The 288,358-nt window shown below is 44.2% G+C and overlaps 1 protein-coding gene across 2 annotated transcripts; it reads right to left on the reverse strand.

Moving 5' to 3' along the window:
* Nucleotides 1-4,296: 4,296 nt before the first annotated feature.
* Nucleotides 4,297-243,327, reverse strand: SHISA4 (shisa family member 4). Of its 2 annotated transcripts, none has more exons than XM_069238954.1 (5): nt 243,202-243,327; nt 190,933-191,104; nt 107,868-108,001; nt 99,397-99,588; nt 4,297-4,710 (listed from the first exon to the last, which is right to left on the reverse strand). In XM_069238954.1, the coding sequence occupies exons 1-5, from the start codon at nt 243,263-243,265 to the stop codon at nt 4,640-4,642; spliced, it is 633 nt and encodes a 210-aa protein (XP_069095055.1). In that variant the 5' UTR covers nt 243,266-243,327; the 3' UTR covers nt 4,297-4,639. The 2 variants fall into 2 exon arrangements, with proteins under 2 accessions (XP_069095055.1, XP_069095056.1); XM_069238955.1 differs by lacking the exon at nt 4,297-4,710 and adding an exon at nt 20,132-20,339.
* Nucleotides 243,328-288,358: the final 45,031 nt, after the last annotated feature.

Below are 288,358 nucleotides of genomic sequence, written 5' to 3' on the forward strand. Positions count from 1 at the left end.
CGCTCAGCCTCCATGCATGAGGGCGGAGACTGGACAGGTTCGGGTGGAAAACCTTCCCCTGCTGCTGCAATAGATGATCCTCCTGAAGAGGCAGTCTGAGTGGAGGATTTGTGGCCATGCTCAATAGCTCGGGATACCATACTCTTCGCGTCCGGACCCACCAAGATAACTTGGGCCTGGTCGTTCCTGATCTTCTTGAGAACGCTGGGCAGAAGTGGTTTAGGCGGAAAGGCATGAAGGAGGCCAGAATTTCACTAGACTAAAAGCATCTCTGAGTGAGTGCCACTTGAAAACTCCAACGTGCAAAACAGCTGACATTGCATGTTCTCTGCAGAGGTTAATATTTCTAACCAAGGCTCTCTCCACTGCTGAAAGAGACCTTGTGCCACATCCGGATGGAGACGCTTTTCGTGATCAGCAATGCATTGACAACTGAGTTTGTCTGCTCTGGCGTTCAGACAGCCCGTCAAATGTTGAACCACCAGGGTAATGTCCTGATGTTCCAGCCATGTTCATTGGCGTAGTGCCTCCTGACAAAGGGTCCAGGACCCTCCTCCGCCCTGTTTGTTGCAGTACCACATAGCGGTAGTGTTGTCCGTGATCACTTGCACTACTTAACCTTTGAGAGAGGGAAGGAATGCTTTCAACGCAAGCCTGATCGTCCGGGGCTCCAGAAGATTGATATAGAGCCCAGACTCCGGTGGAGACCAGAGGCCTCTGATCTCCGCCTATCCCATGTGGCTGTCCAATCCCAGAAGTGACAAATATGTCACTATGGATAGATCTGGCTGGGGAAGGGATAGGGATCTGCTGTGGATTTGAAAGACACCACTGCAGGTCTTTCATAGTACCTTCCGAGATCTGGACCATGTCGGAGAGATTTCCCTGATGTTGAGCCCACTGGAACATTAAGTCCCACTGCAGAGCCCGCATATGCCATCTGGCATGTGTCACTAGCAGGATTCCATGAGACCCAGCAGCCTCAGAGTCACTCTCACCGAAACCCAAGACAGAGGATGAAAGATCGGACTCATAGCCTGAATATCTTGGACTCGCTTTTTGGGAGGATAAGCCAGAAACTGCACTGTGTCCAGAACAGCTCAGATGAAAGGGTGCATCTGAGAGGGAGTCAGGTGTGACTTTGGCATGTTTAAAGTGAACCCCAGCATGTGAAGGAGGTTCTCTGTAGTCTGCAGGTCGGAGACAACTTTCTGGGGCGAGTCTGCCTTCAACAGCCAGTCGTCGAGGTAGGGGAAGACTGAAACCCCCAACCTGTACAGATGAGCTGCAAACACCACCATCACTTTCGTGAACACCCGCGGGGCTCTGGTAAGGCCGAAAGGGGAGCACGGTAAATTAAAAGTGCTTGTGACCTACCACGAATCGTAGGTAACACCTGTGGGCAGGCAGGATGGGGATGTGGAAATAGGCATCCTGCAAGAAGAAAACCTCTTCTTCCCAAATTGTTCCAGCCTTTTTGATCTCCTTTCCAGGGGTGCAGAAGGGAATGTGCCTGAGGAAGAGAATGCCTGGATGACAAGGCTCTCAGTCGTGGGGTGTTGGGACAGGAATTTATGATCATTTGGGGTGGGCCGATGGCGGCGTGCAATAGTCCTGTTCACAAGTACCCAATAGGACATCGTGAGGGCTTCATTGAATGGCAAAAGGGGCTAAGATGTGGAAGCCCCTGGATGAAGCACCTCCATCAGGAGATTTGACCTGACCTGGACAGTAGGACGCTCAAGGCCAAGGATATCAGCCGTCCTACTGACCACCATAGAAAAAGTCACTCCCTCTGCAGTAGCCACGGTAGGAGGAGACAGCATGCCAAGATCTGGAGTAGTGCCCAGGCCACTGGCCTTGCCCAACTCCTATGCCCAGTCCAAATTAGGGTCATCTGGTATTCATAAGGGTGCATGGACCCCCTCCAATCCTTCCCCGAATTTGTACCCATAAGAAAAAGGGTCAGAATCCGACCTGGGGTGAATAGGCCCCATCGAAGAAAGAGTCGGCGTCGGTTAATGCCATTCCGAGTCATCGGGGATGAGGATTGGGTCAACGTTGATGGTGGGCACCACCGACGTCAGAAGCGTCGACCATCGAACAGGCGCCGGGGAAGGTCTCAATGCTACTACCGCCATCGGTGCACATCTGAGAGCAGATCCGGAGGGGACCTCGGTGACCTGAGCTGCCGGCGCGGAACCCAACCGAACCTCTTTGGCTCGAAGGTGCCGTATCGGGGTCGGCCTGCCCAAAAATGAAGCGCATGGCCTCATAAAACTCTTTCAATTGGGCAGGGATTGCTGCGGCTCCTGGAAACTCAAGAAAGCATGGAGCGGACCCAGAAGCAGGCTTCGAAGACAGAGGCCTTGAGCGTTTACTCTCCTTCCACATCGCATCAGCTGAGCGACAGACCTTCTCCTCGAGCGAGACCGGGACCTATGCGGAGTTGAGCACTGGGCCGCCATAAGCTTGAGGGACCGCTCCCTCAATGCCTCCGGGTGCATGGCTTGTCACTCAGGGCACGACTTCAGGTCCAGGCACCACAAACAGACCCGATGCAGATCCTTCACCGACATCATGCAGTGTCAGTCCTTGCACGGTTTCAAACTGGTCTTTGGGGACATTCTCAATTCACCAAAAACCCGCCAAAAAACTTGACAAAAGGGTTGAAACCAGTCAAAAAGAGACCAGGGTAGCTCTCTCCGGATCAGCGTGTGGCACGGAAAGAAAAGAACTGAAGTCACTGTGCTGAGGCGGCATCTATGTACTACTCCCAATGTCATCACGACGACTACGACGCTAAAGATGCCCGCGGAGTTGACCTATGCCACCTACCGACGTGCAAGGGTATTGCTCGAAGAAAATATCTCCGGATCCAGTCTGACACCTGTGGGAAAATTCTTAGGTAAGGAATCTACAACTAGAAGTCTCTATCAGATACATTTATATTTATAATCCTATAAAGCCAGGTTTTTGACACACTGATGTGTGTTTCTTTACATTTGCTAAGGGCACCTATTTCAGTCAACTCAATATGAAGAATCAGTGAGCCCAGGAGCGCGTGGGAGAAGCCCCTGAAAGGTGAAAAAGTCCAATTAGTAGGTAGCTGTGGGTCATCAAGAAGTATGGGGGAATTTGGAGCAGAAGACTGAGACAGACTCACTATAACCATTCCATTTACAGGTGTTGAAGACTGTCTTTCTTCAATCCTATTCCAGTTTTCCCTAATCATGGAAAACCTCGTTTCATCTCTTTTCACCCCAAGGCCTTTTTTTGTGTAATGGTCCATTGTGTTGCGTTCAGACACAGTGCCATGGAAAGCTGAGTACTCCAGTTGCGATTCACATACATCTGACAAAAGAGAGACTTCCAGGATCACTCCTAATGCAAGTATTTTGTACCAACATTTAATCAACAGCTGCAGATAATTGTATATCCGGTTCTTAACATTTTTTTCCAGTTGGATCTCTCGTTCAGCAGAAATGGATGGTTTAGGTAATGCTTGAAATTGGTGTTTTTGTCTACAAAGGCAGCTTCATTTAGTAATGACATTAAATATGAAATAGATGGGGGGAACTCATACACAAAGAAACTTTGCAAACAGTGCCTCTCTCACTTTCTTCTTGAATAGGATTCCCTACTTTTTGAGCAATTGAGATGTAGTATTGTTGCATGCCAATGCTAGAACACAAATGTAATATTTCTAAGCATATGTCAAGATACAGTTAGATCTTCAATATTCAAATAAATGCTCTCAATCTTGAATCTCTTTCAGTACCACTGTCAAGGGTGCACCTGAGACTGAGATAGTTCGCTATATAAATATGCATATATTTCTACATATTTATACATAGCGAATAAATCCCACAAGATATAATAAATACGTCTGCTGCTTAGAATGGTGCGTTTTGCAGAAAACAGTAAGTAGTGCATAAATATTATATACAGCCGTATCATGATTATTATTTATTATTATTATTATCAATACGGACCTTAAAATATAAATACTCTCCTACAGAAATATGAAACAGAGTTGCAATTTATGCATTTTCCACAAACCGACATAGATTCATGCAGATTGGAAAATGTATTGTTATGTAGATAGTGCAATATTATAGCATGCGCATCCCGAGAGACTAAGTCACAGGTTAAAACCTTCTGTGGGTGACCTTAATTTTCTCAGTGCAGATTTGAGACACCACAACAACTATGTAAAAGGTATACCCCTATAAAGGAAGAAATCCGAGGTCCTGTGAGCTCAGTTCCCTGTGTGTAAAAATGATTTCCTTCATGTTAAGGATGACTATGCTCCATAGCAAAGTGTTCTATTGTACACTTGATAGGGCTACATAAAAGTTGCAACAGTGATCCCAAAATGTTTAGAATATAAGCATATAGCTCTCTAACGTAAAATATTATTCAAGCCTAAAGAGAACCATGCTTCAATCATTGACAATGTTGCTGCCACAGAATTGCTCTGAGGTTCTTGCACATATACAAAATGTTCTTTTCATTGGGAGCACAGCATGGAGGTAACTCGCACCCTTGCTGTGCAAGCCTTGCTATGGTGCATTCGTCTTGAGCACAGAACAAGCTTCCCAGCTACTTGCTATTTGTCTCCCTGAAAACTGGAATTTTAGTATCCAGATTGTCTCTGTTGCTCAGGGTCCTGCCAGGTAGGCTGTGGTGGTGGGTAAGGCGGAGAAGCTGTGAAGAAAAGTAAAAGACGTAAGCCTTGAGCAGACACGACATTTTAAAAAAACAGACAAGACATTTTAAGGGATATTTACCATAAGAGGGGGTTGGCAAAAAGATTAGCTGTGTGCCTCATCATTTCAGAAGGTGGGTCGGAAATTAAGTAATGCCATGTTTAATTTTCTCTCCACTGGAACTTCCTCACTTTCACTCAAGCACACGAAGGCATCCCTAGGCATCTATCCAGTGTAGGAAGGCAGTTAACGTTTCAGCTAATGTGAATGACTTCCACAAATCCAGTCAGATTCGCCTGAATGAAGAAGACAATTCTGACTGGTCCCTGGGAGACTTTTAAAATTGACTGGAATGCCAGAGTGTGTTTGAGAGTTTGATTTGACATGCTGCATTCAGACTACTCTGAAAGACGACAAAGCAGCCATTGTGATTACATGAAAAATCCCACCGGCTAGAGGACTAGGTTTGAAGGACCCTGTGCACCCCCAGACTGGTGGTATCCTGTGCCATTTGTACCAAGTTGCCCTGCGCCACTTGCACATAATGTCCACAAATTCATTTGTGTTTTTTTTTTTACATCAAACTAGTGCTATATCATGCCATATTTTATAACACTATCAATATAACCTTTAGGATACTAGAATATTGGCCCTTTCAGGTGGTCACTCATTTCAAATAAATGTGATAGATGTTGTTTTTTTACGATTGAGTGTACCATATCATAGTCTTTATAAGTATGAACTTTCTCTTGTAGAAAATACACTCTGATCTGTTTCATCACTGTCATCAAAAAGCAAATTAATTATTCATCAAAGTAACAAATGCGAATGGTTTTAAGAGCAATTCATAAAACCTGACAGAGTAAGTGAACAAACACTCTATTTGGCACAAATGAGCATTTTTCATTTGTGCGGGCACAAGAGATTTTGCCAGCAGTAAAATATAAAACCTATTTCACCTGATAAACGTGCTCTAAAAACGGATCGATGAAACAGATGGTCATATATGTAAACAAAAAAAAGCTCACAATAGCATGAACCCATGCCAAAACAGCAGGTAGGCCCACATGCAAAAACTGCTTTTCTTATTTATCAGAAGAAATTGGTGTGAGACACTCACTGTGCTCTAGAAACCTAACATATAAAAATGTAATATTTGTTAGGTTAAAGGGTAAACGTGGTTACTAGCTACATTTCTAAAGCCGGGAGCTAGGGGACAAGAGGAGACTAATGTGGTATGTAGGTGACCAAATATACAGTGTGTTTGTGCTTCAACTATATTTGCGCATATGTAATATAAATATTACTAATAAAATCAAATCATGTGTGGTGTACAGAGATAAGTAAACAGTGGTACGGAACGTTTGCTCCAACTACATGCTTCTAGCCTCCTCCCCATCACAATCTGATTTATGGAATCTAACCTGAACTGGAAACCAAACAAAATATCTAATACGTTGCAAGTATGAGATGCTCTTTGCTGCATCCGTTCAATGTAAACTGCACAGCTGCTTTTTGACATTACTTCTGTACTACAAGGTGTAGGTCTTGCAGTAAAGAAAAATGCCTGTGAGTGGTGCAACTAACATTTCGATTTCACTTTAGTGTGAAGTTCACTGTCCAGACATTTGGTATATATAACATATTTAACATATTTATTAAATAAATACAGCAACTAATGATAGCTTTGGTAAATTCTATTTAGGCACATCCCACAAGGAACAATGATTCCTAGCTTAGACTTCCTCCCACCAAGAACTCCAGCTGAGCCCTAATTAAATCCTTGCTAATCCAGACACTTACATTACAGTGTTCATTAATCAACTAGGATATTCAGGCGTACACTGCATGAATTACATTACCAACACACACAGATTAAAAAAAAAATACAAAAAGTGCTCATTTCCAAAGTGCCACACATATTTTCTCCCACTAAAAGACATACAATGCATTTTCCGATTCAGATGTACACTGACATATATATAATATACAGTGTTAACACTCAGTATCAGAATCAGAGCTTCACATTCATCAAGTGATACCAATTCCCAACAATTACATATCAGATGCCTAACCCAAATACAGGGTCAAAATAACTAAGGCCTGCTCAACATGAAGCACAAACATTGACACAAGGACTTCACACTTCTTCCTAAAAACACCAGACACCACAATAACACAATTCACAGAGGCTGATGCCCTATTCCTCCGACTCAAAGCACCACCCTCAAGTACAGGGTCTATATTTTATAGCCACAGACTAGTCTAGGAACTCCATACTTGTGTATGACATGAATACATTCAACACATTAACCCAAAACTATATGACTACGATTTCCTCCCCTCTAGCAGCATTCTAAAGCTTGCTTGCCTGGCAGAAAAACCTCAAATGAGTGATTCCATATCCACACCTATATACCTATCAATCTAACACGTACAACAGGATATCTAATACGCCATCGGCGGCCTTACATTACTTCTAAATGTCAATACCCCATCACCAAAACTAACAGTCTACTACTGTCACACCAAGATCACTGACGGACATTTACTGCCGAAACAATAACAATGACTCAGTGACCACACAAGTGTCACATTAAAAAAGGTCTCTCACCTTGCTGTTCTTCTGTCGAACTAAGCCCTCTAAACTCATAGGCAAGATGATGTATTTCTGGTCATAGTGGTGGTTTAACAAATATGCAGTATAGGTCAGACAGCAGTTATAATTCAGTAGGGTGACAATATCATACTGTGTGGAGGTATACTGCACAACACAATTACTTTGTCATCTCTCTTAAGGCAACAAGCCACTGAGCAACAGTTCCAAAGGAGAGATCATCATCAATCACAATGTCCATATGGACATCGAGAATTCTCCAAATTTACTTGAGTGTAAACTAAGATATGTCTGAGGAAATTGAGGGTCTGGCTGTCTTCGTGGAATTCCAATGCCACTTAATACAAAAAGTAATCTGAAGGAATTCATAACTATGCATGAAAAGAGTGAGTGGCTTCATGCACCAATCTAAGTCTTAGACAGCCTCACTTCTGGTCTTTGAACAAAATCTCAACTGCATATACAAACACATGCTACCTTCCAGGCATTACCTGAAACCACAGTACAAAAAAACAATTAACTGGTAAAATCAGGGACCAGTTTCACAAATTTGTATCACTGTTATGCCTACTTGAGCACAATTTAATTTATCCTCTGTAATGGAATATTTTACCAATAACATATAGTACAATTTTCGTGAAATATCTGCCATAGTCTGCAATGTCTACTTATGGATCATTTGGAGCAGGGAGGCTGAGCTTCTACAATTATATTACATTATTATACATTATATTAATTATTTTTATGAGATTAATTATATTAATTACTATACATGAATAATACTTGTTTTCCAACTCCTTAAATGTCACTTTAAAGTCACAACTGTTGATTATCTGGATTTTGTAATGTTGTCTGAACTCCAAAAACTGGAAGGCAGTATCACAGCCAGCGGGGTGCATGTTAACTATATTCAATGTTTCTTGGGACCACATTGAGTTTCCAACCATCCAGGGATGTGGGTGCTGTGTTTGATGGCATTACAACAAGTTTTGGTTTGTCAGAAGTATTATTGCAAGCACAGATTCCGTTACTGTTGCATCCAATGAAGCCCATTTAGGACATTCCTTTTCAGTTAGTTATTTCAAAATGTCAGTGCAATCCAGTACATTTTTGTCCAAGGAAAATGTTGCTCCCTGTGGATGATTGTGTTGCGGAGGGTTGTTGGCAATGAATGAGCAGTACCAGTGTCATCTTGGTGATGGACATTAGGTATATGCATGTAACGCTTTTATGAACATAAGATCTTGATTCACACATCAGTTGAGGTTGCCGTTCTTTTACGCAGACAATGACTGTGATAACTCCAACTAGGAACGGCCCTAGAAAAGGATGGTTCTCTAATCAAATACAGGAAAAACACTTTGGCAAGATCGATGCGATAGAGCATCCGTTTCTTGCTTCCCATCAGATGACTGAAAACAACTCAACACATTGTAAAGAAATGTTGATTTAGAATAGCGGGAGTGTGAGCAAGCAGAAGATCAGAGACAGACGGTGTCTCTAACCAAACATTACGATTTTGTGCCCGACTGCAACGCTAGGAAAAAAAGCTTTGCACTGCTGGCGACACATTGTTGGGCAGTTATCCAAGTCAAAAAAGCAATTGGTTCATACGATTTTTTTGTTTGTTAAGACAGGGTTACTTCTATGCAGCACAGTAATCTTGTGATATGTGATATTAAGTCTGATTACTCAAGCATGTATGTAATAACCGGGATAGCTGCTGAATCCTTTGGGGTGCAGGGAAGTTGCTACCTTCTTGAGTGCTACAATGAATTGTGAAATTGATTTTAGGGCACATGGCAAATGCACTGGAAAAGTGTCAGACAAAACTTAAAAGGTGATAACCCCTCAAGCAATGAACAAGTACATTTCAATTTACTTTCTGTAACTTAGCTCTATGCTAGTGATCTTCTGTGTGTTTTATTGATAAGTGTGTTTTTATACAGCACATTTCCAACAAAGCCTTAGTACCTCAAAATATAATGTTATTGATCCTTTGTGGACTGACCACATATTTTACTAGTGCTCCTGATGCTTAAGACTTCAGGCTGCGTTCCTAGCCCTCTACCCATGGGAATATAGTGGTGAATAACACAATTACCACTGGACTGTGGTGCTGACTAATATTTTCTAACTACTTATTATTGTCGCTCACCTGTTGCTCAAAAACAGAACCCTGTCTAAAGCTTGCCCTGAGTGAGATAACAGTTTGTGGCACACAAAGATAACGTCTATGAAGATTGTGAGATACGATGCTTTCCACAAGACTTTGAAAAAGGATAATTTGGTATGCAGTGTTTGTAACTTTTGGGAGGAAGGCTAGGTTGGGAAACAAACTGGCTCCAGCAGCTGCAAGAGAAGACCACTTGTCCCCCAGCGTCCAGCTCCCTCACCATGCACTGCAAAGTACAGAGTGGAAACAGAACATTTCGAGACATTGAGGCCTGTGCATAATCAAAATGTTTTCTTCATGAAAGTGATAGTATGAATAACATATTAGCAACCTCGTGAATTTATCACCTGTCCAGAATGAATACTTTGTGGTTCAATTATACACACTAGAGGTAAAGCGAGTTACATAAAATTGAAAAAATATGCCTGCCAACTGGGTAGCTCCTTAAAATGTCCTTTTCCCCAGCCATATACCCCTCTACTAGTCCAGCATTTAGTAAGATTTCACAAATCACTGCTCTCTCCTTCTTCCTTGAGGTATTGGTTTATCAGTAGCCATTACTACATGAAGCACTCTCCATCACCTCTCACATTCCCTATAAACATTCACATGCATATTATGCATCCCAAAAGCAACATATCCACTGCAGCACAGAAAGCCCATGTGTCAGTACCTGATGCACCTCACCCAACTCTGGCCACGTAGAACATAGTACACCAACACAGACTTCAAGCAAATGCAGAAGTATACCTGTGATTGTTCAGCACAGTTTCAGTGGTACAGTGTCACTGTGCTCGCAACTCCGTAAAATACAAAAAACTAGATAAGGTAAGACTACACAACACCATTCACTTAAGATGTCTTGATTAAGGTGGCCCACCTGACTCAGGGCTGCATCAAGCTTCCTTTTCCTGATGCACAAGAATGAACATCATTCAATGGCTAAAAGGCTGACTCAGATCCATTGTACCTTCAACTGCTGATGCCTTTACTACACAATCCTGATATTTTGTGCTTTTGCAAGAACTTTGGTTGAACTGCAAGCTGGCTTCACGTTTTGATCTGCTTAAGATGGACACCTTGTAATATCAGTGTCCTTGCCTGTATGGGTAGTATAGGTAAAAGTTTCCTCAGATTGCGAAATAATGCAAAGCAGGTAGCCGCTGTGTTATTGACATGGCTCTCCATGGATAGCTTGTTAACAAAGATAAAACCAAGATTACAAACCATTTATTATGCTTCTCAATTTTCATCATTTGTCAATGGACAGAAATTAGTTGGGAGTTCTCTTAAGAATTTATTGGCTGATCAACTATGAATTTCAGTCTCCATTGAACTATAAGGAGTTGTTGCTTAGCCATTTCAAAATGTCCCTCAGATAGTTATGGAATGATTCTAGTGATTTTGGCTTGTAATTTCCTAGAGAGAGAATGAGTTGAATATCATCTGCATAAGTAACAAGGGTGATACCATAGGATCTGATAAGGTTATTACAGGATGCATAAATATGTTGAAAAAGATCACACTTAGTGCAGATCCCTAGGGAATGCAACACTCTACTACTTTAAATTCTGAGTGGTATGGAGAGTGAGAATACTTGAGTTCTATTGGTCAAGTACGATTCATTTAATTTGAGCACTGTTCTGTCTACTCTAATCTTTGCTAGTCTTGACAGTAGTGTCTTATGGTTAAATGTGTCAGACGTTCTTGTGTCAAGTAGTATCAGAACCGCCATTTGACCTCTGTCTATTGTCATCTGCAGCTTGTCCATGGCCAGCACCAATGCTGATTCAGTACCATACGCTGGCCTGAAGCCAAATTGCTCTTCTTGTAGAAGAGTTTGTCTTCCAGAAATGTCGGCAAACTCTTACTAACATATCTTTCAAGAGTTGTCACGGGAATTGGTAATTGAGATATAGGTCTATAAGTACTAAGCAGAGAGGGATCAGCTGTAGGCTTTTTTAGCAGCAGAGTTATTAATTCTTTTTTCCAGGCCTGGAGGACCTGGCCTATTTCTAACAATTGATTAACTACTAGTAATAGTGCAGATATATATCCTTGGCTAGGCACTTCCATATGCTAGGTGGTAGAGGGTCTAGTAGAGAGCCTGATGAAATGGACATCGCTGTAGATCTAAACTTTCCTCCATTATTAGGTCAAAGATCTCTAACTTATTAGTGAATATGTTTGAGGTATCAACCACTCTGAAATCATCCAGTGATGGCTGACCTATTGTTAGATTAATCTGTTCGTTATCCACACTAATCATCTTAATCTTACTCTTGCAGAACATTGGTAAGTCATCACAGAGTACTTGAGGCTTAACTGTCTGTTTAGTGCATTGTGGATTCCTCAGTTTCCACATAATGTAAAATATCTTTCTTTAAATGTTTGCAGCCTCTATGATTGTCTAATATTAGCAAGTATAATAACTTTCTTTTACTTTGCATACTTCTTTTTTATATTAATTTAGCTTGATTTTAATTGTTTTTTATCTTCCTCTAGGTAAAATGCACACAGTTTCCTTTCTAAAGTCTACCAGTTGTTTTGTTTCTTTTACTAGTTCTGTGTACCAACGTGCTGAAGGCCTTTGACAAATTTTACCCTTTGTAAAAAAGAGCATCTCTAAGATCGTTACATGTAAGGTATTGTAGTTAACATCTATTGCCATTGTGAGATCAAAGCATGTTTCCAGGTCGAATACCTTCCCAACCTCTAGCCTGTTCAATTTTTGCCATGCTCTGCTTTCCTTTGTCTTGGTGGATTCTTCATTCTGGATTAAATGTTTTAATCCATTTATATAAAAGACCACCAATGCATTGTTGGTCTGGTCCACCTCAAGGGAGTAATGTCCTCTACAGAGGTTAAGTTTTCTGATGAGAAGATAAGATCTATTTTGTGTCTGCCCTGTTGTTTTGGGCCTTGCACTAATTTTTGTAAATCAATTATTTTACATGACCCTTGAAGTTTTTGAAAGAATTGTGACATCTCAGCCTCCGCCCACATATTAAAACTGCAGGACATGCCCATCCAAAATCAACATATGAGTCTCGTGAGGCCCATGCTTCTGTAAGAAACTTGGCATCCTAATAATTAGTTTCTAATAACATATTAATCTCCAAATAAGTGTTTTATTACCGACCAGGCATCCAGCAGTAACATATAAGCTTATGAGGCCTTTCCTTAAGGTTTAGTGGTGGAATATCTTGGTCTTTCTTCAAGCTGTTTACCACCTTAATTTATCTTGGTTGCATATCATACCTATCTGTTTAAGTTGGTAGCTTGAGTAGCAAATCCTTTCACTCTGAATTTGCTCACTTTGCCCGTGTGGCTTGTTATGGCAACCAACAGCGTGACTGGCTCTGTGCACAGTCAGTGTGTTGATGGGTGCAGACAGGCTTGACCTTGGAGCACCATAAGCACTTGAGTCCACTCTAAATGGCCCTCTGTTAGACTTTTCATCCTCGGCGTGGTCTCCCTTAACTTTTTGCCTCTGTTTCCCAGGTTGTTGATGTGTGCTGGACTCTGATTTTGCTGTTTTTGTTACTCTAGACACTTTACCACTGCTAACCAGTGCTAAAGAGCAAGTGCTACTTTACAAAATGTGTATGTAATTGGTTTATCCATGATTGGCATATTTGATTTACTAGTAAGTCCCTAGTAAAGTGCACTAGAGGTGCCAGGGCCTGTAAATCAAATGCTACTAGTGGGCCTGCAGCACTGGTTGTGCCACCCACATAAGTAGCTCTGTAATCATGTCTCAGACCTGCCACTGCAGAGTCTGTGTGTGCAGTTTTAACTGTAAATTCGACTTGACAAGTGTACCCACTTGCCAGGCCTAAACCTTCCCTATTCTTACATGTAAGACACCTCTAAGTTAGGCCCTAGGTAGCCCCAAGGGCAGGGTGCAGTGTATGGTTTAGGTAGGACATATAGTAATGTGTTTTATATGTCCTGACAGTGAAATATTGCTAAATTCGTTTTTCACTGTTGCAAGGCCTGTCCCTCTCATAGGTTAACATGGGGGCTACATTTAAATCTGATTAAAGTGTAGATTCCCTTTGGGAGCGAATGGACATGTGGAGTTTGGGGTCTCTGAGCTCACAATTTTAAAATACATCTTTTAGTAAAGTTGATTTTAAGATTGTGTGTTTGAAAATGCCACTTTTAGAAAGTGAGCATGTTCTTGCTTATACCATTTCTGTGATTCTGCCTGTTTGTGGATTCCCTGTCTGGGTCAGTGTGACAGTTGGGCTGGTTGCACCTCACACTAGACAGTGACACAAAGGGAGCTGGGGTGTAGTCTGCATTTCTTGATGAGCCATCTGTGGGGAGGAGTGGTCACTTACACCTGAAAGGGCTGTGCCTGTCCTCACACAATGCAGTCTCCGACCCCCTGGTGAGTGTCTGGGGCCTGGCCTGGGCAAGGCAGGATTTCACATTCAAAAGAGACTTTACTTTGAAGTAGGCCTACTTCAAAGGAGAAATTGGATCTAAGGACACCCAAAACCACAGACTTTAGAACACTTCTGGAAACAAGAGGAACCTCTGCCTGGAGAAGAGCCGAAGAGCTGCCCTGCCTGTGACTGTGCTTTGTGGAGCTATTCTGCAGTTGCTGCTTCTGCCGGAGTAAGAGGGCAAAGACTGGACTTTGTGTGCCTTCCATCTTGTGAAGAAATCTCCAAGGGCTTGAGTTAGATTTTGCCTCCTGTTGGTTAAAGTCTCAGGGACAGCAAGGACTTCTCTCTGCCAGCACCTGGAGTCTCTGGAGCGGTACCTGCTCTGACAAGTGGTGCCCTATCCAGTCCCTGGGCCCTTGAAAGGAAAGCTGGTGAAAATCCAAGGAAATCAACTTCGGACGACTTTGGACCGATGCTGCTGCTGAATCCAGTGACGCCACCTGCACCCGACTCCGTGATCTTTGCTGGAACGCGACGACCTTCACAGGCCTGACATCGCCACAGCACTGCCGAAGTCCGCGACTCCGTGGAAGTCGTCGCACCACGTCGTGACCGACACCGCTCGAAGTGCGCGGATTCAATGTTTTGCATGGACGCCGCGATCTTCGACTTCGCGCATCTGCTTTTTTTCACTCTCCACCAAAGGTACTGTATCTGGGGGTCTACGCGACTCTGTGTCCGGCACCACTGGTGTCTGATTGTTGGGAACGACTCCGTCACGATGCTGTGTTAACACCTTATCAAAGCATTTTGTGTTTCTAAGCGCTATTTTTTTGTTTAATCTTTAAAAATTCATAACTTGACTTGTGTATGTCGGATTTTTGTCATTCCGTCTTGTTTTGTTTAGATAAATATGTCCTATTTTTCTAAATTGTTCTGTGTCATTTTGTAGTGTTTTCATTAAGTCACTTTGTGTGTTGGTACAAATACATTATACCTAGCACTCTGAAGTTAAGCCTACTGCTCTGCCAAGCTACCAAGGGGGTAAGCAGGGGTTAGCTGAAGGTTTCTCTTTTACCCTGACTACAGTGAGGGTCCTTGCTTGAACAGGGGGTAACCTGACTGTCAACCAAGGACCCCATTTCTAACACCCTCCCTGCTCAAAACATCAGACTGCTAACAAAAATGGTGCCCATTAAGTGTCTAAGAGTATTAAACTTATAAGAGCAGTCAAATTCATTCAGATTTCAAACTTTAAAAACACATTGAACCCAGTCCCCCAGTGATTAGTGAAAAGTTAGCCATTTGCAGCTTTTCATTTGGAGGCCATTTTGAAGCTATACATTCATTATCTTACCACTCCGCCACAGTGCACCAGATTATTTGACTATTTTCCACTCAGGCTCCTGAAAAAGGGGGACCAACAATTCACAGACCACGAATTTGAACTGTACTATACCCCCAGAATGGTTCCATGTAAGAGGAGGCACTGCCAATAATAGTACACCCTAATGTGCAACTTTTTTACTTTTGACAGGTAGGCCCATGTGTGGAGTCTATTCAGAGTGGCAGTGCTTTTCTTTGAAGGGATCTTTAAAGCACACTTGCTAGTACTGGTTCACCTCTGGGCTAAATCATTTGTTTAGGTGTTTTAAATATATACTCTGAAGGTTAAAGTGATGTTATAGTTGGGTATGGTAAAAAGATATTACTTTATATGGAAAAAAACTTAGAAATTCACTGAAACTCAAAAAAACACTGAAATTTACTAATAGTTACCTAAAGTGATTATAACTCATTCCCTAAAGTAAATATACTGCTCCAGTCTGCCATGTACAGTGTTGTCATAAATTATGTTATTTCAGATTTAATTAGGGATGTTATCAATGCAGTGATTGAACATGTCATGAGTGATGTAATATGTGAGGATATAAGCAGCACATGGCAATGGCCTGAGGCCAGGCCCTGCAGCCAACCGAATACGGATTCCCTACCTACCGCCGTGCACAGCAGCACAGGCCCTGGGCCTAACCTCCGAAGGCACCCTACATTAATTTAATGAGTTCTAGGACACAGATACTGAGTCCCCGAGTCCCAATATGGTGGCCACAACTTTTTGCTCACGTTGCAGTCAGCCAATGAGATTGCCTATGTTGGCCTTGTGATTCTGCAGAGATCTGCGGATCCTCTGCGGAGGCACTGCATTGCTAAACATACATACATTTTTAACCTTAATTTCAGAAAAACTAATGAATAGATTTACATCAGGTCACAATAAACACACTTTCTGGACCAAGATCTAGCTTTTTGCCAAATTTTGTGTAATTTTCTTCATCCAGTTTTGAAGTATCGCTGTTCAAATTTCTTACTGAAAATTGGTACCTCCCTTTCTCTCAGCCCCCACTTGACAGATCACCCCAACACTTTACAGGAAGGAGCTGAGGTGGATGAAGAATTTATTTGGAAGGTTTCACCAGGATTTGTCAAATGGCACCAAAATTATTAGCCAACCAAAAACTGTACTTCCTATGGAAACGCAATCCTAACTATAACTACACAGTGGCAACTGCCATTGTGCTATATACAAACTAGGCTCTGTATTGGCAGCACTATCAGCTGCTTAAAGGAATGCATCCGAGCCACATACAAAATGATGAATTTTACCCACTGGGTACACATTACAACACCATGCATTCTACCGTAAACAACATTTCAGTCAAGTTCCACACATTAGACTTGGTCGAAGGGAGTAGCAGAGGGGGCAACAAAACACCAGCACTATGCAAAAGAGAACCAAAATGGATCATTAAGCTACAGCCTGCAGACAAGGGACTCAGTCAGGACTGTGGAGTGCATCATTTCCTAACTTCAGAATAGGCTGATGTACCCATTCTCTTTCCACAATTAGGAACTGCAATTATATCTTTAACTGTCCCTCACATACATGATATCAACCATGATGTTATCTTGCTAAAATGATATACTTTGTGGACTACATCCATGTTCCATATTCAAGGTTCTACAAATGTATGACTGTTTTCACAATATCAATGTTGATGCCATCTTGTCTAAACACTGCTGGTCTTACTGTAAATAGCATGTATGATTGTCGGACAATACTTGACAAAGTACTCTGTTCCACACATCTCTTTGCATTGTACAATACATTTGTTTCTGGTTACTCAGTACTATGCCTAGATACTAAGATAGTTTGATCCTTGAACGTATTATTATTATATATCTGTCTCCACCTTATCAAACCAATAGCTAACTTCCTGTTATCAACTTTCCACCTTTTTAGATCACTTAATTTATCCCCTGTATATCTATATCCATCCATAGAACTGGTATATATTATATTTTACATATTACAAAGCGCTAGAGGTTCAAACAACAATGATTTGGGCCAAAGAACACACACAAGGTACACAACTTCATTCTTCTTTTACTATATGTTTATGAGCCACTCGTTCCACATTTTGGCTCTTTACGTACTTGTAAGTCCCCTCTTTACTCATATTCAGCCTCACTTGTTTTTTGTTTCCAGTGCAATATGGCGTTTACTTACTCCTTTGGGTTCTCCTTTTGAGTCCTCTCCCAATTGTATTACTCTTTTTCAACCTAATTTACGTTGCTTTCACTCCATTATTGCACATACTCACTGTTTCTCAAACGTCGGGCCTCAATTACACGAGAACCTGGTGTTCACAGAAACTGCCGCTGTCTGTCTGATGTCTCTATGTCGACTGATATATTTAAGTTACCGAATTGCCTCTGGGCGCTTAGTTTTTGGCTTTTCGACCTTCCTTTTGGTGTTGATGTTCGTTATTGTCATTATGTTTGCCTCCCGCCTGTGTTTCCAGACGGAATTCCATATTCCGATGACTCGTGCGGAATTTGTTTGTTACCTCTTTTACGGCTGTTTGCTTCAGCCTGCCGGGCAACCAAAGACAGTACAGCTGTCCAGATGGGTTGTTTAAGTTTACCATGACACTAACCACATTCCAAACCACTTGTGCAGCACTCACTAAATAATCTCTTTACTGGAAAAAACGTTCCTCTCAATTCTTGGTTTTGGCCTAATGATTTCGATCACGACCATCGTTCAGCTTTGCACCTTTCTGTTATCTACCCTGTCACACTTTTCTAGAGAGCTTACTATTATTCACAAGTAATGTTATGATAGCCGGAAGATACGTGTCCGAAATGTAATAAACAAGCACTTTTTGTTTTACTGCACAATTTTTGAACAATTACTACTAAAGTCATCCTATACATATTGTTAATAATTGTTGTGCTCCAGACAAATCAAATTAATTTTGTGAGTGACATTTATTCAATCAATCTGATGGCACTCTTTAGGCAGCAGAGTGCAGCTGGACGTAGCACCCATCAATACCATTGCTATTTTGAATAAACAAGCTTAATATAATTGTGGACACAAACATATTTTACTGGGTACGCAGTAATCATAAAAAGAATACAGATAGCATAGCAATTACCAGGTAATAGACACAATCTCTTTTGAGATAATGGTTATTATCCACTGCTACTATTCTGAAGTTGAATCAGAATTTCTTTAAAGGAGACGGAAGCTTCACCATCCACTATAAACTGATGAAATACTTTCCCATTTGAAAGATTAAAATACTAGAAAAGGTTTTAAATAATTTCTCTGGTATACTATCCAGACCGGGAGCTTTACCTGGTCTTAAAAGTTTTAAGGTAGTGCTCATTCAGAAAATATTAGTGCTATATATTGGGCATTATTGCCATCCACTTTCCTCGACAGGCTTTCAAAATACCATTATTCACTGCAACCATCATCACAATGGTAAACATAACTTATTTTCTGTTTACCAGATCTTGCACTCAAAAAACTGACCAATCAGATTTCTTTTAGCCTAAGTGACGTTTTGCTTTTTCATTAGCTGTAGAATAGTCAGCACTTTAAGAAAGCCAAGGATTGTATTTATAGCCATTACAAAATATTTGTATAATAAAATTGATTGTATTTCCTTTTCCAACTGTATTAATGTGTGGCGAGTTTTCTTGTGTGGCTGTTAGGGAGATAGGAATGTCATAAAAAATGGCATTAAAGGCATCCCAAATAAGACCTAATAAAGAATGATTTTTTTCCAGAACAATATTTCAACATTTCTTTATAACTTATATATTTATTCCATTTGAAATAACAAGTGAATTCTGACACCATCTAGAACTTGGGAATTTAACATCAGATATATTCAAGTGAAGAGAAATCATAATGTGATCAGAAGTGCCTGATGTAGATATGGGTGGGCGGACCGTTCTTCCATCAGGGGAGTGGAGTAAATTACTCCATCACCCTGGCCGAGGTGCCACCTGTCCAATTTAGAAATGACCAACAAGCTGGTGGTCATTCCTAAAGCATGGCCATTCATGTCAATGATTTTTGCAGTTTGGTGCAGGGCTCCGTCAATATGAAAAAGCCCTGCTTCAAACTGTTTTTTTTTTTTTTGTTAAAAAGAAAATCCCAAAGCTGGATTTCCTTTTTGAAAAGAAAAAAGAAAATGTTTCCCTTGCCATAGGAGTTATCTGCCATGGCGATGGCAGCATTAAGCAGTTTTCACTGCCCCTTACCGCCTGGGTTTTCCTGGCAGTGACCGGAAGTGAAAACTGACATCTAATTCCACTCATCTAAATTAGGCGGGAAGAATAAGAGGTCTGCCTCCAATAAGCCTTACTCCACTGGGACCATCAGATGGGGTTCAATCACAGCAGAGACACAGTAGTCTAAGATGTGAATAAACCAAGGTCTAGCTGCATCTGCATTCATCAGCATCTAAATTTGGGGGGTGGACCCAACTCTTTGTGATAAGGACACTCCTTCGCAATGGAGTATCTTTCCTCCAAGTATTACATCAGAGCCTAAGTTAAATAAAAGGATATGAATATAATCAATATGAGAAAGTACTTTCTCTAGAGGTGTTAAATATCAGTTACAAGAGTCATGCTACTTAATGTCTCAAAGAGCACTCAAAATCTTATAAATGTTGGGTTGCCTAAAAGTTAATTATCAAAAGCCAACCATGGGTCAGTAAACAAATTAATACCCTCCTCGAATTTGTGTATTATAATCAATGTGTACTTATAGGGAAGTTTTTTTCCAAAACTTAGATAACTAACATTAAATGAAAGAATCATGCAAAACTCCAGGGGAATGCTGTCTTTTGCTCTTTATTGTCAATCACTTTTATACATCAAACCATGCCGTGTTTGGGGGTATGTTTTCTTACATCCCACGGCTGATTTAATTAGTTGTCCATTCAGTCCTTGAGTCAGAGGTCTCCTGATATAGATGTTCTGTATGCCAGAGGTAGCCTTATCTTGAGTTAGTAGTGGAGTTCTGAAGGATTCTGTTCTGGAGAGTCAGTAAACTGACCAATAGTATCCTAAAGAAGAGACAAGTGGGGATATCAGCAGGCAACCTTCCATTTAAAGTTGGCTCTTGTCCCCCATTATTCGCCTCTTCTTATATCATCACACCCCCTAGACCCACTGGCCTCGAGAAGCGAAATGGGGAATGGCCTCCCAAACTAACACCCCTTTTGCCTTTCTATAGATCGCTCCTTTCATAACCTACTCCTCTCTGGGGAGTATCACTTTGATAGGTGGACATCTCCCTGATTCTATACTTTGCCTCTTTCTATGCATCAGAATTGGTTGTATTGGTAAGTACAGCTTCCCTGGTCCAGAGAATTGAAGGACTTAGCTGTGCCTTTCATCAGCTTCCCTCTTTCCACATGTTGGCCATCCGCAGCTCCCTATCTTCTGCTTTAGGATAATATCTGCGCACTCGCTGGGTGCTTGCTCATCAGCTGCAATACAGGAAGTCCTGCACTTTTGACCTCCCTAGTGTCAACACTGCCCTACCTACCTATATAAACAATATGCACAACACAGCCGGAGGTTCTGAGCAACCACCCAACAACTTGCTGCAGCATGCAATTGTACCTCCCCACAGATAAGTAATTACCAATACCCACTCCGAGACCACCCTTTTACATTTGACAATACAAAGCAAAAATATGAATTAAACCACATTCAAGTTTTGCTAAACCCAATTACCTTCTACATCAGATTTGTGATCAATTACTCCAGTATTCAAAGGTTTATGAATTAGCATGACAACATTTTAATATTAAGGATGGATAAGCAATACATGCACGTACTCATTGCTATAATGAAATTATTAGAAATGTGAGTATTTTAACACAATATAACATCATGTTTTAGGCTTTTAAAATAGATATTTTGTGTATTTTTGCTAAGACCTTCAAAATGTAGGGAATCCATAATAAATGCATTATTTTCACCATGACTGAAATAAAGAAAATGGCCACCACAGGAAAGAAATATGATCAATCAATAACATCCAACATAACAAATATTTAAGTCAAGAATGTATTGTAGACACAGGAAAGGAAAGTAAGATCATACTATAGAAAGACAAACAAATAGAAATGGATCTATAGACATCAGCAAGCAAATCATACAAATAATATTGACAAACTGAAACTACAGTAGTCACATCAAAAAACAAAATCTCAACTACTGTTTTTAGAAAAAAACACTGCAATTGGTTATCAGATAAAGATGCTGAATTACTAACAAATTAAAGACACTAAGGGGGTCATTACGACCTTGGTGGTCTTTTCAAACGACCGCCGAGGCCGCGGGAGACAGAATACCGCCATTGCCAGCGGTATTTCTGTCTCCCTATTATGACATTTCCGCTGGGCCAGCGGACGGTAACAGTGTTACCGTCCGCTGGCCCAGCGGAAATGTCACATCAACATTGCATCTGGCTCGTAATAGAGCTGGCGGTAATGCTGATGTGCAGCGGGTGCAGTAGCACCCATCGCGCATTTCACTGCCCAAAATTCGGGCAGTGAAATGCGCGACGGGGCTATGCCTGGGGGCCCCTGTACTTCCCATGCCAAGTGCATGGGCAGTGCAGGGGCCCCCAGGGGCACCCCCAGTCCCCTTACCGCCGGCTTTTCCATGGCGGTGTGTACCGCCATGGACAGGCCGGCGGTCGGGGACTCATAATCCCCAGGGCAGCGGTGCTTGCACCACTGCCCTAGGGATTATGACCGCCAGGCGGAATCCTGGCGGGAAAATTGAGGGGCCGGCGGTATGGCCGTGGCAATTCCCCCACGGTCATAATTGCTGGCGGAACACCGCCAGCCTGTTCGCGGTATTACCGCCAACATACCGCCAGCCGCCAGGGTCGTAATGACCCCCTAAATTACTATTGTCAAGTTAAGCAAAAAGTGAAGCGGCGAAGATGGTAAACTCTCTCCCTTAAAGCTGTAGCTCAGGCCTGATAATCCTGAAAAAAGATAATGGCAGCCGCTGCTTAGATTCAGGAGTGAACATGGAAGTGGCTTGCTACTGCTACTAGTGGGCCTGTGGCACTGATTGTACCACCCACGTAAGTAGTCCTCTTAAACATGCCTTAAGCGTGCCATTGTAGTCTGTGTGCAGTTTCAAAATGCCATTTCACCCTAGCAAAAAAAGCTTTTGCCTGGCCCAAACCTTACTTTTTAATACATAAAAGCTACCCCCTACAGAAGGCCCTAAACAACACACAGAGCAGAGTGCAGTGTATTTAAACAGCTGGATATGTACTTCTAACGTTTGCATGTCCTGGCAGTGAAACATTTTTATATTATTTTTTCACTACTGCAGCCCCTCTCCTACCTCTCCCATAGGATAACTGTGGGTTACTTATTACATTACATTTACTAAGTGATACATTTCAATTGGGAGCAGGTAGGAATGCAAAGTTTGGTGCCTAAAGAATCATAATTTAAAATCCTTCTTAAAGAAAAGTTGTTTTTTAAGTCACAGTTCTGAAAAATGCAACTTTTATAAATGTGGATTTTTTTTGTCCCAACCATTTGGTGCCTGCAGCCTGTATCCTGGGTTACATGAATAGGTGTAGCTGGCAGTTGATCTTCATGTATTACTCCCAGACAATGAGACAAAGGGGGAATAAGTCTTGGCAGGATGGGCCATCTCTGACTTGACGAAGGGGCAACGTTATCACCTATCAGACATGCACATCACAAAGACTGCCTCTCAGCATACACACAAAGGGTTTGACACTAGTATTTTGTGCGCCCAGAGAAGCTGGGGCTGGTCAGGGAGGCAGAAAATTCCAGACAACTCTTTAGGGGACGGACACTAGAAGCTTCTCACATTTCAAAGTGGGCACAAGGTATAAATAATGGAACCTCAGACTCAACTCTTCAGTGCACAATTTGATCTGTAGAAGACTCAGAAAGACAGTTCTCCTGCTCTGCTGCAAGAAGGACTGCTACTCTGCTATCCTGCTGTCTGAGTGAGAAGGACTGGACCTGCATATGAAACCCAGGACCACCAGAGTGACTCCCAAGGTTTATTTGGTGGGCCTTCTGATCAGAGCTTTAGGAACACAAAATGATCCAACCACCTTGAACCCTGATGATGGAATCTGCCTGCTGTGAGTCTTGCCCCCCCCCAAGTGGGGCCACTCCAGTCTTGGACACTTGGAAGTGGGCCTGAAGGTGCTTTGACAGCTCAGCTGTTGTCTTTTAGGCAGGACCAAGACAGCGTGATGCATCTCCTTGTAACTCTGCATCGGAACCGCCACTGTGTGATGCATCTCTGATGCAAGACATTGCAACACTTTGGAGCTGCTGCTGCACAGCTCCTCCTCGATGCTGGACCTCAAATTGCAGTCCCACAACTCCTCAGAACCACTAATGCATTTTTCATCCTCAATGGAGGACCTTGCATCACAGCCCCGCAGCTCATCAAAACTGCTGTTACATGGCACATCCTCAATACGGCATCTTGCAACACTCTGCAACCTGGATTTAAAGTACTTTTTTCAGTCGACTTAACTTGGTCATTGTATCCAACCCGCAATCCAACACGGACAGCTGGAACTTGTGACTTTGTCCCTATCTAGCATGACCAGATAACGTAAAATTTTAACAGTGTGTATCTCCAGTTCTACTAATTGTATTTTTGTTGTTTTGGTGTCAAATAATTTATCACATTTTTTCTCTATTTTTATGAAATTGGTGTGGGATTTTTGTGTGTGTTGTATTCACTTTATTGCTGGTTTTGGACTACATAAATACTTTACACATTACCTTTAAAGCAAGCTTGATTGCTTTTGTGCCAAGCTACCAGAGGGTTGCGCAGAGGTTAATTTGGAGTTTGGTTGTGTTTCGGCTTGACACGAATTGTGGTTGCTGCTTGTATAGGGTTTTTCCCCCCTCAACCACTAGCCCAATTTCCTACAATAGTCAAGAAAGAAGGAACGTGTGGGAAGAAGCTGGGGTCCTCTCTAATATATACAAGACCACTGAGGAATCCCGAATTGTCTTCTCTTGTTTTCATTGGAAACTGACTTTCCTGTATTATCGAGGGATAGAAGGGATAATAGTAGGTGGCAGATTAGCCTCGGAGCATGAGACAAATGTTGCTGCATTACTAACTAGTGACTCACTGCAGTTTATTGGGAGTATTTCCCAACTCTGATAACAGGGTTTCTACTAATCATCATAGTACCATAGCTGTAACCACAGCAGGGACAACACTGTTACTACCTTGGCAAGGATAATAGCAGAAACGACAACTTCAACTGACCACTGATGCCACCAAGGCAGAGAACAAAGCAATGACCAAAATTCTAACCATACTGGAGACATTAGCAACAATAAAAGCTACCACAAAAGCAAGAAAAACGGCAAGCATGCAAGCTATCACAGCAGCTGTTTGTGCTGTTGTTCTCCGGTGCTCGACGCTGGCACCTACTTCTGAACACCAGCACTTGTATAGTATAACATATGATTGTGTTGTCTGAATATTCCTTTTAATCAGCATATTGACACAGTACTTAACAATGTAATACATTAAAAATAATACCAGTTCATCAAGGCCATTTTACAGGTTTAGGTGACCTGGAATAGCTCAACATGTCACATTTTTAGGAGTGTGACAGTTAATGGATAGCAATGGTACTGGCATTTAGCAGTGCTGGAAGGGAAGAGGAAGTGGGTGGTGTAAGCTTCAGTGGCCTCCTGAGAAATATCCGGGGTCCTGCCATTTACTTTTCACAAATTACGTACTGACAGCCACAGATGTCACAATGTGTCCGACCACAGTAAGATAACAGAAGCACCTACTGCATCAACCACAGCTTCCCCTGGGTAGGGACAAAAGCAGCGACAAGAACTGTCACAACCCCTGACTGCTACAAGTCTGGTACATGACCTCCATGGGTCCTCCAGCTCTTCAATAAGACACTTGCCTAAGCAAACTAAGCTTAACACTTGCCAGCAGTGACCACAGCTGCCACAAAAGTAGGTATTGCAGCAGTGACCACTACTGTCACAATGACGTACCCAAGCAGAAACCATGATTTGGACAATAGCAACTACAGTTCCTAAAATAATAGGAGCAACAACAGCAGTGACCAGTACAGAAAAAATGGCTGGCAGGAGCCACAAAATCTGCCAGAACACCTGTTACAGCTCCCTCAACAGGAGGGACCAAGCAGCAACAACAGCTGCAAAATAGCACGGAAGCCACACAAGCTTCTACCTGCTGCAACTGCAGCAGCTAAAACAGCTGGGACTATTGCTGGGATGAAGCTGACAATATATGCCGAAAACAGCTTTGACCACATCAGGAGCCAAAGAAACTACCACAGTTGCAAACAAAGCAGCAACCACAACTGCCACCAGGACAGTGGCAGGAGCAACTATAACCACTTTTTCCACAGCAGTGGCCAGTGTAGAAACAACTGTTGCCAGCTCAGCAAGGAAAACAGCAGTGTTTTAGCTAAACAAATTGACACCACAGTTCCATCTATAGCTATCAAGCCTGAAAGGCCAGAAATGAGCAACAGTAGCTGCAACACCAACAGAGAACTCAAGAACAATCACAGTTGTGACAATAGCAAGACATCAACAGCTCACAAGAGCAGTGACTATACCTCGTACAACAGAAGGGACCACTATTTCCACCAGAGCAGGGACCACAGCAGAAATACGAGGTCATTAGGTCATTTGTGTGAAGGCAGACCACAGGCTAGTCAGGTGTAACTGGGGATGTGCTCAGCCCCACCCCATCCTGTCAGCAGATGGCCCATTCAGCACACTGAATCCCTCTATTGTGTGACTGTCTGGGATGAATTCACAAAGCCTGTCAGCTACACCCACTCATGTGACCCAGGACAGGCTGCAGACACAAAAGTGATAAGGGCAGGAAAATGCCAACTTTATAAAAGTGGCATTTAAAAAAATGTAATGAAAAACCCAACTTTACCATTAAAGAGGTTTTATCATTACAATTCCATAGGTCCCAAACATGACACATCTACCTCCTCTCAATTAGGAATTACAGTTTATTAAAGGAAATATGGAATCCCCAATGTTATCCTGTGGGAGCGGTAGGCCTCACAACACTGAAAAACGTATTTAGGATTTATTTCACTACCAGAACATGTAAAATGTATAAGTACATGTCTGACCTTTTAATTACACAGCACCTGCCCTATGGGCTACCTACAGACTATCTTAGAGGTGACTTATATGTAATAAAAGGGGTATTTAAGGTTTGGCAAGGGGGTTTGATGCCAAGTCGACTTGGCAGTGTAAAATTGCTTTCAGGCTACAATGGCAGGAATGGGACAGGGTTTAAGGCGCTACTTAAGTGGGTGGCACAATAAGTGCAGCAGGCCCACAGACAGTATTTACTTTACAGGCCTTGGGTAGATGGTATACCACTCTACATGTAAATTAAATATGCCAATTAGATATATGCCAATCAAACCATCTTTAGGAAGAGAGCACAAGCACTTTAGCACTGGTTACAGAAGCATAAATCCAGCACGTACTGGAGGTAAGTAGGAACATCGTTTTGAGGGAAGGCCACAGTAAGGCTGACAGGTTTAACAAATCTAAAAGCCATGGCTTCATATACTGAAACATTCATCAAATTTTCTCTAAATACTTCAATGAATAAACATTGCAATCCTAAGGTTCCACGCTTAGGAGCCAGATCAAAACCATCCTTCAAAAACTGCAAGATCGAGATATTGGGACAGGACAACAGTTCTTACTGTCTGGACTCACCCCACTTTCTAAAAGATGACCAATGATGATTATATATCTTTTGAGTCGATTATTTCCTAAATGCCTGATTTCTTCAAAACTAACTGCTCAACCTCCATGCCATAAACAGAAGACGTTGAAGGGTCCTCAGAGACAAAGAAAGGTGAATTATGAAGGACAAAAAAAGTGGGATATCCAATCCTGACCTGCGGCCATACTATCAGAGGAAATCAAGATGAGCGGCTTCTAGCTGGAGAAATCAGAGCTACTAATACTCTGCCTGTCTTCACTCTCGTTAGGAATACCACTGTCAAGAGGAATAAAAGCATACAAAATAATTTGAGGTCATGGTCAGGAAATAGCATCCACATTTCATGCCCTTCCTCGCTTTGGTCCTGGAATAGAAAACTGCACTCAGGGCATTTTTCTGACTAGCAAAAAGATCTAGCACTGAGACTCCCCATCTCCTGCAAATTTCTGCAAATACTAGGGGATTGAATTGATAATCCTTGAACAATGGAAAGATCCTGATCAGATGGTCTGCTCTCTGATTCAGAATCCCCTAAATATGAATCACTGAAAGTATCTGCAAATGTATCCTTGCCCACTGGAAAATGCTGTTGCCACACATCTAATCAATTACTTTTATTTTTGCCACATTGTTTGTTTAGATAATCCTTTGTAGATACAGAGAAACCTGGAGGAGAGCACAGTGAACAGCCTCCATTTCTCTCTAATTAAATGATTCCCTCCTCTCCAGCGATGACTAGTTGTCCTAAAATGATGGATTGTCCATCCATGCACCCCATCCACTTCTGCTGGCATATGTTGTTATTATCACCCAGTCCAAAGGAGGCAGATGAAACCCCTTTGTCAGATAAGCACGAATCCAACCACAACTTCAGATCCTCCATTATCTGAAGAGAGAGGGGAAAGTCTCTTTTCCAGATAATCTTTGGCTGGAAATTAGAGTTTTAGGAACAGTGTGACCAAGATATATAGAAAGAACCTCTCCTGTGGAATACAAAAAATAGTTGCAGCCACATGTCCCTGATTTCCGAACCATTCCTTGGCTAGTGTTCACATCTGATTCATGAAGTTGTACAGAATCTTGATAATCTTTTCTTGCCTTCTAGGCAGAAGAGATCCCTAACCAATGTGCCTCTGAAGACTTGCATCAATGAACTCTAAGACCAAACTTGTCTAGATACGAATGAACCGGAATCCTTTCTTTGTCAAGAATACCCACTAGGTGCATCAGAACTTTTGTGAACACTCTGGGAGTGGATTTGAGACAGAAAGGAAGAACTGCAAAAAGTGCTGATATTTTTAGACCATTTCTGCCCACCCTGGAGGCAGATTGGCCTAATACAATTAGGCCGATCTGCCCCTGGAGGGGCAGAAACCCCCTAGACACCAGGGATATATATATATTTTTATTTACTTTATGTTTGGCAAGGGTTGCTCCCCTAGGGGGCAAATTGTATTTAGGCCTATTTCTATTAGGCCGATCTGCCCCCGGGGGGCGGACAGAAACCACTTAGGCACCAGGGATTGATGTGTGTGTGTATGTGTGTGTTTTGTTTGGGGGGCCAGCCCCTTGGGCAAGGGTCGCTCCCCACGGGGGCACATTACTGTTGGCCATATCTGCCCTCTTGGGGGCAGATCAGTCTATTTTTGGAAGGCCCATCTGCCCCAAATGGGTGGGGGCAGAAAGCCCACTAGAGACCAGGGAAGATTTTTTTTTCAAAATAAGAGGGCGGGGTATGGTCATACCCCCACCCCAAATAAATGGGGCCAAAGTTGTTCTGCCCACCAGTGGGCAGATTAGGCAATTACCCCCGATCCACACCCCGGGGGGGCTGAAAGTCTAATAGATGCCAGGGAATAAAAAAAAAAAAGAATAGTGGGGTGGTGGCTACCAACCAGTATGGGCCTGGTTATGTCCCCACCCCAACTGAAGGAGTTTAACAGTCTTTCAGCTCTCCCCCCGAACACTAAAACATCTTATCCCACGGCAAGCAAGAGGACATTTGATTATTTTGGGTTTTGGTTTCACATTTGGGCCATGAGAGCTTGGCTAACTCTCAAAATCGTCCCACTTGGAATGGTGAAGGCTGCACTTTTTGGACTTTAGGATGCTGCCATGCAGAAAAATCCACAAGACCTAGGCACATCTGAAAACTAAACATCTGGTGGTGTGCTTCACATGCATCCTACACAATTTTCTTCCCCACAATGCCCAGCAAACCTCCAACTTTGCAGGAAATCACACATATTTCCCACATTTTTGTGATTGAACCATCCGGAATCTGCAGGAATCCACAAAATTCCCTCCCACCCAGCATTGTCTCATCTATACCGATAACAATTCTGCTGCACTTGTCAGCCTAAAAATGTTTTTTTTCAAACGGCCCTTCTGGACCTGCTTTGGTTCCCCCTCAATTTCAAAATGGTTTTGCCTCTTCCCTGTCACAGGCACTTGGCCCACCTACACAAGTGAGGTATCATTTTTATAGGGAGACTGTGGGGAACGTTGGGTGGTAGGAAATTTGTCACGGTGTGGTGATCCCACAAGAAATGTGGGAAAAATGTGATTTTGTTAGCTAAATTTGAGGTTTGCTGAGGATTCTGGGTAAGAAAACATTGGGGGATCCACACAAGTCACACCTCCCTGACTCCCTCAGGTGTCTAGTTTTCAGAAATGTCTGGGTTAGGTAGGTTTCCCTAGATGGGTGCTGAGCTCAGGACCAAAAACGCAGGTGCCCCTCTTGCAAAAACAGGTAGTTTTGTATTTTATAATTTTGATGTGTCCACATAGTGTTTTGGGGCATTTCCTTTCGCGGGCACTAGGCCTACCCACACAAGTGAGGTACCATTTTTATTGGGAGACTTGGGGGAATGCTGGGTGGAAGGAAATTTGTGGCTCCTCTCAGATTCCAGATCTTTCTGTTACTGAAATGTGAGGAAAAGTGTTTTTTTGGCCAAATGTTGAGGTTTGCAAAGGATTCTGGGTAACAGAACCTGGTGAGAGCCCTACAAGTCACCCCATTCTGGATTCCCCTAGGTGTCTAGTTTTCAAAAATGTGCAGGTTTGGTAGGTTTCCCTAGGTGCTGGCTGAGCTACAGGCCAAAATCCACAGCTAGGCACTTTGCAAAAAACAGGTCTGTTTTCTTCAGGAAAATGTGATGTGTCCATGTTGTGTTTTGCGGCATTTACTTTCGCGGGCGCTAGGCCTACCCACACAAGTGAGGTACCATTTTTATCGGGGGACTTGGGGGAATGCCGGGTGGATGGAAATGTGTGGCTCCTCTCAGATTCCAGAACCTTCTGTCACCGAAATGTGAGGAAAAAGTGTTTTTTGGCTCCATTTTGAGGTTTGCAAAGGATTCTCGGTAACAGAACCTGGTGAGAGCCCCACAAGTTACCCCATCTTGGATTCCTCTCGATGTCTAGTTTTCAAAAATGTGCAGGTTTGGTAGGTTTCCCTGGGTGTCGGCTAAGCTAGAGGCCCAAATCTACAGCTAGTGCACTTTGCAAAAAACATGTCAGATTTCAATGTAAAAATGTGATGTGTCCATGTTGCATTTCCTGTTGCGAGCATTAGGCCAACCCATGCAAGTGATGTACCATTTTTATCAGGAGACTTGGGGGAACCCAGTATAGCAAAACAAGTATTATTGCCCTTTGTCTTTCTCTACATTTTTTCCTTCCAAATGTAAGAAAGTGTGTAAAAAAGACGTCTATTTGAGAAATGACCTGTAATTCACATGCTAGTATGGGCACCCCAGAATTCAGAGATGTGCAAATAACCACTGCTTCTCAACACCTCATCTTGTGCCCATTTTGGAAATACAAAGGTTTTCTTGATACCTATTTTTCACTCTTTATATTACAGCAAATGAATTGCTGTATACCCGGTATAGAATGAAAACCCATTGCAAGGTGCAGCTCATTTATTGGCTCTTGTTACCTAGGATTCTTGATGAACCTACAGGCACTATATATCCCCGCAACCAGAAGAGTCTAGCAGACGTAACGGTATATTGCTTTAAAAAATCTGACATCGCAGGAAAAATTAAAAGAGTAAAACGTTAAGAAAAATGGCTGGTTTTTTTCACCTCAATTTCAATATTTTTGTATTTCAGCTGTTATTTTCTGTAGGAAAACCTTGTAGAATCTACACAAATTACCCCTTGCTGAATTCAGCATTTTGTCTACTTTTCAAAAATGTTTAGCTTTCTTGGATCCAGCATTGGTTTCACACCATTTCTGTCACTAACTGGAAGGAGGCTGAAAGCACAAAAAATAGAAAAAATGAGGTATGTCCCAGTAAAATGCAAATATTGTGTTGAAAAATGTGTTCCAGTCTGCCTTTTCCTAAAAGCTGGGAAGATGGTGATTTTAGCACCGCAAACCTTTTGTTGATGCCATTTTCAGGGAAAAAAACACAAGCCTTCTTCTGCAGCCCTTTTTTCCCTTTTTAAAAAAAAAAACGAAATGTTTGCTCTATTTTGGTTAATTTCTTGGTCTCCTTCACGGCATCCCACAAAGTCTGAGTACCTCTAGAATCCCTAGGATGTTGGAAAAAAGGACGCAAATTTGGCGTGGGTAACTTATGTGGACAAAAAGGTATGAGGGCCTAAGCACGAACTGCCCCAAACAGCAAAAAAAAGGCTTGGCACCTGAGGGGGTAAAGGCCTGACAGGATTAATTATTTTATACACCGAGCTCTTCAGGGAACAGTTCTCCAGATTGACAGTGGTATGAGCTATTAGGGTGGCTAACATTGCATCAGTTTTAATATTATAGGGGAGAAGTTGATCAGCGTTCTCCAATACATAAATCTTTTGTAAAAATCTTGGTGCACCAATATGTTCGAAATACGTCTGCTGCATCATAGGAGATCTAGGGACAGATATAGCAAGGTCTGAATTTGCGATTCGGGAATTGTGAGTTGATGCGACTCGCAATTTCCGAATCGCAAATTCGGATCCAGAACGGTGTCTCAGACACCGTCTGCGACTCGCTATGGGGTCGCAAAGACCCACCTCATAAATATTAATGAGGTGGGTCGCATTTTGCGACCCCATAGCAAGTCCCTGCACTCACAGGGATGGTGGCCTGCTGAAGTCAGCAGACCTCCATGTCTGTGACTGCTTTTTCAATAAAGAAGTTTTTATTTTTTATTTTGCAGCCCGTTTTCCTTAAAGGAAAACGAGTTGCAAAATAAATAAAAAATAACGAAACCTGCTCTGAAAAAACCTTTTTGCCCACATTCACAAAGGGGAAGGGGTCCCATTGGGACCCCTTCCCTTTTGCGAATGAGTTACCACCAGTGTGACACTGGTGGTAACTGCGAATTGCGATGGAACACCCCTTACTATTTGCGAGTCGCATTCACAATTTGCGAGTCAGTACCGACTCGCAAATTGTGAATGTGCATCGCAGAAGGCTGTTTGCATGGCGCAAACTGCGACTTTCGCAGTTTGCACCATGCAAACGGCTTCCTACATCTGGCCCCTAATTTTGTCATGAAAAGGCACGCAATGTAGGTTATCAAGACCCAGTAAAAAGTAAATCTTTCATCTGAGTTTGTGATGATTTCGAAATCCCCAAGTTCTCTCTAATATGAACCAACACGTGGCACTTCGTCTCTTCTGATAAACCATCCTTCCAATTAAGGCACTAGCATAAGGTTCAGAATCTAGAGTTATTGTCCTTGAACCCTTTCTTTCTCTTAGCTCTTTTCTCCTTTAGGGCAGCTGTTACTTCCTACTTGATTAGGAATTTCAACTGACGAGGAGATAAATATTTCTCTTCCTGATGACTTCTTCATCCTTTTTTCTGGAACAACTCCTAGAGTGCCGTGTCTGAAGAACAGCGTCTTTTCTTTGACACCCGTTTGCCTTCCATGTTGAAAAGACACACATGAACGCTCAAACAACTGTCTGTTAAATGCATCAACACCCACAGGCTGAGATCAATGAAAAAAGGGTTTGCAAAACTTAACAAAAAGAAAATCAGTAATTTTTTAACAAACGATAATATCCACTTCATTTTCAGCTTAAGTTGTCTTAAGCAAAAGAGAATTGAATGAACCACTGTCCATATATATATATATATATATATATATATATATATATATATATATATATATACAGTTTTAGATTAGAATGCCTCACAACACCCAGATTCTTTGCCATTTTTGTAAAAGTGTTGGGGAGGCCATTTTTCAAGGCAGTGGAAGATTATTAGTGAGCCACAGCTTTTACTCGTAACACATAGGTCTTCTTTTTGCCTCATTGAGCTTTAGCACACTATTTTGCATCCAGGCTAAATCATCTAGTCTTTGCTTCATATTGAAATCATCTTCAGGGCGGCTAACAAACAGATACATCTAACTGAGCTTAAGAGTTATACTGCAACTGCATCACTAAGATGACTGAATACAGAAATGTGATGAATATATTGGAGACAAAAATGTGTCAGTAGAAAGCCTTGAAGTACCTAATGCTGCACTTAAGCTGCTGGTAATTCAATTGTACCAAATTTCACCATTTGTACACGGTAAAACACAAAGGATTTTAACCATTTTCTTACTGCTTCTGACAGCGCCATGCAACATCAAGCTTTAGAACATCAAGTCAAAGTCTGCAGTGTTAAACACAGGTGACAAATCCAAAAGAACGGACCCTGACATGTTCCCATCATCAGTAGCTCCACGCACATCAATAGTGCCACAGATGCTGTTTTGGTGCCATACTGCTGCCTGAAACCTGAGTGATAAGTGTACACTCTGTGATGAACGTTTAAGAAATACTGGAGTAAAGAAGCAACAATGTTCTCAGTGATTTTTGATATCCAGGATAGACCTGATGGGGGATGCAGTTCGATACTAAATTTGTATCCAATGAGTTTTGATCAATGGAGTCACTGTTCATTTCTTTAAGCTGTCCAGTGCTTAATGAATGTTTAATTAGGTTTGTGACACATGAAGCTATGATCTGGCCATTTTTTAGCCCCTAAGCTAGTTAAGGCATCACAGACCCCTGATCCTCAACTGGAATCTGGCAGGAGATTGTATAAAATTAAGTAACAAAGTTCTTGCTAAAATTGTATTTGCTAAACACGTGGAGAAAAAGAGACTGTCTTGAGGGGACAGATCCACCTCATGATGTAAGGGACAGGTAGGGCAGACGAAAACAATGAAAAATTACTTAATGGTAATCTTCATTACCATGAATCAAAGTAATCATCGTCACAGTCCAGTCCATTCAAGGAGTCCTGTCTCATACAGGTCCATTACAAAGACAGAGAAGTTTAAGACCCCTTTCTACTACTACTTCCTAGAAGTAGCATATGATGTCCTGCTCCCCTTCTGTCTGTTTGTAACAAGCATAAAGAACTCACTAGGAGTTACAAATATAGGGAGGGAAGGGGGAACTTAGCCTCAGGTAAGGGGGACTATGATTTAGGAACATGAACATCACAGATGTGTACATTGTTTATTACCCATCACCCCACTTTCTTATCCCAGGACTGACCCTTTGAGGATCTCCCAAGGGAAATAATTTGCACCAACAACTGTTTGATGCATACATCAACATACATTTATTAATTATGGCAACAATTAATTTATTGCCGAATTAAAAACACCTGGTCCAAAATTCTTCTTTGAAGAATGTGCTAGGTCTAACCTGTAATGATTTCCGAATGCTTGTGGGGGTCAGCCAGGTCAGTGTGTTACAGATTTCTATCAAGGAAGACCTGCCTGCTTTTGCCCATGTGGCTGAAACGGATCTGGGAGAACATTCCACAACGTTCTTTTCAGGTTCCAGCTTTAAAGATCTATAGGCTTGAATTAGTGCCATTTATCCCCATCTAGTCATCGTGGGAGTGAAAACCATTTGACTTTCACTGGCAGAGCCAAATAAAATACACAAAGCATTGTATTCTCTAAATGATTTCATACACTCTAAATAGATTGAGAGAATGTCTGATGTACAGCATTGAAGGTTTGTTAGGGAGTGTATCTGATTGGAAGATCTGGAGAACTATCTCTTTAGAGAGGTGGAAATGTGAATTAATCTTTGGAACAAACTTGGGTTCTGATCTGAAACCACCATGGGGGTCATTATGACCCCAGCGGACGGCCTTAATATGGAGGAAAGTACTGCCACAGGCTGGCGGTACTTTTCTCCATATAAAGACATTGGCAGTTTGGCTTTGTACCACACCAACTGCCATGGCGGTAATGACCGCCGGGCTGGAGATTTCAGTCTCCAGCCCCGCGGACTCCACTTGCCCGCCTGCGGGATTATGACCCCGCCTACCGCCATGGTTTTTGTGGCAACCTTACTGCCACGAAAACCATGGAATCCCTTCCCTGTCACTGATAGGGGTCTTCCCCGCCCCCTCCTCATCCCCAAACTCTCCCCCACCCCCTTCCTCCCCAGACCCCCCACTACATACACGCACCTTCATGCACACATGAACACACGCATACACGCACTCATACCCATTCATCCATGCATGCTTACATCCATTCACACATACATCCATACATACAAGCACACACGCATTCACACAACACAACATACACGCACTCACACATCCATACTTGCACACACATGCAACACGCATCACACACCTGCATACACGCACGCACATACACACACACCCCCACACACACACACACAGACACACCACCTCCTCCCCTGTCGGAGCACCCGACTTACCTGATGTCAGGGGGTCCTCCAGCAGGAGACGGAACGGGGCGCTGCTGCCAGCAGTCCGCCAGCAGAACACCATCAGGCCGTATCATGGGTCATGATATGGTCTGTGGTGGTCTACTGGTTTCCGGTAAGAACCACCTACCGCCGCGGCGACGGAAGTAAAATACTTTGGTGGTATTTTATCGTTAGTTAAGATTTTTCTCAGAGATAGGCCCTCATTATGATATTGGTGGTAAAAACCGTCTACTGCCGGGCGACGGCTGCCAAAAGACTGTGACCACCTTACCGCCGTCAGCCGGCATGGCCACAGCCGGATTTCCGCCCTTCTTCTGGTGGAAATCCGTCTGTCATCATAATCCGGCTGACGGCGGGTAGCCGCAGCGACGGTCTTTTGGCAGCCGTCGCCCAGGTGGTAGGCAGTTTTTACCACCAATATCATAATGAGGGCCTATGTCTGAGAAAAATCTTAACTAATGATAAAATACCACCAAAGTATTTTACTTCCCCTTCCTTCTTGCTGTGGTAATGGTTATTAAGAAAGTCGTTTTTGAAGAATGCCGAGGGAGTTTACCCCCCTCCAAAGATTCAACAGGCGGTACTTGAAGACCTTTTAGGACTGCAGACAAATCACAGGTTGGAATAGGGTTGGGAACTACCAGTCTCCTACCTTTAAAACGTTTACCGAGATGGCTACGTGAAGGGACAAGTCCCCTGAGGCCCTTAATTTATGCCTTCTGTGGAGACAGTGTAGCAGGAGCCAAATCTTTTAGCAAACCGTCACACAAAAAATCTAGTATCCTGAATGGATCTACAGGCCTTAATCACACATGGCCGCAAATGCTTGCTGTATGAAGCTAGTACAGTCCTGCTTCATTGAAGGCTGGATTTCCAGTGCTACCTGCTTAAATAAACCCAATCACTCTAATCCATCCATTTCAGTTTGCAAGCCGTTAAGGCTAGGTGCTTAAAAGATTTGTGTAGCAGGATGGGAAAGTGAAGAGGAAGGGGATGCAGGGTAAGATGAAATGGAGTCATTGTAATCATCGGCACTATCTTGAAAAACCATGACCTTGGCCAAAAGGAGGCTAGTAAGATGTAGGCCCGCCTCTCTATAGCACCCTTGAGAGGAGGGGAAATTGGAGGAAAAGCATAAAGAATCCTGTTGGACCACGTGATTAACAAAGCATCTACCCATATGCTTGAGGACAAAATAACTCCATGTATTAAATTGGAGCCATTGCATTGTGGGGGGATGGAAACAAATCAATCTTGGGTGTCAGAAGAGGGAACATACATGATTGAAATGCACCTGGGAAATGTGATATGCCACTGGTGTTGGAATGTTCTGACTCAGAGAGTCTACCTGAAAATGCAGATCACCCTGGGTATAAATAGCCTTCACCACCAAGAGATGTAGCTCTGCCCAAGAAAGATGTCCTTTGCTATATGATTGAGCTTCCAATTTCTAGTTTCTACCTGATGCTTTGGGTAAAACCTTGCTACTGTGTTGATGGTTTCACTACCAGATTCCTATCCTCCAACTAGTCCTGGAAAATCTTGGATATGTTGTTAAGGATATGCAGGTGAAATGGAATGCCCTTTCTCAGGTTGTGATTTATCAACTACCATTGAAGATCTAGTGTAATTTGGGGTGTAATTGGAATCATATAATTAAAGTCCTGGGAAGCCTGGTTCCAATAGCGTATAAGATCAGTTAGCAGAGGGTCAAATGGAGACAAGCCCAGGGACAACTGCTGTTGAGTATGTAGACAAAATATAGGAGAAAAAATATTGTGTGGACAAAATGTTGTGTCAAGAATATCAAGACCAAAAATATCATGTAGATAAGTTTCTTTTTTTAAAATTATTTTCATTATAATTTTTTCAATAAAATGCAGAGGATAATGACAGTAACAAGCAAACAGGGCATTACTATGACAAAGGCAAAATGGTAGAGTGACCTGTGCTGACCTGACGCATGTTACCCCGGAACCGGAACCAGAACCGGAAGCTCTGAGCCGAGCTGCGAGCTGATGCGGAGCGAAGTGAAGCGGAGCATTCGGCACTCTCCGGCATGCATCTTAGTCCTGGTCCCCATCGCCAAGGGCGCCGCAGAGAGGCGGAGGAGGAAGAGAGTGGTGAGGTAAGGTGAGGGGGCTGAGGGGTGGCCGCAAGGCACTGAGAGGAGGCTGTGGCAGTAAGGGACTGTGTGTGCTGGGCTCGAAGGGGTGCCGGGCTGGGCTGAGCTGGGCCGGGCTAGGTGTTGAAGGCAGTAGACACAGTGGATACAGGGCCGGCAGGACTGGCCAACAGGGGGTGCATCTTTGGGCCCTTCAGTTACTCTCCTGGTTGCTTGGACTGCCATCTTGGCTGCCGCCGCAATTGTCACCTGCCTCCCTCCCTGTCCCTCAGTCCTCCAGTATGGCATCTGTCTCTCCACCCCCCCTACCCTGGCTCTCCCCATCCCTGTCCCTATCTCTGCGACTGGGGGCCCTGCTCCCCTTTGTTCTGCATATCGCTCCTCGTCCCCAAGCCCCTGAGCTCCTGAGCTCCTGAGCTCCTGAGCTCCAGATCCCCTGAGCCTCCCCGCCAGGCCAGGCACCTGGTGGAGCCGACGAGCAGTTAGGGCGGGCAGAGGGGAGAGGGGAGCAGAGGGAGTCAGAGCTGGTCGAGGCAGGTGGCAGAGCAGGAGACTGCTCATCCTCACCCTGCCCTTGACCACCCCCCACCGCCTGTCTTCCCCCCAATCCGCTCCTGCAGCTCAACAGGCCCACTGGTCTCCCGTATTTGGACTCCCTGGCCCCTCAGGCGTGGACATTGCAATCCTGAGTAAACACAACCTGTGTTCAGTGTCAGGGGACCATTCTTGGAGCAGTCAGACCTATTCCTCAGTGCGCAGGTGACAGTACTCAGTCACCGCCAAGGGTGTGCCTCAGCATCCGCAGAAGCTACCCTCCTAGGGTGGATGTCGCTTGCGGATGGCTGGTGAGCCTCATTTGCCCAGCCAGCAGCTCTAGATCACCAGCATCGGTACCTTCAGGTACTCCTCAATCTGCACCTGTCTCTGCCCCTGCAGAATCAAGAGTGTTTTTGTATGACAGATTCAATAGTTGACTGTCAACTTCTCTGTGCCACCACTTTTACTACCTCTATTACCCCGCCAGCTGATGCCCAAGGGGCTCGCAGGAGGGAAAAGAAGGGAAGGAAGAGAAGGAAAAGAAGGAAAGGGAGTACATGACCATGCTGTCAGGCAAAAAAAGAAAGACGCCCCCAAATAAAACCGCAATTGGAAAAAGGAAGAGGAGACCTCAAGCTCCAGACAGCCATCATGCGGCACAGAATGTCCCACCTCTTATTGAGATTGAGTCAGAGCCAGACCAGGAAGGGAGCAACCCATCTCCAGACTTTATGTTGGGCACAGCCTGTAACCCAAAAATAGCCTGGATCAATCTAAAAAACGCTGCAACACTAACTGACAACCAAAAATGTACACCAAGTTCTCCTTTCTAAAAAACTGCAGACCTGTCCTACTTTTAAATAATAATGACACACAGGGGTTACAGCCTCCATTAATTCTGTCAATCCTTGCAACCACAGTAGAAAGCTGTCCACTTTGAAATAACACTGCCATAATGGGGGCTGCACCAAACCTGAGCCCTACACAGTCTCCAGTAACCAGCACAACCTCATTGCCCATGGGGCAACCTGCTAAATTCTTCAGGGCAGAGATCCAGGAGGAGCCCAGGCAGGCTTCAGAGAACTAATGGTGGGCTTCCCCTCCCCAGAGTGTGACCCACCAAATCCATCCAGAGCTCCGTGAACTGAAAGCGGCACAGCCCGCATCCATTAACAAGGAGGGCCAGCTGCCCACAGGTGCTCTGGCCACAACCATTACTTCAGATACTGCTTGTCAGGGAACTGCAACAAATGAAGGATCTCAGCCCCCTTCCCCAATATCTCTTCCAGAAAATATGAAAACAGAGAGTCTCAGTATGGGGCGGACGAAGAAACCCTATCCCACTTAAACATGCAAGAGTGGGAGGACATGCTTGTCTCATACTCCCAAGATTCCCCTTCTGCTACTCGATCTACTTTAGATCCCAGTCAGCAGTCTCCAGAAGACGGCGCAAGGACTAACGTGACCATTGACACAATCATTCCACCTCTTAGTCAGCAGTCTCCAAAGGATGGCGTATATGGATGCCGCCTGGGCCTCCCTGCTCAATACCATGCAGCTTCTAGTGGACTTGCTTCATTATCAGTCGGACAAAATGGATGTTCAGCTAACTTTGCTCAACACCTTGGCAATATTTGTACCAGGAATAGATGAGAAACTAGGTGATGTCAAATTCCTCTTTACGCACTCACAAGAAAACCCCAGAAGCACTCTCACAAGCTGCTCATGTGGGCCAATAATAAGCAAACTATCCACATTACCTTCCATGCTCGCCAACCTCTGTGCGTCTCTAAACGTGGGAGTCTCCGGTCACTAATATACTCATATCCCACATCTGACCCTTCCACACATGTCCTGGAAAAAATCCACTTGGATCCACACAAGACTACAACCATCAGCCTGGGAACAAGAAGTGATGACAGGACAAATGGTCCCAACCAGGCATCTCCTGCAACAGCAACCCCTCTCAACCTGATTCCAACAGTAACCACATCCCAACTTCTAAGGAACCAGCTTCCAAATGGCAGTCCTGTGGATGGCAATGTCATGGTGAAACTCAACGCCAAGCAAAAACGCACTCACCGGAGGAAAGGCTGCAAGAAGGGATTTGCAGGGAACAGAGAGAACCTGGCAGCTGACCCCAAACTAACACTACCCGACATCTGGACCTCCAATGAAGTCATGTCTCCTGGGACACCTGCTTCAGTGAAAATCTCCGAGGACCTACCCACAAACTTGGCTATCAATCAGAGGAACGCAGCCAAAAATGACCTCCCCCCATGGCCAGCAGAAGGGGCGGGCAATGCCGGGGCATTGCAATCCGAGCAGCTCCTGCGCACCGCTGTTGCTTTAACTCCCGGAAGCTATAGTCAACCTACACAAGCAACTTCCTCCATTCTCGCCCCACCCAGTTAATAGCCCCTCCGCCGCAGGACCAGGGAGCGATTATTACACCTTCTTGCCCCGCACATCATGTTCAAGTGGGGTACTCTAAAACCAACAGGTCCAACAACTGCTGGAATCAGGGAGGGGGTTCCCCTTCAGGGAACCCTTCTCATCCGCTGCAGAAATTTGAAATTCGACCAGACCCCTCAACCACCAATACATTAACTTTTCGTCCTCACTACAAATCCAGGGGAATCGGTAATATCTTGATTAGGGGGACCATTCTCCTGCTTCTTTTACATATTCCCTCTATATGTGGCCTAAATACAACTGATCTAGGAGCAGAATTTCTCCACCCAACCAGCGCTACCACCCCTGAAGCTACAAAGGCCACATGGAAGACAGGACTAATCGCCCAAACAATCTTAGGAGAAAGCGCAACCTTCGAACGCTGGGGCATCAGTATTATCATGCACTGTGAGGTTGGCTACCCAACTCATTTAGCAACATCGGGTCCTGCCTTTGAATCTGAGCCCCAGAGCAGGGGAACATACTTAGGAGCACCCGGGGCTGCTCTCCTGTGACCTCAAGTTCCTCCACTACTGCAAGGGGGGAATTTGGGCCCCAAAACACCTCACCACAGCCGAATTCTCCTCAAACAATGACTTAAGGTGGTTTCCAAAAACAATTAACAACTGTAATAGGCACGGTGACAAACCTCAGACAAAAAGAGGGTCCCTACATCATCAAAGGAGATCTTCTCCTTGTGTTCTTGCAATGTAAATTGTCTCCTTTATAAAGCTTTTGACCATGATTCCATCCAATACATCAGCACTTTTGACATTATACTAATGCAGGAAACTTGGCCGGATGAACCATTCCACTTGCAGGGCTATATATGCTTCTTTCCCCCAGCAATCATGATGGCGAAGTATGGTCACCTTCAATGTGGCTTGGCCACTTACGTCTCTTTAGCACTACCAGGCAGAGTCACCCCTTTGCCATCCACCTGCTCCTTAATCAATATTGTGTCAATTGCCGTTATAACGAGTATGCCCACAGAGAGGTAATCCTTGTAAGCACCTACCTCCACCCCAAACTTAAATCCGGTGATGCCAACAATCTAGTGGTACTACTCGAGAATGATATAAGCAGCGGTGGCATAGCTGACACAGCTGATATTATCATCTCAGGTGATTTAAACTTGCATCTACTAGGATCCTCCACAGACAAAACCATAATTGTCCTCTCTAGCGCCTGCGATCTTCCTACACAGGGGGGCAACAAAAACAGCCATCCCACAAAGACCAGCAGGTCATTGCTCAAAGGCTTAGAATTGTTACAGCTAAGAGCCCTGAATGGCAGATTTATTGAGGACTCGCCTCCAGCAGCATCATATTTCTCTACCACAATTGACTACACGTTTGTCACTGTTCCACTGTTCACACAATTAGCTTCCTACCATCTAGGCAACAGGAGTGAGAGCGACCCCTGCCCACAGGAATTAGCCATCATCCTGGGGATAACCAAAATGGAGAAAATGAATATCGCACACATTACCACTTTCACCACAAACTGCAAATAGGTCAAATGTGGGCAACCAAACATAGATCTTGTCACTGAAGCAGCAATGGAACTTGCACTTGAATTTGAAACAAACAACAGTGAAGTGCAGAAATGGGAACAACTGACAACCAGGTTAAGTAGAATCTTTGCAGAGCCAATCACCAACAGGTGACTGCCACTTCCCTCAGCTTTAACTCACCTGCCACAAGCTCACAAGGCAGCACTACAAGACGCAAAGAGAAAAATTAACTCCAGTATAAGGGGTCTCCGAAGCAGCCCTGGTAATACAGACCTACTGGCAACCTTAAGGTACCACCAACTGTCACTGAACAAGCTAAAATGGGCAATCAATAGGAATCGCTGAAGACTTGTGGGCCAGGTTACACTTGGACGCAAGGAGCAATAACAGTGCACGCTTCTGGTGCACAATATTCAACCTCATAAGCCCGTATCACGGCAACATATCATCACATATACCAGAAGCTGTCTGGGCCCGACATCTTGGATTTCACTTGAATGACCAGACATCACTCAGCATGGCCACACAAGGGACGATTTCTCCAGGAATTCTCCTCTCACACAGGCCCTCACTAAAGACCACGTTTACACTACTCACTGACTCAGTTACAATAAAAAAATCAGATAGCCAAGGGTAGGAGCGAATGAGCCACGGGCCCGAATGGGCTTCCGCCTGCAGTTTTTAAGCATAACAGACTCTTCTGGGAAAAGATTTTCGAACTGCTCTACCTGGGAACAGGTCTGACAGGTACTATTTCACAGTCCTGGAAAGGGTCCATAATCTCTCCCATCTCCAAAACTGTGGACAGGTCACTCCCCAACAACCATCGTTTGATTGCCCTAATTGACAATGACGCAAAGTACTTCGCAGGTCTGTTACGGAATCATCTACTTGTATGGACTACTGAAAAGGGAATAATCCCCATGATCCAAACAGGATTTTCTAAACAGACTGGCACCATCACAAACATCATGGCCATTGCCCTCTTAATCGATAAGGCTATAACACTGAAACGTCAGCTCTATCAATGCTTTGTTGACTTTGAGGCCGCATTTGACCACGTGGAAGAAGCTCGAAACCTGGACGCTTCCATACCCACTCCTATGCCTGATAATAGCCCTTGATTCGGAGACATTGGTCCAGATAAAATTGGGTACCGGCACTAATTTTTCAAGGCTGATCCCCACTACCAAAGGCTTAAAACAGGGTTGTGTTTTGGCCCCTACACTGTTCAATCTATATTTAGCAGACTTAGCGGGCTCACTCACCCTCACAAACTCAAACCCCCCAAAAATTGGGAACCTGGAACTACTGTGTCTCATGTACACTGATGACCTTGTATTGATCAGTCATACAGAAATAGGCCTTCAGAGACTATTAAATGCCACTCAACATTACTCAGCCACTAATGCCTTGACAGCAAACTTAGGAAAAACACATACATTGTCAATCAGATCGAAGGCACATTTGAGAGCATGGTTTTGGGGTAAGACACAACTTGTTAAAAAAACAAGTATAAATATCTTGGAGTCCTTCTTGACACATCAGGAAACTTCGTGCATCAAAGAAAAAGGCTAATGGAAAAAAGCCAGCTATAACTCTATCCTTAAAAAGACTGAAAATTCATCTGAATGGTCCTTCATGCACCCCCCTCTTAAAACTACTTGTAGCCAAGCTCCTGCCCACAATAACATACGGGAACAAAGTACAAAGAGGCAGGGATATTGATATCTTAAACCACGCAGTAAGCAAAGTTTATCACATGATCTTCAACATCCCAGCTTCACCTCTCCCGCCCAACTGAGACTGGAGTTTGGCCTACTGAATCAATCTCTGGCACGACGTGGCGCATTTATTAACTTCTGGAGCAAAGCCTGTGTTGCCATACCGGACTCTTTAATTACTATATGTGGCAAGAGCTCGAACGTAAGAACACCTAACCGTTCACAATCCACCTAGACGACTCACTTAAGAAGACCGGGCTCAACGACCTCTGGAGGATCTCAATTCCACATAGCACCTTTAAGAAAGCAGTTGGGAAATCAATTAGGTTTCAGTCACAAGTGGGGGACAAAGCAGCCTTCTGACAGAGGTCTCATGCACGGATGTCTCTGCATACCTACACGTCTCGGGCACCACAGTCATATCTAGGGTTTCTCAAGATGAACAAAGGAGCAATTTTTAAAGTATGGTCTTGGTCTCTTACCACTTGCCTTAAATGCAGCCCCTTGGCTGAGGGATGTAACCAGCTCTATCTGCTGCCTGTGTGGTGAGAACACAGAAGATCTCCTACATGTCCGCTGCTCATGTAACTGTCTTGTACTAGAAGAAAAAGCCTTACTAAAGAACAAACTCAATGAAAAAGGCATACGGTCACGGAGACAAGTGGTGCTGGCGTGCTTTGCACCTGGGACCTGCAGTTGAACTGTGCTTTAGTGAAATTCCTATCGTTGGTGACTCAAAAGCAACATTTGATAAATCAGCTCCATCCTCCTGAGACTCACAAGAGGACAGTTCACAGCTTACCGCTCGACAACGGTCTCTAACAGTATAAACCACGCTCTATTCACAATGGAGTGAGCAAAGTTTTAAGTAGGAATTGTCTTATTTTGTTTTAAAATGCGTTCATATGGAGCATATACACAAACGATTGGAGAACGCGTAAAATCCCTTAATGATGTTCTGGTAATATCACAAATTTATTTTCTAAAGCTTTTGTTTCTTTTTCACCTTTGTTATGGTTTTAAGTAACCAAACAATAAACTTTACCTACCTACGAAAGACAAAAGTTCACAAGGAAAATAAAAAGAAAACTACTGAGGATGTTAAAAAAGTGAGATGCAGAGCTAGGATTAAATGTGTGTTACAGAAGAAAAAGGCAGGGAAGGCATTATACATAAAAAAATGAGAGACAAACAGGATCAAGCTCTACAGTGCTGAGAATGCTTTCCTGTTGCAGTAGCATTGTTCCCCGTTTAAGACAGAGGAGGCGGGGCTCAATAGGGTGTCAGATATATACATAATATCAAAATCATTAATCAAAATTCTTGCAGCCAGATAATGTGACAATCATAAAACAGAATGCAAGGGCTTGCAAATGAATCTTCAGCATCCGAGTCTCCAGATCCTTATTTAGAGCATTACGGCATAATTGTCCCTTAGGAAAAGAGGGCTAATTAGTACAGTACACCTTCTCTTAAACCTAAAAGGGAGAGGGAGAGGTTATGGACCACCACACATCCTCCCAGCTTACGAATCACTTATTACAAAAAGTGTATTGGCACGCTATAGGTTGTTGTCAACATTAGGTTAATGCCCTCAATTCCCAAGTTGGGAAGTAACAGGAATGCTAGTTGCAGCATAAGGGGAAGCTATTCCTTAGGGAAGAGGAGGTATCACACACTTAGTAGTGTCATGCTTCATCATTGGCCTCCTCTTCCCACCCTGGTAGGACCATGCCACCAGGGCGGACTCGATCTTTTGATGAAGGTAGGTGAAAAGGAACTTCTTAGATAAAAAACTACTGGACAGTAAAGGGGATCCAGATATATTGAAAATACCTTGAGGACTACCAGTAAAGTTACCTTAAATGGTGGAGTCCATGGGTATGACTAAAAACAGAAGGAGGGTACTACTGAGAATAATGGCTCAGCTCATATCAAAATGCTGACATTTTTCTGCTCTCACAAAGAGCCTTTCCTGGTCTGGGACATTCCTTAGGGCTGCAGATCCATACCTAATATGGTGTGCTAAAGCCTTGATCTAACTCTAACACTGCACATGACTCAAGTCCTGCCTGAGTGATGGAGTTGAAGTAAAGGCCTATTAGGAAGAGGACAAATCGTTTTTTACAATGTGTATTGCTTAAATCGCTTTTATTCCTAGATAACAAATGCACATGAGCATGCAAGTGATAGTCGCTTAAAATCACTCCAAACAAAATGCAACTGTTGTGCCTTAAAAACATGTGTTCCTGTCTATATGATTATATTGTCATTATATAATTATCGTGAGGGGGAAAGAGTTTATTTTTAAGCCCCATCCCTGTGTATTATTTGGTCAAATAGACATTGCAGCTAGGGAAATAGCAATATGAGCTAACCAAATAATGAGGTATCCCCTACCCTAAAGAATAGGGGACATTTGTTCCTGGTCTGGGGTGTAGTCACACACTATATTTCAACAAGGAAAAGATCAGAGATTTTCACAAGGAAGTTTAAAACTCAAATTCAGAGATGTAATACCCTGAGTGCCATCTTTCTGTAAATACATCTTGTAAGGTAGCAGGTACTACTTGTCTCACTCCATGCTAAAGGCACCTCAATACTATATACAGAGACATTCGTGGTATTGAGCATTTCTTCCTCAGCTTCCTCGCTGTGGGTTTTTTCAAGCTTGAACCTTAAAAGGATCAATCCCCATTTGGTGATCCTTTTCCCCCTACACAACAGATGAAAGTAGCAGATATTTGGCCTCACATTGCTACTTCAAATGTGAATTTTGACAAGTTGAGCAGACTAAAGACTTTATTGTTTCAAAAACATGTGGCGCTGACATCTACACTCGAGACCTATGCACTCCAAGAGGATGAGGTCATCTGCAGAAACACAGTCCCTGTTAAATACAAACCTTCCGAAATACTTTGGTGAACTCATGGGACGAAGTTTTAATGTGTCTAGTACTACTGGGATTGTACATTTCTTTAAGGCTGTTGGTTCTGTTTTTTTTCACATCTTCTACTCCATATTTAGCTTAATACCGTCAGCCATACACTCGACTTTGGCTAAAATAGGTGGCATCTTGCTGTTGCTATTTTTTATTCACAATGTCTGACCCATAACAACAAGGAGGACTGAAAGCGCATCCACAAGCGCAACTGTGTCGTGAATGCATGTTGCAGTATTTCAGACCACCACTCCTGGAAGACCTGGAGTGCAACTAGTCTCTGTCATTCATACCATTGTTAGATTTTGTGCAGTCTGTGTTTTGAAGCCTGTAGTGCCTTTTCGAATGTGCACTGAAAGTTTGTCTTTCTATGCAAATCTTACTTTCATTGGACGCTGATCTGTTGATGTTCTTGCTGGGGAGTCATTACCAGACATGAGTGTTGAGGGTGTGTTTGCTACGTGAAGCCATCTATGGGCTGCCCTTCAAGGATCATGCAGCTCTTGACTAAACATGGGGCACAACACGGAATGCCGCTGCCTCAGCCAACACAACACTCCCACCCCACCACCAAAACCTTGAAGCAGTCAGAACTCTCAAGGTCTGAGCAATGGCTCCCGGGCTCACCCTCTATGCCCTCTCATCGAGCTTACATACCTAAATACATAGTGTAAGAACGGGAACACACGAACACATAGCTACTATTCATGCTGACATAGCATAACCCACTTCAGTTATTACAGGCAAGCAATTACCCCCATTCACCACATTAAGCCACCACAGCCCCAATATATATACTAAAAAAGCAACAGGCTGCTCTCCGCCCACATCTTCGGTGTGCGCCAGGAACAACAGGTCATTCTTCCTCTGTTTTTTTTTTAAAATCTTCCATTTTCCAGAGTCTGGACTCGTGAGATTCTATCCGGCCTCTAAGTGCACCCAGATCAGTTTCAAAAAGAGCAGCACATTCTTCCACGGAGGATATCCTCTCACCAATCTCAACACAGGCATTGTTGACTATACTTATTAACCCTTGCAGTTTTTTCGTAGCAAACCGGGCCCTGCAGCTATCACTGCGAGTTTCCTCCTGCAGTTGTATTATAGAATTATAGATAAGCCTCAGCGAGAGCTCCTCTACTCCTTCTGCTGGGATCCTCCTGTTTATCATCCAAAAGGGTCAAAACTGGCTGCTGCCCCTGGGCTTCAGTATATACCTGCTGAGTAGCGATATAATCCCAGTTTACAGCCAGGGCAACCTGAAACCCATTATCTTTTCGGTCTGACCCATCTGGCTCTGATCTTTTAATTTCTTCTGCTGTTTTACTCATCTGACCATAACTCTTAGCACATCTAATGCATTACGTAAACCCCACCCGAGGCCACTGAGGTGGAAGAGAGCAGATCATCATCCAGGTCGCTAAGGCTGAGACTGGAGGAGCCAGAGTCATCAGCGAGTGAAAATAATTTAACCCCATGGTGAGGGTGATCCTCCATAAGCTTGTGAGCCCCAATACCTTCCATCAGGGAACTAGGATCACTGCTGTGGGGGGCTAGGTGTCAGGAAATTCTGAAAAGCTTCTGTCCTCTCTGGAATCATTCCCCTCTTAAAGAGCTCAGAGGCACCAGTGATGGAAGTCTCAGCTATATCTTGAGGCTGTGAGCAGGAGAGGATCCCCCCTTAAGACGCCCTTCAATTCTACTGCTCCCTTGGGGCAACTGACCACCAGTACTGTCCAGAACTTAACACGTGCCCACACAACCAGCATCCAGGGAATTTCTCTCCACAACAGCATGCACTTCATTGACCTGTGACAAGTTAACAGGCTTTTGATCCCCAAGGGCCTGGGACACCAGTTTGGACTGCACACAACTTGCCCTACAAACCATTGGGCACTGAGTAGAATCTCCTCCATTGGGGGCCACTCCAGCATTCTGACTGGGAGTAGACTTGCTTACTTCAGACGGCTTATCCTCCAGGCCCTTGCTGAGTTGCCAAATGGCTCAGCAACAGATTGGGTGCCCCTGGGGCAGGTGCCATATCCAGGAAGTCCATTATTGAATGTTGCAGCAGAGGCACTAGTCCCCATACTCCACGCTGCTGACAATCCTGTCCTGGCTCTTACTTTTCCTTAGCAGCTTCCAACCCTTTGCTAGTTCTTGGCTCCATTTTCTTAGCCCAGGAGCTGCCACGATCCATTTTGTGGCAAAGGTGCCTGGCTGTCTGCTGCCCAGTTGCCACTTTATCAGCTCTGTCCCGAGCCAGGCTCACGTTCTTCAGCTGCACTACTGCGACATGGCACTAACTAGTCTGCCACCAACAAATAGCAGATTGCTGTGACTGCACGCCAGGCAGAGTGGAAAGGCACAGATACCACAAGCGTCAGGCATGGACCTCAATTGAGTGGCAGTTCTAGCCTTTTAGTCCTAGGCTCCAAACTAGGCAGTCCGGCATGCCGTCCCCGATAGCAGCCCATTCTCTTTCTCTTGTGAGGCCATTACACGGTTGTCATCTTGCTTCCCTAGCCTACTCTTCCCCCATGAAGATAAGTTTCTATAGGTAAGCAAAGTTATACTATATACATATATCTTCCTTGACAATATATATATCTTCAAGGTACGTAGATGTGGAGTTAAGAATAGTAAATCTATATTTGCACTTACTTTCTTGATTTTTGAGTCCTCGATATTTTTGACCCAATATTCTGTCCATGCAATATTTGTTTTACCAATATTCTTTCAGTGATCCCTGCTGCTGTAGCTGCCATGAATCCTTGGACCTTCAGCCAGAGGCGCCTCTTCAGATTCGGTTGCAGATTGGAATAATTTTTCTGTAGGAGAAACACCCTGCTGGCCTGTGTATCGAAGATGGCCCCTGTAAAGGTCAATTGTTTAGCTGGTAATAATCTGACCTTTCTCTGGTGGATAACTAAACTCAAGTCGCGAAGAAGGGAACACACTGCCTCCACATCTTGGAGTGCCTCTGAAAGGAGGAAGCACATAAGAGTCAATTGTCATGATATGGGAAGATAGAACTTCCTCTTAGCTGTAATGCTGCCAACACTGGTGCTAGTGTTTTGTAGTGATTTAGTGAACACCCTTGGTGATCTTTTCATACTAAAAGAGAATGCTTGAAACTGACAGTGTTCTGCATTGACAGCAAACATCAGCTATTTTTGACTTACCTGATGTACTGAGACATAGAAATACATGTCCTGTAACTCCAAGTTCCCCAGGTAGCTGCTTCCGAATATAAAAGGTATGACACTTTGAAAAGCGACCACTCTGGATTGAAGTCTAGCACCGGAAGTAAGGTATCCTCTTGTTTTGAGACTAAAATCATTACTACGTAACAAGAAAACCTGCTTTCTTTGATCTTGTAGAACACTTTCACAAATCTGTTGTCTTTTTTAGTGGGTCGCATGGTAATAGAGTACATTTGTATCATAGAACTGCACGTCACTGTTTAAAATGACTGTGATACCCTTCCTTCACAATCAAGTATCCCAAGCTTCTTCTATTGTTGCTAAGCAGTGCTGAAAAATGTCTTTTAACCTTCCTCCTTACATCATATAATCATTTCTGCTGCTCTTGATTAAGAGAGAGTGGGAGGCAGGATTTATCACCAAATGCATCCAGCCTGGCCATGAGATGGACATTTTCTGAATAAAGGATTTCTTAGCAGGAAACAACAAATGGCTTGAGAATTTTCTTCTCCTCTGCCAACGTCTTGGCCATGTTATTTAGTTCCTCTCCAAATAACTTTGCTTCTGTAAACGATCACTTTGGTACTAGAGAACGCTGGCCTGCATCTAACTTCTAGGTTTTTGTCCACAAGTCTGATTCTCCGTATAGCTGCCCCCAGAGTTGTTGCAGCAGACCAAAGGGAGTCGAATAAGATGTTTGAGAGAAACTGGGAGAGTAGTTCCATGTTCACCATAACTGGTAAACTGTGTAGACCTCCAAATAGTGACTAAAATACTTTATAAGGACTTGAGTTACATAAACTTCATAGGTACATGTCCTTAAAGAAACATTTGCAGTAGCATAAGCTGTCATGCGTGAGCCTTCGAATTTGCAGTCATCAATCTCTGGTAGGGTGGCATCCCTGAGACAAGTGAGGATACAGATGTCATGGAGGAATACCTTAGGTATTTGGGGACAGTCCTAGTCAAATTTGGATTAAATATCTGTTTCTTATAAAACGGGGAACCCTATATCCTTTAATTCTCTATTAGTCAAAATCTTAATGACATCATGTAATGGCAAATTCTCAAATGGTGGCATACTATATTGTGCTTACAATTATTCCTCTCTCTGCAGGGTCTGCTGAAACCCTAAGTCCTCTCTTATGAAGGGCCAAGACCTCCTGCCACTGCAAATATTTTTGGGCCAGAGTCCACCCTTCCCTCTTCACCTGTGGCTCCGAAAGGGCTGTGCAGTCGCACAACAAAATGTGAACCCCCCCCCCTGCAATATATGCTGAATTCCCCCCCCCCCCACACACACTCACATCAATAAGAGATGACGGGCCCCTTCAGTATATGTAAGCCTGCGGGGGCCTCTGTTACGCCCCTGGGGATGAGACACCTGCCGTTTTTTCAGGTCAGTCCTGGAAATCTGCAGTATTTCTTCCTCATCCTGATGCTTAACATTGTGTTATTTGGAGGAAACTTTGCATGGCTATATTGAGTGTGAAACACCCTATGCACTCATGCAGTGGATCTGTGAGTTTAAACAGACCTGTCTGTTAACGATCCTGTCCTGTGATACTCTGGGAACTCCTCGCGCTGGAAATCCTCCTTGTCCCAGTTCGACACAAGAGAGGGTGGTGTGCTGGGGAGTGGTGCTTGTAAACAGTGGTCTGCTCAGCAAAACAGTAAACATTATACGTAATGTAAATTAACTTAATAAAAAAGTTTACCTTGATAAACTTTAATGTGTCCTGTCAGGAAACGAAACAGGAGGGAGGGAAGGGAAAGTAGACTACGTATGCTACTTCAAGGAAGTAGTAGTGGAAAGGGAACTTAATGTTCTTTGGGCCTGATTTAGATCCTGACAGCGGGATTACAATGTCACAAATATCCTGGCCGCCATATTACGATCTCCATAGCATATTGTGGGATGGTAATATCCAGTGGCGTAGCGTGGGTTGTCAGCACCCGGGGCAAGGCAAGTAATTTGCGCCCCCTAACCCGGGGCAAGGCAAGTAATTTGCACCCCCTAACCCGTGGATTTAGTCTCTTCCAAGATGTTGCGCCCGGTGCAGCCGGCCCCCCCTGCACCCTCCACGCTACGCCACTGGTAATATCTGTTACCTTTGTGATGGAGTATTCCCATCCGCCAAGGTCTAAATCAGGCCGCTTGTCTTTGCAATTGACCTGTATGGGAGGCATACATGCCAACTCTCCTGATTCAGGTGGGAGACTACCAGTTTTAAGGCTAGTCTCCCCTCCTTCCGATTTCTGCATGCAGAAACCCGACTATGAGTTTTCTGAAATTTGCGAAAATAAAATGATTGTCTCGCACGCTCCGATCTTCCCTCCAAGAATGATCTGACATCAAAAGTTAACGCTTTGTCCTCAGTTCTTGGAGAGGGAGATTAGAGCATGTGACAAACTTCAGCATTTTATGTTTGGCAAAACCAAAAACAGAGTTTAGAATTCTGTTTTGTTTGTGCTATGCATTAAACTGCCAAAAATGAAATGCTGATTGTCTACACATACCATTAGACCCGATTCGAGCAGATTGCCGCTCCTTCAATGTCAGTGGTGAAAATACGTTCTTTTTTAAACTTCCCACTTGCCTGCTCTAAAATGATGGCATGTATAGGAAGACGGGCTCCTCTCTTATCTGATTCTGCCCTGCAAATTCATGTTCCTAAGGGAAGCTACTACGCAGTGGGCTCTGATATGTGTGATCTGTGTCATTGTGAGAGCATGGAATGTCTGACTGATAAAATATTGTGGCCCCCATTATGAATGGCCCGTATATTCCAGTCGGCCTGGTAATCGGGGTAGCCAGGTCCAATGGAATTATGTGTTTTTTTTTGTTTTCATAAGGACACTTCGGCTACTGATTGTGAAACAATGGGGGTGAAATAAAGGGGAACTGCACGCAACACTGATTCCTGCATGTTATGCCCCCAAAATATGTAATGTCTCCTATATTCTCGTTGGTGGAGTTACAAGGACCTCACAATGATGTTTTGGGTCTTTCCACCTCTGGCCTGTCTTTTTTAGACACAGAAGGTCCACGGTTTTATGTGATGTGTATCTTGTAGGTTGTTTAACTGGTATTGTTTGTGAAGCAAATTTGTGGCTGTATTTTATAAGCAAATAAGCATGTACAAAAAAATGTAAAAGAGTGCAGCCTAACAGAAACAGCAGACAGTGATTAGGCCTTCCCTTCCAAACAGATGTTGCACAAAATGAAACAAAACATGTTCCTAAATCTAAGTTACCAAGGGTTTAAAGAAAAATAAAGGTGGGAATGAGTTCCAAAATGAGGTAACTGCTGCTGTAAGGAACTTGACCAATATCTATTATAGACAAAACGTTGGCTATTTCCTAGATGCGAGCGCTACTTTTGGTGATACATAGTATTAGTGAACTGCACAATTTGTACTATTTCTTCATTATCTTAGTGTTTCGCAGCAAAGTCGAGTTTCAGATGTTTACAGTACCACCTATGTTTATGCAAAAAAATGCCACTCTAGATGAGGGTGGTTGTGGGCATTTTCCTTATCATTAGTTTTTAGGCGACGGGGTTTTGGTCCTCAAATAAGGGTGCCAAAGAGGTTCACAATTTGGAGACAATATTAACAGATCAGTGACTCTGCATTAACTTTTGGTTTTGAGTGTATCAGAGAAAACTCGACCAACATTTCTAAACATTAAGGTTTCTTTTAACCGCTCACATCCTGCGCAGCATGCTTTCATTTTTCACGTAAATTTTTCTCCACTAACCACCGTTTTTTCACAGTAAAGGCACACAGTAATATAATGTCTGTTGATCCTACTACAGTCGATGGAGTTTTTGTCAGAAGATTGTTAAAGTTCACTAGATGGCGCCAAACACAAGATAATAGAACAAAGGCCACCGTTAAGCTTCTTAAATGTAGTGTTTATTTTGCTTAAAGGACACAGGGGGTCATTCCGACCCTGGCGGTCATGGACCGCCAGGGCCGGGGACGTAGGAAGCACCGCCAACAGGCTGGCGGTGCTTCTGGGGCAATTCTGACCAGTCAGAAAAGGGAAACCGGCGGTTTCCCGCCGGTTTTCCCCTGCCCCAGGGAATCCTCCACCCCAGGAAGAGGCTGGCGGGAACGGGTGTCGTGGGGCCCCTGGGGGCCCCTGCAGTGCCCATGCCACTGGCATGGGCACTGCAGGGGCCCCCTAACAGGGCCCCATTAAGATTTTCAGTGTCTGCAAAGCAGACACTGAAAATTGCGACGGGTGCCACTGCACCCGTCGCACACCAGCAACTCCGCCGGCTCCATTCGGAGCCGGCTTCATCGTTGCTGGGGCTTTCCCGCTGGGCGGGCGGGCGGCCTTTTGGCGGTCGCCCGCCCGCCCAGCGGGAAAGTCTGAATGACCGCAGCGGTCATTTGACCGCGGTACGGTCTTTTGGCGGTCTCCGCCCACCGGGCGGCGCCCGCCGCCCGCCGGGGTCGGAATGACCCCCACAGTAACTTTTATTCTGTCTGACTTGCATTGAAGTGAGTGCTATTTTAGACGCGAGTAAGAAGAAAACACACCCGATACGCATTAGTTTGGCAGAAAAAACTCAGAACCCAACTAAGCAGGCAATGTTTGCATCAGGTTCTACCAAGAGGCCCTGTCCCAAACAGCCTTCAAAACCACCACCCCATTCCACTCCCGAAACTCTGGCCTTTCAAAACCTTGGTAAAAACGTGCTTTTAGGTTTGGCTAGCGAGAACTTTAGATGGCTCATCAAACAATCAATAAAAAATACAAAATAAAATAATACTCAAGCGGGATTTGGGGACAGTCAGCTTCAGTAATTGCCTACTGCAAGTGTCAATCACATCTTGGATCAGCACACAAGACAACATACAGAAAGTGGGTGTTGGAGGAGGCATGTTCTGGTTGGCTAAGGCAAGGCCCTAGCCAGGCCGAACCTACCATACCCTTCAGGGGTGGGTGATTACACTCAGTGTATAACCTGCGCTCACTCCTGGATAGATTGGCACTGAGCAGTCAGGCTTATCACAGGGGCAATGTGTAAAGCATTGGCACAGCACTCTAACAAAATATATTGAGCATCAGAAAAGAGACTTCACACCTTGTGTATGTAAAGAAGATTTGTATTCAACACACACATTAACTACACAGCATGTAAATCATGTATGTCTGGGCATAAATCACATCCTGAAATATTGCTAGCAGCACTAGACCTAACTGTGTTAAAATGACATCAGCAAAATTTACATTTGGGAAAAATCCTACTTTCCCTTTCAACACATCTTATGCGTTGCAGAACATTGTCAGCACGAGGCCCACCCAGGTAATTATTCCAATTCAATACCACACAATTAAAGGGTGCACCCTGGTTCACAATGATAGGAGCAAAGTGTACAAACCTATAATTACATCACTTTTAAATAGCCTTGTGGCCTATGCCGCACAGCTAGAAACCGATGTCTACCATGATAACCGTTTGTCAAGGAAATTACGTGTACAGCAATACCATAGTGCGGTGCAGCTGATCATAGTCAGTTACCCCTACACACTCACTCCACACCGCTATGCGGTGCCACAGATTTCAGGCAGGGTCGTATAGCACACACTTGCACACACTGGCTCCTGACACCATAATGCAGTTCTCTGATATCCGGCAGGTCAATAATCACTGTACTCCAAATGCTCCCCCACACTTCAACCAACCCCTACTACTTCATCCCACAGGTGGGAGATGAAAGAGATCTTTCCCCAGGTACTAGGCCATTTGTGGCCTGAGTCACACTTATTCAGGGTCCTGGGGAAAGGAAAATAGATAACAGGCTGATCAGGCAGCAGTTGACAAATGGAGGTTTGCTCCCCATTCAGGAAGTTCACGCAAATGTCTCTGCACTGTGCTTTCCAACACAGACCCTGTTCTGCCAAGCACAGGGAGAGGGTCACCCTAGGACAACCGACATTCACAATAGCGCGTAGCCAAGCTGGGCACTCTAGTACATGAATCCGCTCCTCTGCTTCCTCATGGAAATGAGTCTCAATGTCTGGTGCACGATGCCTTGAGTCAAACCAGACAACTCCAAACACACACAAAGAGTTACCAGTTCCTTTACCTTCCTGCTATGAGGCACAACATCTGGTGTGCGATAGCTTGAGTCGCACCAGACAATTCTGGTCACACACAAAGAGTTGCGAATTCTATACCCCCCCTGGAATGAGGTACAACGTCTGGTGCGTGATGACTTGAGTCGCAACAGACAATTCCTGTCACACACGAAGAGTTACCAATTCCATACCTCCCTGGAATGAACCACATCTGGTGTGCGATGATTTAAGTCACACCAGACAACTTCGGTCACACACAGAGGTGCAAGTTCAGTGGTGCCACATGATTTAGAATTCAGCACTGCTAAAGGTACGTCCCCACCTCCGAGGGTTGCAACCTGTGAATCAGACACTGCACGCAATGAGCATGCAGTCAGTGTGTCGCACAAAAGAAGTGCAGCATGATCGACGAAGCAGGCAACGTGGGGTCCCGCAACAGGTGAATCCGCTAACCACCAACAAGATGCTTGTATGGAAAATGGCCTCTCTGAAGGGTCACCCCAAACTTTTTATCTTCCTCCCCTTATTTTTCTGACCTCATTTTTGCCGGCATTAGGACTCTGGGCACTTTACCACTGCTAACAAGGGCTAAAGTGCATGTGCTCTCTCTCTAAAAACATGGTAACATTGGCCATGCCATAATCTCCCTCAGTTGGGAGACAGACTCAGAGGGTGAGCTGGTGATCCCTGAGGGTGGGAGTCGACACTTCCACCAGGTGGAAATGAATGGGGATCCAGTCACTGCTCTGAGGGACACCAAGCCTAGTCATACCATGATGGTGGAGAGACTAGTTTCCCCAGAGCAGTACACCGGCAAGGTGTGTAGTGTGACTCCAGCCCATGGGGAGGATTTTTTCTGCCCTATGGCTCTGGTATCACTGGAGTGGGGTGGGGACTTGACCCAGAGAAGGGTCATAGTTAGCCCCCAGATGCCTATAGACTGCATTTTGGGGAATGAGTTACTCCTGGTGACAGGAGAACTGAGAGGGGTGACCCCCTAAGGGCATTCTGACAGTTCAGTTGTCTGGCGGTACCATTCCCAAGAGGAGGGTACGGGAGCCCAGATGTAGAGCAAGGTGAGGGAAGACTCACCACAGTCCCCTGTTTAGCCTCAGGGTACAGACCCTGGGTTGATGGACAAGTGTCAGGATACCACCTCTGAACTGGAGGGAGGCAGGGTGGAAGTAGAGTGCAAAAACCCTAGGGCTACTGCCTCCCACTCTGAGATGCCTCAGAGGTCAGGCGAACACCAGTATCTCATAGGGAACTGCCTGCCAGTCCAAAGGCTGGAGGAGGAGCTTACCCAATGGCCCCACTCATGGCCTCCACTTAGCAGTGGATGGCCCGGGGCTTGGCTCTTGACATTGACAGCTGTCAGTGGCCTCTGTTGGTTACTCTCCCTATGGACAGAATTTTCCCTGGGTTTGGGACAGAAGTCAGACCCAAGAAGTAGAATGGGCCACATCACTTTGTTGGCCATGGTGATACTGTCTACCTAATGGGATGCATCTGTGAGCAAATTAAGGTTAGGGGCTTCATAGAAGGGGTCCACAGATGAGGTGAAGGGTTCCTCATGGGTCAGTTCAGTGGCCCCAGGATGTATAGACAGGGGAGCCCAACTGAGTTCTGAAAGGCAAAGAACTGGCAAGTGCCCCTGCAGTAGTGGGCCATTGTCCATGTTCTATCACCCTAAGCAGGGAAATCCATCAAAGTATTGATTAGTCTATCTTGGCTTTAGGCTGGAAGGGGGATATGTTGGAAAATGGCCTCACTGAAGGGTTACCCCAAACCTTTTGCCTTCCTCCTCTTCTTATTATGACCTCATTTTAGCTGGCTTTAGGACTCTGTACACTTACCACTGCTAACCACTGTTAACGTGCATGTGCTCTGTCTCTAAAAACATGGTAACATTTGCTCATACCCAATTGGCATATTTAATTTACTTGTAAGTCCCTAGTAAAGTGCACTACATGTGCCCAGGGACTGTAAATTAAATGCTACTTCTGGGCCTGTAGCACTGATTGTGCCACCCACATAAGTAGCCCCTTAACCATTCCTCAGGCCTGCCATTACAAGGCCTGTGAGTGCAGTTTCACTGCCACTTGAACTCGGCATTTAATTTAAAACTACTTGCCAAGCCTTAAACTCCCTTTTTTCTACATATACGTCATCTGTAAGGTAGGCCCTAGGTAACCCATAGGGCATAGTGCTATGTAGGTACAAGGTAGGACATGTACATAGGTGGTTTACATGTCCTGGTAGTGAAAAACTCCTAAAAAAAATTTCCACTACTGTGAAGCCTGCCCCTCACACAGACTAGCATTAGAACTGCCCGCATATACTCTCAAGTGTTAGATTCTGATCTGGAAGGAGTTGCCATGTCTTGTTTGGTATTGCCAGACTGGTAATAGAAAATCCTGCTTACTGGTAAAGTTGGATTTAATATTACTATTTTGCAAATGCCACTTTTAGAAAGTGGTCATTTCTCTGCACTTACTGCCATCTGTGCCTTACAGCCTGTCTACAATGCACGTCTGGTCTGTGCTGACTGAGAGCTTACTTGAGCATTCCACCCAGACAACCTTAAACATAGGACACTCAGTCACATCAGCATTTATCTGCATACTGAATGGGTCTTCCTGGGCAAGAAGGGTGGAGGGGCTCACAGTTACATTTCAAAGGCCAGTGGCCTGCCCTCACACAAAGAACTGATAACCCCCTACAGGGATTCTGGCAGACGGGGCTGGGTTGAAAGGGGAACCTGTGCACTTCAAAACCACTCTTTGAAGTCTCTCCCACTTCAAAGGTATTTTTGGTATACAAACTTTGTCTCTGACCCCACCAACTCAGACACTTCTGGACCTACATCTGCACCTTGTCAGAGGAGCTGCCTGGCTGCCCAAAGGACTCATCTGGACTGCTTTGCTGGGAAGGGCTGCTGCCCTGCTGTTGTCCTGTTTCCTGCTGGCCTCTGACTTTGCTGGACGGATTCTGCGTTCCACAAAGGTCCTCTCCAAGGGCTTGGATTGAGCTTCCCTCCTGTTTCTGAAGTCTCAGGACCAACAAAGACTTCATCCCTTCAAGGAACCCTTTGTGCTTTGACAATCGACGCACTGAAGGCTGACAAATCGCCACACAGCCAACCGGAACAACACAGCACTGACTTCCCGACTGGAAATTCGATGCAGCTCCTGCCTTGCAATGGAAAATTTGATGCATCGCTTACTGGATTGACGTAGCGCCTGATTCTTCCTCCAGCATGTCAATGATTTTCAAGACATCGTCCCTGGGTGTCAAAATATCCTGGCATTACAGTGAGGACCTACATCTGCACCCTGTCAGAGGAGCTGCCTGGCTGCCCAAAGGACTCATCTGGACTGCTTTGCTGGGAAGGGCTGCTGCCCTGCTGTTGTCCTGTTGCCTGCTGGCCTCTGACTTTGCTGGACGGATTCTGCGTTTCACAAAGGTCCTCTCCAAGGGCTTGGATTGAGCTTCCCTCCTGTTTCTGAAGTCTCAGGACCAACAAAGACTTCATCCCCTCAAGGAACCCTTTGTGCTTTGACAATCGACGCACTGAAGGCTGACAAATCGCCACACAGCCAACCGGAACAACACAGCACTGACTTCCCGACTGGAAATTCGATGCAGCTACTGCCTTGCAATGGAAAATTTGATGCATCGCTTACTGGATTGACGTAGCGCCTGATTCTTCCTCCAGCATGTCAATGATTTTCAAGACATCGTCCCTGGGTGTCAAAATATCCTGGCATTACAGTGAGGAACCAAGACTGCACGCCGAAAAACAAAGCAAATCCCCAGTAGCGCAGAAAGAAATTACATCATCTGTGCCGCATCAGAAAATAAAACGCAACACGGTCTTCGTGCGTCGTTATCTTTGACACATCCCTGGTACTGTGTGTAACAAAGAAACAAATGTTTAGTTCTCAGGATTGGGACTTTTTAAAACCTTTTTGAAGTGATATTTCAACATGTTCTTATTGGATTTTTGTCATTTTTTCCTTATTTTATTCAGATGAATATTATATATTTTTCTAAACCTGTGTGGTGTATTTTTGTGGTGTTTTCACTGTGCTACTGTATGATTTATTGCACAAATACTTCACATTGCCTTCTAAGTTAAGCGTGACTGCTCAGTGCCAAGCTACCAGAGAGTGGGCACAAGATAATTTGAATTGTGTTGTGACTTACCCTGACTAGGATCATGGTCCCTACTTAGACATGGGTGTGTACCTCTGGCAGTGTGCACGAGGCAGTCCAGTATCTTCTGTCCTGTGTCTCCACAAGTGTATCTCTAGTTTGATGCAGGGTGGCAGCAGCAGGTGTATTGTAGTGTGCCTTTGATGTAGGGGGAGGGTTCAGAGGGTTCCCCTTTGAACCACAGATGTCTCCCCTAAATTTCAGTCCTGTCTGCCATAGAGCTGGGAAATGCAGATCTTTAGTGGGGCCATGATCCGGTCCCAAAAGGCCAAGTGTCAAAACCTCTCCCTCCAATCTATCCAGTCAGATTTACAAATGAAAGAGGTCTGTCATTCCAGTTGTGTGCCCAAGGTTTATAGCTTTCACTGGAGAATGCACAGATGTTCTCTGCCAGCCTCCAGTGTGGATTAGAGTTGAATTTAAAGGCACATAAAAGAGTAGAGCATAGAAAATCCCAACTTTCTAGAAGTAGCATTTCTAAGTTATTGACAAAACCACATTTACCATAAGAAGCGGTTTGTCAGGACTAATCCAATGATAGGAAACATTATGATCTGATCTACTGCAATCCACTATTGCAGCTAGAAGTAATTGTAAACTTCTCTCATGTTACCTATGAGAGCAGCGCTAATAGGTGGTGAAGACACACATGGGCATTCTTCACTCCATGAGCATTTGTTCTCTTGCACACACACAAGCCTGCACTGTCAAGCTGGACACATGTTTAAGAACACCATCGGTGCAAAAGTGCAAACACAGGTAATCGCCACTGCTTAACATATGTAGGAAAGGCGCACACACTTTCACACTGCACTTACAGTGGGAAAGTGCCTGGAGCCCAAAGGCCACTTAGAGAGAGACAGCAAAACCTATGAGAAAAAGCAAAAATATTTGGGGAAACGCTACCTCAGCGTGTCAGGTCTAACAGTGGGCAACTGGTCAGCCCCTTTCAGGTTCTAGATCTCTTACCAATGTTACTCACATTTTGGGTCAGCTAACAGGACAGCCTTTGGGTGTCTGGCTGACAGGAAATATGAATGACTTCAGTACCCCTCCATACTTCTGAGTTCGTATGAAGAAGGTGAGAGAACTGAAAGACAAAGAACTCTGCCTCCAGTCTCTTACCGTTTGCCTGGCACAAGAACCTTCCCAACAACTTGTTGCACTAAAATTGAACCTTCTTTGGCTTGAAATGAGTAACCACAAGCAGACTGCCAGCTCCATGTGCAGTGATGGAAGTTCCTTTAGGTCGCAGCTGGTCCATGGAGCATTTAGGACACAGGAGATGTACAATAAAATGCAAGCCAACGCACATTACCTCAGGTGCGTAAGGTTGTTTACAATTACCTTGTAACCATAATGTCATTATCATTTACAGCTAGCCTCAGTAATCAAGTTTGTGTTTTTTGTGACACTCACATTCACCAAAGCACTAGACTGAGCTACAGCATACAGGGTTGTCCAGAAAAGTGGAGATGATCTGTTCTATCAGAGGGAAGCACCCAAAGCAAGAGGTCACAGCTTGGAAGGCTGGACTGGCTGTACCGGGCACCGGGGTTTTCACAGGGAGGCTGGAAGAGTGGGGGACAGTTTTGTTACTGGGGCCCCGGGTTATAGCAGTGTGACAGTTTTAAAAGCACTGCAGAGTTCCTTGTATATCCAACAGTTTTCAGGCAACAAATAAAAGTGCCAAGATAACTCTGGTGATTGAGGCACCTGCTGGAGAGAGATCGGAGTTTTGTCTAGTGCGAGTTATGACTCTTCTAAGGTAGCACAGAGGTTTTAATATGCCTGCTGTAAAGATTGTGTACTATGCACATGACAGAACAGTATTTTATGTGCATAACTCAGTGAGATACAGCTTTTGTCACAAAGCTCCCTTTGTTACTGTGCAGTTCATGAGTAATAATCATGATCTAGCACAGCCATCATAGAGCTGTAAGCAAACTGCATAGTGCAGGTTAGAAAGCTATGTCTTTTTTTCCAGTATGATTCTCCTTTTTTTGCTAGAAAGGGTTTGTTTGGGTACCAAAAATGTTGTTATTAATAAAGTCAACCCAAACCACTGTGTTACGTTCTGAATCCTTAGTTTATGCTTCCCTAGAGCAAGCACTCAAAAAATGCTTCCCAGTATCGATGACGTGAATCCTACACCTTGTAGTCCCCATTGTCAACATTTTCGATACACTTGTCTACACACGTATGATTCACTGTCTATGTGTGTGCGATGTAAAGTGCTCCATCACCCTGTGCTGGTAAGAGAGGAGCTACAAAACAACTGTAATAGATGTTAGAGAGGCGCTGTGAAGAGATGAGAGGCACTGTTAGAGGTTGAGCACGTGCTTCGTTTTGTGCAATGAAATAAAGAGTGCTTGTCTGGCTGAGGAGCTCGCGTCAGCCAGCCTGACATTGGCGTGCATTTCAAGGCATCTTTTGTTGGAGAACAGCGATGAGCCAGCGATCCAGGGACAAGAACTGCAACTTTAATGCTTCTCTCAGACCGTTCTGTTGCTTCGCCTAGCAACAGGTAACCAGTCCTGATGTTTCTCTTCATTTGTTAATTGCAAAGATCTGCATTGGGATTGTCTGAGCTGGTAAGGGCCCCCTGCCAGATGTCTTCTTAATGGTAATTTGAGCATTTCATAATGGCTAAACAGTACCGTAAGAAAGTTCAGTGAATATGGTGTTCAGATTACAACACATCATTAACAGGATATAAAGCAGCTGTTAGATCTACTAGTATTGCCAACTATCTCCATTACAGATGGCAAAAAAACAACAAAAGGAATCTTTAATATATTCCTTCATTCTTGTTTAGTCACTGATCAATGTATCCAGTAGTACACTCACCACTACCCTTTTCAAGAAACGTTGATTCACTCTCTGTTTATTTCCACAACAAAACTGCAATTCACTGATTCTCACTCTATGGACTTAAACTGCGTTTTATTCCTCCTTCCACACTCAAGAAAAGGCTTGGGTTCTAGCCCTGCCCAGAAAGTCAGGCACTCCGCAAGACTCGCGTCTGTGATTGACATTGCATCTTGTGATTGAGACCACCTGTCCTCCCTTCACCATCATGTGGAAAACGTCCATCTCCCTAGCATAATTTCCACTGGCAAAACGTGGCACTTGTGACTTTTCTGAATAAGGCCACAGTGGATTCAGCTAGAATCAGCAACTTCCACCCATTCCTCTTTTCCCTTTATTCCTTCAGGAAACTGCTATTCTGCAAGTCATGAAAACATGGCTTTTCTAGATCTCTTTATCATTTCACTTTTTCTGATCGATTAACTCCTAGCGCCATAACACCCTTTGGGACATTTCTAAACTGTAATAAATGAAAATTAACAAATAAATCAACGTAGTCTGTGAACATTATGGGATATCTATAGCTAGGTCACTGATCTCATGTTTAAGATGCACTAAAGTAAGACTGAAACTCCCCTTACAATTCCAGCGCTGCATTCATCCCGAGTGGCTAGTTATTCCCCCTGCCTTAAGAGTATGCAAGCTGGCCCTGTGAACAAGTAAAATATTTACTATGTACTTTCAGTAAAGGTCTGCAAGCAGCTATAGGGGGACTGTGTCAGGAATAAGAAGACTGACATCCCTTCAAAATTCTAACAGGAGTTTTGAGAAGCTTGTGAACTTGCCAAAACACCCCTAGCAATAAGACACATATTCCCATCTGCCTGGCATGAGGATCACTACACTAAAGCACGAAGTGCTGCTGAGATTAGAGCCCAGTTCAGAAGTCTAGACCTGTACAAGAAGTAAAAAGGAAGAGCCCAGGGATGGTTGGGGCAAAGTTGTTTGGAGCACAGCTTGCATCATAGTCTTTTCCTCACCCATGATATTGTTAGGGTGCATGTGCTGACCTCAGCATTGAATTACACCACTTAGTGGTACCCTGGAAATCCAATACTGGCTGAAAAAGTTGATGTTATTGTAGCCCGGAGGCTTGCACATCATTTGTTAGTCATTATGATTGCACAGCATCCAACTGAAGTGTGCTCTGCAAAAGTATCAAGATGGTGGAAGCAGAGAAAGCATCTGCTGCACACCATACAGAACGTGACCACATGCATGTGATTGTGTGTATTGAAAGAAAGCTCAACCAACGAAAGACCAAATTCATAACCATGCACCTATGAGAGAGAACTATAAACTCTATAGAAGCTGCCCATACAGAACTACGAGATATTGCCCTGCAGACCAGGCACACATCTGAGTAACACCAGTAATTCAACTGACCTTTGGGCGTGAAGTTAATGTAAATTCAGACATTATCCCCATACTAAGATGAAGTAAAGGAGTCAACCCCAGAGTCACAGCTCACTTTAAAGTTTCAAATCTGTAGTTCTGTAAGGTTTTTTTGCATTTGTATGTGGTACACTGTCTTAGGAGGAGCAATACAGCATACAAAAAGAAGTGCATCTATAATCTAAATATAATAGCCAAATTACTTTGCTTTTAAAACAAAAAAAAACAAAAATAGTAATTAGTAATATTACTTATCCATAACTTAATAACTTTGGGTTCTTTCTGTACCTTCCACGATAATGCATTCTATAGGACAATGTATTATGTTTCATTGTCGGTTTATAATTTCAGTTTGCTTTTTTAGAGCCGAAAGTCACTGGTGCAGTATCCATGTGACAACCAGCTCGCCATTTAATGTTCTGGAAGCCCGGTAGAGGAAACCACTATTACGACTCAGGATAGGTGCAATACGTGATTATTGTGTGCTTCTCAATAAATAGACTCTTCATTCCCCCTGAGTATATAATGCGTGAGCAGAGCTTACCAGGTGTATTCAGGAATAATCGGAAACCATGTTTTTTTTCGCCTTGGTTTCCTCTTATGCTTCCCAGGAGAATCTCCTCAATGGACAGAAGCCTAGCGCTCAGGGGCCTCGTATGAAGCAGCCAGTAAATAAATAAATATAAGCATGATCATAAACAAACATGGGAGTGCTTGGGCTGAGATAAAATGCTGAAAAATATACTAGATTTGCCGTTATCTAACATGTAACTGTGATCATGTCATATATGAAACTCGCTGCCCCCTGTAAGGTCGCTGCCGGCAATAACGACGCATAGCCCAGGTCAGTTTGAAGGGGTAATTTATTCAACTACAAAACCCACTGCCTGAAAGCCTTTTCCTGTCCTCACTTCTAACTATAAGCCCTCAGCTCAGCCTCAACAGGAGGGTTAACCTTTATTAAAGCCCTGCGAACCCTTTCAGGGTGGGCTGGCCCAAACACGGGCCAACACTACACTCCTTCTCAACTGGAGGTAAACAAACAAAAATCCCAAAATGTTTTACACAGGGAACATAGTCAAAGCTCAGAATAAACAAAATGGGGTGGTCAACACCAGTATGTTCCGCACGTGCCTCCGTCAGTAAGCCACAAAGCCTGCATAGCGTCTGGAAGGATTGGGGTTGTATCTCAGGTGGTATCGTCCACCTCCAGACCTTCCAGATGGCAATCCTGGGCTCCACCCAGTGTTGGATAGCTCACTTACCATCACGGGGTGCGTCAGTGGTGATGACAGTGGTGAGTTCTGTGGCACCAGTTGGCTTGCTACCGCACCTGTGGCCGTTGAGGAATCTTACCCCACCAGCATGTTGGGTGGAGATTGAGCGTCTTCCTGATCACTGTGATCCTCGGGTGCTGCAGAGCCTTCGTTGTTGCGCGCTGAAGGGGTGGCCGATGAAAGCCGTTTAAACTGGGACACATTCCTGGTCACATTTTTGGCTCGCCGTCACCATCGTTCCTTTGACGGCAGTTACTGTCCAGGGGTCAGCATCGAAAGGCAAACAGAACTTTCCTCCGGAGTGGCAGTCTTTTACTAAGACGGTGTCCCCCACTTGGATGGGCATTATCTGGGCCCTCCACTTCCGGGAAGCATATTCATTGGTGTGAGATCTCTGCCATGTAGATTGACTCTGGAACAGTGGTTGGTGTGGGATGGCGTCGGTCACTGTCCGACCAAAACAAAGCTGGCTCAGGGTTGCACCAGTGGTGGCATGGGGCATGACCCGGTACTCCCTGAGAAATGTATAGATTGCACTTTTGACGTTCTTCAATTCCGCTGTGGCTATGCGAATCACCTTGGTTAGTGTCTTAACAAATCGTTCTACCTCTCTATTTGCCTGTGGCCGCCTGGGCATGATCCTGTGGTGCTTGGTGTTCCTGGATCTTAGAAAGTCTGACCACTCTCAGCTGTTGAATGGGGCCCATTGTCGGTGCAGACCTCTCCAAGCAGACCATGGGTAGCCATTAGTTTTTCCATTTTCGGGATTACAATGGCAGCTGAGGTGGACTGCACAAGCTCTATATTCGGATATCGTGAGTAATCGTCCACCACCACTAACATGTACGATCCATAGGGCAGGCTCCAGAAATCTGCGCTGACCATCTCCCATGGGGCGGTAGGGACATCCTTTGTGTTAACTGGTGCTGGGGGGTCTTGTTTGACAGACAAGACATCCTCTGACTACATCCTCCACTTGCTGGTCTAGGCCAGGGAACAAGACCTTGTGCCGGAGCCAGTTCTTCGATTTAACGATGCTCTGGTGGGCTCCATGTGCCAGAGACACAGCTCGGGATATCAGGCAGGAGAGTTTGACAAGGTGGAGCCCTTGCAACAGGCACACCTCTTCGCTCACCGAAAGCTTGTGTTGGACGTTGAGAAACGCTTAAAGTTTGGCTCTGGCATCGGCAGTGAGAAAGGCTGTGGCATGTTGCAGTGGGCGCCAGTCGCCAGATGTGGTAGCCTCTATGGCCATCTGCAGACAGTCATCTTGGTTGGTGGCTTCTGCTACTTCTGCTACTTCAGTGAGCGGTATGGGCAGAGGTCAGGCCCGGTCAACCGCCAACTGAACTTATTTTTCCATTTCAAAAGCTTCGTCAACTTCCTGCGGGGTAGCCAGACGGGCATGATGTGACAGGAAATCTGCAGGGTGTCTAGTCAATATTCCACGCTAAAGTTGAATTCCTGCAGCTGCAGTATCCACTTTTAGATCCGTGGTGGCAGCTTCGATGACGACCCCTTAAAGAGTGGAAGTAGTGGCTTGTGGTCGGTAATCACAGTAAAGGGCTTGCCGTAGAGATAGAGGTGGAAGTGCAGACACCCCAGTGAATGGTGATGGCCTCCCGTTTGATCTGGGAGTTCCGGCGCTCTGTAGGCATAAGGGTCCGATTTGCGGAAGCGATGGGTGTCCAGTCCCCCACAGTCCTGTTTCTGGGTCAGGACGCCACCCAATCCTGTGGGGCTGGCATCCACAGCCAACTGTGACTCACAGCGATGGTCAAAGAAAGCGAGCATGGTGTCCGCGGAAAGGGCATTTTTCGTGTCCTCAAAAGCCTGTTCTTGTTCTTCATTCCAGACCCAAGGGAGATCTGCTCGGGTCAGCACTCGCAGGGGGCAGGTGATGTCCAACAGACTCTTTATGAACAGGCAACAGTAGATGACCATTCCCAGAAAGCTTCTGACTCCTGAGACAGACGTGGGAGCTGGAGCCTCCTGGATGTCTCTCCCCTTGAGCGGGTCCAAGCCAATTCTGTGTTCTGAGTATCGATACCTGAAGAAGCAAATGTCCTTTTTGAGAAACTCACATTTCTCTTGGTGTAGTGTCAGACCATGCTCCTGCAGTCTAACAAACATTGATCGTAGCCATGCCAAGCGGTCTTCCAAGGTGGGACCGTGCCCCAGAATGTCGTCGCTCACGTTGAGGACTCAAGAGAGCCCTCGCAGGACCTCTTCGAAGGTGTGCTGGAACACCTTGCCGGCGTTGGAGACACCAAAGTTTAACCGGGTGTACCTCCAGGGGCCCGTGTGCGTGGAGAAGGTGGTGATTGGGCGTGAGGCCGGGTGCAAGACAATCTGGTGGTACCCCGACCAGAGGTCCATCTTGGAAAACCACATAGATCCCGAGAGCTCTGCAATAATGTAATCTGTGGACGGGGTCTTTCCCTCTTTATGGCCTGATTGGGCAGGCGCATGGCCACACAGATTCGGATGGCATCAGGTTATTTGGGTTTCCTGGTGACGACTATCATGGACACCCAAGGGGTGGGGCCTGACGCTCTTTCAATTATGCCAGCTCACTCCAGCAGTTGAAGCTCACGTTCCACTTTAGGACGCAGATGGAAAGCCACTCGCCTATGTCTGAGGGTGACAGGAGCTACTGAGTCATCTATATGGAGTTTAAGAGGCACTCAATGCCATCGAATAGTGAGTCAAACTTCTCCATGAGGTCCCCCAAGCCGCTGGCATGGACACTAAATGAAAAGTGTATGAGGTTGAGGCTTTGAACGGCATGCAGCTGAGTAAGAAACCTGCCCCTTCACGTGACACATAGACTTTAGTCGCGATCTTTGTGTTCTCATGCGTGACATCTACATTCAACGTCTACATGGCCCCCCTCGCTAAACTGGCCCGCCAACACCATCTCAGCATCATCTCCTACGCCGACGACACCCAGCTCGTCCTCTCCCTGACCAAAGACCCGCTCACCGCCAAAACAAACCTCCACGAGGGACTAAAAGCCATCGCCGATTGGATGAACAACAGTCGCCTGAAACTCAACTCCGACAAGACGGAAGTCCTCATCCTCGGGCGCACTCCCTCGGCCTGGAACGACTCATGGTGGCCCTCCGACCTCGGACCCCCGCCCACCCCTGCCAATCACGCAAGAAACCTCGGCTTCATCCTGGACTCCGCCCTCACCATGTCCAAACAGGTCAGCGCCGTCTCCTCCTCCTGTTTCAACACCCTTCGAATGCTCCGCAGAATCTTCAAGTGGATTCCAACAGAAACCAGAAAGACGGTGACCCAGGCCCTCGTCAGCAGCAGACTTGACTACGGCAACGCACTCTACACAGGCATCCCAACAAAAGACATCAAACGACTCCAACGTATCCAAAATGCCTCCGCCCGACTGATTCTCGACATACCCCGCCGATGTCACATCTCCCCTCACCTGAAGGAACTCCACTGGCTCCCGGTAGACAAGAGGATCACCTTCAAACTCCTCACCCACGCTCACAAGGCGCTTCACAACACCGGACCCTCCTACCTCAACACCAGACTTAACTTCTACACTCCAACTCGTCAACTCCGATCCGCCAACCTCGCCCTCGCCATCGTACCCCGAATCCAGCGCAAGACCTCCGGCGGCAGATCCTTCTCCTTCCTCGCTGCCAAGACCTGGAACTCTCTGCCCACACCTCTACGCCAAACCCAGGACCTCCTCGCATTCAGAAGGCTCCTCAAGACCTGGCTCTTCGACCGCTAAACAGCAGCGCACCACGCCCCCCCCTCCCCTCAGCGCCTCGAAACCCTGACGGGTACATAGCGCGCTTTATAAATATTGTGATTGATTGATTGATTGATCTGCTGTGAAAATGCCGGTTATCTTGAGGGGGTGTCTGTTCCCAAAAGCTTAGACCTGTACCCTTGCAGGGTGGGCTGGCCCAAACACGGGCCAACACTACACCCCCTAGCAGTTATTACATTGAGCAGACAATGAGGCAGGTTCCGTTAAGGATCAGTTAACATAAATGTACTATTCATACAAATTCACTCACATCAACTAAGGTCAGGCATATCAAAGAAAGAAAATCAAAAAGTGGCTCAAATCCACTTACAAATAGAGCGTTTTGAAAGAGTTACGTGACAATGAAAGCACAACCTTTTAAGATTCTGTGGTGTATCCGTATTGAATCCATCATGATTTACTCTTTGTCAGAAGGACTCACAGATGATAAATGAAACCCTCTGGCCAACAGATAAATATTAAACAGAAGAGGGTCAACAATAAAACACGGCAGTACACCTATGACTGAATGGCTGAAACAGACAGCTGTGCAGAAATGAATGCCATCAAATATCATGAAGCTAAAGCAGTTTTTGTAAGGGGATATATGCTATAGCTCCTATAATTCCTTCCAGGCAATGTGAGAGGCTGAAAAGTTTATTTAATTCAATCTATTGCTGCTAAAATTAGTTCCACACTTAAGTTTGTTTTCTACACAAGGCGTCTAAGTTTGGATGAATTTCTTGTTTAATAAATGATGACAAAGTGAAAGCTGTGTGCCACCTGTGTGTCATGAGTTTAGAGTCATCTGGAATGTGAGGACTTGCTGAGAAACAACATATACATCTTAAGATCAACAAAAACATATTAAGACTTGGGTGTGTTTTTTAGCAATTAAGAAAAAAGTTACTTACCTTTGGAAACTATCTTTCTTGTGGATACCCAATCTACCTGCAAAATCCCCACTTTGTGTATATCCCCATGCATCAGACCAGATCTGCCACAGCTCTCCTATGCTGGCAGGAGGTTTTGCCTGTATCTCGGCACTAGAAGCTCTGCAAATGGGATATCACCGGAGCCATACAGCACCACCCTGCACCTCAATGCCTGTTTTTCAAAACCTTGAAGTCAAAGATGAGAGTAGCATCAGGCCAGGTGTAGATGTACAGTATAACAAACCATCTTGGAACCTTATTTATATCAGTGGACTATGATAAACCTTCAGAATGGGAATGTGGGGTGGATGTATGAGGAATGTAGGTAGGTAATCCATTGGAAAGATTGTTATCAAAATGAAGTAATTTTTTCTTCAGATCGCTGCTTTTACATACAGATTATTCACATTTTGAATCAATACCATTGAAGTACCTCCTCCCAGGTGGTGTCTGAAGAAATGGTCAGATAAGGAAGTTCTGCAGCACTTAACAAGAGAAATAGCCTTAATTTCTCACTCCTGAGTCCAAACAATTGTCCTTTACAAAAGTGTGATGGGAAGCCCATGTCACTGTGCAACAGATCTCAGACCCACGAACACCAGTGGCAATTGCTGTTGTTGAAGATTTTGCTTTTGTGGAATGAGCTTTAATTTCCTCTGGTGGTTGCTCTTGGCAACAGCATACCATATTTTAATTCATATTTTAATTCACAGGATGACCCAACATGATAGAGCACTCTTCAGGCCCAGTTGGAAAAGGGTCACCATGTTTGGTAGAAAAATCACTCTGGTGGTTATCACTCAAGATCAGTTTTTTCTGGGTAGAAACAGGTGAATTGCAGGCGAACACATCAACTTTGCAACTAGCTGACCTGTTTCTCCAAAGTGATGGTGACAGAAAAAACAGGTTTAAAAGATAACAACTGTAACTGACAACTTTGTAGGGGTTCAAATGTGGTTCCCATCAGAAAAGTCAAAACTTGCACAGTACTTGGGCTAGAAGGTTCAAGAGACCAGTCCAGACCAGACTGGAATTCTGAAAGACTATTGGTAGCAGGAGTTGAGCATAACTAGCTGCACAAGTTTCAGAGTCACAGGAGCGAGCTGAGAGTGGGTATCCTCCCTTTCATGAAGGGAGTGAGGCAAGATTACAAAACTGATGAACTACAACTGATGTCACTTTTGTGCACAATGTACAAACATGCTGAATCCAAAGATTAATTTCATCCTGATTTTTAGAGGGTAGCCAACTTCCTCCTACCCAAACCCATCAAAGATTTTCTTTCAGGCTAGTGCAGAATATTTCTAATTGATACATACATGAACAGATAGGCAAATAGGCTTCAGACTATAATACTTCTACTTATCTGTTGTAAAGTGTCGGATGCTGTTGTTTTTGACCTTTGAGTGCTACCCAGGCCCCAGTACCAATCCTCTTTCCCTTAAATTGTATGTCAAATTCCATAGGCCAATTGGCAAGAACATTACCACTCCTGTAGGTCCCTGGTAAATGGTACCCAGGGTACCCACAGCAAGGGTGGTAAAGGGAGTCACCAGGATTGCAGCACTGATTGTGCCACCCTGAGTATCACAAGTAAAAGACTTCAGATTTGCCATGTCAGCCTCCACGAGCAGCCTGCTGCTCAAGTGACACTCTGCCCACAGCAGGTGCAGGCAGAGTCCCTGTTACTGCCCGTGGACAGGTAAGTCATCCCTAAGGCAAGGCCCCCTTCAACCCAGGGGGCAGGGTGCACTTTCCCATGAGTGAGGACATATGTGCGGGAGCACATATGCCCCTTCCCAGCCGAATCCTGTCATGTTTGGTATCAAATACTACACTGTGCTTTTTAACCCTGCACATGATGCTCATGGTTAGGATTAAAAAGCAGATGTCCAGGTGGCACCCTTAGAGGATGACTACCAAGTTATTAAGTCCTGTACTGTTTTGGCAGGCTTTCCTGAGCCTCTTCTACCACAGACAAGAGTCTGACCTCATGCTGGCGGTGCTAGCACCTTGGTAGGATGTAAGACAAAGTGTTACGACTCTGTCATCCCATTTCTAGGGGGCGCTGTAAGGGGACTCTCGGTAGCCTGGGAATCACCTTGAACACTTATCTAGAGTCCCTTGCTGACTCCTGTTTGTTTCTCTTTTCAACATAGTACACTTGGTAAGTACTACATTTGCTTCTTGGGACTGCAAATCCCATAATGCACAGCCGGATAGTCAGGGAAGCCCGGATTCTGTTTCCCATTGTTTTCTATGGGAGAAGTCCAGTTGCTTCTTTTCACTGGATCCTCTCCTCCAGGACTTACAAGTGTCTGAAACTACACACACCTGAGAACTCTCCTGTGCAGCCCAGCTTGGAACTGCTTATAAGCAGCCATTTTCTCAAGATCCTTCGTCGTGCATTGGAGTTTGATTCCTTTGTGTTATACACCCTTTATCGGATGGTGTTCCAGTTTTGTTCCTGTTCTGTTCCAGCTTGATCCTGTTTCCTGTTTCTCTGCCCTGCTCCTGATTGTTCCAGCCAGAGTCTGCTCCTTACCTCTTAACCTTGTACCTGTGTGTTTCTTCCAGAGCCTGCTCCCTGTTTCTCTGTCCTGCTCCTGCCTTGTTTCAGCCAGATCCTGCTCTCTGTTTCCCAGCCCTGTTTACTGCTTATACCTACTCCTTGTATTCCAGCCCTGTCTTTGCCTGTTCCAGCCAGAGCCTGCTCTCAGTTTCCCAGTCCTGTCGCTGTTTGTCCCAGCCAGAATTTTGCACCCTGTTTTCCAGTCCCATTCCTGCCTTTGCTTCAGCATGAGTCTGTTCCCAGTTCTTGCCTCTGCCTCTTAGTTTGTTTCCTTCTGTTTCCGTTTCCTCTTGGTATTTGTGTCTGGTAAGTATTCTATCAGTCTTCACCAATGTATAAGTGTCCTCCTTTATGCTGGGGTTGGCTCCTGGTTTCCAGGAGGCAATTCCAGCCCCCATCCTTGTCTAGTGTTATACGTTGTCTTTCGTGCCTAACAATGACAGTGTGCTATTGCTGTTGTTCCAGGAATCGCCAACGTGTTTCCAACTGGACCCCCAAGAGCTTTTGTTGTGTATGTAAGTACTATCCTTGTTTGTGTTCTAGGGTCCAGAGACAGAATCACTTCTGCTGCCTCCTTTGTATGGGGCTGGCAGGGTAACTATCTATAAGAGCAAACTGCACAGAGGCATTGACATTGCCTGTCACTGTGGGAGGTTCTGCGCCTTACTCTGTGTACAACCCCAGCATGTTTGTCCATTAGTAATCTGTTTCCTGTTTGTTCACACAAGGGTTGTTCTGCTTTTACTTTCCTGTTTCCTGTGCCTGTCCATAGCTGTCCTTTCTGTGTACGCCTTTAGCTGATCTTCTGCCCCAGTACACTACCTCTTTAGGATATTCGGTGACCTCAAGGGGTGTCCCAATCAGCATCCTGATTAGACCCGCCCGAAACTGTGACACAAAGGACCTGGGCAGGAAGGAGGGGTTGGTAGTGAGATAAGCATAAGGGCGGTGAGCCTCAAAGGCTTCTACCGCCTTTGATGTGTAAGTAGCTGTTCCCCGAGTGGAGGACAAAACCTGCCCGTGAAGCAGGTTAGAAATGAGCTCTGCACCTCCCAATTAGGCGTGCACCTCCCATGGACTAATCACACCTTGAGTGTGGGATAGGAGATGTGCACAGCCAAGGGAGAGTTCTGCCATCTTGGCAGACCTCAAGAATAATGGGTTCGGAGTAGAAAGTGATGTACTCCTACAGAAAGTTGTCCCTCCAAGTGGCGTATTAGCCACAGGGACTAGTAGCCCAATGGCTAATCTATTTTTCTGAATTGGTGTTGGATGTCTGTTGAGTTGTGTCATTTACGTATCGTCCATGTTGGTAATGTAAAATGCTTTACACATGTTCCTCTAAGTAGCCTGACTGTTCTGTGCCACACAACCAGGACTGAGCTAGAGTTTGCTGAGAGTTAATCCAATGTCCACTAAAGGTTTTTGTGTTGGTATTCCATGGTAAGACTACCTAGTCATTCAATATAATATTTTCACCTTGCTAAATTATCCATCAGATGCACGTGGGTTATGTGGCTAACAGTTCTCCAGGAACAATCTATGTACATCACAATGCCTCCTCTGGCAAACAAAAAACAAGCATTGGCAATGCCAATAAGTCTGGCTTATAACTGAAAGTATGTTTTCAGCCACTAGTGAGTTTAAGCATTCAATAAGTCATGATACACAAATTGTCCCTCATTACAAGTCTGGCGGCCTTAAGATTGTGAGACTTGCGATGGCGGTCGGTCCGCTGCAGTCGTGACGGTCCAACCACCACATAACGACTGTGGTGGAGCCACCACAGTTTGACCACCGACACAGACAGTTTGCCGCCAGTTGACAGCCTGGCGGTCTCGGCAGTTGTAATCCTCCAGGGTGGCACTGCATGCAGCACCGCCCTGGGGATTACAAGTTCCTAATCCGCCAGCCTTTTAATGGTGGTTGGACCGCCATGGAAAGGCTGTCGGAATGGGGATGTCAGGGGCCCCTACCCTGCCCATGCACTCTTGGGCCCTGCAGAGGCCCCCATGGAAAGCCCCGTCATGCTTTCCACTGCCCAAATTAGAGCAGTGGAAAGCACGGAGGGTGCTGCTGCACCAACCTCACCACCACATTGCCACTGGCATTAATGTTAAAGCCTTGTTTCCCGCTGGGCCGGCGGGCGGAAACAGTGTGACCAGTGGGAAACTTGTAATAGGGCCAGCGGTGTTCTGGCCCCACTGGCAGTCATATGGAGGTACGAGTTTGGCAGGTGGCCTCTGCCGCCCTCCAAACTCATAAAGAGGGCCATTATGTCACTTACCCTTGCACATATTTATCTACTCACTGATTCACGCATGCATTCAGTTACCCATCCATGATAAAAATCACCTACTCACGTCAGGCATATGCTTACATTAAATAATTAAATTATACATAGCAGTGGGGCACGCCATGCAATGATATTTTACATAGTGCATTGTTTTCAAGTTCCAACGTGGCTCAAGTTTAGAAGTAACATGTTGGCAATCCTTGAGTGGTAAAACAATGATACACTATGCTAATACCATTCCATGATGGTCACAAAATAATCATTACATTCGGAGTCCATCCTGTTTTTATTGTGCATACTGTATCATTGTTGCTATCAATTCCAGATGTCTGTCACAATGTGTCTACACCTGGAAGCCACAGTAAAACAATGCTACACTATGGGCACACACATTTGAAGATGGCGCCTCAGTTTAGAAGCAATGATTGTTCAGGTTGGAGTGCACTGCAGATAAAACGAGAAGCTAACAAGCTGCCCTGAAGAAAAGTCTTTAGAGCTGCAGGACACTGTAAAAACACAATAAAAAAGAGGTATGAAAGTGAACCTACAAAAGGTGAAAATGGAATACCATCACACTGGCCACCAGCACTGGCACTTAAACACAATCATTTTTAGGTGGATGTGCATATGTGATCGGGCAATGTACCATCATTGACAGGGAAATAGAACCAATGACTGATGTGGTCTGATCCACTGCCCCATGCTGAAGGCTGTCTTTGTCAGAAGAAAGATGTGTATGACACTCAAACTGTATGTATGGCTATATATATATATATATATATATATATATTTTATTTGTATTTTTTTAAATACGTTTTTTATTACAAGACCCTGGCAGGCCACTACGGGCCTGATTTAGATTTTGACAGACAGGTTACTGTGTCACAATGGAGACTGATATTCTGCCTTAATTTTAATTCCATAGAATATAATAGAATTTCGATCTCGGCAGACGGGATATCCTTCACCGTTTTGACGGAGTAACTCCTCCGCCAACATCTAAATGAGGCCCTAAGTCTGTTAGGCTATTTTAAGAAGGTCCGTTAAGACTCGTAAAGAAGCTTTAATAAATGCTTTTTGTAATAAATAGGTCAAGCTAACTGCATCTTCATTAAGTTTCACACTAAATAGATCAGGCCTATAGCATCTCACATAACTTTTGGAATTAACAAATGTGTCTATAGCGTTTGTTGTAGGTTTATCACCATAACCAACTACAGCCTATTGTATTGTTTATAAGCTTTCTCCCAAAGTTCAGGCACACATGCTTAGAATGCCAAATATGTACAAATTTAAGGTTGGATACAAATTACACTATCACTTCTAGAAGGACCTACCTGGGATTATCACAGAGCAAATATTTTACTTCCAGGAGTTGTCACAGTGAGTACCCAAAACCAACTCCTACTACAGTAGCAATGTAACAAAATACCTGTCTACAGGCTTTAACAGTTTAATGTCTATCACGTTTAAGGTATGTTTTTCAAAATAAGTAAGGCAGTCCCACTCACTCTGTTGTAACTTATTACAGTAAACAGATCAGAACAGAGAACCAATCAGGGCTAAATCCTTTGTCAGTGGCTCATTACTATAACTAACTCAGGGTTACTATAGTGAGCATAAATCTTCCCACAAGTACGCAATAAGGAATATAATCATAAAGTTACAAATATGTATAACATAACAATAAGCAAAACAATATAAAACTAATTGTAAGAAGCTGTAACATAGAACATTAAAGTTCAAATCCTATACTCCCAGTGTTTGCCAGGGGATAACCACCACAACAGTCCTGGTCTACTGAGGTAATCTGTGAGATTTATGTAACACATGTCTGTTGATGAGTTTTAACAAAGGGTAATTCCAAATTAACATACGTGCTTCACAATAGCATAGTCAGACCTACTGCCTTTGTCATAGTTTTTATTTTAAACAGATAAAATGCATAGTATTTGGCATGCTTCTCAATCAACCAATCAGGTTTACAGTCTTTGTCACTGGCTTGTCACAATAACCAATTCAGACCTAGTACACTGACAGTATGTTTTCTCAACAACCATCGGGTATGCAGTTAGAACATATTAAATATGACAAAAGTAGAGTTGGCAAATAATACCCACCCCTGTGACGTTATAGAAAACAAATATGTGTTTATATCTTTTTACACAGATTAATACCAATCTATAATTAAATGCTGATGGTCTTTAACATATGCTTTTTTATTAAAGTGAGACAGGCCTAATGAAACCTTTCATATTTAAGAAAATGACATATTGCATCTGACATAACTTTTCCAAGTGAACCAATCAGGTCTATAGCCTTTATGACTGGCTTGACACCATAACCAGGTTAAGCCCTACACATGCTTTCAAAGAAGTCAACAATCAGACTGACAGTCTTAAAATTGCAAACATGTACACAAGAGCAATTGGCAAAACAATACACAATCCCTCCTAAGAAGGCCTAACTAGAATTCTCATTGTGCAAATCTTCTACTCCCAGCAATGTCAAAGAGGCTAACCAATACCAAAACCTTTGAATATTATCTGTGAGATTCCATGGAAGAAAATAACTGTCTACAGACCTTAACACACTACAATAATAATCGCTATTTAAATGCCTATTGACTTTAACATATGCTTTTCATGATAGATAAGTAAGACCTACTGCTGTGTAGTAACATTTAATAGCAAATAAATCAGCCCTATAGCCTTGATCATTAGTTTGTAACCATAACCAACAGAAGCCTGCTGTAATGAGTAGAAACGCTTCCACATGGCAAAAAGTGCAATACAGGCATTCTTTGTCAACTCAAGAACAAAACAACTGCCAAATCAAATGCTATACTCAGGGCAATCTACAAGTAGGTGAAGCCAAAGCCCCTCTCTCCCTCTCTCTCTCTCTCTCTCTCTCTCTCTCTCAGAAGTGTTTCTTGAAGTTATTTTTCAGTTGATCACATTAGGTCAGAATACAACTGTGATGTCAAGCTAGAGCTAGTGACACTGAAAGCAAACTAACATCTTCACTGGATGCTCAAAAGGTGTTAAGCCGCACAGAATGGAGTTTCTTATTTCACACACTAAACAGAATAGGTATTATCCCGAGCTCTTTGCTTAGGTGAATTCTGGAGGCTTCTTTTCCATGTCATTCAGGACTCTGAGAGATGCATATTGAAATTATCACATTTCCCCCTTGTACTTGTAATGGAACTGCTGGCTCCCGCAATAAGAGAATCTTACAGTACAGTGGTATATTGTCTTTGCCACCATGGCGGTAGAAAAGAAAATCATTTGGTATATAGACAATATTCTACTGACACTTTGTTAATCACATACTTTGATTCCTGCTCTGTTTCAACCGACCAATGCCGTCTTGTCCTTTTCAGCCTACACAGTCAAACGGGACAAAAGTTCTGACTATGACAAAAGCATAACACAAATTGCTTCAAAGGAGACTACATGTTCACAAACATCTCAAATACTGAGCGGTCATAATAAGTAGGAGTCTACAAAACATGGAGATAAAGAACATCCAGCTGCTACCAGCAAGTGCTAAAGCAGTCTTTCCATATTGGAGCAATCTCTACAGAGCTGCATACAGGTAGCAATTAAGTCGTTGACACATAGCTGCAAACGTAAGCCTTATTTAACCCCTTCGCTGCCAGGCCGTTCCCCTTCAGGTGCTTGGCCCTTTTTTTGGCTATTTGGGGAACTTTGTGCTTAGGCCCTAATAACGTTTTGTCCACATAAGCTACCCATGTCAAATTTGCTTCTTTTTTCCCCAACATCCTAGGATTCTAGAGGTACCCAGAGTTTGTGGGATCCTCTGGAGGAGACCAAGACATTAGCCAAAATACAGCGAAAATTTAGTTGAAAAAAAACAAAAGAGAAATAAGGGCTGCAGAAGAAGACTTGTGTTTTTCCCCCTGAAAATGGCATCAACAAAGAGTTCACAGTGCTAGAATCAACATCTTCCCAGCTTTCAGGAACAGGCAGACTTGAATCAGAAAACCAAATTTTTCATAAAAATGTTGGCATTTTACTGAGATATACCCTATTTTTACTATTTTTTGTGCTTTTAGCCTCCTTCCAATTAGTGACAGAAATGGGTGCGAAACCAATGCTGGATCCCAGATAGCTAAACATTTCTGAAATGTAGAGAAAATTCAGAATTCAGTGAGGGGTAATTTGTGTAGATCCTAATAGGTTTTCCTACAGAAAATAACAGCTGAAATAAAACAAATATTGAAATTGAGGTGAAAAAAACAGCCATTTGTTGCCACATTTTAGTCTGTAACTTTTTCCTGTGATTTTCAAAAGTAATATACCATTACATGTGCTGGACTCTTCTGGTTGCGGTGATATATCGAGCTTGTAGGTTCATCAAGACCCCTACGTACCCAGAGCCAATAAAGGAGCTGCACTTTGCAATGGGTTTTCACTGTATATCAGGTATACAGCAATTGATTTGCTGAAATATAAAGAGTGAAAAATGTGTGTTGAGAAGCAGTGGTTATTTGCACATCTCTGAATTCCGGGGTCCCCATTCTAGCATGTGAATTACAGGGAATTTCTCAAATAGATGTGTTTTTTACACTCTGTCTTACATTTGGAAGGAAAAAATATAGAGAAAGACAAGGGGCAATGACACTTGTTCTTCTATTCTGTGTTCCCCCAAGTCTCCCGATTAAAAATGGTACATCACTTGTGTGGGTAGGCCTAATGCCCAGGACAGGAAACGCAACATGGACACATCACATTTTTACATTGAAATCTGACATGTTTTTTGCAAAGCACCTAGCTGTGGATTTTGGCCTCAAGCTCAGCCGGCACCAAGGCAAACCTAGCAAACCTATACATGTTTAAAAACTAGACACCTCGGGGAATTCAGAATGTGGTGACTCACCAGGTTCTGTTACCCATAATCCTATGCAATCTCAAAATGTGGCAAAAAAACACTTTTTCCTCATATTTCAGTGATAGAAAGTTCTAGAATATGAGAGGAGCCACAAACTTCCTTCCACCCAGCATTCCCCCAAGACTCCTGATAAAAACGGTACCTCACTTGTGTGGGTAGGCCTAGTGCCCGAGACAAGAAACGCCTTAAAAAGCAATATGGACAAATCACATTTTTACATTCACAACTGAGGTGTTGTTTGTAAAGTGCCTAGCTGTGGATTTTGGTCTCTAGCTCAGCTGGCACCTAAGAAAACCTACTAAACATGTGCATTTTTGAAAACTGGACACCAAGGGGAACCCAGGATGGGGTAACCTGTGGTGTTCTCACCAGGTTCTGTTACCCAAAATCCTTAGCAAACCTCAAAAGTTAGCAAAAAAACACTTTTTCCTCACATTTTGGTGCTGCAAAGTTCTGAATCTGAGGGGAGCCATAAACTTCCTTCTACCCAACGTTCTCCTAGATCTCCCTATAAAAATGGTACCTCATTTGTGTGGGTAGGCCTAGTTCCCGCGACAGGCCATGCCCTAAAACACAACGTGGACACATCAAAATTATCAAACACAAACGTACCTGTTTTTGTGGGGGCACCTGTGTTTTTGGTCCTGGGCTCAGCAGCCATCTAGGGAAACCTACCATACCCAAACATTTCCAAAAACTAGACGCCGAGGGAGTCCTAGGCGGTGTGACTGGCATGGATTCCCCAGTGTTTCTTACCCAGAATCTTCAGCCAACCTCAAATTTAGATGACAAAAATCCCAAGTGCCTGAGACAGGAAAGAGCCAAAAACATGTTGAAAATGAAGGGAAACCAAAGCGGGTCCAAAAGAGCAGTTTGAAAAAAATTGTTTTTAGGCTGACAAGAGGGGCAGAACTTTTATCGATATAGATGCTACAATGCTGGGTGGTAGGAATTTTGTGGATTCTTGCAGATTCCAGAAGGTTCCATCACAGAAATGTGGGAAGAATGTTTGATTTTCTGCAAAGTTGGAGGTTTGCCAGGCATTGTAGGTAAGAAAATGGTGTGGGGTGCATGTGAAGCACACCACCCTGTCCCCACCCAGATGTTTTGTTTTCAGATGTGTCTAGGTCTTGTAGATTTGTCTACATGGCAGCGTCCCAAAGTCCAAAAAGTGCAGCCCTCACTATTCCAAATGGGATGATTTTGACAGTTAGATTAGCTCTCATGGCCCAAATGTAAAACCAAAACCCAAAATAATCAAATGTGCTCTTGCTTGCCGTGGGATAAGATGTTTTAGTGTGTGGGGCAGAGCTGAAAAACTGTTAACCCCTTCAGTTGGGATGGAGGCATAACCACGCCCATACTGGTTGGTAGTCACCACACCACTATTTTCTTTAATTCCCTGGCATCTAGTAGGCTTTCGGCCCCACTGGGGAGTTGATCAGGGGTAATTCCCCCATCCGTCCCCCGGTGGGCAGAACAACTTTGTCCACATTTATTTGGGGTGGGGTTATGGCCATACCCCCACCCTCTTTTTTTTTACCCTGGTCTCTGGTGGGCTTTCTGCCCCCTTTGGGGGCAGTTGCACCTTATAAAAATTGGTAGATCTGCTCCCAAGGGGGGCAGAAATGCCCTAAAATAAATTTGCCCCACAGGGGAGCGACCCTTGCCTAATGGGTCGTTCCCATCTGTAAAAAAGAAACAAAAATAAAAAAATCCCTGGTGCCTAGTGGTTTCTGTGCCCCTTGGGGGCGGATCGGCCTAATACAAATAGGCTAATCTGCCCCCAAAGGGGGCAGAAATGGCCTAAAATAAATTTGCCACCCCCCGGGGAGTGACCCTTGCCTAAGGGGTCACCCCCCCGACGTGAAATTGGGTCAAGAAACAAATCCGTGTTGTCTATTGGTTTCTGTGTCCCTTGGGGGCACATCGGCCTAATAAAAATAGGGCAATCTGCCCCCAAGAGGGGCAGAAATGGCCTAAAATAAAATTGTTCCCAGGGGAGCGACCCTTGCCTAAAGGGTCCCTCACCATTAGCAAAAAAAAAAAAAAAAATACCTGGTGCCTAGTGGTTCCTGCCCTCCTTGGGGGCTGATTGGCCTAATTTAAATAGGCTGATCTGCCCCAAGGGGGGGCAAAACTGCCTAAAATAATTTGCCGCCCAGGGGAGCCCCTTCAGTTGGGATGGAGGCATAACCACGCCCATACTGGTTGGTAGTCACCACACCACTATTTTCTTTAATTCCCTGGCATCTAGTAGGCTTTCGGCCCCACTGGGGAGTTGATCAGGGGTAATTCCCCCATCCGTCCCCCGGTGGGCAGAACAACTTTGTCCACATTTATTTGGGGTGGGGTTATGGCCATACCCCCACCCTCTTTTTTTTTACCCTGGTCTCTGGTGGGCTTTCTGCCCCCTTTGGGGGCAGTTGCACCTTACAAAAATTGGTAGATCTGCTCCCAAGGGGGACAGAAATGCCCTAAAATAAATTTGCCCCACAGGGGAGCGACCCTTGCCTAATGGGTCGTTCCCATCTGTAAAAAAGAAACAAAAATAAAAAAATCCCTGGTGCCTAGTGGTTTCTGTGCCCCTTGGGGGCGGATCGGCCGAATACAAATAGGCTAATGGCCTAAAATAAATTTGCCACCCCCCGGGGAGCGACCCTTGCCTAAGGGGTCACCCCCCTTGATGTGAAATTGGGGCAAGAAACAAATCCGTGTTGTCTATTGGTTTCTGTGTCCCTTGGGGGCACATCGGCCTAATAAAAATAGGGCAATCTGCCCCCAAGAGGGGCAGAAATGGCCTAAAATAAAATTGTTCCCAGGGGAGCGACCCTTGCCTAAAGGGTCCCTCACCATTAGCAAAAAAAAATAAAAAAAATACCTGGTGCCTAGTGGTTCCTGCCCTCCTTGGGGGCTGATTGGCCTAATTTAAATAGGCTGATCTGCCCCAAGGGGGGGCAAAAATGCCTAAAATAATTTGCCGCCCAGGGGAGCAACCCTTGCATTAGGGGTTGCTCCCCTTTAGTGAAATTGTCGTAAAAAAATCCCTGGTGTCTAGTGGATTTTTTCCCCCTTGGGGGCAGATTGGCCTAAAGAAAATAGGACGATCTTCCCCCAAGGGGTGCAGAAATGGCCTAATAACAATGTGCTTCCTCCGAGTGCCGGTACTAGGACGAGGGGCCAGGATGGTACCAGGACAAGGTGGGCACCGGAGGTTTAAAGATTTTAGAATAAACAAAAATAAGTTTTCTGAAGTTTAACTTAAAAAAATAAAATTTCACCTAAACCAAAAAAAAAGTTATTATTTTTTTATTATGCATTTTATTATGCATTAATAAAAGTGATGTATATAATTCACTAAAGCAATTTACTTATATTTGAATAAACAATTGATGTTACATACATATTTACATGTAAAAAAAATGCTACATTATTTTATAAATAAATAATGAATGTGTATTTATGTTATTTTTTAACATTAAACTATTTGTATTCATTAGTAGCTATTTTGAATAATGTAATTTAATTTAATATTATTTTCTACTGAGTTTATTGGAAATGGCCCTCCCTACAGGGTCACCCTCAAACCTTTTTGCCGTTCTCCTCCCAATTGTTGCTGGCTTTTTGCTCTTACTGGTCTTAGTGGTGTGTGCACTTTACCACTGCTAACCAGTGCTAAGTGCTTGAGCTCACTCCCCTAAGCATGGCTTAATTGGCATATACGTGACTGGCATATTTAATTTACACTTAAGTCCCTTGTAGGGTGGTGTACCATATATCTAGGGCCTGTAAATTATAAACTACCAGTGGGCCTGCAGAACTTATTGTGCCACCCACTTATGTAGTACCTTACAATATATCCCGGGCTGCCATTGCAGCCTGAATGCAGTGTCCCATTGCTATGTGGTCTTGACATTTAAAACACATTGCTAAGCCATAAACTTCCCTTTTATCACATATAAGTCACCCCTATAGTAGGCCTTTGGTAGCCCATTGGACAAGGTGCTCTGTAATTAAAAGGTCGGCCATGTACATTTAAGTTTTATATGCCCTAATAGTGAACAACTCCCAAATCAGTTTTTCACTACTATGAGGTCATCCCTCCCATAGGATGACTTTGGGTAGTCCTTATTACATTTAATAAGCTGTAATTCCTAATTGATAGGAGGTAGATATGGAGTGTTTCGTACGTATGAACTTGTAATAATATGCCCGCTTTAATGGTAAACACAATTTTATCATTGCAAGTTTGAAAATGCCACTTCTAGAAAGCTAGCATTTTCATTCCTTGCAGCCTGCCTTGGGTCACATGACAGGGTTTAACTGACAGTTGACACTATGTTAATTCACCCCAGACAGTCACAGAACAGTGGGATTAGCAGAACCTGAATGGCCTTTCCAGTGGCAAGATGAGTGGGGGTGGGCGGAGCCGAGCACAGCCCGCCTTGCACCTGAATAGGTTATGCCCTGTCACCTCGCAATAAGCTTAACAACCCTGAACTGTCAGAGCAGTTTGAAAATGCCACTTCTAGAAAACTGGCATTTTCTTTCCTTGAAGCCTGCCTTAGGTCACATGAGGGGGTGTTGGACCTTTTGCCTTACGCAGGGTCATCCCCATTCTTTTTGCCTCCTTCCTCCTGGTTTTTCTGACCTCTCGCTATTGGCTCTAGGACTCTGAGCACTTCATCACTGCTGACCAGTGCTAAAGTGCAGGTGCTCCCCCATCTAAAGTTGGTATGATTGGCTTATACCTAATTGGCATATTTTATTTACCTGTAAGTCCCTTGTACAGTATCTCTATACCCAGGGCCTGTAAATTAAATACTACTAGTGGGCCTGCAGCGCTGCTTGCGCCACCCACTGAAGTAGACTTTCACACCTGTCTCAGGCCTGCTAGCGCAGGGCCTGTGTGCGCAGTTTTCTGCCACAGGGACCTGGCATTTAAACTTACTTGCCAGGCCCAGAACTCCCCTTTTACTACATGTAAGTCACCCCTAAGGTACGCCCTAGCTAGCCCTATGGGTATGGTGCCATGTATGTAGAAAGGCAGGACATGTGCCATATTGCATGGCCTGTCCTAGTAGTGAAAAACAGCCTAACTTGGTGTCTCACTGCTGTGAGTGCTGCTCATAGGATTGCATTAGAAATGCCCCGCCTTATGTGTAAAGGGTATTGTCTGATTTATGAGGGGTAGCGTAGGCGTGTTTGGTATGGTTGTGATGGTGATAATAAATACTGCTTACTGGTGTGGGCGTATTTTTTATTACTATCACAGAAATGCCACTTCTAGAAAGTGCGCATTTATCTGTGCTTATGACTCTGGTGTTTTGCAGCTTGACTCCAATCCACGTCTGGGCAGAGTGACAGTTGGGGCTTTGTGCATACTTTTCAGACAGCCTGTAACATGGAGGGTGGAGGTGTCACAGAGGGGCATCTGCATACTGAATACTCTTCCTGGGCTGAGAGAAGGGAGAGGTGGGGCACACCTACATTTGTAAAGGCTGTGCCCTGGCCTCACACAATACGGTAGTTAACCCCCCACTGATGTTTGGAGCCTGTGCTGAAAGGAGAGAGGGGGCACTCCCAGAACCAGTTGTAACTGGCTGGAACCTCCTCTCCCTACCATTGTAAAACACTGAAAGATCTGACTATAAGTACAGGGTAATTTTCCCCACAATTGGGAGACGTTTTGAACTTACCTGGAACTGGACACAGACTACTGGAAGGACTCACCAGGAACCGCCATGAACTGCTGCTGCTGTGCCTGGTCACTGAGAAGGACTTGCCACTAGCCTGCACCCTCTTTGCGCTGGCCTGTTGTTGGTCCCCCCTCCACCTGTGAACCTGCTCCTCAGGATCTGCTCCCCAGGGGCAGGGTGCTGTGCCCCCTGACCCCTGTAGCCATCCTCAGCAAGGGGAGTGCTTCGCTGCTTTATCAAAAGTGGCGCTTCTAAACGCTGCCCCCCCTGTTGTGTCTTTGCGCTTTGGAAAGTGCTCCTTAGGGGATTGCCTTAGTGCTTGAATGTGCTTCCCCTTGCTGGTGCGTCACTTTATTTATTTTGCTGCCGAAGGAAATCACCGCAGCAGCCTGGGAGGCTGCATTTCTGGAGGCACGAGTGCCGCGCACCTTCTAGTGCCCCCAGGGCACTAGAACAAACAAAGCTGAAGAATCCGGAGCAAGCGTGCTCCTAGCGGTGCCCCCGGGGTAGGGATCGCTCCGAGGAGCACCCCCAGGGCACCAGCAGGCCCGGTCTTGGGCCAGAGTGTTATCGGGGCAGGAGGGAGAGGAGGACGCCTCTCCCTCGCCTGCTCAAGCCTCGGAGGGCTCTCCTGAAGCGTGCGGGTGGGGCGGCAGCCTCATCGGAGGCTCGCCCGCGCCGCGGGATCTCTTTTGGGCCCCCTTCGTGGGCCAGTGGCACTGTTTGGGGGTCTCCCCCCTGGTAAGGGTCGGTGGAGGCCCGGGGAGACCCCAGGAGTTCGCGGGTCCCTGGAAGGGCCCGTTTTCAATTCGGGCACCGTAGCGCCCCCCTACTCCCTTAAAGATTTCCCTGACCTGGGCCCCCCTCAAGAGGGCCAGTGGAGGCCTGGGGGGCCCCCAGTTATCACAGTCCCCACAGGGGCCCGTCCATTGTACTGGGGAGGTGCGTGCTGCCCTCCTCTCCTCAAGGGATGCCAGAGGCCCCTGTTTTGCTCAGAGGAGCACCGGGGGCCCCATTGTTCATCTTTTAGGCACCGGAGGTGCCTCCATCAACTCAGGTACTGTTTGCAGGGACAATATATCTCAGAAGTTCTTCCTACATACTTTAGTGGATTGATATATGGCCTACCTGTTTTTGATGTGTGATGATGTTTTTACATATATGGGCAAATGTTTCTTTTATGGGCATGACCTGCTAATATGTTCCGTAACTTGCCATATGTTTTCTAATGTTCCTACTATGGGCGTTTTATGATATTCTTATGACAAGTGTTCTAATGTGATAACGTGTTTCCTGACTACTGCTTATGTTGCAGAATACTGAGTAACCTGTGTGTCATGTGTGACTACTGCTAGTTTGCATAGTAACTAATGTGTAACGTTCTGACAACTGCTAAGGTAGCAGGATAGTACTGATATGTGATGTTTGGTCTGATAATTGCGTTGTGTACAATACAGTATATTTTCATATAATCTGGTGTTGTGTTTCCTTTGTGGTGGGGATATTGCGTCACATGTGTGGTGTGTGTTGTGCAAACGCTTTACACATTGCCTCCGGGTTAAGCCTGACTGCTCGTGCCAAGCTACCAAGGGGGTGAGCAGGGGTTATCTTGGACGTGTAACTCCCTTGCCTTGACTAGAGTGGGTAAGTTCTGCCTGGCTGAGGTGCATACCCTAGCCAACCAGAAACCCCATTTCTAACAGGAGGTATAACTGACAGTTGACACAATGTGAATTCACCCCAGACAGTCAACAGCAGTGGTATTAGCAGAACCTGAATGGCCTTTCCAGTGGCAAGATGAGTGGGGGGCGGAGCCGAGCACTGCTACCTTGCCCCTAAATAGGTTATGCCCTGTCACCTCACAATAGGCTTAACAATCCTGTACTGTCAGTGCAGCCAGCTAGGAATCAGGGCAGAGGAGGCAGGAAACTCCCATAACTTCAAAGAACCTCTCTGGAAACTTCTCCCACCTTCTAGAAGCAGGGCACCAGGCTATATAAATAGGTCTCTCTAACCCATTGTTCAGTTTCTGTTCTTCTGTGGAAGAACTCTCAGAGGACTGCCTGCTGCTGTGACCTGCTGTGCACTCTACCAGACTGCTGCTGTAGCTGGAAGGACTGCTTTGCTGTTTGAAGACTGTCTTGAACCTTCAGCCTTTAATTTATTGAAATGTACTTTATTTTCTAAATTGATTGAGATGTCTATGATATTGTGCTTTCACTTTAATACTATTTGTGTGCTGCATAAGTACTTTACACTTTGTCTCCAAGTTTAGCCTGACTGCTTTTTGTGCCAAACTGCCACGGATTAAGCTCAGGTTAATATAATGACTTTTTTTGGTTCACCCTGCAAAGGACTGTGGTTGTTGCTTGACTAGGGCTCACATCCCAGTCAACCAACAACCCAGTTTCTCACAGGGTTTCAGTATAACTCCCTGCAGTATCAGTGGTTGGCAACGTGTAGCACTAGACTTAATACTTTTGTTTTGTCTAGCAGTAGTAACTTACACTTTGGTTTGTCTCCTACCCCTATTTCATGTGGTGGAAGGGAGCAAGTCTACAATTTTGAGTAACTCTGCACTCAGATTTTGTGAATAGCCAAAATTAGTAAAATTACTGAAAAAGTATAAGAGTAAATTACACCTGTAAATTGCTCTCAAGTAGCCCCATGAGTCAATGCTACGGCAAAGCATACATACTGACCCTATCTTTCTAAGCACCTGACTCAGTTCATACAATAAATCTTACAACCTTAGGTCTGCTTATGCTCATTGCCTAATTATTTCTTGCACCAGGCATTTTCCTACTGGGGTTGGAACTTTTCTTATGCAACTACTAAAATGTGGAGCTTCTTAACTCATTAAACATGAACATTAACTACCTCAAACCAGTACAAAAAGATCTCTCTATAATCATTAAAAGCTCAAACTCATCCCCTAACTCAATGATAGCCTACATCATCCAGGTCAACTTTGTCTCTGCCAAGTCATGGTGTAAAAACATCAAAGCTTCCCATAGCAGAGGAATGTTCCCTGACTCATTGAAACAAAGTCAAACCATCCCTCTGCTGAAAAAGCTCAAACTTGAGCCAGCAAATGACCACCCTAGCTCAAATCTTACATTCTTTGGCAAGACTTTGGGAAAATGTGTTTCTCTGCAGCTCATCCAATTAATCACAATAGATAAACTTCTCACAGTTTACCAGTCTAGTTTCAGAGCTGGCAATGGCATTGAGACTGCTTCCCTAAAAATCTTTGGTGATATTCACTGTATTTTAGATAGAAAGGCCACATGCCTACACCACAATCGTCAATACCATCAATTATAAACAAATGGTTGTTCTGCTTGATCGTGGTGTGGAATGAAAAGAAGTGTTCTAAAGTGATTTGAATCCATCCTCAAATAGTAAAAATTGATGGCTAATTCTTTTAGACCAACCCCCTTCCTAAGTGGTGTCCCGGAATTGCTCCATCATGGTTCTCAATCTCTCTAACCTTTGCTTGGAACCCCTATCTTAAATCTGCCAGATACAGGGGTCTGCATACATCAATTTGGGGATAACACCTAAATCTACCTCAAGTCTACCTCTACCTATCCACCTCAGTTCTCAAGAACCTGACTTCACTTTGTTCTCCTTGATATTTGGTCTGAAAATGTCTTCACCCTAAATCCTCATTAAATTGAATTCACCCAGTTCTCTCCCAAATTAAAAAAATGTACATTGTCCAACATGTGGTACCAATAATAATTATCCTAGATCTAGTACGCAATTTGAATATCCCTAACTTTGCCCATCACTGCCCCTGTTTCCTCATTTGGAATTATCCTGGACGAATCCTCATCCATGTGATACTGATCATCAATAAAGTTTCTAATCCTGCTAATTTCTACCTGTGAGCCCTGAAGAAGATCAAGGATCTGTCACTACCTCTAGTGAAATCGCCGGCCCATTCTTTGATTCTTCCCAGATTGGACTGTAGCAACACTATGCTTATGGGCATACCCCAAACACCTCTCCTTCCACTCAAAACTGCCCTGCATGCTGTGGTCAGACATGTTTCTTCAACTAATAATTTGACCATATCGCCCCAGTCTTGGCAACGCTGGCTCCATACTGAGGCAAGGAGTAAGGGCTTGATTTAGATCTTGGCGGGGTTACAGCCAAGCTGCGTCGGTGGCGGGCCCGAGAAGACCATGAAGTCGACAATGTTCTGCCTGCTGTATTTAAATGTATTGCGGCTCAGCAGAAGATCTTCACAACTGAGTGCTCCTCTGTGCCGTCAGGCATGTGGGTTCCCACTGCCCATATTTAGATGTTACATGTGGACAGGCAGTATACTGCCGGCACTTTGCTGACAGAGGGAGGACATTGCTGGACCCACTGGACATTGAACAATGGCAGTGGCCGTGGAATACAGGTAAGTCACACACTCTACCCTTCACATATGCGTCCCCCTGCATCACACAAAACACACCATTATGCATTGCCATTACAACACAAGATGTACATGCCGCAAACACATACTGCTGTAAATCCATGACACAACATACACACACTATTAACACTGCAACCACACAACCACACACTCATCTACACAAACACACACAAGCACATCTACATACATCACAACAGTGACTGCACACAACATGCACCTGAATTCTGCACGCAGCAACACAACATAACATACACAGCACCATCCAAGCCAAATGCAAGTGGCACACATACTAACACAACAACATCACCCACTACACCTCGCTCCACCACTACCAGCCGATTGCACACACACATCCATGTACTGAGTCACACAAACAACTCAAGCACAACAAGACAGGTATAGGTCACCTCGCAATGTGCACACATCGGCACAGTTGAGAAGTGTGAATGTACTGTCATTGTGGTGCCTGCATTCATTTGGCAATGAATACTGGCACCATAATGACAATTGTGTATGTGTCTGTGTCCGATATGTGTTGTGTACCAGTGTGTCACATCCGTGTCTGATCCACCCATGTCCCCGACATATCATGTCACAGTCATTTTACAAATTACTGTGACATGTATATGTTTGCAGTGGATACCACTGGTCTGGACAAAGACGGTACATTGGACATCGCGAGTTAGGGCTAGACTATAATGATCCTTTCAACGAATAAAAAAACTCTCCCGCTACATAGACATTATCTTCAAAATAGAGGAATCTATAATATATATATATGTCATTATTTTGTCTCTCTGGACTTTTTTGGCTCAATTTTGCCTTATAGCAAGTTAGTTTTTTTGGGAGAAGTTAGCTTAAAGGGGGATACATCGTATGTGTTCTTTGTCCTTGAGTTGGACCATTTGTCCGGTCTGTTTCTTTTTATTTGTATGAATGACATTGTGTGAATGTATATATTTTTTTAGTGTTTTGTGTCCCAGGATATATAGAACATTTTTTATATTATCTGTCTAGATTGAATAATGGTATGTTTTTATTCATCATGTGATAAATATTAAAAGTTGTTACATAATCACTGTTTTGGTTAGTAGGGTTTGTGTCTGTCGGCTTTTATTTTATTTTCTTTCTGTATTTTACTTTTTGCATATTGTTTGCTATTGGGATTCTGTATCTTAGGAATCTCTTTCTTAAGGTGGATGTAATTTAGTTTGCTGTGGCTCTAAGCCCATGTGCAGTGCCCCCCGAGTGTACATAGCCAATACAGGTTACCTACCTTCGTGTTCAGCGACGGTGGGGGCATGTTTTCTCCAGGGTCCCATGGAAGCAGCAATGGCAAGTCGTGTCCAGTCGTGTCCAGACAAAAATAGAAGTTGGATCGGGAGAAAAGGTACGTTTTCACCCCCTTTAGCCCCTAGTCCTACAAGTCAGAAGTGGAGATTGGACCGCCACTTTTTGCTTGGCGGGATGGCACATCCAAATCTGCTTGGTGGTAAGCATAGCTGGATTCGTGCTGTCAGCCACTCTTTCTGATTGCGGCGTCGAAGTGGATGAGAATTTTTGGCAGGGTCAGCGGGACTTGGGCAGGTTAAAGTCCATGGGACCACCAACATCTAAATCCGGCGGGCAGACCACCATGGTGGCGGACGGATTTTCAGTCAGAAAACCAAAGGTAGGACCATTACTGCCAATATGTAAATCAGGCCCTAACTTCAAATTGGGAGTCTGGCCTATAAAGCTATTCCCATCAACTCTCTACCCTACCTCTAATGCCAGCACAAACATGTGGTGGCTCGAAAAACATCTAGAAGCAAAAAATATCTTTGCCCTGTTTCAAAACTGCTCACATGCCCTTCTCAGGAGCAGCCTCTCCTCTTTGAAGTTCTCTTACATTGGACTTAAGAACAAAAAACACACTGATATCTTTCCTCAAGCATCTTAAAGCACACCTTTTCAGATTGTGCCTCTCTCTGTTAAGCCTTTCTGTTATGTCGAGATCGTTCTTCCTACTAGCAATCCTGCTCCAACAACTTCCTCTGCTTTCAGCCCATCCCAAACATTTCCTTCCTCCCTCAGCTCCCTCTTTCCCAGTTATTCTCTCTACCTTCTCTGCTTTCACTCTTTTCCAATCCTTCCTTCCCTCCCTTTCAGACTGTGCCTCCTTTGCACTCTCTCTCTACTACACACTCTGTTACTACTCAAACTCTCACTGCTTCCTTTAACTCTCCATCTCACAATCTCCTGAGTTCCACTCTTCCCTTACTCTCAACTCCCTCACACTTTACGCTTTGTTTCCCGATTTCAGCCTACCACTATTAATTTCGCACCTTTCGTCCCAGCTCTCACCTCTATTACCCTCCAATTTTGCTTCTCCCACTTTTTCCTCCATTCTAGTCATCTCTTCTCACTCCTTATCATACTTGTCCCTTCTTCATTCTTTCCCTCTCCTATTCCAATCTCTCCTTTCGGATCTTCTCCCTAGTTTGGTTGCCCTCTTCTTTATCAAGTTATGATGTATTCTTGTTCCAGTTCTTGAATTGTTTTCTTGACCGCCTGGCTTGTTTTCTCTGTATGACTATGATGTTACTATGGTTACTTGTAAAGCAATATGTTAGCATTTGGTGCTTGGTGCTAAATAAGACTGTTAAAAAAGTGAATAAATGATATACTTAATTATCTCTTAATTATTTTTGCTAGGTCCTCGCTATAGTAATAACATAGACATAAGCTCACAGAGCACTATTTTTTTAACAGTGCAACTACCGATCCTTCAAATCCTAGTGCTGGCATACATTCTGAGGTTGCTAAGCACTCTATAACAGCTGTTTACTCAATAAATGTTGGTCATTCCTTCCTGGTGACAAAATCCAACATATCTTTTGGGACTGACTAGTGCACCATTATCCTGCATGCCAGTTAGAATTCTCCACAATTCCCTATGGAGGCGCACAAAGGGCAAGTGTGAAACCGATGATGGTTCCCCATACATGATACACAGAAGGTCACTACTACAAAAGACCAGTAGTATTAAATGCAGCTAGAGTTCTGCAGCAAAAGCAACCCAATCTAAGAAAAGGGGAGGCAGGAGGAGTTATAGGGAAAAGCAGAACATGAATGGCCCTTAAATCAGGGGCACCCACTGATCTCTGTCCACCCAGGATACTAAAGCTAGCTCCTCAGATGATGGCCGAGGCTCTAGAACCGGTGTGTGCAGAAATTCTTCAGGAAGGAATCTTTCCTGAAACTTGGAAACAGGCCACTGTTATTCCTCTCATAAAAAAACCAGGGAAGGAGGTGTCAGACCTCTCTAATCTTCGCCCGATTTCTCTACTCCCGGGACTGACCAAAATATTAGAAAAATATCTCAACTTTGAGTTGTCAGTCTTCCTGCAGGATAACGGTGGACCAGATCCTTCACAGCATGGTTTTCGAGGTGCTCACAGTACGGAAACTGCACTTATTTCCACGACACACATGATTCGGAGAAGAGGTGATCTGGGAGAGGGGTCGATCCTGGTCCTGTTAGATCTGTCAGCAGCGTTTGACACCATCTCCCATTCTATTTTATGTAACCGGTTGGCACAAGTTGGAGTGAGAGGGAAGGCCTTGCAGCTTCTTAGCTCTTTCTTGATGAATAGATCTTCTACAGTAGCATGCGGGGATTAAAGGGCCTCTCCTTTCCAACTACCCTGTGGTGTCCCGCAGGGATCTTCGCTTAGTCCGACTCTGTTTAATCTTTATATGGCACCTTTGGCTAACCTGGTTCGTCTCTTATGCAGACGATACGCAGTTGATTGTACCTATTTCCCATAATATAAAGGACACAAAGGAAAATTTCCAACGCTGCATGTTAGAGATTAACAAGTTGATGAGTTGCAACTGGCTTAAACTCAATGGGGACAAAACAGTGATTATGTGTTTTGGCTGTAATGATTCCCCTTGGGACAACAACTGGTGGCCTCCCGCCTGTGGGGGTTGTCTGTCGCCTGTGCCAGCGGCAAAACATTTGGGCATTATCTTCGACGACTCATTGTCGTTTAAGTTACAGATTCATCACTTGGTCAGGGTCTGTTTCTGGACATTAAAAACTCTTAAGAAAATTGTATATCTTTTAGAGGATGACCTTAGACGTCCGGTCGTATTGGCACTGGTTACATCTAGACTGGACTACTGTAACTCATTGTTGCTTAATGCGAATAAATCTGCCTTAGATAAACTACAGTCTATTCAGAATGCAGAAGGCCGTTTAACTCTTAATTTTCCTCATACTATCTCTGCTAAGAGATGTGTGATTTCTCTACACTGGCTTCCTATTAGGAAGAGAATCTTGTTTAAAACACTTTGCCTCACGCACAAAGCTCTGCAGTCGGGGGGATGCGATTATTTGAAATATTTTTTGTTGTTTTATCTACCTCCAAGACACTTGAGATCAGCTTCAAAATATTTGATCAAGGTACCATGCTGTAAAAAAGTGAGATGGGGAGATCGGGCTTTTACGGTGGAGGTAGCCAGACTATGGAATGGCTTGCCTCTCTCGATGCGCTAAATATCAAATCACTTCCTTTTTAGGAAGAGTCTTAAAACCTGGCTCTTTGTAAATTAAACGTTAGGGATAGCTGGTGTTCGTCTTTCTTTAGTTATGGTCTGCTTAGCGCTTCGATGCTTTGGCCGGAATGCGCTTTATAAATGATTTAATACAATACAATACAATTAGTTGACTCATATATGCAAAATTACAAAACAGGATAGAAGCAGCTCCTGAACCACACCATTTGGTGGAAAAAAAATAAACAGCAGAGGATGTGCATAAGTGGTATGATGATGTGTTCAGTGCATGACGTATGGTAATAATAATCGCTATTCTGTGCTTAATTATAAACCACTACGGTTTTAGTAAGAACATTGCATTAAAGTCAAACCAAACACCAAATTAAAAAGCAGCAAGGGTGATATTAGTACTTTCCAAGCATTTAAAACAAACATGAATTTGAAAGAATAATTGAAAGGAGAATGTGAATTACAATAAAGTGCTTATGTGGGAAATGGGTAATTGCAGCAATTTTCTGCAGTCAAACCTAAATCGTTTGACCTAAGTGGGGGCAGGGGAATAGCAGTTATTTTCCACAGACATGTATGAGGCATCCCACCAATGGTATGATCAACGGGGAGCAAAGTACTCTTATCTCCTGCTGTGATAGCAAGCTACTGCATAAAGAGGGTAAGGTGCTGGAAAAGGGCCCATAAAGTCCCTTTATTGGATGTAAGAGTAATCAGATGAGAGGTACAGTCTTGCAGCATTCGGTGACAGAGATTTATAAAATACGTAACAATGACCAAACAGCGGAACTCTTGAAAACAAGGATGGCCATGGCTCTTCCATCTGATGAATCCACTCTTGAAGTCGGGTGCCAGCTAGGCGTTCACTGACGGTAAGGGGCCAGGGCCACTCGGCTAAAGCCCTTAAGCAGCCGAGTTTATGGACGAGACAACCTTGGCTAGCAGAATATTTAGGGTGGTGCTACCTGGGTTAAGGGAGGCAACGATAGCCTGCCACCATGACTGAATGTCCAGTTCATTCCACCCTTGCTTCAAGAGGGATTTGCGTTCCTCTAGGAAGGATGGCAGAGGAAGAATGTTGAATTGCTGAATGTTGTTCCTTTTGTAGGCCAGTGCCATCTGGCAGGATATGCTAAAAAAAGGCAAATTCCCAACCCTTAGTGCCATGAATCTTTTCTTCTGGAGTTTGGAGTAGGTATAAATCAGATAGGATGAAGGGGACGCTGGCTGATAGCTATTGATGACCACCCAGGCATGCTTGCGCTTGGTTAGAGTGGCCCTGTCAGAATAGTAAGAACAGAGGCACACACATTTTTTAGTGCATTCCTTAAAGGTAGGTTGACTCAGGTTAGAAGACCCGTGTTCTCTCACGTTCAGTGTGCTTAGGCAGTCCTAGAGGTACAAATTATGTGGTTGCCTAGGGCCGCCAGTTTTGACCTTGTCCCACAGAGGCACCTTCAAACAGACACCGCTGGGAGCCCTAAGTTTATAGGGCAGATCAAGAAAGCCACCAACTCTGGAAGCCCACTGATCAAAGAGGCCCAGTTATAACCTGAACTGGTGACAGAAGAGGATCTTGGAAGGAGGGGTGGACAGATTTGTATGTCCTGGTAACAAGTTTGTTCAGAAGTTTACAATCTTTTCCCACTACGATTTTACTGCCATAAGACAATGATGGGACAATTTTTGCCCTTGTAACTTTCAGGGGAAAAAGACTTGGCCCCCAAAATGTGCTTGATCATTATGACAAAGTCATCTGAGGGGCCATGGTGTTTGTTTCAACTTTCTTCCACTGCCGAACAAAGGAGCCTCTAGCATCAATAAGGAGTCCCAGATATTTGTATGAGTGGTCCTGCATATTCTTTTTGTCATTATAGAACAAGCCACCCTGATGTAACTTCCTTACAAGCGTTACAACTTTAGTTTTCTTCAGGTTGACCTACAGACTGTTAGTGGTGGTGTAGGAATGCAGCAGGTTTCTCAGTTATTGCAACCCTACTGTTGTATAACTGAACAGGGCTAGGTCATATGTAAAGAGAAGGTTACTGATATGCTCCCCACCAATCTTTGGGGAGTGGGTGTTAATGGTGTTGAGGGCTTTTGACAAGTCAGAAATAAACAAGTTAAAAAGGAGGGTGGCTAACATGCACACCTGCTTTACACCCCACATGGTCAGAATTATTCTTGACACTCAAGCACCATCACCCTATTTATTTAGGTTTCAACAAAGAGTTGCTATTTGTACTTTCAAATTCTGCCTTAAAATCTACAAAGCAGAAATGTAACAAGGTGTGTGAGGTGATTGCTTTGTCCAATAAGGTAGATATGGCTAGCAAGTTAGTTAATGTGCTAGATTTTTCTGTAAATCCCGTTTGATTCTTCAGGGTGAGCCCCCTCGTCTTCACCTATTACTGCAGGTCCTTCAGCAGTAGACTGGCAAAAAATGTAGCTTTGTTATCCACAACTGCAATTAGTCTATAACTGCTGGAATCTGATCTAGAACTCCCTTTTTAAATGTATTGAATGACAGCCCCATGTAATGTCTATGGGATTACCAAGCTCCTCAAGCAGTAGTCAAAGAGCGACAAAAGCTTTCCTGCCCAAAAAGAAATGCCCTGCTTGCAGAGGGCCTGGGGGAAGCCGTTGGGCCTGGGAGCCCCGTCATATCTGGCCTTTGAAATTACCTGTTTCAATCAAGTGAGCAGTGATGGTGAGCTCATATAGGAAGGGGGCAGGCAATTACAATCTGGGGAAGTAGAAGAAGTGGTGGTTACGTTTAGGATCACAGGACTGCGTCCATTTGGAAATCTGAGTCACAGATCGATGTGATGTGTCTGGAGAGCAAAGATGACCATTCCAGCTTTGTGATGTTTCCATACCCGGTCCTACTGGACCTGTCCACCTGCCTGTCTACCAGGGCCCAGAAGTTCCTCGAGTTGGTTGTCTTGCTCTCACATTAGAGATTCACCCAGAAGTGGTTTAAGCAACTAGGTTTCTCTGCCTGAACAGCCGTACATGACTTAGGCATGCAACAATGCTAAAGTGTACAAAGCTCTGTATTAAAAGCTATAGCAGTATTTTATCCTCCAGCTACTATGTATGCGGGTACACCCAGTTTAAAAGTGACAAAGACTAAGGGCCCTTATTTTGAGTTTAGCGGGTGGCTGAGGCTGCCCACCAAGCTCTTTAGGACAGAGAACCGCCACTCTGGTTTTCCACCCTCAGGCCCTATTACGAGTTGTCTGCTGGGCCAGTATTTCCACCTTCTAGCCCAGCGGAAAACTCACCACAACATTGACGCCAGCTCGTAATGGAGCCGGCGGCAATGTTGCTGTGCATCGGGTGCCAGAGCACCCATCGTGCTTTTTACTGCCCAATAATTTCGGCAGTGAAAAGCACGACGGGGCTGTCCATGGGGACCCCTGCACTTCCCTTGCCAAGTGCAGAGGCCCCCATGTGGTCCCCAGCACCCCATCTCTGCCAGCCTTTACATGGCGGTGGGACCGCCATGCAAAAGCCGTCAGAGAGGGGACTCGTAATCACCAGGGCAGCGCTGCCATGGAGGATTAAGAGCACCGGCGCCTTCAGGCTGTCGACTGGCGGTGCCGGTGGTCGGACCGTGGCAGCTCCACCATGGTCATGATGTGAGGCCGGACCGCTACTTTGCCAGCGGTCCGACCTCCACCACAAGTCTGGTGGTTTCAGGACCGCAAGACTCATAATGAGGACCTACATGTACCAAATTTGCACTGGAACAACCAGATTGGAAACCGTCAGTTTCATAATCCATTTTAATAATTCTTCACAAATAATTATTTGTCCATAACGTGTTACAGCTTATTTAATCATTGTTGCTATCTGTCCCTCTAGGGTTATCAAGTGCAAAGCTCCTGGGTCTAGAGAAGATTCAAGAATAGATTTCATCTGGCATAACATAAATTACATTTTAGGATACAGAATGAATGAATAAGCATGTTCATTAACTCATTACAGATGAAACGTAGGTTGTGGTTCCTTACTTGTTGGGGTGTACGTGGGTGGCCCTGGTGGATACACTGGATACTGTACAGAGGGGCCACTGGGTGGATACATTGACGTGGGGGGATATCCTTGCTGAAAGGTTGGAGGTCCGTACTTCGGGTCTGTTGGGTACATTGGTTGAACTGGGTAGGCTGGCTGAACTGGATAACTCATCATTTGCATTTCTTGACCTATGAAGCAAACACATGAACAATTAGAGATACTGAGACTGGTGGGCAAAGGAATAAACACCTTTAATGCTGTGCTATTGTACTAAACCACTATGCTTTAGTGAAGTACCATAAGGCTCTGAGGTAGGCAATAAAAGAGAATTCAGCCTTTATATATGATGTCTCACTATTGAGTGGCAATATTGGGAAGCCAATATTAACTTTCTCTCTGGTGAACAGATCATTAGCTTGAACAGTCAGGCATTAATGGGGTTATTTAGAATGTGGCAAATGCATGACATCCACCATTTCTGGCAGATGTGTCTCATACACTAACTCGAAATAACTCCCTTATTGCCATACGTTGCCGAGACTTGCTCTCAAACAACAAAACTGCCATCATCTGTGCCATATGATTTTGCAGGCAGTGGTAGCTGCCACATTTCTTTGTAAATAGCAAATGGATTATGAGGCAAACATACAGCCGCAAAGGGGAGTGACTGTTGGGAACATCATAGTTCCCAACATCTAGTTGAGCGAACAGATGAAATCCTACAGTCCAGCAGCAGATGACAATCTAACCCTTTGTCAGGCAAGTTTGAAAGGGCCTATCATTAACTGTTGGCACGGATACTTATGCACCTCTTAAAGATTACTATGATTGTAATGCATTAAACAAATAGAGAGAAAGGGCCTTGAAGGTGGTACAGTGGGAAGTAAATGCAGCAGATGTAAATGAAGGTATGGAGTAGAACATGTCTGATAGGAAGAGTAGGCATTCAAGCTGCTTTGGTGCCACATGCATGGAACACTAGGTCAGGGTCAGGATTCCTGGGAGAAATAGAGAAGTCAGATGCGGGGAAACGGGGCTGCTTACAGGGAGTAGTTAAGAGAACCTTGTGCGGGGTCATCAACAGCCAGTTGCCAGAGGCTCCCAACTCTGCCCTGGTCCCTTGCAAGTTGGGTGTACCATCAAATGTTGTCCCATCCCTGGGAAAGATTCTGGGAAAACTCTGCTCTCACAGATGGCAATTTTGGGGAGTGGTTGGCTAGTTATAAGAGTTGTCTTCACAGGTGCATGCAATCAGAACTGCTCAAGGCAGGAGTGATTACGTCTCGTCTCTAATTCTGGGATGTAAAATAGGTTTTCAGCCTGCTAGGCAACCTACCTCTTATTTCTCTTCAAGCTCAGTACCAGTAGGTCCTTTTCCTCTGCGCCAAAGTATGTTTCTTACTACTTCAGGGGGTAAGACAGGCATGTTTCTTGCTTCTAACCCGGTTATTTCTTCTGTAGCTAGCTCAGAGAGCCAGCTTATATTAATATGTAGTGATGACCAACCTGGGTCACCACTGAAATTGAAATTATTTTCAAACATCTTCAGAACCAAATATTTTCCAACTGGTACTGTTAAACACCAAGAATCAGTTTTGTCTATGGTGCACAGTCACTCTGACTTCCTTGGAATTCAGGTATCCTATAATGTTTGCTGAATATGTTTGTCATGCCCAGGAAGAGCCTGGTCAATCGAGGGATGTTGCCAGACTTCTAGTTTCTGGGTGAGCCACCCATACAGCTCGATACACCTGGCTACAATGGTTTAGACTTAAAACATTGTGTTTAAATAAAAATAATACAATTTAATGTGTAATTAGGACCCAACACTAAGGTACAGCTTTGCTTAACATAAATCGCCCAGTAGACGTGTGCATGCATTTTATATTTAACAGATTCATTTGATAAATTCCATCTTGTTCCAAAAAATTTCGGGTTTAGGATAGTGAATAAAAAATGTGGAGAAGCAGGTGCTATATTTTACACCTATTAAGAACTTGTTAAAACTAACCCACAAGAAGCTGCTCAAAAGAAGCCTTTCAAGTCAGAAATCATTATGCAGTTCTTGCCGCTGTGACTCAAAATTAAGATACATTAAATAAATTGAAATAAATGCTAGTCTGTGGAACAGACCAGCTACTCAGCAGGTGAGCTCACTTTTCATAATAAAGTATAACATGTTTCATCATTAGTTGCTGTTTGTCTAAAGCATGTGTATGAATCTTCTGTGTGAATTGTCACTCTGGAACTTCATCTTTTTAATACCAGATTTTATTTGCATTTTAAAAAAAACATGAATCAACGATAACACAAACCAAGCGCTCCATCACTAAGTACGATATTAGTTCATGGATTACTGAAAATTGTACAGTAGTATTTGGGTACAGAGGAAAGTTCAGAGCAACTCAGCCTGGTGATTTTATTTTTGGCCTTAGATGTTCCCCTTGACTTTTAGGTCCGGCTTGACTGCACAATTTGCACTTGGATTCATTCAGAGATGTTTTATTCTTTCACCATATTCTATGGGCTATTTATGAATAATTTTACCTTCTAGGAAGTGCTTCCACTAGAATGCACGATGGGTTCATTTTGGGGTCACTAATCCAAGACGACCCATTGAATTGCAGATCTGCACACTTTAAGACTGAGGAAACCCTCCGTTGGCCTTTCCTGATAGTCTCAGGTGGCTGATCCCCTTGTCACCTCCTGTGAAAGTCCCATAACGTGGTATATTAATCTTGATTTTGAGATGCACTGTTGCACATTGGTAATTATATATTGTCCTTATGGTATCAAGAGTCTTGGGGACTCTAATGTGTTTATTTATCTAAATAATGTAATATTCACAAACATTGAGTCCAACAGTGCACGGGTCATCTCTAAGGTCCCAGCTTCACTGTCCATGTTTCAAGCAGTTTTGTTAAAGGTCTAAGCACTGAGATAATCTTTGTGATATCACTTGAGAGTTTTGCAGTGAGTACTTGGATAGTGGAAGTTGTAGTCAAGCCTAAAAACAAACTTAATGCCAAATCTCATAAGAAACCACACTCACAAAATATGGCACACAGAGGAACCCATGTGTGCAAGGGTTTACTCATACTCAGGGCCCCAGCATTCATAACTACATACACTTGTGCCAGTGCAGAAGTTTTCAAGATTCTTAATAACAACTGGCACATCTTACTATCTGACAAAACCCTTAAACAAGGTCTTAGAAATAGACCAGACATGATCCATTGCAGGTGCCGTACGCTGAGGGATAAACTGTGTCATAGTTATCTACCGATGGTCACCAATGATAGTTGGCTACCCGCACCACCCTCGGCTTCTACAAATGCGGTCATTGTAATGTGTGCAGTTACGCCTTGGACAAAACAAAAGACTTTTGCTATAACACAAAAACCACATACACGATTAAACAATTCATGAATTGTAACACTAAGTTCACTGTTTACTGTATCATTTGCATATGTAAAAAGATCTATGTCGGCAGCACAATCAGACCGTTCAGGGAAAGACTGCAACAACATATCCGGGCGATCAAAAATAACAACAGTGATTACCCTTTTGCAGTCCATTATAACTTGGCACACCCTTTACATGAGAAACCAGACATACAGACACATGGCATTGCCACTCTGGGCAAGTGTCCGAGGGGGGGTAACAAAACTCTCCTTCTGAGGCAACTTGAGAGCAGATGGATTGTGAGATTGCGTACAGTGGAAGAAGGGCTCAATTCTGACAAAGACCTACATGTATTCCTGTAGATGACCAACCTTGTGTAAACATACAGAATTTTGAATTTTCAATTTTGTATTGTGGTCCTACTTGCATTATTTGTGATCTGTCTACAAGGTTGCTGACTTCTAACATGTCACATCAGCACAGTAGGGTCATTGTATCTTGTAGCTCCATGTTGCCCCTTATGATGAGATTATACTCATGTGGTGTTTCAGCAATCATATGATTATTTGTTCCAATCTACATGTTCTTTGGAACCCTGTTCAAATGTCCATGTGCTGAAATGTTACTATTCCTGCTCTTTAATAATAGTTTGTTAACAAGGTTGCATTGTGTATATTCATATTATTCTTTGTGGTGGCTCATGCTTTCTCTTTTCCTCTTGATGTCACTTAATTACACATATGCATGTCACTGTTTATACACTTGAGCTTATCCACATTCACTGTTTTCTTGATCTCTTCGTGTTGATTCCGTTTTCCCTCTCAAGATGGCAGACTCTACCGCCTTAGGGTCCGTAATCCACTTTCTATTTTTATTTACGGTCTCTTTCTGGATTCAAATTCCAGCTACGGGTTGGCGTTCGCTTCAGATGCGACACGACTCACGGACAGGAAAGACGGGAGACCGGCAGCAGGTGACAGGGCTTATGCCCATTTCTTGTTGACTAACTTCTTTGACAACAACACGCACATGTAATAATAGCGGTCGCCGTTATTACGAACAACATCTTTCTTAATGAGACTCGCCTTATTAATGACTGAGCGCTTGCTGTCCTCATGTTTTTCCTTTTGGTAGACGCGATACTCATATCTAAGTTTCCCCTGATGCGACATCCATCGGGTAGACGGTTTGCAATAGCTGCATTGCAACATATTAGCGTGCCACCAATTTTTATTAATACTTAGCTTCTTAACGTGTAGAGTTCACGAAGTACGGAGACGGCGTTTTTCCAGTGTTGATCTGTTTTGGCCCCCATTTTCTTTCCTCCCTCTTTGAGTGTCCCTTATTAGCCCCATTAGTATTATGGTTGGGGGCTGTTTTACACGCATAACATTAGTAGACTAATGTTAGTAATGAACTAGGTTACTGCCCCTTGGACAACACGCACAAGTGCTAAGTGAATCTCTTTTTTCAATTCATGAATTAGCTGTAAAATTCATACTGTAATTTGGTCCTCTTTTCCATTTCACTGTTCATCGTTTCTTTGCTGGCTCATTTTTTGATTGCTGGCTTATTATTTTCCTCTATTTTTGCAGACTTATCATGGTCTCTGGACTCCCATTTGACTCATGCTACACTTTGCACACTTGTTCCATATCCTTGAGAATTGGAGTCTTTTAATATATATAATACCTCTATATTGTTAAAGGTATGTTCATTTTTCTCTCTTTTCCTCTCTTCTTTGCATGTTTTTGTACACATATGAGTTGCTTTCCTACACACCATGTGGGTGATATTCTTTATTCTTACAGCACCAAACACAATATCTCTCTGTTGGCTGTATGGTACTCTTATGGCTTCCTTTCCTGGGATATCCCTTGTTATACTTATTGATATTCACCATCTCATCCTGCTGACACTATATATCTATCATGTAGGTGTTTTTTTTGTTGGTTTTTTTGCATATACGGGGAGCAGAAGGGGGTTTCTCCATCTGCTTTTATGGTAGTTCTATGAATACACCACTTACCTATGGCACATGGCCTCTCTTTCCTACTTATTAACAAACGGTTTGATTCACGGTTTACACCATAATCTATTCTGCCAGTAATCCGTTGACAATTCCTGTGATTTACACATTTCATTTGTATATGTTTACAGCCTTGAAAAAGTCAAGGGTGACGAAACACGTGTCAGCTGTTTTCTCTCAACCATGAAAATTGCATTGGCTTTTAAACCACTTGCCTAGTGTATTTCATTGGATCAGGTTACCAACTTTCCTGATACAATACTAAGGAATAAATGGCTTGCACTATGATCCCGAGATGTGCCGTGGTTTTCCTCATTTGGTATACATATTTGTTCTTACGGCCACCATTGTTCTTTAGTGTTTCTCTAAAGATAAATGTAATGCACAGTTAAGTAAAAAAAAACAGCTGAATACAGACAAGCAATAATAACCATGAACATCAAGGAAGCCTTTTCTCCTTCCGTATGTGCTCAAAGATCCTTTCTTCTGCTACCGAAGTTTACAGTATTATAATCTGAAAGAAGGGCCATTATTTCCTTGCTCCGTTTTAGAGAACAGTGAACAAACTGAACATTTTTTTCAGGAGGGAACAAGAGCAGTCCACCAAAGATCCATGATGGTGAGCGCAAAGCAATGAATCAAACCATCCACACTCAGAAATCATTGAGCCAGTGGGGAAGCAGCAAGACGCTAAACGTAGGTCAACACAGCCACAGGATCTCAGCTACAAGTACTGAATATGTTAACCATGCTCCAAAAGAGGGGAAAAGGGGCTCTGTTAATAGAGGGATTTTTTGCACCCACATTCAACTTAGATGCACAAAAACTGAAATGTGCATGAACAAGTTGCCCATATTGAGTTGTAAAATCAGGGTTGATGAAATTTTACTCTAGTGAAGGCCACTTACGAATTTAGGCTTTGCAAATGTGGGAACAGGGCCTGAGTTGCGGAGAGTCCTGTGGAGGCATGAGGGGGGATCTTCATAATGCAGTGAACATCAAAAACGTGTGTGTCTGTTGGTACTCACAAACCATTTTCAAGAAGAAGCCTCCCAAAATTGTATGCATTTCTAAGGTGATACAGGTACTGCAAAAAGGTGTCACAGGAAAATAAATTGTGAAAATTCACAGTCCTTTTTCATTTAATCATGAGTGTAATGTCCTGATGGTAATTGTCCTCTAGACAGAGCATTACGTTCCAAGTGTCCCCAAAAGTGTATTCAGTTATTTATAGAAATTCTGCTGCCATAAACTCTGCGTGTTAAAGTAGTCAAGAAAATCTAAAATATTGGAAAAATTACAGAAGGTCTCATGGGGGTCTTTATGATTCCCATAAAAATTTGAAATCTAAACTAAACCTGGAACTAATCTTACAGTAGATATTTCCAAAATGTTAAAGGCTGGCTTTATGAATTGGGCCCAGGTAGAGGTGACTGCAGGTACACCCAAAAGGATCAGAGAAAACATGAAAGTAAAAGGTTATGAAGAGGATCCCCACAAGGAACTCAGCGACTGGGAGGAAGACAGGAAGTTTGAAAGGAAAGGTCTGTTTTGTACGAAAAATCACAATATGTGAAAGGGCAGTTATAAATGATTAAGTATACTGTTCAGTGGAAAATTTAGTGATTTCTCATGGTCAACTACAGTCAGGAAAATACCTACAGTTGAAAAAGAAGATAACAGATTCTGAAAACAATGGGTGGATATGGGAAGAGCTAGTGTTAAAAAACACAAGACGCAAAACTTAACTATGGGGGTGATTCGTGACCGCCGGGGCCAGGGTCGGCGGGAGCACCGCCAACAGGCTGGCGGTGCCCCGCAGGGCATTCTGACCGCGGCGGTTTGGCCACAGTCAGAAAGGGAAAACCAGCGGTCTCCCTATTGAATCTTCCATGGGGATTCTGACACCCCATACCGCCATCCTGTTCCTGGCGGTTATCCCGCCAGGAACAGGATGGCGGTATGGGGTGTCGCGGGGCCCCTGGGGGCCCCTGCAGTGCCCATGCCAATGGCATGGGCACTGCAGGGGCCCCCGTAAGAGGGCCCCAAAAAGAATTTCAGTGTCTGCTTTGCAGACACTGAAATTCGCGACGGGTGCAACTGCACCCGTCGCACCTTCCCACTCCGCCGGCTCAATTCTGAGCCGGCGTCCTCGTGGGAAGGGTTTTTTGCACTGGGCTGGCGGGCGGCCTTTTGGCAGTCGCCCACCAGCCCAGTGCAAAAGCCAAAATACCCTCAGCGGTCTTTCGACCGCGGAGCAGTATTTTGGAGGGGGGAAGTCTGGCGGGCAGCCTCCGCCGCCCGCCAGACTCAGAATGACCCCCTATGTCTTGACATACCAAAAAGCAAGATACTAAATTAAGCCTAGCACTCAAAGGTGGAGTCACACATCGGATTCAATTATGGCTGATTACATTTCAGAAAATTCTTAAAGATTTACTCTTTTAAGTACATTTCAGTGTCAAAAGTACTCAGATCTTTATCTACAAGTCCTCCTTTACTGGTTTCTGTTCTAACAGCTCTTTTCTTACAGCTGCTTGCTTAAATATATCTCTTGAAATCTCCCACTAAAGAGCCCTGATGCCCATGTGGCTACACCCACACTTTAGGAAAGAAAAAATTATATACAGCTGTACACTCACTTGTACAAACAACCAGATATGTGTCATGGCTCAGAGTTGTGCCACTAGCTAAGTGGAGAATCTTTGCACTGTAGTCAATATAGGAAACAGAAGTAGTTTTTTTTTCATGGTTTACTGAGAGAAGTACTAAGAGGTAGAAAACTGGGCAACATATAAATAATAAGTTAACATTTGTCAGTTTCAAAGTGACATAAAGTCAAGCCAAGCAATGTTACTAACAACATTGAAAACATTATGTAAGAAACCTAGGTCTACTGCTTTCACTTATCGTGGCAGACAGACCATCGGAACGGCCATGCAAATTAGATTAAATCCGATTGCATCTTGGTTATTTTAGCAGAAATTTAGCAGAAATGTATCTTTAGACCAAGAACATTCATTCTTCCCTTACTTTCATATGGTGTCCTCATTTGGTCCCTCCTCCGGTACAGATAGCAGCAGGAGCACATGAAACAGCTGATCAAAATTACCATAATTAAGAATAAAAGCGATGCTGCAGAGGCAATCCCAGCAATCATCTTGGGGCTGCAAAAACAGACACAAAAAAAAACACGTAACATTTTCACAGGTCAGTGTGTTTTGCCAAAGCGCAGCTATTAACTGGTTCACTTTGATTTTTGCTTTGAAAAATAAAATGGAATCAAATCTATACCAATAAAGCCCTAAATGCCCCGTCACATCAGTAAACCAAATTCTAAGGCATCACAAATATGGTTCCATCACTAGCATTCACAATCTGATTATATTCTGAGGAACTGTCTAATTTGCGGTTTTGCAACTTGTTTTGGTAAAAGTTAGCTGTGTTATGTCTGTGTATATGCTGTACCTGGGGTGCTCTGAGTACTGAGGAGGGGGTGACCCCCGAGGAGACATGGATGTTATCATCCTAGCCTCCCGTTATCAACCAGACTCCAGCTCCAGCCAAGGACATAGAACACTCAGACATCATGACATCACAACATAACATTCCACAAAGATTAGAACAGTGAACAGAGACAGAATGGGCAACAAAACTCCAAGGTAAAACATGTTTAGCCCTTACAAAGGACACAACACAGAAATGCGCAAAAGTCACATTTGAAAAAACAACATAAACGTATCTAAGCACATCAAGGATGTATATATGTATGTAAATGACTGAACAATAACAAAAAACATGACCTAAATCACAAGATTAAAATATACACAAAATGAAACTAACCATGGTATGTTAAATTTATTGAAGCATCCAGCCTTCAAACCTGCCAGCCTGAAAATATATTTAATTGTGTGAGGAGGGGGCAGAGCCTTGGAGAGGGAGGGGGCTCGTGCAGAGATCTAACTGAGAGGCACTCCGCCCCCTCCCCCTCACCAAGCCAACCACCTCCTACCCACCCCCTAAAAAAAAATTAAAAAGGTTCCTGAGGCTGCCAACTATGTCCTGGGGTTACACGTCTTAACGGTCATAGGCTGTTTACAGATACAAAATAATAGCTAAATAATCTACTATATGCAGTGACTTTCAGCTCGCCTTGCCTGTCACAGTGTGATTTTTGGCTCCTCACCATGTGACCGTGTGAAGCGAGCTGAAATCAAGTGACACACTGTAGCTCCATGTGAGTTCGCAGGTGTAAGCCTTGTATAAAGCAAAAACAACATCACAAGGCAAACCTATATACACAAAGCAAACTACCATCCACAATAGTGCCTCTTAATTTTGTAGGTTATTGTTTGATGAAAATCATATGCACATGTTAATATGAAGCTGTTGTAATTTAATTACGGAGATGTACAAAACTATGATTTTCCGGCCAATGCTCAACTCCATCTTGAATTAACATGGCTGCTGCTACTTCATAATATTCATTGTGAGTTTATATTTCTCATTTGAGACTGTAGAGAGCAAAATGTGCACTGTTTGTTTTGTAATTACGTGTTTCAAGATCTCCAAAGGAAACCTTTAGATACTGAGGGAGCGTAGCTTACATAATCTATATTAACATGAAATGTTTATGACTTGAGATGTGATGATGCCACATAGAAGCTGTAGTAATAGCAATTTCGCTTAAACGTGCACTTGAATTTTGACCACGATGAGTGGCCACCAATGTATACGCGAGCTAATAATGATGACCAAAATGTTTATGTTATGTTTAAATGAGCTTATATTAACATTTGCGTTATTAAATCTGTATTGAAAACCTCATAGGCCTTAAGTTAGCATTAGCCAGAGTTTAGCTGCCTGGCTCTCATTTTAAATGCATTTTCCTATTTTTCAGTGTGCTGACTCACAAGGGCCCATGACCCCGCTTGTTCTTTTCCTTCGAACTTGGAATATGAATGTAACCATGTAGATCTGTTTCCCACCCGCTTTTCATTGTCTGGAAAACGAAATGTTATAAATGAATTGAAACAGTGTAGATTAATGTAATGTACAAGGTCATTCAAACCGGGGAAGACAATGGAACTGCTGACCAAAAGATGTGCAAATAATTACAAGGGAATGAAGTCACCGGATGTGTCACCTCTGAAGACATCAATTATGAAGACCAATCAAAAACTTGTAAACCAATATGGGGTGAAGATTAGGATTACCTAATGTCTAATTTGAAAGGTTAAAGATAGTGGAGTATAGCAAATGCCCAATAGAATTTTGGGGGAATGTACTACGAAAAAGGGATAAAAACCCATGTCACAGAGAGGTCATTTAGGTGGGTTAGGGAATGCTATTGATTTTATCCAGAAACTCTGTCACTCTGTTTGGTGACTTGAGATTTTATTAAACCATCCTTGCCCTTAGACTGCCCATTTACACTTTTCCTCCTTATGAGGGAAGTGCCCTTTTTGTCTCAGAGCTGAGTTCTGACTGATGGCGATTTGACTGATGTCCTGAAGACGAAGACTGAACCAGTGCGCTGACCTAATCCTTGGAGGGTGATTATGACAATGCATTTGTAATTTGTCTGTTTGCTTTTCCTTTCTAGGTACCAACTGCTTGCTTTTGACAGAGACGATAGCATGATGTTTTCCAAATTGGTGTTCTAAATTGTTTTGCATGAAGCCCAACATGCGAATGCTAATCAGCGGTTAGGACAGGGGTTCATCAAACTGACGCAAATAGACAAATGACTGAGACTATGTTTTTTTTAACTGACGCAATATTGACACTCTGCAAATCTTGATCTATGTTAACGCCGTGTTATGTCCTGATGTTTGTGATTCTCGCTTTAATGACATCTTATCAAAGTTGCCATATCGTGACTACGCTATTATGTTTCTTGGTGTTGAGATTAACGCATTTGCTCCTAGATTGTAATTAATAGGGAATAAAATTAATAAAATTCTACTAAACTGGTGTGGTTATTCATGGCTGAAAGGTAATGGTAGCGTCATTTGAACTGATTAATGACTTTGACTAAAGTGAAATGCATTGTCGTGATAAATATTGATGACATCATTGATGTATTGATTGATATATTGATTAGTTATCTCGTCCTACGGTGTCTCTCAACTGAGTCAAAAGATTCATTGTCCTGAAACGAGTCCTGATGTGTAATAAAATATCATTAAGGGACGCGTTAACAGTTCTGGTAGCAGAGCGATGTTTTGGCCCTTTGGGGCCCTGGGACGGAGAATCATTGTTTAAATTGTTTTTCTGAGATAATGCAAATTGGAGGTATGATGTGTTTCTAAATTCACCATGACTTTCCCGGGATCTCGGAGCCTGCCTAAGTGAGTTGGGAATGTTCTCGGCGTCATTGCGTGTGTTATGGTATAGGATTTTTGCGCTTGCTCAGCTTATGCCTTTTTGCAGGTGATTGTGAGATCTGTGTGTATTTAGGACAGGTAAATGTTGTTTTAGTAGGAGTGGGCGTACTCCGTAGTATAAGAGTAGGGAAGTCGGCGTACTTCATATGAGTGTGGCGAGATGTGCTCAAAATTATCCACGTGGTTGGTTGTTTTGTACGGACCCGTCGTGGTCTAAGACTCCAGAGTATATTGACAAGTGTAGGAGACACTTGGGTTTATGTTGTAATCTGTGCAGTTTAATAGGTCGATCGGGTGTGGTTGACAAGTCCAGTTTGTGTCATAATGTATGTGTGAAACCTTCGATGGAGATTTGGCAAGTTCTAAAGTGCACTAGGATGAACCATTGACAAGTCGAGAGTAGGATTTGCGGGTCGAATTCTGCTTGCGTATGCGGGAATTGAGAAGGAGAGAGTAGCGGCGGAGGCTTCAAGTGAAATCTCTGTAAAATTCTGAAGCGAATGTGTTACCCTTCCTGTAGTAAACTAGCAGATTTTTGTTGTTGTTAAAGGTGCTCGCAGTAATTTTGCATTAGTTTTGTGTGAATCCAGTGAGGGGCGGACGAGCCGCAAGACTTTGTCAGCTGCAGTGTGTGAGTGTGACGTCAGTGGTGCCGCGCTAGGTCAGTTGTTGAGAGGGATCGCACATGGATTGGCTGCTGTCCGTGAGAGGCAATAGGTTGAGAAAGGTGGGTGAAGAGTGTCTTGGGAATTAAAGTAATTTCCTGATTAAATACAAATAAGAGAAAACGTAAAAATTAATTTTGTCAAGGCTTTCAAGAGTGCTCTGAAAGGAGACACATACATTATGGCGAGTGAAGGGAACCCTACACCACCTGAGGGTACTTTAGCTTACATAGTTATGGAGGAAAAAGGTGTCGCGCCTTGCTTATGGATGAAACAGTGGCGCAAATTAACAGAGAAAGAGGGATGTTTAGCGTTCCCAGAACATGGGACGTTCAATGCGAAGGTGCTAGAGAATCTAAGGTGGATGTTAAGTACACAAAAACCACCTCCGAGGCCAGCTCAGTATGAGGCTTTAGCGATTTGGGATTTAATGGCCCTTAAACATAGGCAAGAAAAATTCCAAAGAAGAATAAGAAGAGCAGAAAACACTTATGCAGAAGCTAGGTGAGATAATGGGAACAAAATGTGGAGACGGGGAATAGTTGATGGATTGAAATTGTTCCCAGCAATAACACAGGGAGAAGAGACGCAGGGAAAGAAAGCCACCTGTAAAACAGCCAAAGACTCTAGTAAGCCTAAGGAAACTAAGAGACCTTGGGAAGAAGAAGATGATTCAGACGATGAAGAGTTTATGGATCGTATATTACATGATCGCCCACCACCTTATGCAGCAAGCGATAATGTCCCGAGCACTAGTACGGGTCCTGAGAACCAGACGCAGGAGAAGGGAGTTACTGATACGGCACAGACTAGTGATACGGCTTTGATACAGAATGGTGTTAGTGTACCCACTGCACCAGACATGCAGATACAGTTGCAACCTCCACCGCAGATACAGAGAATCTATCCAGACGTCCGAGTGCTAGAGACTACTACAAATCTGATAGTGCCACCAGACCCGATATATACAAAGTCGAGGTTAGTGCAGATTGAGTCAACTTCGCAATTGCTGCCCCAGCCGCAGCCACAACTGATACCAGGGTATAACCCAGCAGCTGGTCCTTCGTTAATACCTGCCCCGGCTTCGCTGGATCAGACCTTTGGAGTCGCTGCTCCACGAGGTTTGGGACCGGGTCAAACACTTGCCGCAATATCATTGCCAATTCCTGTTGGTCCACCGGTGCCATTGTATGCACAAGGTAAGCCTGGTGTATGTGATTAGGGAGTAATGGCCCAAGATTAGCTAATAGGAGGGTCCATAGGAACCCCTCAGTTAATGGCCCCAGGAGAACAAGCGGTTGAAAAACCAAGGTCCTTGATAGACCTTAGCCCAGTTGAAGCGCCATTGGAAGCAATGAGACAGGCAGGGCTAGGGGTGCTAGCCCCACAGACAATAAGTATGAACGCTTCACATCGCCAATGATGCATGCAGGGAACATTTCACTGCAAGGTTTTACAGTACAACAGTTGAATGAGTGGTTAGAGAAGGCCTATGCTTCACAAAAGACTACAGTGACTGCAGTAGAACCGGAAAGGATAGGAAGAGATGACTACCTGAATTTTGTGAGACTGGGGGTTGAAGCTGCTGAACTAGTGGACGGAACAATGGGGGTAAACAGATTAGAATCATACACAGAAGCAGAACTGAGATATCTAAGATTACTAAAGAGGCAGGCAAGGTACATCAGAGATTAGCGAACTTAGCAGACAAATACAACATTGATATTGAGAACACTAAACATTTGAAAAGAAGTTACCGGTTAGAATTTGATTCAAAAGACTTTGAGCATATGAGGTCTGCTGGAATGAAAGTACATTTAAAAGAAATACTGCAAAGTGCGCAGATCTGGGGAGCATTAGAAAAATGGGAAGGCAGATAGGCAAAGAAAAGAGATAAGGAGAAAGGTAACTGTCCGGGGTCGGGTCAGGCTAAAACGTCACCCGATACGGAATCAGTAAAAATACTACACATGAGAGAAACAGCTGGTGGAGTTTTAATTAATGTGCTGTGGTCCAGAGGAGACATCCTATCTTTTACTAATGATTATCCCAGGTTGAGGGAGAAACCCATTGAGTGGTACCAACAAACAGATAGGTTCGTGAAACTTGCAAAGTGTCTTTGGGAAGACTTGAATACTTTGTTTGAGATCATTGTTCCGCCTGATTTGTGGCTCGAGTGCAAGAGAGGGGTAGACTGGCCGACGAAGGAGCCGGCAAGGGATAAGGTGACCGGAGCTCCCTCTGAGGAGGTGATGAAGTACTATCATAAAGTGATTGAATTGTTGAAGCAGAAAGTGTCGCCGAAGTTGACTGATTGGCAGAAGATCGACCGGACCTCACAGGAGGTTAAGGAATCAATACATGCTTTTTATGAGAGGTTGTTGAAGGCATTCAAACATTATAGTGGTACTGATACAATTGAGCCGAAAGACATGAACCATCTCGTGTTCAGATTTGTTGAAGGGCTGAGACCAGAGGTTAGCCAGATGATTAAGAATCATTTGATTTGTTGGCAAGCGAAGCCGATTGATGAGGTGTTGCAGTATGCGAAATACTGTAGTGACAAAATTGAGTTGAAGCAGAAAAAGTTAAAGGAGAAAGTGATGGTGATGCAGATAAGGGATGCACAGGCAGGAATACAGGGAAATGGAGTTCAACAGATGATACAGCAGCAACCACAAGTGAATGGTGTGTTTCAGCCACAACCGAGAGGTCGAGGTTGAGGTTTTGTGAATCGCAGTCCAGACTTGAATACTGTTGTGGTTCAAAATGATGCACAAGAGATGAAAAGGATGTCACCATATCACGCGTGCGGGGTGTGGGGCATTGGAAGCGGGAATGCCCGAATGTGGTGCAGGATGGTGTCATTCAACAATGCACTAATGTCGGTACATTGCAAAATGTGAGAGGTCCAAAATTGAGAAATCAAAATCCGAACTTCCAAAATAACATGATTCAGATGCAAGGGTTACAGCCCATGCAGCAAATGCAAATGCTGCGCGTTCCACCAGCGCAAATGCAACAAGTACAGCAGCAGGTTCCCATGGTACCTAGACGGCAAATGCAATTACCAATGGCTCCGATGGGACAGCAACAGGTGATGCTTCCTCAGCAGGTCACAGGTCAGGTGATGAGTCAAAATAATACAGTACAGCAATTCCCATTGTGTGGTGAAGATGGAATGAATGAGGAGTGGTCGGATGACAGCTCAGATAGTGAAGAGTGCATGCTTGCAGCGTCCCTAGAGGTAGATCAGAGGGGACCCTATGTAGAGGGAAAGGTAATGGGTCACAAAGTTTCATTCTTGGTTGATACCGGAGCTACACGCTCTACAGTCAGAAGTGCAGAGGTTCCAAAATTACCACTTTCAGGGCGTACCATAAGGGTGGTCGGAGTAGCAAACCAGTACCTGACAAATCCGATTACAGATCCAGTGCAGGTTGAGATCAGCAACTTCCAGGGACTGCATAAGTTTGTAGTCTGCGATTCGAGTCCGGTATCTCTACTGGGAAGAGACTTACTGTGCAAGACAAAATGTTCGATTACATGTTCCAATGACGGAATTGAAGTGCAGACAAACAGTGATGATGAAGGGGATGATGGTCAGTTCTCAGAGTTAGAGACAGGAACTGCAAATGAAGATTACCCCTTGATTACATTGTTCCCGATGCTTACAGTGATTGACTTACCTGCAGAGTTACAGGGAACGGTGACAGAGAAAGAGTGGGATTTAACAGGAAAAAAAGTGGGATTGATAAAAGGAGTAGAACCAGTTAAAGTACAAGTGAAACCAAATGCAGTGTTTCCCCACGTGCCACAATATCATATGGCACAAGATGTTCTTATTCAAGTGTCACAAATAATTGCAGACTTTGTAAAACAGGGAGTCCTGAAGGAAGTGTTGAGCAGTCCATGTAATTCACCGATAATGGGTCTGAAAAAGCCCTGTGGGAAGGTTCGAATTGTGCAGGATTTGAGGAAGATAAATGAGATTGTGGTAAAATGTTGCCCTATAGTACCCAATCCAGCAGTGATTATGTTTCAGGTTCCATGTGATGCTGAGTGGTTCACTGTTGTAGACCTGTCACAAGCCTTCTTTTCAATACCTCTTCACGAGGACAGACAGTTTTTATTCAGTTTTAAATTCCTGGATAAGGTGTACAGTTGGTGCAGAATTCCTCAAGGGTTTTCTGAGTCACCGTCCATCTTCAATCAGATATTGAAAAAGGACTTAGAATCCTTAGTAGTACCTTTTAACTCGACTCTAGTGCAGTACATTGATGACTTGCTGATTGCATCCAGGACAAGGGATGACTGTAAGTATGACACAATTGCTTTACTGAATCATTTGGGAAAGAATGGACATAAAGTGTCACCCAAGAAGTTGCAGTACTGCCAGAAAGAAGTGAAGTACTTAGGACACTTAATTGAAAGAGGGTCCAGGAGAATATCGAAAGAAAGAATAACAGCCATTTTGCAAATGCACCCCCCAACAACAAAGAGAGATGTCAGGATGTTTTTGGGAATGGTGGGCTACTGCCGCCAGTGGATACCCAACTTTTCAATTATCTCAAAACCATTGATAAAGCGGACAGGCAAAGAGATTAAGGATGAACCATACACCATAGCTTTAGTGCATGTGCAGGGCACCAGCGTTGGGTATGCCTGATTACACGAAGCCTTTTCTACTGTTTTGTCATGAACGTGATGCTTGTTCTTTGTCTGTCTTGACACAGGTCCATGGAGGTGCAAATCGCCCTGTAGCATATTTTTCAGCTACCTTGGACCCCGTCGCAGCAGCCTTACCGGGTTGTTTGCACACAGTTTCAGCAGTTGGTCAGAGCCTCACGCAGTGTGAAGGCATAGTAATGGGATACCCCCTAACAGTAATGGTTCCGCATTCAGTTGAAATTTTGTTAACTCTAACCAAAATTCAGCACATGACAAATGCTCGTCTTACCAAATATGAGACAAATATAATGGGGTCACCTAATGTTTCGCTGAAACAATGTACTGTGTTGAACCTGGCAACTCTACTTCCTGCTGAGAATACTGAGGTTAATAATGAAGAGGAAGTCGAGCATGATTGTCTTGAAGTAACAGAACTATGTACCAAGCCACGACCTGATATTCAAGATACACAGTTAAAAGAAAATGACAGCATTATGTTTGTTGATGGATCCTGTTTGAGAGACTCAGTCGGAATGCTGAGAGCCGGTTACGCTGCATGTACCATAGCTGGTATCATTGAAGCTTCCTGGCTCGAGAGAGTGTATTGCACACAAGTGGCAGAGATAATTGCCCTTACCAAGGCATGCCACGCAGCTGAAAATCTGAGAGTCACTATCTATACTGACAGCAGGTACGGATTTGGAATTGTACATGATTTTGGCCAACTATGGTCGCAGAGAGGTTTCATGACCTCTTCTGGTTCTCCTGTGAAAAATGGTGAACAAATTAAGGATTTGTTACATGCGATTCAGTTACCTCTTGAAATTGCCGTGGTGAAATGCAATGCTCACGTTAAGTCACACGACTTTGTGTCCATGGGAAACGGCTATGCAGATCAAGTCGCAAGGTTTTGCACATTGAACTGTATATCGTTTAAGGATCAGTGGGAATTGATGCCACAAACTGAAAATGACACATGCTTAAACCTTGCATTAAGGGTGGTTGATACCCTAGATGAGCTACAAACACTGCAGGGTCGTGCTAGCAAAGAGGAAAAACGCTCCTGGCAAAGAATGCAATGTGTACAAAGGGCTGACGACTTGTGGGTCTCAGAGGAGAGGAAATTAGTTTTGCCAAACAGTCTTCTGTCACAATTCGCTAGGCTCTACCATGGACAGGCACACCTCAGGAGCGATGCAATGATAAGGTCATTCAAAATCGATTGGTTTAACCCAAAGTTCAGAAATGCCGCAGAGGTTACCTGCCACAGGTGCATCATCTGTCAACAGATGAATGCTGGAAAAGGGACTGTGGTAACTTTGAGCCACATAGGGAGAGCTGGTGGTCCATTTAGCAAAATGCAAATGGATTTCATTGAAATGCCTGTTTGCGGAGGATTGAAGTGCGTGTTGGTGATTGTGTGTGTTTTCAGTCACTGGATTGAAGCTTACCCCACACATAGAAATGACAGTCTCACAGTTGCATAGCTGCTGCTTAGGGAAGTAATACCCAGGTTTGTGTTCCCGGTCTCTATAGAATCAGATAGGGGCAGACACTTTGACAATGAGGTGATTAAACTCTTGTGTGCCGCATTAGACATTGAATAGAAGCTGCACTGTAGCTACCGCCCTGAAGCATCAGGATTAGTAGAGCAAATGAATGGTACCTTGAAATCAAGAATGGCAAAGATGTGCGCAGCTACCAATATGAAATGGCCAGATGCATTACCCTTAGTGCTGATGTCAACGAGGAACGCCCCTGATAAGAAGACAGGACTATCACCCCATGAGATCCTCATGGGCAGAGCTATGAGGTTACCCGCAGTACCTGCAAATGCTCTTGTCAATATTACAGATGATATGGTGTTGGACTACTACAAAGGCTTGGCTGATGTGATTCGCTCTTTCTCTCACCAGGTAGAAGCTAACACATTGCCATCGATTGGTGATCCAGGTCATACCCTACAAGCTGGTGACTGGGTGGTTGTCAAGAAGCACGTGAGAAAGTCGTGTTTGAAGCCGCGCTGGAAGGGGCCATATCAAGTAATTTTGACAACAACCACTGCTGTGAAATGTGCGGGCGTTCCAAACTGGATACATGCCAGTCACACAAAGAAGGTAACGTGTCCAACTGATGAGGAACTTGAAGTTTCCAGCTCAACAGTTCCAGAGAGGGAAGTGTCAGGGCTAGAGACCAGCCAAGAGAGAACTGAGACTGCAGGAGAGCCCATTGAGAACAGCCTAGTCCCACAAACAGTAAACAAGTTCGAGAGAGGTGACAGTGTGCCTATCTCAGTAGAGGCAGCAGGGGAAGTAAATCAAGGAGAGGTTCAGAAATAGACGGATATGGGTTAGAACTTGAACCTGTTACAGATCCAGAAGAAGAAGAAGGGGAAATAATAGAAAGAGACCAAAGTACTCCGGCATCCCCTGAGCCAGTTGCAGGTCCATCAAGAGAAAACATCATATTACAAGAGGAGGGTGCTGTTCAGCTTCCTGAAAAGTCAAATAGGAAAAAGACGCATAAGGGAGATAACTGGCCAGAGAAACAGGCTGCAAAAGCAAGAAGCGTACCAGGTGAAACAATAACAGAAGAGACTGATATATCCCGAGTAGAAGATCAGAGTGAAGGAGAATTGCAAGGTGAACGCAGACTGAAAAGAAAGAGAACTGCAAATAGAAGGTACGCAGGTCCTGAATGGGCATATGCAACGTCTGAATGGCAACAAGAATTCTTAGCGTTCTGTTTTGATCGAGAAGTACCAGGCTAATACTACGGTACCTGAAGTAACTCAAAGCAGAGACTTTGTTTAAGCGAAAACTGAAAACTTATGGAAAGAGACTTATAAATTACCGGATGAGACACTGATAACCTGATTTGACTTGAGAAACCTGATTATGACAAGCTGCTAACCTGATTTGACAAAGGGGTCCTGGAGTGAGTGAAACGCTGTAAATATATGCAGAGAAAAAGATACTTTTTGCATCAAAGAAAAGAGAAAAAAAAAGAGAAAAGTGAAAAGAAAGAGTTTAATATCGTCCTCAAGTTAACTGTTATTCTGCTCTCTGATTCTTTACAAACATGGCTTATAATAGTGTTAGTAACAAGAAGGGTAAGGTGTGTGGTTGGTTGAGTCTTATAATAGGTATTGTATGTGCAATAATAATTGTGGGAGTGATTGTGGGAATGCCGTGGTTGGATAAGAAAGTGACTAACAATGCTTCAAAACCTGAGACTACGACATTAACATTGTGGGAAAAGTTTGAGCAGGATGCAAAACACTTGCATGAGGGAACTAATTCAAAGGGGGAACTTTCTACTAATGTCTTCTATCGCTTGCTGAATGAGTATGTTGAGACCATGGATGCGAAAAACTGTTATGTGTGTACAAAGATTCCTTCGTCAGTGCAAGGAGGGGGTCACCTATGATAGCCTTCCGCTAACTTATGGGATAAACTGTAGCTTGCTATTAACAAGATTCTATAATCAAGAGCTTGTGCAATACTTTTATTCAAATTTGGATGTTGTGTTTTCTTTTGTGCCTGTGATTGAGTTTCTGAACAGACTAGCTAAGGAGCATAGTATAAAAATAGTTAGAGGCTTCTTTGAACCGACGCTTACATTTGGGACAGCTTATGCACACCGCAACAATCTGACCTGCTTATTGACATCTGTAGAGAAAAGCTTCTTAGATCACACTGATGATAGACGCAAAGCATTGAAGGAAAGATTAGAAAAGGGGCTAGAAAAACGCACATATGCAAATGATTATGCTTGCACCGCAATCAAGACGCAAGGCAAACTAGCTATAGATGCGCTGCATGTAGGGAGGCTTTGTATATATAGGCCAAAATCTGAGCAAGACACTTTATTTGTGGGAACGAGTGAATGCAGGCATGTATTTTTGTTTCAGAGTAAATGGACTTTTATGTTAAATGGACAGGATCCAGCGATCCCTGGGATCTATTACATCTGTGGACTTAATGCTTGTTACCGTCTCCCTAAGGGATGGTATGGGACATGTTATTTGGGAATAGTTTTCCAAAAGATTTACCAGATTGATGACTTAAAGCAAATACCTAAAACGTCTGAATTACAACATGCTAGACAAAAAAGAGAGACAGTGGCTGCTGTCATTGGGGACATATTTGGAGCCATAATTCCTTCAATAGGGGTTATCTTAAACTCCATAAAGATTCAAAAGTTGTCTACTATTGTGGATAACATGCTGACAAATTTTACAGGGGCTATACTCCTGATGGATACTGAACTTGCTGCGGAAAGAGCTATGACTCTTCAAAATCGGCTTGCTTTAGACATTGTTTTACAAAGAGTGGCGGAGTCCGCAAGATGCTCAACGAGCGTCATTGTTGCTCATTTATACCGGACAATAGTAAAAAGATTAGAGGTATGCTTACTAACTTAACAAGAGATAGTGCAGATTTGAAAGATGTGAAGGAACCTGGAGTGTGGGAGAAATTTGGAAAAGGAATTGCCAGAGTAGGGAGCTGGTTTAGCAATATTTGGAATGGGGTACTTGCAAAAATGTTAGTGGGTCTATTAATAGTTTTGGCCTGTCTCTTAGGATTATGGGGAGCATGCAAAATTAATGATACAATTAAAAGAAATTGGACAAAGAGAACCAGGAGGAATGAGGAAAATGAAAGGGAGAAAATGTTGAATGAAATTTGGGAGAGTTCACACAAGGGACAAGATGTTGAAATGTGCATTATGCGTAAGGTGAAAAATTAAAGTGAAAGGTCAAAGCAAAAGGTTTGTGTGATGACGAGCGTCATCAGAGGAGGGACTGAGAGAGCGTAGCTTATATAATCTATATTAACATGAAATGTTTATGACTTAGGATGTGATGATGCCGCATAGAAACTGTAGTAATAGCAATTTTGCTTAAACGTGCACTTGAATTGTGACCACGATGAGTGGCCACAAATGTATACGCAAGCTAATAATGATGACCAAAATGTTTATGTTATGTTTAAATGAGCTTATATTAACATTTGCGTTATTAAATCTGTATTGAAAACCTCATAGGCCTTAAGTTAGCATGAGCCACAGTTTAGCTGCCTGGCTCTCATATTAAATGCATTTTCCTATTTTTCAGTGTGCTGACTCACAAGGGGCCATGACCCCGCTTGTTCTTTTCCTTCGAACTTGGAATATGAATGTAACCATGCAGATCTATTTCCCACCCGCTTCTCATCGTCTTGAAAAATAAATGTTATAAATGAATTGAAACAGTGTAGATTAATGTAATGTACAAGGTCATTCAAACTGGGGAAGACAATGGAACTGCTGACCAAAAGATGTGCAAAGAATTACAAGGGAATGAAGTCACCAGATGTGCCACCTCTGAAGATGTCAATTATGAAGACCAATCAAAAACTTGTAAACCAATATGGGGTGAAGATTAGGATTACCTAATGTCTAATTTGATAGGTTAAAGACAGTGGGGTATAGCAAATGTCCAATAGAATTTTGGGGGAATGTACTACAAAAAAGGGATAAAAACCCATCTCACAGAGAGGTCATTTAGGTAGGTTAGGGAATGCTATTGATTTTATCCAGAAACTCTGTCACTCTATTTGGTGACTTGAGATTTTATTAAACCATCCTTGCCCTTAAACAGCCCATTTACACTTTTCCTCCTTCTGAGGGAAGTGCCCTTTTTGTCCCAGAGCTGAGTTCTGACTGATGGCGATTTGACTGATGTCCTGAAGACGAAGACTGAACCTGTGCTGACCTAATCCTTGGAGGGTAATTATGACAATGCATTTGTAATTTGTCTGTTTGCTTTTTCTTTCTAGGTACCAACTGCTTGCTTTTGACAGAGACCATAGCTAGATGTTTTCCAAATTGGTGTTCTAAATTGTTTTGCATGAAGCCCAACATGCGAATGCTAATCAGCGGTTAGGACAGGGGTTCATCAAACTGACGCAAATAGACAAATGACTGAGACTATGTTTTGTTGAACTGACGCAATATTGACACTCTGCAAATCTTGATCTATGTTCACGCCATGTTATGTCCTGATGTTTGTGATTCTTGCTTTAATGAAAACTTATCAAAGTTGCCATATCGTGACTATGCTATTATGTTTCTTGGTGTTGAGATTAACGCATTTGCTCCTAGATTGTAATTAATAGGGAATAAAATTCATAAAATTCTACTAAACTGGTGTGGTTATTCATGGCTGAAAGGTCATGGTAGCGTCATTTGAACTGATTAATGACTTTGACTAAAGTGAAATGCATTGTCGTGATAAATATTGATGACATCATTGATGTATTGATTGATATATTGATTAGTTATCTCGTCCTACGGTGTCTCTCAACTGGGTCAAAAGATTCATTGGCCTAAAACGAGTCCTGATGTGTAATAAAATATCATAAAGGGACGCGTTAACAATACTTTCCAATAGTTTCCCTGCTTACATGCTGTAGACAGTTCATCTGAGTCCTTCTACTTTTTATGTAACTAGTTGTGACACCTCCAATGACATTAGGCCAGAAGGAGTTTAATAATAACCATATAGCGGGATGGTCCTAAGATGGTAGGCGCATACAACATTTTAAAATGCTGAACTGTGTTTCACTGTCAAAATGCTACATTTGCTCACTCATTGCTCACTGTGTAATTTCCATTACTTTCTATAGTAAAGATGGCTATAAAAGACCGTCTAATTGGGAATGAGCTAGATTTTTTTTCCAAATTTCCAGGGATGATCCCCAAATTCTTGTGCTATGCTGCACATTTTGGACTTTGTTCATTTTTCAGATTTTGCTTATTGATGCATCTATTTAAAATATTAACTACATTTAAGCAATTGATTTGTATTTATTGAGACTGAACATATATTTTGTCTTCTGTATTGCAGTTTACTATTTTAATGAACCTTCATAATTTACCTTAATAACTAATTTCGAACTCCGTTTTTTTAAATCAGTCTTTACTTATTGACTGTATTTTGAACTGCATCACTTCATATATTCTTGAGGACAACAATGTCCCCGATGCTGCATTTGGGCACCTATCGCTATCATGCAGCTTGTGTACGAGATAGTGCATACCCACAGTTTTTGATGGCCAGTATAGGGAACGACTAGAGAAAATACATCTTCCCTGAGATAGTTGTTGACCCTGATCTGCAATCTGTCTTCATTCCCCAAAGTCCTTGAATTGTATTAGTTGCCATGTTCCAGTGATCCAGGGCTGTTCCTCAACCTGAACGTACACACATTTGTGAATATTAGCAGAGCAGAATGTATTGAGAGTGACTGCAACACTACTATAGTGCATTGTGGGAACTGCGGTTTGAGAATGTGGATTTGTGTGGTGTCATGTATTACACTGCATGTGAGATTTTTGGGTTATGTGCTTCTGATCTGTGGTTCATTAGGTGGTTTGATTATTGTGATTTTTATGATTTTGTCCTGTCCGTGAGTTAAAGTAAAAGAGGTATGGCCTAATTTAGAGTTTGGTAGATCCGGTTACTCTATCACAAACATGAGGGATATCCCATCCCAAGTACTATGATTCCATTTTACCCTATGGAAATCATAATATGGCGGATGGGGGATATACGTTCCATTTGTGGTGGAGTAACCTGTCTGCCAAACTCAAAATCAGGCCATTAGTCTTTGTTACTGTGTTTATTTTATTGAGAAGGGACTCATTTTGAGTTTGTGTTGAAAAGAATATTTAGGCTATCCGGTTTTTGGTTTAAACCCATAGAGTAACTGATAAACCCTACTCCCCCCAAAACGAAACCGCCCTCATCAGTATAAATATATGAACCTTGATAAACGCCTGCACAACCAAAAAATAAAATAACATTCAAGAAAGGAAAGTGAGTCATGAGTATTTAAATAATTTAAAGATTTAAAAAAGGCTCTATGCTGTCAGCAGGATTGACCACTTCTACAATGTTATAATATTCAGTAAGTAGCAGGCGAATTACCCCAAACTGTGTCTAGGAATGCATTAAAACATTTGAATATAGCACTCATACCTTTTTAATCCATTAAAAGTCCTATAAGCCAGGCAGAGTCATAGTAGAGTGAGTTTGAGAGGTAATGAGATGTGAGTGTGATGAGAGTGAAATACAATGTATTTCTATGGTTAAAAAAGCCTAACATAAGTACACTGGTCAAACTGTCAATGGGAAGACACTTGATACCCTGCATTACATCTCCTTTAAATTAAATATATGCTTTGTAAATAATGAAAAAAACAAATTTTATTTCTATTTTGGGGCTAGGTAGCCAAATAAACACAGATAAGCACTGATTTCAAAATGTTTAGAAAACACTGAGAAAACAACACTAAGATCCACCAAAAATCCGAACATTGAAAACAGGACAGACTAAGAATACTGAATTTACTGGGTTTATTTGTTGGTTCAGGTAATCTGATTCGTCAAAATCCAAGATCTCAAGATATACTTTTGAAATTGTGTGCAAAGTGGTGGTGTGTTGGTAAGGCACCACATACACAATGAGATAGGGATTTTCTCAGTCAATAAGAATCTTTTATTGAATGCATTTGAGTTTAATTGGTGTTTGTTTATTATTTGGTGCACAGGAGTAATTATACTTATTGTGGTGGGTTATTGCTGAAGGAGAAATTGCCTTGTAATAAATAGTGCAGTGAAGGCACTGATTTCTGATATTTTGCCAGATTGCGTAGCTTCCTTCTCTTTTTTATTTTTAGGTTGAGCAGGCAACAGTTATTTTGTTGTGTGCATGTGTTTTTGTGGCTGAAGGTGCTGTATTGATTTTGTTCCTGAATAATTCACACTGCAATTGGTTGACTGATGCTGAGAATCATGCAGGGATTGTTGAGATGTCACTATATCTCAAGCTGTCATTGGTCAGTTGCTGTTGTAGGTTGCGTTGTGATTGGTTAACCTTTGCCATAGCTGTGCAGTGATTGGCTGATTGACCCTTGTTTTTACATTGTTTTCATGAATCATTTCATCAGGAAATATAGGAGCTGGACTGAAAAAGGCTTAAGTTCCTAACCTTCTATTATGGAATGTGAAAAGGTTCCTTTTAAAGTTTCTCTTGTGTTTGAAATGATGACAGACGTGGGTTTTCATAAATGCGTATGGGTTAAAGACCAGCATGTGCTCACATCTGGTGACAGGCACATGCAATGTCTTTTAGAGGGTACTTTTAATATTAGGAAGCTTGTTTACTTCACACAACAAATTTGTGGGAGAAAGCTGCAACCCAGAACTATACAATTTCAGATGGTAAATGAGTGGGATTGAGTGGCTATTGAGAAGGTAAAGAAAAAAATGAAGAAGCAGGTGAGAAATACAGTGAGTAAGTGGTTAGACGCTAAGTGTGGCATGCAGAGACAGGTATGGAAAGAAGATACAATGCAAGCTGTGGGTGCATTGCAATTATAATTAGTGAGATAGATAAAAAGAACAGTGAGAACAAATCAGATGATCCCAAAACTGCAAACTGAAAAAAGACTAAGGTGGTAATTATGACTTTGGCGGTCTCAGGACTGGCATGTTGGCAGCGGCGGTCATACTGCTGACGGGCCGGTGGTGAAGCCCGCCAAAATATGGCTATAGCGGTCTTCCCTATAGAACACAGCCAAAGTACTGCCAGTACCACCAGTTCAGTCAGGCCACCGCAGACTGTAGTAGGCACCTTCAGACCGGCAGACACCATGTATCCAACAGACACATTAGGATGCTGCACACCGCCAAGGGTTCCGCTACGGTCGCAATACCCCCAAAACCCTGGTGGAAACCAACTGAAAAAAAGGAGACATTCACCTTCAGGAAGCCATACCCGTTCAGAGCCGCCATGGAACCTAAACTTGAAGTCCTCCCACTGCTCCTGCTCGCATGACTTCGGAACCAGCAACGAAGACAACAACCATAAGAACACCCACCTAGCACACACCGGAGGGAAAGGCATTAGTACACACGCACACACAACATACACAGCCAGGACGGCTTGTGACGGCCACACACACGTATAACCACACACCCATACGAACACACACACACCTACATACACTCATGCACACACATGCTACACACACACACCCAAACTACACACACCTCAAGGATGGGGTGGGGGTGGATGGGGGTTTGGGCTTGGGGAGGGTCCTTGGGTTTGGGTTTGGGAGGGCGGACTTTAGGCTTGGGTTTGGGCTTGGAATGGGGATCGTTGGGCTTTGGTTTGGGCTTGGGAGGGGGGTCCTTGGGCTTGGACATGGGAGGGGTAGACTTCTTGGCAAGGGAAGGGGCCTGGGCACGTCTGGGGGACAGGGCAGGACTTGGAGGTGGAAGGGCTGGACTTGGGGGACATACAGAGTGCTTAGGGGTTTCACTGGGTGGAAGAGGGGTAGGATACAGGGAAATGTTTCTTAGACACACCAGTCTGTCATGGCAAAAGGGTTTGGGAGTTGAAGGAGAGGGAGTGGTTGTGAGATGTGCTTTGGAGGATGTTGTGGGTGCAAGTGTATGCATGGAATGCTTGTGGGTGCTGGGTGTCTGTTGGGTGGTTGAGTGCAGGTGTTTAGGTGTCTTGGGAGGAGGGAGAATGGAGGTGCATGGTGGATGGGTGACTGTTGGTTGCGGTGGTGTCTGCAGATATGGTACATGTGCTGCATGTGGGGGAGTCAGTGGTTGTGGTGGCTGCGGCTGTGGTGACTGGGCTGGGTGTCTGTGTGTCTGCTATTGTGCTGACTGTGGGTAAGATGGGACAGGTGACTGGATCCATGAGTGATGGTGTGGTGGCTGCAGGTTTGTCTGGTGCAGTGTCTGTGAAGGATGAGATGGAGGGAAGTCAGTGCAGGGAATGGATGTGGGTGTGTCTGCAGGTGGGTGTTGCTTGTGTGCATGCCGGTGGTGGGCCTTGTGGTGCTTGTGTTTGTCTGAGCTACCCTTGTCTGTTGAGGTGGATGCATGCTTGTGTGTACATATGCTTTGGATGAGTATGGGGAGAGGAGTATGGGATTGGGAAGAGGTTGTTGGGGGAGCAGGAGACAAAGGGAGACTGGCTGCAGTCAAGGTGGAGGCCAGAGCCTTAAAGGATCTCTGTAGGCCACTCATGGCACTGTGACTGCAATTCAGGAACGCATTGCTCAGTTGGACTTAAGCTGCCAGTCCTTGGATGGCATTCGCAATGGTGGACTGACCTACAGATATGGACCTCAGGAGGTCAATAGCCTCCTTACTGAAGGCAGCACGGCTTACTGGGGCAGGAGCAGAAGTGCCTGCGGTGATAGAGATGCCCACTATCCTGGGTGAGCATGCATGGGCAAATGGGTGGGGAGCAACTGGGAGGGTGGTGGTAGTAAGGGGGGTGGTGGACGAAGATGGTGCTGGGGTGGTCCCAGATTGGTCAGACACTGCCAGGGAGTGTCCACCAGAGGAGGATTCCGAAGAAGAGTTGGTAGATCCGGTCCCCCCTGTGGCACTATCCTCATCCTCCGTCCCACTGGGCCCCTCGCTCTCACTGATGGCAGCTTCCTGGGTCCCTTGGGCTGCTGTTTCCCCAGTCGCCTGTACCCCTTCTCCTTCGCCAGACGATGCTGATGCACACAAAGAGAGAGAGAGAGGGAGTGTCACGCAGGTTCTCCTAATGAGGCTACTGGATTTGGGCGGTAGAATCACCTGAATAGTAGGGTACTGAGTACAATTCCACACCATGTGATGCCTGTCTGCCTAATACGGATTTTCTGGCTAACAAGCAGCACCTCATCTCTGCCCAAGAGCAGGGATAATTGTGGCAACTGAGCGCATGACAAGAAAGACTCCTCCGCAGAATCGTGGCCGATCAGATCTCATCACTTTCTCATCACTTTCTCTCGGTTACATAGTCTCACACAGGCAAAGACAGACTGAGGCAGAATATAGTTCGATAAGGGTTTATTGAAGTAAATGCATCTTAGATAAAATTACATGTATTGCAATAACTAGGATGATAAAACACACTAAAAGCAAATTGTGACAACGAGCCTAACCGGAAATCCTGCAAAACTGTATCGGTAGACAGGAGATTGAGGTGTTCTTTAACAGCATTTAGTGAGGAACTTTTCAACCATTACTGGCATAATTTCCCTACACTATATGTTGTCATTATACCTGAGTGTTCCAATAACACAAAGGGGGTTATTCCAACTTTGGAGGAAGTGGTAATCCGTCCCAAAAGTGACGGTAAAGTGACGGATATACCACCAGCCGTATTACAAGTCCATTATATCCTATGGAACTCGTAATACGGCTGGTGGTAAATCCGTCACATTTGGGACGGATTACCACCTCCTCCAAAGTTGCAATAACCCCCAAAGTGAGGTCTGGCCAATTTGTTCTAAAAAACCCATGTAGAGTTTACAAAATGTGTCTACTGGCCACAATAATCACCCACCAGGATGTGAAAGTGATGTGTCAAATGTTCCATTCTGCACCCACTCATTGAGCTGATCTTCAGATGCATTTATATACTTTTGCCAATTATAAAATTTGGCTGGGGCAAGGATACTGGGCGCATTATGGGCCAGATGTAGGAAGAAAACATTTTGCGAGGTGCAAATTGCGAGTACTAGCGACTCACAATTTGCACCTCACAAAATGTTATGCAGAAAGGTGTCTCAGACACCTTCTGAGACTCGCTATGGGGTAGCAAAGACCCACCTCATAAATATTTATGGGGTGGGTCGCAGTTTGCGACCCCATAGCGAGTCTAGGCACTCACGGGGATGGTGGCCTGCTGGAGACAGCAGACCACCATGTCCGTGACTGCTTTTGAATAAAGCTGTTTTTTTTTTCTTTTTGCAGCCCGTTTTCCTTAAAGGAAAACGAGCTGCAAATAGAAAAAATACCGAAACCTTTTTGTTTAGTTTTTTTTCAGAGTAGGCAGTGGTCCATAAGACCACTGCCTGCTCTGAAAAAATATTTTTGTTTGCATTCACAAAGGGGAAGGGGTCCCATCGGGACTCCTTCCCGTTTGCAAATGAGTTACAATCCACTTCAAGTGGATGGTAACTGCGAGTTGATTTGCGACAGCTTTCGCGGTCACAAATCAACTCTACATCGCGATGCGGTCGCAATTAGGAAGGGCACACCCCTTCCTATTTGCAAGTCGAAACACATTTTGCGAGTCGGTACCGACTCGCAAAATGTGTTTCTGCATCGCGTGAGGCCTTTTGCGTCTCGCAAACGGCGTTTTTTGCCGTTTGCAAGGCGCAAAAGGCTACTTACATCTGGCCCTAAATTCCTTCATTTTAGCCAAGCCTAAACAGCTTTTTGCGAGTCGGAAACACATTTTGCGAGTCGGTACCGACTCGCAAAATGTGTTTCTGCATCGCGTGAGGCCTTTTGCGCCTCGCAAACAGCGTTTTTCGCCGTTTGCAAGGCGCAAAAGGCTACTTACATCTGGCCCTAAATTCCTTAATTTTAGCCAAGCCTAAACAGCTTGTTTGTTGTACAGTTTCATTTAAAATATCATTTGAACAGGCATCAGGCATGCTTTAAATAAAGCTTCCTTTCCCCTTATTTGCCAATTTTTAGTTCCCGACACACTTTTCAAGTCTATCGATTTCAACCAATATTCATAGACTTCTACAGCAAACCAGGAAACAAAGGAATCAGAATAAATCAATTTTGCATTGGTCAATAAAATATGTTGACTTTCCATTACTGGCAATTTAAAATAATACAACTCAACATTTTTAACATTGTGCCCAGAGAAATATGCCAACTTTTCAGTATTCGTTTTGGAACTCCTACCGGTGGAGTCGGACAGTGTTCCCACTGCGTATAGTTAAAAATAGTCCTAGGGGTACTTTCTCTGTAAATAAAATGATGCCCATATTAATTATAACAGAACATAGCTCCATAATACTGTAAAATATTGCAGATCAGTCATCACAGAATCAACTGTTTTTACGCTCCAATCATCAGAAACTACACTGCGTGTTATAATGTTGTTCATGGAAAGTTGATATAAATAAGGAATCTGAATGACCTCCAGCAGGCAATATATATCAAATGATACCTTATCCTAAACAATTCCATCAGGAATTGGTACAGTGGAAATGTTCACTAGGGACAAGTCTCTGCGGACTTTGTGAGAAGAAAAATTTGGTTTTAGGACCTCATCCACCAGTTCAACTGTAGAACGTTCAGGAAGGTAAACACCATGTATCAATAAAAAGAAAACAATGACAAACCCAATCCAAAGTAGAAAGGCAAGTACTGTTAATAAGAGCCATAGATAGTTCCATGGAAAAATAAAATAATTATTATTGAGCCAAATTATCAGCTTACGTGCTCTTGATAGTTCTGTTGCAGTAGAGGTAGATGAGTCAGTGAAAGTGTCATTGATGTCGGCAAAATATCCAGAAGTAGTTTGTGCAAAGACTGGAGCCATATTTGGAAAAGGAGAGCTAGCAGAAGTCTTCCTCTGTGGTTCATAGTAGACTATACCATCCTTTTGTGTAGAATCTGAGAAGAATCAGTCAATGTTTTTGACGTTACTTGTCACAGAAGTAGTCATTATCCATCCTTCCCTCGGAGAGGTCTCAGTGTTGCTGCTTAAAACCGGTAGAGGAACATCCTGGTCTGTAGTGAGAGGGATTCAGGTACTACCCAGGAGTCACCTAGGACTCCTGTCCAGGATCGGCCATATGGTGTAGCTTGACATTGTAGATGGAGACAAAGCGATTTTCTTTAGAACCAGGCAGCAGTGGTAGAATGATAGTTCTGGTACTGTGTATTCCCAGGACTGGCATGGGTGCACGATAGAAAGGACCGAAATCCTTCCTCACAGCAATCGTTTCACGCACTAGATCCCCAACTTTTGGAATCCAGCTGGTAGATGTTAACGGTACATCCCTTATTCCCAAGGAGACAGCACTGGCAGATGCGTTGTCATCACGGAACTGTTGTAAGACAGTGACATGTTTATTTATGTCGAAAGGTGCATCTGCCGCTTCCGTGACAGGACCATCTAGTTCTGGGACATACATTTGTGTTCCGAGCAGGCATTTGTATGAGGTATACCCACCAAGGGACCTTCTGGGCAGATTATTAAATGCTCTCTGGACTCCATACAGGTTTATAAGCCAACTACGACCTGTGCCTAATACTCTGGCTGTTAAGGATTGCTTTAAATCCTGGTTTCTTTGCTCCACAACACTATTTCCCTCGGGATGAAATGAAGACTAATAATGCAGTTGGACCCCTAACAGAGCCATGTTGTCCCTGAAAGCCCTTGAGGCGATAGCAGGGCCCTAGTCCGAGGGGAAAGCCACAACAGCATATGTGCTGATTAAGACTTGCAAATCTTTAATAACAGTTCGAGCGTTAGCCAAGCATTGTGGCCAAACCCATAGAAATCTGGAGAATGAGTCAACAGCGACTAAAATGCATTTGTATACACTGTCACATGTCAGGGGACCCCAATGGTTTGTTAGAAATCAGGAGGGGTGAATGCGGTGGGCGTTTGACAGTGGACCCTTTTATTTGTTGACAGATATCCCAACAAAGGACATACTGCTTGGTCTGTTTGTAGAGACCTTGCGACCAGTAACATGCTTGTAACAATGATATTGTAGCCACCACACCAGGTTGGGCAGAAGCAACTCCCTCATGTGCTGCTTTTATCAAGTCTGGTCCTTGATCTCGGTTGGAAATCACATGATTACCCACCCGTGGTATAACTGCTAGGGCTGTATTGAGGTATGATATGCGGTAGGAATATTTAGCAGGATATGCTTTTGAAAAGGGCATGTTGTCGGCCAAAGCTTTCACAGCGGCCAGTGTTTCATCATCCAATTTCATTCTAGAACAAGTTACTGCAGCAGCAGAAGCCATAGCTGCTGCTGATTTGGCTGCTTCATCACCCAAGGTGTTGCCTGCACTTTGTTTTCCAACCTGCTGATGTCCTAGTGTATGTACAACATGGACATTGGGTAGCGTTTCTTTCAGATCCGCTACTTTCCTCCACAAAAGTCTGTGTTTAATGGAGTTTCCTTTTGAATCTCCGAACCCATTCTGGCGCCAGTAATGCAGATATTCATTGAAGGACTGGACACAATAATACAAATCACAGACAATCAGCGTCAGCTGTTCAGGATCCTCATGTTTCAGTGCCATCACCAGAGCCTTAAGCTCTGTTAATTGTGCAGTGCAGTCCCCTAAGGTCTGCGTGTAAGTGTGTTGTGGATGGACTCACCATCCTTCATGTAGCCACTCACGACTGTGCAAGAGGTGTAGTACTGATGTTTTGTATCTGGAGCCAGTTGGGCTGAACCATCAGTGTACATAATTGATTGCAATTGTTCAATAGGGAATGTGTTTGCTGGAACTGGGTGAGTTTGTAATTTTGAGTCAAAAATATTGTCAACATCATTGGCCATCAGAGACATTGCCCATTGGATCCAATGTGGATTTAATGCTTTAGCATTAGGAACACTAGCTTTATTAACAGCCTCAAGAGATGGGATAGGGGATATGACAATGATAAGTTTCCCCTTCTAGAGGTCTCTCTTTAATGACAGCCATCTCAACAGCAGTGAGAATTTTCTCAGTGGGAGCAAAGCGTTGTTCTGCTGTAGAGTACAAATGTGGTTTGATTGCTATTGGGATGGTCTCACCCTAATTAAATGTTACACAGGTGAAACCAATGGCACCAGCAATTACTCTAATGGCCAGGTGTTTCTTATTGTCCCTTGCATGTAGGTGTTTTGCTGCAAGCATGTCTTGTTGTAATCCTCTGAGAATGCATGTGTGATAGACTGTTCAGTATTTACTGGAAATATCAGGATGTAACAAGTCATATAAAGGTTTAATGTGTTGTGCATAATCTGGAATGTATGTTCTGCCAAAGTTTAAAAATTCTAATAATGACTGGAGCTATTTAATGGTGTTTGGTGGTTGTAATTGTGCAAATTTTTCTAAAAATTGAGGTGCAAGGCTATTGTCTTCATCTGATAATTCATATCCCAAGAACAGGACACTAAGGAAACCTATTTCTTTTATTGAATTTGTAGCTGAATTTGGCAAATACCACAACAATGTGGGCTACCTATCTTATATGTTGCATTAGGTTGTCATCCGTAAGGTAGATATCATCCACATAGGACAGCGCATCAGGGTCAATGTTGTGTAAAATAGATGTGACACAAGCTGAAAACAGCCGTGGACTGTTTTTGTACTCCTGTGGGAGTCTGCAACATTTTGTGCCGGCAACCTTGTCTGACTGCAGCCTTGAGGAAAGCACAAGGTGCAATGCTAAGAACCTGATGCTTTCCTAGGCGTAGGAACAAATAGATGGAGAAAATAAAACAACACCACAAATGTGGCTAATGATAGAAAACTAAAGCCATGCTGAATAAAATGTAACTGGGCTAACGTGCACAACGGGTTTGTTTGATAAAATAACATGTCTACACATGGCTAAAATAGCTATACGACAGGAGGGGGAGTGAGACAGATATGGGACAATTGCCATTACACATTATCTACATCATGTCTTAACATGTCACTACTACCCACACCTGTATGCCAACCCTCATAACTACATCAAAACCTAAGTGGGGGTAGCACTACTAGAGTCATCCCCAAGATGCCAATCAAAGCCCTTTTAGGTGGCACAGCATGCCCTAGATGCAATATCAATAGTATGCCTGAATACACATCTTATCTCTCTACACCCTTTTCACCCAATAGGTGTGCAGCAGACTAAACACAACACTTAAGGCCTCTACAGTATCAACTGATAAGTCCATGTCCTCTCTGACATGTCAATCACTGTGAAGACTTCTCCACTCAGAGACCACACTGCACCTACCTGTAATATTACATGGCTGGCCACTCAGTACAGTGATGCCATTATAGAGAACAACTCTGATACAGCCAATACAAGTCCAACACCCAAAACGTTAACATCTGATGTGTAATATGTGAATCTATGGTAAAGCCATGTGATCTGTCAGACCCTATCACAGAGCCAGTGCAGCTGACACCCAACACATGTAACACTACTCAGCATACTGCTAAGTGCTCCAACAATGGGCAATGTACCACATATAACACATCCACTGAGTACAGTGTCACAACAGATGTACCACTGGAACACACATATAACACCATGGACCACTTCCAATGCCACCACACGTGCAGGTACACCAGATGGACTACCCACCATGAGAACTCCAGCCTCACACACACCATTCCATAAATGGCAAAACCTGTCACAGAGCCCAGACAACACACATGTCAGGGGGGAACGTTTAGCATTAATTAAGCATACATGGACAAACACCACTGGCTGTACACCAATTATACATCCCACTACCACATAAGGCAGCCTGAAGAGTCTGAATCCAATATTGAATCACATCAAAACGCCATGGCCCTGATTATAACATTGGCGGTACTTACCGCCTACTGCCGCAGTGATGACTGCCAACATACTGCCATTGCGGCTACCATCCGTCCGCCATATTATAAGCGCTGCCTGACTTCTGCCACAATAAGAGTGGAAATCCAGCAGTGCTCATGGTGGTGGACGGTGGTAAGCTGGCGCTGCTACCACCAGCACTGCCACGCCAGCTGAACTCCGCCAGCCATATTATGTCCAGTAATACGGCCTAGCTGGGGTTCTGCTAGAGGGGCACTGCTGGTATTAGCAGTGCCCCTTCCCGTTCCCTGCCAGAAGACTTCCTTGACCAAGGTAAGTCGGGCTTCTGACGGGGGGTGGGAGGTGTTGTGTGTGAGTGTGTGAATGAGTCTATGTGTGTTGTGTTGTTTGCGTGGGTGTATGCGTGTGAGTGTATGCATTTAAGAATGGTGAAGTGAGTGCGTGTCTGCATGTCAGTGTGATTGTTGTAAGAATGTGTGTGAGTATGTCTGGATGTATGCGTGAATGAATGCATGCATGTCAGTGTGTGAATAACTGCATGTTTGTCAGTGTGTGAATGAATGTGTGTATGCCACTGTAAGTAAATGGGTGATTGCGTGGTGCGTGTGGGTGTCTGTGTGCTGGAGGTGTGGTGTGAGGGGCACTGTGACTGCAGTGGGGGCGGGGGTGGAGGCGATGAGTGAGTGGATCAGATGGGGGCTAAGTCTGGATGGAGGGACGCGGGGGTGTCAGGTGAGTGTTGGGTGGTGTGGGGGACCTGCCTACCGGTGACAGGGAAGTAATTCCCTGTCACCATTAGGGCCTACCGCCATGGTTTTCGTGGCGTAAAACCATGGTGGTAGGCTGGCTCATAATGCCATGGGCAGTGCTATGCCAGCTGCCGGGCTGGAGATAAATATATCCGGCCAGGTGGCTCATACTGCCATGGCGGTATGTGTGGAGAAGTGGTGGGTTGGCTGCAGCCAACGCTCCAATCTCATAATGTGGCGGTACGTACCATCAGCCTATTGGCAGTGATACCGCCACATTACTCTGGCAGTCAAAAGACCGCCAGCGTTAAAATAAGGGCCCATGTGTCATGCAATACCCAAACCACTCCTAATCTGCCACTACCTATTGCCCAAGACAAGCTGTATTATTCACAGGCCATCACATGTACTCCAAATATCCATTCTGACATGATGTAGGCAGTTACTGAGCATTGCAGCATAGGAATTGCTAGGTTTGTCATGGTAACAAATAAGGGATCTCCCAAGGCACTTCCCACAGCTAGTACCATCCTATAGGTTTGAAGGCCACATCTCCCCAAATATAGCTCCTAGGCATGCATGCGGTGTGCAATCAGGCCTCATATGTTCTACATATTTCAGTTTCCCAGTTTGGCTACCTGCACATACCTTACAGTCAGCAGATCACCTATATATGCCTAGTCAGCTATCAGGCCTATTCTCCTCTCCCATGAGGGCCATTTCTGTGGTAGAACTGTAATGCCAGCCCCACAATCTGTCAATACCAGATACAGTTTATGATGTACATAATCACAGTGATAAAAGGAGAGTCACACAGTAGCATATACAGGTAGGCTACACAGATGGGAATGGGCTGACACCTTAGGGCGACTAATGCAGATGGATGGAGCTGGTCAAACAAAATGCGTTGGGTGATCCAAACACTCACATCCATTGTATGGCCAGGATGGAGTCAGACACGTGCCTATGTCATAAATGCATCCCCACCTTACAGAGATGGAGAGGTATGGAAATGTGAGATGTACATCCACTGAGAGTAAAGCATTGAAACACATCTACTAAAGATACTCTGCCAGAGTGCCTAATACCCATTGCTATTTGATGATAAACGTGTAGCATAAGTGACAAAGTCACTCTGCCTGCCTCTTGGTCTATAGTTTCTCCTGCATGCGTTTGTGTGTGATTCCCACAGCATGTTTCAGACACCTCTGTGTGCTGTGTGTTTTTGATTGAAGTGGCACTAATTTTTTCATCACATTTCTCTTTACTCTTTCTGTAGGACTCCCCTCTAATATAGAGACTCAGGTAGCCCCCCCCCCATATATTTTCAATTTCTATTCTACTTGAGCACTTTCCGTATTATCAAGCATATAGCCACGCTCCTTGTCCCATAGGGATCCCAGACCCTGACGAATGCCCCAGACCTTCCAGCTCTTAGTGCGGGCAGAAACATGTTGGTCCCTTTCTTTTAGACTCCTTGAGTCATCATTCTCAACAGAGTCCCTACCCTGGTTTTATGTTTACCTGCGAACACCTACATTAAAAATCCCCAGCAAAATAGGTGATTTGTAAGGTAATTTCATTATTCACCAATTCTTTACCTGGATCTCTTGTATTATCCAGCTAGATCTAATTTCAGCACTCCCTCTGTAGTTCTTTTACCAACGAGGTTGAGTCCGCCCAGGTAGTATCATCTTACCTGGTGGTGGCTAGGTGGTCATATGATGAAGCATGACACTATAATGTGTGTGAGACCACCTAGTCCGTAAAGGGAACTCCCTCCAAGGTACAACCACTCTTCACACCCCTTCCTTGCCCGGAGAATATGCGCCTAACTAGCGCTTCCTGAACGGGGCCTAATAGTCCAGTTCCCATCAGCAACATCCACACCTTTTATATGTGTAAGGAACTTTGCTACCATTCTGTACTCCTATGTCTTATCCTTTGGCACTGTATTGTAGGACTGTCTAAGTTATTGCACTTTACAAGATGAAATTTGTGGGAAATACCGAAAGATCAACTGCTTTAGTGATTATTATACATATGATTCTCTCTATTTTTAACAACCTGTTTTATTTTGATGTGTTTAAAAAAAAAAGAAAACTAGGTTGCAGTAAAACAGCCCAATTGTCATTTGCATTTTGCACTTTTCCATTTTGAATGTTGCACTATTAGGAGTTGAACTTCCATGTATTTTATTGGATGAGACATCAGAAATTATGAATTGGGCTCATTTTATTTATAGATAGATTAGTACTGCTCATGAAAGCTATTGTGTTATATGTTGATATTTAAAAAATCTTCTTTACCTGTGATTGTTATCTGTGTATGGTATGATCTTGTGAGCCAGAAAAAAGAATCTTGATTAAGTGACTGACTAGGTCTAGAAAGGAAAAGGCAGATACTGGTAAGAAATTAATGATGGTTACGAGTGAACCTGAAATAGAAAGGTTTCTGGTAGTGTTTCCTTTGTGAGAATTGCATGGAGGAAATTATGTGCATGTTCCTTGGACTAGTTCTGATCTCTATGCATTTATAACTAATTTCCCAAAAGTGAGTGAAGAACCAGACAAGTGGTACTTAGAAGTGGAACGAGTGGTGATAATTTTGAAAGTCATTTGAGTGGATTTGAATATGTTGTTTGAGATTATTTTTCCAGACATTTTTTGAACGGAAAGCAGCTCTCAAGTCGAAAGAGGAGCCCCCAGGAGTACAACCTAATAATGGTCCAGCTGCTCCGGTAATGGGGAAAACAGTGATAGAGCATTTTAAACTAGAAGATGCCAGATAAAGAGATGAATTGGGAAAAATCGTGAGTGCTACATAGGAGCTGAAAGAGGCAGTGCATACATATGATGAGAGGCCTATGAAGATATATAGAAAGTTTAGTGAATTCGAAGATCCAGTAAAACAAGGCATTAGCGGATTTGCATTTGTTTTGGGTTTGCATCCAAAGCTTAGTTCACATATTCAGCAAAGTGTGATGTGTTGGTAGACTAGAAGTTTCATCAACAAGATACTTAGGTATACTAAAAATTGCAGTGATAACTTTGACGTCATGAGAAGCAGAAGGAGGAATGAAGCTTGTCATAAAGAAAATGATAGAACAGGGTAATTCATGAGAGGGAGCTTGGTAGCCCATACAACTTTCATTTGTAGAACATTAAAAAAACACAAGTGGTAAACAGAGGGTGTTCCAAGATCCTAAATAAATTGCAGCTCCATGTTGTACAGTGGTACTGAATCCTGCTGTGATTTTCTTTCATTTACCTGTGGATACAATATGGTACACAGTCATTGATGTGCGCCAATGATTTTTCTCCATTCCTTTACATGGTGATAGTCAATATCTTTTAACATTTCAGTTCATCAATAAAACCTTTGTTTGGTGTCGGATTACAGGTGTATACAGAAAACCCTTCAATCTCTTGTCAAGTCCTAAAGAAAGATTTGCAAAATCTGCAGCGGCCCTGTAAATTAGAATTGGTGCAGCACATTGATGACCATATGGCCCCTTCAAAAAAAAAAAAGATTGCACTTTGGATACAATTGTACTCTCAAATGATCTTGCTGACAAGGAAGTTAAGGTCTCACCAACAAAAATGCAGCCTTGTATGAAAGAAGTGGTCAGTATATCGAGAAAGGCGAGAGAAACGTTTCTAAAGAACATGTTTCTGCAATCATGAATAATAATCCAGAAGGAAGTAAGAATGTTTCTGGGAATGGTTGGCTATTGTTACCAGTGGATTACAAACATTTTCCTGATTGCTAAGCCTTTAGTTAGGCTTACTCACGGAGCCATAATGGATGTGGTGCCATTTGATGAGGAATGCATGAGTGCCTTCCTAGAAGTCAGAGAAAATCTCTGCAGTGCACCAGCTCTAGGAATGCCTAAATTTGAACATGATTTCCTATTAAACTACCCTGAAAGAGAAGGGTGTGTATTGTCTGTTCTTGTTTAAATGCATGTTGAGGTAAAGTGGTCGTGTTATAACTGAAGTTTCCTTCTTGATAAGTAGGAGACAGGTTGCATGTTCACGTAGGTTAAAGGTTGTAGGTTTATTGAAGAGGTAACATGTTACTTATGAGAACACCCCACCAGAAGCAGCATTCTCTCTGCTCAGTCCACTCTTTCTAACTGTCATCTCTCCTTTCAGTCACTCACCAACATTCTATGAAATGATAAGCTGGCTGACCAGGGCAGGAAAACAGGGAGCTGTGCATAGAACACATTACAAGCACAGCAGATTATAACACATCTTCTTCCCTTAGAAAATAATAAAAATATAAACAGAATCTTAAGAGACTACAGCTTCGATAAGCTCAATACATTATTCACACAGTGGTTGCATCCAACCCCATCCACACGAAACCGAAAGCACACAGAACCGGTGTTAGGACTTCTTTTACAAACAGCTCTAAAAAGACAGTGTTTTTCAAGACATTTCACTGCTATAAATGAGTTAATGAATATTGCTTATAATTACTTCTGACTATCTTTCCTTGCCTCAAAAAAAGTATGCATTTTTTATGGTTCCTACCAGGCACAGCAGGTCTGATACAAAAACAATGACTGCCTGTTAGTGATCTAGAGTACATAAGATGCCAGCCAGCATTTGACACCAGATTGAAACCGTTACTCTAATATTGGCACTGGTAAGACAACCACCTTTGTTTATCTGAGTAGATTCAGAGCTCAGCAGGCCACACTCTTACACTGTCAGTCTTTGGGTTCATTGTCCACAGGCTGTCTGTTGAAAAGGACACTGTTGGGGGCTCAGGGCATCTCTTTTTCTCTTCTTAAGTCTTCAATCTACCTTTCTCTTCTTTGTTTTCATTAGTTTCCCTACTCATCGCCAGTTTTATAATTGAATATTCCTTCTCGGTAAGTAGGAGTCAGGTAACCATTTCATAGAGGCTAACAGTTTGTAGGTTCATTGAAGAGGTAACAGGTTACTTAGTAGAGCACTCCCACCAGGAGCAACATCCTCTCTGCTAAGTCCACTCTTTCTAACTGCCATCACTTCTTTCAGTTACTCACCAACATTCACCAACATTCTATGACATAATCAGCTGGCTGAGCAGAGCAGGGAAACAGGGGAGCTGTGCATTGAAAGCATTATGAACACAGCAGACTATACCAGGTCTGTTGCTTACTTTTCTGTTTATGGCATCCTATGGTACTCTGATTAAGAATACGTGTTATAGTATTAAAGGATCTAGAGCAACCTAAAGAAATATTGATTGTATAGTGTGTATTGCTCATTTGGTGATTACCTGGTCACCATGGGCAATCGCTATGCTGATGAGGCTGCCACATATTGTGCTCTTATGACTTGAAAATTTACATCGCAAGAGCAAGAATAAGAGCCAGAACAATTTAAAACTGAGACAGATGAAACTGATAACATGAATTGTTTTTTGTTGAATTCAGTTCAAACAACACTGACCCAGCTAACAAACTACAGGAGAAGGTACCAAAGAATGAAAAAAAGGGTAGGAACCAACTGGTTATAAGAAAGGCTACAATGGTTTGTGGGTAACTTCAGATTACCAATATGTTCTTCATGATTCAATGCTGCAAACTATGGCCTTGTTAAATCCTGGTCAAACTCACATAGTGAGAGACAATATGGTGACAGTTTTAAAAAGTATTGGTATACTACTGTTTTCGATGTGTATCAGAAGATCTATGTCAAAGATGTAGTACCTGTCAAAGAGTTAAGGTAGGAAAGAGGACATTAGTAGCTAGGAGTCACATAGGAGAATCTGAAGAACCATTCACTAGGCTTCGGGCAGATTTCATTGATATGCCAGTTTATAATGGAATTAAATATATCTTGGTCTTTGCTTGTTCATTTTGAAAGTGGGTAGATGCCTATCCATCTAGGAGAATGGCCAGCATGACTGTGGCCAAACTACTGTTAAGAGAGTTGATTCCCAGATTTGGAATGCCTACTTCTATTAAGATAGACAGAGGTATCAACTAAACAAATTGTAACGCCGCGCTCAGACACAGCGTCTCTTTCTGTCCTCGCGGATGGAACGCTCTACCGATACTCAGAGCGCCGTTCCACGCGTTTTTTGACTACACATTCTGGGAAGCATATATTTTGCTCGCAGTCACGCTACACTTACCTGTAGCCCTTTTTTCTTCTTTTTGTTGTTAGTGGTGGGTTTGTCTGGTCTTTTTGCCTGTCTCTGTCCATGTTGTGTCCATCTTCTCTTCTTCGTGTTTTTGTCCCAGCATGCTCTGTTTTTCCTTTATACTACTTTCTTTTTCCTATACTGGTCTATGGGCTCTTCCCACTTCAAGATGGTGTTCTTTCCTTTTCCTGTGATGTCACTTCCCTTTTCTAAGTATATAAGTCAGTTAGCCTTGTTCCACCTTGCGTTGCAAACACTTCCTTCTGGTTGTGCTGTTCGCTCCTGTTCTTTGTTCCTGCTTTTTGCTTTGGAAGATTTTTGCCTGTTCTTTGTTCCTGCTTTTTGCCTTGGGAGATTTTTGCCTGTTCTTTGTTATTGCTTTTTGCCTTGGGAGATTTGCCTATTTTTGTTTCCTGTTGTCAAGTCCTGTTTTCTCTTGTTTTTCTTCAGGAGTTCCTGTTTGAGTTTTTTTCCCCAGTGTTGTTTTTTTTTCCCTCTGGGGCTCCTTCTGGACGGTACGGTCTGCTTTGGCCTACCCTGTCAAGCAGCACCATGGCTAGAAGAAGAGGTCGCCCTTATCTGGGAGTGTCCAGAACCCGTAGAAGACTTGGTGTATTCGCCAACCCGGTATCCAGAGGTGAGAAGTCCAGCGCAGTACGTAACACAAATTAGATTGAAAGCTGTGTACAGACCTTACAAACTGAGCAAAATGTCTACTGCAGTTACCGACCAGAAGAATCTGGTGTGGTTGAGAACATAAATGGAATAATAAAGTCCTAGTTAGTGAAAATTTGTGTTGCCACAACTTGGAAATAGCCTGAAGCACTTCCACTTGGACTGATGACCAGTTGAAATAAACAGAATGAAAAGACTGGTTTGTATCTGCATGATTGATGAGTGATGACATTGTAATGGACTACTGTAAACGTTTGGCTGTTGTGGTGAAATCTGTCTCACATAATGTGAATTTAGCAATGCTATCAACAAAATAATCCTAGGTCCACACCCTGCAACCTTGTGACAGGGTACTAGTGAAGAACCACATTTGCAAGCATTACTAACAGCACGGTAAAAAGGGCCACAGCGGGTGATGCATAAGACTAAAACTGCTGTACAGTGTGATGAAATCCCACAGTGGATCCATGCAGCTCACACAAAGGGAGTGAAAACTGCAGATGAAGAAGTAGTGACAACAACCACTGATTAACAGTGTCAAGCTCGAGTTCACTATGTGGATCCAGAGAGGCGAAGAGGAAGTAGCTTCAGAGGGAGGTGAAGAAAACAAAAAGAAAATCAAAAATCAAAAAGTAGCATCACAAAGTCATAAACAACTAGAATAAACCGAGACTAAGGGGGTCATTCCTACATTGGCGGGCGGCGGTCGCCGCCCGCCAAGCGGGAACCGCCACTTGGCCGCTCCGCGGTCAAAAGACCGCGGAGGCCATTCTGGCTTTCCCGCTGGGCCGGCGGGCGCCCGCCAACGGAACGCCCGCCGGCCCAGCGGGAAAGGCCCTGCAACCCAGAAGCCAGCTGCGAATGGAGCCGGCGGTGTTGCAGGGGTGCGACGGGTGCAGTTGCACCCGTCGCGATTTTCACTGTCTGCTAAGCAGACAGTGAAAATCATGCTGGGGCCCTGTTAGGGGGCCCCACGACACCCGTTCCCGCCATCCTGTTCCTGGCGGTAAAAACCGCCAGCAGCAGGGTGGCTGGAAGGGGGTCGGAATCTCCATGGCGGCGCTGCTTGCAGCGCCGCCATGGAGATTCAGCCCAGACAGGGAAAATCCGGCAGGAAACCGCCGGATCCCCTTTTCTGACCACGGCTTTACCACCGCGGTCAGAATGGGCAGGGAAACACCGCCTGTTGGCGGTGCTTCCGTCATTTTAACCCTGGCGGTCGCGGACAGGGTTAGAATGACCCCCTAAGTCTCAAATTTTCAGCTTACTTTTCTCACAAACTGGGATCTTACAAAACCCCAGAGGAATTCATAAAGAGCCAGGTTACTGTTGCAGGTGAAAGCACAAATCCAGTTACAAGAGAGGAAGATTCAGCAGTAGTCACAAGAGAATCAGAAGATGAGCGTGTGCATTGAGGAGACACGTGGTCTGAACCTGTGAGAAGAAGCAAAAGACTATACTGGAAAACTCAGAGACAAGAATTGATTAGAGAAGAGCCAGAGACATCTGAAGTTGATTCTGAATACAAGGACAAAAGGCTAAAGGTTTGACAAGTGAGACAGAGTGCTAACCTGAAAGTATACACCTCCTGAGTTGACTTACTTAGCATCCATCTGTGCAGATGAAGAATCATCTTTGGAAGTCTTTGATTTTACAAATTGTTGCAAGTTTATCTTTGAAGACAAACCAGAAGTACCACCCTGCTCTTAGTAAAATTACTGAGCAAAAATGCTTAGGAAATGCACAAGAACATAATAGTTATAATTGATTTGTAAAGTTAGGTATTGAGGTGAAGACGGTTGTTTTTTTTTAAATTAACTACTACACATAATGATATTGTACACAAGAAGTTAATACATTTGGATAAATCTGTAGGCACTCTCAGGGAAAATGTATAGTCAAATTTATTAGTGAAATATACTAGCATACTGGATGTAAAGGATTGGTTTATTTGTGCGTATTTTCCTTCATCAGTGACAGAGAGCACAATTTATTCACAAATGCCTCTTTCTTATTCTTTTTTCATTCAATGTAAAAAGACAAACAATAAGTTTGTATTTTTATTAAATGGAGAAGATTTAGACTTTATTAAGGAGTATAAGGAAAAAAGAGTGACAATTCAGGGAAATTGGGAATATGTGACCAAGATTAAGATGCAAATTGAAGCTGAGGAGCAATTTAGGAATTCAAATGTGCATTAGAGATTGAGACTGGAGCATGTGATAAAAAGAGTGTTTTGTAGGGTGCGTCAGAGGTCTCAAGGTTATCGTTTAATGGAATTTGTTGGACAATGCGATTGTGAAATTGGTCATGTTGTTGATGATGAGTTCTTTAGTGGTGCATAATCAATATTTAGAGGAATGTATTATGTTTGTGGTAAGACTACATCAACATGCCACAGTATTGGGTGGTAAACCCCTAGCCTGCTTCATTATTCCCTCAGATTTACCATCTGAATGAAACAAATGATTCTATTGGTTTGAAAAGAGTGAAGCGTGGATTTGAACAGAATGTGCTGACTGTGCTAGGTGCTGTGATGCCATTTATTGGTGTGGCTTTGAATGACATAAAAATTTGAAGACTGTCAAGGCTTATTGATCACCTTGCTTCAAAAATTGCTGGACCATTAACTAGGATTAATTAAGAATATGTGTAGCCATCACAGAGGGAGTTTGTAGAAGTTATTTCTTGATTAATAAGTGCATATTAATAATAATCTTTTGCAACTGAAATGAAAATACTGACATGTAAGAAACAGTACTTTTCAGGCCAATGCTTAATGAATCTTCAACTCCATCTTGAATGAATATGGCTGCTGCTTCATTGAATGTTTATATTTTTCATTTGACAGAGCATGCAGCAAAATATGCACTGTTTGTTTAATAAAGATATGATGTTCTTGAACCATTCCTTTGATACTTTCTAAGGGCCTTCCCGTTTATACACTGTAGACAGTTAATCTATAAGTAGTCTTTCCATGGTTTATGTGACTAGTTCCTTCTGACACCTCTGATGACATTAGGTCAGAAACAGTTTTATAATATTCATAATAGGGGATGGTGCTAAAATGGTGGGATAGTATGATGTTTTATAATCTCTTCACTCAATGCTTACGTTGTAATTTCCATTACTTTCTATGGTACACTTTACTATAAAAGACCCTCAAATTAGAGGCGAGCCTGACTTCTATCCTGAGCCTCTGCAGATATTGGCCAAGTTCTTGATGATTTGCTGCACTTTTTAGACTTAATTTTCAAGATTTTGCTCATAGCTGCATCTATCTTAAAATTTAAAGTACTTTATGCCAAATATGTTCTATTTCTGATGACTGATTTATTAAGACTGAACATATATTTTCTTTTATTGCACTTACCTTATTTACCAATCTCCAACTCCCATTCTTTTACTTATTGATTGTATTTTGAAATGCTGTTTTGAATCATATCTTTAAGGATTCATTACCTCATCTATTCTTGGGGACAGCACTCTCACTGATCCCACTTTTGGGTGCCCATCTCTATTATGCAGATTATCTAAGGAATTCCGTGTACCACACAGTTACAGCAAGGACACAAAGTCCACTTGCAGTCAATCACAGTTAATACACCGCAACTCCAATCCAGTGCACATACAACGAGACATATTGCGTACTCACAGAGCATCGTACAACCCCACTCTGACAAAGCAAGCAGAAAACAGGGAAAATCAAATGTTCCCCAAATCCAAACATGTAAATTGGAACCATCCTTCCCAGAACATATGATCCACAGGTCATATTCCCAAGCTCAAAAAGGTAGGATTCACTGCTACTCTCTCCGCAAAAGCTAACAAACTTATTCTGCATTAGGGAAGTCTCAAAATCATTGCTGTTTTCCTTATGAGCTCCAAGTTTTGCATTTTGTCCTGTTTTTTTTAAATAGATGGCTAGCACAATTGCAGAGCTCATGAGCTTTTCGCTGAATGCTGTTGCAATTGATAAAATACCAAAATGCCCTGTTTCCACACAACTAGAGTGGGAATCACGTCCAGCTACAGAAATGGCAAGCCAACACAGTAAAGGTACATTGTGCCTCTGTGCAGACTTACAGCAACATGCACATGAAGGTAATGAAGTTACATTCTCTTTCCACGTGTGCCAAATGGGCATCAGTAACAGGTATCCCATTGATGTGGAGCACACCAACGTACTGGCACTGGAAGTAGGGGTGCAGCAGGTGCTGCAGCACCTCCATATAACCTATAGATCATTAGCAGGAGAATGAACAATAACAAGGCCCTTTGTGGGTTTTTTTCCTTGCATTTGAAGTATGGTCAAACTTTTAATGCAATTGAGCTGAAGCAACTGATTACCTTGAAGTACTCTCAGTTCACTTAGTATGACGATCCATGTTTAAATTTGGCAGTCAGAGAATTGAGGGAATTTCATATAACTGACACATGTTTTATGATTTATGTTATCTTACATCACTTTGAATAATAATAATATTTTATTGTAGCTATTTAACATTTGCAGAATGTTCCATCAGTATAGTATAATAGTGCTTTATGATCATATGTTACATTGGGTGGTGTTTTAATAGCTTTAACTTTAGAGAAACCCATTGAGGGGTCACTGGGAGTATGAAATATGGATGCTTTGTCAAACAATACTAACCTTCAGAAACGTAAAAGAATCATGCTAGCTTTCTCTTTACTGTTTACTAATATTTTTTTTTAATGGATCTTTTGGGCAGACACATTGCAATATGATTACATTTCTTTAATTAATTCTGTACATCAATTTTAATAATTATTAACGCATAATAAAAATGTGTTTTACTGCAGGTGGGAATTCCTTTTATCTTGTTCTACAATTAAAATGAATATACATTATATACTGCTGCTCAATTCTTGTATCATAAAGGTAAAGAACTGCAGTACTGGGAATCAATAGGGAGTCTCTTGGCATAATAAAATCGGGTCTGAGATAATCGGAATTCCAGAGCTGAAATAAAAGATATACATAGTAACCTGATTAGGAAACTGTTAAATGGGTGGGAATTATACATTCGACAATCATACAATGTCAAGTGCTTTCAACTTTATTTAATCTAGTTGCAACATATTTTATCATCTCTTGTATTTATTTTTATTCTTCTTCTGCAGGTTTCCAAAGACCAGGACCACTAGGAACTCAAAAGCTCCTGGACTAGCCATGTTCCTCCAGGAACGTGGTGAGGTGGCTCGTCTTCTCATTGGCCTCTCGGTGAGTCTTGTGATCCCTGAAATGCTTTTCTTTCTCCCATATGGGCCGTGTCGTCCTTGGCATCTTTTCCCTTGGTCCCAACAAACTCCACACTTGAGTCTCCTCAGCTTCTGTTCTCTGTTGCCTCAAGTGCTCCCATTGGTCCAATCGCATGATGACGTCTTATAATTGTCCTCTGTGATCCATGGCATTTAGAGATTTAAAGATCTTGGTCTCCTGTGACATGTGATTTGTAGTCAGACTTCCGTCCCACGAAGTATTATTGTTCTTGTATTTTGTAATGTGACTTCCTGACACCGACAGGAAATAGAAGAGGGGAGGTTCATTAGTTCTGGCACTGGAAACATGCCAAGATAATTCTTTGGCTTCTTCTCTCTTTTCCTGTGCTGACATGCTATTGAGACAGAAACCTGATATGATAATCACTCTGTTCGGTACCTTTTATGAAAAATTACACACTGAAGATAGCCAGGAAAGACCTTGGTTATGCAAGGAGATGCAGACTGTGCTACATAGTTAACTGACCTTGGCTCAAATCTTGTGTGCAATAAAGTCATTACCATCCGGCAAAGCTGTCAGGGTAGATGGAATACCCATAGAATTTTATAAGACCTTTTCTAGTCTGTTGGCCCCACTGATAGTGCAGATAGTAGCTGGTATTGAAGAAGGTGGGGAGATACCAGCTAAATGGAATCTTGTAAATATTGCTTTTTTTTCAAAAAGAAGGATAAACCGCCCAATGACAGTGGATTATATCAGCCAAAATCTTTGATGAACGCTGATGCCAAAATGTACTTTAAGGCATTGGCAATTCTACTTTCTAGGGTAATCAAACAAGTTGTAAGCAAGGGACAACATGAGTTTATCCTGAATGAGATACGTCTAATACATCAACCTGGCCCTTGCCATGTTTGATATGGCTAATACACTACATGCTCCCGCAGGTATGATTAAGTTAGATGTGGAAAACACATCTGATTGGGTTTCTTGGAGGTTTCTCTGAGCAGTATTAAGGCAAATGCAATTCCCTACAACATTTATAGAACAGATACAAGCTTTATAGAAAGCAGCAAAGACTAGAATAACTGCTTTGGGGTTAAACTCAGAATCTATTAGCATCACTAGGGGTACACAACAAGGCTGTCCAGTGTCCCCATTATTATTTGTGATTTACTGGGAACCTAGACAAAATACATAAATAGCAATCACAACATTACAGCCTACTGTACTTAATGGAACACAGTTTAGGATCTCTGCATATGCTGTTGATGTGGCAATTTACTCACCCTCAGTATTAGAGACTATTAAAGAGACTCAGGATGTCACGGAGTAGTTTGGATATATCACTGGGTATGAATTAAGCACAGCTAAAACTCATAATTTCATTCATTACAGAGAACATTGGAGAAGAAAAAATATTTGGGGTTCAAAATTAATAGTATGGTTGAGAAAATCTTAGCTATAAATTATGAGCTGCTATTGAGGGAGTGTGTACAGCAATTCCAGTTCTGGAAAAACTCCCCCACACATTGGTGGGGAGGTACAACATAATAAATAGGATAATCATGCCAAAACATTTATATTTATAGTGCCCAACCTCACTTCTGGTCCCACTCTCATTTTTTAAGAAATTACATGCTGTAATTAGCCAATTCAAATGGAATTATCAGAAATCCTAGAAAGAGATTTGGTTTCTGAAGCTTTCATATGAAAGAGAGGGATGGGTGCTGCCCTATTTCAACTCATTTTATTGGACTGCCATGTTGCAAAAATTGTCCTGCCTAATCATTAATCACTCTGAAAGCAGATACAGGCTTATTTATCAGATGTGCAATGGTTTGGATGTGAATAGCATTTTGCAAAGGTACCTTGATCCAGAATACTTTAAAAGGGTTAAATTCAAGATTGTGATAAATGCACAAGCTATTTGGAAAGTCCTTAAAAATAATTTCCAGATCCCCCATTAGTAATGCTCAGACCCCTATGTGGGGCGATTTGTTTTCCTCGGGTATCTTTAGGGACTCCTACTGTAGGATATGGGCTTGTAATGGAATCACACATCCAATACATATTATAATTGGCGGGTCTTTATGCTGATTTTGTGGTTTATAGGAGCTCTCTATTCCCAAGCATAACATTTTCAAATACTTCTAAATCACAGGGTTGGAATATATGAATTATGGACCAATTCAATACCTTTGCTAGAAAGGTGTAGGAATTGCCAATCATAGGACATATATATATTTTTTTAGCTGCATTTGAAGATTATCTAGATAGTATTGCTGGCAAATGGTCCAATAAACTAGCATAAAATATAGACGTTTAAGAAATTGAAAAGGACATATGAAAAGGACATAAGATATTTAAATGCTCAAATTTGTAGCTGAAACATTAAAAGGTCATTATTCACCGGTTTTATACACCTAATCAGTTAAACACACATCAAATGTTAAGTCACTCACAATTTTGTTAGGTGTGTATTAACAATTCATAGATGATATATATATGTTGAGAGTCTGTCCACAATTCGATTAGTGGTCGGAAATATAAGGCACACTATTGAGACTGTTTGATTGCAGTATACAATTGACTGTGCAACGTGTTATGTTTTGTTCAGGTACAATTATTCCTGGATGTGAAACAGATTTTGTATGTATTGTTGTGGTAATTGCTCAACTTTGTATTGTACGTTACTAGAAGGAAAAAACCCTCCTGGGGCAAAACATTAGTGGGAAAGGCATTTTTACACGCTTGACGCTTTCATGACTGAATGTAAGAGCAAAATAGCTAGAGCTAAATTTAGAGAAGTCTTGAGCCCAATGAAAGGCTGTGTGAATAGGAGGGAATAAATTAATTGGAAACAATCCAATGTAGTATAAGCAAATATGACAAAAAGTTATGCTGGGCAAGGTAAAATATTGATGTTGTATGTTGTGCTATTTTCTTTTTTTGTTTTTTGGTTGTTGTGATTGTTTATCTCCTACTAATGACAATAAATATGTAACTATACAAAATGATTTATATTAATATGCAACATAAAATATTTTCACATATTTATTGGAGTTAAATACATTTTTTACTTTTCTCTACACTTTCACACAGGGAGTCTCCATATTCGAAGTAGAGATCTCCCTGTAGTAAAGAATAGGAAAAATTTAAATAGTTTATTACACTTTGTTTATAAATTGGTAAAAATATATTAAGTAAAATATTATTGTAAATTAATTGTATCTATTTATTTTAATATATTTGAATTAGTTTAATATTTAATTCAAAATTAAGTTAATAGTGCTGTAGCATATGCTCTTTTTACATTTAAAATCAAGTTAATTTTTAATGTTTAAAATAGGAAATAAATTCCCACACAAATTAATTTGTTATTATGCATTAATAATTATTGAAAGGGATGTACAGAATTAAGTTAAATTAGTTTCAATATATTTAAATGCAACCAAATAAATTATATTTATTCATGTTTTTTATCTATTTTAAATAATATAATTTATTTTAACCTTATTTCCTATAGGGTTTTATTTTAACTTCCTGTCTAAATTTTTTACTATGGGAGAGTGTTAAGATACCAGTGGTTGGCTATGTGTGGTGCTGGAATTAAATACTGTTTTTGGCAGTACTATTCTGCACTTGTGCATTTGAATACACCTCCTTCTTCCAGGGGTTGAGACTAATAAGTTTACACTTTCAGTAACTTTACTTTCAATTGTGTGAATATCCAAAAGTAGTAAAGTTACTCAAAATTGTGAGAATAAATTACACATGCAACTTCCCCACAAGTGTAAGTTTCCCGTGTGAATCACTCCATATGTCTGTTATAGCTTAAGCATGTCATGTTCATTTAAGGAGGGCATAAAACAGGATACCCACATTTATCCTTTGTGAAATTCTTACAAAGCAAAATTCACTGTTAAAATATTGCAATAACATAGCACTTCATCCAGAACATTTTCAATGCAGGTTTATAATCTCAAACACAAAAGGGCCTATTCACAAATTGCACTTTGTGGTATGTTCAGTAGTACTACATAGTACTATGTATATACTATAAAATGCTCCTCACAAATCAATAAACAGAAACCTCGCCTTGACTATCTTTTCTATGCAGAGATTTCTATCCTAATTGCAGAGATCTCCTCACACATACACTGACATCTTTGAAAAAATGTAGGAGGGGTGAGAGAGTTGCTGGAAAAAAGGGTGTACTTCCTACAAAATGAAAGAGGTTTAGGAAAGGGTATGGAGGAGTTTCAGTAAGTACCCAGTCCACAAAAGAGTAACCATATGTCTTTTCACAAAATTCAATTCTATAATTCCTACAGCCCTAATTGGTAATGAAGTGTTAAATTCCTTTGAAAATGCTGCAAGTGGCATCTTACTACTCCACAGGACAAAAACATAGTATTATACAACATATAAAACAATGTACAACACCACTGCATAAAACAAACTTCACACATCTGTAGAATGATTTACACCCTGCCATGAAGCAAAATAATGATTCCAAAGATTCATGCACCAGGATAATCTTCTGTCGGTGGTCCAGTGTGAGAGATCAACCAAGTATACGGGGATTTATTAAGTCCACTGAACACTGACCTCTTGCAAGTCCATTTGGAAATTGTCAACTGTTTTGTTCTACTTAATATTGAGCCCAACAGTGTCAACATACAAAAAATATTGTGGACAAAATAACAAGGAACAAAATGTTGAAAGGTTAAGTGCATGGGGGAAATATAGATTTACTATTCTTTAATCCACAGCTACATAACTTGAAGATATATATATATCACCAAGATACATATATGTGGAGTTAGGTATAGAAAATATATACTTACTTACCTTTTAATATTTTGGATTCGATATTCAGGGTGTACAACATGTCGGGTAACACATCCCCATCATCAGCACTGTGATCTCCAAATGGTGGCAGGCTCTGAAGCTGATGTAGCACTGCGGTAAGGGTAGTATTGTATTAGAATCAGATTGAATGGTGACCAGGCACATCAATGTGGATTCCAAAAGTGCCCTTGCTCAAGGCTGAGACGAGTTTGCCTTGGTGGCAGGCACCAGAATCAGAATATGGTTTTCCTCTGGTGCCAGCAGCGTTGCCACCAGAATGGATGTTTAAAGCACTGGCATAGATTTTGGTGCCAGAGTGGAAATCAACACCGTCCCGGGTACAGAATTCAAAGCTGGTTCAAGGGGCAAAGACGGCACTGAGGATAGATACGCTGACAGAAACCAGACTGGAGGCCCCTGCTGATCCTTGGGGCTGAAGACATTCCAGAGGGAACTTGGGGCCAGATGTAGGAAGTTCCGATTTTGCGAATCGGGAATTGCGAATCGGTCCGACTCGCAATTTCTGATTCGCAAAATTGGATGCAGAACGGTGTCTCAGACACCGTCTGCGATTCGCTATGGGGACGCAAAGACCCACCTCATTAATATTAATGAGGTGGGTCGCATTTTGCGACACCATAGCGAGTCCCTGCACTCACAGGGATGGTGGCCTCCTGGAGACAGCAGACCTCCATGTCTGTGACTGCTTTTTAAATAAAGCAGTTTTTTTATTTATTTTGCAGCCTGTTTTCCTTAAAAGAAAACAAGTTGCAAAATAAAAAAAAATAACGAAACCATTTGGTTTCGTTTTTTCAGAGTAGGCAGTGGTCCATTGGACCACTGCCTTCTCTGTAAAAACATTTTGGGCAACATTCACAAAGGGGAAGGGGTCCCATGGGGACCCCTTCCCTTTTGTGAATGGGTTACCACCAGTGTGACACTGGTGGTAACTGTGAATTGCTTTGCGACCACATTCGCGGTCACAGAGCAATTTAGCATTGCGATGCGAGTCGCAAATAGGAAGGAGACACCCCTACCTATTTGCGAGTCGCATTAACAATTTGCGAGTCCATACCGACTCGCAAATTGTGAATGAGCATTGCGATGAGCATTTTGCATGGCGTAAACTGCGATTTTCGCAGTTTGCACCATGCAAAATGCTTCCTACATCTGGCCCTTGGAGAGTGCCAAAGATGTACAATATGGCCACCCTAAAGTCCTCAATCTGCTGCAATGCTGTTGATGGCCCGGGTAATTTGGGTGCATCATGACCAATGTTGGAATCAGCTCCTAGGTGTGAATCAGGAGCAAAACTGGGTGGCACGGGAAGCCTTTGCGACTTCTGTGGAAATAGATAGTGGATAGATGGCGACAAGTCCCACTTGGTTTTTTTGTGTTTCCACTTCGTCTTGGACCTGGACTCACCTGATGTCTTCCAGTGCGATAATGACCTTTTTCTGGAATAGTTTCAGGAGCAGGAATGATCCTGACCTCTCAAATTTAAGTAAGAGTAATGAGGTTTCTTCCATTGTTCAGTAACAAAAAACTTTGCTTCAAATCCTGATTCACTTTGGGTTCATGAGAATGCCACCCTCACAAAACCTGGGAGTCAGGCCACAAACCCAAAAGCCAAGGGCATACTTTGTGGGCTTGGTATAGGCTTTCCTTTGTAAGAGTCCTTGCATGCTTTAAATCCTGTAATCTTTGGGGGGTGACAAAGTTCACTTGCACACTGGTTATAAGGCTTTAACAAAAAATAGTTTTAGCTAAAGTACTTAGGACAATGAAGGAAGAAGGCATGGAAAGAAAGGAAATTACCTCTGTATGCACGGATGGCGTCAATATATGCTGTATGTCAATTCTGGGGCACAGTGAAGTCAATGAGGAGCTGCAAGATGCCATCTACTCGTGCAAGGGAGCACTGCTTTGAAAAGCTTCTGTGTCCAGTCTGGTGCCTGGGGTTATTCTAAAATGGAAAATCTGTGGTTTGAAGTATCCATCAGAAGTTGTTACCAGTGTGCTGAATATTAACTTGGGACATTTTTAGATGTTGAAAAGGTTAGAAACTTAGGTCCGGATTTTCTGATGCTTTGTGCCAGGTTTGTATTACTATTGAAGCACAAACCCAACAGAACCTGTTATAATGGGATTTACAATCCAATGAAAATCAGGATTTTACTAAGGATACATGGGGTTAAGTAGGTTTGATGGAGAAGACTATATTGCACCAGCTGGAAAAAAACATGGCATTTCTAGAGACCTCTTTATGGTACTCAAGTGCCAGCTCCCACTCCTAATTGGTTAGCGGGTCTCCAAGATCACATTCCCATGTGTCCAGTCCAGAAGCATTGCCCTATAAACCAAGCAGACACCTCTGTCTCCATCCTGGAGTTCCAAAATGGCACTAAAAGTGCATGGTGTAATTAGCTCTACACTAGAAAACCTGGCTTAACCTGTGATGAAATTGGCTTCACGCTTGATTTGTAAAACTTTTAATATATAATAATAGAAGCACCCTGCATATAAGTTTTAGAGTTCATGGTATTTTACTGTCTTGCAAAGAAATGTAGATGAATTGTCAAACAACATAAGCAGAATGATGGACATCATGGGCCTCATTATGACTTTGGCGGTCTTCTGTCAACACCACTGGGGTGGTACCCACCAAAAGACTGCCATATTGGCGGTCATCCGAATGCAGCATTACGATCCACACCGTGAAGACCGCCCAAAAAAAGCCAAAATACTGAAACCACCAGGACACTGGTGGGAGGGAAAGAGGCAGTTCCACCACCAGCACTCCCAGCCCGACACAAATCTGCTCACCATATTATGACCCACAAATCACTACAGAGGTTCTTCCATGGCAGAAACACATTGGTGGTGTGAGCCGCCGTGGTCCGAAACTGCCACTGACAGAACACAACACTACATTGGACAGTTTGATACCCCGCACCCGACACACATCAGCACACCGACACCTACACACCCCACTATATTACACACCCACACAATCCACAATCCTGTGCAAAAAAACATCAATACTGAGAAACGGAAAGCAGACACATACAGAAAGAGAGCACCCTAACACTTTAGGCACACACACATCACACGCATCAGACACCAGCCAAGCCAAAACAATACACACATACCAAGCACACACAACAACAACCCATCCCTCACAACGCACCACCCACGCCCCGTCAATCACCCAACACTGCACCCTTCCATACACAACACCCCTCCACCACAGCGTCAACACAATTACAACAATGTCCCCACAAAAGCACCCACGATTCACCGACGATGAGTAGAGGGTCATGGTGGATGAAATTGTTAGGGTAGAGCCACAACTGTTTGGAGCATAGGTCCAGCTAACATAAATTACCAGGAAAATTGATTTATGGCAAAGAATAGTCAACAGGGTCAACTCAGTGGGCAGCCATCCATGCACAAGGGACAACATCAGGAAGAGATCAATCAATCAATATTTGTAAAGTGTTGCTACCCACCCATGAGGGTCTCAAGCCGCTGAGGGGGAGGGGATGGGCCTCATCCGAAAAGCCACGTCTTGAGATACTTCCTGAACATGGTGAGCGAAGTGCTTTATCTGAGGTGCAGTGGGAGGTTGTTCCAGCTCTTTGCTTCAGTGTAGGTGAAAGATCATCCTCCAGTGGTGGTTTTGCGGATGCGAGGGATGGTGGCCAGGGCCATCGGGGTGAAGCAAAGGGATCTGGTGGGGGTGTGGAGGGAGACACAGTGGTTTAGGTGTGCTGGCCCGGCATTGTGTGTGGCCTTGTACGTGGGGGTGAGAAGCTTGAAGGTGATTCGCTTCTCGACCGTTAGCCAGTGGAGGGTCCTCAGGTGTTGGGAGATATTTCCTCAGCAAGGGAGGTTCAGAATGAGTCTTGCGGCGGCGTTCTCGATGAGTTGAAGTTTTTTAATGTTCCTAGTTGAGGTGTGGCATAGAGGGCCTTGCCGTAGCTGAGCTTGCTTGTGACTAAGGCGTGGGTGACTGTCGTGCGACAATCTGCTGGGATCCATCAGAAGATCTTCTGAAGTTTGCGGAGTGTGTGCCAGCAGGAGGAGGCAGCAGAGTTTACCTGGCAGGTCATGGATAGGGAGGAGTCGAGGATGATGTGGGCATGGTTGGTTGGTGCAGGGAGGCACTGAGGGATGTGGGCCACCAGGAGTTGTCACAAGCTGAGGTGGCTTTCTCTAGTACTTTGGCGGGTGTCGGGTAGTAGCAAGATGGGCCGGAAGTTCTTTAGTTCTGATGGGTCGGCTGAAGATTTCTTCAGGAGAGGGCGTATTTCGGCATGTTTCCCGTCCTCAGGGAAGGTGTCTATGCTGATGGAGCAGTTGATTGTGTTACGAAGCTTGGGGGCGATGGATGCGCTGGCTCTGATGTATATGTAGTGTGGGCAGCGGTCTGAGGAGGCTCCGGAGTGGGTGCTGTTCATGATGTTGACTGATTCCTCTGTAGTGAGCATGAACCAGCCGTGGATGGTCACAGGTTCTGGTGCCAGGAGTTTCCGGGAGGAAGCTGTCGTAGATGTCCTGGGTATTGTGGTGGTAAAAGGAGGCAAGTTTGTCACAGAGGTCCTGTGACAGGGGATGGTGGTGCCTTTGAAGGGGGGAATCTGTGAACTTGTTGATGACTGAGAAGAGTTCCTTTGAGTTGTGTGCAGAGGAGTTGATGCGCTCTTGGAGTGCGTCCTTCCTTGCGTTCTTAATTCATCGGGGGCGGCGGTTGCAGCTCTGATTGAGGCGAGGTCTTCGCTGGATTGGTTGTTCCTTCATCTTTTCTCTAAGCATCTACGGTTATGCTTTGATTATGGAGTTCGGTGGTGAACTAACTGTCTTTCTTAGGTCCTAGCCCCTCTCCGGCCGATGTCAGCCAGAGAGGGGCTAGAGTGTTGGTGTATTCAGTGATCCATGCATTGAGATTGCACGCTGTTGTGTTGGTGTCGTCAGAGGGGGAAGGGAGGTATTTGGCAAGTGATGAGGTGAGTTGTTCAATGGCGATTTCGTTCCATTATATGTGGGTGTTCCTGGAGGTGCGGGTGCATCTGCTGGGTGCGATGATTGTGAAGTGTATGCAGCTGTGGTCGGTCCAGTCTGGGGTGGAGATGGTCTCGATGGTGACCCGGCTGCTTGAGATGAAGATGGGATGCAGTGTGTGTCCTGCGATGTGTGCGGGTGTGGAGACCAGCTGTCTGAGGCTAAGGTGGCGAGGTTGTTGAGTAGAGCAGTGGTGTTTGCGTTGGTGCGGTCCTTGAGGTTTAAGTTCAGGTCGCCAAGGAGGAGGTGGTCGACTGATGGCCGGCCTGAAGGGGGTTGTATGTCTATGACCTCGTCTATGAAAGCTGGGCAGGGGCTGGGTGGCCTGTACACCAGGGTGCCACGGATGGAGGAGTTGTGGTTGGAGTGGACCAGGAAGTGAAGGTGTTCCATGGTGATGCAGTGTTCTTCTTGGATGGCCTTGACACGTAGTGAGGACTTGTGTATGATGGCAGGTCCTCCACCTGGGCGGGAGGGCCGGTCCATCCTTAGGATGCTGTAACCATTGGGAATGGTGATGGCGATATCTGGACCCGAGGTGGGGTTGGTTCAGGTCTCGGAGAGAAAGGCTATGTCCGGCGGGTGGTGTTGATCAGGTCCCAGAGTTTGGTGATGTGTTTTTTGGAGGCAGCTGATGTTCAGAAGCAGGCAGTTGATGGGGTTGTGGAGGTTGTTGGTATCTTTGTGTGCGGAGAGCACCTTCGGTTTGTTGAGGTTGGTGCTGAAGTTACAGCTCCTGCAGGTGAAAGGTCCATGGGTGTCCTTGGGGGAGATGGTGCAGCAGTTGTTGAGGCGTCCGGTATTGAGGCGGAGGATGATCTCAGAGTTGTAACGGAGGCAATGCAGGGGGTGGTTTAACGGAGATCCAGGGTTCCTGCCGCTGGGCATTGTCCGGGCGCTGTCTGGTGCAGATGGGCTTGCCTTTGGCACGCCATTGGTGTGGCCCCCATTAAGAAGGGCAGGGGGCATGGGGAGCAGTCAGCTCGAAGGCTGAAGGGTGGGAAAGGTGGTTCGAGGGGAGGCAGAGGAAAGGGGAGAAAGGAAAAATAAATAGAAAAAAATGAGGGATAAGATAAGAAAAAGGCAGAAACCGTAAGAGTGAAAGAGCGACAGAGAGAAAGAAAAGTAAATACTTACTTGTGATGGCCACTAGACCACCAGGGATGTGGCACAGGGATGAGCCTATGGGTGGAGGAGGGCCTCGAACTGAGAGTCTGGAGACTCTCAGTTCGTCCCAGCAAAGGCAGAGGCAGCAGCAGCCAGAGGAGCTGGGGAGAGCAGCAGATGCTGACTAGGATGTCAAGAGTGGAAGAGGTGGAACGATCTAAGGGGGAAGGTGCGTTTCATGGCATCGAGACACCAGATAGCCATGCACAAGACTTGCGCTGGGCCCACACCTTCTCCCCCACAGTTCACATCTTGGGAGGAGAAGATCTTGATGATACTGCATCTAGAGAGCCTGACTGGACTACCTGGAGGACTGGAGTTTGGTAAGTACCCACAACATCAGTTGTTGTGTCCTGCATGCCTCCTCACCACCCAAATATGCCCTAATTCACTGACTGTTCCCCTACACCTACTTGCCAATCACCCAATGGCCCTCTCCTGCATGCCACCACCCCACACACTCCTACCGCCCACACAGCCATTGGCAAGGGCACGGATACCACAGCCTAATCCTATTACTATGACTCCCATAATGCACCAAACCATTTATGCGAAAACCTGCAATGTGCACATCATGTCATTTCATTGCATGAATGACTATTGTACTACCTGCACCAACTAAACTATATGACTGAGGACTAGTACATGACAATGACAACAATGTAATGGTACACCACAATGGCAACCAAGGCTAAACACAGCTACAGCTCAGTGACAATTTCAAATGGACATTGATCCATATCCCCAAGCCCGTAATGGACTGACCCTGGGTTGGAAAGTAAAAAGCCAGACTCCATGCACATGCAAAAGATCCAGAGAAAGGAATATGACCCTGCATACCCACATACTGTGTTCCCAATGGGACAGCATGGTGCAATGTGCAGCCAAATTGTGTGACAACTACCAAGCTTGAATACTCACTAGGTACCAGGGTCGAATAGTCATGTCAAGTATCAGATAGTAATAGAACCCATCAGCAATGCCATTTGTACTATTCATTGATGAAAGCACCCAACATGTAGTATAGTACGCCTGTCACAGACTTATGCACTACCAAGCTATGCTGTGCAGCATCTGGTATTATCATTGCAGGGAATCATGGTAAGCCGCTGTCTGAATCTCACAAACAGGGAACCAAACACACTTACTCAACTGTACTCTGTGTCTTACTCCATCCACAGGTAACCCTGCCATTGCCACCATGGAGAGGATACCATACACTGCTAGCCCTCCTCAGGATGAAGGCCCCATTGAGGACAACACGCCTGTATGACCTACCTGGCCCTTCCAGAACACCTGGTCAGTCTACAACTACCAGCCTCGCCCTGCCCACATTAATCCCCCCACCCCTGTTGCTCCGACATCAAAGGCCAGCAAGCACCCCCAAACCTGTTTCGCAAGGACTGTTCAATCTATTATGTGCCCACAGTACAGGGACCTGAGTCGGACCTTTATATCCCAGACAGTGATGGTGCTGCTGACACTGGGAGTGGGCACACCATGCCAGGGCACAGGCTCCTTGGGGCAGGCTGTGTGGGAAGGATGCTGTGGACCACCGGATGGGGCACCCAAGGGTCTCCACTGACCAGGATACCATCTTCTAAGTCCTGGGAGCATACCAAAATTCCAAGACAGGATGGGACAGATTATCACAATGTTGGGAGAAATTCAAAGGCTGCAGAGGAAATATCACCAGGAGGTCATGCAGTAGTGGCAGGCACACAATGCCACCATGGCCTCCATAGCTGGGGTGCTGAGGGACATGAGCAGCACCCTGCGTGGTTTAGCTACCCACCCTCAGGACCCTTCCACTAGCAACGTCACTTCTGCCCCCTTTACATCCCCAGCAGCCAGTGTAAAGGAGGCCAAGCTAGGGGAACCCCAAGCCTCAGACATCCCTCCCTCTGTAGATGAAGAATCCCCCAGAAATGTAGACATCCATCCAGACATTCGGCTGAAGCAGATGCCAGGACGAAACCTCCTGCCAGAAAGTGAACCTCTCCTGAATCGTTACCCTAGTGTGCCACTTATATTCCCCGTTGACTGGACTGAGACAGAACTCCATTTTCCCTTAGTACAAGGACAATGGACCTGTGTGACCCAATGTTACAACTGCTACTCTGATCTATCCATCTACCATGAGTCCACTAATCACCTGTTTGTTATGTATTTCACATTCATTTCACATCACAAAACTAAAATGCAGAATAAATCACCTTTGAACCCAGCTACTGTAAATGTGCGTTTAATGGTCCAACAATGTTAGAAATGGGGTTTCTGGTTGGCTAGGGTATGCACCACAGCCAGGCAGAACTTACCCACTCTAGTCTGGACAAGGGAGTTACACGTCCAAGATAACCCCTGCTCACCCCCTTGGTAGCTTGGCACGAGCAGTCAGGCTTAACCCGGAGGCAATGTGTAAAGCGCTTGCACAACACACACACACAAGTGACACAATATCCCCACCACAAAGGAAACACAACACCAGATTATATGAAAATATACTGTATTGTACACAACGTAATTATCAGACCAACATCACATAACAGTACTATCCTGCTACCTTAGCAGTTGTCAGAACGTTACACATTAGTTACTCTGCAAACTAGCAGTAGTCACACATAACACAAAGGTTACTCAGTATTCTGCAACATAAGCAGTAGTCAGGAAACACGTTATCACATTAGCACACTTGTCATAAGAATATCATAAAACGCCCATAGTAGGAACATTAGAAAATCTATGGCAAGTTAAAGAAACATATTAGCAAGTCATGCCCATAAAAGGAACATGTGCACACATATGTAAAAGCATCATAGGACAGGCAGGCAATATAACACAATTAATAAAGTCTGTAGCAAGAACTTCAATTACGGTTATACTGGTCCTTTTACGAGTACCTGGCTTGATGAAGAGGCACCTCCAGTGCCTAAAACGAATAATGGGGCCCCCGGCGCTCTTCTGCGCAAAAACGGGGGCCTCCCTAAACCTGGCAGATAGAGAGGGGCGGCACGCACCCTCTCTGACTCCTTGACGGGCCCCTTCTGGGACCCATGATCACTGGGGGCCCCCCGGGCCTCCACCAGCCCTCTCCAGGGGGGGGGCCCAAGTCAGGGAAATCCTGTGGATCAGGAGGGGGGCGCCACGCACCCCCTCCACTCTGCGAACGGGCCCCTCTGGGGGCCCGCAAACTCCTGGGGTCTCCCGGGGCCTCCGTCGGCCCTTTCAGGAAGGGAGACCCCTTCACAGCAGGGCTGGCCCTCGCAGGGGCCCCGAGGGACCTGGGGGTGCAGCGAGCCTCCGATGAGGCTGCTGCCCGTTCCCCCTGGCAACCAAAGCCTTCCGAGGCTTCTCCCGGCGGGAGAGAGGCGTCCTCCTCTCCTCCCGCCCCACGGACGGCTACCGAAGCCGCCCGAGGCTTCTCCAGGCGAGGGAGAGGCGTCCTCCTCTCCTCTCGCCGTCTCTAAGGCTCTCCGGCCCAAGGTAGGGCCTTCCGGTGCCCCGGGGGGACTCCAAAGAGCAGTCCTCGCCCCGGGGGCACCAACAGGAGCACGCTTGCTCCTTACACTAAAACGGAGGTTTCCTTCGTGCCCTGGGGCACAGTGCTGAGCGCGAACCTCGCGCTCGGGGATATTTTCAGAACCCGGCTGCGGCGGTGATTTCCAATCAGCAGAGACGCGCTGCAGGAAGCGCAAGGGCACAATTTAAAGCCCGGGCTGCGGTGGTGATTTCCTGTAGTCCAAGAAAAGCGCTTTCAAAGCGCGATAGCCCCGCAGCAACTTCAACACTGAAAATAATGCCTTTTTCTCTTAAAGCATCCTGGGCAAAGATGTAAAAGATCGTTGCAGGGGTCAGGGGCCACAGCACCCTGCCTCTGGGAACAACTAAACAAGAAGGAGCACAGGGCTGGTGTGCCCAGCTACAGGCCAGCACAAGGGGTGCAGATGGTGGCAGTTCCTCCTAGTGACCAGGCAGGTCACAGGTCAGCACAGCAGCAGCAGTCCATGGCGGTTTCCTGGTGAGTCCAATCATCAGCGTTCTGTGTCCAGTTTCAAGTTCCAAGAGTGTTCAAATTGTGGGGAAAATTCCTCTGTACTTGTAGTCCTGTTTTACAGTGTTTTACAATGATAGGGAGAGGAGGTTCCAGCCAGTTACAACTGGTTCTGGGAGTGCCCCCTCTCTCCTTTCAGCACAGGCTCCAAACATCAGTGGGGGGTTAACAACCCTATTGTGTGAGGCCAGGGCACAGCCTTTACAAATGTAGGTGTGCCCCGCCTCTCCCTTCTCTCAGCCCAGGAAGACTATTCAGCATGCAGATGCACCTTGGTGACACCTCCACCCTCCCTGTGTACAGGCTGTCTGAAAAGTATGCACAAAGCCCCAACTGTCACTCTGCCCAGACGTGGATTGGAGTCAAGCTGCAAAACACCAGAATTATAAGCACAGATAAATGCGCACTTTCTAGAAGTGGCATTTCTGTGACAGTAATAAAAAATACACCCACACCAGTAAGCAGTATTTATTATCACCATCACAACCATACCAAACACGCCTACGCTACCCCTCATAAATCAGACAATACCCCTTACACATAAGGCAGGGCATTTCTAATGCAATCCTATGAGAAGGCAGCACTCACAGCAGTGAGACACCAAGTTAGGCTGTTTGTCACTATCAGGACAGGCCATGCAATATGGCACATGTCCTGCCTTTCTACATACATGGTACCCTGCCCATAAGGCTAGCAAGGGCGTACTTTAGGGGTGACTTACATGTAGTAAAAGGGGAGTTCTGGGCCTGGCAAGTAAATTTAGATGCCAGGTCCCTGTGGCAGAAAACTGCGCACACAGGCCCTGCGCTAGCAGGCCTGAGACAGGTTTGAATGTCTACTTCAGTGGGTGGCGCAAGCAGCGCTGCAGGCCCACTAGTAGTATTTAATTTACAGGCCCTGGGTATAGAGATACCACTGTACAAGGGACTTATAGGTAAATTAAATATGCCAATTAGGTATAAGCCAATCATACCAACTTTAGATGGGAGAGCACCTGCACTTTAGCACTGGTCAGCAGTGATAAAGTGCTCAGAGTCCTAGAGCCAACAGCAAGAGGTCAGAAAAACCAGGAGGAAGGAGGCAAAAAGACTAGGGATGACCATGCGTATGGCCAAAAGTCCAACACAACCCCCTACCAGCCAAAAGATAAGGGGAGAACAATCAATACCTTGATGGACTTCCCTGATTGGGGCGATAGAACAAGGACCCAGGCCCACAACAGCAGGGGCATGTTCCAGTTCTACGCCTTCCTGACTCCACTGGGATCTCTCTGTCAATGCGTCCCAGGCAGCCTAGACCAACCCACGGGGATTCTCTAGCTGCCAATGGCCAGAACCAGGCCCCAGGCCATCTAGGAGCCTCTGGTCTCTGAAACCATAATGAGTGGGGGGCGGTAGCCCCAGGTGCAAAGCAACCTGTCTCCACTCCATTTCCGATCAGTTCAGGGGCTCTACCCTGCCACTGATCCACCAACCTAGGGTCCGCACCCATAGGTTCTACAGGGGCTAGAGGCGAGGCTCTCCTCCCTCTACCCCTCCTTCTAGGATCCCGCCCTCCTCTCCTAGGAGGGGTATCACCAGAATCCACACTTGCGAGGGTGCTGGGTACAGCAGCCCTGCACAACTTTCTCGCCAGCCCAGGATCACTACCTGGCGACTGACCACCCAACCTAGGGACGACACCCTTGGGTTGCACCGGGGTCCGGGGCGGGCTTCCCCCTCCCTGAACCCCACTTCCAGAGTCCTGCGTCTCCCCCCCTCGGGAGAAGCCACCAGAAGTTTCACACGGGGGTGAGCACACTAACCGCCCCCCCCAACCAGATCAGAGTTTACCCCCTGAACCTGTCTATCTAGTCCAGGGACGACACCCTTAGACTGGACCATTGCCCAGCGAACCAGGACTTTCTTGGGAGCACACCTACCCCCTACCAGATCAGAGCTTACCCCCTGAATCTGGCAATCCAACCCAGAGTCACTACCCTGCGGTTGAACCACTGCCTGGCGCACCAGGACTTCCTTGGGAGCACACGTACTCCCCATCAGGTCAGAGTTTACCCCCTGAACCTGATCATCCAACCCAGAGTCACCACCCTGCGGTTGAATCATTGCCTGGCGCACCAGGACTTCCTGGGGGGCACACCTACCCCCCACCAGGGAAACACCTTCCCCAAGGGCCACACAAGAGTCTGGCTGGCGCAGGTCTCCTGACCTCTGCCCATCTGACAGAGTCTGGATTCCTCCCAGCCCAGAAATGGTCTCACCAAGGTCATTCCTGGGGGGCTCTGCTCTCAGAGCTGCCCCTGACCCTCCAGGTTGTCCACTGGGGCCCGCAGCCCCCTCTCAACCCTATGCCTGGATTTCCGCCTCCTCCGCTGTAGAGCGAGACTACCAGACACCAGGACCGGCGGAACGCTATCACCAGCCACCCGCCTAAGTCCTAATGACAAAATGGGATCCTTCTGAACAGCTGGCCCTACGGCACAGGTTAGGCTCACCTCCTGGCGTTCACTCATGGAACCTTCAGGGGCCTGGGACGGGATCTCGGGCACCTTGGGCCTCAGCCCAGCCCCATTCCCTCTCATCTGAGACGGGACATGGGGTCCCTCACCCACCCCAGTCCACTGGGACCTACCTGGGACACTCCATTCCTTTCCCACCACACCTTGTTGGGAAACACCTAGACCACTCTCATTAGGAACACCCCCTAATGCCACACCAGACCCTCTGGTACGCAACCAGAAGTCTGCCTCCTTTGCGAGCTCCCTGGGGTCAGAGAGCTCACACACTGACAAGTGTTGGCGTAACTCTGAAAAACAACAACGAAACAGGTGCTCTCTGAGAATCAGATTAAACAGCCCTTCAAAATTGTTTACTGTGCTACCCTTCACCCATCCATCTAGTGCAATGCAGCAATCCTCCACAAACTCCTCCCAAGACTGGTGGGACGGTTTCTTACCACCCCTAAACCTTTTTCTGTATTCCTCAGGGGAAAAACCATACTTCACAATCAGTGCGTTCTTCACAGCGGAGTACCCCTCCCTGTCACTCTCTTCTAGAGTCAGTAGGGCATCCCTCCCCTCCTCAGGAATAAAACTCCCTAGGCCAGTTCCCCAATCCTTCTCAGGGATCCTGCGCTCTACCAGAGCCCTCTCATATTCCTTTAACCACTGACATATGTCACCCCCCTCTTGGAACCTAGGTACCAGATCTATGGGTATGTGAGGAACATCTTTGCTACAGCACTGTACATTGCTGCCACCACTGGACTCCACCTGCAGCGCTGGTGAGTCCAGAACCTTCCGACTGCGCTCTAGAGCGAGTCTTTCTCTGACAAAGGCCCTCTCTGCCTCTGCCATTCTCTCCTGTACTAAGGCCTTCTCTACTTCAGGTCCCTCTCTTCCCGCCTATCTCTTAGCTCATCAGGCGTCAAGGAATGAGAGGTAGCCCTGCTTCTTACACTGGACCCAGCAAGGGACTCCCTATCACTGGGGCCTTCCCTGTCAACTGGCGTCCCCAACCGGTCATTCTCACCCTCCTGATCAGTCTCTCTACCACTCTCTAGGGATGAGGTCTTGGAGCCCTCCCATTGGGAACCCTCGCTACACTCAGGATCCTCTGGGTACCCCCTAAGCACACTCCCTCCCTGGGTAAATGTCACAAACCTTTCAAAGAAATTCAGAGATCTCCTGAGGTCCCCTTCTACAGGCAGCCCTCTCTCTCTACAGAACCCCTCTAATTCCCCCTGCGTGTAAAACAGTAGGTCCTCTAAATCAAAGGTAAGCCCCATCTTGAAAAGGTACAAATAACTCTACTGTGACAACCACAATACCCAAGCGTGAGAACTGAAAACAGGAAAAATGACCAAAGAGAGAAAGTTAAGAGAAGCCAAACATGTGATGGTCTAAACGCAATCCCTGTAGTGAAATAATGAGTCACAATGGTATTGTGCAAGCGCAAGTCCTATCCCACCGCTGCCACCAATGTTAGAAATGGGGTTTCTGGTTGGCTAGGGTATGCACCTCAGCCAGGCAGAACTTACCCACTCTAGTCAGGGCAAGGGAGTTACACGTCCAAGATAACCCCTGCTCACCCCCTTGGTAGCTTGGCACGAGCAGTCAGGCTTAACCCAGAGGCAATGTGTAAAGCGCTTGCACAACACACACACACATGTGACGCAATATCCCCACCACAAAGGAAACACAACACCAGATTATATGAAAATATACTGTATTGTACACAACGTAATTATCAGACCAACATCACATAACAGTACTATCCTGCTACCTTAGCAGTTGTCAGAACGTTACACATTAGTTACTCTGCAAACTAGCAGTAGTCACACATAACACACAGGTTACTCAGTATTCTGCAACATAAGCAGTAGTCAGGAAACACGTTATCACATTAGCACACTTGTCATAAGAATATCATAAAACGCCCATAGTAGGAACATTAGAAAATCTATGGCAAGTTAAAGAAACATATTAGCAAGTCATGCCCATAAAAGGAACATGTGCACACATATGTAAAAGCATCATAGGACAGGCAGGCAATATAACACAATTAATAAAGTCTGTAGCAAGAACTTCAATTACGGTTATACTGGTCCTTTTACGAGTACCTGGCTTGATGAAGAGGCACCTCCAGTGCCTAAAACGAATAATGGGGCCCCCGGCGCTCTTCTGCGCAAAAACGGGGGCCTCCCTAAACCTGGCAGATAGAGAGGGGCGGCACGCACCCTCTCTGACTCCTTGACAGGCCCCTTCTGGGACCCGTGATCACTGGGGGCCCCCCGGGCCTCCACCGACCCTCTCCAGGGGGAGGGCCCAAGTCAGGAAAATCCTGTGGATCAGGAGGGGGGCGCCACGCACCCCCTCCACTCTGCGAACGGGCCCCTCTGGGGGCCCGCGAACTCCTGGGGTCTCCCGGGGCCTCCGTCGGCCCTTTCAGGAAGGGAGACCCCTTCACAGCAGGGCTGGCCCTCGCAGGGGCCCCGAGGGACCTGGGGGTGCAGCGAGCCTCCGATGAGGCTGCTGCCCGTTCCCCCTGGCAACCAAAGCCTTCCGAGGCTTCTCCCGGCGGGAGAGAGGCGTCCTCCTCTCCTCCCGCCCCACGGACGGCTACCGAAGCCGCCCGAGGCTTCTCCAGGCGAGGGAGAGGCGTCCTCCTCTCCTCTCGCCGTCTCTATGGCTCTCCGGCCCAAGGTTGGGCCTTCCGGTGCCCCGGGGGGACTCCAAAGAGCAGTCCTCGCCCCGGGGGCACCAACAGGAGCACGCTTGCTCCTTACACTCAAACTGAGGTTTCCTTCGTGCCCTGGGGGCACAGTGCTGAGCGCGAACCTCGCGCTCGGGGATATTTTCAGAACCCGGCTGCGGCGGTGATTTCCAATCAGCAGAGACGTGCTCCAGGAAGCGCGAGGGCACAATTTAAAGCCCGGGCTGCGGCGGTGATTTCCTGTAGTCCAAGAAAAGCGCTTTCAAAGCGCGATAGCCCCGCAGCAACTTCAACACTGAAAATAATGCCTTTTTCTCTTAAAGCATCCTGGGCAAAGATGTAAAAGATCGTTGCAGGGGTCAGGGGCCACAGCACCCTGCCCCTGGGAACAACTAAACAAGAAGGAGCACAGGGCTGGTGGGCCCAGCTACAGGCCAGCACAAGGGGTGCAGATGGTGGCAGTTCCTCCTAGTGACCAGGCAGGTCACAGGTCAGCACAGCAGCAGCAGTCCATGGCGGTTTCCTGGTGAGTCCATTCATCAGCGTTCTGTGTCCAGTTTCAAGTTCCAAGAATGTTCAAATTGTGGGGAAAATTCCCCGGTACTTATAGTCCTGTTTTACAGTGTTTTACAATGATAGGGAGAGGAGGTTCCAGCCAGTTACAACTGGTTCTGGGAGTGCCCCCTCTCTCCTTTCAGCACAGGCTCCAAACATCAGTGGGGGGTTAACGACCCTATTGTGTGAGGCCAGGGCACAGCCTTTACAAATGTAGGTGTGCCCCGCCTCTCCCTTCTCTCAGCCCAGGAAGACTATTCAGCATGCAGATGCACCTTGGTGACACCTCCACACTCCCTGTGTACAGGCTGTCTGAAAAGTATGCACAAAGCCCCAACTGTCACTCTGCCCAGACGTGGATTGGAGTCAAGCTTCAAAACACCAGAATTATAAGCACAGATAAATGCGCACTTTCTAGAAGTGGCATTTCTGTGACAGTAATAAAAAATACACCCACACCAGTAAGCAGTATTTATTATCACCATCACAACCATACCGAACACGCCTACGCTACCCCTCATAAATCAGACAATACCCCTTACACATAAGGCAGGGCATTTCTAATGCAATTCTATGAGAAGGCAGCACTCACAGCAGTGAGACACCAAGTTAGGCTGTTTGTCACTATCAGGACAGGCCATGCAATATGGCACATGTCCTGCCTTTCTACATACATGGTACCCTGCCCATAAGGCTAGCAAGGGCGTACTTTAGGGGTGACTTACATGTAGTAAAAGGGGAGTTCTGGGCCTGGCAAGTAAATTTAGATGCCAGGTCCCTGTGGCAGAAAACTGCGCACACAGGCCCTGCGCTAGCAGGCCTGAGACAGGTTTGAATGTCTACTTCAGTGGGTGGCGCAAGCAGTGCTGCAGGCCCACTAGTAGTATTTAATTTACAGGCCCTGGGTATAGAGATACCACTGTACAAGGGACTTGTAGGTAAATTAAATATGCCAATTAGGTATAAGCCAATCATACCAACTTTAGATGGGAGAGCACCTGCACTTTAGCACTGGTCAGCAGTGATAAAGTGCTCAGAGTCCTAGAGCCAACAGCGAGAGGTCAGAAAAACCAGGAGGAAGGAGGCAAAAAGACTAGGGATGACCATGCGTATGGCCAAAAGTCCAACACACAACATTTGTCCTTCTACGCTAGTGTGGTCTGGTAATATCCCCTGATTCGAACTATCAGTGTAAAGGTCTTCGGACTGAGGTTCCCTCAGCAGGACACACATGACAAAAGTAACATACATTGAAAGATTTCAAAGAGTAAGGTTGAAAAACACAGTAACACCAGGCAAAAGTATGTTGCATCATCTGCAATTAGAGCAAGACAGAGAGTGCCATGAGAATGAAAGGCTAAATGACACAGTAAGCACATATACAAGTAATCTACTGATTAACTATTGTAGTGACTCCCATTCATGGGCACCCGGATTGGACCTATACAGCACCAGGCTCTGGCCCTTCACATGATCCATTTATCACTCTATCACCATTGACTACTGACAATATATACCTCAGATGAAATCCACATCCAGTGGATGGGAGGAGATGGTAATAGAAGAATGCAGGTAATCCAGATCTAAAAAGGTCAGTCCATTCGAGAATATTGGAATTAGCTGTTACAATACATGTTAGATGTGAACCACTAATAATGTACACCATGCATTATAACTGTCTGCTTCCACTACTCACACATACGCATTGAACATCATTACATCATCACATATGCCAAAGGTCAGGAGGTGTAATGTCAGCTATTCACTTCTAATTGTGCACAGACAAGACTTGAAAAGGCCCATCCCACATACATGTATGTCACTGGAAGTACTGATTGATGAGCTCTGTTCTACAGTCAGCTGCTCCTTCTTCCTCTGGCTCTTCATCACTCTCCATATCACCATGTGCAGCCACATGTAAAGCTGCCTCACTGTCATCAGCTAGCAATAGTATCCAACGCCTCAGGGCTACATTGTAGAGTATGCAGCAGGCTACGATGATTTGGCAAACCTTGTGAGGCGAGTAGAGGAGGGCACCTCCAGATAGGTCCAGACACCTGAATCTTGCCTTCAGGAGGCCAAAGGTTTGCTCAATGAAACGCCTTGTCCTCCCGTGGACCTCATTGAAATTGAGTTCCTCTGGTGTGGCTGGGTACCTCACAGGTGTCAACAGCCAAGGAAGGTTTGGAAAGCCCGAGTCACCTGTGAACACAATAGTAGAACTAATCAAATTGAAGGTTCAGTGAGTGGACAGATAGTGATGATAGGTCACTTTACATAATAACACATTACAATGCTTACTTACCAACCAGTCAGGCCCCCTCTGTGTGTAGTCATACCATCATGGTGTACCCCAATGGATTGATTTGAGGTGAGTTCCTTGGAAGAGTTTGCCTTTTACAATATGATATGTCAATGATATGCATGGCAATGCCCTACCAATTCCTTAGCAACTTTGGTAATATGCTGCCTACATTATGTCTCAAAGGTTACTTGGGGACACAACATATGAAGTGGGACAATCTTTGCTACCCTTGACCTAGCTGATGTGTCCAGTCTGGAGGGGATTATGTATAGCATTACTTATGTGATCATGATGTAATGGTAGATTTGAAACCCTTATTTCTTGGGCAGTTGTTTGTTGTAATGGGAAATGTTGTATATGCACTGGCAGTTGTGTAGGTCCATGTGTACATCATGTGTACATGTCATTTTGGTGTGAAATATGTGTAGTCTTGAGTTAGGTACATGAATTCACCAGTCGGGTATGGTGTGATCAATGTTGGTTTACTCATATTATGAAGTGCTGGAACTGCATGTCAGGTGGAATGGTAGTTGGCCTATGACGTCAATTGTGGCTGTCTGAAGTGTAGTTGTGAGACAGCGCTCAGTTATTGCCTATGGATGTATCATGTGTGCTTTGAAGGCCATTGTAGCTGCACATGCATTTATTCAGTGATGTGGTGTATCTGGGTTTTGTGTCCGCAGATGTCCCTCTGTGAATGTGTGAATGTCATGCCATGCCTGTACTCCAGACTTGTATTCTACTCATCATTTGTCACCTGTATGGGAGTCCCAATTGATCTGGCTTCATCAGTTCAGGTACCCATGTAGCCATATATGTATAGGGGGTCAGCCAGCCATGTGATATGTATGGCAGGTGCTGTGTGATCTGTGAATATGGTAGTCTTCACTATCAAGGGACATTACTAATTGAGAAGGACTAGTCAGGTGTTATCTCAGGACATGCATGATGTGTTGTGATCAGTCACCTGCTCTTCCAATAGGTGACAGGAGTATGGAGAGATATGATCTGGAATCTGCTTGATATTCCTACTTGCGGCAGATCATGAGTAACATGCTGACATGGTTTTACAGATGTTCAATAGGATTATTCCAGTTGTGGAAACTTACTTGGAATCAGATGTGCGTGTGAGGGCTGATATTAAGGGGTAGGCAGTTGTAACATGTTGTGACATGATGTAGGATATGTGTAATGCCATCAGAGATTGCCTAGCCTGGAGATGTTTACCTACAGTTGTGCATGTTTAAATGTGTGTATGTGAGGAATATGACAACCCTTTCTCTCCCTCTCTGTCTCTCTCTCCCTCTCTATTTGTGTGCATGAGCATCAGCAGATGAAGGAGATGGGCACAGGCAAGTGGGGATGCTGCTGGCCATGGGACCCTGAGTGCTGAGAACACCCACAGCGAGGGACTCAGTGGCCCGGAGGGCAAGGGGAGTGCCATGGGTGAGACTGGATCTTCGGCATCATCATATTCAGAATCCTCCTCCAATGGACACTCCCTGGTGGTGGCGGACCTATCTGGGACCACACCAGCACCATCTTTGTCCACCATCCCCCTTACTACCACTGCACTCCCTGTAGCTCCCCACCCAGGTGTCTGTGCCTACTCACCCAGGAGGGTGGGCATCTCCTTTGTCGCAGGCACCTCTGCTCCTGCTCTAGCCCCAGTCAGTCCTGCTGCCCTCACTGAGGAGGCTATTGACCTCCTGAGGTCAATCTCTGAGGGTCAGTATACCATTGTGAATGCCATCCAGGGACTGGCAACTCAGATACAACAGAGTAATGCATTTCTGGAGGGCATTCATGTTGCACTGGCTGGCCTACAGAGATCCTTTCAGGCTCTGGCCTCCACACGGATGGCAGCCAGTCACCCTTTGTCTTCCGTCCCTCCTTCAGCTTCCTTTTCCCAAACCCTTACCCCTCTTGCCTGTCCCAGTCAGAGCACACAGACAGACAAGTATGCATCCATCTCAAAATCCAAGGGTTCAGCAGAGAAACACAAGCACCACAAGACCCACCACCGGCAAGCGCACAAACAACACCCACCTGCAGTCACACCAACAGCCACTACTTGCACAGGCTCCCGTGCCACTGCCATCTTCACATACACTAGTCAACCCCTCCAAAGTGTTCCCAGTCCTCCCCTAAGCCACGTCCAAAGCCCCCCCTCCCAAACCAAAACCTAAACCCTCTCTCTACCCCCAGTCCCTGATGTGCCTGCCTGCCCCCTTGATGCCCCTCCCCGTGGAGGTTGATTAGCAGTCAGGAGTCTGTGCAGTGTGCACAATCTTGTTTGGACTGGCCTATGGGCAATTTATTATTGTATATAGTTATTAATTTATATATTTAAATTTTTTAATATACATACATCTGGGACGCCCAGTATTTAGTTCCAAAGTTACATCTTTGACTTGCCTTTCATTCCTCTTGGCTGTTTTGTGTGTTGTGGTTGTGCTACCAGTTGTGTCTGGGCTGCTTGTGTGGGTGTGTGCTTTGCATTTGTCCCGGTATTATGGCTGGGTACAGAGTGCTGGGCATGTATGTGTTTTGGACATTCAATTATGTTGATATTGTGTGTTTTGTTGGGGTTGGCATTTGTTATTTGGTTTGTGGTGTGCCCTTGTGTAGTTGTACTGTGTGCGTGCGTGTGTGGTGATTGGTATTTTCAATCACCTGTGTGATGTCTTTGAATGGTGTGATTTTTGGCTCATTGTACAGCTGTTTGATTGTGTGTAGTGGTACAATGGTGTTGTTATATTGTGTTTGTATGTATTGTCAGGTGAGGGTGTGTGTTGTGGAGTGTTGATGGTGAGTATGAGGTGTTGAGGTTGTTGTGTAGTTGTGTACTTAAGTGGTGTTGTGTGTTGTTGTGTTTAACAGTGCCGGTGCTGTGTGTGTATGGCTCGGTGTGTGTTTTGGTAGTGTGTATTAGCTCGTGTGTGTACTGAGTCTGTGTGTGTGTGCGTATGAGGCTGTGTGTGAATGTGCATATCAGTGTAGGAGTAGGTGTATGTGTCGTCATCACCACCTCTACAGGATGTGTATGTTGTGTGTGCATCGCGGCCTTGGTATTATGCAACAGTGACAGGTAAGTCTCTGTACTCACGGTTGCTGCCGTCGTTGTTGTGGCTGGGTCTGCAGTCATTGGGTGAGCAGGAGTACCGGGAAGATGTCTAGTTCAGGTTCCATGGAGGCTCCAGACAGATATGGCTTCCTAAAGGTGGGTGTCTCCATTTATACTGTTGGTTTCTGCCAGGGTTTCCGTGGTGGTGCGACCGCGGTAGAAACCTTGGCGGTGTGCAACTTCATAACCTGTCCGGCAGAAACATGGCCTCTGCCAGCCTAAAGGTGTCTCCTGACATCCGTGGCAGCCTGACCACACTGGCGGTGCCAGCGTGAATTGGCTATATTCTGTAGTGTAGACCATCATGGTCATAATTTGGGGGTCTTCTCCACCAGTCTGTTGGCGGTACGACTGCCACTACCAACATGGCTGTCTTGGAACTGCCAAACTCGTAATGACCCCCCATGTGTTGAAACAGTAATTAAAACAGGGCTTATTTGGGTTTAACAGGAAATGTTTAAGTGGGTCAACATGTACCAGATTGCCAGTTTACGGGTATATGTGTACTTAGACCCAAAAATCATTTAGCTTTTTGTCAGGTCAGCTCTCCAAATTGAAGAGGACTCAAAAGCTGCCAAGCAATCATTCTGACATTATTTTTGTGAGCGCTCTGTTTTGCTCATATTTTCTATTTGTAGTGTTTGGTGCACGAGAAATCAAGCTCACGCTACCTTAAATCAAACTGTGCTTTCTGCTATTTTTTTATGTGACATTGTAATGTATCACCTTATCACTGTTGCTGTAATTTTCCTTGCCATAAAAAAGAATTGTGGGTGAACACCTAACGGCTGAGACTTTCATCATGTTGAACGCAATATGCTTAATCAACCTAGCTGTCCCAGACCGAATAGCATACTATGTATCAAGTCGTGTCACTTGAATATTCTCTGGGAACATCTGATCCTAATGTAGTAGAATTATGAGAGAATCTACACATGTATTCTGTATTGAAACGTTTCTTCTTGCTTGTTTCCTATTGGTGCATACCCAGGGAACCGGGTATTGGTGTAATGAATGTATGAAATCCTTTTTCCAAAGTCCTATCAAAGAAACTTGCATTTTCTGCTTGGGCACTCTCAACTTTTCCCTCTTTTAGAAGGCAAATCTACGCTGGATTTTCTGTACAACTTCACTTAGTTCTTCCACTATGTTATGGTTTATATGCATGTATGCTTAATTGATTGATGGTCTCGCTTACGTACTTCTGTACTTATATTTTTGAGGAAAGTGTGAAACCTAAGCCTTTGTCTGCATTCTTATTGAAAATGTTAACAACTGACTCTAATTTATGAGATTTAATGAAGTAGAGACGGGTTCCCAGAGGAGCAATAAAATCCGTCAGAGACTATTCCGCTCCTGGTCCAAGTTGTTGGTGCACATTGGGAGAGTAAAATGAGACACAGGTTTGTGCGCTGATAGATCTGGTAGCCGACGTGATGTATTGAGTGGATCAGTCAAGTTATGATTGGATCTAGAGGAATGAGGTAAATTGACCACAGAACTGATCACTGCAACTTCACTGGTCAGGCATTTTGCCCCGAGATTCAAACTGACCAAGCCTTGATCCGATCCTGGTTCCTGGTGATCGTGAGTCTTTTGGTAACTCAGAAAGAACAACATGAGTATAAATATGGATGTGCGCAGAAATTAAATGAGAAGCAAGACTAAGCAGTGAATGTTTGGACTCATAGTTTGAAATATTGTGGACGGACTTCAAATTCAATTATAGCGTGCCATTAGTTCTTGGATTTGTGGGGACAGCATTTATTGTGTTTTTGACTATATGTTTCAACTTGAGAATGACAGTGTGCGAATTACTTACATAAGTGGCATTAAATGTAGATCAGTACCTTAGTTACAGTTGTTGAATTGTTTCAATTATCTGCTAAGATGAGGTGTAATGTGAGGAACTATCGATCACACCAAGGTAGGGATGTAACATGTCTATTGGGTGAATGTACTTAATAAACTCGGTGGGTGTTCATTCCTTGGTGCACTGGAGTGAGCACACTGGGTATTGCAGATACAGCAGGTCGAGAGTTTGCTACTATATGAAAGTAAATAGTGTCCTCTGTGTCACAGAGATGTCTGTTTAGAAGAAGCAGACAGATGTTAACAGTGAGAAAAGCATAAAGAGTTCAGCAGAAGCTGGCAGTATACAGGTACTTATGTCACATGGTGCAATGCAAGGATTTGGCTGGTGAACGCCGAATCCATGTTGCAATAGGGTGACCTTCGACTGAGATGCACTAGTATTGGCAGGAAAAGTGTGAACTCAGAGGTGTGGAGAGTGCTTGAGATTGGAACAAGGAGTGACTGAGAACCTTGATAGAATAGAAAATCCCTTTTTGAAAAGTGAAAGATGTGAATAAGTGTTAGAAATGGGGTTTTTGGTTGGCAGTCAGGTTACCCCCTGTCCAAGCAAAAGCCCTCACTCTAGTCAGGGTAAGTCACACACAATCCAAGATTATCCTGTGCCCACCCTCTGGTAGCTTGACACAAGCAGTCAGGCTTAACTTAGAAGGCAATGTGTAAAGTATTTGTGCAATAAATCATACAATACCACCATATAGCACCACAAAAATACACCACACAGTGTTTAGAAAAATATATAATATTTATCAGGATAATTGTAGGTCAAAACGAATAAAGTTGCAATGTGAATTTGTAGAGATATCACTGAAAAGTGATATAAAGTATCTTAAGTCTTTAAAAAGCAAATAAAGTCTATTTCAAGCACAAAGTACCTGGTTTGGAGTGGAAAATCTCCTCAGAGGGCCACAGAAGAAGAGATACGTGGAAAAAGGGTGTGTGCGTTGATTTCTCCCCAGCACACACGGACTCGCGTCGTTATTTTTCACGCGGGTAAGTCGTGCGTCGTATTCCGGCGCGTGGACAGTCTCTTTTTGTGGATCGCGGGGATTACCAGATGTCCTGGGTCTGTGCGTGGATTTTCCTGCTTGTTTTCCGGCTGCGCGTCATTCTGCGGGGCTGCGCGTCGAAATTTCGATCTCACGGCAGGCGTCGCGTCCATTTCTCCTTTGGAGGTCGGGCGGCGTTGTCCTTGCGAAGCCGTGCGTCGAAGTTACGGTCGTCCCGAAGGCGTCGCGCCGATCAGCGTCGGTGTGCGGAGTTTTTCTCACCGCGGAACAAGCTGTGCGTCGAAAATTTTGGCGCACGGAGCGTCCAAGTGAAAAAGAGAAGTCTTTTTGGTCCTGAGACTTCAGAGAACAGGAGGCAAGCTCTATCCAAGCCGTTGGAGAGCACTTACACAGCCAGACAAGAGTTCAGCAAGGCAGCAGGCCAACAGCAAGGCAGCAGTCCTTTGTAGAAAGCAGACAGGTGAGTCCTTTGAGCAGCCAGGCAGTTCTTCTTGGCAGGATGTAGTTTCTGGTTCAGGTTTCTTCTCCAGCAAGTGTCTGATGAGGTAGGGCAGATGCCCTGTTTTATACCCAAATGTGCCTTTGAAGTGGGGGAGACTTCAAAGAGTGGCTAAGAAGTGCACCAGGTCCCCTTTCAGTTCAATCCTGTCTGCCATTGTCCCAGTAGGTGGTGTGGCAGTCCTTTGTGTGAGAGCAGGCCCTCCACCCTCCCAGCTCAGGAAGACCCATTCAAAATGCAGATGTATGCAAGTGAGGCTGAGTACCCTGTGTTTGGGGTGTGTCTGAGTGAATGCACAAGGAGCTGTCAACTAAGCCTAGCCAGACGTGGATTGTAAGGCACAGAAAGATTTAAGTGCAAAGAAATGCTCACTTTCTAAAAGTGACATTTCTAGAATAGTAATATTAAATCCAACTTCACCAGTCAGCAGGATTTTATATTACCATTCTGGCCATACTAAATATGACCTTCCTACTCCTTTCAGATCAGCAGCTACCACTTCAATACTGTATGAGGGCAGCCCCAATGTTAGCCTATGAAGGGAGCAGGCCTCACAGTAGTGCAAAAACGAATTTAGGAGTTTTACACTACCAGGACATGTGCACTACACAGGTACATGTCCTGCCTTTCACCCACACAGCACCCTGCTCTAGGGGTTACCTAGGGCACACATTAGAGGTGACTTATATGTGGAGAAAAGGGAGGTTTAGGCTTGGCAAGTACTTTTAAATGCCAAGTCGAGGTGACAGTGAAACTGCACACACAGGCCTTGCAGTGGCAGGCCTGAGACAAGGAAAAGGGGCTACTTAAGTGGTTGGCACAACCAGTGCTGCAGGCCCACTAGTAGCATTTAATCTACAGGCCCTAGGCAATTTATAAGTAAATTAAATAGTCCAATCAGGTATGATTCAAGGTTACCATGTTTTAAGGGAGAGAGCATATGCACTTTATCACTGGTTAGCAGTGGTAAAGTGCGCAGAGTCTAAAAGCCAGCAAAAACAGTGTCCAAAAAGTGGAGGGAGGCAGGCAAAAAGTTAGGGGTGATCACCCTAAGGCTGTCAGGTCTAACAATAAGGAAGAGAAATGTCCACCTAAAGGCACACCAGCTAGGGAAATGGTGGAAAAGAAACGGTGGCACACATGCATGTGGCTCTAAAAATGGCATGAATACACAGTGAAGGATGGAAAATTACAGTTCCCACAAAGTGCCACTTTCCACATGCCGAGAACGGAAAACGTGAGAAGACCCCAGCCTAGACGTAGACATTTGAGTCCCTGAATCACTAGGAATATGTTGCAAATGAAAAGAAACAACATAAATTCGTATTCAAGGTCTGTGATAAGGCTTATTCGTGGATAAATGCACAGGATGATGAGAGGCAGAAGAAAGGAGAGAGGAAGTGATTGAAATGATAGGACCTTACCCTCTGATGGAGAGTGAGAACACAGAGAAGGAAAAACCTACTGAAAAATATAAACCAAGGGATGATACAGGCATAGAATGTGAGGAAGACAGAATAGGATCACCCCTATATAATACAGCTCAGATGGCTGCTGAGAAAGGTGAAGTCACTGTGACCCCTACAGAAGTTAGCGCATGTCTAAGTTACACTAAGACTATCATTTCAACCCCTTTACAAACATCGGCACCTGTTGCAGTAGGTAAGACACAATCATCAGATAACCCAAATGTCTCCCCATTACCACAATCACTAGCACACCATGAAGTTACACCCTTCCTATTATCTCTCCAAAATCAAAAGGAGTATCCAGTGCATTAGGTTCAGGCACTCCACAGGGAGAGGCCTTTACATGATGCACCCTGGCCAATACAACACCACAAATCACCCAGCAACACAGAAGAGAGTCCATCAGAGTCTATCAGAGTCTTAGGGCCTCATTACAAGTTTGGTGACTGATATCCCGGCCACCATTTTACAAGTTCCATACGATACAATGGAACTTGTAATACGGTGGGCGGGTTATCCGTCACTTTTGGGACAGAGTAATCCCCTCTGCCAAACTCGTAATGAGGCCCTTAATGTCACATCACTGAAGACTGAGTTTGAGGAGATTGTAAAGGTCAACATATTGTTGCATTTCTTGGGACATTATAATGAGAATGAGTTGTTTTACCTGAGTAAAGAGGCTGCAAGGGTGGCAGAGGAGATAAATGCTAGAAAGGGGAAAGTGTCAGACGAATGTGGGTTTGATCTGATACAAAGAAGGATATTGCGAAAGAACGTTTGGATGATGATGGGTAGCAAAAAGTTGAGATTGTTAAAACCAAAGGGAATGAAGATGCACATGAAGGAACTGATTGAGAACATAAGGGAGAGGAGTGATGTGGAGACATCCAGGAAGTTGTGGTCTAAGAAGGAAAGGTCAAAGGTAAAACAGAAGTAATCATTTGCCCAGGATGATGAGGGAGAGGTCAAAGAGAGAGTATTAAAGGAATAGCTTTTGAAGAAGGTCCAGTGAGGAGCATACATACATGTTCCACGGTCTCAAAATACCTTTTCCAATTCATGAATTCTCTACAAAGATTGATGGGGAAACCTGGCAAGTGGCAAACCCAGATTGAGCAGGGAAAACTTTCCCCATATTAAAATCCACTATGATAACCTCAAGAATTCAGAAACCAGGTTTACCCAAAAAATCTATTTTTGCCAATATAGATGTAGGCAGGGAATCCTGATTTCCAACCCAGTAAATGAGCTCAGCACAGCCCATTTACGTCCCAGTCTGCTCTGATTCCCATAATGTTTGGAAGTTCTACAGAGTTCAAGCAAGACCAATGATGGTGCCTGTTGGAAACGGAAGAGTGCTTGCTTGGTGCAGCCTTAGGAGTGCATCAGAGTGGCCCATATGTTGATGGAGAGGTAAATGCACACGCTGTGTCTTTTTATAGACACAGGAGCCCCTTATTCAACTGTTAGAATGGTTGAAGTTCCAAACCTATCCCTCTCAGTAAAAGAACTCCAAGCAGTTGAAAAAAAAAAAATCAGCAGCGTACATATCAGGTCACAGCCCCAGTAAATCAATCAATCAATCAATCACAAGATTTATAAAGCGCACTAATCACCCGTTAGGGTCTCAAGGCGCTGGGGGGGAAGCTACTGGTCGTATAGCCAGGTCTTTAGGTGTTTCCTGAAAGTTAAGAGGTCTTGGGTCTGGCGAAGGTGGAGAGGTAGGGAGTTCCAGGTCTTGGCGGCCAGGTGGAAGAAGGATCTTCTCCGGCGGTGGTGCGGCGGATGCAGGGAACGGAGGCAAGGGCGAGTCTGGCAGAGCGAAGGTTGCGGGTGGAAGTGTGGAAGGTGAGTCTTTCGTTGAGGTAGGTTGGGCCTGTGTTGTGGAGGGCCTTGTGTGCGTGGATGAGGAGTTTGAAGGTGATCGTCTTTGGTATTGGTAGCCAGTGTAAGCCTCTGAGGTGGGGGGTGATGTGGTGGTGGCGTGGGACGTCCAAGATGAGTCGGGCAGATGCGTTCTGGATTCTTTGCAGCTTTGTTTAGAGTTTGGTTGTTGTTCCTGCATATAGGGCATTTCCATAATCCAGTCGGCTGCTGACCAGGGCGTGGGTGACAGTTTTCCTAGTTTCGACAGGAATCCACTTGAAGATTTTTCGGAGCATGCGGAGGGTGTCGTAGCAAGAAGAGGAAATGGCGTTGACCTGCTGAGTCATGCTGAGTGTGGAATCCAGGATGAATCCCAGGTTGCGTGCATGGGTGGTGGGAGGTGGTGCGGATCCTATGGAGGAGGGCCACCAAGAGTCGTTCCATGCTGAGGGGTTTGCTCCGAAGATGAGGATCTCTGTCTTGTCTGTGTTTAATTTGAGGCGGCTTGCTTCCATCCAGCTGGCGATGGCTTGGAGTCCACTGTGGAGATTGTTTTTGGCAGCTGTGGGGTCTTTTGTGAGGGAGAGTATTAGCTGAGTGTCGTCTGCGTAGGAAATTATCTTGATGTGGTGTGTTCTTGCGATGTTGGAGAGTGGGGCCATGTAGACGTTGAAGAGCGTGGGGCTGAGAGATGAGCCTTGGGGAACGCCGCAAATGATAGTGGAGGCTTCTGACATGAATGGTGGAAGGCGGATTCTCTGGGTTCTGCCTGAACGAAATGATGAGATCCAGTCGAGTGCTTTGTCGCGGATTCCGGCGTTATGGAGGCGTGTGCGGAGAGTGTGATGACAGACCGTGTCGAAGGCTGCGGAGAGGTCCAAGAGGATGAGTGCTGCTGTTTCTCGTTCGTCAAGCATGGTCCTGATGTCGTCTGTGGCAGCGATGAGTGCGGTTTAGGTGCTGTGGTGTTTGCGGAATCTGGATTGGGAGGTGTTGAGTTCCTTGCTGTCTTCCAGTAAATTGGGATAGTTGGCTGTTCACGATTTTTTCGATTACTTTGTCTGGGAACGGGAGGAGGGAGATTGAGCGGTAATTCTTCGGGTCGCCTGGGTCTGCCTTGGGTTTTTTCAGCAGGGCGTTGAATTCTGCGTGCTTCCAGCTTTCTGGGAAGGTGGCTGACTTGAAGGAGCTGTTGATGGTGTTGCAGAGGTGGGGAGTGATGATGATATTTGCATTATTGAAGATATGGTGTGGGCAGGGGTCCGATGGTGATCCGGAGTGGATGGAGGCCATGGTGTTGGCGGTGTCTTCTTTGTGGAGGAGGTGGATGTTGCTTGGGGGATTGGGTTCGTGGGTGTTTGTAGTCAGCTGGTGGGTCTGGGGGTTGAAGCTGTTGTGGATTTCTTCTATCTTTCGACGGAAGTGGGTTGCGAGTGAGTTGCAGAACTCCTGTGATGGCGGGGGTTCGTTGGAGCAAGTCTTGGGAGCGGAGAGCTCTTTGATGATGCCGAAGAGCTCTTTACTGTTGTGAGCGCTGGTGTCAATGCGGTTTTTGAAGTGGGTCCTTTTGGTGGTCCGGATCAGTTGGTGATGTTTGCGTATGGCATCCTTGAATGCGATGTGGTTGGAGTTGGTAGGTTCGCGGTGCCAGGTTTTTTCCAGTCTGCGCCATAGCTGTTTGGATTCCTGTAGGTCTGAGGTGAACCATCTGGCCTTGATTCTGTGGAGAGTGTTTGGTTTTTTTTGAGCGGTGCGAGTGTGTTGGTGCAGTCCTCTATCCAGCGGATCAGGTTGGTGGTGGCTGTGTTGGAGTCCGTGGTCTCTGGGGGTGGGTCCTGGGCGAGTGTGGAAATCAGTTGATCCATCGATATTTTTCTCCAGTTGCGTCGGGGGGTTGTGTGTGGTGGTGGTGGGTGACTGGCTTCTGGTAGGAGAAGTGGATGCATCAGTGGCCTGTCCAGCTGAGTTCGGTGGTGTGGCTGATATAGATGTGGTTGCTGGCTGAGAAGACGGGATCGAGTGTGTGGCCTGCGGAGTGGGTGGGTGAGCTTAAGAGTTGTCTGAGGCTGAGGTTGGCGAGGTTGTCCAGTAGGTTGGTGGTGTTGGCGTCATTGTTGTTTTCTAGGTGAAAGTTGAGATCGCCAAGGAGGATGTATTCTGTGGAGTCGAGGGCGTTGGTGCTGACGATGTCGGCGATGGCTTCGCAGAAATGAGAGCGGGGTCTGGGGTTCTGTAGATCAAAGTTCCTTTGAGGGTGGTGTTGGCGTTGATGTGGATTCTGAAGTGGAGGTGCTCGGCGAGGTTGAGGGTGTCGTGGGTGCTGGTCGAGACTCTGATGGTGCTTTTGTGGACTATGGAGATTCCTCCTCCTGGTTTGTTGGTGCAGTCTCTTCTGGTGATTTTGTAGCCTTCAGGGATGGCTTTGGCTATGTTGGGTTCAGGTTTCGGTTAGGAAGGCGACATCCAGCGAGGTCGGGGTCAGTAGGTCCCAGAGTTCAACTGCGTGTTTGTGAATGGAATGGGTGTTGAGTAGGAGGTAGCTGAGGTGGTTGTCAGCAGGTCTGTTGTGGTGCTTTAGGGTGCAGGTGAAGCAGCAGGCTTGACAGGAGAAAGGTCCTTTGGTGTTCTTTGGGGAGGACAAGAAGCAGGTAGTGGAGGGGTGTCCTGGATTGAGGTCGTGGAGATCGCTGGCAGTGTAGTGGCGAGGGGAGGTGTGGGGGCTTTGTGGGCCAGGGGGAGTGGCAGTGGGTGCGGTCCAGGCACAGACGGGCGCAGATGGGCTTGCCTTTGGCACGCCAGCGGCGCGCCTGCTGCGCCTCCATGCCGCGGCTTCCATAAGAGGGGAGGTGGGAGGGTGTGGCAGCTGGGAGGAGGGAGGAATTGGGCGAATACGAAGGCTGGGGCCGCAGGGGTCAGCAGCGGGAAAAGGCGAGGGAGAGGAGGCAGGGGAGGGAGGGGGCGCCGCAGGGACGCAGCAGGGGTTTTGGAGAGAAAATTAAAAAGAAACCAGAACGAAGCCCAGGGGGCTAAAAAAAAGCAGGGAAACCAGCAGCGAGGAGGAAGCGCGGGGCGGCGGCGAGAGGAGCGACCTGCCGGGGTTGTCAAAGAGCATCATCAGTTTGTCATTTGCTATTTGAGTCCCAGAAATTTGTTGGAGTGGGACCTACTCTGTAATCTTAATTGTGCAATACATTGCGCACCAGACAAAGTAGGATTGGAAACTCAAGCAACTGATGCTAAGTTCAGTTTGCAGGTACTAAAATCCATAGTAGGATTATACCTCATATTTACCAAAGAACACTTGAATCCAGGTCTGATCCAACCAGTCAGAGAAGATGTATGGAACTTTACAGAAAAGGATTTTTAGTTGATTATGGGTGCAAAACCTTGGGTCCAATGCTTTGTTTCCCCAGATGCTCTCTTATAAACTGATCCCAGAAGCCATTACAGGAATTACCCCTGTCCTCAAAAGTATGGTAGAGCAATGCATTCTGAAGTAGGTAATTTCGAGTCCATGTAACTTTCAATATGGCCTTCCATAAAGGAAATAAAAATGGAAGATAGTTCAGGATTTAAGAAAAATAATCCAAATAGTTGTTCCATGCTATCCCTTAATCCTGTTCCAAATTCCTTCAGAAGTGGAATGGTTTACAGTCATTGACCGCTGCTAAGCATTCTTTTCTGTCCCCCTTCACAAAGAGAGAAAGTTTCTCTTCACTTTTAGATTCCAAGCGAAAACTCTTGTTTAGTGTCACATTCGTCAGGGGTATACAGATAGCCTTTCATATGTCAACCACATACTCTACAAGAATTTAGAGACCCTGTAGTTCAACCCTAAATCAATACATCGATGACCTACATATCATGTCAAAGTATCTGGGACATCAAGTTGAGAAGGGAGTCAGAAGAGAGTCTCTTGATTGCAATGAAACACTCCTTAAGGTGAAGCTTATGACCACACAGAGAGAAGAGAGAATGATTTTGGGAATGAAAGGCAGTGACCCGGCACGAAGGGATGGCAAGAGCATGGAAGTCTTCCAGGAGCCTAAAAACTTACCTTGCACTGAACCCGCTCTTGGAACGCCAGACTACACCAAGAAGTTCATACTATTTTTCAATGAGGAAGATGCAGATGCTTTATCTGTGTTTACACAGACCCATGGAGAGGCCAAACGGCCAGTTGTCTACTTCTCTGCAACTCTTGATCAAGTAGCCACAGCATTGCCTGGTTGTCTCAAAGTGGTTGCAGCAGTCAGCCTAAGCATTCAGCAAATGGAGGGATTAGTGATGGGCCACCTGCTCATTGTCAGGGTGCCCCATTCCACTGCGATTCTTGTTACTCACACAGCACTCAGCATTTGACCAATAGCTGCTTAACTGGTTATGAGAGAACTATTTTGACTGAAAACAATGTCTCTTTAAGGAGGTTTAATACACTAATCCTTGCTTTTTTTATTGCTCACCCCTGATGAAGGAAATGAAATTGAGTTTGATCATGACTGCATAAACGTCACCAAGTTTTGCAAAGGACAGAGACCAGCATACTAGATGCCTTCCATCTTGAATCTGGCATATGTCCGTGAAACCATGGGAGCCAGGCACTAATACAAACTCAATGAATTGCCAATGCCTCTTCTTTCACTTTTTACATTTAAGTGTATCATGCTTTATGCAATAAATTGGAGTGTGGCAGTTTGTTAGATAAATAAGCAGTATTAAGCATGAAAACACATTTCTGTTGCTAAGCTAGAAGCACACAACACACATACTAGTAATTCTGAAGGAAGATGGTCTGTATCTGCACGGAAATGCTCATGCTGTTAGTTCAGCATCACTGGATCTTTATTTATATTGTTAATTATTGTATATGTCCATGCATATGTGAATCCCACTTTTAGAAGTTTGCTGAGGTTTGTCACTTGTATTACATCATCCGAGGGGCAGGACAGACAGCCTTTGGGCCAAGTGGCCTCTCCCGTTTACACAAATGCAGTAAATGTTTGCCAAAAGTGCATTAACAAATACAGCAACACAAAAAGATGATGGACGGAGTGTTGACATTTTTAAACTGGATTAAACTCAGATTTGGGTTTAATCCATCGTTCTTCTGCTCACTATGCCACCCCAGTTTGTTGTTTTTACATTAACAAATACAGATATCACTGTGGTTCTCAAGATTAACAGTCATCATAATGTCGGTAATGTGTCCTTTCTCTTCTGTTGAAACTTTTCAAACACTCACACAGAGTCACAGATCTGGGTTTAATCCATCATTCTTTTGCTAACCATGCCACCCCAGTGTGGACCCAGCCATGTGCAAATCAGTCTTGACCCTGTTCCCCATGGGAACAGTCCAGCCCGAACTGCCAAACCAAGTCCTCCCTGCACTGGAAACAAGCACTGTAGGACTGGTTTCAGGGTATCACCCTTCATCAGCCGGGCTAGCTTGAATCCAGTGGCACAGTGAGCAAGGGACCCACGTCTGGGCATACCCTTACCATTTAGGGAACTTTAGCAACACAAAAAGATGATGAACAGAGTGTTGAAACTTTTTAAACACTCTCTCGCAGTCACAGATCTGGATTTAATCCATCGTTCTTTCGCTCACTATGCCACCCCAGTTTGTTGTTTTTACATTAACAAATACAGATAACACTGGAGGTTCTCAAGATTAACAGTCATCATAATGTCGGTAATGTGTCCTTTCTCTTCTGACAATAGTAGCTAATAGCTACTATCAATAGTTGTCTAAGCAACGATTCTTTAAAAAGGCAGCACCCTTTTCAGAAGGTGAATACCGTTTTGTCTTCTGTTGCTATGGCAACATGGGCCGTGTTATCTATGGTTCCTTCGATACTCAAGGGGAATAATAGCTGATAACTGGGCAAAGAGTGGCCTACTCTAGGGGAAAGCTCTATTTAAACCAAGCAGGAAGCTTAAGGTATCGCTTAATGTCTTAGCATGAAACCAAATATTGTCCTTCCCTTTCTTTTTTAAAGCCTTCGCAGAGTGCCTGCAAAAAATGCTTTGTCTCAGTCTGGCAGATTTTGAGCCATTTTAAAAAGGATTCTCCTTATCAAAATTGTACACGCAATAGTCTTGCCTTGCCTGCACCATAAACATTATGGTGATTTGAAAGACGTTTAGAACTCATGTCCTTCTTTGCTTTTCATCTTACCATCACATCTGGCTAAGGATTTTATTTTGGGCTTGATACTTATATTGGAAAGAAAGGATCATGGAGTGGATTCTATAAGGCAACACTTAGCAGAAAAAAGAGGATTTGAAAAAACTTCTCAGAATGAATTCCAAAAAGTGGTGCAAAACAACAGGCATACAGAAAATCCTGTTGGGGAAAACAGATAGGCTAGAAGGTAAGACCCAAAGTCAGTTGTAAATATTATAGGGTTGACCAGTTAAGAGGGTGTGATCCAAGCTGTATTAGGCATTGAGGCAGCTGGTGTTTTGTCTTCGTGGCTTTGGCAATGGTGAAGACAGAGTTTACCATGTACTCGCAACGTCGTCCATCTTCGCAATGGCTTTTGGCATGGCATTAACTGTTGGGCAGGGGTTTCGTTTTTTTCTAGACTGGCATGCTCATGCAAAATAATTATATTTTCCACACAACACTCACTTTCCTTGTGCTGGGCACTCTGCCGGTTTGTGCATGGCCCTTCAGCAGTGTCCGCAGTCTTAGATGGTGGTGGGTCTTTTTCGGTTTCTAGGAGCCCTCGTTTAGGGATCACAGCATTGACCAGTTCTCTCTTCACTGCTCATGTGGCATTGCCTCCATGTGAGAGGCTCAGGCCTTGAACAGTTCTTTCGACCGTCCCAATGTCAAGATGTCATTCAGAGATTTTCCTGACTCTGGTAGTATGTTTTCCCTTATTTTTTGAAGGTGCAGCTTTGGATGATTTGACCTCAGATCTCCTCTTGTTAATTTTCAAATGTGTACGTGCTAGCACGTTCTTTTAGTCTTGAATAGAATGCATCTATCAACTCCTCAGGGCCTTGACTGACTTGTCAGAATATAAAGCATTTGTAATCCTGATTGGCCATTGGTTCGAAGTAGAAAATGAGGGCAGACAGTAGTGTTGCATATGTCTTTGGGGTCGCTTCCATTGGTGTGTTTGAAATCTTGTGTATATTCTTCCCTCATAAATGGAGGCAGAGAACTCTTTTGCATTCATCCTGGATCTCTGTTGCTTCAAGCTGAGCTCCAGAAGCTCTACGCCTGTGTGGACGGAGTCCCTTTAATAAGGATGGGCTCTATGGCCGTGATGTTGGCAAAGCTGTTCAGCTGGGTAGGCTGCGCAATGAGTGGGGTGGTCCCTAGCATGGCAGCTGTGAGATGAAGGAGGCAGGTCTGGAGGTTCTTAACTAGGGGGCGCAGACAGGCCTAACGTCTAAGGGGATGGCTTGTGGTGAGAATCTACCCAGCCTTGTGGAGAGGAACAGTCACAATGGAGTAGTGCGCTAGCCGCCTAAGCTCTGGACCTAGCTGTTGGAGCCTGCCATGTGATACCTTGTCTTGTTTTCTTTTATCATTTTCACCACACTCAATGGTCATGAATGAGATGCAAATACTTCCAGTGCATTGCCAAGTTTGCGCAGCCTTCAAGTGTGCATGAGGGTCACGTCTGCCTCATCTCCATTTGTAGGGGTGTGAGAGTGCAGTGCAACATTGAGGCATTAGCTGGTCGGGTCCTAGCAAATATGCACCAGCAGTAGGCACACAGGACAACTAGCATATGAGTCGCTAGCCTCGGTCTGGACATTGCACCTCTGTCATCCTTTGTCCCAGTCTAGCCTGTTATTACTCTCCTCCCACATGATGTTGGGACGCTCCTTTATATTCCCCACCAGCAGGTAACAGCTTCAAATCTCACCTCCCCCAACATTGTCTTTTAAGTGTTTACCAGTTACGTCAATGGTAAACATTACAAATAGCTCTTACATTTAAAATATTATTTTAGGGTTTTTTAAATATAGAGGGGGGACCTTCTGAGTCGGCTACTAAGGTCAAAATTGTGGGGCCAACGAGGGAGAAAGGCACGTTTAATATCTAGCTCCTGTAAGACCCATTGCAACCCTCTTAGCAATCAGAATAAATGGGACATTGAAACACCATTTGAAGATGCAGACACGAGTACAAATTTGACATTTAACATGATGATATCCAATAATGCATAATTCTGCTTCACACAGTTTGAAATATTACAAAGTTTGGAATATTACTCAGTGCCTACGTTACACCACTAAGACAAAAGAAAATGTGTTCTATTAGGTTGGGGAAGGCCAAAATGGGGGTACTGATATGTTGGCTACAACCTCAGGGCCCCTCTCTTGAATTATGAAAAAAAGATGCAATTGAGGGAATGCTAGTTGTGAACATTCAAATGACTATGTATGGTACGAAAATATGGCAAACTGCCTGAAGATATACAAGAATGATAGGAAATGTCAAGCAGACTTAGAGAAGAAAGTTATATTCAAATTCTCCACATGACTGTGAATTGATGTTACTTTATAATTAAGAAAAAAGGAGTCCGCATGAATAAGAACTGTAGCACTAATTACAAAAATATAACCAAATACCATCCTACAATAACACAGAAATGATACTGACCACTCGCATGTACCTAACGTTATTCTTTTTATTATGAGACAAAAACAATACAAATGTTTTACAAACATAATTTGCGACTCCCCTACATCCACAGCAATATCCTGAAATGCAATCACAGAATCATAATGAAGGGTCCATAATAGGGGAATCCTCTTTTTATGTAACTGTTCTGCCAGTCCTTAACTGCCCTTTCAGAACGTCTGAGGTAAAAAATAATTTGAAATTTGTCTCTTCATACTTCAAGCCTCATACACTATGTGTAAACTCAGAATACAGTACTATGGACATATTTTTTCCACGGATATATGGTGAATACCCAAGTTTTCTTCCTGAAAATCTAAAGTAATCTACTGATGTGCCACCCTTGTGGCACATCTTTCTTTACACAATCTAAGATTAAGGTTTGTCCAAGTCCCCAGATGTTTACCCCATTTGCATCGATAAGCATATGAAAGTAAAATTTTTGGCTCGACTTTGTACCAGGGAAGGAGGAGACACACGAGGAAAAAAAGACGCCACAAAGGTAAAATGGGATTTGTAAGGAAACATGGGAAAGTAAAAAGTAGAGAGAGAAAGAGAGGAGACACACAAACAGGATGCAGACATCGTGGTTGTTCAGCCTTGACAACTGATGACCTCAGGGTTTAGAATTCTGTGCAGCAGGAAACATCTCCCGTAAGTGCACTACGTCAGTATCCTTTAAAAAATGTTATGCAAGGGGGAAGGCTCTACCATGTATTTGTTAACTGGGGTGAAAGCAACTGCCTTCTGCCTCTCAGACAATAGCTACTCGAGTGCCCTCCTTACTGCAAAATATTATTACTATTATAAAGAAAATCATGATGCTTTGGGTGCAATAGCTCCTGTAACATGCTTTAGTTTTCGTGGAATTAATTTTAGATGAAGGTTACATGAAGGATAGCTATGTTACTCCGTTTTTCCAGAATGAGTAGCAACCACTCTTTCTCCTAGTTTCCAATTAAACTACTGAATATTAACTGCTGTTGCAACATGAACTTTATAGTGAACTATGGACAATCTATGTTAGTGTTGTAGTTTCCTGTTCTAATCAATAAACATTGTGAGGATTACAAAGGCATTTCTAAGGTATGTCTAAGTACAGTGTGTCAAACTGTTCATAATCTGTTCCATAACAATAACTTGGCCACATAAAGCTATACTGAGAACCAACTCTTCTCATAAGGTGAGACCCTAAGATTACCTTGGAAATACGTTTTCCTTTGAGTAAGTGTAGCTTACCTTTACCCTTTATTGCCAGTACGCCCAAAATTGTCTTCTTCATGCCACAAAGATCTTCGTTCTCTATGCAATCTTGCAAGAAACCTTTATGCTAGTTCCTCTATTCAATGCATCAGCAATCAAAATCCATGTGTTTTGTACCATACGACCTGTTTACCGAGCATAAGACCTTGAAATACTATCTTTGGATCTGTACGTACCTGAACGACATACAGTGCTTTTGCTGCCTCTCAGTGAAGAGTCTGAAAGGATCTCTGCAGCAGTAGCGATGATGGCAATCGCCACAGCAGAAAGAAAAAAATTCACAGTCAAAGCCAGGCTTCCAGGATCCACTTTTATCGAGGTACCACAAGCAGTCTTCATTGGCAGAAACTGAGGTAGAGAAAAGACACGAATTTCTATCCATTAAATTGTGTGTAAAAAACAAAAATAATCTAGAAGCAGAACAAAAAAAAAAAAAAAAAAAAAAAAAGTTTGCCTCTGAGCAGAGAATACATATGATGATGTTCACAGGTTTGCAGATATTACATTGCTTCTCACCAAGAATTTGATTTTAGACGTATTTACCTGCAGCTTTCATGATCTTTAGGATCACTTTACCATGAGCAAACTACCTTTTACAGGAGCTGAGTTTAGACAAATTTACTGACCTTATAGAACATGAACGGAAAACTCTCCACTGGAGTAGTTATGTAATCCTCCACTAGGGCTTTATAGTGATGATAGAACTAACCACAGTTTCTTGTTGGTCCTTGCTCGAACAATGCATAACGTCACTTTCAAGTACATGCGCATATGCCTAACATTAACACTGATGCATTATCTAAGAGGTTCTTACACCATTCATGTATATATCAGATTTATTCAAGTCTACAATGGAAGTATGTTGCAACCTTCCTGTTCCTAGGCTTGATAATGTCAGCATAGCAAAAGGTGGTATATATTTAAATTAAAGTAAATCATTCAGGATTTTAGCACTCAACTTGTAACAGAAGCAGACACATCCGGCTTTCCCTAGTGATGGGGAAAACCTGACTGGTATTTTTTTAGCTTGGTAAGACACTTCAGTTTATAGGAAAGAAAGATGAAAATGAGATGTTGTCTATTCCCCTGGGTAAATTGTGTATTCCTGTGCTTCATTATTCCTTAATCTAAATAGCTGTTGCTTCTTTTTATAATAGATCTTTAGTCACAAAGCAGCATTCCTCCACACACACAATTTACACCAACTCTAGATTTGATCCGATTTGAATCTTACATGCCCATCTTACTGTGCAACATTTTAAATAAACTTTTAACTTTGTGACCCACTTTACATGTCTGTCCCCTTTACATTTCTGATGGATGAGGATGCCTAGTCTGGATTAGGGAGGATAGAGTACCTAAAATCACCTGACATTTTTACTGGATCTTAAGTCCAGTCTTTGCCTACTTCACTTTGGGAGAAATGTGAACACCACCGTGGCTAAAACTACATTTTTAGAGAACTGATAAAGCTAGTGAACTTTAGTTGAAGCCTTATAACTGTCCTAGGCGTTGTTTAATTTTTATTCTTCATTATTTGTAATGTGCAACCTCACAAACTCAATCTTAGTTCAGCATATACTTAGTAGTGGAAAAATAGATAGGCTATTAGAATGAAGAGGCCTTTAATATGTTCTTAAACTCAGTCTTGTGTCCAGGAATTGAATTTGTCAGGAATACACGTCCCCAGTATGGTTCTGAAGAGCATGTACCCCTACTTCAAGTTTCCCCAGCAAACTGTAGTGTTTTTGACTCCCACCTCAACACACACAATGCTCATGCATCTGAGCTGAGGTCCTTCTGTGATATGGAGTCAGAACCAGAGCAGGACACCGTGCTCTGAAGGGCACACCATGTGTTGGACTTGGCATCCTTGCCTTGGTTTTCTTCCTAAAGTTTTGCCTTCAGACCTCCTGTTTTTTTCAGGCATACTTTTTGCTAGCCTTAGGACTCGGCACACCTTACACCTTACCCCTGCTAACCAGTGCTAAAGTGCCTGTGCTCGCTCCTTCAAACGGGTTAGATTGGCTTATAGTCAACTGGCATATTTAATTTACATGTAAGTCCCTAGTACAATATCGATACCTGTTCCTGGGGCTTATAAATTAAATTCAGTGGGCCTGCAGCACTGAATGTGTCACCCACATAAGTAGCACTTTAAACATGTCTCAGGCCTGCCATTGCAGCCTGTGTGTGTGTGCTGTCTTAACTGCTATTTCACCCTGGCAAAGAAAACCTTTTGCTAGGCCCAAACCTTCCTTCTTAATACAAATAAGTCAATCCTGGGGTAGGACAACGACAGCCAAGAGCGCAGGGTGGAATGTATTTAAAAAGTAAGACACATACTTTTAAGTTTTACATGTCCTGATAGTGAAAGACACTTCAATTTGTTTTTCACTACTGCAAGGCCTACTTCTTCCATAGGTTAGCATTGGTGTTACTTTATTACATGTAATATGTGTAATTTCCAAATGGTGACAGGTAACCAGTTCATGTTTGGTGTCTTTATATTGTAATGGAAAATCCTAACTTATGGTGAAGTTGGATTTTAAATTACAGTTTCAAAAATTCCACTTTTAGAAAGTTGGTATTTTCCTGCGATAGCCACTTGATACCTGCAGCCTGTCTCTGGGTGGCATGACAGAGTGTGAGAGACACTTGGGCTTTGTGTATTCCTCCGAGAGAGCCACATTCAATGGGGAGCTTACGTGTGACTGGTTAACCATAACTGGCAGGGTGGGAGGGAGGATCGGGTCCCAGCCCACTTACACTTGAACAGGCTGAGTCCAGTCTACACACAAAAGGCTGTATACCCACATAGTTAGTCTGGAGTCAGGACCAGGAAGCCAGGGCACCTGTGCACTTTAAAGGCATTCCTCTAAAAGCTTCTCCCCCACTTCAAAGGCACAACTGGGTATTATTAATGGTCCTCAGGCACCAACTCTTCAGTACACTTCTCGACCAGTAGATACTCTGTCAGCACACTCTGCTGCTCAAAGGGCTGCCACTCTGCTGGACTTCTGCTCTAAAGAACTGCTGCCCTGCTGTGCTGATCTTTTGTCTGCTACACTCTTGCCTGGGTGAGAAGGACAGGACCTGCATCTCTTGAACCCAGATTGGACCCGTTAAACAAAGATCAGCATCGCCTTTGCAGCCCAATCGGAAATGCTGCTGCGTGACACATTCTCAGTGCAGGCCCTTGACTCTCACGACTGCACCCTCAGCAAAGACGTCGGACTTCGCATCGCAGCCTTTGAGGCTCCTCAGAATCGACATATCGCCACTACTGCCTGCCGCATCCTCAATGCTGGACTTCTCAAGCCATGTCGATGGGAAACATGATGATGGCGCAGGCCCATGCATTGCAATCTCGTCACATTTCCATACAGATGCATCGCATTAACTGCATGATTCATCTTCGACACTGATCCATAAATTCTCTGCACTCCAGGATTTGAGGTACTTTGTACAGCGAGCCTAACTGTGTCCCTGTAGCTAGTCCGCACTCCATCCAGTTGACCTGGACTTGCAACTTTGCCATGGTTTGGCTCGACTAGCTATCCACAGTTGGTATTTTGGCTTCTTAGCACTATTTTTACTAAAATCTTTAAAACTGCATATCTCTGGGTTTACTAATTGGATTTTTGTTGTCTTGGTCTTGTTTTATTTATTAAAGAAATTACTATTTTCTGGTGTGATGTGGGATCCTTTTTGTGTGGTGTTTTCACTTTATTACTGATGGAAGTGTTGCACAAATAATAATTTCTAAGTTAAGCCTGACTGCTCTGTGTCAAGCTACCAGGCAATCATCAACCCAATTACTTATACAAGGCACACCTTACTTTTGAAGAACGTGTCTAATGACATCTCACCAGGCAGAGATGGCTGACAGTGTTGGAAGTGAAGTGAGCGTAGTCAGACACCAGGCTTTTTTCCCTGTTGTCTGCTCAGGAGAGTGGCCTACTGGCTTTTCCAGCATTTCTAATTTGTATGCCAGCTCCCTAAAACCCCATCTTTTGTATTTGGGACATGGATGTTACATATGTGAACTTATCTATATAAGTAGAAGTGTATACAATGTTTGTGATCCATGTGGCCATGGTCATCCTGGCTTTCATTTTGTATGTTCACCAATCTAAAGAGAATCTAAATTATCTAAACTAGCACATACGATGGAGGTTCAGAGAGATCCCAAACAGCAGATGTGAATTCAAGGATCTTTGTACTGGGCCAGACTGGAGAGTGTTATAAGGAGAGACAGTGGTTCACTATGAAGCTAGGGAGCTTACCCTTACCCTTTCCTGGCTGTTTGTTCTTTAGAAGGGCTACCCTGCAATGTTTAATAGATAGCTGAGTGGGACAGTAGACTCATGGCTCCACCCACCCTCCCACTCTGGTCCATGGCTGGACCTTTTGGATTGAAATTGCAAAAGAGCTGACCTGCACTGATCCAGTCACAGAACTGAATTGCTTGAATATACAAGCTTGTCTGCAGCTTGAGTATAAAGGTGGGGCACAAACCTACAGTCAGTGTGCCACAATTTCCTGACCAGAAGTCAGGATACCCCACACCATTGAAGGACGGGTGAATCTTTAGTGCACCAGGGTTAGTGTTGGGACTACGAACTCACCTTTCCTGTTTCCGTACCAGTAACCAGGGGAAATTCACAATGTTCATCAGAAGGGACTGCCTGGACCCTACTTTAAGGACAGAGCTGACCAACTGGTTTGGAGGGGCATTGTAGGTGCTCTTGCACAAGGGAGACACTGCTTTTTAGGCCAGAACCTGTGAAGGAGACTAGGCAAGACAACTTAATGCTGCTGCAGTAATATCAGGAGAGACATGCTGTGCTGTGGGTGAGGCTCAAGTTTCCTGAAGTGTCCCTAGCACAGGTGATTGCACCAGCACCTAAATTGCAAGGTCGCAAAGAAAACTTGACGGAGTAAGTTCTGAAGCAGTGTCTAGTGCCAAGAAGCATTCCAGTGCTGAAAAAAGCTGACCGCCATCACCAGTGAAGTGCATGAGGAACCTGCATTTGCCTCTGAGAGAATACACCAGAATGAGAAATTCATGGCTGAGACCAGGGTGGGTTGTGATTAAGCCCAGAGAAAATTCCACGCCACCAGGACAGTGAGCACCTAAACTCTAACGCAGCCTCCTCTTCATTGTTGCTGGACCTGCCAATTCAGACCTGAATGGTGGGAACTGGCACTCTTAATGCAAGAGTACAAGCATGTTGATGGACAAGAGACAGCACCTGGTGGGAACTGGCACTCTCAATGCAAGAGTGCAAGCATGTTTATGGGCAGAGACAGCACCTCCACTGTTCAGTGAGTCAAGGTGGATGCACACCACCTGTGCAGCATGCGCTCACTGATGGCAACACCACCAGCCATCAACTGCTCATAAAGAACTACACAACCTCTGCTTGAAAGACTGGTACTATGGCATTAATCCCTGAAAGAAGGAGTGGGAGAGCTGAGGGAGATGCGATTTACTGGGATTATCGACTGAGTCTGAATGAACTGGGCTAGAGGAGCTCCCCCTAGGGCCACAGAGATTCTCCTTCAATGGGCAACTGCCCAATACACTTTACCAAGACAGACTGTTTCCGAGACTACTGCTCCCATTTGTACCCATAAGCAAATGCCCTCTCTTAATTATGCTTAGTATTTCTAGTTGTGCGAGTAGTAATTGAGTACTTTTCTTTTTATAAACAAAAATACTGGCTGGACATTGATTTCTTGATGCCGTTTGGTGCTTGTAGAGTGCTGAATTTCTAATCACACACTACCTCCATTCTAATCACACACCACCTCCATTAGTAAACCTTCGACTGCTCGACTTCGCTACGTTGGGAGACTCCCACAGGAAAGAAAATAGATGAAAAACAGAACTTCAGATGACCTCATGATACTGTAGTCCATCTGTGCAGTATGTATACAGCTCATCACATCAGCCAAAGCAAAGTACTATACTAAAATCAATAATGGAACCACCAACAGAAGCAGAATGTGTTTCAAGATAATTAAGTACTGGGTCAATCCCCAGACCCGCCTATTCCTCACTGCGCAGAAAAGTGCAAAGTCCTTTTCTGTGAAAATAACGGATGATCCAAAAGCACATCAACAACACCAAACTTGCTTCATCTCTTACGCTCACTCCTTCCCGAAGAATCCTGCATTTGTCAGCCTTCAAAGCTCTCTCTCTCGCAGATCATACCAACATACTCAAAACCCTCCAAACCACTTCTTATGAAGATGACATCTTATGGAGTTTCATCAGAGCTGTTGCTTGGGATGTTCTTTCACCCCTACTAACCATTGTCAATACCGAACTCATTCAAAGCATCTTCTCAGACTCTCTAGTGGAGGCCAGATCATCCCACTCCTACAGAAACCTACACTACACCCTGACAAGTTATCCAACTACTGGCCAATAATGAATCTTCCATTCATCAGCAAGTTCATAGAAAAAGCAGGCTATGTTCAAATCCAAGATCATATCAATGTTAACCATCTCCTGTGTGACTACCAAACCGGCTTCAGGTCATTCTGCAGCACAGAGACACTAATTTACACATCTTTGACTATGCTCTCTTGACCACAGATGAAGATGACCCCTGCCGGCTGATATTGCTGGATTACTCAGCTACCTTCGACACAATCAACCATAACATATGAGGCTCCCTCATATACACCCTTGAACCTCAAATGTGCTGTACCAGCAAATTCACCTCCTACATTTCCAACAATACTGGTTTGTTCACGTGGTCACCTCCAGGTCCCAAAAGATCCCTACCTCCTGCAGAATCCATCACAGTTCCATACTGTCTGTTGTCGTCTTCAACCTCTACATGGAACTGCTTGGTGCTATACTCATAAAGAATAGCATCAAGACTCACCAGCATGCTAATGATACATAAATGTACTAGTAAGTCTCCTCTTCTTCAAACATCCAATGCCTCATATGGTGCCTGCACATCATAGAGACCTCTATGAATTACCCAATGCTCAACTCAACCAAAACAGAATTCCAGATTTTTGCCAAGAACAATAAACAAGAAAGTACAAATCTGGCTCAATGAAATAAACCTTGATGGCTTTAAACACCAATTTTCACCAAATGAAAAAGTCACTTTTAAATGAAAGTGGCTTATTATTAGCTGAGGGTGTTCACTTTCAGCTAGTAATAATACCACAGTCTGCATTAGGTCTATTAAAGCCTCAACAAATTAATTCTTGCTAAGCCCAGGGTAGCTTGGCAATGAGCAGTTAGGCTTAATTTAGGAGACAGGTAGGTGTAAAACATTTAATATCACCAGAACAGCAAATAAACAAGATAAAAAATGCAACACCAATTTATAAAAATAGAGAATATTGTTATCTTTATAATGACACCAGAACAACAAAAATCCAAACCGGAACCGGAGATATGAATTTTTAAAGATTACATTGAAAATTGTGTATTCTGGTGCCAAAAAAGCATAAAGCGCCACTTGTGGCAATCTGGTTGCACTGGATCAGGACAAAGTCATAGTTTTAGGCCAACCGTGTTAGAGCGTTGGTCGGACAGGATGAGGGCTAGGTCCCAGTCAAAAGTTCACCTTAGGACTCTGGTCTGATTTAGATCTCAGTGGAGGGGAATACTACGTCACAATCATGACGGATTTCCCGTCCGCCATTTTGTGATCCCATTATATCCTGTGGGGACTGTAATACAGTGAACAGGATATCCATCCATTTGTGACCCATGATTTCCTCTGCCAAGATCTAAATTAGATCTTACTCTTTTTCTTGGAGCTTTTCTCTCGTCGACAAGCTTGTTGGCAGGTCCTCAGGCTCCAGTCTCCTCTTGGAGCTTCATAGCAAAGTAGAAAGTTTCCAACTTTCAGATCTTGCTCCTGGTTGGTTCTTTTGGTGAGATAAGTGTCCAATAGCAACAGCTGAGGGTTGATAGTCTCTTGATTACCTCTTGGGGGGGGCTAAGACTCAATCTCACACAATGCACCTGCACAGTCTATGGAAAAGTTAGTTGGCACTGGTCAGCTGGGCTGATACTCTCTTGCAGTTGACTCTACCAGCTCTGTTGTACCCTTTGCTATTCAGGGAGTCCACCCATTTTCCTCTGAGCCAGGCACAGTCCTTTCTTTTGTGGATCTATAAATGTGCAGCAGGTGCAGGCCTATTGAGTGCAAGCCTTCTCTGGTGAAGTCCAAGGGTCCAGCAGGACAGTCCTTTTTGTTTAGTTCTAGGGAGTGTTCTGAGGAGCTCCAGAAGCTCTCCAATATTTATTCTCATTCATGTCTGGCAAGAGGGAGGGACACCCCAACCAATAGGGGTAAAGTTACCAACCTCTGCTATGACCACTTACTGCAAAGTGTTGCATATCTTTTCACCCAAAATGCATTGTTCTGCAAAAATTAAAATAGAGAAATTCTTTCTTTGGAGTGTGTGTCTCTGTAACCCAACCCAGAGGTGTAGCTTACATCTATCTGACTACACTCCCCTTCCAGTCCCTCTCCTAATCTAAATAGGTGGTGTTCCCATCAGGCTGGGGTCAAGAAAAAAGGGGATAGCCTGGGTCTTGTGACATCTGTTCTTCTACATAAAGTCCAGCATATCTCCCCAGCCCCCTTTCTTTCTCCCTGACTTCTCCAGGAAGCAAATCCCCTACCACCAGTTTTTTTTTTCAGTGCCAGGACACTTTAACATGCTCAGGAAGTGGCTTGGCTCAGGTAGTAAACGGTTGACCAATCAGAAGAGGCTGCTTTCCTGTAATAGGTTTAATAAACCCAACCTTGGCAAGTTGTCAAATTTATTGTGCAAGGCTAGCTAGTTCTCAAGTTACTAAAGCCTAATAAAGGCTTTCCATGTTAGCTTATGGGGCTAGCAGCAAAACAACAGGGAAAAAACGACTTTGGCTGTTATTCCTAACAAGGGCATATAAAACATATTTTATATTGTCCCTGCTTTTATAACAATGCACTATACCCTTGGGACACCCTGGGAAGACCTTACAAATGACGTTTTGGACATTAGAAGTACTTTTCATTCCAAAGTCAAATTCAGACATAGGGGGTCATTACGACCCTGGCGGAACAAGTCCGCCAGGGCCGTGGGACGCGGTGGCACCGCCGACAGGCCGGCGGTGCCCCGCGGGGCATTCTGACCGCGGCGGCTCAGCCGCGGTCAGAGAAGGGAAACCGGCGGTCTCCCGCCGGTTTCCCGCTGCCCCAAAGGAATCCTCCAAGCCGGCGCAGCATGCTGCGCCGGCATGGGGATTCCGACTCCCCCTCCCGCCATCCAGTTCCTGGCGGTTCTCCCGCCGGGATCCGGATGGCGGGAGGGGGAGTCGCGGGGCCCCTGGGGGCCCCTGCCGTGCCCATGCCTATGGCATGGGCACGGCAGGGGCCCCCGTAAGAGGGCCCCTAAAAGTATTTCAGTGTCTGCAAAGCAGACACTGAAATACGCGACGGGTGCAACTGCACCCGTCGCACCTTCCCACTCCGCCGGCTCTATTACGAGCCGGCGTCATCGTGGGAAGGGAGTTTTCCCCTGGGCTGGCGGGCGGTCTTGTGAAGACCGCCCGCCAGCCCAGGGGAAAACTCGGAATACCCTCCGCGGTCTTACGACCGCGGAGCGGTATTTCGGAGGGGGGAAGCCTGGCAGGCGGCCTCCGCCGCCCGCCAGGCTCGGAATGAGGGCCATAGTTTTATTTAAAAAAATAGCCTCCAAGTATGGCCTGGCTTTAAAATGACACTAGACACCACAGCAGTGCACAATTAAGTGCATTAAGTTCCCAGGGGGTATCTAAACCTACATGCCCTACCATACACTAGGGAGTTTGAGGTAGGTTGTCTTTGCCAACCAGAATTATATCAATTACCATATACCTTTACAGGACAGAGCACTGGCCCTCTGCCAGGGTACTGGAGCCCAAGGCACTTTTAGAGTCAGTAGCCACCAGCATCAGTCAAAAAGTGGGGGTGATCAGGTCAGAAAAGATGACTTTCCTTCAACTTGGATTCCTCCTAGACTTTAACCTTAAGGAACACATTTTCAAAAACAAAAAGACAGCATGATAGCAGCTCTGTCCTCAAAAGAAAGTGAAAACATTTCTTACAGAAAGCCGTTTAAGACCTCATAAACCCTCCTTTGAATGGTGGTAATGCCCAGTTCAGTGGCTTCCAAGACTCCACAATGGCACCCAACATGCTGCATCATGTCTCATCTAGTGCATGAAGAAATCTGAACACATGACCCCCTATCCTGGTAGAACTCCATTGGCTCCCCTTGCAGACCCCCACCATTTTCAAAAACACATGCCCAATTTACAAAGACATCATGATCAGCAAACCCATTTACCTTGCAGACAAGTTTACCATCCGTGGTGGTTTTTGGCACACCATCCAACTGCACAATAAGAAGTTAAAAAATTTAAAAACAATGCAGCAGGCCTCTTCCATCTGTACACCTAGGAGTTGGAACAATATCCTCATATTCACCATATCTGCCCCAACACCTTTTCGGTTTAAGAAAGTTTTGAAGACACATCTTTTTAAAGAACGATACATCACAATTGCATTAACTGTCCACAACTCGACTCTCCAATCAATCACTGATTTTGTGCTTGCCTTAGATCCTGTAAAATGCTCTGCTGCCTTCTGGCTAGGTTTGTGGTCTAGAAATACCATATACATCCATACATGAATGTGTATGTTTCAAATGTGTCTTTTATTCCTGACTTAAGTATAGGGTGTGACCCCATGGGTAGATAATCTAGTGGTAGGCCAGTGTTGTATTAGTGTGATGTCAGACATATTGGGTGGACTCCCTCCCACAGTGAGACCTAAGCATGGGCTTAGGTCTGATAGAATTAACACACAAGGTGTGCTAAATTGATACATTATGAGAGCAACATCCTAAAACTCCCACTTTTTGTCATTATTCTTCTCCACACAACCAGTTAAGCAGAAGACATTTTATATATGTGAGCCAAAAACGATTCAGTAGATGCTTCGATGTAAAGCATGTTGGCAGAATCTTATCTGATCACTCATCTCCTTACATGTTATATTCATGAAAGCAGCCCCCAAATCTCAACTTGAATAGCGATTACCATTCAGAGGTTGGTGATGTATTTTGAGATTATTTTGAAACAAGTTGGAATACTGAAAGTTTCAGCATTGTGGAACTGTAGGCTTTGAAGGTTGTGTTGGAAGGAGCTGTGGGGTGAGTTAGCAACTTAGACTGGAAAATGCAAATGTTGAGGAAGGTATTCCTTGAATGTAAAAAGAGGTTTGACTCAAACCGGAACACAGCAAGGTGTATGTATCACTAGATAGGTTTTCATACAGTCTTACAGCTAGAGGCTTGATAAAAAGGAGCATATGTGGAAGGAGCATGCTGACATGGTTTTTAGACAGAGGGGTACAAAAACAGCCCACAGCAAGTGTTACAGTTAAATAAGGGAGTTTACAGTATACAGCCAACCCCATTCAAAAATGTTTTTATAAAAAAATGTGCAATTCCTATGTAGCCAACACACTCCCCTTATACAGACGCAATGCGGATATGTTTGGGAGGTGCAGGCTTTTTTAAACAATAACTGGAGCACAGAAAAATACTTGTCCACCTTCTGAGCAGAGAGAAATTGTCAGTCTAATAGGATCATAAGAAAAAGTGTAATATCGCTGGAAGGGATGAAATCCTATTGGAGTTTCATATTTCATATTCAGAGATATTGTTAAGCTGGCTATCGGAAGTATATATTGAGTCGCTTTCGAGGGGCAGGCTGCCTGACACTACATGGGGCAACGATGGCACTAATGCCTAAAATACAGAAAGAAACCACCTATTTTATACATCATATCAGCTTTTCCTAATAATAAATGTAGATGTAGCTCTAACAAAGACATTGTTGAGGAGGTTGGCCCATGGGGAAAATACATTAAAGATATGGCGGAAGGGTGAAATGCAATCGGCTCCTGGGGGTTTGGTACTGCCTTTGACCTATTGAGTTTGATCAGATATCTATATGCATTGTCTAATATGAGGGTCAGTACAGGAAACATTTGGGTGGTTCATGTATAAAAATAAAGAGATGACCCTTGCAGAGCCCTTGTTTGAAGATGACATGCTATCATAATTAAAAACAATACATATTCGGTACCATACATCTTAGGAATGTTTCAGGAATTAATATAAGATACTGTGGGGGGTTGCACAGAAATTGTCCAAGTTACATTTGTTAGTCAGGGTGGCACATTGCAAAGAGGCTAAATTGCCAGACCTGGGAATAGCATGGCACATGAGTGATCTGAAATATCTATGGATAAAACTGAAGCATACCAGTACATCAACGGGAATATTGGATGGGTGCTAAATGGCATTAAGAAATCATTGTCCTTTTGTACAAAACTGCTGCTGTCTCTTATTGGTTGGGTCACATTAATTAAAATGGTCATTTTGGCCTTATGTCTGTACATCTTTCATTGCATTTTTTGTCTGATCTCAAGTGTGTGTGTGTGTAGGGAATAAGATAACTTCCCCTCCGATAAGGCCCTAGACTTGGGTCAAACAAAATATTTTAAAACTCCCTTACAGAACATTCTTGGCCTCCATCCCTCTCATCCACTAATAGCAGTCACATAATACTCTGTGAATCCATGTCTCAAATGGAACACCCCCGCTCTCTTGCAGTCCTTGAATCTTTGAAGGTACTGAGCTGGCTTCAGCCTAAATCTCCTAATCAAAACTTCCTTTAATCACTCATAGACCATCTGATCTGACGCAGGCAACCTTCCAATTGTGGCTGTCCCTTGCAATGGCATGCAGCTCATCAGGGACGTTGTCTTAGACACCTCTTTCAAGGCCTCTTGCACTTTGACCTCAAAGCTCCCAAACTGAGATATCCTGCCCTTTCACATGAATATTAAAATCTGTCGTAGAATCTTGACCACAGCCTGGCCTGAACTGGAGGTTGAGATACCTAATCTAAAAGAAGTTGTCACTGCTGCCATTCTAAGCTTCTCTTTCAACAGCTATCTTTTCCCTCCCCAGCTCTTTCCCTTTCATTTCTCCCTTATTCCCACCCTCCTTGTTTCAATTCCCACTCTTTTAGCTTCTCTACCCTTTCTCTCAATTTCTCTTCCTGTGCTGATGCCTCCTGCTTCTCTCTCTCAGACAATTGCAAGTTTAGGATGTCTGCTAAACTCAACCCATCCAAAGTTTTTATTCCTGGAACCAGTGACAGTGGTACACTAGAAATTCAAAGTGGTGCATCAACCCAGGGAATTATAGATACTAATGAGGGGTGTGTTGGGTAAAATCTGGAAAGTGGATTCAGGATACGTTTGGTGTGTATCTGTGATAGATATATTCTAAGGGTACACAGGACCATTATTCCATAGTGCTCTCCTCCTGGGTTCCCCTCATGGGTCCCTCCCCAGAGGATACTGTATCCTCCTACCTTTCACCCATTCTCTCAAATTGTTGCTTAATTAAATTAACAAGGGCTTCCCTATCCCTGCTTCTGGGAGCCCTTCATCTTTATCCCAGCTTAGATACTTTAGTTGATCTGAATGCATGGTGCTAAGACACTACTCCCATTATTTATGTGTGCAGACTTTGTGCATAAAAAACTGGCGTAAATTTGCAACGGCCTATGCAGCACTTGCATTCCACCACTGCCACCAATTGCCAGAACCCTTTTCTGAGGGTCCCAGGACAAACAAGAGCCACTGTGCCCCAATTGTGAGGGTCATGGTCTTTTCCTCCTAACACAGACTTTGAGTAACTGGGCCAAGTACTATCCTTTCAGCACTTATAGAGTGGGTTGAGCAGTCAAAGGCTTTTGGGCAGGGGAGGTGGGTGCAAGGTGTACACAAAATCACAACTCAAATACATGCAACAACAGTAAATTAGTGTGGTTTGGCAGCTGCGTGTCAGAAGTCTGTCATAAGTCTGGATGCCATGGACAAGTTGCCAAGTTGCCCATCTGATAGTGCTGTATGTCTTCCTGGTTCTGGTGGCAAGTCTTGTGTGCTTCTGGGTTTGGGTCATTGAATCAATGTTCTGCTACCATGGGTTGCAACCCACTACACTTCATGGTCCAACAGTGCTCCGGGAAGATGGCCAAATATCTTCACCACAGGCCCCACCTCACATGTGGCAGGTCATGAACAGAGCACATGGGGAGACAGTGCCTTTGGCCACAACGCTGCACAGGGTGACTGATGGCTTATTGTCACAGCAATGCACTAGGACGACAACTCTTTATCTTCATTCTGGCCCACACCTGGCATACAGAGGTAAACAACAGCAGCACCTTGGTGGACAGCCCAATCAGTACAATGGGTCTCAATCTTCAGTGTGACCCCAGCCTGGCATACGGGTGTCATGAACAACATGATATGGGCAAATGACATGATTAGTACAACGGTTCTTAATCTCCACCATGTCACCATTAGGAATACTGGGTCGTGAACACAGCACTTGGGCGGCAGCCCCTTTGGTGCAACTGCCCTCCATGCAGACCCAAATCTCCCACTGCTGCATGGATCCACTCAACAGGATCCCCACTGGACCTTACCCCCTCCAGGAACTCTCTGCCTCCTCCCAAGGGTCCTCTGGTCTCAGCAGGCAGGCAAATGACGGCGTTGGTGCACCAAGCTCCAGCGTGAGTAGCTTTAATTATCCTGGGTGATGTACCCTCACACATAATGAAACTAGTAAACCTTAGTCCCCAGTCCAGGTCAAAACATAAGTCTGAGCTTTTCCATGCAGATGTACAACTCCAGTTTGACAATTTTGGGAGGATCAAGCTCCCTTTTTGTAGTCCATTTCTAGACACTGATGTGATTTTGTATTAGTCTCTGAATTATTTCTTTTTCTCTAGGCTGCCACTTTTGACGTGTCCAATCCTCTATTCTGCCCACTTTAGCCAGGAAGCAATCTGTCACAGCAGGAGTGTCTCCCAACTTTATAGTCCTACAGCACAGGTCACAGGAGTGACTATAGGATGGTGTCAGCCTCACTGATATATGCTTATCAAAAGTTACAGGTGATTACGTACACACATGATCCGTGGTTTCCCACAACAAAAATTCAGTATCAGGAATACAGATATCTCTGCAGTGGGGCACTCAGGGCAACGGTGCACATCCATCCCAGCATCTGTTTTGTTAAGTAAACCTGTAAAGCACACTGTTGCCTAAAAAAGGGCTATAGGCTACATCAGGGGCAGTATTTTATAGTAATATTATGGTGTGGAAAATAACCAGGACTTCATTTTGTCTTAAACTGCTGAAAGTCAATTTTGAGGTAGATTGGTGGAGTGAATTCATTCCATTTCCTTGGGATGAGGTTAAGAAAAAGCCTTCCACACTTATTGCAGAGGAAGCGTGAAATGGAAAGTGTTCCAAATCTATGATTTTTTTTCCAGCATGGGTGTACAGTATTGGTGGCTTTGCCCTACTTTTTTCATGTTCATCTGGTTATTTCTTTTTATACTCATATCCTTGCATGATGGATAAATTCAGTGGACTTCTATGTCACCAATTTCTTCCTTTATTCACTAATGGTGAATATATATTGTTCGTGAATGCTGGTTTATTGTTAATGTTGTTTTGGATTACTCAATGATTTGTTTTTACCTTTGATTCAGCCTTGAGAAAGTCCCAAAGAGGGGAACGAAACATGTGTTGGCTGATGCTATTCATTGTGATGTAAGATGGAGTAACAAGAACCTGATTTCCGGACTCCAAATTCTGGTTGGACTTTTGTATAATTTCGACTAATTACATTACCTGTATTTTATTTAGTACTTCTTTGCTGTATGTATCATAACACAGGATATATAGGGCAAACGTGGATAGACTATGTTAACTTACTGAGCTTACAATCTTTAACTATATTAGTTCTCCACTAAATACATACCACTTGTGAATCACGTCCATCCCTGACCAGGGTCTGTGGCTAGCACATGGCAACAAGTGTGCAGTAGCATTTTCAGCACAGTAGTTTATATGTAGTGGACTCAATAGTGGATGTGCAACATATGATCCTTGTTTATTTAGGATTTGGCAGAGTGCAGCATTTGCCAAAAAGTATCAGCTGTTGCCTCTTCTGTATGTAGATTAAAGTACGACTGACATTGAAGCACTTGTATTTAGGCAGACAGATATTGGAGATGTCCTCCACACTCTAGATAAGTTCCAAAGTATCTTCTGAGATAAGAACCATGAGATCAAATGCAGTAATTTCAGAACCACTTGGACTAGAAAGTTGTGGTAAACCGTTCTGGACTTAGGGTGATCTCCTCCGGCTGCCTATTCAAATCCCCAGGTCAGGGAGTACAGTAGAGGTAACTCTCAAGAGCTCTAAAGGCAACTGGACAGCACACATAGGACTATGTGCCACACAGATTAAGTCAGCTGTGAAGCGGCTTCACGTTCATATCTGCAATTGGTGACAACTCTTTCTCTGGGCTCTCACGGTGATCTCAAGTTGAGGTCAGACGACTTCCTGAACAAAGGCAGGTGGCAATCTCATGCCCTAGAGTGAAATTATCCATCAACGCCCACATATCCTCACTGTCTGATATACTCTGGAATAAGCTGACATGGAGGCAAAATAGTGACACTGCAGGTCAGTTACAGCAGCACTCAAATCAGGATATTGCTTCAGGCTTATTCCAAGACTAACAAGGATGCAGCACACATGAAGACTCTACCCCTGGATTACGCCCCTTCTGCACTGGTGTTCAGCTCCATCCTTGGATAACATGAAATTGTAAACCCAAGTAATGGTCAAGAAACCCAGTACTTATGGAAAAACACAGTAGGAATTAAGGTGATAAGGGAAATGCCCTATTTGGGCACTTGGCTGCAGTGGCGGTTTCTCTTCAAGGGCCTCAGGGCTCCTCCCCCCTTTATATTCAAATAATGCATTGAAGCAAAGCTGAAACTGCTTCCTTAAAACAACTTGTGAACACAGTGTATATACATGTTGAATTATCTTTCTGAGGCTGCTCTACACTACAAACTGACCATTCTTGTTGCAGTGATGACAGTGGAGTGACGCTTTCCTGGGCAGGTACAAAGTCTAGAGAATTTTGCTGAGCTGACAATCTCACAGCCCTGAGGCCTGTGAGGTCATCAACTCGGCAAAGACACTGCATCAAGGTTCAGTCTCCACCCCCTGATGACGTGGAGGTAGAGTTAGCCCTAGGCGTTTCAGATTCAAGCCCTGCAGCTCTCGGCCTCCACGTCAATCAGTGAGAGGAGACAATTGTCACCACAACCTTTTCCAACTCGTCACAGGATGGGGTGGTACCAGACCCTGTGACGAGTTGGTAAAGGATGGGGTAGAGACTACAAGCAGGAAGCCACGAAATCGAGTGTGAGCAGTGTGTGAGCTGGACTTTTGAAGACACACTGCGCAGACTCGAGGTGCTGCTTCCCACGCTGCAGTTCATGCTGGATGCCTTTTGAGCTCCGGTATGCCTTAGATTTACTGCCAGCAAGCAGACTTGTGGGGACAGTGAAGCAAAGACAAGGTGTTGCGCATTGCATGTGCGTGTGTTTATTTGAATTAGTCAGCATCCCTGAGTCCCGACTCGCCTGGCTTGAAGCTTCCCTCCATGTCACCAGGTGAGGTAACAAAAATGTCAGCTGGGGTCATAAGTAACGTGAAAGGGTGAATGGGTGAGTGAGTGAATGGATGGATGGCTGATGGATGGATGTGTGAGTGAAAGGGTGGATGGAGGAATGAGTGAAAGGGTGGATAGATGGGTAAGTAAAACAGTTGGTGGGTAAAAGTGAAAGGATGGATGTAGGATGGATGAGTAAAAGAATGGATGGATGAGTGAAAGAGAGGATGGATGGATGTGTAAAAGGGCGGATGGATGATTAAGTTCAAGAATGGATGATGGACGGATGAATGAAGGAGGGCGAAAGGGTAGAAGGATGGATGAGTGAAAGTGTGGACAGTAGATGAGAGAAATTATGGATGCTTGAGTGAGTGAAAGTATGGATGGTTGAGTGAAAAGTCAGATGGATGGATGGATGAATGAAAGGGTGGATGGATGGGTGAGTAAAAGGGTGGGTGGGTATATGAGTGAAAGGATGGATGTAGGATGGGTGAGTAAAAGAATGGATTGGTGAGTAAAGAAAGGATGGATGAGTGAAAGAGAGGGTGGATGGATGGATAAAATGGTGGAGGGATGAATACGTGAAAAAATGGATGGATGAATGAAAGAGAGGGTGAAAGGGTAAATGTATGGATGGGTGGATGAGTGAAAGGGTGGATTGATGATGAGAGAAGGTATGGATGGATGAATGAAAGGGTGGATGGATGATGAGAGAAGGTATGGATGGTTGAGTGATGGTATGGATGGATGGAGTGAAAGTGTGGATAGATGGATGAACGAAGGAATGCACAGATGAGTGATAGGATGGATGTGGGGTGGTTATGAACCCGCAACTTTGGTAGCTACAGTGGAGTCAAAGTTCTTGATGGGCATCTTCCGTCAGCAACTTGGCAGACAAAGGTGAGTGATTGAAAGGAAGGATGAATATGTTAGTTAAAGGGTGGATGGATGAGTGAGTGAAAGGATGGATGGGTAGGTGGATGAATGAATGAAGGGAAGGATTTAAGGAAGGGTGAGTGAACGAATGCATGGATGAGTGAAAGGGAGGATGGATGGATGGATGAAAGGGTGGATGGATGAATGTGTGGAAGGTAGGGTGTACAGGTGGTTGGATGGATGAGTGAAAGGGTAGATGGATGGATGATGAGAGAAAGAATAATGGATGGACAAGAGAAAGAATGGATGAATGAGTGAAAGGGAGGATAGATGGATTGATGAAAGGGTGGATGGATGGATGATGAGAGAAAGGATGATGGATGGATGAGTGAAAGAATGGATGCATGAATGAAAGGGTGGGTGGATAAGGAGAGAAAGGATGATGGATGGATGAGTGAAAGGATGGATGAGTAGAAGGATGAATTGATGAGTGAAAGTGGGTTGATGCATAGATTAAAGGGTGGATTGGTGGATGAGTGAAAAAATGGATAGATGTGTGAAAGGGATTGTAAATAGATGGATTAAAGAGTGAATTGATGGGTGAGTGAAAGGTGGATGGATAGGTGGATGAGTGATGGATGGATGGAAAGATTATGAGAGATAAAATGATGGATGGATGAGTGAAAGGATAGCTGAGTGAAAGTATAGATGGATGAGTGAAAGGGGAGGTGGATTGATAAATGGATTAAAGGGTGGATAGATGGATGAGGGAAATAATGGATGGATGAGTGAAAGGTAGGGTCGACGGATTGATGAAAGGGCGGATGGATGAATGAGTGAGTGACTGAAAAGATGGATGTGTGAAAGGATGGATGAATGATAGGTGCGTGGATGGATAGGTTTGATGGCTACATATTGAGATGAATGGATAGACTGGAAATGTATGGGAGGACGGACAGAATGGTGAAAGACTGAATGATGGATGAAAGAATGAATGAATGACAGAATGAAATGGTGGATCTCAGCAGGCGAATGGAAGGAGGAAAGGGTGAATGGATACAATTAAAATACGAGCGCTCTTTTGGGAAGGGTTGTGATGACTTGCTTTGTTTGCTTGGTGCCATTTAGTAAGAGCTTTTGTTCGGAGTGGGTGGCGTTTCAATTTTCTGGCTTCTCCCTTGAACCAGCTACAGAGCAGATATAGTGAACACTGGGACAGAAGTCCCCAAAGGGCGTGCAAACCCATTAAAACTCCTGCAGGGGAAGGTGCCAAGTGTGCGCACAGTTGTGACCGAAAAACATGCCAAACACGGTATATGTTGAAACTGCCCATTAACATGTTTAGGGGGCAGTGATGGATTCATCCATTAGTGCAAACATGTTGTGTGGCCAGGGAGACAGATTCTCTCCAGACACCATCTTAGTGTTGGTGTAAAAACAGACAGTACAATTAACATGATATATGTGATTTAAAACCATGCTAACCACTGTAGTGCACATAATATGCTATAGGATAACATGTAGAGCGTGTGGGGGTGGAGAAGGACTCCCTAAAGTATTCACGTAATATTGAAAAGGAAAGCTGATTCTTCACTAGCCCCCATCCACTGATCAGTGTTAAGCAGCCCACAATAATGTGGAAATAAAATGGATTGTACTTAGAAAAATGGGTTGGTGTCAAATTGAAAACACTCTGCCATCCAGTGAAACATTAGAGGTACTTACATAGGGCTGCCTGTAAGATGTTTTCTTTGCATGGTGAGGTCTAACCACGCCTATGCGGATGGTCCACGCTCTTGTTGCGTGGCATGCATGCTTCAGTAACAATGATCCCTTGATAGGCTGGACCAGAATTAAAAACTGGGGATAAATGGGGATCTGAAATCACTAATATCCAGCGGTGGTTTCTTCTCAAAGGGCAGGGGAGCGTCACCCCCAGCCCTCTGCGAGCAGCGCAGGAAAATATTGAATGGCAATGAAAAGATTTAATTGCCATTTTATTTTTTCTGCGCAGTGCACCAGCCCAGAGTCATGCTGGGCATGTCCTCTGCTGCCGGCAGCACAGGACTGCCTCTGCTTCGGGCAGCAGAGGACTGGAGCAGTACCTGGACTGGATGCTCCAAAGTGTGCATGTCACTTTGGCAGGTTGCTTTGCGTCGGCCAAAGCAACATGCGCACCTTAAAGCTCTCCACTCAGCTGTCTTGAGACAGCTGACCGGAGACCAGGCATCCAGCCAGGATGCTCCATCCAATCCAGGTTCTTCTCTCATTCAGGCTAATAGCATGAGAGCAGCATCTGTATCGGTTAGGGGAGCTCTTTCTCTATCAGAGAGCAGAAGAATAAGGAGGAAGAGGCGCAGCCCCCGAGTATGTGCCTTTAAAAAAATATGTAGTGCATGTGTGTAATGCATGTGTGTAATGTATGTAAGTGTGTAGTACTGTAAGTGTAGTGTTGTGTTTATTTTAAAGTTAGTGTTATTTGGGCTTTTGGAGAAAGGGGTGGTTTACTTTGGAGTTTTGGATGGATGGGGTGTTTTATTTTGTTTCTCTTGCGAAGTGGTGGGGCACTTCACTCGTCCCACCACTTTCAAAGAGTACAAGCCGCCGCTGCTAATTTCAAAATACGCATCAGACTGAAATGTTCAGGGGTAGAGGCTCGATGTGTAGTCCAATGTCAACTATGGACTACAATGGAAATAGAAGACATTTCAGGGTTCCCTACAATATAACTGTCACATCCAAATTCTTATAGCAAAAGTGCCAAATTCTTCTGACAGCTTTGACCGTACAACCATCCCCTTTCTGACCCTATGGAAAAACAGGTAAGGTTTCCCAAATTAATTTAAATACCAAACAGGACTAGAAAATGGTATATCTGAATGTATTTTACTCATAGGCTTTTAATTAGGTTCCCCGGGGTAGGATATTCACAGGGCCTGCATTAGGGCGATGTGGCTGCACCGGGTGCTGACCTGGATTGGGGGTGCTGACCTCAGGGGGATACTGTGTTTAGCAATAACTTCCAAAACTTGCGACTTTAAATCACCTGCTGAAAAGTTCCTTGTGCGTTCAGTCTTTAGGAAGCAATTAAAATGTCAAGATATCTCTTGTGATTAATGTTCCTTCCAAGGAGAGAGATGGGAGTTTTGTCTAGCGGGTGTGCAATGGGTGCTGCTGTGGGCGTTCCACCGCAACACCCATTGCTTTTGACGCTGCTCCACATTTACAAATATTCGTAAATCTGTGGCAGCACCAAAAGTAATGACATACCCCATAGTTCCTTGCTGTCATCAGTTTGAGTGGCCATTCATAGCAGCACAGACCTTAGACTCTGTTCCCTGCGGAATCTCTTCTACAGTACTGTTAGACCTGACAGCCTTAGGGTAGTCACCCCTAACTTTTTGCCTGCCTCCCTCCAATTTTTTGGACACTGTTTTTGCTGGTTTATAGACTCTGCGCACTTTACCACTGCTAACCAGTGCTAAAGTGCATATGCTCTCTCCCTTAAAACATGGTAACCTGGAATCATACCTGATTGGACTATTAATTTACTTATAAGTCCCTAGTAAGGTGCACTTTATGTGCATAGGGCTGGTAAATTAAATGCTACTAGTGGGCTTGCAGCACTGGTTGTGCCACCCACTTAAGTAGCCCCTTTTTCCTTGTCTCAGGCCTGCCATTGCAAGGCCTGTGTGTGCAGTTTCACTGCCACCTCGACTTGGCATTTGAAAGTACTTGCCAAGCCTAGAACTCCCCTTTCCTTACATATAAGTCACCCTTAAGGTGTGCCCTAGGTAACCCCTAGGGCAGGGTGCTGTGTAGGTAAAAGGCAGGACATGTACCTGTGTAGTTATATGTCCTGGTAGTGTAAAACTCCTAAATTCGTTTTCACACTACTGAGAGGCCTGCTCCCTTCATAGGCTAACATTAGGGCTGCCCTCATACACTGTTGAAGTGGCAGCTGCTGATCTGAAAGGAGCAGGGAGGTCATATTTAGTATGACCAGAATGGTAATACAAAGTCCTACTGACTGGTGAAGTCGGATTTAATATTACTATTCTAGAAATGCCACTTTTAGAAAGTGAGCATTTCTTTGCACTTAAATCCTTCTGTGCCTTACAATCCACGTCTGGCTGGGCTTGGTTGACAGCTCCTTGTGCATTCACTCAGACACACCCCAAACACAGGGTACTCAGCCTCACTTGCATACATCTGCATTTTGAATGGGTCTTCCTGGGCTGGGAGGGTGGAGGGTCTGCTCTCACACAAAGGACTGCCACACCCCCTACTGGGACCCTGACAGACAGGAGTAAACTGAAAGGGGACCTGGTGCACTTCTTAGCCACTCTTTGAAGTCTCCCCCACTTCAAAGGCACATTTGGGTATAAAACAGGGCCTCTGCCCTACCTCATCAGACACTTGCTGGAGAAGAAACCTGAACCAGAAACTACATCCTGCCAAGAAGAACTGCCTGGCTGCTCAAAGGACTCACCTGTCTGCTTTCTACAAAGGACTGCTGTCTTGCTGTTGCCCTGCTGCCTTGCTGAACTCTTGTCTGGCTGTGAAAGTGCTCTCCAAGGGCTTGGATAGAGCTTGCCTCCTGTTCCTTGAAGTCTCAGGACCAAAAAGACTTCTTCCTTTCACTTGGGCGCTCCGTGCGCCGAAAATTTCGACGCACAGCTTGTTTCGCGGCGAGAAAAACGCCGCACACCGACGCTGATCAACGCGACGCTCTCGGGACGATCGAGACTTCGACGCACAACCTCGCAAGGACAACGCCGCCCGACTTTCCAGGAGAAATCGACGCGACGCCTACCGTGAACGCGAAACTTTGACGCACGGCCTCGCAAGGACAACGCCGCCTGACTTCCGAGGAGAAATCGACGCGACGCCTGCCGTGAGACCAAAATTGCGACGCACGGCCTCGCAAGGACAACGCCGCCCGACTTCCAAGGAGAAATCGACGCGACGCCTACCGTGAGATCGAAACTTCGACGCACAGTCCCGCAGAACGACGCGCAGCCGGAAAACAAGTAGGAGAATCCACGCCCAGACCCAGGACATCTGGTAATCCCCGCGACCCACAAAAAAGAGACTGTCTGCGCGCCGGAAAACGACGCCCGACTTCCCCGCGTGGAAAAGAACGACGCAAGTCTGTGTGTGCTGAGGAGAAATCGACGCACACACCCCTTTTTCCGCGCATCTCTTCTCCTGTGGCCCTCTGAGGAGATTTCCCACCAGAAACCAGGTACTCTGTGCTTGAAAGACACTTTATTGCTTTTTAAAGACTTAAGACACTTTATATCACTTCCCTGTGATATTTCTACAATTTTCCATTGCAACTTTATTCTCTTTGACCTACAATTATCCTGATAAATATTATATATTTTTCTAAACACTGTGTGGTGTATTTTTGTGGTGCTATATGGTGGTATTGTATGATTTATTGCACAAATACTTTACACATTGCCTTCTAAGTTAAGCCTGACTGCTCGTGCCAAGCTACCAGAGGGTGGGCACAGGATAATCTTGGATAGTGTGTGACTTACCCTGACTAGAGTGAGGGCTTTTGCTTGGACAGAGGGTAACCTGACTGCCAACCAAAAACCCCATTTCTAACATTGGTGATCAGCGGTGAGGATAGGACTTGTATTTGTGCAGTGACATACAGTAGCTAAGTATCTCACTACCTACCCACAGTTGAAGGTCAACTTGGTTTTTATCTCTTTTTGAAAATCCGTTTTTTTTCCTGACAATTTTCAAAAACTAAATCCTCACTCAACATGTCTCTGACTGGGTCTCAGACAGGAGACTTTGACCTAGTCCAGTTGGATACATACACGGTCAAACAACTAAGAGGATTCTGCAGGGCATTAAGGGTACCCACCCAAGGGGCCTCCAGAAAGGAGGACTTTCAAGTGGCGCTGAGGGCCTGGACAGAAGCCCATTTAGAGGATGATGAGGAAGGGGAGCCAGAAAATGGCCCCTCAGAAGGATTTTCACTATCTATGGATGGTGTTACCACTGCAATTGTGCACCCTTCCAGACCAGGGAGCAGTGTCTCCATGCAAAGCCTGACCGCAGAGGAAAGGAGAGAGGAAAGGGAGTTCCAATTGCAAATGGCAAAACTGAAAATTGAGGCGCAACAGGAGGAGAGGAGGGCAGAAAGAGAAGCCAAACAAGCTGAGGCTGAAAGAGCAGCCAAACAGATTGAAGCTGAAAGGACAGCCAAACAGATTCAAGCAGAAGCTGAAAGGGCAGCCAAACAAGCAGAAGCTGAAAGAGCAGCCAAACAAGTGGAAGCTGAAAGAGCTTTGGCTGAAAATAAACTATTGTTGGCTCATGAACTGAGTCTCAAGGAGCTGGAGATCAAGGCAAGACAGTCTGAATCCAGCAATAATGGTGGCAGCATACAGACAGGACCTGCTGGAGAAAAGAAGGTTCGTATACCCAAAAATGTGGTGCCCAGTTTTGTGGTGGGAGATGACATAGATAAATGGTTAGCTGCTTATGAAGTTGCACTAAGGGCTCATGAGGTTCCTGAAGGGCAATGGGGGGTAGCTATGTGGGGTTATGTGCCGCCATTGGGGAGGGACACACTTCTCACATTGGATCCACCGGATCAAAACACATACTCACTCCAGAAAGCCACTTTACTTGCCAAGTTTGGGCTGACCCCTGAGGGATACCGTCAGAGGTTCAGGGACAGCACCAAACAAACCACACAAACATGGGTAGATTTCTTTGATTTCTCTAGTAAGGCACTGAATGGATGGGTGCGGGGCAACAAAGTAGCAGATTATAAAGGTTTATATGACTTGATCCTGAGAGAGCATATGCTTAATGTTACTTATACAGATTTGCGCCAGCACCTAGTGGATAGTAAGCTGACTGATCCCAGGAAGCTTGCTGAGGAGGCGGACCTCTGGGTTAGCACCCGAGTGTCCAAAAAGGTACCTGGGGGGGACTCCCACAAAGGTGGTCAGGGTTCCCAACAGAAGAAAGAGGGGGGAGATAAACTTACAGATAAGGAACTCTCTAAAGGCCCCCAAAAGAATTCCCAGGGAGGGGGTGGCAACCCTTCCTTTTCCAAATTTGGGAAAAAGCCAGGGACATTTGACAGGTCAGGAAAATCTAGCCCCAAATGCATGGAGTGTTACCAATATGGTCACTACAAAGGCGATCCACAGTGCCCCAAGAGGGCACCGTCCACTACCGGACAGGCACCTGGGTTGACTAGTGTAGCACTCGGGGGGGAGATGGACCCAACTAGCTTTGGGGAGCAGGTAGAGATTTCCCTAGTGTCCCTGGGAGAAGGAGAAATGGTGCCCAAGGCCCACATGCCCAGAAATACTTCCAAGTACCGGCAGTGGGTCACCATTGATGGGCAGAGGGTGGAGGCTCTGCGTGACACAGGAGCCAGTATGACTACTATCAAGAGTCAGCTGGTGTCAGCAGAGCAGATAATCCCTAATACATTCCACCAGGTCAGAGTAGCTGACAATCGCGAGAGTCACCTACCGGTGGCTCTGGTTCCCTTTGAGTGGGGGGGGGTCTCTGGTACTCTGAAAGTAGCTGTGAGTCCTGCCATGCCTGTAGATTGTCTGTTAGGCAATGACCTTGAGCACACTGCTTGGAAAGAAGTGGAGCTCAGGTCTCACCTGGAGATGTTAGGGTTACCTGAGTGGGTCTGCATGACCACACGGTCCATGGCTGACCGAGAGGGAAGTCAAGGGCATCTGGAGCCTGGAACGATGGCCCAGAGAGCTGCCAGGAGGAGGGACCAGGGGTGCGGGAAACCGGCCCCAGCTGTTCCCACAGTGGCTGACGGGGCTCCTGAGGAGGAGGCTTCCGAGCCAACTGGGGAAGACATTGCCGCCCTAGGTGACTTACCTGAGCTTGCTGGCTGGCAAGTTGAGGGTGGACCCACCAGGGAGGAATTCTGCAAGGCGCAGAAAGAATGTCCCACTCTAGAAGGTTTGAGGAAACAAGCCTCAAACCAGGCAGCCGGCGACGCCTCTGGCGATCACCACCTATATTGGGAGAATGATCTCCTCTACAGTGAGCCTAAGGTTCCGGGCTTTGGGGCAGCACGTGTGCTGGTGGTCCCCCAATGTTACCGAACCTTCCTACTGGGTCTGGCTCACGACATTCCCCTGGCAGGACATTTGGGGCAGGGCAAGACCTTTAACAGGCTTGTCACCCACTTTTATTGGCCCAAAATGAGGACACACTCAGACAAGTTCTGCAGATCCTGTCCTACCTGCCAGGCCAGTGGTAAAGCAGGAAAAAGGGTTAAAACCCCCCTGATTCCACTTCCTGTCGTTGGCACCCCCTTTGAAAGGGTGGGCATCGACATTGTTGGTCCCTTGGACCCCAAAACTGCCTTAGGCAACAGGTTCATCCTGGTTTTGGTGGACCATGCCACCCGTTACCCAGAGGCAATCCCTCTAAGGACAGTAACTGCACCGGTGGTGGCCAGAACCCTGATGGGGATATTTACCCGTGTGGGATTCCCCAAGGAAATAGTGTCTGACAGAGGCACTAACTTCATGTCTGCATACATGAAGTCTCTGTGGGATGCGTGTGGTGTAACTTACAAGTTCACCACACCCTATCACCCCCAGACGAATGGTCTTGTGGAGAGATTCAACAAGACCCTGAAAGGCATGATTGGTGGCCTCCCTGAGGCCATGAGGCGTAAGTGGGACGTCCTCTTACCATGCCTTCTCTTTGCTTACAGAGAGGTCCCCCAGAGAGGGGTAGGGTTCAGTCCCTTTGAACTTCTCTATGGGTACCCTGTCAGGGGACCCTTAAGCATTGTCCAGGAGGGATTGGAGAAAGCTCCAAAGACACCCCCTCAGGATGTGGTCAGCTATATGTTGGCCCTCCGCAACCAGATGACCCGCTTCTGGAAAGAAGCCCAAGATAACCTTGAGGCCAGTCAAGAGGTGATGAAACAATGGTATGACCAGAAGGCCACCCTGGTAGAGTTTCAACCTGGAGACAAAGTGTGGGTAATGGAGCCAGTAGAGCCCAGAGCTCTCCAGGACCGCTGGTCTGGCCCATTTGAAATAAAGGAGCGGAAAGGGGAGGCCACTTACCTAGTGGACCTCAAAACCCCTAGGAATCCCCTAAGGGTACTCCATGTGAACCGACTAAAAGCTCATTTTGAGAGGTCAGAGATCAACATGCTTCTGGTCACAGATGAAGGAACGGAAGAGGAGAGTGAACCTCTCCCCGACCTCCTCTCTGCCCAAGAAGGTGATGGGTCAGTAAGCGGGGTCATTCTGTCTGACTCCCTGACTCTAAATCAGAAAGGAGACTGTTATGAGCTGTTGGAGCAGTTCTCCCCCCTGTTCTCCCTTACTCCTGGGCTGACCCACCTCTGTGTTCATGATATTGACACCGGTGACAGTCTCCCTGTGAAAAACAAAATTTACAGGTTGTCGGATAAGGTAAAGGCCAGCATCAAGGAGGAGGTCTCCAAGATGTTGACTCTAGGGGTCATTGAGAAATCCAGTAGTCCCTGGGCCAGCCCAGTGGTATTGGTCCCTAAGGCTACTGCCCCAGGTGCGAAGCCAGAACTCCGGTTCTGTGTGGACTACCGGGGTCTCAACTCAGTCACACGGACTGATGCTCACCCCATCCCCCGAGCTGATGAGCTCGTGGACAGGCTAGGCGCTGCCAAGTTCCTGAGTACGTTTGATCTTACTTCAGGGTACTGGCAGATCGGCCTAACTGAGGGGGCCAAGGAAAGATCCGCATTTTCAACCCCGGATGGCCATTACCAGTTCCGGGTGATGCCGTTTGGGTTGAAAAATGCCCCCGCTACCTTCCAACGGTTGGTTAACGGGGTCCTAGCTGGCAAGGATGCCTTCTGTGCAGCCTACCTGGATGACATAGCTGTCTACAGTTCCAGCTGGGAGGAACACCTGCTTCACCTCAAGGAGGTGCTTCAGGCCCTGCAACAGGCAGGCCTGACCATCAAGGCCAGTAAGTGCCAGATTGGGCAGGGTTCCGTGGTGTACTTAGGACACCTAGTGGGTGGTGGCAAGGTGCAGCCACTCCAGGCCAAGATTGAAACTATCAAGGCCTGGCAACCACCCCGAACACAGACGGAGGTGAGAGCCTTTCTAGGCCTCACAGGATACTACCGCCGATTTGTCAAGGGCTATGGTACCATTGCAACACCCTTGACAGAACTCACTTCCAAGAAGCAACCTAAGTTGGTGAATTGGACAGAGGCTTGTCAGAAAGCCTTTGACGCCCTGAAGGAAGCCATGTGCACGGCCCCCGTACTCATGGCCCCTGACTACTCCCAGGAATTTATCGTGCAGACAGACGCTTCAGAGCATGGCATAGGGGCAGTCCTAGCACAGCTGAATGAGGAGGGCAGAGATCAACCGGTAGTCTTTATTAGCAGAAGGCTATTACCACGGGAACAGAGGTGGAGTGCTATTGAACGAGAAGCTTTTGCTGTGGTCTGGGCACTGAAGAAGCTAAGACCCTACCTGTTTGGGACTCACTTCCTGGTTCAGACAGACCACAGGCCCCTCAGATGGCTCATGCAGATGAGGGGTGAGAATCCAAAACTCTTGAGGTGGTCCATTTCCCTACAGGGGATGGACTTTACGGTGGAACATCGCCCAGGGGTTGACCACGCCAATGCTGATGGTCTCTCCAGGTACTTCCGCCTTAGCGATGAGAGCTCCCAGGAGGTCGGGTAGCTCTCCCCACTTTCAGCTGGGGGGGACACATGTTAGACCTGACAGCCTTAGGGTAGTCACCCCTAACTTTTTGCCTGCCTCCCTCCAATTTTTTGGACACTGTTTTTGCTGGTTTATAGACTCTGCGCACTTTACCACTGCTAACCAGTGCTAAAGTGCATATGCTCTCTCCCTTAAAACATGGTAACCTGGAATCATACCTGATTGGACTATTAATTTACTTATAAGTCCCTAGTAAGGTGCACTTTATGTGCATAGGGCTGGTAAATTAAATGCTACTAGTGGGCCTGCAGCACTGGTTGTGCCACCCACTTAAGTAGCCCCTTTTTCCTTGTCTCAGGCCTGCCATTGCAAGGCCTGTGTGTGCAGTTTCACTGCCACCTCGACTTGGCATTTGAAAGTACTTGCCAAGCCTAGAACTCCCCTTTCCTTACATATAAGTCACCCTTAAGGTGTGCCCTAGGTAACCCCTAGGGCAGGGTGCTGTGTAGGTAAAAGGCAGGACATGTACCTGTGTAGTTATATGTCCTGGTAGTGTAAAACTCCTAAATTCGTTTTCACACTACTGAGAGGCCTGCTCCCTTCATAGGCTAACATTAGGGCTGCCCTCATACACTGTTGAAGTGGCAGCTGCTGATCTGAAAGGAGCAGGGAGGTCATATTTAGTATGACCAGAATGGTAATACAAAGTCCTACTGACTGGTGAAGTCGGATTTAATATTACTATTCTAGAAATGCCACTTTTAGAAAGTGAGCATTTCTTTGCACTTAAATCCTTCTGTGCCTTACAATCCACGTCTGGCTGGGCTTGGTTGACAGCTCCTTGTGCATTCACTCAGACACACCCCAAACACAGGGTACTCAGCCTCACTTGCATACATCTGCATTTTGAATGGGTCTTCCTGGGCTGGGAGGGTGGAGGGTCTGCTCTCACACAAAGGACTGCCACACCCCCTACTGGGACCCTGACAGACAGGAGTAAACTGAAAGGGGACCTGGTGCACTTCTTAGCCACTCTTTGAAGTCTCCCCCACTTCAAAGGCACATTTGGGTATAAAACAGGGCCTCTGCCCTACCTCATCAGACACTTGCTGGAGAAGAAACCTGAACCAGAAACTACATCCTGCCAAGAAGAACTGCCTGGCTGCTCAAAGGACTCACCTGTCTGCTTTCTACAAAGGACTGCTGTCTTGCTGTTGCCCTGCTGCCTTGCTGAACTCTTGTCTGGCTGTGAAAGTGCTCTCCAAGGGCTTGGATAGAGCTTGCCTCCTGTTCCTTGAAGTCTCAGGACCAAAAAGACTTCTTCCTTTCACTTGGACGCTCCGTGCGCCGAAAATTTCGACGCACAGCTTGTTTCGCGGCGAGAAAAACGCCGCACACCGACGCTGATCAACGCGACGCTCTCGGGACGATCGAGACTTCGACGCACAACCTCGCAAGGACAACGCCGCCCGACTTTCCAGGAGAAATCGACGCGACGCCTACCGTGAACGCGAAACTTTGACGCACGGCCTCGCAAGGACAACGCCGCCTGACTTCCGAGGAGAAATCGACGCGACGCCTGCCGTGAGACCAAAATTGCGACGCACGGCCTCGCAAGGACAACGCCGCCCGACTTCCAAGGAGAAATCGACGCGACGCCTACCGTGAGATCGAAACTTCGACGCGCAGTCCCGCAGAACGACGCGCAGCCGGAAAACAAGTAGGAGAATCCACGCCCAGACCCAGGACATCTGGTAATCCCCGCGACCCACAAAAAAGAGACTGTCTGCGCGCCGGAAAACGACGCCCGACTTCCCCGCGTGGAAAAGAACGACGCAAGTCTGTGTGTGCTGAGGAGAAATCGACGCACACACCCCTTTTTCCGCGCATCTCTTCTCCTGTGGCCCTCTGAGGAGATTTCCCACCAGAAACCAGGTACTCTGTGCTTGAAAGACACTTTATTGCTTTTTAAAGACTTAAGACACTTTATATCACTTCCCTGTGATATTTCTACAATTTTCCATTGCAACTTTATTCTCTTTGACCTACAATTATCCTGATAAATATTATATATTTTTCTAAACACTGTGTGGTGTATTTTTGTGGTGCTATATGGTGGTATTGTATGATTTATTGCACAAATACTTTACACATTGCCTTCTAAGTTAAGCCTGACTGCTCGTGCCAAGCTACCAGAGGGTGGGCACAGGATAATCTTGGATAGTGTGTGACTTACCCTGACTAGAGTGAGGGCTTTTGCTTGGACAGAGGGTAACCTGACTGCCAACCAAAAACCCCATTTCTAACAAGTACTATTCAAATCTTCTCTCAGCCGCTGCTTCATGGTCCTCATCTCCGTCACCAACTTTGAAACACTCTTTGGGCAGATCATTGACATGCCATTTGGAGTTGTCCTGCCTCAGTCAGTACACATGCTTATTTTCATCCATTAACTCAGTTGGCCCATTTGGATACTTGCATTTATTGAAGGGCCTATTAAAATGAATGCCCTTTTCCTTGCTTGGAAAATAATTACCTCCTTTGTGCTGTTTCAGGAATTTTGGAAGACAGTGGCTATTTTATTGAACTATTTATGTGGGGTTTCAGAGACATTCAACGAGTTTCTATGTTGAACTCTAAAGTCACTGAGCCCGAGACCAATGACATAAATAAATAATTGCAATCACTTGGATGAATAATTGGGACAAGGCAGAATAATTCATTGCACTGTAGCACTCTCTAATCAGCGTGGTGTTAAAATGGGAGGCTAGAGACGGCACATATATTTGAAACATTTTCCACATAGAAGTGTTATATCACTGTAAACATACACACCACATTCCCTTCTGGCTTTACAGTCTAGCTGAAAAATGTGGAAGAGCCTTAGAGCAGGGGTGGCATAAAGTTCTTAATATTTGTATGAGTTCCTTATAATAGCCGTCAGTTTCAGCTTTTCACTGCCTGCCTGTGCTAGCTGCTAACCACTGACTCCAGCTTTTCACATACTACCCACCAGAATGTTGTGGTCAACACTCCATGCCCCTTCAATACAGGGTCTCTCTACTGGAATTCAGGCCCCTTGCTGTAGTTGTAGTGGTTTTCTGGAGAAATCATAGCTATGTCACACAGGCAGGAATTTTCCAACAATTTTCTAGTAAAGTGTTTAATATATATTTCAATAGCCGTTATTTTAAGTGGTCACGTGTTAATGTCACTTATCTATTTTCAGTGTGCATTAAATAGCATGCAAATAGGCGGGACAAAGTTTGGGATTTTTTTTTGCATTTGTGAAATAGTATTTGTCCTATTTTGTTTTCAATCTCTCTGATTGCGATGTTGCAGTATTATACGATTGAAAAGAAAACATGCATTTTTTTCTTCGAGGTGGGAATGATTGGATATTCATGAGGATTCTATAAAGGCTTTGATTTGTGTAGTTGATGTTCTTTGACTTTAAAAATAGTTTACTTTTGTTTTCTCCAGGGGTATGTCAGTCTCCTGCCACCGCCTTCTTGGATGGATGTGCGCTTTCTGCGTGGGCAGAGCCGCACACTAGTTTGTGGACCTAAGTTGTATGTGCGTGTTAAAATAAAAAGGTCTGCTTCCTGCATTTTCTAAGTGCTGAACAGTCGACATGCATGCTTTAAATGTACCCTATTGTGTTCAGTATTAGCTTGTAGAGGATTTTTTAGAGTATATGTTGTGGCAATGCTATTAGTGCTCATAATATTGTTTTATTTAGTCCACATTCATAAAAACAAGCTATATACTGTATATCTGCAGGTGAGTTTAGCATGGGTACAATATAATGTGTGCATATTATCAATGCACAGTATTTTGATGACGCGCCTGTATAATGTATATGGTTTGTACAGTCTGTGTGGCATACTGTGCATACGCATTATGTTCCCAGTTTATGTGTACATTGCCTATGCAGTAAAGTGTGAATACATGACAAATTTGCTCATTTTATTCAGTGCATTTTGCTTGTGCGTCTACAATATAGTGTAAGCATGGGCCAACACGCTGCACCATTTTATCTCATTTATGTTAAATAAGATTTGCACAGGAAATGGTGACTAGCATCCCAAAATTTGTCATGCTCCCCACCCCCCACAATGTGAACCTCTTCCTCCCCCCACCCCGGGCCAAGCCCAGCCCCACCACTCTCAAACTTCACCAACAGCCACTGCTTGGCTGATAAGCCAATCATACTGGATGAGGAAGCCTCACACACATTTTGTGGCATACTTCATCATCAGTTACCTCATCCTACCATGGTAGGATGATACCTCCTTGGTGTACTCAGACCTTTGGTGTTAACGGAGAGAGGGAGAGACAGAGATATATATCTGGTGGCTGAATTTTCAAATGTGAAATCAGATTACCTGGAATCGATACAGGCTCCTGTGATTGTCCAAACTGTGTGATCCTAGGCACACATTTTTTTAAAGAGCCTTCTTTTTCTTTTTTATCTATATTAGAGCACATTAATACTTGAGTTCAGGATGTGCACTGTACAAGCACCTCTTATGTTTCATTTAATAGACTAAAATGTTTCTCCATCTATGACTACTAATGGCATTTTCACTTGGGGATGGGGGCGAGCCATAAATGTTTCTAAGTTCATGTTTTAAAACTATCCATTTTGATAATTGTCTGTCTATGTAGTGATAGAATCTGATGCGGTAAGATGAAACACTTCTGCATGGTAAAGAAATTTTGAAGAGATTGTATCATATTTTTACAATATGTTTGTTGCATGATATAAATGCCAAATGTTTTGATGCCTGGACTCATGCATGAACTCTTAGAGTCAATCCAGACACTTGCTCGGCTCTGGCTCTGCTTTCCCTATGAATTTGCTAATGCACTCACCTCTATTTACAACTCTGGTTTAGCACATTGGACAGCCGATCACTTAATAAAATGATCTGTAAAAGGTGCAGACCAGAAACATGGAGGTCTGCCACATTCACTGATTTGAGAATTTCACCATCAAGGATTCTTGTAGCAGAGATGAAGTGCAGTGAAAGTACATTTAAAATAAGAAATGCCAGAGCAGAGACTCCTTGCTGTTATGTTGTATGTGATGGCAGCAGTGCTTAATTTGTGCTTGTTGTTTACGGTGCTGAGCACCGGCACTTATTTTTGAGGGCCCAAGCATTTACTGCACATATGGGAAAGATTGAGGAAGAGAAAAATGAAAAAGCGTCACAATGGGAGAAAGCAGAAAGCTGCAAAAGTGAGCTGAAGGGGCAGGGAGGGGCTTTAAGTGGATTCAAGAGGCCCAAGATGACTTCAGGATCACACTGCCTCAGTATTCTGTGTTCTCACATTTAATTGCAGCAGCCGCTTGTTTAAGAGAAGGGCTTTAAGCACTGGCACCTTTTTATTTACAAATTAAGCACTGGATGACAGTCATGAGTTCCCAGAGAAAACTTCTAAGCTGAGGTGGAAAGAGCAAGGGCATAGCACCAGGGGTGACACTCCCCCAAATGCATTCTTGGTTTTGTAATTGGATCTGGGGGCCTTGAGTCACGTCAAAGTCTGTTGGTTTTTCTCATCATTCTCATTTCACAAAGGGCTTTTAACTTGTTAATTTTGTGGAGCAGAAAACTTAAATAGATATAGTGACTGGTTTATCAAAAAGTAATACATCTGCACCCATAGACGTACTCCTTGAATGTGAACAAATTTACTATTTTTTGGAATTCACAAGCATTAGTAGTAGGCTTAGAAAGCTGTTTGTGTGTCAAGTTTTCAGACATACTATTGGCAATCAAATTCCCAAAAGGTGATGGGATGAATGCTTGCAAACAACCTACGCAGTGGCAAGGTGGCACTGCAACCCATATCAGAACTGACCCTGTTTGCCATGGAAACAGTCTAGTGAAACCATGTTCATCTCATCCCTACAGCCTCCACTTGAGAAATATTGAGAAATATGAGATTCACAAACCCAAAATCTCACCGACTAAACTTCTCCCTGGGCACAAATGTTTTTTTGACTGCATAAGTGCTCACAAAGAAGATGTTGCATGTACCAAAATGACAGTGACAAATGAGCTACCTAGTGAGTACTTAATCGTCGGTGCAGAAGAAACAAACTCCTTGGTTTACCGATATGACAGCCACTTGTACCACAATGATTGGTCACTGAAAAGCCATTTAAGAAGGTTTGCCTAATAAGCATGTAAATTGATTGTTTATTACTGAATTCAAGACATCCACAAACGACCATATGATACTAAGTACAACTTATGTTGGGGCGACTTCCATCTGCGGTGATATTAGAGGCCATGTTAAAGTTTGAAATTTTTTTGTCATTGGCAAAATGAACAGCAGTGGATTGGCTCTGTGCCGATAGTGAGTGGTGTCGGTGAGGCAACTGGGAGGCCCAGCTGTGGCTGTGAGCTTCATTCCTCTATAAAAAAAAAAAAATGCTGAGCCCTGTCACGTGCTTTTTTTTTTTTTTAATAATGCACTGCCTGCACAATGTAAAAAACGACTTGCAAGATCACCAGCACCCATACCTTTTTTCAACAGACAGGAACCTAAAAATACCCATATTTATACTTTTTTAGCGCCGCATTTGCGTCATTTATTGACACAAAAGCGGCGAAAACTTACAAAATACAATTGTATTTTGTAAATTTGCGCCGCTTTTGCGTTAAAAAGCGACGCAAATGCGGCGCTAAAAAGGTATAAATATGGGCCATTGTGTCCTTTGTCCTTCACCTATGTTAACTTGAAACAACTACAATTTACACTTAAGTGTATGTATGACTGTGAGGCAGATTGTACAAAGTAAGGCAAAACACTACTCGCCATTTTATTGAGCCACTTGAAAATGGTTTACTCCAAGGCACTCGATGTGTGAATTCAACTCTATCCCAGGGTCTATTGCAGTGAGGGATTACTGAATGAAACAGAGACTAATACAGGAGAAAGATGAATAGACCCATTTATTTTGCCCAATTCTATCTTGTTCACGTAATAAACGCGTTACAAAGCATCGAGTTTTGCGCTTGTTTTGATATTAACATTTTAACCAAGTTCGATCCTTAACGCGGGCGTTCCCATTGTTTATTAATCCTCAAAACGGGGTTTTATTTGCAAGACTCTCTTCCTGGGAGAAGCTAGAAAAAAATGCACCGGCTTTTCAGTCATAAGCCAAATAGCACTGAGCAAATGAGACAAGCAAGCAACACATTCATCCATGGGTTATTTTCCCCGCCTGTCCTGTGAAAACAATATGGCCAAATTGTGAATTTCGCATGTCGGGTCTCAAAACAATTGTGCACAAAGGGGAGACGCTTTCTAGGAAGTTCGGTAGAATGCTCATGAAATAATCAGATTCATCAAAAGCTGCCTACTGCAGCTAATTTACTCAGGCATGTTTAAATGGTTGCGCCTTGCGAAAAAAAGGGAACAAATAGGGTCACATTTTGCATTCTTAAGGCTGAAGAATGCTAGTTTCACAGGCAGCTGTGACGGGACACTTGCACAAAGCAAGACTTTTCCAACCCAAGGATATGTTGTTTTGCAGTTTCTTTATAGCACAAACCTGGCCACAAGTGAACCATGCACACCTTTTTTTAGGTTCCGCATACCGAACAGCGGAAGCTGTCTGTTTGTGAAAAGACTCGACTATTGTCAGCTTACAATGAGCAAAACACTCGCACGTTGCTTACTTTTGGTTGGTTTTGTCACCCTCATTTACTTGCTTTTTGTACGTAATGTAGTGCGGGCTTTCCTTCCCCTTGTTGTGTTTGTTCCTGTTCTGGAGCACGGCCTCATAACTTATGTCCTTCTGCCGCTTATTTTTCAAGCACTATGTTTTCTTTCTTTTCATCTTCTTTGGTTAAGCATTCCATAAGAATGCACGAGTTTCCCAGCTGTCTCCTTGGTGTACTACTTCTCCTCCAGCCACACTCTATATTGCTGTTGCTCACACACGTGCTTCTCCCCTGTATTGCTTGCTCACCCACGTGCTTCCTTCCCTCCAACCCAGCTCCACACTGCTCTTTCTCTCACCCATTCTCTTCTATCCTCTCCGGAGCCCCAGGACTCTCTTTCGGTGGATGTGTACTTTTTCCTCAGCCTTCTGTGCTGCTTCCAGCCCCCGGGAGTGCTTACACTTTCTGCCCATTTAAAATTATTTATTATTATTTACCAATACAACTCTGGTTTGTAAATAAAAAGCAAAAACGTTCGCATATCATTTTATAAGCCACATCATTTTCTGGGTGTGCATGCATGGTGCCGTCACAGGCTTTATTCCCTTCTGTCCTATTTAGCCATGCTGCCCAGCTTAGAGGGTGCTGTACAGCAACACTAAAGGGAAATTGCGAAACCAAAAGTTCCAAAAGATGCGACCTAGTAGCTTTAACACATGCTGGCTTTTATGAGACACTGAGAGTATTCACAATTTTCCCAAGTTACATGATTATGTGCCATGATCAGGAATTAAACTGGTTCCCCAGTTTCAAGTTTAAAAGCTCTAGCCACTAGGCCACATCTCCTCTTCCGGCAGAAACTGTCCACAATCTCATTCCTATCATCTATCTTTCTATAGTCATTTTCTTTCTTCTATCTGTTGTTTTGTTTCCATCTTTGTTTCCTTTCCACCACCTTTCTCTTTTACTTTTTTCCTTCTTTTCCATATTTCTGCCCTTAGATTCCTTCATTCAACCTTTCTTTCCATCTTAACTTTTGGCTGTGTCTTTTCTTTACTTCTTAATTCTTTTCCAGCTTTGATTTCACTTTTTACAATCATTTTCTATCTAACTTCCTTTCATTCATATCTCTTTTTTGGATTTTTCACCTGTGTTTCTAACATAACTAACTTAATTCCTTCCCTTTTATTGCCACACTTTTCTGTTCTTCCTTTGACCTATGTATCATCCTTTCCTTTTTTTATTTCTACATTTCATCTTTCTTTGCTTCTATCCATCCTTTCTGCCTTCAATCTATTGTTTCTTCCTTTCTTTCATTTCTTTCCTTTTCTACATCTTTCTTTCAATCGTTCTTTTCTTTTATTCTTCACTCATCCTTTTTCTTTACTAATCCCTTTTGTTTTTTTCTGCACCCTTCTGTCTTGTATCCATACATACCAGCAACCTGTCTTTTTTCTTCCTTCTGTCTATCCATCCATCTATCCTTATCTCCATCAATTGTACCTGCCTTTTTTCCTTTCTTTCTGCCTTTCCATCTATACAGCCTTCCTTCTCACCATCCATTGCTGCATCAACCGATCCTCCTCTTTATATATTGTAATCTCTATCCTCCGTTTATCCACCCTTCTCCCAAGCCATCCACTACTTTCTGCATCCATCTACCCTTCTATCCATCCATCATTTATCCTTTCCTCCATCCATCCCACATTGATCTGCCTGTTATCCTCTCTCCATCCTTCTATCCATCCATTCTTCTTTACACCTGTCCTCATAAATCCTTTCTCCATCCATCCATCCCTTCCTCCTTTACTTCCTTCTGAGCTCTCTCGTCCCATTTGTTGCCTTTCCCCCAAGCTCCATCATGCTCTCCTGTTCCCATGTATTTATTCAAATCTGTTGAAAGAGCAGCGTCTCTGATCAAAGTCAAAGGTGCGAAAAAAAACAATGTAAATGTTTTATGATACACTAAACTGGCCAGTGTCCCAAGCCCCTGTCCCCCGCTCGAATTACTTAAGTCGGGGGTTCATGCAGAGACAGCCTAAGGAATTTGTGGGCCCTGGGCCAAACATAATTTGGGGCCCCCTGCTAAGAACAACTCTGAATGTAGTATCTATTTTCAGCTCAGTCAAGCCCTCAACAACCATGGTATGATCATTAACAATCTTCGTTGGCACCCCCAACCCCTTAAAAGGCCCCCAGTCCTTCAGGCCCCCATTTACTGCAGTCTGAATATTTATGGCATTGGAGATCTGGGAGCCTATTTTCATATTGTGCCGGGGCCTCCTCATTTTTGTGTTATGTCACTGTATGGGTCTCTCCTAAAAGCTTAATGAGAGGGGCCCTAAAAAAGGTGGGGGCTCTGGGCCCGAGCCCAATTTGCCCATGCCTTAAAACGGTTTATACCTCAATGGTTACAAACAGCCCCATGTGATATGTAACTTCCAGCCAGTCTGATCATTTTACCTAAGGGGCCACTTGTCTAGAAAGACACATGGGGGCACAGCTGTAGCCGCAAAGGTTTGAAAGGAAGGCGAAGGAAGTTAGCACGCTTCTTTAGTGCAATTCCATGGCAAAGTCTGGTTGAAGGAATGCTGAAAAGTGCCACAAGCACACTGTTCATACGAGGGTGTGGGTTAAGTTCTGCCACAAACAAATCTATGTGTGCCTTTCTTTCTGCCTATCACAGAGGTGAGACCAAGCAGCCACCACCAAAAGCAGGAGATTTTCCAGTGCTGAACTTTAATGGAGGCTCATCCCAGATCTTTTCCTTGCTCCTCATTAGCTTTTCTTAAAAAAGGCTCAGCAAAAGAAATGCCATGGAGATTATAAATGACATAATCTGACACACATTGCACCCTGACATACTGTTGGCATACCTGGAATAAATCCCATCCAAGGTGCTGCTTATCCTTGGATAAGGTGACACTTGCATTATGTGGCCATCCCTGCAAAATGGTGGCCATCACAGGTATAGCTGCGGCTATCTTTGGCATAATGCTGGCTTTGATATAATTACAGACTCCTGGAACCATCCTTGGTTCTGGTGCTCATCCATAGATTAGGGTGGGAATAGCTGATATTCGGATATTTGGTGGCTATCCCTGGCTTATGTTGGACATTCCTGGCACACAGTGGTCATGCAGGTATATGTGAGGTAGAATGTGTCTATCTGGGGTGATAATGAATATGAGCATTCAAAATTCCCTAATACTTGGAACCAAACTTTCGCTTAATAAAAATGAAAACGGATATCTGTGGACAAAAAGTTACTATTTAATATTTTATTGTTAGAAATTGGGTCTCTAGTTGCAGAGGTACGCACCCTGTCCAAAAATGACCACAATCCTAGTAAGGGGAGGTCACAACACAACCTAAATTATCCTGTGCTCACCCTCCGAGACCTTGGCATAGAGCAGGTAGTCTTAACTTTGAAGGCATTGTTTTAAGTATTTGTGCAATAAACCATACAGTAACACAGTGAAAACAGCACAAAATGTACTACACACCAGTTTAGGAAAGAGATGATGGTCTATTTATCTGAATAAAACAAGACCAAAACAACAAAAATCCAATATGCACAAGTCAAGATATCACTTTTTAGAGATTTAAGTAAGCATTAATCCATAGGAATCAATGGATGTACCTTTTTAGCACATAGTACCTACGATGCATCAAAAATAACAACACAGATTGGCCGCAGGAGTTGATGCTTCAGAAAGCAAAGTGTTGCATCAATTTTTTCAATGCGGCGAAAATGATGCATCTATTCCTTCCTCGCGAGCAAGGCGATGCATCAATTTCTGGGTGCGCAGGCTTGGCTCCTTACAGTGGTGCAGGGATAATTTGATACCCAGGGATGATGCGTGGAAAATCCAAAATGTGCTGAGATGACGAAACAGGCGCTGCATCTATTCTGCAGGTGCTGTAGTGAATTTGCAGCCGCAAGACAGGCACTGCATTGATTCTGCAGGCGTTGTGATGATTTTGCAGATGTTGCATACATTTTTCCAGTGCAGTGGATTTTCTCTCTTTGATGGCCCTTAGACTTTTTTAACAGGAGGCAAGCCCAGTCCAAGCCCTGGGAGATCACTTTCAGTAGAAGGCAAAGTCCTTCCAGCAGAATCAGGGAGAAGCAGGGCAACAAGCAGGAGAGCAGTCCTTCCAGAAAAGCAGCTCCAAATGAGTCCCTTGGGCAGCACTGCATTCCTTCTGACAGAGTCCAGTTGTAGGTCCAGAAGTGTCTGACTTGAGGGGGTGGGGGGTCACAGATCCAGTATATATATATATATCCTAAATATGCCTTTGAAGTGGAGGAGTCTTCTAAGAGTGGTTTTGAAGAGCACCAGTTCCCCTTTCAACCCAGTTCTGTCTTCCAGGAGGTCTGTGGGGGGTTATCAATCCTTTGTGTGAGGTCAGGTCATTAGCCAATGAAGTGTAAGTGAGAGCTCCTCCAACCTTCCTACCCCGGAAGATCCATCAGTATGCAGATGAATGCAGATGCAGCTGAGTGTCCTGTGTTTATGGCTTTCTGGGTGGAATGCACAAGAGGAGCTGTCAGCCAGCACAGACCAGACATGGACTGGAGACAGACTGTAAGGCACAGAGGCCAGTAAGTGCAGTGAAATACCTACTTTTTAAACATAGCATTTCTAAAATAGTAATATTAAATCCAACTTCACCAGTAAGCAGGATTTCTCACTAACAATCCAAACATACCAAAGATGACAGTGCCGCTCCTTTCAGATCAGAAATTAACACTTAAATGTACATAAGGGAATTTCCAGTGCTTGCCTATGAGAGGAGCAGGCTTCATAATAGTGTAAAACAACTTAGGGTGTTTTTCACTACTATGACATGTAAAACTTACAATTACATGTCCTGCCTTTTCCTTAGATAGCACCCTCCCCTATGGGCTACCTAGGGCCTACATTAGGCATTACCTATATAAAACAAAAGGGGAAATTAAAGTTTGGCAAGTAGTTTTAAACACCAGAACGAAGTGGCAGTGAACTGTACAGACAGGCCTTGCAATGGCAGGCCTGATCCATGGTTAAGGGGCTTCTTATGTGGATGGCACAATCAGTGCTGCAGGCCCACTAAAAGCATTCAATTTACAGGCCCTGGCCATATGTAGTGCACTTTACTCGGGACTTAAAAGTGAATTTCTATAAGGATTTAAGGAAGCTTTGGATTTTGCCAATTTTTAAATTTTAAGGTTTTAAACAATGTCGACCCATCTACCTATCTCTACAGTTTTGATTAAATATTCATATCTGCCATTGTATGGCAAAGTTTTTCTGGACGGTGCTTAAACATAGGAATTTGTTGACAATTTTTTAACATGTAACATTTTTTTTTTCTTTTGCACTGATGTATAATGTATATTTAATTTGTGTTGGTCTGTATCTGTGTGAGCATTGGCTTTTATGATTTTAATATGAAATTGAATAAAGCTTTCTATTGATTGATTGATAAAAGTAAATTAAATATGCCAATTGGGTATGAGCCAATGTTACCATGTCTTAGGGAAAGAACACATTCACTTTAGCACTGGTTAGCGATATTAAATTGCCCAGAGTCCTAAAGCCAACAAAAACGAGGTCAGAAAAAGGGGAGAAGGAAGGCAAAAAGTTTGGGGTGGCCCTTCAAAGCGGGCCATTTTCCAACAGGTATTACATGAAAACGGCAAAGGTTTTTCAAGGGAGGATTCTCCAAAAATGATACATAAAAAGCTAAAATTTGATAGCCAAATCCCAGCACTTTTAGAACATGGGAAAGTAGTGTTTAAAAAAAAATAGTACACTTATAAGAAAAAAAGATAGTATTTGAGGCCATAATCTGAACATTTTAGGATAATGTAACCTTGGTATTTAAAAAATAAACTGCCATGTTACATCAAACATTATTGTTTGATTGATAATTCATTGAGTTGGGGGCATTTATTCCTGATATTATTTCCCTGGTGCCACAGGACGTTTGTGCCAAAGGCTACGAATTCATGATTCCTATCAACATTTCATCATCTATATTGATACAGCTTTGTTATGACTACATCATCACTACTGAGGCTGGAGCTAGTAAGATCGGTTTAACCCATATGCAGGTTTTCTACCTGAGCGTGATCTGTCAAACCTGATGAATAGCTCAGCTATTGCATAAGATTATGAGATTATTGTATTTTATTTTACCACCTCACCCCAATCAAGGGATCCCTCAACCATAACATATAATTGGAAATTTACTTGGGAAGGTACAGGGCAAACAAGCATTGGCAAAGTCAATAGGTCGCGCATATGAGACAAGTGGTATTGGATTTGTCAACAGGGTTTTGGCCATGTTGTACAGCATTTCTTTTATAGTGCTATGACTCAGCCTGTGCTAGCTGAGTCATAGTGCTTCTTTTATTGCAAGCAAAAGGGAGAGCAGAGGGAGTCAACATCAAGGGTGGGTAGGATGTCAACAAAGACACTGAAAATTGTGGGAGAAAAAAGTGCTATAATACGGCGTTGCTGGCCATGTAATAGTGCTTTTTATGTAATGGAAAATGGCGGGGGGTAAGCAATGACACAGACAATGGGATGAGGGAGGTAGGGGCAAGAAACACAGATGTGGGAGGGAGTTGGCTAAGAGCAAGCAACAGGATGAAGGATAGGAACATGGAGGGTAGAAAAGTAAATGAAGGAGCCAGCTGAAAAAGACATATTCTTGTAGAGTACTTAAAAAGAAATAAAAAAGTAGCACCTATAAAAGTTAGCACTGGAAGGACACAAGTTATGAGTCCATGTTCTGGGGAAGGGACAAACACACAAAGAGAAAGGAAGCCTAGAACAGCTGACCAATAAAAATTAAGCAAGTGAAAGTGACAATGAAGTTAACCAACAGTAAGAAAGCAAGGGGTGGTCTCTAGGCTGACTGTTGGAAACCAAAAGGTCTCAAACAAGCAGCACGTGCACTGTCTAGGTGAGACCTAAATATTAAAGGAAGTGGGAGGTAGAATCAAAGTAAAATGCTACATGCTGAAAACTGATAAGCTCTTTAAATGTATGTGCCCAGGTTATATATACTGGCTGTAAAAATAATGCTTTTTAGCCAGTTTGTACCAACAACTCATAAATATGCACTCCTTTGTAATCATGTTTTTAAAGATTTTTTTTTTTTTTTGTAGAGTGACTTCTCCCGCAAGCTTGTTTGGCCCACCATAAAACTATCAGAATAGTTCCTGAAGACCATTTTAGAGATGACTGTAAAGCCTGCAGTCTTTGCACAAACACATTTGAAAATGATGCTGTAAAAAGCACCCTGCATCCCCATTTTCTAAAAATTATTAAACTGTCCCTTCCAATATATCTACAAACCTTAGAAGGGAAAATTTACTTTTTTTATGGTTGTAACCCAGATCAGTCAGTTGTTTGTGTATTTCCATTGTTTTGTTATATATCAGCCCCTTCCTACGCCATGTCCCAAATCCTTTTACTTCCAAAGTCATAATTCCATTAGCTAATATTTTTTTACACAAAATGATAATTGTGTACTCCACTGTTTTACTGTGTGTAAAAGGAGCATATATATTAACTTGTGTTATGTACCAAGCAATCGCTGACTCAAAATAAAAATTAGGTCCATTAATTGATTGAACCAAAGTGGCCTCCTGTCATGTGTGTCACCTTAACCCAGTCCGAGCCTTTAAGTCAGTTGCACTTTAAAGCTTAAACAGGTGCCCCAGGATGTAATGTTAAATGAGCATTGGCATAGCCAATAGGTTCCGCCTTTTGGATGTGAGTGCACGTTTACTATTTGTATTATTTTGTTCTTGTTATTGTTGTCCATTAGAAGGAAAAAGAAAAGTGTAATGATATGCCTGCATACATATATAATTAAATGCTTGGTCGGTGGGTGGTGTAGTGCATACTGTTTAAGAATGAATTTATGCAAATAAAGAAGACTTTCTCTGTTGGAGGTTTTTATTTTTCCCTGTATTATTGTTAGACCTGGCAGCTTTTTGGCATGTCTCCCTTACCTTCTGACCTCCAGTTTTTGCTGGTTTATTGCCTCTTCACACTTTACCACTGCTAATCAGTGCCAAAGTGCAAGTGTCCCCTATATAAATTGCACTGTTGGTTAGTTTATCCATTAGTGGCATATTTGATTTACTGGTAAGTCCCTAGTAAAGTGCACTAGAGGTGCCCAGGGCCTGTAAATCAAATGCTACTAGTGAGCCTGCAGCACTGATTGTTCCACCCACATAAGTAGCCCTGTAAACATGTCTCAGACCTACCTGCCACTGCAGTGTCTGTGTATGCAGTTTTGCACTGCCAATTCGACCTTGCAAGTGTACCCACTTGCCAGGCCCAAACCTTCCCTTTTACTACATGTAAGTTGGGCCAAGGTAGCCCCACGGGCAGGGTACAGTGTATATTAAAGGTAGGACATGTACTTCTGAACAGTGAAATACTGTCAAATTTGGTTTTCACTGTTGCAAGGCCTATTTCTCTCATAGGTTAACACAGGGTCTGCCTTTAAATATTCTTAAGGTGCAGTTTCCCTTTGAGAGCAAATAGAAATAGGGAGTTTGGGGTCTCTGAACTCACAATTTAAAAATACGTCTTTTGGTAAAGTTGGTTTTTAAATTGACAGTTTGAAAGTGCCACTTTTAGAAAGTGGCCATTTTCTTGCTTAAACCATTCTGTGCCTCTGCATGCTTGTGTATTCCACATCTGGGCCAGACTGACAGTTGGACTGTTGTGAATTCCCTCCAGATAGTGACACAAAGGGAGTTAATATGTAGCTTGCATATCCTGATGAGCCATCTGAGCTAGAGATGAGGGAGGAGTAGTCACTTACACCTGAAAGGGCTGTGCCTGCACTCACACATTGCAGGTCTCCGACCCCCTGAAGTGTGTCTGGGGCCAGGCCTGAAAAAGGCAGGATCTTTTGAATTTCCTTTGAAGTATGCCTTCTTCAAACACAGAAAGGGGTATAAGTAGTGGACCCAAAACCCCAGACTGTTAGAATCTTTCTCGAATCAAGAGGAACCTCTGCCAAGGAGAAGAGCTGAAGAGCTGGAGGAGGAGTACTGCCCTTCCTTTTTCTGTGTTGTTTTGCTGGGTTTCCCTGCAGTTGCAGTTGCTGTTTCTGCCTTAAAAGAGAGCAAAGGGTGAACCTTGCTGTGTATCCTGCTTGAGAAAGGTCTCCAAGGGCTTGGAATAGAGCTTGCCTTCAGTTGGAAGTCTCAGGAATATCAAAGACTTCAGTTTCATCTGCCTACAGCACTAGGAACTGTGTGTTTTGTGCTGTTCAAGAAGAAAAACCACTGCATCTCCGCCAATGATGCCGCTGGCCTGTACCATGATCTGTCGAAGCCGCACGAAGTCGCACTGCCCCGCTTCGCACCGCAACCCTGGTCTCACCCACGCTGCCATCTGACGGCGCCACCGAGACGCTGCTTTCACCGTGACCTGAGGGCTCCACACTCCGGCATCGCCTTGCTTACACCGCAGCCTGGACATCCCCGACAACAATGCTCCTTCTGGCACCGGCACCGCTGCCTGCACCATGGCCTGTGAACACCGCTTGTGAGGTACACAAAGCACCACCTTGTCCTGCAACGCAGCCCCGGTCCACCGACACCAGCACCATCGACTCCAGTGTCGTCAACAGACGTCCCTGTCTGCACCGCAACCTGTGGATGCTGCACGGAGCCGTCCTGCACCACACCGCCAACTTGAGCCTATTGACAACAGTAATTCAGCAAAGATGACACTGCTGCCTGCACCATGGCCTAGTGATACCGCATGTCGCACCACTCTGCTTCACACTGCAGCCCTGGTACCACCAACGCTGCTGGATGCCATCACCTAGCTGCTGCCTGCTTCGTGACCTGTGGGCACCGTACGTCGCATCATCCTGTTTTGCGCCGCAGCCCCGACACCATCCACGCCAGCACTCCTGACTTCATCAGCCCGAAGTTCGATCTGCACAACATTTGACTTCAAGGGCCCAACGACCCCCACACCGACTCAGGACTCGACACCGCAACACAACACCATAGCTGACTTGCGACGCCGCTGCCGGCCTGAACTGTTGGTTTTGTTGATCATGACACTGTGATACCCCCAGGTGGAGCTATTGAATTCAAGGAACTGTATTTTTAAGTTAATTATTGCAAAATGTGTATCTTATTTATTTTACGTTGGATTTTTATTGTATTTGGCCTTGGTCTATATATATAAATATTGCCTATTTTTCTGAAACTGGTGTGGTGTCCTTTTGTAGTGTTTTCACTGTGTTACTGTGTGTTATGCACAAATGCTTTGCACATTACTTCTGAGATAAGCCTGACTGCTCATGCCAAGCTACCAAGGGGGTGAGCAGAGGGTATCTGAGAGGGTATCTCCCTTATCCTGACTAGAGAAAGGGGCCCTATTTGGGCAAACCGACTGCCAACTAGGAGCCCCCATTTCTAACAATTATTATTTTTTATAATCTAACTTTTTGTAAACCATCTTATTTACAATGAACTATACAGGGCAGATTGTTTTGGAATGGAGGGGGGCAGATTGGAGTGGGCGAATTGGAGTGGGGCAAATTGGAGAGGGACTGATTGGCATAGGGCAGATTGTCTTGGCCTGGAATCAGGCAGATTGGAGTGGGGAAGAGTTAGAATGTTAAAACACAGGGCATCCCTAGCTCCTCTTCTTGTGCACTCACTGTAATGCTTGAAATAATTTTTCAGATGGCACACGGGCAGGCAAATAGGCATGCACACGGCACAGACACACACATACAGTGATATACACACAGTCTCAAACACAAAGTAACATAGACCCAAAAGCACACATCACACACACAAACTCACAGTGATACCACCACACTCATGCACACAACACACACAAATATGTGATATGCACAAACATTTCATACACACAGATATACATACCCATGGACACATGCACATGGTAATAAAACCACACCAATCACACACAGCACAGACCCACACACAAACACACTCATAGTGATACACCCACACATGTGCACAGAGCATAGACACCCAACATAGTGACAAACACACATATACTGTTACAGGCACGGACTCAGAGGCTCACATACATGCTCACAGTAATACACCAACATTCACACACACAACTAAACACTCACATTCACAGTGATACACTCACTTGTGCACCTCCCACAGATATGCATATAATTATATATATATACACACACTTTCATTTGCACAGGCATAAAGACCCACAGGTGCAGATAAGGACACACACACACAGTCATTACCAGCACAAGTGTAGGCAACAGAAACACACAAACTGATATGCACTCTCATTCACACACATGGTGTCCTCCACTTAGTTTTGTTCTGCTGTGTGTGGTCTAGGAATTAAATTTCTCTTTCTCCAGCCTATGATTTTGACCTTCCCTATTTCCAGGAACTGCTGTGTTACTGTTGGTGCATTGTTTATTATATGTTCATGTTGTACAGGATTGGCTGTTGTATTGTTGTAATGTTTTATTTTTTTTCATTGTTGTTCATACTAGAATATTTGTATCCACAATTTATATAGGGCTGATACACTAAGAGATCAGCTTCGAAGCACATACATAGAACAAGCAGCAATAAATGCAAACTAGACAAAGGAAAAACAAAGAAGTATACAGAGGACAACAGAGTATAACAATACGTTCAGTTGTGTAACTGCCCCATCTTGTTCGTATTGTTCTGTTTTTGGCTCCTCAATGTGTCATATGTTTAGTAGTTATTGTCACAGATATTGTTATCAGTAAAGCCTTCTTACCCACCCCCCTGGGCCTTCTGCTATAAAAAAACCTTCAAAATAAACATAGATGCACAGACAGTCCCACACAAACGTGCAAGCACACATACACAGGAAAATGCTTACACACACACAGAAAGACACATGCATGCGCAGATATGTCGGCATTCAGAAACACAGTCACCTGCAGCTGCATACACTGATACGTGCAAACACACAGGAATACATACATACACATATGCATCCACACACACATGCAGGCCCGAGCACATACATACACACAGACACACACATGCACATAAACATGCGCATAAGCAAGCATGCACATCCATATACAGCATTACCAAGGCAAGATACATCTACACATACACATGTATGCATGCACATATACAAGCACATACACACACACATGCAGGCACTCCTACGTACCTATGCACATATGCACACTCAGACACACACATGTATGCAGGCATGCACACACACATGTACACACACAACCATCGAGTCATCAAGTTTGTTGGGACGTGATATGACACAAGGCCAACTGTTGAGCCTGTGTTTTCACCAAAGCTCTGCTGCAAGCCTTCATTTCTAAACTAAAAAACAGATCAGTTTCAGAGTGCATGTGGCCTTTCCTTCTGCAGTTCAGTGTCTGAGGAACATCAGTCAACGACACCAGTTGAAGACAACAGCCTTTGAGCCATGTTGCTGCCAGCAGGCCTGGATTATCCTGGCTCTGCCATGTTGCTCAAGCATGGACATACATATGCACACACTGACACATTTGCACGCACACAGTTCTACATAGTTACCCACACATGCATGCTCATGCACATACACACTCACATAGGCATGCCCACATGCGCACGTACCGACATACACACAGGCAAACACGCACATAAATGTACGCAGATGGAAATACACACAGCACAATCACACATGCACATTAACAGACATTCATGTGCATACGGAGAATCACACATGTATGTTTCGTCCTGGTTCCCGTTGCATCGGTGTAATGCCTAAATCAGTTTTCCTAACAACTGAAGGTAAGAATAATGTTTATTCTTTGTAGGTAAGTGATGTTTCAAACTGATGCTAAATAAGCCTTGTCTAATGATATGTGATACCGCCTGTTAAGAGTTACATTTTATGACAGCATCTCTAAAAGCAACAGGGGTGTAGCTTGGTCAGTAAAATAGGGGGGGGGGTGAGCTTTAGATTTTCTGACAATCACTCTGGCATATAGTATTTAAATACATTGCAGGACAAGCAACATGCATGAGAGAGGCCTAGGGGGCAGTGGAAAGGAAGAGGAATGTGGCTTGGTAGAAGTAGTGAGGGAGAAAACCCAATATTCTGTAAAATAAGCAAAAAATGTTTAGGTCTTTCAAAGGAGAGTCTGTGCGTTTTTGTCTGTGTATATAACAATAATTGCTGAAAGGTGACTGATAACTCACAATACCTGACTAAAACCGCTTGTACCCAACTATTTACTAGGGAAGGGGGTGTAACTCCCCACACATCCCCCTGAAGTTACACCCCTGACTGAAATACCCTTGATGTTCCCAAGTGGCATATCTGTACCACCACAATCATCTCACTTTTATTCTTACTCTCCATGCTTTCTCGGTTGTATTACGCATGGTAGATCATCTTACTACACTCCTCATTGTTTCCTCAATCATAGACAAAGCACCTGATTGGTTTGCCTCCTACTTTACCAACTGATGCACAGTTCCCTAGTGCAAATCGCAAGTATCAGTATTAGGTCCTCTCCTTTTCACACCATACACTACCTCCCTATGTGTCATCACAATCTCTTTCAGTGTCACCTGTTATCTATAAATGGATTGTAATCTGATTGTGTTGCTTCTTTTGCCACTAACACAGGCCTCCTGAGCTATGCAGTGCCTCCAGGCTACTAAAACATGTGATGACACCTCCTACCTAATGCTTTACCTTGCTAATCCCAGGGCCAATAAATATACAGTAATTGTGCAGCAAAGGCATTTCCTACATATTTAGGAGATGGCTAAATGGTCCACAGATTCTACCCTTTGCTTCATAATTTGCAGATTTCACATACTTTATCAATAAAAAACGTTTTAAACTCAAAAACATTAACACTTACAAAATATAAACTTGTGACAATGGTGAAGCAAAATGCTAGAAACTTTGTAAAGTTTAGCTGGCCACCTCTCAATTGTTGTGTGCTGTATTCCCATATTGATGAAATACTAATCCAGGGAGGTCTCAATAACTGGAGATGGTGGTCACTGAGTGATGGGCATGGTGTGGGCGCTGGTCTCTTTCCCACAATACAAGAGGTGCTAGGCAGCAGGTGTGTGTGTCCAGATTGTGGCACCCCCTCCCAACACTTTCTGTATTGCCGAGACAACAAAGAATTAAGGACCACATGTACGTAGCATTTTGCATGTTGCAAATGGCGAATTGGGCCGTTTGCAATGTGAAAAATGCACTTTGGGATGTACAGACCCATTTTTGCGATCCGCTAAACTATTTACCGAATCGCAAAAAGGGTTTGCAAGTCGCAATTTGGAAAAGGTGTTCCCTTCCTAATTGCGAGTCGCAGTCCCATGTATGATTGTTTTGTGACCGTGAATGTGGTCGCAAAACAATCGCAGTTATCACCGGTTTCAAACTGGTGCCTACCCATTTGCAAATGGGAAGAGGTCACCATGGGACCCCTTCCCCTTTGTGAATGGCACTGAAAAAATTTTTTCGGACCACTGCCTGCTCTGAAAAAATTAAATGAAAACGTTTCATTTTGAGTTTTTGAAATGCATCTCGTTTTCCTTTAAGGAAAACGGACTGCATTTAAAAACAAAAATGCTTTATTTAAAAGCAGTCACAGACATGGTGGTCTGCTGTCGCCGGCAGGCCACCATCCCTGTGAGGGTGGCCATTCCCAATGGGGTCGCAAATTGAGACCTACCTGATGAATATTCATGAGGTAGGTCATTTGCGACTCTCTTGCCAATCGCAAATAGTGTCATTGACACCGTTGAACATAAGGTTTTGCGAGTCGCAAATCCTATATTTCGTACATACAGCCCAAAAGAGTACCTATCACAAACACAGACAGAAACAGAAAAAAAAAATAGTGCGCACAAAGAAACATAAATGCACACGAGTGAAAGGAGACAAGTAATGCAGCGTGCTGATTGGGCGGCAACACCACATGAAAAGGAGGGACATGAAAGCTACAACAACCACATATGAACAAGCCTTTGCAAAGAACAGCAAAAGTTACAAATTAGAAGCGATGGGCCGGCTAGAAACTCACAAAGTGAATACAGCATGTTTTAGAGAGGCAGTGCATGCACTGCCTAGGCTCAACCTATAAATCGGCTGCTCAAAACTCTCAGTATACAAATTGGTCTTGGTCAACTAACCAAGACCGTCTGTCTGAAGCTATGTGTCTATAAAAAATAAATAGATCATCTTAACAAGCTAGAGGAGTTTTGAGGATAATAAATAACAGACAGCCCTATGATCTAAAGCTGTTTTGTAATAGATTGTATGGAAGTCTTTAATGGACACTACAGCAGCAGCCCTGTGAGTTTATTAGGTAGTAAACAATAAGCACAATTATGCAAGCAATGATGCCAGGATCCATAAAGTGTAAACAGTATCACGTGTATATAGGTAGCGATCTCCGGATGACTCCGGGGTGTAGCACCCTTACTCCCCTACCTGCCCGCACCCTTACCAGAGATGAGCAGGACATGAAACAGGGAGCCAGCCAGCAGCCAGACTAATCCCGGACTCGCCATCTCGTTGCTGCAGCAGAGAGAATCTAAAACCAGCTCCGTTAGTCTGCCACACTGCGCTGTAAGGAGGAATCCAATTGAGAACTGACAGTCTATGGTTTCCAGCAGCCCACACGGCTCAACATGACTGTGCATGCCAAAACAGCCGCGTTTCTAGTTTAATCAAAAGGAATACACTGTATCTCTGCGCTTAAAATTCGCAACTAGCTACAAAATATCACTAGACACAGCGAAAGCATCACTTGAAAGAAAATATTTAAAATATATTTTACAAAAGGTTGTCTTATTATATAAAACTGTTTGTATTTTGCTGGAATTTAAATATATGGACCTAATTTTCTTATTATTTTGTGATGTAAGGTGGTATTTTGTACATTTTGGTTCATTTGATCTGAGCGGGGCTCCCTTTCAAGATGGCCATAGTAATCTACACTGCACAGCCGCTGCCTTGCTGGTCTGTCTATTTTTATACGAGATGAGGAGTTGCCATGCGAGGCGCTCGTTGTCACAGCAGCGATTACAACCCCATTTGGCATGATGGAACACATGCCGCTGCATGCTCGCTTTTTTGTCAGTATATTATAGGACATACATTCACTAGTTGTTCTATTCATGATAAAAAAACAAGCATTTGCAATGAAACGGGTCTCGTATTTGCGCGAATTAGAGCTATTAGCTTTGTAAAGTCCTAACCAGACTTTTCTTGCCACACAAATTAAAATAAAAAAAACCGTTATGTAAAATGCAGCGTTATCGCTATGTAAAATGCAGCGCGATAGTTTCGAAATTGAAAATGAAATAAACTAACGCAATCATCCTATGTAAAACCCAGTGCAACCGCGCTGTGTGGAAAATAAAAAGCTAACCTAGTCCAGAAACCATGCTGAAAACATGGAGCCTTGTATGTTTTCAGTTATTGGTTGGTGAGGGATAAACTCTGGAAAAGGCATGACGTATGCCTTTCACTAATGAAATCAAGCACATTTTAAAAGGCAAGCCAATAACCCAATGAAAGTGACAGGTGTGACATGATGTGGTTAAAAGCCCAAAGAGAGATTACAACAGGGACGGAGCGCTTTCGCACTCAACCCTAAAACCAATCAGGAGCCTTCTGTTAAGGAATTGCAGAGTAAAGGTGTAAAATAATTATACCTTATCCAGTAAGCTGTTGTCATAGGCATAGTAACTGTGGTGGAAGAGGCCCTTCTAGGTTTTGGAGTGGGGATTACAGTGGACAAAAAATGTTTCTAGCTATTGTGTCAAGAATCTTCAATTCTATTATTTACACGGAGGCGAGCATTAGGCTTCCTTTTACTTTACTGTAAAACACTGCAACCAGTGAAAGAGTTTAAAACAAAAAATAAATTTTCCTTCATTAAGTTACTCACCAACTGGCATGAACCAAGCCCTCCAATTGTGGCAGACACCATTTTGCTGCCTCTTTCTTTCCAATAAAATTTTTGCTTCGGTGCATTAAAATAAAACACAAAACTGGTAGTAAACAAAGTCTCCGAACATAGTTCAACACAAACTACTCTCCATCTTCATATCCGTGTCTTCAGAAAACAGGCCCTTGAATTCTTCTGTGTCTTCCTTCTGCATACAGTACAGAATCTGCAAACCGCAGTTCTTCTGTAATCATCTCCAGTTCACCACCATATATACTGCTGCTTCTGTTTGTTTCCTGAAATAGAAAATCAGTATTAACATTTGCTTCCATCTGATTAGCACATATAATCAGGGAGCAAAAACAAACTTCATTTAAAAGAACATATCAAACATATTGTAAGGATTTAGGTGTACTATAGGATTTAGCTGTGGGGCCTTATTTTGCAGTACACTCACAAATACCGTCTTGGGTCCAGTCAGGCTTGTTTACCTGACCTTATGATCAGCACTGGGTAGCTGTGGCTGTGAGCAGTAAGGCTTGGCAAAGGAACTATGTGTAAAGCATTTAACAGCATCAAACAACGAAAATAGAAAGTCACAGCACACAAAGGAAAGAAGACACCAATTTATAAAAATAGATTATATGTCTATGAATTTTTAGAGTCTTTGGTGACCAAAATACACCAGAGGGTACCAGAGATACAGATTTTAGAAGATATTTTAACTTTTAAGTGCAACTAAAAAAAATTGTTAGTCAATGAAAACTTTTGGTAACTTTTGAAAAGTTTGAAATAGTTGGGCTACTCCAGCTTGGGTAGAGTGATCAATTGTGATAGGATAGAGGTCAAGGGGGGACACAATGGACAAGGACACTGTGGACAGTTACCTGATCACCAATGTGTTTTTAAGACAAGATCCAAACTTTACAGGACAACTGCCATAGACATTAACAGAGTTGTCCTTATGCTGATGGATGCAGGAAAAAGCTGCTCAAAGGATGCTCTAGGTGTGGTGTGGTCGACAAGGGTGGATTAGTGGTTGCTTCTCAGTCCAAAGGTGAAGTGGCACGAACTTGGACGCAATGATCGAGGTCCCTCAAAGTCCTCCTCATTGCAGTAGCAGGCCAGCTGATGCTGGGCTACTGGTCAGACTGCACCGTGGTTGAGTCAAAATCCTTAGATGGGGCTGTTGTCACTTGGGTGTGCTGAATCTGGACTTGGATAGCACTCCAGGGTCAGGTAGATGCAGGTTCAACTTTTGGCTATTTTGGATACGTCCCCTTGGGTGTCTGGCAACTGGTAGTGGCAAAACCTCTGCGATGGCTACCACCTTATTGGTTTGGGATTCTTTAGCTCTTGTGTCCCTGAAGCTGGTTCTGGGACATCAGCTGATTGACCTTTAGAGTCACCACTGTAGGTGGGGACTAGGGATCAACTTTTCCCCGGGCCTAGCTTAGAGTCCAAACTTAGCTAGTCTAAAGTGCAGCAAGTGCAGTCCTTCTGATGGTGCAGCTTCTCTTTGTGCATGTTCAAGGGCAGCTGGGCTGTCCTTCTTCAGTCCTTACTCCAAATCCAGTATGATCTGAGGGTCAGGGTGCCAGGGTGCCATGTTTACCACAGCAAAGTTCTCTGAGGGGACCACATGGTCACTAGCTGATTGGGCTACTGGGTCCATCCTACCTAGTTATAAAGTTCCTATGATGTATGGCATCTGGCTATCCCAGAGTGCCATATTCTTGCCCCTTCCAACATGGCACAACTCTTCCTTGGTAGTCAGGAGGTGTCGCTACCAGTGGACTACACCCCTATGATAAAACTGGTTTCGGGTGAGTTTTACCTCCTTGGCCTTGCCTCCACTGTCTTCAGGAACAGATGACATTCTGCTCAGGGGTGTTGGTGCTACCCTTACAAAGGCAGCTTCCCCTTTAAAGCTTGCCCTTTGAGTTAACACCCTGAGTGGTCATCCTAGGAGTGGAGGTGCACCTCACTCTGCAGCAACTACCTTTGTTCCTGGGCTGGGGATTAGTCCACATACCCTCCCAGGTGTTCAGAAATCTGTCTGTGTGCCAGAGCCTTTGTGAGGCTCCTAGGCTAACTAGAGTACAGAGTGGCGACTTTCTAAAAGTTTCCAAACTTCAATTGTGGTATTAAATTCAACCTGTTCAAAATCTAGTTCACAAATTCAAATTAATATTTTAATTCCAAAGTGCATAGTTAATTACAACTATTGCACAGGTGAAATATCAAAGCAATAATATGCATTTTAAAGGGATTGTAGGAAAATCAAATGCATCATAGTTACACATTAATTTAAGTATAAGATCATTAAAATTAATTTTCAAATACAGATAAATTAATCATGGGCTTAGCTGTGCAAGGACTCTCAAAAATTGATGAAAGGCCCAGAACTGGACGGGCTTCATTAGAATAGCTCAGGTAAATAAGGCAGAACTTGTCTGTCAGTATGATCATCTATTGCAGGGCTTGCTGATCTGACCCGCTGGCATCAGCTTCGGTGGATGATTAGGCTCAGGGACTTTTTCAACATCCACATCTCCGCATTTTCACTGTAGGTTTGTCCCAGCTACTGTGATGCAAGTCTTGCTAAAGTACAGTTATGTTTAACAGCTCCCGGTATCTAGTCTAAATTGCCAGTGCTACAGGAAACCTTTATGTCTCAGTTGTGGCTTTTATTCTGGCCAGTGGTGTGACAAAACTTGAAGGGGACCCCTGCACAGTGCATAGAGAGGCACTGGACTCATGCAAGAGCTCTCAGGGCCAGGTATTGTGCTGAATGGGCCCCTGGAGCCTGGGCCCTGCCCTGCACTGCAGGGCCTTTGTTACACCAGTGATTCTGACTTCGAAGATTTCCAGGAACTTTAGCACCCTGATATTGAAATGTGTATATTCAGGTTTGAAAACTATCTATTTATCTTTTTCAAGAGGTGTGGCCTTTGTAACTTAGGGTGTGCTTAAAAGATGCAATATAAAATCCTATGCTTCATACAGTGTGACAACCGAGTAGCATTTGAGTGCTATTCTGTGAGCTTTCTGTTATTGCATCCTAACATATCACACAACAGATATGCACTTAAAATATGCCAGAGCCATTATTTTTGCCGATACTTGTTAGCAGTGTCAAATAAACACTAGTGATATTATTTTGAATAATCACAAAATCTTTCAGTACTGAAAATATGAGACTCAATTAAACCTTACTGAGGTAATATTTACCGTCACCCTTGTTCCAACTTTCACACCACTTGCATCCTCTTTCTCATCACATCATTCAGAACTCCTCCCTCTGCATATTTCCCACTTGATTGTCTTTGCCCTCTCCTTCAGCACTTACTTTTTTGCAGCACCTGAACTTCACCATCCCACACATACACAAATGAGGCATTCATCCATAAGCCCTGTAATTTATTTGCCTTTCTCTCTGTCAATATTTCATCAGCTTTGTACATCTTTCACATTCATTTGCATATAATCACAATTACAATTGATCCATGCGTCGTCGTTCTGCGACTTCTACAGAGAGGCCAAGGATTGGACTTACATTGATTCTGAACACAGTGACCCATGAATAGGGGTTGTGAGAACCTCACACTGCCTTCAGCTTTAGTTCCAGAGCTCTTAATCGTGACTGTTTACAAACACCCACCCACAACCTGAACTCAGTTGCACACCTACAGGTGAGCCAGTTCTCATTAAGCTCAACACTATATTAATATCCTGAATTAAAACAACTACAGAAGAACAACATCCTTGAGAGAGGAAAACCTCTTAGCGAAGCAAATTAAGGAAAACGTGAAATGTAAAGAGGAACCAACATGGATTACCTTAATGGCTTTTACAGTGATTGTTGAAATACCTATTTTGAGAAATCAATCTGTATTTTTACCTGTAAAGTTAAGTACTTTAATATGAAGTTTAATATGAAGTCTGATAGGAACCTGTTTAACAGTGAGTTTTTGATTACTACCAGCTCTATGACCTTGAGGGACATGCCCTGTGGAAAAGCCAAATTTTTGACTTTTTGAAGTTTTGTATGCAAGAAATCTACATGCAATACAAGCATGTCAAAGCATCTGTCCATAAATCACTATACTAATAATTTATGTAGCACTTACTATTAAGTGTTTATCACTACCCAAAGTAACCCTTTTTTAGTAACCTTTTAATAACAAAAGATTGAGGAAAGCAGGTTCTAACCGTGTGTCTTGTAGTTTCTATCCTACTTCTTGATGTAAGGTTATAACTCATGAAGCTATCTGTTATGATTTTCAGCTGTGACCATTAGGCAGCACAATGATCTCTGCAACAAAAAATGAACCAACTCAGCTATATACCTAAATAAATCTGTGTACAGTATTTTACATGAGGTGCTTTACAACAGGACCAGTGAACCTCAATGCTACTTTATGATGAGTCAAACCTGTGACTAGACTGCAAAATCTGTCCAGGACATACAATAACTACCAGAATTATCAAAGCACCTTTATACACTGGAAGGTGCACGGTACAGATCTATGTAGCATGTGACTAAACCCAACAAGATATTTTTTTAAATGCAGCTTGTTGTGACCAATTAAGTAAGCCAGAATAAGTGTACTTTCACGTTTGCCTTGTTGTAAACATTTTAGAGGGAGAGTTATTAAAAATAAATGTAGAAGTTCAGACTTTGCTCTTTGTGATTTGGCACACTTTATATTGCTAACCCTTGGCCCTTGCCCTTTCAAAAATAATAAAACTGGTGCGGTGTTGACCTCACAGGTGCCCATTTTTAAAATACATTTTACTCCACCAATGCAAACCTGCTGCATTACTTTTTCACAAAGCTGGCAATATTTCCATAAAGACATTAATATAATAAATTGTCAATAATTCCCCAACAGTCAATTCAGTTTCCTCAGACAGTGAATGATAGAGCAATGACTGACGGAACTCAAATAAATAGAATTAGGTGTGATAATGCATATAGGAGCATATATAGGAGCAGATTTAGACCGATGGAGACAGACAAACGCAGAGCTAGAAGCAGAGATAGAGATGGAGGTCCAGACAGATAGTAGGAGGTAGACAAATCAAGAGCAATAGAGAGGTCCAGAAACATAGATAGGTAGAGACAGAAAGCTGTAGAGATAGACAGATAGATAGATCGCTAGATAGATAATTTTGAACAATAAAAATCAGTTTGCATTCTTTGTTTGTTATTAAGTTAGGCCTTTAGGTGTCTCGCCAGCCTTATGATAGATACGGATAGAGCAAGACATAGCAATATATATATATATATATGTATATATATATATATATATATATATATATATATATCATCACATAGTGGCATTGTAGTTAGGACCTAGGTGCTACACAAAAAGCATTATTTTTACTTGCCTATATCTTTGGTGCCAGTTGATGCAAATTTGCCGCTCACATGAGCTGCTTCACTTCCCCTCCCCCGCAGCCCTGGGGACCACCACCCCCCCATACTTAAATCATATTCAGTGGGGGGACATGCAGCCCAAACCCCATGGACCTGGGGATTACCATCCTCCTCAGGGGCAGCACCTGCTATGTCCCGAGGTGACTACCCCCGGGACATAGATGTTTGCTTTTGCTTGGTGGGAGCACCCACCAAGCAAAAGCAAACAAAGTCCGTCAAATAGCTCTCCCTTGTAGAAAGCATAGTTTTGTTCTGTGTTCCCTGCACACAAATATTCATTCATTCTCTCATCTCTCTCTCTCTCTCTCTCTCTCTCTCTCTCTCTCTCTCTCTCTCTCTCTCTCTCTCTCTCTCTCCTTCTCTCTCTCTCTCTCTCTCTCTCTCTCTCTCTCTCTCTCTCTCTCTCCTTCAAAGATGTTTGGGACAAATGTTATAGTTACATTTAGAAGCAGAGCAGACCAGTGTCACTTCTGGCCTACTAGTAAATATCTTGAACTGTCACTCATTAGGTTGAAGGTTTAGATCCTAGAATCTCATGGCAGTGTGTTTGTTTATTTACTAGTGCAATGATTGTTAAACCTTCATAATTATGCAATATTTGAGTCACTTTACCATTATAATGTGTTGGTTGATTGCCATAGGTATTTCTAGACACTCAAAAGAAATGAGTCACTTGTAGCCTAATGGTTAAGGTCTCAGACACTCACACTAAAAGATAAGGATTCTAGTCTGTGGTCCTTCACCGCTTTCATGTCTTTTGAACTTCAAACATTTAAGGTTCATACTGAAAGGTGATCTCACTCTTTTTAATTGACAAATACATTTTTATTTTCCATTTGTACAGCAATATCTCATTCTAAGTATTTCATTCACGAAAGCCTGAAAAGCTCTCTTTCTCCCTCACACTCTCTTTCTCTCTCTTTCTAAATTTCTTTTTTCAATCTCTTTCACGCACTCAGACCCTTACACACCCAATCAAACATTCATGCACCCAATCACAGCCCCCCACCAGACCCTCACACACCTGCTCACAGACCCACTCAGACACTTACACACCCCCTCACAGACCCACTGAAACCCTCACGCACCCGCTCACAGACCCACACAGAAACTGAGGCACCCACTAAGACACTGATGCACCCACTCTCACCCCCAGACACTCTCTCGTCCACTCTCACCCCCAGATACACCGTCCCACACCTATTCTCTCACCCAGAGAGACAGCCATAGAGCTGTGCACAACGTGGGGTTGGGTGGTTAGGGAGTTGGCCGCAGGGTCTGGCCACAGGTTGTGTTAACCTAGAGTAATGAAAATTACTTTACGTTAAAAAAAAACATTGAAATTCACTGAAAAAATCAAAGGTTACAGGGACGTTATAGTTAGGCTCACATTTTAAACGTATCACACCATAGAAATTCAGCTGTTAGTTACAGTTATTTGAAGCAACTATAACTGGTTACTCACGTCCTCGCCATGCACTGCTAACTACCCCACAAATTACGACACTCATGACATCTATGATAACATCACTGTTAATATCAATGTAATATTTGCAGTAATATTTTTGACAAAAAAACTGTGCATGGCGGAGGAGCGATTTAAAGTTACCTTAGGGTACCTGTCATCGTTACTTTAGATAACTATAACTATAACAGGTGAATTTCTTTGATTTGGTACATTTAAAATGTGAGCCTAACTATAACGTCCATTTAGCTTTGTTTTTTTAAGAGAAGATACATGTGTACATAAATATATAAATATATATATATATATATTTATATATATATATATATAGATAGATAGATAGATAGATAGATAGATAGATAGATAGATAGATAGATAGACAGATATGTAGAGAAAGAGATAGCTACTGAACCAGACACCTAGATGTAAATAGAGTAGATAGATAAATAGAGGGGTAACTGAGCAGGTAGGCAAAAACAGCTAGGATAGATAAACAGTTTATAGTTGTATTGGACAAATAAAGAGACAGATAATCATTGTTACATAACAGGTAGATTGCTATATAAAAGAGAGTGAGAGCGTTATGGACAGGTAAAGATAAATAGAGTTAGAGAGACAGATAGTTTCCACAAGTGCAAACAAGCAGGTAGTGTGCGGCACTGGTCACTTAAGACAAACAAAAGAGGTGAGATGAAGAAGGCAGAGGCCATTTTCTAGGTATGCGATTACTGCATGACAAAGGCACCATTTTTTTTAATTTACCAACAAGCACTTTGATTTAGAAAGTGAAAAGGCTGGCAACAATTTGCCTGCCTCTCACAAAAACAGAAATTCAAATAAAGAAAATAGATCTGAAGGAGTGGTAGACAATGAAGGAGTGTCTCTGTGGGCAAAGTAAATGGGGTAAGGAGGGGAAAAGGAGCACATGAGGCACAGCAAAAGGCGAGATGGGGAGAAGCCCTCGTATGAGAGGCAGCAACTCAAAGTGCTGGGGGAGAAAGGGAAGGACACAGGCAAGACAGCAATACTGGAGGGTGGGGGGAAGCACACTGGTGAGAGAGAAAATAGGGGGAAAGAAGAACAAAAAGGAGACAACAGGAAAAAACTTACACTCTTGTGGAGGCTTAAGAAAAAAGAAAGAAGTTGTTCCCTAAAAGTGAGCATAAACATATTTTTTTAATTTGTGCGATACTCTGCAGCCAGGGCGTACGTCTCGGCATGGGAATCTATAGAGAACAATAAAAATGTATTTAGATGAATATTACAAATATTTTATATTAGATTTTAATATAAATTCATTCTATATATTTACTTTGAATGTAGACCAAAATAAAACAATAATAAAACACTGATAAATTAATTTTGTATTGAAACGTCAATAAGTGGATATATTAAATTAAGTTAAATTGTCTGAAGTTTAAAGGAAAAATATATTTCTACCTAAAGAAAATGTATTTTTGTTATTGTGCATTCAAAATTACTAAAAGCAGTGCATAGAAATAGTAATTAATTTCATTTGTTTTATACAATGTATCATCACATAAATTGTAATGATAAATTTGTAATATGTTTATATTTCTTAACAATAGTTTGTATTTATAATTTTTTAAACTATTTTCAATAATTTAAATTAAATTTAAATTAGTTCCTCCGCCATTATTTTCTATTGATGGGTGTTGTAGTACTAGTGGTTTTCCTGAGTAGTGCTTGCCTTACAACTGCTTTTTTAGAAGTAACTTACATTCAGGACCTCATTATGAGGCTGGCAGTCATGAGACCACCAGCCTTGCCGTGGCCATCCTACCACTACAGAGCTGTCAGTAAGGACTGCCACATTACGTGTTGTGGGGCATGGCAGGTGTCGAGCCTCCACAACTCCGCCAGGCCTGCTGGTGCGGTCACCCCGCTGCGGCCGGCGGTGAGTACCTCCAATCCGACGGCATGCCTCAGCCTACCATCCGGATTACGAGGCTGCAAACCGCCAGGCTTTCTGTGGCGGTCACCCCGCCATGAAAACCCTGGTGGTCACGCACCCGGTGACCGGAATCTTCATTCCTTTCACTGACACACACATACACACATGTCCCCAAATATGTACACACCCCCCACCCGTCCATATACTCACAAACACCCCAAACCTCTTGACTCATGCATGCATTCACATACACACCATTCAGCATATGCATACATGCACTCAGACACCCCCACTCATTCACATTCATCCACACAGACACCCCCATTCACGGGCACAGACATGCACACATTCAGCACCCCCCTCCGCAAACATGCACACATGCACACACGCACCCAAACACACAGACCTTCTCTTCCCTCCCTTCGGAAGCCCACTTACCTCCTCAGTCGAAGGGGATGTCCGGGAGTGGATGGGTCCTGGCGGTCTTCCCTCGCCGCCACCACCATGCCAGCAAGCCTCCACCAAGCTGTATTATGATTTGTAATACGGGGGCAGAGTCCTGCTGGCGTGGCGGTGCCAGCAAGGGACCCGCCTCTGCAGTACCGACCACCAGCACGACTGCTGGCTGCTTTCCACCTCAATGATGGTGGAAAGCAGCCAGCAGTCATCATATGGTGATTTGCTGACCACCAGCACTGATGGTCGTCTGGTGGGTTGAGCTTTGGCGGTCAGGGAAATTGACCGCCAAAGTCCAAATGAGGGCCTCAGAGTTTGTGAATACTGAAAAGGAGTAAACCTACTCAAAATGTAGTGAATCCTAGTTTGTTTTAATGGGATACAGGAGTTAGCTTAGCCTGCGGCTTGCAGACTCATGCCCCCGTCACCCAGTGACTTTTACCCTACTTAGCTTGCTCTGTTTTAGCGCATTTATTTAACTAATTATTTTAAGATGGCTGCCTTGTTTTGACTTAGGCCCGTGTTTAGATTTTCATTATCAGTGCCAATGCGTTAAGGCGTCAAGATCAGGCATCATATACAAACAAACTGTAGGTGTTCACTTTTGGTACTTTCCCTCTTCATGCTGTCTAAGAAATTGTTTATACTAATTACGGTCCCAAGCGCGTCTTGTTATCTATTGTTTGGGAACATAACCTATGTCAGAGGTCCAAGTAGATCTGTATAAATACTCCTCACTTTATCAGATAGTCAGAGGGATTCAGACCAGATGCCATCGCTGCTATCGCTGCAGTACGTCACCTTGACACTGATCCGGTCTTCGTGTTCCTGCGGAGTCTGAACTAGAAGGTTGGGGGCTCTTCTCATGGACATGGCATTGGCAGATTAAGGTTTAACATACCTAGCTCTCTTCTAAATTAGGAGTTACTCATCTATGCTAGGGTATTAGGACATATCGCACACTCCATGTTATTTTGTGATATTGCAAGATGGTGGGGTTCTTTGTGTTAATGACTCTTGTCTTTACTATTCTTTTTCTTGCATTGTTCATTATCCTAATCATTGCAGCCAATGCAACTTATTGCAGATTGCAGTTTTACTAAAATAAACCTTGTTGAAACTTTACTGCATCTTCTTCGTTGCCTGTGTGTGATTGAGACATGTTGTTAATGTGAGAAAGGGGTAATCTTTGTTTAACCATGACGCTCCCTAAGATGTCACGCTTTTGAGTCCCTGCGTAAAGGCTGCCACAAATCACCTTTGACTGTTTTAGGTTTTTGGAGAGGGGCTGCTTGTGACCCGGAAGGGTTTGGATGACAGTTGAATTTTGTTGTAGGATTGACATAGTTGCCTACAAACGTAAGTACTGTCACCCTTAAACCAGCAGTTTTGCCTGGTGCAAGAGTCCGACTACGACATGGCGCTACCAACGATGGTGTTTAGGCTAATTTACGGATACCCCGATTATCACAGTCTCACATACTGCAGGTACCCTAAGTACCATTAAACGGAGACGTCTGTGGTCTTGGGGAAGATCCTCCTCAGCTGAACGGGGGCCACCTAATTAGACTGTAGGTTGTTCGAACTCAAACTCATAAAAGGACTTTAGTCCCCACTTAGTGTTCCATCTCTTCACTCATTTGACAATATGGCTAACACCATAGACATTCCTGAGAATGCTAGACACGCATTAACTTTACATCTAGTAACGCATGGCTTAACAGAAGAGGGCGGGATGTTACATTTATAGTAGAAGCTAATGAAGCTTACCCAACAGAAACATTTTACTCTTGGGTCACCTTTCCTGAGGAAGACAGCAGATCAGTCACATTCCACACATATAAAATTGTAAACATACCTCAACAGCGCCAAGCATACGAGTATCTTGAAATACCCCTCACTTACCAAAAGCATCAGAAATGGTTTGAAGGCACCCTACCACATGTAATACAACTCGTGAGATTAGGTCCCTTAGGTAATGATGGATCAATGTGGCCTATGTTTGCCACATATACACCACACCCAGATATACAAAATATGCAGGCAGCAGACCTGCAAAACTTATATCTTGAGTTAGTAACACTATACAGAAGACTAGTTCAGTTTGTAATGCGAACATTGACCACTTACACCAGGGCGTCTGCACCACCAGCACCTGCTGGATATCAATAGGCTACTCGGATTAATCCTCAAGCAGTACATACCATTATGGGTAAAGTACCCACAGAACGAGAGAAGATACTGTTCTAGATAACCCAGAAAACATATCAGCTGTTAGCTATTTTTCCCCATACCGGACCACAGGAGAAACAAAGAATTCTCACTGTATGCTTGCCTTTCGGGATGGTTCCCTCAGTGGATGACTGTGCCACATGGGGTACAGTCTTTGCTGCAATATACACAACCACACATGGTACCCCGACACTGGCCAACCTACCTGATGTGTTAAAACAAATACAGAATGAACATGGGGCTGCACCAGCCCTAGATTAGTGGATGAAATTAATGTGTAACTTCGACACAGTCCCCTAAATAATACTAAGTAACATTAAAGGGGAAGTGGTAGCACTGGCTATACACCAGCTAAATGCCTGTGTCTCCGAGAGATTCTACATTTGTACCAAGACTGAGAGCTACAGAGAGTTATTTCCAACACCTATACTAGTATAGGACCGAATAGTTTGGGAGCCTAATCAAAAAGCTTGAAATACAATGTACCACCATTAAGGAAGGTACTAAACAAAAACAGGAAAATACTAGGAAGCGCTGGGATAAGTAGAAACAATTTAATGAAAGATGAAATAAGAGAGCAGATTGTCCACATCCAGAGAACTCAGACAGTAGATACTCTCTCAGAAATAGAGAAAGTATAAAAGCTCCTGAAAGATATACTGATTCATGTCCCTCTTGTTCCTTTCAGGATGCACCGGATAGACATAGCACGAGCTGGGGCCGTCCTGACCGACGTCTTGAATATGTGAAACAAAAGAAAGACTCACCACAGTCTTCAGACAAAAACGAAGATAAGTCCCCACAACAAAAGCCACAGTTTAAAAAGAAAAAGATGGCAGCACTGTCTACTAAAAATGCCAGTACACTTGAGAACATTGCTGAAGAACATGTCGTGGGCAGTGACACTGTTAGACAGCGCAGCAGAGGTCAGGATATGTCGCCAGAGTCTGAAAGATCATCTGGATGCAACAGCAACTAGCGATTTCATTGCAGTTGACTGCGGACGGACACGTTCTCCCACCCGATAGCGTATAGGATTTAAAAATTCAAATTGAGGGAGACATAGAGCATGCTATTAAAGTGATATTCTGGGATGAACTTAATTGTGATATCCTATTGGCCAAAAGAGATTGGCCACCTGAGCACGTCTGTAAGCTCCCACATGGGGAAGATGTCATTTTGCCTTCTTTCTCTTATCTTGTTCCGGAGGAGGTAAAACAAGCCTATGCTGTTGATTGGGCTTTAATGCAGGCTCCCGCACTATCCCGCAATCATGTAGGTTGGGACAAGGAGTCTCCTTATCATGTAATACCCATCAGGCCTACACCCCAATATCCTGTTAAACACAAAGCTAAAGCTCTAGTGAAGGAGATCCTCACTCAGCTCGAGTACCAGGGAATAATTGAGCCCTGTGCCTCTGCAATGAATAATCCATAATTCTCATTTGTAAAACCTGACCAATCCAACAGAATAGTTTTAGATTACAGACACTTAAACAGTCATACATGCACGTACGCTATACAACATTCACATAGCACAGCACTTATTATCAATATAGTGTGCAAAAAGTACAAAACAACGTTGGATATTTCCAACAAGTTTTTCTGCCAAAATTTAACACAAGAAAGTCGGGACCTGAGTGCATTCTCATTTGGCTCACAGAAATGCTTTTGCCATTTGTCCTAAGGCTACAAGAACAGTCCAGGGCTGTTCTCAGGCTGTGTAACGTCAATATTACATGATCTTGATCCTGAGGCACTATCCTATGTGGATGACATCTATCTCACAGACGACGACCTCACCATTCATCTTGTCAGGGACGATCGGATCATTTTAGGATTTTCAGGCCTTGGTTACAAATTTAACTTTAAGAAAGTTAAGATAGTCTTTCTCACTTTCTTCCATCGCAAGATCAGCGACCTCCACAACAGCTTCGGACACCAGACCCAACATAACACCACCGAACCCGCACCCCCGGCCATTACCCTCAACAACTGGACTCACATCAACACTGAAGAAACCAAATCCATCATGAACTCTATCCACTCCGGCGCCCCTTCGGACCCCTGCCCTCACTTCATCTTTAACAAAGCCGACGACATCTTCGCCCCGCACCTCCAGACCGTCATCAACTCTTCTCTTTCTTCTGCTACCTTCCCCGAATGCTGGAAACACGCTGAAGTCAACGCCCTACTAAAGAAACCTACGGCTGACCAGAGCGACCTGAAAAACTTCCGCCCCATCTCTCTTCTGCCTTTCCCAGCCAAGGTAATAGAGAAGACCGTCAACAAACAGCTGACCACCTTCCTGGAAAACAACAACCTGCTCGACCCTTCACAAACCGGATTCCGAACCAACCACAGCACGGAAACCGCCCTCATCTCCGTCACTGACGACATCAGAACCCTGATGGACAACATTGAAACAGTCGCCTTCATTCTCCTCGACCTCTCGGCTGCCTTCGACACCGTCTGTCACCGCACCCTAATCACCCGCCTCCGCTCCACCGGGATCCAAGGCCAGGCCCTGGACTGGATCGCCTCCTTCCTCTCAAACCGTTCCCAAAGAGTTTACCTCCCTCCGTTTCACTCAGAACCCACCGAGATCATCTGCGGCGTACCTCAAGGCTCATCGCTCAGCCCGACACTCTTCAATGTCTACATGAGCCCCCTCGCCAACATCGTTCGCAAGCACGACATCATCATCATCTCCTACGCCGACGACACCCAACTTATATTCTCCCTCACCAAGGACCCTGCCAGCGCCAAGACCAACCTACAAGAGGGTATGAAGGACGTCGCAGATTGGATGAGGCTCAGCCGCCTAAAGCTGAACTCTGAAAAAATGGAAGTCCTCATCCTCGGCAACACCCCGTCCGCCTGGGACGACTCCTGGTGGCCCACGGCCCCCGGCACCGCACCGACCCCCACAGACCACGCCCGCAACCTCGGCTTCATCTTGGACCCTCTTCTCACCATGACCAAGCAAGTCAACGCCGTGTCCTCCGCCTGCTTCCTCACCCTCCGCATGCTCCGCAAGATCTTCCGCTGGATCCCCGCCGACACTAGAAAAACCGTGACCTACGCCCTCGTCACGAGCCGCCTGGACTACGGCAACACCCTCTACGCCGGGACCACAGCCAAACTCCAAAATCGCCTGCAACGCATTCAAAACGCATCGGTATGCCTCATCCTCGACGTACCCCGCAACAGCCACATCTCCGCACACCTGAGACACCTGCATCGGCTCCCAGTCAGCAAAAGGATCACCTTTCGACTTCTCACCCACGCACACAAAGCCCTCCACAACAAGGGACGGGAATACCTCAACCGACTCCTCAGCTTCTACATCCCCACCCGCCTCCTCCGTTCCTCTGGTCTCGCATTCGCTGCCGTCCCTCGCATCCGCCACTCCACGGCGGGTTGGAGATCTTTCTCCTTCCTGGCGGCCAAGACCTGGAACTCCCTCCCCACCAGCCTCAGGACCACCCAGGACCACTCCGCTTTCCAGAGACTCCTAAAAACCTGGCTATTCGAGCAGCAGTAACCCCCCCTTTCCCCTAGCACCTTGAGACCCGCACGGGTGAGTAGCGCGCTTTATAAATGTTAATGATTTGATTTGATTTGATTCAGTGTATTGTTCCTGGGATATGAACTATCAAACGAGGGGAAAAGCCTGGCCATGCACTTCCTAGAGAAATGTGCACTATTGCACCCACCTCTCATGCTGAAGAAGCTACAGTCTCTACTTGGCTTTTTTAATTTTGGCAGAACATACATTCCTGACTATGCACAACGTGTCAAGCCTCTTTATTACTTATTACGCCCTGATTTTTCTAGAAAACACTGGACAGTTGAACACACATGCATCCTTAGGGAATTCTAACAGGACATGCTAGAAGCAAAACACTTACACACACACGTGATAACAAAACAAATTTGGTCATCAGAATAATTGCTGGAGCCATTGGGTTCACTGATGTCACCTTTAACGTGGGCAACACGGTGCCCATAGTATATAAATCCCATTTATACTCTACTGCAGTACAACGTTTTGCACCTACAGAAAAAAATCTAACTGCAGTTTAAATGGCTGTCATTAAGGAGAGGCCACTAACCCAAGGGAAACGCATTATTGCCGTTACTCCAGTGCCAGCCTTAGAGGCTGTTACTAAAGCAAGCATTCATAATTCTAAAGCACTACATCCACAATGGATTTAGTGGGTTACCTCCCTGAACACAAATGATGTTGATTACATCTTTGACTTAAAACTTCAGACACAAGAATATCTCCAATATGAACAGGAGTACCCCGATATCTCACCACTAGACAGATACCGTACTGTAATGTGTACTGATGGTTCAGCACAACCAGCTGTAAGTACTAAACATCAATATTCAGTCACTTTCGCAGCCATGATTGGAGTGATGAAGGATGGAGTTTTCCACCACATAATACGTACACGCAGACCCTAGGGGGCTGCACAGCTCAGCTGGCTGAACTTGAAGACCTCCTTCTAGGGCTAGAACACACAGAGCCAGGATTGCTGACTTTGATTGTCCGTGATTCATACTAATGCGTCCAGTCCTACAATGATTACCTTAATTATTGGAAACTGAACGGGTTTGGAGATTCCAAAGGGAACACCATAAAACACAAAACTTTGTGGGGGAGGGTGGCTGATATTAAGGATAAGCTACTGTGTATCCATGTAGTACATACATTGGGCCACCAACGTGTAGGAGTACACAATATCAGTAACACTTTGGCTGATGAAGCAGCCAAATCCGCAGCAGCTACGGCTTTTGTGGCTGCAGTGACTCATTCTCAGACGAGATTGGATAATGAGATACTGACTGCCGTGAAGGCTTTGGCTGAAGGCAAGTCTCTCCCAAAAGCATACCCTACATAATATTTTTACCACATCAGTGCACAGAATGTTGCTTACACAACAATTCCTGGGGTTGGAGATCGAGCAATCCCCAACGAAGACCAGAGACTAGATCTAATAAAAGAAGTGCATGAGGGTGTTGCTTCTGCACATGTTGGAATTTCGGCCACGGTAACACTCTTACAGAAACGCTTCAGGTGGCCAGTTCTATACAAACAAACAAAAAAGTCATTTGTTGTGATATTTGCCAACAAATCAAGGGCTCTAGTATGAATCTCCCACCGCAGACATCCCTCTTAGTGTCCAGCAGGCCACTACAATGTGTGTACCTGGACCATTGTAGTCCAATCCAACCTGATAGAGCATACAAATACATCTTATTCACTGTTGATTCTTGTTCTAGGTTCCTGTGGATATGGCCTCAGTGGTCGGCTGACGCTTGAACTGTTATAAAAGACTTGCTGACCTTTATCAGTACATATACTGCTGCGGCATTCCATTTGGACAAGGGCCCTGCATTTGCCTCTAAGGCATTCAGGGACACCATGGGGACGATGGGTGTTGAACTCCATTACTCCTCACCATAGCATCCCAAGGGAAATTCGGTAATGGAGAGGCAGAACCGTGATCTAAAGCAGTCCTTAACAGCGAGAGTATTAAGTTCTGGCCGCAGTTGGCTTTATCACCTACATGGGGTCCAGAGAGCACTGAACAATCTGCCAAGACGGTCCTTAGGGGGACGCACTCCCTATAAGGTTCTCTTTGGGATACCTATGTATGTCCCAGAGCTTGATGGCCCTGGTTTGGTGGCAGCAGACACACCGTTTGACATAAATGAACATCTCACTGTCTTATAGGAGCTTCAGCAATTTCATAATGATAAGTCATCCGCTAGTGCTGCCACCTTAGGAACAAGGGATTTACCAATAACTTTCAGTGGCTGGATTCCTAAAGTCGGGGATCTGGTACGTGAGAAGATCACTGTGAAAAAGGAATTCGGTCCACCCTACAAAGCACCAGTCCCAGTCTTGGGAGTACAAAGTACCAGAACTGTCATCTTACCACCACTGCCTGGTTCCAGAACAAACAGATTAATTTCCATTGATGACATCAAAGTTCAGCATGTGGCCAATCCTGCACAGGTGACCCAGAGGTCCCTTGGGTAGTTCCCGATTACCTCTCACTACTCAACAGGACTTACCTCTTCAAAGTAGAATTAACAACACTACTTCGGACTACATAACAATGTCCAGCGATATTTCAAACACCTCCTTGACCATGGGGAGGGCAGAAAATGAGCTCTTGCTGATTACAGTTACCATATCAAAGACTGCACCTGTCCAGGATTTGGCTGTTTTGTACACCAACCCTACACAGACTGATGTCACCATCTTCCATGAGCCTTCATGTGACGTGGATCAATCCAACAATAATGCACCTGCTCCAGTTTTTGCAGAGACTGCTTCTGGTTATTTCATTGACATTGATGACTTTTCTTCAGACTCATCCACTTCAGCAATTGAAAATGTATCAAAGACACGTAAGCTATGCCTATAGCTTAAAAATAACTATTTAATTTGCTCATGAAACTATTTATGGTTCTGTTTTACATTTTGTGCATTGTTCCTATGGATTGGGTTTGTGACTGTTTTCTTTTGACTTATAAATGGTCATTACCTTCATGAACGCTCCTCAGTTAAGCTTGTGGATGAAGTCTTAACTCCACATCATTCCTCACATAAGGTCGGAAGAGAGTTGTCCCTTGTGAACATTTCAGCTGTACCAATTCCTGATGGTATTGTGTGGGACAACGTTCCATTTGATATATACAGGCCTACTGAGGTCATTCAAATTCCATATGTGTTCAAAATGTCTATGACAGATGTCATTACACCTGGTGTTGTATCTGATGATTGGGATGTGCAGACAGTTGATTCTATGTTAACTGAAATGAAGGACTATTCAGTGTTTGAAAGTGATGATGTATAGAGACATACAAAGAATTATGGGGAAATGGTCTGTTATAATAACTGGGGACATTACTACCTGCACCATGCTACTAGACACAGACTTGTACTTAACTTCACACAGTGGGAACACTGTTCTACACCACCAGTGATGAGCCTGTCATACTATTTAGACAAATTCACTTATTTCACTGGGCATGACACAAAAAATTCAGCATCATATTATTTAAAGTTGCCGCCTTTCGAAAATTAGGAACATTTTTCTAACTGATACAAAGCTGATTTATTCAGAGTCCTCTGTTTTCCATCTTACAGTTGAAGGTTATGCATACTGGAAGAACACTGTTGATTTAAAAGGTGTATGGGGAACACAAGATGGCAAATACAGGGTAGGGAATCTTTATTTAGAGCATGCCTGATTACTGTCCAAATTATCTTTTTAAATGACACCATTCAACAGGCATCCTGTCTGTGTGGATGCATTAGATATCATTCAGACAGACATGTCCCGTTTATATCATGGGCAAAGTCAGCTGCGTTCCATCATACAGTTAGGTTGGACGTTACAGATATTGAATAATGGCCAAATTCCATGGAAATATATTAACGGTAGTGAATTGTTCACTGCTTTTAATTTATCCAAAGAACAGCAGACAATGGCTAAAAGGGAAGCAAGTTTCACCATGCTCCATGTAGAGAAGTTAGAAAAGCTACCTTTCACAGTTGCAGAGAGTCCTTCAACAGTATGGCTCTTACATGGCATCATTAATCTGCCCATTTCCACTTTTCGCTTTTCAAAATGCATAAAACATCTTGCCGTGGGCAGGTGCGAGCGACTAGGCAATAGATATTTTAAAGAAGAGTGGGAGTTGCCCTTTGATTACAAGTGTCTGAACGGCGAACCTGAGGTCTTTCTTAGCGGAAGCGAATGTGAGACTACTGTTGGTCATTCCATGATTTCCAAACAGGTGTCCCTTCATGGCCTTTGCGATGCTGGGGTCACGAACTTGGCTTGTTTTCTGAAGGGTACTCCCATCCATTTGATTCAACAGGCATTTCATGTACTCTCAAATGGGAGGTATGTGGTGCTGAGCGACCAAAGCTGTTGCGGTATGCGATCAGGAATTACCTACGCAATTTCGGTTTCAAAGGTCGTTACGTGTTGCGGACATGTTTTATTCCCCTCCACATGAGAGATAAAGGTATCAGACATGTGGCCTCACATTGATACTATTAATGTAAATTATGACAAGCTGAGCAGACTAAAAGCGCTACTGTTTGAAAAACAGATTGCATTGACATCAGCCAGAGAAACGTATGCTCTGCAGATTGCGAGATCATCAGCTGAGATACAATCTCTATTAACTACCAACTCCCCCAAGCACTTTGGAGAATTGGTTTCCAGAATTGTTACCGCCTCAAGCACAGTCAGGATTGTACATTTCTTTAAGGCTGTTGGGTCTGGATTTGTGTCCATCTTCCAGACTGTCTTCGGAGTCATCCCATCGGCCATCCATCCACCCTTTTCAAGTGTGTTTGGAGGCTTTCCAATTATTTTGACATTGATTGGCGGGATACTGCTGTTATTTCTTCTGATTTGCAGTGGTTGTGCCTTTTCAGCTACACAACACAATGGAGCCGCTGCCACCAGCCCAATTGTGCCATGAACGCATGGTTCAGATCTTCGATGCTTCCTTGCTGGTGGAATTGGAATGTGATTGGTCATTGACATTCCAACCACTACTATGGGGAGTGCAACCAGTTTTCACTGCATATGGTGCCTCTTCAAACATTTGCCAACAGTTCTCCTTGCTGTTACGCTGGAGCCTCCTGTCGACCAAGAACTGATGATGTTCCCGATGCAGGGTTCACTCACAATCGTGCCCCTTGACACTAAGGCTATTTTGCGAGGCCTCCTATGACCCATCCTTGCTCACTGAGTTGGCTTGTTACACAATGGAGAATGATACTACTGCAGGTGGACCTGCACAAGAGACTTCTATGGACTACTGCTCTATGGACCCATCTGCCTATCCCATGATTAATTTAACATCTGATGATGTGGCCTCCTTCTTGGGGTCCTTTCCATTCAGTGACTCCGGAGATGCTCTTCAAGATCATGACTATTGTAAATAATTTGATGATTGGCTTCGACTAAAATCAAAGTATACATTTATTGTTCTTACTTTGGCCTGCCTTGCTTGTCATGGTCGACATTATGGCCCTCATTACAACCCTGGCGATCGGTGATAAAGTGGCGGTAATACTGCCGACTGGCCGGTGATAACAAAAATGGAATTATGACCTCGGCGGAAACAGCTCAGACAAACTGCCACTTCAACACACTGACTGCCACAGCGGAATCAACAAGCACCACAGAGGTAACCACAAACAGATAGGCGGAAGACAATGTACTGCCTGCACTATTATGACTGGCCTTTCCATCACCTTTTCTGGGGCAGTACCAATGACATCAAAAGTCTGGCGGAAACAGATCTCAGAAGTCAAAGGACTCAGCTGTGGAAACTCAGGGATCAACCACAATGCCATGGAGCCTGAGTTGCACATATTCCCCATGCTCCTCTATCTTCTGCTGCATTATGAACATCAGGCGAAGATGATCCCAGTGAGTACTGCCACCTAGCACACAAGGGAGGGGGGAGGAAAAAGAGAGTGACACACACACGCAACACGCAACAACCCTACCCCCAACACCATACGTACAAACAGATGCAGTAACATTACATATTCTCCCATTACCCCTCAGGATGATGCAAGGACAAAATGATTTGAAGAAAGTGAGTGTAATACAAAAAAAACCTCAGCCGGAAGATGGTACAATGCCACTGGTCCTTGATGAGGCTACATGCCCACTGCTTGGTCCTGGTGAGTGCAAGGCCACAGTCTCTCAAGTGGGTGGTTTTCTCACTGCTTGGTCCTGGGGAGTGCAAGGCCACACTCTCTCTAGTGGGTGGCTACTTCCACTGGTTCTGGAGGGGGCATTGTGCACCAGTGTGCTTCATCCTGGAAATGATGGGGTGAGTGGTTGGGAAGGATGGGGTGAGTGGATGGATTCTTCCACTGGTTCTGGAGTGGGCATTGTGCCCAGTGATGCAGATCTTGGGGTGTGCAACATCACAGTCTCTCACCTGGGTGCCAGACCAACAGGATTTGGAGAGCCCAGGCCGCACAACACCCCATGGATGCAGGACTACACACTGCCCACCGGCGGTGACGGCAGCTCAGTGGTGGCAGTGGCGGTGCAGGCGATGGTGCTGGCAGTGGTGGGGGGAGGATCTAGCCCTTCCACTGCAGCCTTGGGCGGTTGCCCACTGGTGCTGCTGCTGCTGGTGGCGGTGCAGATGCCGGTGCTAGCAGTGGTGGGGGGAGGCTCCAGCCCTTCCCCTACAGCCTCAGACGGCTTCCCACTGGAGCTTTTGCTGCTGGTGGCTGTGCAGGTGGCGGTGCTGGCAGTGGTGGGGGGAGCCTCCAGCCCTTCCTCGGCAGCCTCAGACGGCTGCCCGTTGGGGCTGCTGCTGCTGGTGGCGGTGCAGGTGGCGGTGCTGGCAGTGGTGGGGGAGGCTCCAGCCCTTCCCCTACAGCCGTGGATGGCTGAACCACCATGGTTGTTGGTGTGGGCTCTGACTGAGTCCCAGCACCAGGCCTCTTGTCCCTTTTGCCTGCTGGAGCAGCCCCCTTGCACTTCCTGTCAGCAGCCGGGGATTGCCCCTTGCCCTTCCCTGTAGCAGCTGGGATGCCTCCTTGCCTTGCCCTTCTCTGCAGCAGCTGGTAGTGCCTCCTTGCCCTTCCTAGACGCTGCTGGTGCAGGCACTCTTTCAGTGTGGCTGCCTGGTGCCCTGGATCCTCTTTCACCTGTAGTAGCTGTCAACACTACTGTGGCCGTGGACTTGGTGGCTGAGGTGCTCGCCTGGGTTCTGACCACCCTGGCCCGACGTGAAGAACTGGGGGGGGAGTGGTAGGGAAGAGGTCAACGGTGGAAAGGAAAAGCTTCTTAGGGACATTGGGGTGGGAAGAGGGTGAAGGTTTGGGAGTGGAGGAAGAGAAAGTGGTTGTAGGAGGTGTCTGTGTGCTGATTTTGGGTACAGGTGCATGGTTGGATTCTGTTGTGAGGTGAATGGCTGTTGGGTGTCTGAGTGCTTGTATTTGTGTACTTTGGGAGGAGGGGGCACAGACACAGTGGGAGAGGACACAGGAGACGTGTGTATGGATGTGGGGTGGTGACTGCCAGTGAGGGGCGTGTAGTGATAGGCGTGATGGTGGTAGTGGATGAAGATGTAGTGCATGCAGGTGTGAGTGTAGGCGCTACTGGGAGGGAGGTGGATGAGGAGGAAGAGGGGGACACAGTGGAGGCAGTGGATGTTGGCATGTCTGATTCTGGATGGTGTTTGTGTGAGTGCCTGTGGGATGATGTGTGGTGTTTGTGTTTGCCGAACCACTCCTCTGTGTTGTCCTGTGTGCATGCTGGTCTGCCTGTGTGCTTGGGAGAGGTTGGGGTAGAGGGGAATGGGATAGGGTAGAGGAAATTGGAGGGGGGAGGCTAGAAACAGGGACAATGGCTGCCATCAGGGAGGAGGCCAGAGCCTGGATTGATCTCTGTTGGGCCGCCATACCAGAGTGAATGCCCTCCGGGAACACATTAGTCTGTTGCAAATGGGCTGCCAGCCCCTGGATGGCATTCACAATAGTCGTCTGCCCAACAGAGATGGATCACTGGAGGTCAGTAGCATCCTCACTCAGGGCGGCAGGGCTTACTGGGGCAGGGCCTGAGGTGCCTGGGGCGAAGGAGATGCCCACCCTCCTGGGTGAGCGAGCACGAGAAACTTGCTGAGGGGCTGCTTGGAAGGCGGTTCTGGTACAGGGGTGGCGGCTGTACCTGTAGTTGGGGTGGGCTCAGAGTTTTCTGCCACCACCAGGGAGCTTCCATTGGAGGAGGTATCACTGTCCGATCTGTCCCCTCCAGTCTCTGCCGTGGTGCTCCCCTTGCCCTCTGTCCCAATGATGCCATCACCGTCGGTGGATTCGGCCTCTTTGGCCCTGTGGGATGCAGCTCTTCCCTTCGCCGGTGCCTCTGCTCGTTTGCTAGCTGACGCTAATGCACATAAGGACAGAGTGACAAAACAAAAAGGGGAGAGAGAGAAAGGATACACTTGGTCAATAGCGGCAACAACACCAACGTTGGCGTACACAGCACACTCACACAGGGAACAGCCCTACGCACTAGGGAATGCACTAACAGTCACAATGCTAGTCACCAGCCCATTGACATGGGCACCTAACGCCAGTTGCAGCATACCTGAGACCCACAGACCCCTGCCCATAATTGGATGATTACTAGCTTGGTTGGAGGTATTTTACATCAGGACCCAGCCCATACCTACCCTGCAATGTCCAGCCTGGCCTAGTAGCACCCACAGGCCCACATACCCCACCCGGATGCCACCCCACCATGAGCAAGTAGTAATTGCCGCACTGTACTCACCTCCTTGTGGCTGCTGTGATGCCCCCAAGTGCCCATCCAGCTCCGGATAGGCCACCACCAGTATGTGGGCCATCAGGGGGGTCAGGGTTCGATGGGCACCCCTTCCTCATTGGGAGGCCATCCCTTGCTGGGCCTCCATGGTCTTCCTTGCCCAGTGTCTCAGGACCTCCCACCGATCCAACAGTGGGTGCTCCGCCTGCCATAGACCCCCAGGTTCCGCACGTCCTTGGCAATGGCATGCCATATACCCTTTTTCTGATGGGTGCTGACCTGCAGAGAAATAGACATAGGAAAAGGTATCAGTCAGACCGTCCTGCCTGATACACTCATGGCCCACCATATCCCTCAAAGCCCCTTACGCACAGACATGGGCCACCATACATGCAGCACACTGCCCAGTGCCCTTCCACCAACCCCCCCCTACTCGAGGCCTTCACACATACCACTCCATGCATTCATGCCCCATGCATCTCGCTCACAGTGTACTCACCTGTTGGTCTGGAGGCCCACACAGCATTCGGTACTGGGGTAGGACCCGATCCACCAGTCACTCCAACTCCGCTGCGGTGAAGGCAGGGGCCCTTTCCACGAGTGACACGAGCCATGGTAGGTTCCAGACACAGGTCACAGCAGCACATGCAGTGTAGGTCCTCTCCTGTTGAAGCTCAGGTAGCAAATGAGTGAACAGATAGAAAATGGCGGTCACGTCTGCGGCGGTGCTTACGGTCACCACCAGCGTACATCATCATTGGCCACTGTAACTGATAGGGCCCAATGTTAACCAATGAGGAGTTGCACTGCGGTTTTCGACTGCCTCCCGCTACAGCGCACAAGGTCTGCGGAATTACCTCATCTCCACATGTCCCTCCTAACAGGACAGGTGGACGCCATTTTGGGGGGCGCAGGCCATGGCACCTAACTGCGTCATAGTACACATAAGCACCATTTGGGCCTATCCAACAATATGCTGTTACAGTCACAACACGCAATGAAGTGTAGTGTTTGGAAATATGGGATACTGACCAGCTGCTCACCGTTTTGCCCCCTGGATTGGAACCACTGCAGATAAATAGGAGATGGAGACATCCCCCCATGTACAGGCCACTGGTGGACTTGGCAACAATGGAGGACAGGCACATTATCCTCACCTATAGACTGGACAGGGCCACAATCACACAGCTGTGTGCCCAAATAAAGCCTGACTTGATATCTGCTATCTGTCACCCCACCAGGATCCCCCTTCTTGTGCAAGTGCTATCACTGCTCCATTTCTTGGCAACTGGTTCTTTCCAAGTGACAGTGGGCTTGGCAGCAGGAATGTCACAGCCAATGTTCTCAATAGTGCTGACCAGCGTGTTGTCTGCCCTGATTAAACACATGCGCAGCTGCATCGTTTTCCCCCAGGTGGAGGATTTGGCCACAGTGAAAGCAGATTTCTATGCAATGGGACATATCCCCAACATTATTGGGGCTATTGATGGTACACATATTGCATTTGTCCCCCACCTCCCGGAGAAATGAGCAAGTGTTCTGAAATCGAAAGAGCTTTCACTCTATGAATGTGCAGATAGTGTGACTGGCAGACCAGTACATCTCCCATGTCAATGCTAAGTATCCTGGGTCTGTGCATGATGCCTTTATCCTGAGGAATAGCAGCATCCCATATGTGATGGCTCAACTCCAGAGGCACAGAGTGTGGCTAATAGGTGAGCCCTGCTTCCCACCCAGTGGATGATGGTGTATGGGTATGGTGTGGGCTCTAAGGGTGAGTGTGAGGCTAACAGTTGTCCCTCGATATTTGCAGGTGACTCTTGTTACCCCAACCTCTCATGGCTACTGACCCCTGTGAGGAATGCCAAGACAAGGGCAGAGGAATGTTACAATGAGGCACATGGGCGAACAAGAAGAATCATAGAGAGGACATTCAGCCTCCTGAAGGCTAGGTTTCGTTGCTTCCATCTGACAGGAGTTTCCTTGTGCTACTCTCCCAAGAAGGTCTGCCAGATCATTGTGGCATATCGTATATTGCACAACCTTGCTTTACATCACCAGGTGCCTTTTCTGGAGGAGGATGAGGCTGGAGATGGCCATGTGGCAGCAGTGGACCTTGTGGCCAGTGAAGATGAGGAGGCAGAGGATGAGGATGAGGACAACAGAAGTGCAATAATACTTCCAATGACACACAGATAAGACAGTGTAACTTCACATTTAAATGACTGTTTTGTGTTTGACATTGTCACCGGCAGGCTGATTTTCCCACTTCTATGGCCACCCACTGTACCCTTTTGGCATCTCTAGTTGCAGATAGTTGTGCCCCACTATCGCTCCTGGTGTGTTGACTGCAGCCAACTACAGGTCATTCCTATGTACACATTACTGTACAGTTGTATTGCAGTGTTTATACCTTGTTAAACAAATACATAGTTCAATCATTTGACAGACTCCATACTTGTATTTTTTTCAAATGGTGTTTATTTAAGTGCTAGTAAGTAGATGGGGGTGTGCAATGAGCTGGGTTGATGGTGGAGGAAAGTCCATGATAGAGTCCAATCTATGTGGATCACAGGTGCATTGTCCAAGGGGGAATAGGAAGTGGAGCACTGGCAGTTCAAGGTGGACAGGGTGGGACACAAGGGTGACAATCATGAAAGTCGTATTACCTGCCAGGGGTCTTGGCAATAGTCTCTGGCTTCTGCCTGGATTGCAGGGACCGTTTGCAGGGTGGTTCTCCTTCTACGGGGGAGGGGTGCTGGTGGCCTGTTGGTCCTGTGGCAGGGCATCCTGCTCACTGGCTACAGCAGAGGTGGAGGGCTGGTCATCGATTTGGCTAGTGGTAGGGGCCCGGTGGGGTGCCACTGCCTCCCTCATGGTGTTGGCCATGTCTGCCAGCACCCCTGCAATGGTGACCAGGGTGGTGTGGATGTCCTTCAGGTCCTCCCTGATTCCCAGGTACTGTCCCTTCTGCAGCCGCTGGGTCTCCTGCAACTTGTCCAGTATCTGGCCCATCGTCCCCTGGGAATGGTGTTATGCTCCCAGGATGTTGGTAAGTGCCTCCTGAAGAGTCAGTTCCCTGGGGCTGTCCTCCCCCTGTCACACAGCAGTCCTCCCAGCTTCCCTGTTGTCCTATGCCTTTGTCCCCTGAACCGTGTGCCCACTGCCACTGACCCATGGTCCCTGATCATCCTGTGTCTGTGGGGTGGCCTGGGGTCCCTGCAGTGATGGACACACTGCTGATTAACGTGTCCTGGGGACAGAGGTATGGGCCCGCTGGGTAGGTACTGTGGTGGTGTTTCCTGAGGGGGGAGGCTCTATGGTGGTATGGGACTTTGCCTGGATAAACAAATTTATGGCGATCCCTGATGGGCCAGGTTGGTCATCCAGATCCAGGCGTCGAGAGCTGCTGTCATCACTGTGGGCCTCTTCTAGGGGGGGGCTGGATGTTGCTGACACCCCCTCTCCGGTGATGTTGACTGGGGGACCTGTGGGGATGTAAATGCAGTGTTATTGTTTCTGTGTGTGACATCTTGTGCATGGGTGTGTTGCCCTCTAAGGTTGTTATTGCCTGGCATTTTTGCCTTGTGTGAGTAGTTATTTGTTGGGCTTGCTGTTTCCCTCTAGTGTGCATGGTTTAGTGATAGGTGTCCATGCGGGTCTGTGATGGGGTCCATGCATTGGTGTTGCATGCAGGGCTTGGTATTGGGACGGGTGGGTTGTGATGGTGAGGTGTGTAGGAGGTGGTAGAGTGATGGGAGTGTGGGTAAGGGTGGGGGTTTCTGATGGCATGCAGGTAGGGGGGTGATAGTAGTAAAGAGTTGACTTACTAGAGTCCAGTCCTCCTCCTACTCCTGCCAGGCCCTCAGGATGCATGATTGTCAAGACTTGCTCCTCTCATGTTGTTAGTTGTGGGGCAGGAGGTGGAGGTCCACTGCCAGTCCTCGGTACAGCTATTTGGTGTTTTGCTGTTGTGGAACGCACCTTCCCCTGTAGGTCTTTCCACCTCTTCCTGATGTCATCTCTTGTTCTGGGGTGCTGTCCCACGGCGTTGACCATGTCCACGTTCTCCACCATAGCTCCATCTTCCTAGCAATGGATGTCTGCTCCACCTGTGATCCGAATAGCTGTGGCTCTACCCGGATGATTTCCTCCACCATGACCCTCAGCTCCTCCTCAGAGAATCTGGCGTGTCATTGTGGTGCCATGGGTGTAGTGTGAGTGGTGTGGGTGAGGGTGTGTGGGGTGATGTGTTGGGGTGTGTGATGTAAGATGCGTGGACGGTGTATAGGTGATGGTGGTGTGTGGCTGTGGTCTTGTCTGTGGTCTTGCTATCTCTCTTGTGGTACTTCTTTGTATTCCTAAAGGGTTGTGGGTAATGTGGATGTGTGTTTTATAGTGGTGTGTGGGCGTGGTGTGTATGGGTGTTAGGTGTGTGTAGTTTGAATGGTCCAATGTGGTGCTGTTTTGTATGTGTGTGTGTGTATTTTGAGCGCAGTGGTATGGTTTACCACCATTGAATGTCCGCTGTTGTGATTCATGGGTCATAATGTTGTGGGCGTTGTTCTGTTGGCGTTGCGGTGTGGGTTTTGCTAACGCAACTTTATCACTGACCTTTGGGCTGGCGGACTTGTCTGTGTGGCTGTATAGTAACGGATTGCTATGTGTGTGTCATAATATGGGTAGCGGTGATCCGATGAGGCGGCAGGTATGTTGGTGGCAGTCAGCATGGTGGTAAGCGGTACTTACCGTCAATGTCATATTGAGGGCCTATATCTCTTGATATATTTTTTAGCTATTGCTTTTAACAGGTTTTTAAAATAATTTTTAGCTAGTTTTTATGCTTGTAGCTTTTAGCCCAGAGCATTTTTAGCATTTGGATTCATTTCACCTTCGGTGCCATCCAGATATGGCGTCATACTTATGGCAATGGGGAGGGTGTAATGAATCCTAGTTTGTTTTAATGGGATACAGGAGTTCGCTTAGCCTGTGGCTTGCAGACTTGTGCCCCCGTCACCCAGCGACTTTTACCCTACTTAGCTTGCTCTGTTTTAGCACATTTATTTGATTAATTCTTTTAAGATGGCTTCCTTGTTTTGACTTAGGCCAATATTTGGCATTATCAGTGCCACCGCGCTAAGGCGCCAAGATCAGGCAACACATACAAACAAACTGTAGGTGTTCACTTTAGGTACTTTCCCTCTTCATGCTGTTGAGGGAATTGTTTATACTAATTACCGTCCCAAGCACCCCTTGTTATCTATTGTTTGGGTACAAACCTACATCAGGGGTCCCAGTAGATCTGTATAAATACTCCTCACTTTATCAGATAGTCAGAGGGGTTCCGACCAGATGCCATCGCTGCTATCGATGCGCACGTCGCCTTGACACTGACCCAGTCTTTGTGTTCCTGCGGAGTCTGAGCTAGAGACCTCATTCCAAGGTAACAAGTGTTGGGGGATCTTCTCATGGACATGGCATTGGCAGATTGAGGTTTAACATACCTAGCTCTCTTCTAAGTTAGGGGTTAGGCCTCTATGCTAGGGTATTCGGACATATCGCCCCCTCCATGTTATTTCGTGATATTGCAAGATGGTGGGAACTTTGTATTATTTACTTTTGTCTTTACTATTCTGTTTCTTGCATTGTTCATTATCCTAATCATTGCAGCCCATGCAACATATCGCAGATTGCAATTTTTCTAAAATAAACCTTGTTGAAACTTTACTGCATCTTCTTCATTGCCTGTGTGTGATTGAGACATGTTGTTAATGTGAGAAAGGGGTAATCTCCATTTAACCACGACGCTCCCTGAGATGTCACCCTTTTGAGTCCATGCGTAAAAGGCTGCCACAAATCACCTTTGACTGTTTTGTGTTTCTGGTGAGGTGCTGCTTGTGAGCCGGAAGGGTTGGGACGACAGTTGCGTTTTGTTGTAGGATTGGCATAGTCGCCTACAAACATAAGTACTGTCATTCTTAAACCAGCAGTCTCGCCTGGTGCAAGAGTCCAACTACGACAAAAAAATTAAACTTACCTATATGAATCAGGCCCATAATGTGATGAGAGCAGAGGTAGTTATCCAAATTGGGAAACTGTAATTAGTGAAATGCGCTAATGTGGAAAGGCTGATTCTGGATAATCAATTACTATTATTTCTGATAAGTTATTGTATGAGAGGTGTACCGCTTCTGTTATGCTTCCTTCTCATCCTATTCTTTTGACTTTTAGTGGTAGAATAATTGATTTGTTGGGATATTTCTGGAAGGCATCCACTACAAAGACCAGAAGATTCATACAAAGGTTTGTGTGGCTAACAATGTGGATGACAATGGTAGTTGAAGGAACAAAAGTTACCTGCAGAATGGCTATATGGCCAACTACATCCTGTCCAATATCTTTTGTAGCTTTAGAGAATCATGATCTGCAAGAGATCCTAATCCTCATGAGGTATTTAAAGAAGATTTGGGGCACGTCCAAGATTCATCCCTACCTGTGTGGCATAAAGTTAAAAATGAGAGATTGAGCCTTAGGCTGCAGTTGCAAGAATATCTCATCCAGTTTTAAGGAAGGCTGTCATGTGCCTGTCAGTTCCCCAGAGAGTGTTTCCCTTGTAGTCATAGCAAAATAAAAATCTCTAGAAATGTGTTTATATGCTGACCTCAGATCTTTAAATCAAAACATCCTGATGACTGCTATCCCTTACCTTTTTTGAAGATCTTTGCACAACTGGGTAATACTTGATTCTTTCCAACCATAGAAATGACTATACCCCAGATCAAACTATGTGAAGAATTGAGACTTTTAACCAGTTTCCTAACACCTTTTGAGCCTTACAGCTATACTTGAATGTTGTTTGGATTAGCATCCATGGCCTGTCTCCACAAAAATAGATATTTGATCTATTTCAAGGGATTAATGAATACATGCTTTTCAGGATGGCAAATTGATCCACGCATGTTCGAAGTAAGAACATAACTTTCACTGTGGATATGTTGGGGAAATATGAAGTGACTGTTAAACTTGATAAGAGCAAATTCTTTACTGAACAACTTAAGTATTTGGAGCACTTGTGAACTCCAGAGGGAATCAATCCAAAGGGTGACCTGACTATGGCTATTGCAAATGCTCCATCACTTTGTAATGCAGATCAAGTTAGATTCTTGCTTGGATTATGTGAATATTAATAATTTGTAGAGTGGTTTGAGGTGGTTACTGAACCTTTAAAAACTACTATGGAAAGGAGTAGCCTTTTCTTTGAAAGAAAATTAAAACTGTGCATTTGAAAAGACAAAGCTGTTAACTGAGTTAATTGTCTGTACTACAGCTTTGACACCAAATCAAGAAGATGAGTAACAAATTATTACCATGATGTCAGTGCTATCGGCATTGGTGTGGTATTGAACCAAAGAATTGGAAATAAAGAACACACCGTAGCTTTTGCCTCTAGGTGTCTATGTAGTATAGAACTGCACTATCACACCCATTGTAAGTAAAGCATTAGCTTGTGTGTTGGACACACAACATTTTGAAATGTTTGTCAGTGGAAGAGAGGTTATGTTCTGATTACAAACCAAAATGTTTGTCAGTGGAAGAGAGGTTATGTTCTGATTACAAACCACTACAGTATCTTCTTGGAGATAGAGGCATGGTTTATTAACCTGCTGCCTAGGTTGCAGTAGTAATTTTGAATTGCTGCATGTTTCGGGGAAAGATTATTTGAAGACCGATTTTTTTGTCAAGATTTCCTCTTGTGGGTGAAGGTAAAGGGAAAATCTTGAAGATGAAATTGAGTGTGCGGTGGAGTGTAATTGATGTTGTGTGGTGAATCTGTGATCAGTGAAGAAGAGTGGGATTGTTTGCTCTAATTCAGACAAGGATTTACCTCTGGTCAAAAATTTGTTGTGAAAGATTGGCCTTAAGAGTGTTGCTTGGAAGGGGGGGAGTTGCTGCAGTTTTCAAAAATTCAAGATCATTTGAGTCTTGAGGGTGATTTTTTTGAGAGGTGAAACGATTGCCTATTAGTTTGCTGTCTAAATTATTACTTTTGACACATGCTGGCCATCAGGTGATGTCTGAAATGAAGAGAAGGTTGGTTGAGCATTACTGGTTACCAGCAATGGATAATGTTTTGGAGCTGCATATAGGATCTTATCATGTTTGTCAGAGAGTTGACAAAGGCTAGTTACTGGGAATTCATAACTGGTATCGGTTCAGTTTTCCTAAAAATGCTTGGAAAAAAGGTGGTAATTGATTTTGTGGTTCTTATTCAGCTTTATCAAATAGTAAAATGTTCATCCTTGTTTTAATTGATTAGCATTCAAAATGGGAGCACTTTTCTATGGCAAGAGAGGTAACTACACGTGTGGTAATTGATTTCTTGTAGGTGTTTTACAGTTGAAGGTTTTCCATGGTTTCTAGTTTCTGATAAAGGCATACAGTTTGTCTCCAGAACAAATGAAAGAATATTTGACCTCTACAGATTTTAAACATTTTACTGTGGCTTTATATAGTCACCACAAAAGTTTGGCACAGTGAAAATGGTGATCAGAGTGGTAAGGGATACTGTACAGCTGACTTTATGTGCAGGATTGGATGTAGGAGAGCCTTTGGAACATAGATTTTAGAATTACAAATTCTGGCAAATTCTGGAACTATAATATTACACCTCATTCAACCAATAGTGTCAGTCCATTAGACAGTTGCTTCTGAAGGATCTGGCTCCTAACGATATTCCAAAGTATATTCAGGATTGAAGAGCTAAAGAGCATGCAGTAGATATGTAAGTTGTTATGGATACAACTGTTGAAGCTCAAAGTAAGACTGCTGAAAGATATAACAAATCTGATCACACTAAAGATTTTAATTTTAAAGTGTGATATTGTTAAGTTCTGTAGGAAATTTGAGTAGAGCTGTTTCCAAGTTCTTCAAGGCCACTCAAATAATTAGAGTGAGTAAGCGAAAAGTTCAAGTGCTGAACGGTACATGATGAAACAAAAAGAGTGTGGTGAGTTGTGGATGTTTGAGTGGTGCTCATGTGCAAGACAGAACTGGGGTGATTCTCCAATTAAGTTAGTTGAACAGTGGCAGCAATGCATGCACTGATCAAAGGCATGATGAATATTTGTTTTATGTTGATCATGATCCCTAGGTGCAGAAGGATGTAGTTGTTCAATCGTTAGGGGAGAATTAATCTTTTTGATAATTTCTGCAAATAATTGAAAATGTCATTGAATAAACAACCAAAGGGTACCATCACTTTGCCCCACAACACTCACAGGCTGCTCGTATATGGCCACTTTAGTAAAATACAGTAGGATAGTAGATACTAACACACACTAAAAAGTTTAGGGACAAACAGCTACTGCTTCCGTAGGGTACTGTACATCATAATGTATCAACCAACTCACGCAGAACTTGAAGATCATGCTTGTGCAGCCTCTACTCTTATATGTCACCTGTGGAGAGTCAATCTTCAGTTGATAAGGAAGGGTTGCAGAACTTACAAAATTCAGATACATGAGAATATTGTGATATGCCGGTTTCACAGGTGGTTTCCGCTATACATTCAGCTAACAATTGTGGTCCTTTTGTGTCTGAAGTTGGAAGAAACAATAAAGTGTGGAGCAACCCTAATTATTTGAAAAATTGTATTTGTTACTAACATTATTTGTTTTGAAAGGTCGATTTTATTATAATTATGCCTTTTTTGTTTTCTTCTACTTTAATATATCAACAGTATTCTAAGAAGTTTTCCCTTGTATTGCCAGAAGGGAGAATATCTTATGTTTTGAGCATGAATACTCTGCTGTGTGTCAGGTTTTGAATAGCCACAAAACCTTGCATCGAAAAAGAATGCTTGTTTTAGACTAATGGAACATTCTGCGGAAGTTGGACAGCTAAATCAGCTGGTTGTCTTTAACTGTTGTTTTTCAGAAGCTACAGTAATTGATAGAGGAAAAACTGATGGCTCAGATCACTGTACATTGTGAGTGGATTGAAAACAGAGGCAGCACTTTCCCTAGCATGCCAGAGATAAAAAAAAAGCACTTAACAATGATATTGTTAATTTGCTTCATAAATGTTGGTGTACCATTTAGAAATGCTCCCAAATTCCTTACTGAATTCTTAGCTAATGGAGAGTTTCCAAATTCAGATTTCCTTTAGCAGATTGGCCAGATCAGATAGACCCTCTGAATGGCAGTAGCTCATTCTTGCTACTAATGAGCTTGACTTTATATCCAGACAGCAACTACCAGCACAAAAAAATTAACATTATTACTGTAGGCAATAGATTTAACTGCAAATATACAACAATCTGGCTGTTGTCTGCATGAAACATCAAAGAGAAGTCATAATTGTGGATAAGAACAGTTAATGTAGTCATGTAGATATTGAAAAGTATATGGCTCAATGTGGAACCGTGAAGGACTCCACACACTAAAGGCTAAAGTTTTGGGCAGAGATGCTTCAAGACAACTGTTTGGAAATGATTAGTAAGGAAGAAAGAGAGACGCTTTGGTTACTGATCTTGTTTCCCAATTAAGTATGGCCTGTTACAGAGTGAATCATGGGATATAGCATCTAAGGCAGCACTGAAGCCTAAAAGAATAAGTGCTCCACTCCTCTAACATCATGAGAATACCACATTTATCTGCTAGCAGTGCTACATCTGTACAGTGTAAGATTGCAAGCCCACCTGCAATGCATCAAGAATGTTGTGTTCAATAAGTAAAGAGAGTTGGTTGTTCACCTCACTTTCTATCACCTCATGTGGGCAACAACGGAGGCTGATATGGTGGTACTTAGTACCGAATGATCATCAGAGGACTTCCTCAAAAGAGGAACGGCCCTTGATTCTTTTTATAGAAGGGAAACCACTGTCATTTACAGAGAGGCATTGCAAACAGGGAAGAGCTGTGGTGCTTTAGAATCATGCCAAAATAAAACTAGGTACTATGCAACAGGAGTCATTAGAAGAGTCTGCCTTAGCCTTGCAAGCAAATATTATGGGGTTCTCAAATTGTGAAGGCTGAAAATGAGAGAGAGTGGTAATAGAAACCTGAGTTGCTGGACAAATAATTTAGGTGCAGTTGCCAGTACCACCAGGGCCCAATGACTGATAGATGTTCAATTGTTTTCCTCAAAGCAAGAGGAAACAGAATTGCAGATTTCAGGAGAAGGAGAAGGAATAGTATAAGAAAAAACACAAGGCAGATCAAAGAGATCTTTTACAACCTTAAAAGCAGTTCTGGTGGAATTATCCAACATTTGAATGACAGGAGCATATTATGTGGTCCCAGTTTTTCTACAAAGATTTTTAAAACCTTTTGAGTTCAAAAATGGAGGCTTGTCTGTGAATGGCACTGTTTTCAACTCTCCATTCTCTCTTCAGTACCATGCTATTACATGTAATGGCAGCAAGACCCCTGGAGTCTGATGCAGTATCAGGAATCCAGATAAGCTGCTCTATGACACCATAAATATTTGACGGGACAACTTTATCTAGAGTCATGATACTGTCAGCGCGTCGGTCCTTAATAAGTAAACTTAAAAGGGGACGTGTATGGGTCGATTAACCTTTTAACTCGTTTAAGACGTTTTCACCATAGCTCCAGTACAGCATCAATAATCAATACATAATAATCAATAATCATTAGTCAAATCAATAGTCAACAATCAATGGAGTCAGTAATTTTCACACACCATGACTGAAAGGTCATGAATAACCACACCTTTAGTAAACGTTTAGTAAGTTTATTCCCCTAGATTAACAATGCTAAAATCATGTAGATTAATCTCAAAATCAAATCAGAACTCATATAAAAATGATATTGATTAACCAAAAAGACGCAAGGAACACAACCTAACCACAGCTTGCATCACAATACATTCTTAAGCGTCAGCGCAAATCATCAGCAAAGTTAGCTTCAATAGTACTACATAATCCATAGAGTTCAGCAAAATAGTTTGTCAACCATTTGTCTCTGCAAATTGTCAATCGTCATGTAGATAACCTCAACTATCCCAGATCAGCATCAGCATGTGGGGCTTCATGCAAAACAATTTAGCAACAAGAATTTAGAAAAAAACTAGTCAAGGAAAACTAAGCAAGACAGCACAGTTGGTACCTAGAAAGAAAAGGCATGAAATGCATTTCAGACATATTGTCATATCTACCTATCCACAGCATGGGTCAGCAAACGGAATCACTCTTCGTCCTCAGATCATCAATCGATCAGCAAAACATCAGGCTCTCAGTCAGAGAGTATGAGCCTAATGACAGAATCTCAAGTCTTTTTGTCTCTCCAAATCTGCTTAAGTCTAATCTGAATCTTTCTCCTCTGTCACGTTGTAATATCAAAGTCACCCAAACTATCCTTTAATTTCCAACTGGTCAATTAATCGCATGTTATTACTCTACCCAATACGTTTTCTATACCAAATCTATGAATTCTAATATTTCTTCCTTCACACGATGTTGATTGGTCTTCTTTACGATGTTCTCATCATCTGGCTTGTCAGGTATCAAATTTGTTGCATCTTCTTCTTCTGTCAGTGTCTTCATTGTTCGCATCCTGGGAAAGTACTTTTCACACATATTACACACAATTCGTTACAAATTTCCCCCTCTCCGGTGATGTTGATTGGGGGACCTGTGGGGATGTAAATGCAGTGTTATTGTTTCTGTGTGTGACATCTTGTGCATGGGTGTGTTGCCCTCTAAGGTTGTTATTGCCCTGGCATTTTTGCCTTGTGTGAGTAGTTATTTGTTGGGCTTGCTGTTTCCCTCTAGTGTGCATGGTTTAGTGATAGGTGTCCATGCGGGTCTGTGATGGGGTCCATGCATTTGTGTTGCATGCAGGGCTTGGTATTGGGACGGGTGGGTTGTGATGGTGAGGTGTGTAGGAGGTGGTAGAGTGATGGGAGTGTGGGTAAGGGTGGGGGTTTCTGATGGCATGCAGGTAGGGGGGTGATAGTAGTAAAGAGTTGACTTACTAGAGTCCAGTCCTCCTCCTACTCCTGCCAGGCCCTCAGGATGCATGATTGTCAAGACTTGCTCCTCTTATGTTGTTAGTTGTGGGGCAGGAGGTGGAGGTCCACTGCCAGTCCTCGGTACAGCTATTTGGTGTTTTGCTGTTGTGGAACGCACCTTCCCCTGTAGGTCTTTCCACCTCTTCCTGATGTCATCTCTTGTTCTGGGGTGCTGTCCCACGGCGTTGACCATGTCCACGTTCTCCACCATAGCTCCATCTTCCTAGCAATGGATGTCTGCTCCACCTGTGATCCGAATAGCTGTGGCTCTACCCGGATGATTTCCTCCACCATGACCCTCAGCTCCTCCTCAGAGAATCTGGCGTGTCATTGTGGTGCCATGGGTGTAGTGTGAGTGGTGTGGGTGAGGGTGTGTGGGGTGATGTGTTGGGGTGTGTGATGTAAGATGCGTGGACGGTGTATAGGTGATGGTGGTGTGTGGCTGTGGTCTTGTCTGTGGTCTTGCTATCTCTCTTGTGGTACTTCTTTGTATTCCTAAAGGGTTGTGGGTAATGTGGATGTGTGTTTTATAGTGGTGTGTGGGCGTGGTGTGTATGGGTGTCAGGTGTGTGTAGTTTGAATGGTCCAATGTGGTGCTGTTTTGTATGTGTGTGTGTGTATTTTGAGCGCAGTGGTATGGTTTACCACCATTGAATGTCCGCTGTTGTGATTCATGGGTCATAATGTTGTGGGCGTTGTTCTGTTGGCGTTGCGGTGTGGGTTTTGCTAACGCAACTTTATCACTGACCTTTGGGCTGGCGGACTTGTCTGTGTGGCTGTATAGTAACGGATTGCTATGTGTGTGTCATAATATGGGTAGCGGTGATCCGATGAGGCGGCAGGTATGTTGGTGGCAGTCAGCATGGTGGTAAGCGGTACTTACCGTCAATGTCATATTGAGGGCCTATATCTCTTGATATATTTTTTAGCTATTGCTTTTAACAGGTTTTTAAAATAATTTTTAGCTAGTTTTTATGCTTGTAGCTTTTAGCCCAGAGCATTTTTAGCATTTGGATTCATTTCACCTTCGGTGCCATCCAGATATGGCGTCATACTTATGGCAATGGGGAGGGTGTAATGAATCCTAGTTTGTTTTAATGGGATACAGGAGTTTGCTTAGCCTGTGGCTTGCAGACTTGTGCCCCCGTCACCCAGCGACTTTTACCCTACTTAGCTTGCTCTGTTTTAGCACATTTATTTGATTAATTCTTTTAAGATGGCTTCCTTGTTTTGACTTAGGCCAATATTTGGCATTATCAGTGCCACCGCGCTAAGGCGCCAAGATCAGGCAACAAATACAAACAAACTGTAGGTGTTCACTTTAGGTACTTTCCCTCTTCATGCTGTTGAGGGAATTGTTTATACTAATTACTGTCCCAAGCACCCCTTGTTATCTATTGTTTGGGTACAAACCTACGTCAGGGGTCCCAGTAGATCTGTATAAATACTCCTCACTTTATCAGATAGTCAGAGGGGTTCCGACCAGATGCCATCGCTGCTATCGATGCGCACGTCGCCTTGACACTGACCCAGTCTTTGTGTTCCTGCGGAGTCTGAGCTAGAGACCTCATTCCAAGGTAACAAGTGTTGGGGGATCTTCTCATGGACATGGCATTGGCAGATTGAGGTTTAACATACCTAGCTCTCTTCTAAGTTAGGGGTTAGGCCTCTATGCTAGGGTATTCGGACATATCGCCCCCTCCATGTTATTTCGTGATATTGCAAGATGGTGGGAACTTTGTATTATTTACTTTTGTCTTTACTATTCTGTTTCTTGCATTGTTCATTATCCTAATCATTGCAGCCCATGCAACATATCGCAGATTGCAATTTTTCTAAAATAAACCTTGTTGAAACTTTACTGCATCTTCTTCATTGCCTGTGTGTGATTGAGACATGTTGTTAATGTGAGAAAGGGGTAATCTCCATTTAACCACGACACTCCCTGAGATGTCACCCTTTTGAGTCCATGCGTAAAAGGCTGCCACAAATCACCTTTGACTGTTTTGTGTTTCTGGTGAGGTGCTGCTTGTGAGCCGGAAGGGTTGGGACGACAGTTGCGTTTTGTTGTAGGATTGGCATAGTCGCCTACAAACATAAGTACTGTCATCCTTAAACCAGCAGTCTCGCCTGGTGCAAGAGTCCAACTACGACAAAAAAATTTAACTTACCTATATGAATCAGGCCCATAATGTGATGAGAGCAGAAGTAGTTATCCAAATTGGGAAACTGTAATTAGTGAAATGCGCTAATGTGGAAAGGCTGATTCTGGATAATCAATTACTATTATTTCTGATAAGTTATTGTATGAGAGGTGTACCGCTTCTGTTATGCTTCCTTCTCATCCTATTCTTTTGACTTTTAGTGGTAGAATAATTGATTTGTTGGGATATTTCTGGAAGGCATCCACTACAAAGACCAGAAGATTCATACAAAGGTTTGTGTGGCTAACAATGTGGATGACAATGGTAGTTGAAGGAACAAAAGTTACCTGCAGAATGGCTATATGGCCAACTACATCCTGTCCAATATCTTTTGTAGCTTTAGAGAATCATGATCTGCAAGAGATCCTAATCCTCATGAGGTATTTAAAGAAGATTTGGGGCACGTCCAAGATTCATCCCTACCTGTGTGGCATAAAGTTAAAAATGAGAGATTGAGCCTTAGGCTGCAGTTGCAAGAATATCTCATCCAGTTTTAAGGAAGGCTGTCATGTGCCTGTCAGTTCCCCAGAGAGTGTTTCCCTTGTAGTCATAGCAAAATAAAAATCTCTAGAAATGTGTTTATATGCTGACCTCAGATCTTTAAATCAAAACATCCTGATGACTGCTATCCCTTACCTTTTTTGAAGATCTTTGCACAACTGGGTAATACTTGATTCTTTCCAACCATAGAAATGACTATACCCCAGATCAAACTATGTGAAGAATTGAGACTTTTAACCAGTTTCCTAACACCTTTTGAGCCTTACAGCTATACTTGAATGTTGTTTGGATTAGCATCCATGGCCTCTGTCTCCACAAAAATAGATATTTGATCTATTTCAAGGGATTAATGAATACATGCTTTTCAGGATGGCAAATTGATCCACGCATGTTCGAAGTAAGAACATAACTTTCACTGTGGATATGTTGGGGAAATATGAAGTGACTGTTAAACTTGATAAGAGCAAATTCTTTACTGAACAACTTAAGTATTTGGAGCACTTGTGAACTCCAGAGGGAATCAATCCAAAGGGTGACCTGACTATGGCTATTGCAAATGCTCCATCACTTTGTAATGCAGATCAAGTTAGATTCTTGCTTGGATTATGTGAATATTAATAATTTGTAGAGTGGTTTGAGGTGGTTACTGAACCTTTAAAAACTACTATGGAAAGGAGTAGCCTTTTCTTTGAAAGAAAATTAAAACTGTGCATTTGAAAAGACAAAGCTGTTAACTGAGTTAATTGTCTGTACTACAGCTTTGACACCAAATCAAGAAGATGAGTAACAAATTATTACCATGATGTCAGTGCTATCGGCATTGGTGTGGTATTGAACCAAAGAATTGGAAATAAAGAACACACCGTAGCTTTTGCCTCTAGGTGTCTATGTAGTATAGAACTGCACTATCACACCCATTGTAAGTAAAGCATTAGCTTGTGTGTTGGACACACAACATTTTGAAATGTTTGTCAGTGGAAGAGAGGTTATGTTCTGATCACAAACCAAAATGTTTGTCAGTGGAAGAGAGGTTATGTTCTGATTACAAACCACTACAGTATCTTCTTGGAGATAGAGGCATGGTTTATTAAACTGCTGCCTAGGTTGCAGTAGTAATTTTGAATTGCTGCATGTTTCGGGGAAAGATTATTTGAAGACCGATTTTTTTGTCAAGATTTCCTCTTGTGGGTGAAGGTAAAGGGAAAATCTTGAAGATGAAATTGAGTGTGCGGTGGAGTGTAATTGATGTTGTGTGGTGAATCTGTGATCAGTGAAGAAGAGTGGGATTGTTTGCTCTAATTCAGACAAGGATTTACCTCTGGTCAAAAATTTGTTGTGAAAGATTGGCCTTAAGAGTGTTGCTTGGAAGGGGGGGAGTTGCTGCAGTTTTCAAAAATTCAAGATCATTTGAGTCTTGAGGGTGATTTTTTTGAGAGGTGAAACGATTGCCTATTAGTTTGCTGTCTAAATTATTACTTTTGACACATGCTGGCCATCAGGTGATGTCTGAAATGAAGAGAAGGTTGGTTGAGCATTACTGGTTACCAGCAATGGATAATGTTTTGGAGCTGCATATAGGATCTTATCATGTTTGTCAGAGAGTTGACAAAGGCTAGTTACTGGGAATTCATAACTGGTATCGGTTCAGTTTTCCTAAAAATGCTTGGAAAAAAGGTGGTAATTGATTTTGTGGTTCTTATTCAGCTTTATCAAATAGTAAAATGTTCATCCTTGTTTTAATTGATTAGCATTCAAAATGGGAGCACTTTTCTATGGCAAGAGAGGTAACTACACGTGTGGTAATTGATTTCTTGTAGGTGTTTTACAGTTGAAGGTTTTCCATGGTTTCTAGTTTCTGATAAAGGCATACAGTTTGTCTCCAGAACAAATGAAAGAATATTTGACCTCTACAGATATTAAACATTTTACTGTGGCTTTATATAGTCACCACAAAAGTTTGGCACAGTGAAAATGGTGATCAGAGTGGTAAGGGATACTGTACAGCTGACTTTATGTGCAGGATTGGATGTAGGAGAGCCTTTGGAACATAGATTTTAGAATTACAAATTCTGGCAAATTCTGGAACTATAATATTACACCTCATTCAACCAATAGTGTCAGTCCATTAGACAGTTGCTTCTGAAGGATCTGGCTCCTAACGATATTCCAAAGTATATTCAGGATTGAAGAGCTAAAGAGCATGCAGTAGATATGTAAGTTGTTATGGATACAACTGTTGAAGCTCAAAGTAAGACTGCTGAAAGATATAACAAATCTGATCACACTAAAGATTTTAATTTTAAAGTGTGATATTATTAAGTTCTGTAGGAAATTTGAGTAGAGCTGTTTCCAAGTTCTTCAAGGCCACTCAAATAATTAGAGTGAGTAAGCGAAAAGTTCAAGTGCTGAACGGTACATGATGAAACAAAAAGAGTGTGGTGAGTTGTGGATGTTTGAGTGGTGCTCATGTGCAAGACAGAACTGGGGTGATTCTCCAATTAAGTTAGTTGAACAGTGGCAGCAATGCATGCACTGATCAAAGGCATGATGAATATTTGTTTTATGTTGATCATGATCCCTAGGTGCAGAAGGATGTAGTTGTTCAGTCGTTAGGGGAGAATTAATCTTTTTGATAATTTCTGCAAATAATTGAAAATGTCATAGAATAAACAACCAAAGGGTACCATCACTTTACCCCACAACACTCACAGGCTGCTCGTATATGGCCACTTTAGTAAAATACAGTAGGATAGTAGATACTAACACACACTAAAAAGTTTAGGGACAAACAGCTACTGCTTCCGTAGGGTACTGTACATCATAATGTATCAACCAACTCACGCAGAACTTGAAGATCATGCTTGTGCAGCCTCTACTCTTATATGTCACCTGTGGAGAGTCAATCTTCAGTTGATAAGGAAGGGTTGCAGAACTTACAAAATTCAGATACATGAGAATATTGTGATATGCCGGTTTCACAGGTGGTTTCCGCTATACATTCAGCTAACAATTGTGGTCCTTTTGTGTCTGAAGTTGGAAGAAACAATAAAGTGTGGAGCAACCCTAATTATTTGAAAAATTGTATTTGTTACTAACATTATTTGTTTTGAAAGGTCGATTTTATTATAATTATGCCTTTTTTGTTTTCTTCTACTTTAATATATATCAACAGTATTCTAAGAAGTTTTCCCTTGTATTGCCAGAAGGGAGAATATCTTATGTTTTGAGCATGAATACTCTGCTGTGTGTCAGGTTTTGAATAGCCACAAAACCTTGCATCGAAAAAGAATGCTTGTTTTAGACTAATGGAACATTCTGCGGAAGTTGGACAGCTAAATCAGCTGGTTGTCTTTAACTGTTGTTTTTCAGAAGCTACAGTAATTGATAGAGGAAAAACTGATGGCTCAGATCACTGTACATTGTGAGTGGATTGAAAACAGAGGCAGCACTTTCCCTAGCATGCCAGAGATAAAAAAAAAAGCACTTAACAATGATATTGTTAATTTGCTTCATAAATGTTGGTGTACCATTTAGAAATGCTCCCAAATTCCTTACTGAATTCTTAGCTAATGGAGAGTTTCCAAATTCAGATTTCCTTTAGCAGATTGGCCAGATCAGATAGACCCTCTGAATGGCAGCAGCTCATTCTTGCTACTAATGAGCTTGACTTTATATCCAGACAGCAACTACCAGCACAAAGAAATTAAAATTATTACTGTAGGCAATAGATTTAACTGCAAATATACAACAATCTGGCTGTTGTCTGCATGAAACATCAAAGAGAAGTCATAATTGTGGATAAGAACAGTTAATGTAGTCATGTAGATATTGAAAAGTATATGGCTCAATGTGGAACCGTGAAGGACTCCACACACTAAAGGCTAAAGTTTTGGGCAGAGATGCTTCAAGACAACTGTTTGGAAATGATTAGTAAGGAAGAAAGAGAGACGCTTTGGTTACTGATCTTGTTTCCCAATTAAGTATGGCCTGTTACAGAGTGAATCATGGGATATAGCATCTAAGGCAGCACTGAAGCCTAAAAGAATAAGTGCTCCACTCCTCTAACATCATGAGAATACCACATTTATCTGCTAGCAGTGCTACA

This window comes from Pleurodeles waltl, chromosome 6, assembly GCF_031143425.1.
Source record: "Pleurodeles waltl isolate 20211129_DDA chromosome 6, aPleWal1.hap1.20221129, whole genome shotgun sequence".
Classification (NCBI taxonomy): Eukaryota; Metazoa; Chordata; class Amphibia; order Caudata; family Salamandridae; genus Pleurodeles; species Pleurodeles waltl.

What these genes read in the sequence shown, in the direction of transcription:
- SHISA4 (XM_069238954.1), bottom strand. Translation starts at nt 243,265, where the DNA reads ATGGCGAGTCCGGGATTAGTCTGGCTGCTGGCTGGCTCCCTGTTTCAT. An exon ending in AAGCACTGTATGTCGTTCAG is followed by an intron (nt 108,002 to 190,932) that starts GTACGTACAGAT and finishes CTGTTTTTGCAG; the next exon opens with CCCCAAGATGATTGCTGGGA. An exon ending in ACCCACGTACACCCCAACAA is followed by an intron (nt 4,711 to 99,396) that starts GTAAGGAACCAC and finishes TTTTCTTCACAG; the next exon opens with CTTCTCCGCCTTACCCACCA.